General features: G+C 42.7%; 6 protein-coding genes across 22 annotated transcripts in view; 2 read left to right on the top strand and 4 right to left on the bottom strand.

Annotated features, from left to right (window-relative positions):
* Positions 1–21569, bottom strand: part of Polq (DNA polymerase theta) — an 83944-nt gene extending 62375 nt beyond the window's left edge. The window contains exons 1-7 of the mRNA XM_045148416.1: positions 21428–21569; positions 20494–20673; positions 18078–18208; positions 15613–15769; positions 9659–9767; positions 4351–4570; positions 1876–2023 (exon numbers count right to left, since the gene is read on the bottom strand). Of these exons, the coding sequence (XP_045004351.1) occupies positions 1876–2023; positions 4351–4570; positions 9659–9767; positions 15613–15769; positions 18078–18208; positions 20494–20673; positions 21428–21569 (1087 nt within the window). The remainder of the gene's footprint in view (positions 1–1875; positions 2024–4350; positions 4571–9658; positions 9768–15612; positions 15770–18077; positions 18209–20493; positions 20674–21427) is intronic.
* Positions 21570–64838: 43269 nt separating this feature from the next.
* On the top strand, positions 64839–76207 carry Fbxo40 (F-box protein 40). Its single transcript, XM_045146672.1, has 3 exons — positions 64839–64870; positions 66433–68331; positions 75873–76207. Exons 1-3 carry the CDS (start codon positions 64868–64870, stop codon positions 76083–76085), a joined length of 2115 nt encoding a protein of 704 aa, XP_045002607.1. The 5' UTR covers positions 64839–64867; the 3' UTR covers positions 76086–76207.
* Positions 76208–81750: 5543 nt separating this feature from the next.
* Hcls1 (hematopoietic cell-specific Lyn substrate 1) lies at positions 81751–113833 on the bottom strand. Its single transcript, XM_045147553.1, has 14 exons — positions 113711–113833; positions 110886–110969; positions 110072–110145; positions 96746–96875; positions 94812–94922; positions 91038–91092; positions 86671–86781; positions 86009–86064; positions 85095–85164; positions 83943–84151; positions 83207–83311; positions 82573–82777; positions 82366–82431; positions 81751–82182 (listed from the first exon to the last, which is right to left on the bottom strand). Exons 2-14 carry the CDS (start codon positions 110967–110969, stop codon positions 82049–82051), a joined length of 1410 nt encoding a protein of 469 aa, XP_045003488.1. The 5' UTR covers positions 113711–113833; the 3' UTR covers positions 81751–82048.
* Positions 113834–115765: 1932 nt separating this feature from the next.
* Positions 115766–185614, bottom strand: Golgb1 (golgin B1). Of its 9 annotated transcripts, none has more exons than XM_045147363.1 (22): positions 185547–185614; positions 176520–176614; positions 175216–175368; positions 174888–175040; positions 171194–171316; positions 165549–165674; positions 162316–162534; positions 160780–160893; positions 159493–159895; positions 155710–155825; positions 146798–146912; positions 144787–144860; positions 136237–141395; positions 133193–135101; positions 125795–125973; positions 124511–124676; positions 124197–124334; positions 121240–121383; positions 119954–120051; positions 119164–119298; positions 117680–117785; positions 115766–117072 (listed from the first exon to the last, which is right to left on the bottom strand). In XM_045147363.1, exons 2-22 carry the CDS (start codon positions 176610–176612, stop codon positions 116938–116940), a joined length of 9858 nt encoding a protein of 3285 aa, XP_045003298.1. In that variant the 5' UTR covers positions 176613–176614; positions 185547–185614; the 3' UTR covers positions 115766–116937. The 9 variants fall into 9 exon arrangements, with proteins under 9 accessions (XP_045003298.1, XP_045003297.1, XP_045003301.1 ...); XM_045147362.1 differs by lacking the exon at positions 185547–185614 and adding an exon at positions 185112–185361; XM_045147366.1 differs by lacking the exon at positions 185547–185614 and having other exon boundaries at positions 162412–162534.
* Positions 185615–212338: 26724 nt separating this feature from the next.
* Positions 212339–247922, bottom strand: Iqcb1 (IQ motif containing B1). Of its 8 annotated transcripts, none has more exons than XM_045147537.1 (15): positions 247825–247912; positions 246844–246927; positions 244139–244255; positions 243125–243287; positions 241136–241265; positions 236019–236112; positions 230730–230829; positions 228570–228748; positions 225169–225278; positions 223337–223446; positions 218737–218879; positions 217492–217640; positions 214406–214537; positions 213452–213608; positions 212339–212840 (listed from the first exon to the last, which is right to left on the bottom strand). In XM_045147537.1, exons 3-15 carry the CDS (start codon positions 244245–244247, stop codon positions 212611–212613), a joined length of 1806 nt encoding a protein of 601 aa, XP_045003472.1. In that variant the 5' UTR covers positions 244248–244255; positions 246844–246927; positions 247825–247912; the 3' UTR covers positions 212339–212610. The 8 variants fall into 8 exon arrangements, with proteins under 8 accessions (XP_045003472.1, XP_045003476.1, XP_045003473.1 ...); XM_045147541.1 differs by having other exon boundaries at positions 244226–244255; XM_045147538.1 differs by having other exon boundaries at positions 244139–244250.
* A 154-nt stretch (positions 247923–248076) lies between these two features.
* On the top strand, positions 248077–287096 carry Eaf2 (ELL associated factor 2). Of its 2 annotated transcripts, XM_045147950.1 has the most exons (6): positions 248125–248252; positions 254275–254369; positions 269811–269947; positions 273505–273650; positions 280039–280299; positions 286897–287096. In XM_045147950.1, exons 1-6 carry the CDS (start codon positions 248147–248149, stop codon positions 286941–286943), a joined length of 792 nt encoding a protein of 263 aa, XP_045003885.1. In that variant the 5' UTR covers positions 248125–248146; the 3' UTR covers positions 286944–287096. The 2 variants fall into 2 exon arrangements, with proteins under 2 accessions (XP_045003886.1, XP_045003885.1); XM_045147951.1 differs by lacking the exons at positions 254275–254369; positions 269811–269947 and having other exon boundaries at positions 248077–248252.
* Positions 287097–288358: the final 1262 nt, after the last annotated feature.

Here is a 288358-nt window from a genome sequence, read left to right as displayed (position 1 = left end):
TCTCTATCAAATAAATAAGTAAAAATAATTTTTAAATAATTTTTAAAAAAATATAACAAGGGGCAGAAAGCACTAGTTAAAACAAAACTGGAAGAGATAATACAATGAGAATACAATGCTGGACCATACAGTGGCCAATATAAACTTCAGGCAAAGGTTGATATCTCTATTACCTAACATTATGATGCCACTAGCAAAACAAAGTAATAAAAACTTTAATATACACCGGGCGTGGTGGCACACGCCTTTTAATCCCAGCACTTGGGAGGCAGAGATAGGAGGATTGCTGTGAGTTCAAGGCCAGCCTGAGACTACATAGTGAATTCCAGGTCTGCCTGGGCTATAGCAAAACCCTACCTTGGAAAACCAAAAAAAAAAAAAAAAAAAAAAAAAAAGCTAATATCCTATATCCTAGAACTGATATCTACTAGAACTTTACAGTAAAGAGAGAGGCCTCAGGATTCATCAAATGTCTGTGATGAGACTTCATTTATGTACAAACAGCACTTATTTAGAAGTAACTCACTCGTAGAAGAACACAGGCAGCATAGAGGGATGAAGGGAGACAACTAAGTACACAGGCTTGATTTCATAAAACCCAAGTATTAATCACACACATATCAGTGCAGTACTTTGTCTCTAGCTATAGTCTTAAGTATAGTGCGTAATTTCCAAGAAAGAATCAGTAAGATAGGAAAAAAAAGAGAGAGAATAGGGAAGAAAAAAGAAATCGCTATTCTTGCCGGGCATGGTGGTGCACGCCTTTAATCCCAGCACTCGGGAGGCAGAGGTAGGAGGATCGCCGAGAGTTCGAGGCCACCCAGAGACTACATAGTGAATTCCAGGTCAGCCTGAGCCAGAGTGAGACCCTACCTCGAAAAAAAAACCAAAAAAAAAAAAAAAAAAAAAAAGAAGAAATCGCTATTCAGAACCAATATAATTCAACAAAACAAGACGATGACACGTGAAAGAAAGTATGTCCTGAATACAGAGGGAAAAGCAAGCCACAGAAACACCCCTGAGAGAGTTAGAAAAAGCTAAGACCTCAAAGGACCAGTGTAGGAAACACAGTGACTCCAATCAGTAAAGATATATGGTAATGGTTATAGTAGTATCCCAAATCATCATTCAGCAATAAAAAAGGAACTGATCAATGAAATAAACTGAGTGGATCTCAAAAGCATCATATGACATCATTTATATGAAACTCTTAGAAAAGGCTTAAGTAATCCAAGGTAACAGAAAGTAGATCCGTGGTCACCTTGAGCTGGCAAAGGAGGAAGAAAACTGACAACAAAAGAACAGAAAAGAGCATTTTAGAGTCACGGAAATATTCTATGTGTTGACTGAAGTAATGGATAAATTTAATTATGTGTAAAAAATTAATCAAATTATAAACTTGAAATGTGTACATTTAATCAGATATAAAGTATACCTCAACAAAACTGATTTCAAAAGACATGTGTCTATATGTGTATACCTATGCCAACCTGCATATGTATATATGATTCTTTTTGGAGTCACACATTTGAAAATGTATGAAAAAAAACCTGTATATATGTTTTGTGCATACAGTTTAGGGGTTCCAGAAATCAACTTCCAAGTCCAAATTAAGACCCTGGCTTTGACTCCACACTTGGACTATAAGCCAGGTGCATCAGAAGATGAGGAGCACGAGCCCAGTGGGTTTCTAAGACCTGTGACGAGGAAGAAAGGGTTAGAGTCACAAAGCACAGCTCTGTGAAGTGTAGTGAACAGGCAGCGAAAATGATGGAACAGTCATGCTTTGCTAATGTCATCACTGATGCTACTTCCAAGCACCGTACTAAGCAAATATGCCAAGTATGAAGGCTTTCATTTATATCTGTAACTCACCTTCAGGTTGATGGTGTAAATTATAAAACTCTCGGGCAATGATATCTGCCAGCTTCTCACACCATTTTTTTGATGGACAAAAAAGTAATACTGAATGGTTATCACAAATGGTCTCATAACATAAGCTAACAATGTGGTCATCATCTCCCTAAAAACATAATAAAAACTACATCAGTGATACCTTCAAAACATTTCTACATCAGCTCAAAACTACACATTTTGCTTCATGCCAAGTTTTTCTATCCAAAGGCATAACATAAACCACTTACAATATCAGTAACAACAAGAAACATAATAAAATAAATAAATAAATCACAGTGCTGGAGAGATGGCTCAGTGGTTAAAGCACTTGCCTGCAAAGCCTAAGGACCCATGTTCAACTCTCCAGAGCCCAGATAAGACAGACACACAAAAGGTGAGGCAAGCGCAAGGTTGCACATGCCCACTAGGTGGCGCAAGAGTTTGGAGTTTGATATCAGTGGCTAAGGCCCTGGAGCACCAATTCTCTCTCTCTCACTCTCTCTGTGTGTGTATGTATGTGTGTGTGTGCCTTGTCTATCTCTCTCTCTCTCTCTTTAAAATAAAAAATAAAATAATTTAAAAAATAAATAAACCATATCCTGATGACAGGAGAGAAGTAAACATTCTTCTCACTACAGACCGCAGGTGAACAGCCGCCTCTACTCCTGCCGACGCCTCCCCACCACAGTGAACTGTAACTTGGAACTGTGGAGCTGAAACAAACACTTCCTCCTTTAAACCCAGTTTTCTCGGGTATTTTGTCCCAGCAAAGAGAAGGTAACTAACACAAGGACTATATTTAAAACATAAACTCACTGGTGAACAAAGCAAAGCCTAGTGAAATTTAGGACAAAGCAGCTGAGCAAAGTTCATCTCAAGCAAGCAGAGGCTGCATGTGTGCGCCCACAGACACGAGCCAGTCTTAGTTCTACTCGCTGCTCTAGAACAGCCCTCGTGACTGCAGCACTCAGGACAAGTCTGTATAAAACAGGAAGTGCCTCATTCCAGACGCACATGAGTGAGCTCTTTAACCAAGAATTAAAGGATCAGTCTTAGAACATATAAAAAAAATATATACTGTCTACTAGATATATTTTTAAGTGTATTTAGAGGTATAAGAGGGTATTTCTTATTTATCAAGTAATTTACTAAAGCTAGACAAAAAAATTATACTTTATTCTTACCAAAAATAAGCATTATATTCTAACTTATAGATAAAGATACCAGGTCCAAACAGGTTTGATGTATCTCTATTAAATACCAGAGATAAGTCCTTCTGACTTCTAAAATGATTTTTTTTTCACTCTATATACCATATACCATCCACCTAACAAAAGGTCAGTTTTTTCTATATTAGTGTCTGATGTAACTAAGCCATAAGAAAATCCTTTCGTAGCTAATCAGGAAAAGATTCATTTTAAAACGTTTAAGAGGCCAATGCCTTATCCACTAGGCCACTGGTGCTTCTTAAATCTTTATATAGCAAAAATCAAGGGCTGAGAGATGGCTGGTTAAGGCACTGGGGTGCAAAGCTAAAGGACCCAGGTTCTACTTCACAGGACCTACATAAGCCAGATACACAAGGTGGTACATGCATCTGGAGTTCATTTGCAGTGGCTGGTGGCCCTGGCACACTCAATCTGTCTGTTTCTATCTGCCTCTTTCTCTCTCTATCAAATATATAAATGAAAAAAAAAAATAGAAAAGAAACAATAGTCGGGCATGGTGGTGCATGCCTTTAATCCCAGCACTTGAGAGGCAGAGGTAGGAGGATCGCTGTGAGTTCAAGGCCAGCCTGGGCCAGAGTGAGACCCTACCTCGAAAAACCAAAAAAAAAAAAAAAAAAATATATATATATATATGCACATAAGGAAACAATAATCATTTAACTTAAAGGAACACTAATATATTTAATATATTCCTTTTCTCACTGTCATCAATTTTTAACACTTGTGGGCAGGCAAGTGCCTTAACTACTAAGGTAGCTCTCCAGCCCGAGTGGTAACATTTTTAACATTTCTCACTGTCATCAATTTTCTCACTATCATTTAAATTTTTTTTTTAATTTTCTTTGGTTATTTTTATTTGAGAGTGACAGACAGAGAGAGAAAGAGGTAGATAGAGATAGAGAGAGAATGGGTGCATCAGGGCCTCCAGCCACTGCAAACAACTCCAGTCGCATATGCCCCCTTGTGCATCTGGCTAACGTGGGTCCTGGGGAATTGAGCCTCGAACCGGGGTCCTTAGGCTTCACAGGCAAGTGCTTAACCGCTAAGCCATGTCTCCAGCCCTCATTTAAATTTTTATAAAACTGATTAGCTTAATACTAATTCTAATGGATACTTTATATATATTTAACTACTTTGCAACTTTAACTTCATAAATTTAAAAATTGGGAATAGCTTGGTAGAAAATGCAGATACTGGCAGCAGTGATGTAAAAATAATGACTTACCTTCACTTGTAGCATGGGTTGAAATTCTCTCACAAGTTTCATTGAAGAGTCATATACGGAATTTCCAATTTTTATTGATTCCAAAAGTGGCACAGGACGAAAGTCAGTATGGTAGAGTTCAGCATTCAACCAGGAAGCTACAAGCGCCAAATTAGGAAGGGTAGCACTCATGCCAATGATTTGCACAGCATTAGACAGAGGACTGGCTGAATCTGCCTGGCTGTGAAAAACAATAAATGAAAATCACATTAAAATAGAAATAGAAGTTAGCAAATCACAGTTAATATTCTTCATCCTAGGAATAAAATTACTGGATCACAAATTACTAAGCACAGATAGTCAAGTTTAATAGATAATATGAAACCATTTTCCTAAGAGACTGCACCAAAGTAATGCTTCCATAATACATGTATTCTGCTTTCCCACAATTTTTATTACCACTTCAAGTATTGTCACTGTTAGGAATTATGGGGTATGTGGTAATACTTTTTTGAAAAAGTAACTTATAACTCACTTATTACTAATATTAGCAAGTAGCATTTCACATTTACAGACCATGTGTGTATTTTCTTGTCAAAGACTGTTCAACCCACTCACCAATATACTGAGTAATGCTTTCCTAATTCAGCTGTGCCATCTTTTTTAATATGAACAATGATTCTCCTCTTTAGTTTTTAAGCATCTCTTTCCTTAGTGTGTGTGCATGTGTGTGTGTGTGTGTGTGTGTGTGTGTGTGTGTGTGTGTGTGTGGTGTATGCACTACACCATCTCCTCAGCCCCTCTTCCCTTCTTTCTATGGCATTTTATTGGCTTTTTGTTTTATTTATGACATGGATACCTGAATGATTATCAGGTTTTTCTTCTTTTATAATATACATATTTTATATTATAGAGTTCCCTTTTAAAATGACATTAGTTGGGCTGGAGATATGGCTCAGTGTTTAAGGTGTTTGCCTGTGAAGCCAAAAGAGCCAGGTTCAAATCCTCAGTACTCAGGTAAAGCCATATACACAAATTGGCACATGCATCTAAAGTTCATTTGCAGGGGCTAGAGGCCCTGATGTGCCCATTCTCTCCCTTCCTTTTTCTTTTTTGCCCCCCTCTCTCCCTCCTTCTTTTCAAATAAATAAAAATATTACAAAATAAAATAAGTGGCTGGGCATGGTGGCTCATGCCTTTAATCCTAGCACTTGGGAGGCAGAGATGGGGGATCACCATGAACTCGAGGGCACCCTGAGACTACAGTGAGTCCCAGCTCAGCCTGGGCTAGAGTAAGACCCTACCTTGAAAAGCCAAAAGATCACTTTAGTTACATTTCACAAGTTTTGATAAAAGATACAGTTTGGGGGCTGGAAAGATGGCTTAGTTATAAAGGCACTTGCCTGCAAAGCGTAAGGACCAAGGTTCAACTTCCCAGTAACGACATAAGCCAGATGCACAAGGTGGCACATGCGACTGCAGTTCTTTTGTACTGACTGGAGGCCCTGCACACCCATTCTCATCCTTTCTCTCTCTCAATCTCTCAAAATAAATAAATATATTTTTTTTTTTTTAAAGAAAAGATATAGTGAGCCAGGTGTGGTGGTGCACACCTTAATCCCAGCACTTGGGAGGCAGAGCTAAGAGGATCACCATGAGTTCGAATCCACCCTGAGACTACATAGTGAATTACAGGTCTGCCTGAGCCAGAGTGGCACCATACATCAAAAAAAAAAAAAAAAAAAAAAAGGTAGTTTGGAGGCAAGATAGCTTAGTGGTCAAGGCATTTGCCTGCAAAGCCTAAGGACCTAGGTTGATTCCCCAGTATGCATGTAAGCCAGATGCACATAAAAAATTTAACTTAAAAGTATTTTCTAGGGCTGGAGAGATGGCTTAGCAGTTAAGCGCTTGCCTGTGAAGCCTGAGGACCCCGGTTCGAGGCTCAATTCCCCAGGAGCCACATTAGCCAGATGCACAAGGGGACACAGGCGTCTGGTGTTCTTTTGCAGTGGCTGGAAGCCCTGGCGCGCCCACTGTCTGTCTGTCTCTCTCTCTCTCTCACTCTCACTCTCACTCTTTCTCTCTCTGTTGCTCTCAAATAAACAACAACAACAAAACAAAAATTTTTTTAAAGTATTTTCTAATTTCTATTATGATTACTGCTTCGGCACAAAAATGTGTCAAGAATGTATTTCTTAATTTCCAAATATAAGGATTTGCTACCTATGCTTTGCTTATACTTGAAGTGATTTCAGTACTTTAAAATATACTAAGACTTGTTTTATGGTCCAGCATAGGACATTTTTTTTCTATATTCTGTGTGAAACTAACAAAAGCATGTATTCTAATTTTGTTTTAGGCTTTTGGGGGTTCTGTTGTCGTTTTTAAGTACTTTTTTTTCCTTTTTTGCAAGAGGAGGGAGGGAATGAAAGAGAGGGTGGATGTGTGTGTGCATGGGCATGCCAGGGCCTCCTGCCACTGCACGCCAACTTCAGACACATGGACCACTTTGTGCATCTGACTTTATGTAGGTACTGGGGAATTGAACCTAGGCTGCAGGCCTACCTTTAACCACTGAGCCATCTCCCCAGCCCTGTTGTTACTGTTTTGAGGCACAGTACCACTATGTAGCCTAGGCTGGCCTTGAACTTGAGATCCTCCTGCCTCAAACTCCCCGTGTAAGGGTTATAGACATGTGCCACAATGCCCAAGTACTGTAATGTTTTGATAATTGTTTTACATATATTTACTAAGCCAACTTTACTTATAGCATTAGTCCTATCTTCTACATCTATAGTGATTTGGGAAATAGCTACTATCTTCTTAGCAAGACATGTGTTCAAATCTCACTAAGCTAGGACAAACCTTTGAGTAGCCAGCATAATGAACAAAAATAAACCAAGTCACACTGGTAAGAAATTGTATAACCTAAAGCAAAAAAAAAAAAAAAAAAAAAAAAAAAAATTACTCTTAGTAATTCCCAGAAAAACTCCCAAACAGAATAATTTTTTTTCAAATAACCAGGCATGGTAGTACATGCCTCTAACCCTAGCACTTGGGGGAGAAGATGCCAGAGGATGAGTTCAAGGCCAGACTAGGCTACATAAGGAGTTCCAGCCTAGCCTTGGCCAAACAGCAAGACCCTCTCTCAATCAAACAGAATAACATTTTTAAAAAGCAAAGGATAAAACATTAGCCCACTAGAAAACATGAAAATACAGTAATGCTGTGACATCTCTAAAGGAAAAGTAGTTCTAATCTTGACTTCTTTATGGACAATCTATAAAATAATTATAAACATGATATTTTCAAACACATAAGTTATCAAAACACTTAACTGTATTCACACAGTACTATATGCAATGAACTAAATGGAACTTTCTTGAAGAAATCCCCACCAAATGAGCAATGAATAAAGGAAAAACATGTGCTGGGGGGACTGTCTCAAGCAAAAGGCAATGATAAAGGAAGCCCGGCAGTGGCTCCCAAGCAGCACAGGGACAGCCTGAGCACCCAAGCTCTTGGAAACAGCTTGGAAGGCTTTAGGAGAAACTTCTTCAAGTTGACTTGGGTGGTACAGCACATGTGATGGAAAGTAATAGTAGGGAATTTACACGAATGGGGACAAAGGCAGGGATAAATTAGCACTAAATATGTAGAGAATCAAGCCATCAAACAAGGAAGATACTTGTTATTATCAGAGAACCAGTTTCTTCAAGAAAGCAATCTTAGTACTATATAGCTGAATTGACAATAGCACTCATATAGTCACATAGAATAGTGATCTAAACAGTATTATAATTATATCTGGAGGATTGGAGGATGATGAAAGGATAGGAACTGGAAACGTGGGGAAAGTTTAAGTATTGGTGAGCAGAAAATAGAGTATTGTATCTTCATTTCCACAGCAAGAAGTCAATATAAAATGTCTAAAACAAAAAAAGTAGCTGCATTTGAGATACTACTACAAATAAGTTTTTAAAAATCAGAAGAGTTAAAAGTATATTATTCTGAAAAGCGAAGGTTCATGTTGCAGTCAGGTTTCCATTGCTGGCAGAAATCAACCGACCAAGAGCAGTTTTGGGGGAAAAGGGTTTATTTTGGCTTATAGACTTGAGGGGAAGCCCCATGATGACAGGGAAAAACAATGGCATGAGCAGAGGCTGGACATCAACCCCCGGCCAACATAAGGTGGACAACAGAAACAGGAGAGTGTGCCAAACACTGGCATGGGGAAACTGGCTACAACACCCATAAGCCCGCCCCCAACAATACACCACTTCCAGGAGGCTTTAATTTCCAATTGCCATCAGCTGGGAAGACTAGCATTCAGAATACCTAAGTTTATGGGGGACACCTGAATCAAACCACCACCATTCAAGAAATGTGAGTTTATAAAACTAGTTTGTGCTACTTAAATTTAGATATACGTACAAGCTCTATTTTTAATGTATCATAAAGATGTTTATATAGAAGTAAAAGTCAGCAGTCAGAGTTTAAAAATGTTTTAACAGTAATCCAAAATCACTTTCAGCCTTAAGTACTTTTAACAAGAACAAAACTATTACACATAAATTTGTTGAAATAAGTAAAGAAAGGCTGAGGAGATAGCTCAGTCAGTAAAGTGCCTTGCAAGCATAAGGCTCTGAATTACATCCCCCAAACCTGCATAAAATGTCAAGTATATCAGTATGTGCCTGTAATCCAGGGCTGGGGAGGGAAGAGAAAGAACTCTTTGGGCTCACTGGCCAGGTAGTCTAGCCTAATTGGTCAGCTCCAAGCAGTGAGAGACTCTGTCTCAAAGGAACTTTCACAAAGATGATGCTGAGATTGTCCTATGGTGGATGTACATACACCCACACAATGTGCCCCTATATATATGAATATACACATAAACAGGCATGCACACCACACACAAGGAAGGGAAGGAAGAAGGAACAGGGAAGAGGAGGTCAGAGGAGAGGATAGGAGGAGGAAAAAGAAGAGGCCAGGGGAGAGAAGAAGAGGGGAAAGGAGGGTAGGGGAGGGACATCAGGGAAAGGAAAGGAAGGGAGGGGAAGAGAGGGTAGGGAAGAAGGGAGGGGGAAAGGAGCTCATTCCCTTAACTTGTACTTTTTTTTTTGAGGTAGGGTTTCACTCTAGCCCAGGCTGATCTGAAATTCACTATGGAGTCTCAGGGTGGCCTCGAACTCACAGTGATCCTCCTACCTCTGCCTCCCGAGGACTGGGATTAAATGAGTGCACCACCATGACCGGCTTAACTTGTACTTTCACAGCCTCTTCCTCAACATCTTTTAGAATCACAGTAGCTGTTAGTTCATGTACTTACCAAGAAGCTGATTTCTGAGTAATATAGCAAATCTTAGTCAGCAAAAGCTCTAGCAGATACCCTCGGTGAGGATCTCCCAGCATGTGTAATTCATCCACAACCACCATTCCTGAAAAATTTTTCAGATCTAGGTTTCACAAAATTTTACAACTCCAAGAACTTTAAGACTCGATGCTTTGTTTCATGTAGTTAATAGTTATTATAATAATGTCCTGCTAGTAATGTAAATTTCAAACCATAAAACAAAAGCCAGATTCTACATAATGACCTATTCATTTCTAAGATGTTACAGGTATCTTAAAGAGTTCTACCACAATGTATTCTAATTATTTAAAAAAAAATGATTAGCTTACTTAGAACTAATCAAACCATCACACCCATGGAAAACTACTTTGTATATTCAGATATTTCAAACTTAGTAATTGTATAAACAAATGCCAAACCCTCCACCACAGTCATTGAATGTTGGTGAGGAAACAAACTATACTCATATTAAAAAGCTACTTAAGGGCTGGAGAGATGGCCTAGCGGTTAAGCGCTTGCCTGTGAAGCCTAAGGACCCCGGTTCGAGGCTTGATTCCCCAGGTCCCATGTTAGCCAGATGCACAAGGGGGCGCACGCGTCTAGAGTTCGTTTGCAGAGGCTGGAAGCCCTGGCGCGCCCATTCTCTCTATCTCCCTCTATCTGTCTTCCTCTCTGTGTCTCTCTCAAATAAATAAATAAAAATAAATAAATAAAATTTAAAAAAAAAAAGCTACTTAAGCGCATTCAAGAGGCTAAGGTCAGAGGACTGCTGTGAATGCAGGGCCAGCCTGGGTTTTAAAACAAGTTCCAGGCCAGCTAGAGCGAAAGAGCAACACCCTGTCTCACCATGACCACCCCAAGAAAGGGGGAGGGCTAGAAATAAAGTTACTTAGGAAAAAGTAGAAACAGGTCAAGAAGAAAATGATTTTAAAGGATTTTTATAAATATTAATAGGCTATTAACACTTTGTTGCAAAACACAACCACAATGTCTTTCTCCATTTCCTGGAGAATAAAACCAATCTATATACTTGGAATGATTAAGAGTTAAAAAACTGGGCTAGGGAGATGGCTGAGCAGTTAAGGTGCTTGCCTGCAAAGCCTAATGGCCTGGGTTCAATTCCTCAATACTCACCCACATAAAGCCAGATGCACAAGTGGCACATGCATCTGGTTCATTTGCAGTGGCTAGAGGCCCTGGCACACCCATATTCATTCATACCCCCCCCCATGTGTGTGCACGCCTGCTTGCAAATAAATAAATAAATAAATAAAATGTTTTTTAAAAATACTGAAACCTTATATTAACGAGGCTCCAGTTTTTTTTAAACGTTACTAAACACTGCTTAGTAACCAAAGTTTAAGTCTTTCACAAAGCATTTTACTCATATATAAATTGTGCAAAATTAGTTTTATTATAACTTTTTCACATATATATAATGTATTTTGATTATTTATTTCCCGTTATCCTACACGGTCCCCTCTCCACTTTACCATTTCTCTCCCCAAATTATAGCCCCCCTTTCAACTTGTATGTGTGTTTTTAATCTAGATTCCACCTGAGAGAAAATATATGTCTTCCTAAACCTTACTTACATGGTAAAAATGATAATCTACAGTTCTGCTCATTTGACTGCAAACATGAATCCATTCTTCTCTATGGCTGAATGTTTGATTATACACAAGCTATATTTTCTTCGCCCATTCATCCACTGTTAAATTTATATGCCCACTTATTCATTGGATTATTTGTTCTTTTGGAATTTAATTTTAATTTCGAATATATGTACATATATATATATGTATACATATTTTTTCATATAATTTCTCATATTCTACAGCTCTCTTTTCAGTCTGCTAATTGTTTCCTTTGCTGAGCAGGTTTTTAATTTGATGCAATCTGTTTTTCAGTTCTTTCTAGTCTTCCTGAGCTACTAGTACCCTATTCAGAAAGTCCTTGCCCATGTCTATATCATTAATGAATTCCCTATGTATTCTTCAGTAGTTTCAAAGTTTCAGGTCTCAAAGTCTTTGGTTAATTTTGAACTGATTTTTGTACAAGTTGTCAAGAGAGTATCTAGCCATCCAGTTTTCCCAGTAGCATCTGAAGTAGAGCCTATCTTCCAGTGCATATTCTGGGCATCTTGGCCTAGAGCTGGATGGCGATAGCTGCACAGGTTTATTTCTGGGTCCTGTATTTCACTGACGTGTACATGTCCTGTTTGACCCAGTCCCATGCTCTTTTTCTTACTGTGGCTCTACAGCATAATGTGAACCTACATTGTAATGCCTCTAGCACTGCTCTTTGCTCAGAAATGCTTTGTGCTTCCATATGAATCTTGGGATTTTTTTTTTTCTAGTTCCATAAAGAATGTCACTGGGATTTTGATGGGAATTGCATTGAATCTATAGATTGCATCACAGCATCTTAATGATAAACATTTTGCTAATCGAAGAACATGGGAATTATTTCCACCTTCTAGTGTCATCAACTTCCTTCTTTGATGAATTCATTAAATGGTCCTTCACTTCCTTGGTGAGGCTTATTCCTAGGTTTTTGTTCTGCTGTTGGTTTTGAAGGTAGTGAAAACAGGCTCTCCTGGATTTCTTTCTCAGCATGCTTATTGATACGACCATTTTTCATCCCACTACTTTGCCAAGAGTTTATATGGTTTAATAATTTTCTTCTGGCATCTTTACGGTCTTTTAAGTGTAAGATCATCTCACCTGCAAATAGGGATAATTATTTGTATCCTTTCCATTTCTCTCCCGTGCCTTATTGCTCTAAAAGAATTCAAATACTGACTGAATTAAGTGGACACCTTTGTCGTGGCTCCTGCCACACCTTCTGTGCCATGACAGACTCGACCCTCTGAAAGTGTGAGCCAAAGCAACTCTGCTTCTGGCCAGGTATTCATTCACAGCAATGAGATAGGAGCTAATATTAGTATCTTCTGTAGTGCTGTGTTCTGTATTCATGAGTTGTTTTACTTTATGTTAGTCATGCATTATCTTAGATTTTTAACAGAGAACTTGGCTAGATATAATAATCTTAGTTGGCAGCTTTTTTTTTTTCAGAGTATAAAACACATCTATTGCCAGGCGTGGTGGCGCACGCCTTTAATCCCAGCACTTGGGAGGCAGAGGTAGGAGGATCGCAGTGAGTTTGAGGCCACCCTGAAACTACATAGTAAATTCCAGGCCAGCCTGAGCTAGTGAGACTGTACCTTGAAAAACCAAAAAAAGAAAGAAAAAAAAAAAAACTATCCATGTTCTCCTGGCCTTTAGCATTTCTGCTGAGGTCTGCTGTTGTTCCAATAGGTTTGCCTTTGTACCTTGGTGCTTCTCTCTTGCAGCTTTCAACATTCTGTTCTGTGCTGTTGGAATTTTATCTACGCATGAGTAGAGGCTCGTTTACAGTCATGCCTATTGGGGCTCTAAATGTGTCCTGTGCGTGAATGCTACAGCAATCACTGTCATGTTGCTGGGACAAACACCTGGCTGCAAGCAACTTATGGGAGGAAAGAGTTTTTTTCCACCTCACAGTCCCAAGGGGAAATTTCATGGGGGGTGGGGGGGAGGTTCATGGCAGAGCAGAGACTGGGCATCACATCTTGCTGAAGCAGCTGAAAAACAACAGGAAGGTGAGCAAGTTCTGGCAAGAGGAAGCCAGGCTATGCACACCTCAAGACTCACCCCCCAGTGACACAGCTTCCTCAGCAAACCCCCTGTCAAAGGCTCCACCAGCTAGGGCCTGAGTGTGAGACTTAATCACAAACGTATGAGGCTATGGGGGACGTCCACACACAACCCACCACAGATGCGCAGTTCTTTCCCTGGCTTTGGGAAGTTCTCTGAGTGGGCTTCCATGGCTTCACTCTATATCTCACTTCCCTCTTCTATGCCAAAGATATGTATGTTTTATCCCTCAAATGTGTCCTGAAGGTCTTCGATAGTGTGGTTACATTTTTTTTTTTCCCACTGAATGTTCAACTCCTAGTATTCCTTCCTCTACCTGGCCTAGTTTATTGGTGATATTTTCCATTGAGTTTTGTGTTGTCTGGTTTTACCTTTTTTCCTCAAAATCTCTACCACTGCTGAATTTTTCGTTCAACTCCTCAATTAGTTTTGTTACTTCATCTATTTATTGGAGTCCTCTTTGAAGTCACTAGTCATCAACTTTTGAATTCTTTGGCATTTCAATATCTTTGGAGTCTACTACTGAAAACTTCTGAACTTTTGGATAAGTGTCATGCTGCCTTGCTTGTTCAAATCTGAAATCTATGCTATGATGTGGGCATCTTCCAGGTTATATGGACAGCTTCCTAGCAGGCAGCCTTCTGAGAGCGCAATCCCCAGTACTGCTCAAAGAGGAAAAACCAAATTGCTTATGGATATGGCTCTGGCTTCTACTTCCCCAGAGAAGCCAAGGTTAGAGCTTCTGCTAATTTTTTCCGTGTTGCCTTTCTGGTTTTCTGAGCTTTTCACCTACCCTCTCACCTATTCTTTTTATTTTTTTGGTTTTCCAAGGTAGGGTCTAACTGTAGCCCAGGCTGACCTGGAATTCACTCTGTAGTCTCAGGATGGCCTTGAACTCACAACAATCCTCCTACCTCTGCCTCCCAAGTGCTGGGATTAAAGGCGTGCACCACCACACCCGACTTCCTTTTTTTTCTTTTATAAATTTTTTTTGTTTATTTTTACTTATTTGAGAGTGACAGACAGAGAGAAAGAGGCAGATATAGAGAGAAAGAATGGGCACGCTAGGGTCTCCAGCCACTGCAAACAAACTCCAGATGTGTGCACCCCCTTGTGCATCTGGCTAATGTGGGTCCTGGGGAATCCAGCCTCGAACCGGGGTCCTTAGGCCTCACAGGCAAGCGCTTAACCACTAAGCCATCTCTCCAGCCCTCACCTATTTCTTGATCCCCAATGGTGTTCTTTCTCTTCTGGGAATTAAGTCTCTCCTTTGTCACATGGAGGAAGCTTCTACCATTTTATCTTGGAGGCTCCAATGCTTTCTTCAACATTTTTATAGTATCAGTATTTCATCAAGATCTTACATGACACAAGATGTTTTTTCTCTTCATCAGTAAGCTATCTCTATACTATATAATGAGTTATTTCAAAGGTAACATTGGATATAATGATAAGATTCCATTAAAATCCTTATGATATTTACAGCCCAGTGAGGTCACAGTAGGACAATTCTGATATGAAATGCAGAGCAAAGTCTTATTGTGTCACGCTAATCTTTGATTCTCACCTTACACCCTTACCATACAACATTTCCATGTTATTTTTAAGTTCATCAGGGACTCAATGAGCTGACACGATTACTGCTTCTGGTGGTACAACAGCCATTCTATTCCTACTGCTACCTCCACATACTGGCCTTTCCTTGGTGGTAAAACAAAATCATTAAGATGGAAAACCTTCCCAGAGTGTAAAGCACAAGCAGTCTATATGGTTATCACTGTTCTGCTGAATGACAGCCTCTGAACTCAGTTCTAATCTAGACATCACACCACCAGGACAAGAAAGAACTAAGGAGGAGTGAGAGCCTCTACACTGTATAAAGTTAAAAATGCAAGATACAACCGGGCATGGTTGGCACGCCTTTAATCCCAGCACTTGGGAGCCAGAGGTAGGAGGATCATAGTGAGTTCAAGGCCACCCTAAGATTACATAGTCAATTCCAGATCAGCCTGGACTAGAAAAAAAAAAAAAAAAAGCAAGATAGTGGCATCAATAACAGCAGGACACAAAATGAATAATGTTTAAACATGAATTATAAACACTGGCATTGCCAACTCTTGCCTTCAAAAGTAGATGACAAAAAACACAGCAACAACATGGGTCATACAGGAATCACAACATTACTTCATTTCATCAAAATAGCAATAGAAAATCTTTGTTTAATTTTCTTACCTAACAGATCCATCTGATTTTCCTCTATGAGGCGATTGATCAGCCCATTGGCTCTCTCAATTGTACAGACAGCAATATCCACAGAAGAAAACGGCCCTGTTGGAGAGGTACTGCCCATATAACCATCTACTTTTATTCCTACTTCCTGAAACAGACCCTAAATTAATAAAAAGGAAAAATATAGGTGAAAACAAAACCTAGAAAAGCATACTTTACAGTACATAAGCATCTAAAGGAAGTTGCTTCTGGCCAAGATATAATGGCTTTTAAAATCACATACTAAAATTATCAAAGTAGAATCATATACTAAAAGTATATTTAGAATTGACAAGGCTCAGTACAGAGAAATCTCTCTTGGGTGAAATGAAATTAAATAAGTCATTTTAATAACCTAAGTCCTTAGGGATATTTATAGAAGTTAAAATTGAAAAAACAATTCTTTAACCATTAACATAGTAAACAAACAAGAAACTAGCTAATTTTTTAAAAACTAGCTAATTCTTAACACTAATATATTTTATGGAATAAATTTATACTTTATAAAGAAAATAGTATTATACTACTAAAGATTAGCTTTTATATTATGGAAGAAAAATTTTCAAATGTCAAATTGAGTGGAACAGTACTTTTAGTTGAACTAACATACCTTCTCAATAAAAAGGGTCCTTTCATCATTTTGTTACTTTGGGTCTAAGTTGAGAGGATGTTACCATGTAGGACCAGTTTTGTTGGCTACTTGGCCTCTGAAATAGCTGTTAAAAAGATTTGTACAACCACAGAACTTTGAGACATTCACTCAATAAATTGTTTCTGAGGGCTTATTGAATTGAGTTGAGACATAGTGCTAAGGGCCAACAGCCTCATTTTGTGAACAGAAACAACGAGGCCCAGCAGCTTGTATGTTCAGGCTAAAGACACAGTTATAGGAAATAATGGCAAAGCTGAGACTAGAAACCAGACTTTTTGACATATCACTTAATTATTTTTATTCCAACAACACATTACACTGCACTAAAGAAATCCTAATAAATTTATTTAATAAAATACTACTTGTAAAAACACGTTAAAAACTAGTGTCAGGAGAACATTAGGCCCGAGGCATGGTGCTCTCCCTTAAGCACCAATGGGTCTTTCCCTGCAGTCCCTCAATATTCAGTCTTCCTCAACCAGGGTGGACTAGGCAGGCTTCTTTCAACCTGCTTTACTTTCCACACTTCAGCCTCGTCCTACTGCAGTTGAAATACTGCATAGTTACATACTAACTGTGGCTTACTTCCTAAGAAAAGTGTGCAAATTTTTACCCAATTTTTCCCAACTCCTCTCTTGATTTTAAGTCTTTTTCTACTTTATGCAATAATAATTTTAACTTTCCCTCTTTTTTTTCTCTCCAGCACTGGGCTACATTCTTATCCCTCTTTTTATTTATTTTGAGACAGGGTCTCAGTAAGTTTCCCAGTTTGGCCCTGAACTCACAATTTTCCTATCCCAGCCTCCAGAGTACACGGGAAAATAGACCTGTGCCTGCCTCTCCCTCTATAAATCTACAATGGTCAATTTCTAAAGCTAGATGGAATGTGTGATGATTAATAGTGATTATCAACTTGACAGGGTCTAGAATAACTTAACAGGGCTGGAGAGATGGCTTAGCGGTTAAGACACTTGCCTACAAAGCCAAAGGACTGAGGTTCAATTCTCCAGGACCCATGTAAGCCAGATGCACAAGGTGGTACATGCATCTGGAGTTTGTTTGCAGCGGCTAAAGGCCCTGGTGTGTCCATTCTCTCTCTCTCTCAAATAAATAACAGAAAAAAATAGAATCACTTAAGAAACAAATCTCTGGGCCTGTCTGAGGGAAGTTCTAGATTGGTTAATTGACATGGGTAGAGCTCCCCTAACTGTTGGTGGTACCATTTTGTGGGCTAGGGTTCCAGATTGAATAAAAAGGAGAAAACAAGCTGAACACCAGTATTCATCTCTCTCTGCTTCATGCGAGCTGAACGTGCCTGCTAGATTCATGTCCCTGCTGCCCTGCCTTCTCAACCATAATGGACTGTATCATCTTTAACTGTCAGCCAAAATAAACCCTTGCTCTCTTAAGTTACTTCCTGTTGAGTATTTTGTCATGGCAACAAAGAAACTAATATAGGAGGTGCTTTAAAAAAAATTTCCTTAGGGCTGCAGAGATGGTTTAACTGTTAAGGCATTTGCTTGCAAAGCCAAAGGACCCAGGTTCAATTCCCCAGGACCCACGAAAGCCAGATGCACAAGAGGTACATGCCTCTGGAGTTTGTTTGCACTGGCTACAGGCTCTGGCGTGCCCAATCTCTATCTGCCTCTCTTCCCTCTGCTTCAAATAAATAAAATTTTAAAAAATATGTATTTTCTACTTTATTTTATAATTTTATTTCAAATGGGTAAAACCAATAATGAGCTTTTTACTATTTCTGACAATGTAAAAACATTACCTGGAGGTAGTATTTCTTCTCTTTAGCCACAGAAACAAAAGGAAGAATAAGCAAAGCTTTCTTCCGCATTTCCAACACCCGCTTCAAGATAAGCAATTCTGCAACAAGAGTCTTCCCAGCACTCGTAGGAGCTAAAATATGATTATACGACAAAACGATAACAAAATTGTTAGCACACTGCATTGGTGTATCTTTTAAGCCAGCACTATAGAATCTAAGGTGTCCTATCATCAAAGCCCCAACTAGTATTTGAAATGTTATGTCCTAACGTTATATCAGACTCCAAATAGTCTCACACACAAAAAAAGTTTAAGCCTTTATAATTTGCAATTAATGATGAATATCAGAGTACATAACTTATACTAAGAATCTTTTCTTTAAATATTGAAGAGTTTAAAAGCCTTGCTATGAACAACTTTAAGCTATGGTAAAAGCTACAATCGAAATTAAGAAAGAGGCGCTCTAAGGAAGTGTACAGAAAGACGCTGATGGAGGGGAAATGAATGACAAGCCTAAGAAACATGGACGAAGGCCTGGAGGGAAGCCCGGCATGTCCTGGTGATAGTACTTCAGGAAGCCTGAGTACAAAAGCCTCCAGAACAGCAAAAGGAGGAAAAGGAAAATGCCTCACAGAGAAGAGTGAGTTTATCAACCCACCATGTAAGGAGTCTGGACTATCCTGAAAGCAACATGGAATGACTGATAAACTCTTAAGACAGGAGTGACAAGGTCATACTTATACTTTATGGAGATTGCTTTGGCTTCAGAAGCAGGGCAAGACCACAGAGAAAAAGACAAGCTGTGACAAAACTACTGCATTATCTAGAAGGAGGATGACAGTGAACTAAGCCAGACGATGGATCGAAGAACAGAAAGCAGACAGAATCAAGAGCTGGTTAAGGTAAACAGGCCTTGGATAGTAACTGTGAGTGTGAGTGACCACAGTTATAAAAGATACCCAACTTTAAAAACCCTGAAAAGGTCAGACCATTCCTCCATGTCAACCAATGCACATGAATAAGCATTTATGTGCCAAAATCTGTCCTGAGCTTTTTTTTTTTAAGAATTTTATTTACTTATTCATTTGAAAGAAAGAGGCAGAGATAGAGAGAGAATGAGCATGCAGGGCCTCCAGCTGCTGCAAACAAACTCCTTGTGCATCTGGTTTACATGGGCCTTGGGGAATTGAGCCTGGGTCCTTTGGCTTTGCAGGCAAGCACCTTAACCACTAAGCCATCTCCCCAGCCCTGTCCTGAGCTTTTTATGAATAAATCTAATCCTAAATACTACCAAGTCTCTCTCCTCCCTGCCCCTGCCCCGACCCCACCCCTCTTCCTCCAACTTGTAATATTGCAGAGCCAATGATCCATTTCTCAAGCCCAATCAGTCCAACTTTACAGTTAATTTTGTAATTCTTTGTTATTTTTAGTTAAAGAGAAAGAAAATTGGCACACAAGAGCCTCAGCCCCGGCAATCAAACTCCAGACACTTGCACCACCTCGTGGGCATGTGCGTCCCTGCACTTGCCTCACCTTCGTGCCTCTGGCTTGTGTGCTTATCTAGAGTCAAACATGGCTCCTTACTCTTCACAGGCAAGCACCTTAGCCACTAAGCCTGTAATTCTTTTTTATAACCATAATGAAAAATGTGAATGGCCAAAACTTGCTGACATAAAGGAACTGTGTCTTACCAAATGACTTCTAAAAATCCAAGTCACTCTTAAGAAGTCCAGGTATATCTTTTTATAATGTATACCACATACTGTTTTGTATATACAACACTAAGCAGACAGGTCAGTTACAAATATATCATGTGTAATGTTCACAGCCTGAAAAGTAACTGAGATCAAATGAGGGAAGAACATATTGACACATCTCCCATCACAAGCTCACTCTGGGACACGTTTATAACGCAAGCAGAATTTTTACTCAACACTGCCATTCTACTTGCTTTCCCTTCCCCACCACATAACAGAACTTTGGGAACTTAGGGTGAACATGAAAAGACTCCACTTCTAACATACATTTTAAGTTTTTCCAGCTATAAAGCACTGGCTCATATGCCTTTTCTTTAAAATTTTTTTGTTTATTTTTATTTATTTATTTGAGAGTGACAGACAAGAGAGAAAAAAAGGCAGACAGAGAAAGGGAGAGAGAATGGGCACACCAGGGCCTCCAGCCACTGCAAACGAACTCCAGATGCGTGCACCCCCTTGTGCATCTGGCTAATGTGGGTCCTGGGGAATCGAGCCTTGAACTGGGGTCCTTAGGCTTCACAGGTAAGGCTTAACCGCTAAGCCATCTCTCCAGCCCTCATACGCCTTTTTAAAAGAAAAAGTATGACTACCTCAATTGCGTATGATTTACCATGATCTATTCAAAGAAGCGGAGAAATCAGCTTACATAAATTCAAATACCTGAATAAACTAAATTCTTTCCTTCCAAAACTTGTCCAAGCAGGAGGCACTCTGCCTGCCATTGAAACATGCTTTTTACACCATAGCTGTGATATTTCTCCAGAACGGCTTTGGGAAGCCCCCAATTTGCCAACAGCAGCTTGTCTATTTGGTCATCAGCAACTGTTTGCTTGCAAACCCCTTTCAGAAAAAAAAAAAAAAAAAGACAATTGTTTAAGTTAGCTTCAGTAGACACAGATAGCTTCAGTAGTTATCCCTCCGCTGCTGGAATTCCTGCATATTGAAATAAAATATATTTACAGCACATCTTGACGTCAAGTCACCTATGAGAAACTGTCCATAAATAGACAGGTACATAAATTATTTACCCTTTATAATTTTAAATTTTTTTTAAAAAAGCCCCAAACAAAGAAACTGCTATCCACAACAAATAGTTTAGAATGATGGAATGGTGAGAGGGAGCCTTCATGAGTAATGAGCACTACAGGGTTAATTTAGGGAGGCTTGCGATTTCAGTTTTAGTTCTTCGATACAGCGCTCAACTTTGCTGGACGAAGTGGATGGATCGCGAGTGTAACCGCTGCCCTTGAGAGGAGGCAGAAGCCGGACAGTCAAGAGTTTGAGGCCAGCTTGGGCTAAAACAGCAACTTCCAGGCCAACCTGAGCTGAAGCCGAGGCTCGAAATACAAAAGAACTGGGTTGACTTGTGAGCAAACACCGCGTGCGCCCCACGTTACGGACGGAGAACTCAAGCTTGTAAAAGGTTGCGGAACCACTCGACGTGAGGACCAGGAGGTCACTCAAGTTCAACAATGTCTACGCAGAAAGTGACCAGGCCAAGGCCCAGGGGCTCCCCGCCCTCCAGCCGGCCCGGCAGCCCCGCAGCCCTCTCTCGGACCGCCCGCCCGCGGCCCCAGAGTGCCCGGGGCCTCACCCGCACCCGCGGCCTTCACGCCGCGCCCCAGGCCCGAGGGTGGACTCAGCACGGGCCGGCAGGGCCGCGGGCTCACGCCGCTGTCCCCGCCGCTCGCCGACCACGACTCCGAGCCTGACGACGTACGCCGCCGCTTCCCCATTCTGGCGCAGAAAGAGTCATCGCCAACAAGGTCCTCTCGGCAGGTCGGGACAAGACATAGCGGCCAGCGCCCTGCGAGCCGGAGACGGCGACGGCCGCGCTGGGTTCCCGCCGCAACTTCAAACTCGGGCCTCCGGGCCCCGCCCCGGAACCATAGAGTCGCTGCTGGCTAGAGTGACCGAGGGCGCATAGAGTTCCTGGTGGCTAGAGTGGCCGGAGGACCATAGATTGCAAGGGAAGGAGCAGCTGGGTAAAAGGGACCAGATCAGGGTCTTCATCCAGATCCAAGGAGAGCCCACCTTAAAAAAAAAAAAAAAAAGAGGTGCTTTCACAGCATCTCTGATTGGGCATGAGGCCTGCTCAGTGGGAGACTTTAGAAAGAAGTCCCCACTACTCTATGGAGAATAAAAGTGGGCTTGCACACCAAAAATCTCTCAAGCATATTGTTGAAGACTCTACATGTTTGGGCCGCAAGATCACTGAGAAGTCTTGCTAGAGCTAAGCTGAAAACCTCCTCCCTGTAGACCAGCTGACAGAAAGCTGGAAAAAGCTACACTGCATGCAGCTGTAGGGAGAGAGAGAAGTCATCAGTGGAGACAACAGTAGACACTGCAAGCCTAAGTGTGGCCAGCCAGGCCATATGTACCAATGGGTGCAATAGTGGCATGTCTGTCATGGGAGAAACCAACTGCTCTCTAATTGGACTGGAGGCCCACACCACTGGAGGAAATAAATGTCTGGTACTGAAAACCTATGATGGGGAAGTCATGAGCCCTTAGGGGTGTAATGCCTGCTGGTGTCTGGCTAACTGCATATATTATGCTCACCAAACTGCCTGGTAAGCACTTTTCTTGATGTTCATACACATATATTGATGTGATTGTCACTTTGGGTTAGAGAAGCTTCTCTTTTCAGATGGCAGTCACCACTGGGATGACTCAAAAGGCACCATAGTGCGGAGAAGTGACAGAGGAGTGCTCAGCACTGAAACATCTCTATCACACCTTCCAAGGCTCAGGGTCCATTGCAAAGGAGGTGGTGGTGGAAAGAATGTAAGAGCCAAAGGAAGGGTAGGGCTGCTTACAATATACTCTTCCAGGCACAAAATGGCTTGGATATCCATGACCTCACAGTGTCTGGCGCTACACAAGATCATTATAATATGAGGAAAAGATGTTGATATCAAAATGAAAGAGAGACTGATGGAGAGGGGGAAAGGATATGATAGAGAGTGGAGCTGTGAAGGGGAAAGTGAGGGGGAGGGAATTATCATGGTTTATTGTCTATAATTATGGAAGTTGTCAATAATAAAAAAAACTCTCAAATAAGAAAAAAAGAGGTGCTTGGAGAAATACCTTAACAGTTAAGGTGCTTGCCTACAAAGCCAAAGGACCCAGGTTCGATTCCCCAGCACCTACATAAAGCTGGATGTGCAAGGTAGTGCATGGGCATGAAGTTCATCTGGAGTGGATAGTGACCCCAGGGAGCCCATTCTCTCAATTTCTATCTGCCTCTTTATCTCCATCTTTCTCTTTTTCCCTGTCTCCTCTCCCCCTCTCTCCCTCACTCTCCCAAATAAATAAATAATATAATTTTGAAAGAAAGAATAGAGAAAGAAAAAAATAGGGGAGAAGGTAGACAGGAGGAAAAAACCATTGATCTGCATTGATCATCTGCATTGATTATCTCTGGCCTCAAAAATTGTTCCTTCTGCACAGAGAGAGAGAGTTGGCACACCAGGGTCTCCAGCCACTGTAATCAAACTCCAGACTCATGTGCCACCTAAGGATCATGTGCACCTTTGTGCAGGATCACCTGTGTGTCTGTCTTACGTAGGACCTGGGGAGTCAAACATTGGTCCTTAGGTCTCCCAGAGCACCTTAAGTGCTAAGTTATCTCTCTTGTCCTCCAAGAATTTCTGAAATAGCCCTTACCATACTTCTGAAATTTTATACCATGTATTTATCCAAAACAGTTATCTCAGCATTGATGATTATAAAATGAAAAACAAACTGACTAACTTTTAAAAAATGTTGAGAATACTCAAAATTCTGCAGAAGTCCTGTTGGTGAGCCCTAAAAATCTCAAAAGGGCCAGTCCAATTTTGAAAAAATTCTGGAAAATAGTACTTGAATGTCAATTGTCTTGGGAAACCAGACTGATGGGGAGGGGAGAAATAGAGGAAGGGAAGGAAATTTCAATGGTAATATTCTAAAAATTCCACCAGATGGAGACATTACTCCATGAAAGAAACATTTCGTAGTTACCTTCCATGCATTCTTTCACTCAGAAACTATATGCTGGGCAGTCGGTATTTGGTAATGAGATGCTGTGAAATGGTCCCTCCTCTTGAAAAGAAAGAATACAGATATGGAAGAAATAAATTAGTAAGTTTGAATTGTGACTACTGTTCAGGGAGAAATGAATAATGAACGATCAAAGAATCCTAGCATAGAGTACAGTCATGGTGCAACATTTGATCTAGTCAGCCTGGATTTGAAAACTTAACAGCTATGTGATCTTGAGCAATTTGCTTAACCCCTCTGTGCGTGTTTCCACAGCCTATGACACTGAGTGAATAAGTCAATATGTATAAAATGCTGGCACAAAAGTACGATTCAAAAAAGAAAATTATTTTTAAATGTTTTAGCATGGCCCAAAATTAATTTACCAAACTGATGAGAGAAGAATGAAGTAGAGAAATTCCTTATTGTTCGCTATCCTGTTCAATCTTATCCTATTTTGTGAAATGAAATGTGATTAAATGAGGAAGATAATTAGGGAGGAATTGAAAGAAATAGTCTATATCGTCCTACTAAAACACTACATAGTGCTTCAAAATTTATAATTTTCTCTCATATGTGTAATGTATATTCCAATTTTTAAAAAGAACTCTTCCAAACTAAAGAGAAAGTAAGTTATTTTAAAAAATATTAAAGAGCTGAGTGGGTGGACCACACCTATAATATCGAGTTCCAAGGCTTCAGAGGAAGACCCTGTCTCATATATGTTTAATACATATGAACTTTTGTGCTAACATTTATCAAGACAATGACCAGTGAACACCAGAAGCATTTTCCTCTTGTCTTTTGATCATTTCAGAGCTTATGTTCTTTGGTTTGTCATAACTTGAGTTTCTTTTTCTTTTTCAATTAATTTTATTTTTACTTATTTGAGAGAGAAGAAGAAGAGGAATAGGAGGAGGAGAGAGTGAGAATGGGCATGCCAAGGCCTCCTGCCCCCACAAACAAACACCAGACATATGTGTTACCTTGTGCATCCGGCTCTTGTGTCAGTACTGGGGAATTGAACCTGGGCCAACCCAGCCTGACAGGCTTGGCAAGCAAGGACTCAACTGCCCAGCCATCTTAACTTGAAGTTCTCTGGGATCACTTCATTTACATTTGGCTTCACTTTTTCAATCTGTAAGCTTGTTGACTTTGATCATCATTATTTCCTCAAATAATTTCTCTCTGCCTTTGGGAATATGAAGATATGTTAATTTTTGTCTGTCTGCTTGTTTGTTTGTTTGTTTTTGAGGCTTGTTTTCTTGCCAAGGCTGACCTAGAAATCACTCTATAGTCTCAGGGTGGCCTCGAATTCACAGGCATCCTCCTACCTCTGCCTCCTGAGGGCTGAAGATTAAAGGATTGTGCCCCCACACTCAGCTTAAATGTTAATTTTTAAAAATAATATTTTATTTATTCATTTATTTGAGAGAGAAAGAGAGAAGGGGCACACCAGGACCTTCAGCCACTGCAAAGGAACTCCAGACACATGTGCCCCCTTGTGCATCTGGCTTATGTGGGTCCTGGGGAATCGAACCGGGGACCTTAGGTTTCACAGGCAAACACCTTAACAGATAAGTCATCTCACCAGCCCCTAAATGTTAATGGTCCCAAGGTTCCTGCAATCCTGTGGTCTTGTTCTTGTTGGCTTGTGGGGCTCAAACAGGTCCTCGGGCATGTTACACCAACGCTCTCCCACCGATGACACTCTGCCCCTGTTCACTTGTTCCCAGCAGTTTTTGTCTTTAGGTAGTTTGTATGGCTAAAACCTCTTAAAGCAACTTTTTTTTTTCTAGGTTGGACAGATGGCTTAGCAGTTAGGGCAATTGCCTGTAAAGCCAAAGGCCCCAGGTTCAACTCTCCAGGTACCACATAAGCCAGATGCACAAGGTGGCACATGTATCTGGAGTTCATTTGCAGTGGCTAGAGGTTCTGGAATGCCCATTCTCTCTCTCTCTCTCTCTCCCCTTCTCTCCTTCCTTCTCCCTCTCAAATAAATAAATTAATTTTTAAAACTTCTTTTCTATACACCTATCCATCAGGTTTTTGCTTTTGTTTGATATAGATATATATGTTCTAAACTCTCCACTTAGTTTTCCTTTATTTATTTTTTGAGATTTCCTATTTCCTTGCAGAGACCTCTTTTGTTCATGCGCTTTGAAGAGTAATTTAAAGAGGTTTGTTTTGAAGGGTTTTCATGAGGACTGCTTTAAAATTCCTGCGGGATAATTTGATATCTGTGTCACTTCGGTGGTGACATTTATTCACTTCAGAGGTCCTCCTGGTACTTGGGATGACAGGTAATACTTGATTGGAACTGAAATCTTGTGATTTAATGGCCTCCTCTGGCACTAATCTGAAGGATGGAGACCCCAGTCCATAACTGCGAGGTTGCATGAAATCCAGATTCTCTTCTCAGTCTCCATGCACAGTGGGGAAAGAGGGGGTCTCACAACAGCTCAGTGAGGGCAGACAGGTCACCGCCCCCCACCATTAGGTCTCAGCCAAGTCATTTCTTTCCTCATATGGCCTTCACTGACACCCTTTGGGAGGGAACCTTATTATTACTGAGAAACCATTAACATCTGTACTTAAAAAAAAGGCCTTATATCATATTTATTTCACCTTCTAGCAATCGTCATATGACACCACCCTAGCAAGGAAGGCAAATGCCTAATCACCACCAGGTAGAGTGGGAGCCTCAGGCTCGCCTGGGGCCTCAGCTGACATCGTTTTGGGAGTTGTGCTAACTGTCACCAACAGGGTTGAGGACCCTGGCACCCATGCAGCCTTCTAAGTTACCTCCCAGTTACCCGAGGGAGGAGCCACCTCCTTACAGTGGGGCAAAAATCTAGGCTTTTGGTTAGCTTTCCTGGCAGAGGTAAAGTAGGCATTAGGGGTGTGTGTGTGTGTGTGTGTGTGTGTGTGTGTGTGTAGGAGAGGAAGGTTGGCCAGAGTACAGTGGTTATTTTTAAAGTTTCTGACTTGCCTAACTGCTCTTTTTTGGTCCTTCAACTAAAACAGGTTTTGTTTGGAGCTTTTTTTTGTTGGCGGGGGGGTCTATGCATGTGTTGGCATTTTGAGGAGGGTAGTTTTTCTAATGTCTGCTTTGGGATCTACCAAGTAAATCAATAAATCTTTCTTTGATATGATGTAGGGGGGAGATTGAGCTCTGAGCCTTTATTTCTAGCTTTTTGTTGTTGCTGCCGCTGTTGTTTTTGTTGTTGTTGTTTTGTTTGGTTGGTTTTTCGAGGTAGGGTCTCACTCTAGCTCAGGCTGACCTGGAATTCACTATGGAGTCTCAGGGTGGCCTCGAACTCACGGTGATCCTCCTACCTCTGCCTCCCAAGTGCTGGGATTAAAAGCACGCGCCACCACGCCGGGCTTTATTTTCTAAGCTTTAAGTTTCGTCTTAGACTTGTCCTCTGGGTTGACTGGGATCAGGAGTGGCCAAGGACAATGTCCCCACTCCAGTCCAGAGAAGCTTAGGCCAGCAAGCTGATGAGATGCCATAGATTGAAACAGAAGTTACGTCCATTGTTGTCACAATTGAACACCTCCTCAGTCCCAGAACAGTGTTTCTCAGCAGTAGGCATTCAATAAAGAAGGAATAGATGGCTGGGCATGGTGGCGTGGAGGATCGCCATGAGTCTGAGACCACCCTGAGACTACATAGTGAATAATTTCAGGTCAGCCTGGGCTAGAGTGAGACCCTACCTCTACAAACCCTGCCCCCCCCCCAAAAAAAAGAAGAAGAATATGGAATAAATAAATGAAAAGGCAAATGGATAGATGAATAAGGCTTTAGCCAATTTATGGGATACAGCAGCAGGCATGAGTGGGAGAGGACCACAGAGAAAACAAAACCTGGGGTATCGGCAAGACTGACCACACACACATACATACATACAAGCATACATACATACGCGTGTACATCAGACTTCTGTCACTATGGCTTAACAAGGTAGAGTTCCGAAAGTTAAAGAGATGATAGGAATTAAAAAATAAAAAAGGGGCTGGAGAGATGGCTTAGCAGTTAAGCGCTTGCCTGTGAAGCCTAAGGACCCCGGTTCGAGGCTCGGTTCCCCAGGTCCCACGTTAGCCAGATGCACAAGGGGGCGCACGCGTCTGGAGTTCGTTTGCAGAGGCTGGAAGCCCTGGCTCGCCCATTCTCTCTCTATCCCTCTATCTGTCTTTCTGTGTCTGTCACTCTCAAATAAATAAATAAATAATGAACAAAAAATATTAAAAAATAAAATAAAATAAAAAAATTAAAAAGAACTGATAGAAATTCCAAAAGACAGCATCCCAGGAGAAAATTACCTAGAACTGTTCATAATTAAAGAAATTCAAGTATATTTAAACTAAAGCCCATAAAATGAGACATGGATAAGATAAATAAAATAAACCTTGCTCAGTAGACCTTTGGGGTAAAAAAACATAGATTGCAGACAAAACATAGATATTTAAAAAATAACTAAAGCATAAGATTATCTCTAAAATAATAAAATGACTGCTAGAAGACTTTTCAAATAAATGAATTCCATACCCCACCTAAACTATTGTTCAAGAATTAAAATGTAATAAAGATATTTTGGGGCATGCCAGGCATGGTAGCACATGCCTTTAATCCCAACACCCAGGAGGCAGAGATAGGAGAATCGCCACGGGTTCAAGGCCACCCTGAGATTACATAGTGAATTACAGGTCAGCCTGGGTTTCAGTGAAATCCTACCTCAAAAAAAAAAAAAAAAGAAACAAACAAAAAAGGATATTTTGTGGGGACTGGAGTGATGGCTCAGCAGTGAAATCGCTTGCCTACAAAGCCTAATGATCTGGGTTTGATTCCCCAATATGCACATAAAACCAGATACACAAAATGGCACATGCATCTGAAGTTCATGTGCAGCAGCTAAAGGCCCTGGTATTGCCCATTCACATGCTCTCTCTCCCTCTTTGTAAATAAATTATATATATATGTATGTATGTATGTATGTATGGAGAGAGAGAGAGAGAGAGTTTGGTTTTTAGAGGTAGGGTCTCACTCTAGCCCAGGCTGACCTGGAATTCACTATGGAGTCTCAGGGTAGCCTCGAACTCACAATGATCCTCCTACCTCTGCCTTCGAGTGCTGGGATTAAAGGCATGCGCCACCACGCCAGGCAAATAAAAATGTTTTAAAGATATTTTAAGGGCCTGGGGGAAACAGGCTTAGTGGACAAAGCACTTGTTGTGATATCATGAGGACCAGAGTTCCGATCCACAGCACCTACCTAACCACCGGGAGGATGTGAGGAACCATCTGTATTCCCAGCATCAGAAGGCAGAGGCAGGATTGATCACTGGGTAAAGCTGAGTAGCTACAAGTACAGCTGAAACAGTAAGCAGAGAGAAACTGCCTCAGTGAAAATAAGGTGGTGAGAGGTAGAGGAAGACATCCAATATCAAGCCCTGGCCTCCACACACACCATATCCACACGTACAGGTATACCTGCCCATAAATGCATGCATATGCGCGCGCACACACACACACACACACACATTTCTGGCAAAGAGCTTACAAATAGCCATATGATTAACATACCATCACTAAGACAGCTATGTAAGATTCTATGTCAGAAAGAAAACACAGCATCCCAAAGGAGGTAGGGAGATGAAAGGAACAGTAATGATCCCAGATCTCAATGGATGTATGATTAAATCTAAGTTAAGTATTGAAGACAAAAATAATAATGAGTGGGCTGGAGAGATGGCTTAGTGGTTAAGCACTTGCCTGTGAAGCCTGAGGACCCCAGTTCGAGGCTCGATTCCCCAGGACCCACGTTAGCCAGATGCACAAGGGAGCGCACGCATCTGGAGTTCATTTGCAGTGGCTGGAGGCCCTGGCGCACCCATTCTCTCTCTCTATCTGCCTCTTTCTCTGTCTGTCGCTCTCAAATAAATAAATAAAAATAAACAAATAAAATTTTATAAAAACAAATAATGAGGGCTGGAGAGATGGCTTAGCGATTAAGCGCTTGCCTGTGAAGCCTAAGGACCCCGGTTCGAGGCTCGGTTCCCCAGGTCCCACGTTAGCCGGATGCACAAGGGGGCGCACACATCTGGAGTTCATTTGCAGTGGCTGGAGGCCCTGGCGCGCCCATTCTCTCTCTCTATCTGCCTCTTTCTCTGTCTGTCGCTGTCAAATAAATAAATAAAAATAAACAAATAAAATTTTATAAAAACAAATAATGAGGGCTGGAGAGATGGCTTAGCGGTTAAGCGCTTGCCTGTGAAGCCTAAGGACCCCGGTTCGAGGCTCGGTTCCCCAGGTCCCACGTTAGCCAGATGCACAAGGGGGTGCACGTGTCTGGAGTTCGTTTGCAGAGGCTGGAAGCCCTGGCGCGCCCATTCTCTCTCTCCCTCTATCTGTCTTTCTCTCTGTGTCTGTTGCTCTCAAATAAATAAATAAAAAGTATTAAAAAAAAATAATGAGCACTTGTAGGGCCACAAAAGTGAGTTTGATCTAAAATCGCAAAAAAATGTGAAAGATTAAACTTTAAGATAAATTTGTTGTTAAAAAGTTGAATAGTGTTTTATTGTTTGAGAAAAGTATAAAGAAAATGGGTAATTTTCTTAGTTTTAAATCAAATATGAGTCAAGCATGGTGGCGCATGCCTTTAATCCCAGCACTTGGGAGACAGAGGTAGGAGGATCACTGAATTCCAGATCAGCCTGAGCTAAAGCAAGATCCTACCTCCAAAAACAAAATTGTTGAAGATCACAGAGAACTTTGGAGGCAGGATCTCACTCTGGCCCAGGCTGACCTGGAAGTCATGCTGCAGTCCAGCTGTCCTTGAACTCCAAACGATCCTCCTGCCTCAGTTCTCCAGGTACTGAGATTAAAGATGGGAGCCACCATTCCTGGCTTTGACCTTTTGTTTTTGTTAATGATACCTATAGATATCTGCCCTGTCAAAACCAAAATTGAGCAATTAAAATATACAAACAATAAGTACATTATATGTTAATCATATTTTACACCTACCTATTCACCCCCATGCATGTGTGTGCGTGCGCACAAACAGTGAGATAATGGCATTGTGCTACATTATAGTGTCTTCATTGTTTTTATTCTTTAATGCCAGGGATGGAACCCAGTCTCACCCCTAGGCAACTGCTGTATATCTATAGGCAAGAGATACACCCCAAGCCTCGGTGTAACTTTGACTAAACAGAAGTCAGTGGACCTCGTCTGCTTTTCCACTCATCTTTTGTAATATTTCTATTAAAGCATAATCTTTTGCAAAAAGTGTTTTAAAAGCAAGTATTGGGGACTAGAGAGATGGCTTAGTCATTAGGCACTTGCCTGTGAAGCCTAAGGACCCCAGTTCGAGGCTCGATTCCCCAGGACCCACATTAGCCAGATGCACAAGGGGGCACATGCGTCTGGAGTTCATTTGCAGTGGCTGGAGGCCCTGATGAGCCCATTCTCTCTCTCTCTGTTCCTCTTTCTCTCTCTGTCACTCTCAAATAAATAAAAACAAAAAAAAAAAAAAGAAACAAGTATTGGGCTGGAGATGGCTCAGCAGTTAAAGGCACTTACTTGCAAAGCCTGGTGGCCCAGGTTTGATTCCTCAATACCCACGTAAAGCCAGATGCACAAAGTAGCAAATGCATCTGGAGTTAGTTTGCAGTGACAGGAGACTCTCTGTCTGCCCTTCTCTCTTCTCTCTCACTCTCTCAAATAAAGAAAAATAGTTTTTAAAAAGCAAGTATTCTAGTAGCCATTGAGATAATTGTGGGTATACTTTGGAAGCTAACACACTCAACAAACAACCAGTAATTTCTTTTTAAAATTTCTATTTATTTGAGAGAAAGAGAGTGAGGCAGAGAGAGAGAGAGAGAATGGGCATGCCAGGGCCTCCAGCTGCTGCAAATGAAATCCACATGCATGCGCCACCTTGTGCATCTGGCTTTCCATGGGTCCTGGGGAATCGAATCTTAGTCCTTTGGCTTTGCAAACCACTAAGCCATCTCTCTAGTCCTCTTTATTTTTATTTTTATTATTATTATGGTCACACTTAGTATGGACACATCATGTGTTGGTGCCATCCTTCCCCTCATCCCTGCCCCATTCATCAGGGGGCCCATCTCAGTGGGGTTTCTGGTATTCTCCATGGAGTTGTGGGTTATGCGTTGTGGAAGCAGCAGTCAGGTTTTTTTGGGAGAGGCAATGCCTCTGGGCTCTATGTCTCAACCTGTGGCTCTTACAATCTTTCCACCCCCTCTTCTGCAAAATTCCCTGAGCAGTGCTGGGTAAGTTTTAAGTCTACTTAAACAACCAGTAGTTTTTTTTTTAATTTTTTTATTTTTACTTATTTGAGAGTGACAGATAGAGAGAAAGAAGCAGATAAGAGAGAGAGAGAGAATGGGCGCGCCAGGGCCTCCAGCCACTGCAAACGAACTCCAGACGCGTGCGCCCCCTTGTGCATCTGGTTAACGTGGGTCCTGGGGAATCGAGCCTCGAACCGGGGACCTTAGGCTTCACAGGCAAGCATTTAACTGCTAAGCCATCTCTCCAGCCCCAGTAGTTTCTTAAAGATTAGTTGCAGCTGGGCTGGAGGCTCTTGCCTGTAATCCCGGTACTTGGTAGGAGGACTACCATGAGTTTGAAACCAGCCTGCCCAGTCTACAGAGTGAGTTCCAGGTCAGCCTGGACTAAAGTGAGACCCTGCCTCAAAAAACAAACAAAAAAGATTAATACAATATAAAATGTAAAGTGTATTTCAATGGATTCTTCACACTCTGTCATATTAAAATGCATTGATAGACATTGAAGTTGGAGTGCGCTTTTACTCGTTTTGTAATTTTACACACTGATCACTTGTAAACTATTTGCTGAGTTATGAAAAGATCTTCTAAATATGTTTTATTATACGCTCTTGATAACTAAGAATCAAAAGGTAACGAAAGGGCTGGAGAGATGGCTTAGCGGTTAAGGCACTCTGCCTGCAAATCAAAGGCTACAGGTTCAGTCCTCCAGGACCCATATAAGCCAGATGCATAAGGCGGCACATGACCCTGCAGTTCATTTGCAGGAGCTGATGGCCCTGGTGGGCCCATTCTCTCTCTTTCTCTCTCAGATAAATATATAAATAAAATAAATACCCAAAAAAGTAAAGTAACATAAGACTATTGTGAAAATAACTTTGATCTAAGAATTCCAAGAAAAAAAAAACTCGGAAGACCTCCAAAGCTCATTTTGAGAAATGCTTCTTTAGGCCATCCAATAATATAATCCTTCTCCCTCCTTCTCTCTCTCCTTCCCTCCTTCCCTTGCCTGTTTTTTCTCTTCTTTTCCCCTCTTCTCTCTTCCTCTTCCTTCTTTTTTTTTTTTTGAGGTAGGGTCTCACTCTAGCCCAGGCTGACCTGGAATTCACTATGGAGTCTCAGGGTGGCCTCGAACTCACAGCGATCCTCCTACCTCTGCCTCCCGAGTGCTGGGATTAAAGGCGTGCGCCACCACACCCGGCTCTTCCTTCTTTTTTTAATTATTAAATTATTATATGTATTGAGGATAGTACAGAGGCAAGGAAAGGCACCCACGTGGCTAGAGATCCCACGTGGAGGGCCTGGAAAAAAATCGATGAAAAAAAAAAAAAGAAAAGACAGTTCAAGGCAAGTCTGCCATGTGGGGAGCAGGAGGGGGTAAAGGAGCCCATGTGGAGAGTAAGGGCTAGGGGGCCCCCCAGCTGGGCCTTGGCCAAGCCAGCTAGAAGCAAGATAGGGGAGAGCTCAATGCCTGACATTGGCAAGGCCAGGACAGAGTACTACCAGTGTATCTGTTCAAAAGTTCTAAACCACACTAGAAACTATAAAGTAAAACATATTTTACTTGCTCTTCTTTTTTTTTTTTTTTTTTTGAGGCAATCTCAAGAGACTGGCCTTTTGCCTTTTTTTTATTTATTTTTTTAAAAAACTTAAAAAAAATTTTTTTTTGTCTATTTTTTATTTATTTATTTGAGAGCGACAGACACAGAGAGAAAGACAGATAGAGGGAGAGAGAGAGAATGGGCGCGCCAGGGCTTCCAGCCTCTGCAAACGAACTCCAGACGCGTGCGCCCCCTTGTGCATCTGGCTAACGTGGGACCTGGGGAACCGAGCCTCGAACCGGGGTCCTTAGGCTTCACAGGCAAGCGCTTAACCACTAGGCAATCTCTCCAGCCCTTTTTTTTTTTTTTTTAATAACACCAAGTGTGAGAGAGAGAACTGGCACACCAGGACCTCCAGCCACTGTAATTGAACCCCAGACGTGTGCACCTACCTTGTGCACATGTGCGACCTTGCGCAAAGGTCACTTTGTGCGTCTGGCTTACGTGGGATGTGGGGAGTTGAACATGGGTCCTTAGACTTCATAGGCAAGTGCCTTAACCACTTAGCCATCTCTCTGGTCCTTCTACTTGCTCATTTTGACAACTATATCTTCCTGGAAGTCCAGGTTCAGGGTCCAAATTCTGAAACACACAAAAGCATAATCATGCAGCAAGAGCTGGCCCTTCACCCTCCGCTCACCACCCCGATCTGCATGTCCCAGGTCCTGGTTCTGCCGGCACCCACTGGCTGACAGCGTCCCCTTGGCCAGAAGGTGCACTCTGCTGGATGTTTTCCCTCAGGTGCATGAACTCGGGGCCATCGGACAAAGGCTGTGATTCCTCGTACATAGAGGCTGAATTACCAGTGGGCAAGTAGTACAGACCAGAACGCTTGTTCTGTGGACCCCGTGGCCCATGGGAGGAGTGCAGGGAGAGGTAGCCTCTCGAAGCTTCGCTACTCTGAATCAAATCCACTGACTGGAAAAGGAGCAGGCATCTGGAAGTTTGTCAGAAAGGCAGGATTCAAGCCAGGCCCCAGTATCTTTTATCAAGAGTCCCATGAGCATCCTACACTACACCTACTGAAGTTTGAGAAGCAGAAATCAATGAAGGGACACGGGACAAAGACTGCTTTAGCCCAGGTCAGAGGGCAGCACTGCCTTGTCCTATGAGGCTCCCTAGATCAGGGTCATTGTCAGGGTCAGAGGTGATGTGAGATCAAGTCCATTTGCACTGGGGAGTTTTGGTAGGGTCTGAACAAGTACAGTGATAACGGTCTCAGTGACGTCTCTCAACAACAGTAGGTCTAATTTCCCGAACATTATTTTGTGTCATGCTTTGTGATTTACACATAGGCTCTCAGTGAAGCCTCGTTCTAATATTTAAATTATAAATTATTATATATTTAAATTATAAATTATTATTATAAATTAATATTCTTAATCTCCCTTGTTTTGCTGCCTTGAAAATAATTTAGATCTTTATTTAGAATTATTAACTTGTAACTCAAAGTCTAACCTGTCTCCAAGATCTTCATTGTTTTGAAAAGTATTTATTCACTTATTAGAGAAAGAGAGAGAGAAAATGGGCGTGCCAGGGCCTCCTCGAGATGCATGTACCTCTTTGTGCCTCTGGCTTTATGTAGGTACTGCAGAATCAAACCCAAGCCAGCAGGCTTTGCAAGCAAAAAAAAAAAAAAAAACTGGTGATGAGCTATCTCTCCAGCCCAAATCTTCATTCTTTTTATTTATTTATTTGGAGGTAGGGTTTCACTTTAGCTCAGGCTAACCTGGAATCCACTATGTTGTCTCTGGGTGGCCTCGAACTCACGGCGATCCTCCTACATCTGCCTCCCGAGTGCTGGGATTAGAGGCGTGCGCCACCCCGATCAGCTTCAATCTTCCTTCTTTAGTAACAAGTTAATCTGTAGCTCCCTTCTCTCTCCCTCCCTTCCCTATTCTGTGCTGGATATTTAATCCAGGGCTTTGTACTGCATGAGCCCTCTACCACTGAACTGCCTGAAAATATAATTGAACTTTCACTTTCGACTTTCGCAGCTCCCCTAACAAACAAAAAGGCCCTGTGACTCCTCCTCTACACACTTTAAAACATCCCACAGCATATATGCGACGCCACAAGGTCAAGCCAGTTCCCCTCATCATTGCTGCTCCGTGCCCTCTCTATATCCTTCTCTTGGGGGCCGCCTTGTCCTTCCCCTCAAGAGAGCTGGTGATGAGGCTCAGCTGAAGGCAGACCTGCTAGGAGGGAGCTGTGTGTTGATTAGACTAAGATTTCCCCGGAACGGAATCAGTTTTGTGAGCAAGGCCAGCCAGGTGCTCTGCATCTTTAGTATCTCAGCATTCCGCCCTCCTGTTGCTGCCACCTCTTTTGATCTCAGAGCCCAGGTTCCACTTTCTACTGCATCCATGGCTCCCAACAACCTCCTGGTCCACCTGCCAAGACTGATGTAACCAATCTGTTGTCCTTTTTCTGTGGAGTCTCAGGGTGGCTTCGAACTCATGGCGATCTTCCTACCCCTGCCTCCCAAGTGCTGGGATTAAAGGCATGTGCCACCACGACTTCCTTCCTTTTCCTTTTTAAGCTTATTTAAAAAAAAAAAAAAAACTTTTTGAGAGAGGGTGGAGAGATGGCCTAGTTATTAAGGCACTTGCCTGCAAAGCCAAAGGACCCAGGTTTGATTCCCAAATACCCATGTAAGCCATATAAGATGGTGCATGCATCTGAAGTTCAGTTGCACTGGTTGTAGGCCCTGGTACAACCATTCTCTCTCACTGTCTGCCTCTCTCTCTCTCTCTCTCTCTCATAAATTAATTTAAAAAAAAACACTTATCATTATAAAAATGTTAGAAATAATTTTAAAATATTTATTATTTTACCTGTCAGTCAACGTTATTACTATACATGACATGCTGAACTTTAAACTCTTTTTCTTTAAAGTTTTTGTTGTTCATTTATTTGAGAGTGACAGACACAGAGAGAAAGAGGCAAGTAGAGAGAGAGAATGGGGGCACCAGGGCCTCCAGCCACTGCAAATGAACTCCAGATGTGTGCACCCCCTTGTGCACCTGGCTAATGTGGGTCCTGGGGAATCAAACCTCGAACTGGGGTCCTTAGGCTTCACAGGCAAGTGCTTAACCGCTAAGCCATCTCTCCAGCCCACACTGAACATATGAGATCTGCCAGCCCTAGCAAACTCTCTCTACTTCCAGCCAAACACCCTGGTGAACACAGTGGCTGATTGTGAATGTTCTGTCTCAGGATGAGTCCTTTTCCTTTTGAAGAAGAATTGCTAAAGATTGCATTTCATTATATAGCAAATTTCAACTACAAAGAAAACAACGGATTTCTATAACCCCATCATCTGACCTTAGTGAATACATTTTCTGTGTGGCACAATGTTTTGGAGTTCATCCATGATGTAAAATGAGTTAGCAATTTGTTCCCAAAGCATTCTTTGGGTGCACGTGGCACATTTTGTGTGGTCATTGCCCAGCAAGGATATGGGCACTGTCCTCAGCTTTTGGCACTCAGGAAATGTGCTTCTATGAATAGTTGTGTACACACTTTCTCATGGTGATATGCTTTTGTTCCTTTGGGCTCGATTTCAAGGAGTGGAATTGCTGAGTCATGCCCCAAGTTTATGTTAAACTTTTTAATAATCTTCCCAATTTTTTTTCCCAAGTAGCTATATCATTTATATTCCCACCAGCAACATAGGAGAGGGCTCCAAGTTCTCTATATCACTCCATATGCCTGTTAATGTTCCTTTTTTTAATTTTAATTTTATTATTTTATTTTTATTTATTTATTTGACACAGAGAAAGAGGGAGAGAGAAAGGGAATGGGCGTTCCAGGGCCTCCAGCTGCTACAAATGCACTCCAGACGCATGCGCCACCTTGTGCATCTGGCTTAGGTGGGTCCTAGGGAATCAAACCTGGGTCCTTTGGCTTTGCAGGCAAGCACCTTAACTGCTAAGCCATCCCTCTGGCCCTTTTTTAAATTTTAATTTACTTATTTGACACAGAGAAAGGGGGGAGGCCTATTAATATTATTTGATGAAATGTTTTTTGAATCTTTTGCTGATTTTTTTTTTTTTTTTTTGAGGTAGGGGCTCACTCTATCTCAGGCTGACCTGGAATTCACTATGTAGTCTCAGGGTGGCCTGGAACTCACAGCGATCCTCCTACCTCTGCACTTTTGCTGATTTTTAATTGGTATGTTATTCTTCTTACTTCTGAGTGGTGAGAGTTTGTTTTGTATTCCAGATGCTAGGCCTTTATAGAGGTGTGATCTTTACTCTGCCTTAAGCGATGCCCTCACACACTGGCAGAGAGGGGCGACTAGTCAGCTAGTGACACCTGCTTTCCACTTTGTGTGTCAAAAAGCATCTTGCTTCCTTTTTTTTTTTTTAAACCTATGTTATCCAAGTAGAAGTTTCTAAATAGATACTTTGTTACTTGGTTGTGTTTTTTTTGTTTTGTTTTTTTTTTTTTTTTGAGATCAAGAGACAGGGAAGAGAAAATGGGCATGCCAGGGCCTCTGGCTCCTACAAACTCTAGATGACTGCACCACTTTGTATGTCTGACTTTACACAAGCACTGAGGACATTGAACACAGGCCAACAGGCTTGGCAAGCACCTTTAACCATTGAGCCATCTCCCCAGCCCAGCAGTGACTTTTGAGGCTTACTTTGTTTTGTTTAGACTTGAGCTGTTTTGTTTACTCTACTTCCCAGAGCCTCCCTGTAGGAAAAACTCTAGCTGCCTGTGATGGTCTCTGGCATTGTAGCACACCTTTTGTAGCTGCTGGCTGTCTCCTCCCTTCCGTGCTTTCTTTATTTTATAGCTATTATTATTTTATTTATTTATTTTGTTTTTTTGAGGTAGGGTCTCACTCTAGCCCAGGCTGAGCTGGAATTCAATACGTCATCTCAGGGTGGCCTGGAACTCACGGCCATCCTCCTACCTCTGCCTCCAGAGTGCTGGGATTAAAGGCGTGCGCCACCACACTGGGCATTTGTATTTTCTTAATCAAGTACTTTATTTGAATCTCTGTGTTAGGGTCTGCTTGGGATGGGAAGGATCTAAATGAAGACAATCTCCTTCCGCATGTAGTCTGAAGACATTTTATTTTATTTTTATTTTTTAATTTTTATTAACATTTTCCATGATTATAAAATATATCCCATGGTAATTCCCTCCCTCCCCACCCCCACACTTTCCCGTTTGAAATTCCATTCTCCATCATATTACCTCCCCATTACAATCATCGTAATTACATATATACAATATCAACCTATTAAGTATCCTCCTCCCTTCCTTTCTCTTCCCTTTATGTGAAGACATTTTTACTTAAGGAGAAAATGTTGCTTAGAGACTTTAGTCTTTTTTTTTGCATTAGTTGTCCTTTTCTCCTCTTTTTCCTCCTCCCTACTATGGATGTATTGGCTGTTATTTATTTTTATGGCTTATTTCTCCTAAATTCTTTCTCTCTTTTCTTCATTTCTTTATAATTTAAAAATATTTCTTCACTTTGCCTTTTATTAACATTTAGCCACTATTTTTATTTGGTTTTGTTATATCCTTTGGAGATAGGATATTTTTAAAAGATATTTTATTTTCATCTATTTATTTGAGAGAGACAGAATGGGCATGCCAGGACCTCCATCCACTGCAAACAAACTGCAGATGCATGCATCACTATGTGAATCTGACTTACGTGTATACTGGGTATTCAAACCTGGGTCCTTAGGCTTTGCAGGCAAGCGCCTTAACCACTAGGTAATCTCTTCAGTTGGAGGCAGGGTATTTTTATGTAGCCAAGGCTGGTCTGAACTTGGAATCCTCCTACCTTAGCTTCCTCCGTACTGGAGTTACACCACCACATCACATACATGTCTATATATTTTTTTTGAGGTAAGGTCTCACCCTAACCCCAGGCTGACCTGGAATTCACTATGTATTTCCCAGGCTGACCACAAACTCACAGTGATCCTCCTACGTCTGCCTCCCGAGTGCTGAAATTAAAGGTGTGCACCACTACACCTGGCTTTGTATATTATTTTTGCATTCTGTTTAGTTAAATACTTTTTAAAATTTAATTTTAACCACTTAAGTTAATTTTTTTTAAATTTTTATTTATTTATTTATTTGAGAGCGACAGACACAGAGAGAAAGACAGACAGAGAGAGAGAGAGAGAGAATGGGCACGCCAGGGCTTCCAGCCTCTGCAAACGAACTCCAGACGCGTGCGCCCCCTTGTGCATCTGGCTAACGTGGGACCTGGGGAACCGAGCCTCGAACCGGGGTCCTTAGGCTTCACAGGCAAGCGCTTAACCGCTAAGCCATCTCTCCAGCCCCATTTAAGTTAATTTTAATCATTCCTAAAATGGTTTGTTTTTAGTCTTTAATCCTCCAATGAGAATCTCCACGAGCTTTGCCATATTTCAAGTTTTTTTTTTTTCTCCAAACACCTCTTACCATTTTAAATCTCGCATGTGGCACTGGGGGAATAGCTCAGTGTACAGTGTGTGTGTTTGACATGCATCGTGCCCCGGATTCAGCACCAGCATTTCGTATACTCACCCATACACTCACACAAATCTTGTATGTTTGTTTTATTTAATTCTATTTTCTTAATTTCCTTCGTTTTTTTCTTATTTTAAAATTTAGGTCAGAGCTTTTATTGTGGGCATATTTTCACGGCCCATATGAATTTCATTCTGACTCTTACTTTCTCTTTGAATAATATGGATACAAACCACATCTCTTGTGCAAAGGAAACGAGAGGTAACTGACGGTTCTGAGCCAAATATGAGAATCATGCCTTGAGAACGTGGATCCAAGTTGCCCTAAATGAATAGTATGTTGTGGAAGAGCTGTGTGTACTTTTGTAGTTACAGGACAAAGAAAATCATAAAGCAATGAATGCCTTTGCCAAGTACGTTGGTGAGAATCTCAGGGGGGCAGATTATAGCAAGTGGGGAAATATTTTCCACAGGTGTCAGTTGCTAACTTACAGCACTCTTTGGTATGGGGTTTAGTGTTCTACTAAGTTAGCACATTCCAAAAATGAGACATTTATCATACTAATAACTGGGGGCTAACTCCACAATGCACGACCCATTTTCAAAAACAAGGAGGGTCTAATGGGAGGGGGTAGATCACAGATGAGCCTAAATAATGGTACCAAACTGCCTGTATTTACTGAAAAGAAAACTAATAAATTAAATTAAAAAAAAAAAAAACTGCCCAGCATCCTTAAAGATACTAAGTCATATACATATATACATATATGTATATATACGTATATATATATATATATATATATATATGTAGACACAAAAGATGGCCCAAGGTAATGTTGGCTCCTCAGATCTGCAGCATTCCATCTCTCCACCGGCATGAAATCTGAATTTTAGTCAGCCTATGGAATCGTCAACACAGATGGGACTCTTCCTGGAAATAATCAGTTTTCAAAAGTTATGACTCTTTCTGATGTGCGTTTTTCATGGGAAATAGGGATTCCGGTGCTTTCACGGGTGAAGGGTGGGCCATGGAGATTTTCAGTGCTAGACTGTCTTTTTTGGTTGTGGTTTTTTGTTTTTTTTGTTTTTTTTTTTGGTTTGTTTGTTTTGGTTTTGGTTTTTTGGAGTAGGTTCTCACTCTGTTCCAGGCTGACCTGGAATTCACTATGTAGCCTCAGAGTGGCCTCGAACTCACGGTGTTCCTCCTAGCTTTGCCTCCTGAGTGCTGTGATTAAAGGCGTGTGCCACCACACCCGGCTCCTTTGGTTGCTTTTTGAAGTAATCAGAGGTCTGGCTCTTCTAAACTGTCCCTTCATAAGAAGCGTCCCTGTTCTGGGTTGTGTTCAACAACCCCTTTCGGCAGCATGACAGCACACACGTCCTTTCGTGAGATTTTCGTATCTGGTTGTTCCAGTCTTTTTAGGCCTGTCTCAGTTCCGGCCTCATAAATTGCAGTCTAGAGTCGGGTGCTTTTCTCAGAATGCTCTGTTGAACATGGCAGTGTGGCCTGTTGGGGTTTGCAGAGCTCTCCTTTTCTTAAACCCTGGTGATGCTATCTTCCCTGACCAGGTGAATAGGAGGCCATAAGCCACCAATCACTCCAAGACCCATTGAAGAAAAGCAAACAGCTGCATGTGGTGGCGCACGCCTTTAATCCCAGCACTCAGGAGGCAGAGGGAGGAGGATTGGCATGTATTTGAGGCCACCCTGAGATGACATAGTGAGTTCCAGGTCAGCCTGGGCTACAGTGAAACCCTATCTTGGAAAACCAAAAAAAAAAAAAGAAACAAAAGTAAAGAAGAAGTGACAGAGGAGTGCTCAGTACTGAAAATATCCCTATTATACCTTCCAAGGCTCAGGATCCATTGCAGAAGAGGTGGCAGAAAGAACGTAAGAGCCAAAGGAAGGGTGGGACTCTTACAACGTGCTCCTCCAGACACAAAATGATCTGGATATCCACGACCTCACAGTACCTGACACTACCTACACAAGACCATCATAACAGTAAGAAAGGATCATAACATCAAAATAAAAGAAAGACTGATTGAGAGGGGGAGGGGATATGATGGAGAGTGGAGTTTCAAAGGGGAAAGTGGGGGGAGGGAGGGAATTACCATGGAATATTATTTACAATTATGGAAGTTGTCAATTACAAAATAAATTCCAAATGAAACAAAAGAAAAGAAAACAAAGCCAGACCAGGCATGGTGGCACACACCTTTAATCCCAGCATTCAAGAGGCAGAGGTAGGGGGATTGCCATGAGTTCAAGGCCATCCTGAGACTACATAGCAAATTCCAGGTCAGCTTGGGCTAGAGTGAGACCCTGCCTTGGACAAAAAAAAAAGGGCAAACAAAAGTAGTTGTCCAAAATGTCTGGTTATTACACCAAGATGCAAGTAAAGATTCAGTGTAAGGGCTGGAGAGATGGCTCAGCAGTTAAGGCACTTGCCTACAAAGCTTAACTATGTGAGTTCTATTCCCCAATACTCACATAAAGCCAGATGCCCGGAGTGGTGTGTGCATCTGGAGTTCATTTCATTGACGAGAGGCCTTGATGTACTCATAGTCTCTCTATGTGTATCTCTCTCTGCTTGCAAATAGATAAATTATAATAAAATATAATAAATAAAGTATAATATAAATAAAATATAATATATATGCATATATATATACATATATATGCATATATATATATATATATATATATATATTCACAGTCCTACTTAAAGGAATATTTCAGGGAAGCAGCTTTAACCACTGAGAAATCCCTCCAGCTGAAGAATGGCATGCTCAGTTCTCTCTCTCTCTCGCTCTCGCAAATAATAATTTTAAAAATATATATATACACATTCTCGGGGCTGGGGACATAGCTCAGTTGGTATAATACTTAAGTAGCATGTATGAAGCTGAGTTTGATCCCCAGCGCGACATAAGCTGGATGTGATGACACATGCATATATCCCAGCACTCGGAGGTAGAGGCAGGAGGATCAGAAGTTCAAGGTCACCCTCAGCTATGTAGCAAGTTTGAGGTGAGCCTGGGTTACATAACAGCCTTTCTCAATGTAAGAATCTGCGTTGTCTTGAAGCGCATACTAGACCACAAACCCAATCTTCAACTCAAGGGAATGAATAGCACACAGACAGCCATCCATACTCACAGGACAGTAAAAGTAGAACTCTGACCTGTCCTTTGAGAAATTCTAACAGTCAATGAAGGGCTAAGGACATGGCTGAGTGGGTACAGTGTTTGCTTGGCATGGAATAAGCCCAAGGTTCAATCCCTATGACCACCAAAAGGGGGAAAAACACTGAAGAAGAAATATAATTTTTTTTAATTTTTTTAATTATTTATTTGAGAGCGACAGACAGAGAAAAAGACAGATAGAGGGAGAGAGAGAGAATGGGCGTGCAAGGGCTTCCAGCCTCTGCAAACGAACTCCAGATGCGTGCGCCCCCTTGTGCATCTGGCTAACGTGGGACCTGGGGAACTGAGCCTCGAACCAGGGTCCTTAGGCTTCACAGGCAAGTGCTTAACCGCTAAGCCACCTCTCCAGCCCGAAACATAATTGGAATAGTAAGATAGCATGCATGCAGTGGAAATCTGGACCAGTCTTTATTGGTAGAAACTAATAGAGACAGTGACAATAGCAGATGTTCAGATATCTCTTACCCATCACTTTACTCATCACAAGATCCCTGCAGGGTAGTCCGTAGACCTGAGACAGGATCATTGGCCTTAGGCTCTGAGAAGTTTTGATTTGGTTTGCTTTGGTTTTGTACTTGTGAATTTTTAAGGGACTTTAATTTTTTAATATTTTATTTTTATTTATTTATTTGAAAGAGTGAGAAAGAGGCAGACAGAAAGAGAGAGAGAGAGAGAGAATGGGTGTACCAGGGCCTCATCCACTGCAAACAAACTCCAGATGCACGCATCACCTTGTGCATCTGGCTTATGTGGGTACTGGGGAATAGAACCTGGGTCCTTTGGCTTTGTAGGCAAGCGCCTTAACTGCTAAGCCATCTCTCCAGGCCCCAATAGACTTTAATTTATATCTTTTGGTTTGCAGCCAGATTAACTATAAGGTTCCCAGGTACCTGTGACCCACATATATGCAGTTTCCCTTAGTATCAGCAGCTCTCACCAGACTGGCCCATTTCTTAGAATGAGCTGGCATGGACACGTTGTTCTCATCAGAAACCCATCATTTTCCAAGGGTTCACTCTTGCTGTTGTACATCCTGTGGGTCTGACAAATATACAACATTAACCCATCATCAACGTGTCATACATAACAGCCTCATGGCCTCAAATTCTTTGTTCCACCTATTTATCCCTCCTCCCCAGCCCCTAACAATCACCGATCCTTTTCCTAGCCCCATAATTTTGCCTCTATATGACTGTTTTCACCTTTTAAAAACAAGAAGAACAAAAACAGAGTATGAAAGAGAGTACTTGGAATGAAACCAAAGTCGGACTCTCTGAAGAAGATCAACAAAATGACAAACTTACAGCCAGACTGTCCAAGGAGGAGGGGGAGGAGAGAAAGACGATTCAAGTTGCTGGAACCAGAAACAAAACAGGAGATGGTACGACCAATTTTACCGAAACAAGAAGGATTATGAAGAAATATCGTTGTTAATTATATGCTAATAAATTAAGCAACTTAGATGAAATGGACAGATTCCTAGGAAAACGCAAAATGAAAGAAGAAATAGAAATTATGTGGTCCAGCCTGCTACAATCAGCAAGGAACTTAAGATAGTAATCAAAGACTTCCCGCAAAGGAAAGCTTCCCTGCTAAATTCTACCAAATTATTTAAAGGTGACTTGACTACAACCCTTAACCAATTCAAAAATACAGAAGAGGAAACACTTTCTAACATTTTTTTCTTTTTTCAAGTTAGAGTCTCGCTCTAGCCCAGGCTGACCTGGAATTCGCTATGTAGTCTCAGGGTGGCCTTGAACTCACGGAGATCCTCCTACTTCTTCCTTCCAAGTGCTGGGATTAAAGTCATGCGCCACCATGCCCGGCTACTATCTAATATTCTGTGATACTAGTATTATCCCAACACCAGCACTGAGGAAAGATATCCCAAAGAATGGTCTCTTCTCTGACTATAGGTGCAGAAGTCCTCAATGAAATACCATTGAACCAGGGCTGGAGAGATGGCTTAGCGGTTAAGCGCTTGCCTATGAAGCCTAAGGACCCCGGTTCAAGGCTCGGTTCCCCAGGTCCCACGTTAGCCAGATGCACAAGGGGGCGCACGCGTCTGGAGTTCGTTTGCAGAGGCTGGAAGCCCTGGCGTGCCCATTCTCTCTCTCTCCCTCTATCTGTCTTTCTCTCTGTGCCTGTTGCTCTCAAATAAATAAATAAAAATTTTTTTAAGAAAAGAAATACCATTGAACCAAATCCAGCAACATATATAACCATCAATCACCCAGAGAAGTCTAGACACACATCAAACTAAGACAAATTATCAAAGTCCTGCCTGCAATCTGATAAAGATGGCGTATGACAACTCACAGGCAGCCTTGTACTTACTACCCAGTAACAAACTAAGCCCTTCACCCTGTGGGCAGAGACAAGCCAAGGGCGGCCCCTCTTACCACTGGTTTTCAACACAGGGCTGGAAATCCTAGGCAGGGCAGAACGAAACACAAGGCACCCAGACTGAAGAGGCAACTACTGACTGAATAAATTCAGCCTAGTTTCAAAATAACAAGATTCGTATGGAAAATAATATAATTTTCAGTGACTCGTTGTTCACCCCAAATAAGTTTCCCCACATGGTCATACATGTGTGGGAGAGGCCAAGGGGAAAGGGAATTCAGTGACTTGCTTTTTTTTTTAGTCAAAGTACATTCACACTCAAGTAACAGCTAGCTTTATGAACACTTTGCATGTGCTCATAGTTCATGTGCTCAACGTGTATGAATGCACGATCACACACACTCACACCAAGTGTCACCGTTGGGAAAACTGAGGTTGAGTGTGGTTAAGCAATGTGGTCAAAGTCACATGCTTAGAAATGAGCTAAGCCAAGATTGTATATTTTCTTTACTCAGAAGAAAGCTTGGATCTAAGCCGGGCGTGGTGGCGCATGCCTTTAAATCCCAGCACTTGGGAGGCAGAGGTAGGAGGATCACCGTGAGTTCGAGGCCACCCTGAGACTCCTAGTGAATTCCAGGTGAGCCTGGGCTGGAGTGAGATCCTACCTCGAAAAAAAAAAACAAGAAAGCTTGGATCTAGATAGAGATGATAGAATAAAGAATACTAGGCTGCCATTGTGGAAAACAGTGTGGAGGTTCCTAAAACAGCTAAAGATTAATCTACCATATGACCCAGCTATAGCACTCCTAGGCATATATCCAAAGGACTCATCTCATTTCCTTAGAAGTACGTGCTCAACCATATTTATTGCTGCTCAATTTATAATAGCTGGGAAATGGAACCAGTCTAGATGTCCCTCAACTGATCGATCAGTGGATAATGAAGATGTGGCACATTTAGACAATGGAGTTCTACTCAGCGGTAAAGAAAACTGAAGTTATGAAATTTGCAGAAAAATGGATGGACCTGGAAAGGATTATACTAAGTGAGGTAACCCAGGCCCAGAAAGCCAAGTGCCACATGTTCTCCCTCATATGTGGATCCTAGCTACAGATGATTGGGCTTCTGCATGAGAATGAAAATACTTAGTAGCAGGGGCCAGTAAGTTAAAAAGAAGACATAAAGGGAAGAGAAAGGAAGGGAGGAGGGTACTTAATAGGTTGATATTGTATATATGTAAGTACAATGATTATAATGGGGAGGTAATATGATGGAGAATGGAATTTCAAATGGGAAAGTATGGGGGTGGGGAGGGAGGGCATTACCATGGGATATTTTTTTATAATCATGGAAAATGTTAATAAAAATTAAAAAACATATATAATGTTCCAAAAAAAAAAAAAAAAGAATCCTAGGCTGAGCGTTAGAGAAAACTCTCTTCTCTCTGGCTCTTGTGCTGGTGTGCTGTGTGGCTATGGATGGACAGTCGATCTTCTCTGATCTTTTGTGTCCTCATCTGTGAAAGGAGAGAATTGTTCTCAATGATCCCCAAGCCTTCTGCCATCTCTAGCTCGCTCTCTCTCTCTCTCTCTCTCTCCACTGGACGTGCTCTAGGCCCGATTTCTGAATGACAAACTTCCTCTTTCCCAAGCCACCTCCCGAGCCAGGGCCAGGGGAGGACAGCTGCTGACTTGTCATGACAAGAAATAGGAGAAACAGAAGCAGGACAGCATGTCGCTTGCACAAGTAGTTTCATCAGCCAGTGAGGGGCTTGGGTGAGAAGCGTGGTTATAATTAGAGCGGGATCCCAGCGCTCGCTTCTCCCCAGCACCCCGGGGCGCAGCTGGACCTGTCCCGGCGCACACAGGCCTGGGGCTGGGCTGGCCTTCCACTGCTCCTTTCTTCAAAGGCCTTTTCTCCTCCCCCCCCCCCCAGGGAAAGAAACCCCACTGATGCAAAGCTCTACTCCCCGTGGCTCTCTCCTGCCTGGAGACCATGTGCGGATAACTCCAGGGGAAGGAAACAGTTGTAAGCTGAGCCTGGTCACATTGACGCTTGTGATCGAGTTTTATTTTTAACTTTGAAACACTTGAACTATTTTGGTTGAAGTTTTTCTCCCGTCTGCTTGCCTTGCCATCAGAACTCGGGTTCTCGCCGCAGCTCGGGCCACCTGCGGCCACCTTCCCTGCTCAAGGACGGGGTAGCAGCAGATGCTGTAAGGTAAGTTTTCCCAACAGCTGCAGGGGAGCCCCCGGGGTCCTTAGGATGCTCCACATGCAGAATGAGGCTTGCTGTGGCCTGAGGAAGCGTACGGGGTGATGGGAGACGTTTGCATTCCAAATGAGACCCTGAGAGTGCGTAAACTCCTGTTTCAAGTTTAAAATCTTAGAGCAGCTTAGAGGCTAAACTGTTTTCCCGCCAGCTCTGTGTATTCTGCAATCCTCGCCTTTAGTCTCACAGTGTCCGTGGAGGAGGCAGATGGTGAGGAAAGAAGTGGAAAGCCTAGAAATTCGCCCAAATACTATCATTATTTCTCCAATCAATGATTGCTGCATTCGCTGAAAGTTATTGTCACGCAGCTTTTACTCCATTGAATTCCTGCTACTGAATATTCAATGTGACACAATGGTCCTTAATGGCTATTCACACTGCCTGCAATTTGAAACTCACTTTTCTCCGACGCTATCCCCTAAATGCAGCTCTTTCCTCCCCAGCTCTCTTGGACCCAAAACACGTTCATGGGATATCAGTGATAGTATCTTACAACCTGAAAACTTTTTACACACACTTAGGCACAAAACCAAAGGCTGCCCAATGAGAAATGTGCGCGTTCAGGGGATCAAAGGTGAAATGGCTCAAGAGACTGAGAATTGTAGATTATTTCTTGCTTCAGGAATAGCTGGATAGTGTTGCAAGCATTTAAAAAAAAATTGGCAAGGGGAAGGGAGCACTGTTTATTTTCTTATATTTCTATGGTTCAAAGTTCAACTAAGGACATCCTGGGAAGTGGCTCATGCACCAAAGGGATTTGAGGTGTTGGGGTGCAAGGCACCAATGCCGAGGAAACGGAAATCTACAGCAGCTACTCAGATACCCCGAGTTCTGGCTCCTTCTTGCCCCCCTGCATAGCCTTCAGGGAAATCCACGAGTCTCCGCAGATGTCTGTGTTAGAATCATGCCAGTTTTCCAGTCATGACTGAATTCACTGTGCCATTTGCCTAATTGCATTTAATTTTGCAAAGGGGTCTCCGTGGCACTGTCTCAAATGTGGGCTGGACTACCATCCTAGCAAGACTCCAGTAAGTTGTTTTACCAACATCACAGAAATGTCCAAACGTCAATGCAAATAACGCCAAAGTAATCTAGCATGGGTGGGGAACTGCAGATTGTAAAGCTGACTAGATCTTGGGTTACAATTTAGAGTATGGTAAAGCCCCGAAGCCAGAAAATGAAAGAACCACATGTGGAAATTATCCTTAGATAATCGATTGTGTTAACATCTCAAAGGACAAAGGGATGGCTCCACTCACCAACTTCTAACATTTTCTATCCTTGCACTTCAATATCACCATAGCAGAGAAAGAAGTTATTAGTATATTTTAAAAGTGACTAATTAATTGGCCAGTTAATAGAAGTAAAAGAATACCTTTGAGGGCTGGAGAGATAGATGGCTTAGCGGTTAAGGCATTTGCCTGCGAAGCCAAAGGACCGAGGTCGATTCCCCAGGATCCGTGTAAGCCAGATGCACAAGGTGGCTCATGCATCTGGAGTTCATTTACAGCAGCTGAAGGCCCTGACGTGCCCGTTCTCTCTCTGAAATAAATAAAATAAATAAATGAAGTTAAAAAAAAAAAAACCTATGTTCAGGAAAATTGAAGCTCCATAATAATCATTTCTAGGGCTAGCCACATGAGGAGTCAGAATAGCCATTCACTGACATCATGTGAGGTGTGCTGAGCAGGGCCTATGCCTAAAAATATCTCCCTGACATCAACCCAGTTTGTCCCTACCTTTGAACTTATAATAAAGGTTGTTAAAAGCTACTACCTGGCAATCCCACTCTCTCTTGCTTGAGTTGGTGATTTTAAACCCTCTGCTATATGTGACCTTGTTGGTCAGTGACACTTGGTCACCACCTTCTTTCTCCTTCTCCTTCCAGGCTCTGTCCTACTCTGCCCTTGGTTCTATGTAAGCTGCCAACACTCCCTTGGCCATGCCCACTCAGGTAGCTCTGTAGGGTTCTGGGGTTTCTGAAGACTCAAGAAAAAAATCTTGGGCTGGAGAGATGGCTTAGTGGGTAAGGCGTTTGCCTGCAAAGCCAAAGGACCTCGGTTCAATTCCCTAGGACCCACATAAGCCAGATGCACAAGGTGGCGCATGTGTCTGGGGTTCGTTTGTAGTGGCTAGAGGCCCTGGCGCGCCCATTCTCTTCCTCTCTCTCTCTCTCTCTCTCTCTCTCTCTCTCTCTCTCTATCTCTCTCTCTCTCTGTCTCTCTCATTCTCTCAAATAAATATAAATAAATAAAAGTCTCAGGGCAATAGAAACAAAGCATGTGACTGGATGTAGAGACGGTGGGAGCACAGGAAAGACAATTCCTTCTCAGAGCTTCTGCTTCTTCTGTGAAAAAGTGGAGAGGCGAAACACATTGCTCCTTTTTCAGGTGAGGATCTTGGACTATCAGCGTTGCCTGGTACATGTTAGGAGGAGTCTCAGGCTTCACTCCAGTCCCACTGAATTACAATTTGTGTCTACAAGGGCTGTCCAGGTGAACGCTATGCGCCTTGAAGTTGGAGAAGCTCTATAATAAAGGATTTTTATTTTCTACCTTGACCGTGTGCCTGAGTATATGTCTGTAAGTGTTTAGAAGAAGAACAAAGTAAGTCTCATGGATCCAGCAAGCAATTCGGGTAGCACTCAGCATGTCTGCATTTACCTAAACCCACTGATGTCTTTTCTGTTCAATGCAGGCTACATCAACCCAATAAGTTGACAAATTTCTTTTTCTGCTTTCTAAAAGAAAAAAAAAGCACCTGAAATTAGCATACATCTGACATCACTACAGTGTTTTCTTTCAAGTCTCCCCAAAAATGTTACTTTCTGTTTTTATTTGTTTACTTTTTTTTGTTTTGTTTTGTTTTTCGAGGTAGGGTCTCACTGTGGCTCAGGCTGACCTGGAATTCACTATGTAGTCTCAGGGTGGCCTTGAACTCACGGCGATCCTCCTACCTCTGCCTCCCGAGTGCTGGGATTAAAGGCATGCACCACCACGCCCGGCTTATTTACTATTTATTTATTTATTTATTTATTTATTTATTTATTTATTTATTTGAGAGTGACAGACACAGAGAGAAAGACAGATAGAGGGAGAGAGAGAGAGAATGGGCGCGCCAGGGCTTCCACCTCTGCAAACGAACTCCAGACGCGTGCGCCCCCTTGTGCATCTGGCTAACGTGGGACCTGGGGAACCGAGCCTCGAACCGGGGTCCTTAGGCTTCACAGGCAAGCGCTTAACCACTAAGCCATCTCTCCAGCCCTTATTTACTTATTTTAAGAGAGAGAGAGAATGAGAAGGAGAATGAGCATGGGCATGCCAAGGCCTCCAGCCACGGCAAGTGAACTCCAGACACATGTGTCACCTTGGGCACCTGGCTTACATGGGTACTGAGGAATCGAACATGGTTACTTAGGCTTCCAAGGCAAGCGTCTTAATCACTAAGCTATTTCTCCAGCCGCAAAAATGGTACCTTTTCTAAGGTTCTAGTCAATATAACACAATTCAGTTCCATTCCATAAACGCTGACTGAGCACAGGGCGCAATGTCAGTGACACCATCTCTCCAGCTCCCCCACCCACCCCAGTACCCAGCCAGTACTAAATCCTCTGAGCAAGGTTGTGTCCTCCACTAATGTCCTGGTCAGAGTTCCTTCCACTTCCAGTCATGGCACTTGCTGTATGCGGCCCATCCAAACGTTTCCCACCATGCCCACCCCAGACGCCAGGCTGCGATGCCTCCCACAGCCAGTCCCAAGACAGAAAGAAGCTCAATAGCAATGGGCACCTTCCTTCCTTCTTATGAACACAGTAATATAAGTAAACACTAAGAATTACAAATGTGGACCTTGGAAAGAAAGATGTCCTGAAGTTGTCATTGTGACTTATGAAAAGTCTCAGGCCTTCTGATGACAGTGGACCTCCTTGGACATAAAAACAGTCAAAACCCCTAACATGCTTAAGGAATACTTTGTGATAACTTGGGGAAGGTTGTCAATGCCAACTATGGGCATTTATATGTTCCTTAAAAGAGTGAGGTCACAAATATGTTGTTAGTAATAATAGTAACAACAGATTTTTTAAAAATCCATATGAAATATGTTGTTAATAATAATAGTGATAATAATAAAAGATTTTTTCTAAAAGAATGAGATAAGATTTTAAAATTTTTTTCCAAATATTTACTTATTTATTTGAAAGAGAAGAAAAAAAGAGGCAGATAGGGGCTAGAGAGATGGCTTAGTGGTTAAGTGCTTGCCTGTGAAGCCTAAGGACCCAGTTTGAGGCTCGATGCCCCAGGACCCACGATAGCCAGATGCACAAGGGGGCACATGCGTCTGGAGTTCATTTGCAGTGGCTGGAAGCCCTGGCGTGCCCATTCTCTCCCTCTTGCTCCCTGCCTCAATAAAAATAAACAAACAAATTTGTTTTCAAAAGAGGCAGATAGTAAGAGACAGAGAGAATGGGCACGCCAGGGCCTCCAGCCACTGCAAATGAACTCTAGATGCATCACCTTGTGCATCTGGCTTACATGAGTACTGGGGAATTGAACCTGGATCCTTAGGCTTCACAGGCAAGCACTTTAACTGCTTAGCAATCTCTGCAGCCTGACACAGGAAATTTTAATAAAGGTTTAATAATTATGAAGCTGTCAGTGTCTATAAGATACATTGGAGTGACGAGGAACTGACAACTGAAAAGCCATCCTAAGGCTATAGGAAATGAAGTGACTTGGCCAGGGAGGTGACCCTGAGAATGGCCTTCTCATATAGGAAGGACTAAAAATTGAGTACTTTATATATAAGACCCTTTCCTTATTTTACCTCACTTTTGTTGATCCAATTTTATGGTGTCATTACGAACCCCGATTTATGGAAGAATAAATTAGCTGTGGGGGTATTAAATAGGTTTTCAAAAAGTACTTAGGTAATTCAGACAAGGCACTGGCTGGTTTACCTGGTACAGGGGTGTCTGTTAAGTCTCTTGGTCAAGGTAACACGTCAGTGTAAACCTGAAAAGCAAGGAGCGCGTGTGTCAATAGGGGCAAAGGGAGAATGCTGCTGTTACAGTGAGCAAGCACTCGGGTGCCCTGCTGGAATGAATGACCAGGTGCTAAAGCAAAGGGCAAGGGACAAGAGCCGTGGTGAGAGGGACGGCTCCTGCAGGGGCTTACGGGCCACAATAAGAACTTTACCATTTGTTTCTTGTCCTGGGAATAAAGAGGTTCTGAGCCAGGGGAGTTCTTTATAAATTTCATTTTAAAAATGCATAAGGTTTTAGACTCATTCTTTGTGCTGGTAAATATGAACTACGAGTTTCAAGTTTGGGTGGATGAGGCTGATTATAAAGTCATGATGCATAGCTGGATGAGTGCTTGGGCTGGAGCAGTTGTGGTAAAGAGGGAAAGAAGCGTATGAGGTTGCCCACTGTGTTTCCAGACAGGTCCTTCATCAAGACCTTCCGCTTAGCTGCAGGGAATTACAGCGGCAGACCCAGCCCTTGCGAGGCCGAGGGCAGGAGCAGTCCAGAGTGAGACTCTGTCTCAAAAAGAAAGAAAAAGCCTTTTTCCACTTACTCCCGTGTGTCTGTCAGGGGCTCCATTATGTTCCAGAGCGCTGTGCCTGAGATGCAGTAGCTCACTGTTTCTCAACGTGAGCCTCATGAAGTCACTAGGGTCGGTAGATCTGACTCAGTGCCTCTAGGGGCGGGACTCAAATCTGCACCGCTAACCCGTCCTCGGCCAATTTGGATGTCGCCGGTATGGGGCTGTCATCTTAAGAGCCACTGTTCTTGTGGCCTTGTCCTGGCTCATCAACTTACCACTTTCTGAGTAGGCCACACGGTACCATGACCAGCATGAAATTGAACCACTGCCTTCCTGCCAGGCTCTTCATAGAATTATCCATTCCTTAAACATTCATCTACTTCCATCAATTCAACTCAGATGCATCTAATACAGTCACAGAATGAACATGTGCAGATCTTATGACTATTAAAGCCTAAGTTATATTAACTGCTGTCTCCTCTGGTCAGGTGGAAGTTTCGAATCCATAGTTTGAGAAGAGCATGTTGGTCACATGCTTGACTGGAGTTCGTTTGCAAGAGGATGTGGGAAATCGGGAATTGAAGAGGGAACAGCGTGCATAGAAAGTGAAGGGGCGGGCTGGAGAGACGGCTTAGTGGTTTAAAATAAATATATAAGTAAATAAGAAAGTTAATGGCACATGAATAGCCATATTATCTTGGCATAGATTTTTTAAAAAAATTTTTTGGTTTATTTTTATTTATTTATTTGAGAGTGACAGACAGAGAAAGAGGCAGAGAGAGAGAGAGAGAGAATGGGTGCGCCAGGGCTTCCAGCCACTGCAGATGAATTCCAGATGTGTGCGCCCCCTTGTGCATCTGGCTAACGTGGGTCCTGGGGAATCAGGCCTGGAACTGGGGTCCTTAGGCTTCACAGGCAAGCACTTCACCGCTAAGCGATTTTTTTTTTAATGAACTTTTTCACAATAAAGAGTTCCTCTAAGGCCAGGGGTGGTGGCACATGCCTTTAATCCCAGCACTCGGAAGGCAGAGGTAGGAGGATTGCCGTGAGTTCGAGGCTACCCTGAGACTACATAGTGAATTCCAGGTCAGCCTGGGCCAGAGTGAGACCCTACCTCGAAAAAAAAAAAAGTTCCTCTAAGGTGTGTGGTTGAATTAGCATTAATTCATATTACAGCTCAGAATCCATATTGTAGTGTGGGGGTCTTTGGGTTCTGAAACATCCCCTTTCACACTTGTATTTCCTGCAGTATAGTCGTCAGACCTAGGAAGCTTCTCCCGTTTCCTGCGCTCAGAGGGGACACAACATGGGGTGTCGTTCAAAGGCGCACACAAAGCCTCCAAACAGATGGAGGTGTTTCCTGATGAGGAGCATCTGGCTTCCTCACCATCTGGAATGATGATACACGTGGGAACTATACAGCAAACCGCTCTACCCGTGGATTTGTGTCCTCTTCCCAAACTGGGGTGTGGCCGAGCGCTGGATATGGTGCTCAACATGGGCTTCCTTGTGCCTTGGTACCTACCCTCCTCCATAAACCAAAGATGGTAACATCCACCTTAAATCGTTGCTGTGGAGATTGACAACATGTGTAAAAGCAATGGTGGGTGCTAACGTCTTCCTTCTCTCCTTCCTTCATGACACTCAAATCCCAAAGAAACATCTTCAGTCTAGGAAAGTCAAAGATCCAGTCACTACAATCAGAACAGAGAAGATTGGAACAGAGCATCTGATGCCACCAGACAACCAACTATAGGTCTAATTTGATTAATATGAACAATACTCGTTGACCCCAGTGTAAGGAGATCAATCGACCGTCCAAGTTTGTCTGGATCTGAGGGATTTCCTGGTATGTGGGACTTTGATAAACCAAGACAAGACAATTGGTCATGCAGCAATCATTAGACTAGCAAGAATTCTGAAAAAAAAAATTCTCGTTGGACTCTTATCTCAGCAGGAAGAATTCTCCCAATACACAATGAAAGGTTCACCCGTGCTCTCTATGTCTTAGGCTAAATCTCACTTTCTCCTTTCTCCTACTGCCCAACTTCTCCAGAGTGATCTGCGTTTGCCATGTCCTTATGCATAGATCTTCTCTCAAGGTCACTCGTCTGCCATAAGTCCAGATCTTCTTCCAGGAGAAGATCTTTAAATGGCAGCATTTCAAAAGGAAGGGGACAGCTTTCTTGCCAACGTGCATTGTTTTCCTCTTTTTTTAAATTTTTATTTATTTATTTGAAAGTGACAGACAGAGAAAGAGGCAGGTAGAGAGAGAGAGAGAGAGAGAATGGGCACGCCAGGGCCTCCAGCCACTGCAGATGAACTCCAGATGCATGCGCCCCCTTATGCATCTGGCTAACGTGGGTCCTGGGGAGTTGAGTCTCGAACCAGGGTCCATAGGCTTCACAGGCAAGCGCTTAACCACTAAGCCATCTCTCCAGCCCGCATTGTTTTTCTCTTAAAGAGATATTTTCAAATAAGTCCACAGGGATGGAGACCAACATGGCACAATTGCTCCCAGCTTCAATCGCATGGTTTCCAAGAACCACATTTCAGAATTCAGAAGGGGGAGGAGAAGTTAGGCTCCAAGCCCAGCACAGGGTCCACACCCATCCCGGCTACCTGGAAGAGTTCTTAGAGTACCCATGGAGTCTAGGGAACTGGCCAAAGTTTTCATCCCTCTTCACAGGAACTGAGCTCAGCCTCTGACAGAGCATGTTGCCTATAGAGGGCCGGACAGTCACAGGACTGGGACCTTATTCCACATGGCCTTATTTCCATTGCGAGTTGCCTCTTCTTTTTCACCTGAAAACCAGCAGGGAACTCCGAGTTCTCTGGTTTCCATCCTTATTGTTCAATCACTGTTCTAAATAGCAAGCTGATGGTCACATTCTCCCAGCCCTGGCTCAACCCTGCCAGCCCTGGAATATGTACCTAATAGGTTTCTTCTCCCCTCTGGGTCAACACCACATTTCAGATAGGCAAGGGTTCCATAGCTGAAATGTTAACAAGCTCTTTGGGGACCTCCCATAAACATAAACAGTCACATGGTTGTCACTGTCCTTAACTTTGCAGTCGCGTCGGAAGCATTGCTCATCCTTTCTTTTATATCTGTGACAACATAGTCCAGGTTTGCCTAGCACTCCGACTTCTCCTCTGGCTGTCCTTCTTCCTAATGTCCCCAAAGTGGTCACACATTGCTATGTACTTCATGTTTGTTTGTTTTTGTTTTTCAAGGTAGGGTCCCACTGTAGCCCAGGCTGACTTGGAATTCACTATGGAATCTCAGGGTGGCCTCGAACTCATGGCGATCCTCCTACCTCTGCCTCCCGAGTGCTGGGATTAAAGGTGTGCGCCACCATGCCCGGCTTTTTCCACTCTCACTTTCCACCTTCTAGTTCTTCATCTTTCCTTCAGGTGATATGCCATCACCTCAAACAACTTACATTAAAATTGTTAGGGCTGGGCCTGGAGAGATGGCTTAGCGGTTAAGCGCTTGCCTATGAAGCCTAAGGACCCTGGTTTGAGGCTCGATTCCCCAGGACCCACGTTAGCCAGATGCACAAGGGGGCGCACGCGTCTGGAGTTTGTTTGCAGTGGCTGGAAGCCCTGGCACGCCCTTTCTCTCTCCCTCTCTCTCTCCCTCTTTCTCTCTCTGTCACTCTAAAATAAATAAATAAAAATAATTTTAAAAAATATTTTAAAAAATTGTTAGGGCTGGAGAGATGGCTTACCAGTTAAGGTGCTTGCCTGCAAAGCCAAAGGACTCAGGTTCAATTTGCCAGTACCCACAAAAGGCCAGATTTACAAGGAGGTGCATGCATCTGGGGTTTGTTTGCAGTGGCTAGAGGCCCTGGTGCTCCCATTCTCTCTCTCTCTCTGTTTCTCTCTCTCTCTCTCTCTCTTTTTCTCTTTCTTATTCAAATAAATAAAATGTAAGAAACTCTTGGGCTAGAGAGATGGGTTAGCAGTTAAGGCACTTGCCTACAAAGCCTAAGGACCCAGGTTCGAGTCCCCAGTACCCACATAGAACCAAATGCACAAAGTGGTGCTTGCATCTGGAATTCAGTTGCTAATAGCTTTCTTCTTCCCTCTGGGTCAACACCACATTTCAGATAGGCAAGGGTTCCACAGCTGAAACGTGGAAATGCGGCTAGAGGTTCTGGCATGCTCATTCTCATTCTCTTTTTTTCTCCTTCTTCCCCCCCCCCCACCCGCTCTGCTTGCAAATAAAAAATAATGTTTTTTAAAAAGATTCATCTTGTCTCCCCAAATAGGTTCTCCTAAGACCTCTATTTTTCTTGGCCAGTATTGTTTCTTAATTTTATTTATTGATATTTTTATTAAAAGATGGTTGTAATCTCATACCTGCCCATCCGTACCCCAATTCTGCTGAGGGTCTTCTTTGATGAGGTTATTGCTATTCATTGTGGGGACCAAAAGGCCTGCCAGTCTGTGGGGGGGACACAGTGCTTCAGGCTATTCCCACTACCCTGAGGCTCTTACAATCTTTCTGCCCCTTCTTCTACTATTTTCTCTGAGCCTTAGTGGTCACAATAAAGATCTGACTTAGTGTTGCTTTCTCTATAGCCCCTGGATCTCTGCTTTGCTGAGGTTCGAAAGACCATAGTGTCTGTCACTATCTCCCTGGGACTGGTTTTCAGTCTTCATTGTCACCACCTCCTCTGCAATGACTTCTGGGCCAGGACAGATGATGTGGAGGTGACCCATCTCCTGCTAGACAGCGGGCTCGCTCTTCTTGATGTATTGATGTATCCTGGTTCTCGCCTGCATTCTCCTGACTGCCCTGAGCAATCAGCCAATATTGTTCTTTCCTGCTCCAAAATCTTAACGTCACCTTTAACGCATTTCCCCATTAACAGCCAAAACAAAACCCAAGGTTCCGTCTTTGTAATCTCTCCTGTGTGTCTTATCTTGGCTGTCTTGCTTATCCTCAGTCTCACACACACAACCTATATCGTACTCTCTATATAATGGCTTCTAAGCTTCTAACGGTAGTTCCTGTTACTCCATCACCATATTAACAGTTGGCTCAAAAGTTACAATCTAGGGGTGAGAGAGATGGCTTAGCGGTTAAGGTGTTTGCCTGCAAAGCCAAAGGATCCCAGTTTGATTTCCCAGAATCCACATAAGACAGATGTACAAAAGAGTGCATGAATCTGGAGTTTGTTTGCAGTGGCTTGAGGCTCTGGTATGCCCATTCTCTCTCTCTCTCTCTCTCAAGGAAATAAAATATATTTTAAAAATTTAAAAATTACAATCTGACAATGACTCCTTACTGTGTACCAAATAATTCTAGATTCCTTAGTAGAATACTGAAGAATTTCTGTAAGAATAACTTAGGAGGTGGCTCACTCAGTTAAATCTTTTTGTTTTGTTTGTTTGTTTGTTTTCGAGGTAGGGTCTCACTCTGGTCCAGGCTGACCTGGAATTAACTCTGTCATCTCAGGGTGGCCTTGAACTCATGACAATCCTCCTACCTCTGCCTCCCGAGTGCTGGGATTAAAAGCGTGCGCCACCACGCCTGGCCTTCAGTCAGTTAAGTCTTTATGCATTGCTGCACATGCATAAAGATGTAAGTTCAGATTCTCAGCACCCACATAAATGCCAGGCGGACATGGCAGCCTGCCTGTAATCATGGTGTTCAGGGGGTGGGTATGGTGCTCCTGGAGTAAGTAAGCTAGATAGACTAGCCAACCCAGTGAGATCGGGGTTTAAATAACCTTGTCTCACTAAATAAAATGGCAAGTGATTGAGGAAGATAGTAGAAATCAGACTTTGTCTTCCACATGTGCACACACATGCTCACCCATGCACACAAAAAAATGTGCCCACACACATGCACACAAACACACATACATACACACACAAAAGAAGAAAAAAATGAATTTATGTGGTAAATCCATAATGAACTTTACCCTAGAAATGATCTGGATTATATCAGAAGTCCATCTGCACATGAAGTTGAACATGACACGATCAGTTAGTTAGCCGGACTCTTGCATCGAAAAGACATGCATCTTGGCCTGATTCTGCTCCTTCTGAGTCTGTCCATTTTGGTCGCTATAACAGAACACCATAGACTAGGTGACTTCAAAACAACAGTAACTTGTTCTCACAGTTCTGGCAATCTGCAAATCCAAGATAAGTGGCTGGCAAGTTTACTGTGTGGTGAGGGCATACATGCTTTTCCACATCCATCTCCTGATAGGTGCTCATATAGCGGAAGAGACAGACCTCCCTCGTGCCTTTTTTAGGAGAACACTAATTTCATTCATGAAGGCTCTGCCCTGAAGATGAATCACATCCCAGAGGCCCTTCTTTCTGACACCCTCACGCTGGAGATTAGCTTTCGACATAAAACTTCTGTAGTATACAGACATTCAGACCATATCACCATCCAGCCCCTGTACCCCATTCTCCCCACCACCATCCAGATCCACCCTGAGTATATTTAATGCTCTGACTTGTAGCTTCCTCCTGTCTCCTGCTTCAGGCTGGCCAGGAGCATAGAGAACTCTGGGTGTATGCACGGTGGGGAGTGGTTCTAGAGCAGGGGTTCTCATTTATTAACTCACGTGAGAATCAGATGGGATGTGTGTTAAGATGTAATGCCAGCATATATTCTGCACTTGGCCAGGAGTATAGCCAGAATTTATACTAGCTTCCTGAGAGCCTTCTATGAAGATTGAAATGTTTCCATCTGTGTTGGCCAGGAGAGTAGCTACTAGCCAAATGTAGTTCTTGGGCACTTGGTACATGGCTAGCATGATGAAGGAACTGATTTATTCATTTTGTTTCATTTTTTTTAACAATTATTTATTTATTTGAGAGCGACAGACACAGAGAGAAAGACAGATAGAGGGAGAGAGAAAATGGGCACGCCAGGGCTTCCAGCCTCTGCAAACAAACTCCAGACGCGTGTGCCTCCTTGTGCATCTGGCTAACGTGGGACCTGGGGAACCGAGCCTCGAACCAGGGTCCTTAGGCTTCACAGGCAAGCGCTTAACCGCTAAGCCATCTCTCCAGCCCATTTTGTTTCATTTTTGATTCAATTCAGACAGCCCATACATGACTTGGACTGTACTGAACAGTGCCGAGCTATAGGTGAACAAGTCTCACAGGCAATTCTAATGGGAAAAAAACGGGCTTAATACTCACTTTGACAAGCAATTCAGGTGCTTGTGGTCCTCGATGAGAGAGCGCACAACCCACAAATGTTTGTTGAGTGGATAAGTAGATGAACAAATGAGTAAAAAGTGAGCCACAGTACACTGTCTTTGAGATTTAAGATGGTCTGTCCTGAAAAAGAACATCTGGGAGTTACTATTCCAGACTAGTGATGCTAAAAAAAAAAAAAAAAGACCTAACCAAATGTAATCAATTGACCTTGAACGAATTCTTGCTCAAAATTACAAATTAGATAAATAAAAGTCTACAGAAAGCATTTTAGGACAACTGGGAAAATATAAACGTGTTACATGAAATTAGAAGACTGCTTTGAGTTTTTTGGGTGGGTGAGAGAATGGTGTTATAATCACAGAAGAAACCGTCTTTTTCTGGGGTACTACATGCTGATGTATTTAGGGACGAAGTATTATGTGTACCATCCACGAACATGATAGGACCCACACCAAGGCCAAGATGCTAACAACTAGATAGACTCTACCTAGCAGTTCATTCATTCAGCCCTTCGTCTCTTCAGTAGGTTTTAAATATTTCAAAAACGAATGGAGGCCGGGCGTGGTGGCGCACGCCTTTAATCCCAGCACTCAGGAGGCACAGGTAGGAGGATCGCCATGAGTTCAAGGCCACCCTGAGATGACAGAGTTAATTCCAGGTCAGCCTGGACCAGAGTGAGACCCTACTTCGAAAAACCAAAAAAAAAAACGAATGGGAGAAAAAAATCACACAAAATGAACTGACAATCAGGTCATACACACCCTAAGGACAATAAATAAAAAATGTAAAGTCCTGAATCTCTTGACTTTGGAGTATTACTTTCCCTACTCATTCCCAGACTAACACAGCAGCACAATTGTGTTGCAGATTCCATAGACCAGGCGTTACAAAATGTCCATCCCGTGGACCCAATCTGGCCTGCACTCGTGTGTTTTTTTTTTTCTTTGCCCAGTTAGAGGGTTGTTGTCCTTTTAAATAGTTGCCTATTTTAAATTAAATTAAATTTTTTAAATTATTAGGATTTGTGTCTTAATAATTCATATAATAAAGTATATTGCACTATGACAAAATATAAAATTTATTTTGTAAGAGAAAATGTGTAGGTTACTTCCCAGAGACAAACACTGTTCCAAAAGTTGTTTTTTTTTTTTAATCTTTTATTTATTTACTTATTTATTTTCAAGCAGAGAGAGCAAGAGAGACAGAGAGAATGGGCACATCAGGGCCTCTAGCCACTGCAAACGAACTCCAGACACATGTACCACTTTGTACATCAGGCTTTTATGTGGTTACTGGGGGAACGGAACCAGAGTCCTTAGGTTTTGCAGGCAAATTCCTTGACCACTGGGCAATCTCTCCAGACCTGTTCTAAAAGTTCTGTGTATATTTAACTCATTCACTCTTCACAGTGGCGCCATGGGGTAGATATGGTTAGCATCTCCTTCACAAATGGAGAAACCATTGAAAAAGCCTCATAACTACTGACCTGTAGAATCAGGGCAGAGACCTGTAAGGTCTGCCTTATGGCCACTACAGTGGACCACTACTAATGGAATGCCTCCTCACTTTCTCAAGAAAGAAACAATCAAAATAAAAAAAAGATAAGGTAGCATATCCTCACACAGGCCCAACCAACCAGAGCTAGGGAGCTTTAATTTCCCCCCGCCCCCAAAGCAGGGCAGCTTCTTTCCCACTTGCCACAGACCCCACTTTTGCCCGATTCTGGAAGCTTGGGGTTTGATCCCTGATCTAGCCACAGCACAGGAGAAGTCACCAATGTGATTGGCATGTGATAGGTATGTTACAGGTGTGTAGATATTGCCCCACACCAAAGTGATATCAGGCCTGCCTTCCAGCAGACACGAAGCCCCAGTGAAAAGACGGTCAAAGGGTAACTTGGACCACAATGATGCTGCTAGGGGAGACTAGACCTGCAATAGACAGCGAAGAGCAGGTAAGAGAGGCAGACATTGCACACTCCGTGGTTGGTAGGTAATACACCCCATCAGAGGGCGTGTGGGCGGGTGAAAAGAACATGGAAGTGTGTGGCCTGAGGTGGAAAAGACGACAGCATACTTTAGTTTCTGTACTACTTGGGAAAAGTTATTCAGCTTCTTCAAGCTTTCATTTCCTGACCTGTCAAGTGGGGCAGCACCCCCAAGGTGATGAGAATTCAATTAGAGGTGATGGGAAGTCATTTTGCCCTCTGATAGTATAAATAACTATAACGCATATGTCCTAAGGATTGCACACTCTACTACAAAGGCATGTGCACATCCGTGTGTATCGCTGCTCTATTTACAATAGCTAAGAATTGGAGTCAGGGCTGGAGAGATGGCTCAGCGGTTAAGCGCTTGCCTGTGAAGCCTAAAGACCCGGGTTCGAGGCTCGATTCTCCAGGACCCACGTTAGCCAGATGCACGAGGGGGCGCACGCGTCTGGAGCTCGTTTGCAGTGTCTGGAGGCCCTGGCGCACCCATACTCTCCCTCCCTCTCTCTCTCTCTCTCTCTCTCTCTCTCTCTCTCTCTCTCTCTCTCTGCCTCTTTCTATCCTGTCACTCACAAATAAATAAATAAATAATGAACAAAAAGTTTAAAAAAAAAGAGTTGGAATCAGCCTAGATGCTCACTGACAGACGAATGGATCATGAAGACATACATAATGGCATTCTGTTCGAATGGCCATATGAAAGTTCACATTAGGAAACTTGCAGGAAAATGGGTGGACCCGGAAAGAGTTAAGTGAAGTAATCAAATTCATGCAAACCAAAACCACACGTTCTCTCTCATATGTGGACCCTCGCTTGTAATATATGTAAGTACGTTGCAGCACTCAGCTTCACGTTGCTGGGATGAACCCCAAACCAGACACAGCTTATGGGAGAAACGGGGTTTATGGAAGCTTACAGATGCACAGGTCCTTCCACAGGTCCCCACAGAGAGATACCCCCAGCAACACCATAAGCAAGCACACTCCAGGAACCCCAGGCAGAGCCCCAGCACTCCGGGTAGAATTCCAGATCCACCCCCTAAACACACCTCTCACGGCTGGACCCTAGGATCCACCCACAGTGACACCTCCTCCAGCCAGGTGGCTGGAGATCTAAAGCTTTAATAAACTCCTGAGTCTGTTGGGGGACATCCACTCAAACTACCACAGATGTATACTGGGGAGAAATGTGGGTAAAGCCTAGGAAGGTAGAATGTTAACCAAAAGTGAGTGTGAGGGGATGAGTAGAAGGGGATGAGGGAAGGGCAAAAAGACACGTGTAACATATGAACAGAAAGGAGAAGGGTTATGGGGAGAGCCGCGAGGAAGAGGGAGCTTAGGGAGAGAGGAGGGGCCAATGGGAATTACCTAAAGCAAATTTTATTTGAAAATGCCAGAGTGAAAAAAAAAAATTCTAAAAAGGGGCTGGAGAGATGGCTTAGCGGTTAAGCGCTTGCCTGTGAAGCCTAAGGACCCCGGTTCGAGGCTTGGTTCCCCAGGTCCCACGTTAGCCAGATGCACAAGGGGGCGCACGCATCTGGAGTTCGTTTGCACAGGCTGGAAGCCCTGGCGTGCCCATTCTCTCTCTCTCCCTCTATCTGTCTTTCTCTCTGTGTCTGTTGCTGTCAAATAAATAAATAAAAAAAGAAAATGCCAGAGTGAATGATATCTAAATCTCTGTATGCCAACTAAAAGAATAAAAATAAAATGAAAAAAGAAACAGTAAAATAAAAATTAAGTTAATGGGCTTAGCGATTGAGATGCTTGCCTGAGAAGCCTAAGGACTCCAGTTAAATTCCTCAGGACCCACAGAAGCTAGATGCACAAGGGGGCGCATGCATCTGGAGTTCATTTGCAGTGGCTAGAGGCCTTGGCATGCCCATTCTCTCTTTCTCTCTATCTGCCTTTCTCTCTCTCTCTCTATCAAATAAATAAATAAATAATTTTAAAAGATTAAATTAATAACCACAATGCTTTTGTTACTAATAATTACTCGTATTTTCATATTTTCCCCTAGAGTTAAGAAGTAAGAAGTCGAGAAGCTATGGTAAGTATCTGGTGTTCATTGGAATTTTGCTCTCAGAGGTTTAGGTCCAGACCCTACATGTAGCCTGTAGCCCAAGCAAGTATCATGGTTTGATGACATATATTAGCAGAAAGCTGAGGAAAAATTGTGAGTGAAGATTTTTAGTGAAGGCTTAAAAATACTTTTCTTAACATATAGAAATAATAAATGTTTGAGGTGGTGAAAGGGCCAGTTATTCTTATTTGATCATTGCACATTGTAATACATATATTGAATTGCCATCCTATGTCAAAGAAAAAGTTTAAAGCTGGGGAGTTTGCTCAGGGAGTAAAATGCTTGCCACATAAGCATATGGAACTGAATGTTAAAGGGATGATGAAAAAAAGAAAGAGAGAAAGAAGGAAGAAAGGAAGGGAAAGGAAGGAAGGAAAGAGAAGAAAGGAAGGAAGGAAAGAGAAGGAAGGAAGGAAAAGAAAGAAGGAAAGGAAAGGAAGGAAGTAAAGGGAAGGAAGGAAAAGGAAGGGAAGGGAGGGAAGGAAGGAAAGGAAGAAAGGGAAGGAAAGGAAGAAAGGAAGAAAGGAAAGGAAGGAGAGAGAAAGGAAAGGGTGGAAACGTGATTGAGGAAGACAAGCAAGCATTGTCTCTGGGATCCATATGTATGTGCACACATGTGTGCCTACACCCATGCACGCATGCATGCACATGTACAAGCCTAGTGCTGGGTGCTACGGTGAAAAATGTGAGCAAACCCAGGTTTGACCCCATTAAAGAATGCCCTCGGGAAGTAGTTGGTTATATCCACATTCTCGAGGGCTACCCTGCACTTACGAAGAAACCTGGCAAAGCATAATTTATTTTCTGGTGTTTAATTAATTTATTGGATATTTATAAGAACGAAAATCTTGACATCTGTCTCGTGTAACACACAAAAATATAACCTAGAAACATTGTAGATTGCAATGGGATATGCAAAACAAAGGCTTCCTAAGTTATATAAATGGATATTTTCATGACCCTTAGAGACTTCTTAAGCAGGACACAAAAGTAACAACTCAAATAGAAAAGATAGATAAATTTGGATTTAGTAAGTTTAAGAATTCATAGAGAAGGTGTATATATATGTATACGTATATGTATATATGTATGTATATATATGGTCTCATGTTAAAAAATTAAAAAGTTCCAGGCGTGGTGGCGCACGCCTTTCATCCCAGCACTCGGGAGGCAGAGGTAGGAGGATCGCCATGAGTTCGAGGCCACCCTGAGACTACATAGTGAATTCCAGGACAGCCTAGAGCTAGAGTGAGACCCTACCTCAAAAACAACAACAAAAATAAATAAATAAATAAAATAAAAAGCGGTGTTACCACCTATACAACGTAAGCTATTGGAGGGAAAAAAAAAAAATGGCAGGTGTTAAATGTCCTAGATTGTGGGATTATATTAGGTTAGCTGTCTCTTCTCTACTGTTGCCTCTGTACTTTTCTTACGAGGTTCCTACAAATGCCACATATTCAGGAAATAAGCAAATGAGAACAAGGCTCTCTCTCTCTCTCTCCCTCCCCTTGCTTGCTGCGTTGCAGGGCCGGGCACGCAGGCCGCCAGCCGGGCCGCACCGGCACTGCGAGGTATGCTTCAACCGTCACTGCCACGTCCCCGCGGAGCCGGGCATCTCCTGCCTGGTGACCAGCTGCCGCCTGCTGTGCGGTGCCACCTTCCACGTGTGCAAAGAGGCGGAGCACGAGCTGCTGTGCCCGCAGGCGCAGGTGCCATGCCTCAACTCGGCCTACGGCTGCCCTCTGTCCATGTCGCGCCACAAGCTGGCCAAGCACCTGCACGCGTGCCCGGCCAGCGTGGTGTGCTGCTCCATGGAGTGGAACCGCTGGCCCAACGTGGACTCCGAGACGGCGCTGCACGAGAACATCATGAAAGAGCAGCCCGGCGAGGAGTGTTTGGACACCGCCCTGGCCCTCCAGGACCAGAAGGTTCTATTCAGCTCCTTGAAAATGGTGGAGCTCTTCCCAGAATCCAGAGACCCCGCGGAGGATGCGGGCGCGCAGCAGGAGGAGCTGGGGGGCGCAGTGGGCGGAGAGGAGGAGGATGCCAGCCTGGCACCTCACCCTCTGCCCGCCGCCCACCGCCGCCGGGACGTGGTGGAGCTGGGCCAGGAGGAACGAGAGGCGCTGGCGAAAACCAAGGAGGGCATGGACCTGGCCAGGTTCGGCGAGTGGGAGAACATGTTCCGCAAAGAGCACGCGGCGGCCACCCTCCTGGCGGGGGGTGACAGCGGGACCTCGGCGGGCAGAGCGCCAGGTGGCACGGTGGGTGCGGAGCGCGCGGCGGCCCGGGGGCGAGGGGCGCAGGCCACCCCGCAGCAGCAGCAGCAGCAGCAGGACTTCGCCGCGGCCACGGAGGTGACCGGCCTCGCCCCCTGGCAGGACGGAGTCCTGGAGAGGCTCAAGACGGCCGTGGACGCCAAGGATTACAATATGTACCTGGTGCACAACGGGCGCATGCTCATCCACTTCGGCCAGATGCCAGCTTGCACGCCCAAGGAGAGGGACTTCGTCTACGGCAACCTCGAGGCCCAAGAGGTCAAGACCGTGTACACCTTCAGGGTGCCCGTGAGCTACTGCGGAAAGCGGGCACGCCTGGGCGATGCCCTGCTGAAGGGCCGGCCCAGTGAACACAAGGCCGTGGACACCGCGGACCTGGGCGTCACGGTGCAGGACCTGCCCAAGTGCGACCTGGTCAAGACCACCCTGCAGTGCGCTTTGGAGAGGGAGCTCAAAGGGCACGCCATCTCCGAATCCAGGAGCATCGACGGGCTCTTCATGGATTTTGCCACCCAGACGTATCGCTTTGAGCCGGAGCAGTTTTCCTCGGGCACCGTGCTGGCTGACCTTCTGAGCGCCGCCGGGCCCGGGGGTCTCCACGTGGAGCTGCACAGCGAGTGCGTGACCCGTAGGCACAACAAGAGCAGCTCGGCCTTCACGTTCACCTGCAGCAAGTTCTTCCGCCGGGATGAGTTTCCCCTGCATTTCAAGAACGTCCACTCGGACATTCAGTCGTGCCTCGATGGCTGGTTCCAACACCGATGCCCCCTCGCCTACTTGGGATGTACCTTCGTGCAGAACCACTTTCGCCCCCCGGGGCACAAGGCGAAAGTCATCTACAGCCACGAGCTCAAGACCTTCGCCATCAAGCCCGAGGTTGCCCCTGAGCTCAGGGAGGGGAGGAAGAGCGACCCTCCGCCTGGCCATGGAGGAAAAAGCCAATATTCTCTGACCAGCCTGCCCCTGGAGGTCCTGCAATACATCGCCGGGTTCTTGGACAGCGTCAGCCTGTCCCAGTTGTCCCAGGCGTCAGTGCTCATGAGGAATATCTGCGCCACTCTGTTACAAGAAAGAGGCATGGTCCTCTTGCAGTGGAAAAAGAAGAGGTATTCCCACGGAGGCACCTCCTGGAAGGTCCACCGACAGGCAAGTAAATATTGTGTTTCTTCACTCATTCAACACATATGTTTTTTAATTTAATTTTTATTAACATTTCCCATGATTATAAAAAAAATCCCATGGTAATACCCTCCCCCCCCACTTTCCCCTTTGACATTACATTCTCCATCATATTACCTCCCCATTTCAATCATTCTACTTACATATATACAATACCAACCTATTAAGTACCCTCCTCCCTTCCTTTCTCTTCCCTTTATGCCTCCTTTTTAACTTAATGGCCTCTGTTACTGAGTATTTTCATTCTCACGCAGAAGCCCAGTCATCTGTAGCTAGGATCCACATATGAGGGAGAACATGTGGCGCTTGGCTTTCTGGGCCTGGGTTACCTCACTTAGTATAATCCTTTCCAGGTCCATCCATTTTTCTGCAAATTTCATAACTTCATTTTTCTTTACCGCTGAGTAGAACTCCATTGTCTAAATGTGCCACATCTTCATTATCCACTCATCTGTTGAGGGACATCTAGGCTGGTTCCATTTCCCAGCTTTTATAAATTGAGCAGCAATAAACATGGTTGAGCACATACTTCTAAGGAAATGAGTTGAGTCCTTCGGATATATGCCTAGGACTGCTATAGCTGGGTCATATGGTAGATCAATCTTTAGCTGTTTTAGGAACCTCCACACTGATTTCCACAATAGCTGGACCAGATTGCATTCCCACCAGCAGTGTAGAAGGGTTCCTCTTTTTCCACATCCCCGCCAACATTTATGATCATTTGTTTTCATGATGGTGGCCAATCTGACAGGAGTGAGATGGAATCTCAATGTAGTTTCAATCTGCATTTTCCTGATGACTAGTGATGTAGAACATTTTTTTAGATGCTTATATGCCATTCGTATTTCTTCCTTTGAGAATGCTCTATTTAGCTCCAAAGCCCATTTTTTGATTGGCTTGTTTGATTCCTTATTATTTAACTTTTTGAGTTCTTTGTATATCCTAGATATTAATCCTCTATCAGATATATAGCTGGCGAAGATTTTTTCCCATTTTGTAGGTTGCCTCTTTGCTTTTTTCACTGTCAACACATATTTTTTAAGAGCTTTCTTGGAGCCAAGCACTGTGCCAGGTACTGGGACAGATGAGGTAAGCAAGATTGACTCAAGCAGGAGAAAGGGGACTAATAAACAAAGATGGGGTACACTCTAAGGGTCTTCTGTTTGCTCCCATGCTCTGTTTCCCACCCTTCTCCACTCTGTTCTGCCCCCCAGGGGGCTGATCTTTGAAGCTTACCTCAGATGGGCTCCCCCACTTTCCAGCTTCTGGTGGGACTAATCCAACAAGCATGTTTCACCAGAGCAGAGAGGGGAAGGGAAGCATAGCATGGAAGGATCTGCCCTTTTGGCCTCCCTGGACACTCACCATCCTTCAGGACCCCTTGACCTGGCTGTGCCCCTCCCCTGAAGGAGGCGACACCAGTTGTCTCTCTCCACACAGCTCCTCGTGCTGGGCACAATGACCAAACGCTAGGTTGACTAGCTGTGGGTATTGCGGATTTCAGGAACCCTACTGTCCTAGTCAGCTTTGGTTGGTTTATTGGAGGGATGGGATTTATTTGAAGCTTACAGATCCAGGGCAAGTCGCATGATGGCAGAAGAAGCTGCCTCCCTCCCTTACACAGATCCAGATAGAGTGAAAAGCCGCCACCAACACGAGGAAGCACGCTCCGGGAACCCCAGGCAGAAATCAAGCACTTTAGGTATCTTTAGACTGGAATTCCAGATCTGCCCCCAGTAACACCTCAGGCTGCACCCCAGAATCCACCCACAGTGACACCTCCTCTAGCCAAGCAGCTGGAAATCCAAGTTACAGTTTGAATTAAACTCCTGAATCTGTTGGGAGACATCCATTCAAACTACCACATTCTGCCCCTGGCCCACAGTAGATTCATAGCCATCTCATGCTGTATATTGTATTTAGTCCAATTTCAAAGGTCTCAATAACCTCATTTGTTTATTTATTTTATTTTTGAGAGATAGAGAGAGGAAGAGGAAGAAAAAGACAGAATTGGCCTGCCAGGCCCTTTCAGCCACTGTACATGAGCTCCAGAAGTGTGCGCCCCCTTGTGCACGTGTGTAACATTGCATGCTTGCATCACTTTATGTCTGGCTATGTGGGACCTGGAGATTCAAACATGTATTCTTAAGCTTGGCAGGCAAGCACCTTAACCACTATACCATCTTTCTAATCCTATTTTTTATTTTGAGAGAGAGAAAGAGGGACAGAGAGGAGGGGGGAGAGAGAGAGAGGGAATCCATAATTTTTATTTATTTTTTTTAATTTTAAAAATTTTTATTTATTTATTTATTTGAGAGCGACAGACACAGGAAGAAAGACAGATAGAGGGAGAGAGAGAGAGAATGGGCCCGCCAGGGCTTCCAGCCTCTGCAAACGAACTCCAGACGCGTGCGCCCCCTTGTGCATCTGGCTAACGTGGGACCTGGGGAACCGAGCCTCGAACCGGGGTCCTTAGGCTTCACAGGCAAGTGCTTAACTGCTAAGCCATCTCTCCAGCCCGAGAATCCATAATTTTATCTGAGAGATTTAAGATAGTCTCTTAGCTGTGAGTCCTGTAAAATCAAAACAAGTTATATAGTTTTTATAAAATTTTTATTTATTTATTTGAGAGCAACAGACAGAGAGAGAAAGAGGCAGATAGCGAGACAGAGAGAATGGGCACACCAGAGCCTCCAGCCACTGCAAAGGAACTCCAGATGTGTGCACCCCCTTGTGCATCTGGCTAACGTGGGTTCTGGGGAATCGAGCCTCGAACCAGGGTCCTTAGGCTTCACAGGCAAGTGCTTAACCACTAAGCCATCTCTCCAGCCCAAGTTATATACTTTTAACATATAAAGGCACAGAGTAAACATTTTCAACTGCTATAAAGCATAGCAAAAGAGACGGTAACAATGTAAACTCAACAACCATCAAGCAAATATCAAACATTTGCAGTTCAAGCCCAATATCATAACCAGGGATAGACAGTCTCCAGATTTTCCAATTTTGTCCCTCCAGCTGGGCTGAATAGCCAGGGAAAACTTTTATCCCAGGCCAACAGCACTCCATGGGAGTCCTTGCATAGTACCAGCCTATCCAAAACATCTTTGGGTCTCCATGCACACCACAGTCCATCTTTCAATGTCTTCACCAGCCACTTCACTAGGGTCATCATGTCCTGCCTATATGCCACAACTCAGCAGTGGCTCCTGGAACCATGTGCATTTTATGGGTCACTCCATGCATTTTACATGCTTCTGAAATAAACACCAGGTGTGCAGGACACACCCATATTCTTGATTCAGGGACGTAATAAGCTTTGGGAAGGATGCACATAGAGTGATGAGTGAGAAAGGGGACACTCACCTGGCCAGCCAAATCAGGCGAATCAACCCTGGCAATCCATGTCGTGACATGTTGCAGCCAGATTGCCTCACATCCAAGAGTTCATATCTCTATCATTCAGTCTTTCCTGGGTGGAATCACCTCAGCCATTCTTTGCATTGTTTCATTGTAAAGCAGTTGGGCCATCTTCCTTCCAAATGCTAATGTATTTGACAACATCAGCTTCAGCAGCCAGTCTCAGTGATCAGTACCCTAAACTTGATTGAATTCTTCCAACTTAAATCTTAAATTTTTCAGCTCTGTATCTCTAGCCAAGCACATCAGTTCATTACGAATTTAATTTTGATCCAACTCTCTGGGCATGAACAGCAAAATGCAAACCAAGATCTTATGCAAGTATCCCAGTTCTAACAAAGTCCTCTGCCATCTTTCCCTTCCCTGAGAAACTTCACAAGCAAAGCCTCCAAATACAATTCTCTCTGCAGTTAGCATTTTCAAACTCTCACCAGGATAGCCCATAAAACTTGGCTTACTGCTCTGGAAAGCATCTTTAGTTGCAAGTACCAAGTCCGTGTCCATTCCTCAAAAACAAAAGTTTTAAATGACCAAAATCCACACGGTCAACTTCATTGTGCAGCAACACCCTATTTCTGGTACCAATTTTTGTTGTAGTCAGCTTTCGTTGTTGGGATGAACCTTTAGAGCAGACACTGTTTATTGGAGGAATGGGGTTTATTTGAAGCTCACAGATCCAGGGGAAGTTGCATAATGGTGGAAGAAGCTAGTCCCCTTTACAGGGATCCACCACCTGCACCAGCAAACACACTCCAGGAACCCCAGGGCAGAACTCAGGCACTTTGCATTTCTTTAGACTAGATTTCCAGATAGGCCCCCAGTAACACCTCCTCCAGCCAGGCAGCTGGATATCCAAGTTATAGTCTGAATCTCCTGAGGTGGGACATCCATTCAAACCACCACAAGCTATCCACATACTTAAGTCACTCCTTTAAAAATTTTTCTTCAATTAACTCAGTCTGAGTGTGCTTTGATGGTGCTGTAATAAGCCAACAAATTCATCTGAGTCTCAGTTTGTATCTTTGAAAAAGGCATTGCGGAATTCTATGTGCTTTTGGTCTATTGATTTCTCCTGACTGAAAAGCTTACATAATACAAAGCATTGCTATGTAAGTCAAAACCTTATTCCTTTACTCAATTGAGTCTTTGTTTGTTTGTTTGGTTGGTTGGTTGGTTTAGTTTTTCGAGGTAGGGTGTCACTCTAGCCCAGGCTGACCTGGAATTCACTGTGTAGTTTCAGGGTGGCCTCGAACTCACAGCAATCCTCCTACCTCTGCCACCCGAGTGCTGGGATTAAAGGCATGTGCCACCATGCCCGGCTATCAGTAGAGTCATTTTTTTTTAACTGAATTATAATTTGTACAGAAGTTAAAGTCCTAGTTCACCATATTTGAGATGGCCATAGTATTCTTTCTCGTAACAAATATGTTGGTCATATGGATCATGAATATTTGATGTTTGTTTGTGTCACTAATGTCAATGTTGGGGTTCCCCCTAATAGATTAGTGGGTTTTGTTAGCTGGCATGGAGAACTTAGAGTAGTTTCCATCTTTTTAGTTGTTGTTGTTTTTGCAGTAGGGTCTCACTCTAGCTCAGGCTGATCCGGAATTCACTATGTAGTCTCAGGGTGGCCTCGAACTCATTGCGATCCTTCTACCTCTGCCTCCCGAGTGCTGGGATTAAATGTGTGCACCACCACGCCTGGCTTTGTTTCCATATGTTTTTATTAATTATATCTAGAGCATCTTGTATGTTTCTTTTAGGTAGTCCTTAGGTAGTCCTCTTTGGAACTTAATGATACAACTCTCTTTTATGCATGCATGCTTGATTCTATGTGTTAAATATGGACTGCCAATCAATCACATACAGGGACAAACATTCATGAGACCAAGACATTGGCTCTAGGCGTAGATCTAAGGCTGCCTCATAGCTTCTCTTACAAAATCAGATACAAATAATTTAAATGCTAGACTTTTTTTTTTCTTTAGTTGTCCCCAGTTCAAGGATCTCTAACCATCCTTGGATATCATTTCGGACAAACTAATTTCCTGGGAGAAAAGGATAAAAAGAACTGAGTTGTGGCTAAAAGATACTTAAGGCAAATTGGGAATAGTTCTAAGATCTCAGAAAACTCTTTTCTTACCCAAGAACAGTGACCAAATCTGAGATTGGAAGTTATGGTGAAAGGCTATCAGTGTGCCTATCTTCACAGTCATATTTTATTTTATTTTCATATGAGAAAGAAAATGGGCGCACCAGGGCTTTCAGCCACTGCACACGAACTCCAGACACGTGCGCCCCCTTGTGTGCATATGCAGCATTGTGCACTTGGGTCACTGGGTGTCTGGCTAACATGGGACCTGGAGATTCCAACAGGACTTCTTAGGCTTCGCTGGCAAGCGCCTTAACTGCAGAGCCATCTCTCCAGCCCACAACCATATTTTAAAATGAGTAATTCTCCCATCACATCTCAGGTGGAAGAATCAGTGTTTTCACTGAGGACCAGCCTCGACAAATTCTTCTTTTTGTGGGGGGGGGGGGTGAGGTCCTAGTCTAATGAAATTTTTATTAGTTAAGACATTTTTTATGTGGGAAACCAACTGCCCTCTAATTGGACTGGAGGCCCGCTCCATGGGAGGGAATACATCCCTGATACTTAAAACAGGGGTAGTCATGAGCCCTAGGGGTGTAACATCTGCTGTTGTCTGGCCAAATGTATATACTATGCTTATCAAACTGCCCAGTAAGCACTTCTATTAATGTTCACACCCTTATATTAATGCTACTCTCACTTTTTGTTGAGAAGCTTCACTTTGCAGATAGCAGTGACCTTGGGACAACTCAGAAGGTATCATGGTGATGGAAAGAAATGACCGCAGTGCTTAGTACTGCAATGTCTGTATCACACCTTCCAAGGTTCAGGGTCTAATGTGGAAGAGGTGGCAGAAAGACTATAAGAGCCAAAGGAAGGGCAGAACTCCATACAACATGCTCCCTCCAGACACAAAATGGCCTGGATATCCATGGCCTCACAGTGCCTGATATTACCTGCATAAGACCATCATAAGAGGAGGAAAAGATCAAGACATCAAAAGTAAAAGAGAGACTGAGATGGGGAGGGTTATGATGGAGAGTAGAGTTTCAAAGGGGTAAGTGAGGGGAGGGAGAGTATCATCATGGGGTATTTTTTATAATCATGGAAGTTGTTAATAAAAAAATTAAAATATTTTTAAAAATATATTTTTTATTTTAAGCAACAGAAAATAATCCTAAAGTGGCATAAATAAACAACAAAGGGCCTTATTTGCTTATGTAACTAAAAAGTACAAAGGCTTCAGGTAAGGCTTGATCTAGCTGCTCAGAAAAATACCAAATGACCTTTATTCCTTCTTTTTTAAAAAAAAATATTTTATTTATTTATTTGAGAGAGAGAGAATGGGCATGTGCTAGGGCCTCCAGCTACTGCAAACGAACTCCAGACGTATGCACCTCCTTGTGCATCTGGCTTATGTGGGTCCTGGGGAATCGAACCAGGGTACTTTGGCTTTGCAGGCAAACACCTTACGCATTGAGCCATCTCTCCAGCCCCTATTCCTTCTTTTTCTTAGCTTTACTTCTACAGTATTGATTCTAGTTAGGCAGTTCTTGCTTGGTATCTCTGCTCTCTCTGGTGGCTGCTGGCAGCTCTCAGGACTCCAGTTTCCCCATTCAAGTACAGAAGGAAAAAGAGAATCTGCTTTTCATATCTCATGCAAGAGTTCATCCTGGAGTTCATCCCCGTTGGTACTAACTGTCATGATTTGAATTGTATGTTTACACCTACTCACTGTTGCCCAAGGAGGCGCTGGGAGGGTGTGTTCCAATTACCGGTTGGTCTCAGTCCCACAGAAACTGGAAAGGTGATTAATCGGCAGGGTGATGAGGAAGGAAATAAGTGCCAGCAAAGGCTGAGCCCAGGAGGAGCAGAAAGGCATTCCATTCCTTGCGCTGTTTAGATCTAGCCGGTCCGAGGGCACTGCCCCCCCAACCCCCCCACCCCCCCACCCCCCCACCCCCGTTCACCTCTCAGCTTCTATCTTCCCCAACAGATCTGGCAGTTCAGCAGCCTCTTCTCCCAAATCAAGAACTGGGAGTTCAATGAAGTCACCTCCATGTCTGAACACCTGAAGACCTGCCCTTTCAACATTGTGGAGCATAAGACTGACCCCATCCGTTTGACCAGCATGTGTCAGCCCCATGAGCAGACCCGGGAGAGCTTAGTGTCCACCTTTAGAGCCAGACCACGGGGACGACACACCTAAAGACTCGCAGGCTTGACTCCCTCCTTGGTGTGAGTGAACGTAGAACAATTTGAGGATGACGTACCTGCCTCTCTGGGTGCGGGCCCTGTCCACGCTGGAAAATGCAACATCTGTCTGGCCTCTGCAGGAGACTGGAAAAGTGTGACAATGCCACATTTTCGACTTCCTTCTTTTTCTAAAATAGATCAGTCTGGAGTGAAAATACATACCTTGAGGCTGTTTGGAAAAATGAACATAAGTCTAGTTGATGAGCGAACAGTGAAATGCCATTCAGAGCACAGGCCTGTGGTTTTATATTGGGCTTCTTAGCTGATAAAGCACGTTCAAGTTCATGGGGCTGGTGGAAAATTACCTCTCAGGGTTCCCTGGGTGGAGGGCACCCAGCTTGAAGGTTCTGGAGGTGGTTTTGGTCTCGACAGTCAATTCAAGAACTTGTTTCAGTCATCCTCCTGCCTCAATGCCCTGGCTGTCTCAACTTGGCCCAACTGTGTTGCCCGCCCCCCTGCTGAGCACTTCAGCTTTAGGGGTACCCCAGGTCAAACGTGAGGGCAGGCATGAGGATGCAGCATCTGCTGGGTAGAATCCTGGCAATGCAAAGAAATTCTCCAAAATGAAAAGAGCTCAAAGAAGACGCTCTAGTTGTAGAGAAAATGAAAACAAAAGCCTATTTTTTTATATATTTTATTTATTTTTGTGTGACAAAAAAAAGAAAGAGAGTGAGAGAGAGAATGGGCGCACAAGGGCCTCCAGGCACTGCAAACAAACTTCAGACACATGTCCCACCTTGTGCTTCTGGCAAAAAAAAGCCTATATTCAGCAATATTTGAATAGCGATTTGTTGCTTTTTTTCTGAAAAGTATATTCTAGGTCAGGGTTAAGGAAAGCATAGGCATAGCCCAGGGCTAAAATGTGCCACCTGAAATGACCTCTACACATAACACCGAGCTCAATGTCATTCAGAATGCACGGGAAGCCCAACGTCCAGACAAGGCCAGTTGCAATTCTTTTGATACCAGCCACCAAGCCCCAGGACATCACCTGAATACCACACTGGGGACCCCAGGAAGGAAGACATGGGAATATAATGGCCCTTGATGTTGTTCCCACCCATTGCTAATCATGCCTCCAGCCTTTCAAAAAGAAAAAAGGATGTACTCCTCTCTAGGGTAAAAAACAATGAATGTCCAAAGAACAGGGATAAGAAAAAAAAATCCACAACAGAAACCATTTTCCCTTAAAGCAGGGTTCTTACCCTTGGAATTATTAACATTGTGAGCTGGATAATTCTTTGTTGCAATGGGTTGCCTTATGTATTATAGGCTATTTACCAGCACCCTTTGTAATCTCTGTCCATTAACTGCCAGTAGCTGCCCACAGTTAATGGCAAAAAGCATCTCCACACTTTGCAGAATATTTTCTGGGAGCAGTGGCCCCTGGTTGAGAACCACTGTTCTAAAGGATGGTATACTAGTAACAGTAAATTGGGATATGCTTATTTTTAGTACAACAAAATCTTATCTCACACAGTGGCTGTGATTTAATGCAGCTCTCGTTCATTGACTGAATAAGTTGTGGACATGTGGTGATCCTAAGTTGGGAACCAGAAGGGGCTGATTTACTTGATAGGGCTTCAAGTACTTGGGCCACAAGGACGTGTGCTTTCTGTTCTCTCCAGGCAGACCTGGAGCCAGGAAAGTCATTTGTCTTGGATTTAAATCCCATATATATACATTATTTATTTATTTTGAGAGAGAGAAAGAGACAGAAAGAGAGAGAGGGAGAGAAGGAGAGAATGGGCGCACCAGGGCCTCCAACCACTGCAAAAAAATCCAGAAGCATGCGCACCCTTGTGCATCTGGCTTACGTGGGTCCTAAGGAGTTGAACCTGGATCCTTTGGCTTTGCAGGCATGTGCCTTAACCGCTAAGCCATCTCTCCAGCCCACAACCCTCTTATTTGTAATTGGTGCCATTTTGCAGGAATCCTAGAAGTTCTTAAGCAAGTGTGAAATAGGAAAGAGGCCAGACATCACAGGAAAGCAGGCAGGGAGGAATTCAGCAATGAGGAGTCCCATCACGTGGGTCCGTCTGTCTCTCTCCCTATGGTTCAGAGCTAGTATAGATGAAGTTGTTGACACCTCTGAGAAGGGAAGAATGCAGCAGAACAAGGCCCAGCCCAGAAGTATGCTCCTCTCCCCCCTAATGTGCCATTTGGTTCTACTTGTTACAGTAATTCAATTTTTTCCTAATCTATATTATTTGGGTATATTTCACCAAGTGAGTGATCAGCTTCCAAAACTTTTATTCAGAAAGAGCAAGTGCCAGAAATAGCTCAACCCTGAGGTCGGAAAGAAAGAAGAGTTTTCCTAAGTTTTCTGTGTTCCCTTGTGGTTTGAATCTTCCCACACAGACGAATGAAGTTCCCAAAGCCCTCTCAAGTTTCCTTATTATAAAAATAAAAGTGGAAGCCGGGTGTGGTGGCGCACGCCTTTAATCCCAGAACTCAGGAGGCAGAGGTAGGAGGATCACCGAGAGTTTGAGGCCACCCTGAGACTACATAGTGAACCCCAGGTCAGCCTGGGCTAGAGTGAGACCCTACCTCAAAATAAGTAAATAAAAGTAAAAACTGAAGACCATAGATATGAACCCCAGGGGGGTTCGGGTGACATGGTTGAAGGGCTCTGCCTTCACAAGCTGCATAGGTGGGTACAACCTGGTTCAAGAGTGCAGTCAGAGCCGGGCGTGGTGGCGCACGCCTTTAATCCCAGCACTCGGGAGGCAGAGGTAGGAGGACCGCTGAGAGTTCAAGGCCACTCTGAGACTCCATAGTGAATTCCAGGTCAGCCTGGGCTAGAGTGAGACCCTACCTCGAAAAACCAAAAAAAAAAAAAAAAAAAAAAAGTGCAGTCAGCACACCGGCACTTTGGCCCTAGGAGGTGCGTACTTTCAACCACGGTTTCCTTGCCCAATTGCTGCCTCATAGCTGGGATAGTTGACATCATCAGATTTGTTTCTTTTTTTTTGTTTTGTTTTGTTTTTTTCAGATTTGTTTCTTTTTAAAAAATATTTTTATTTTTATTTATTTATTTGAGAGAGAGAGAGAGAGAGTGGGTGTGGTGCCAGGGCCTCCAGCCACTGCAAACAAACCCCAGACACATGCGCCCCCCTTGTGCATCTGGCTAACGCGGGTCCAGAATTGAACCAAGGTCCTTCGGCTTTGCAGGCAGGCGCCTTAACCGCTAAGCCATCTCTGTGGCCCCCATCAGATGTGTTTGATAAGATAGCTAATTATCTGCGTGGCAGAAAAGCACAGGACCTCGGGTATCCCCCCCCCACCCGGGTGTCTGGAAGCAAGTGCGTTTTGTGGGAAGACGTCAGATGGAGCAGAAGGGGGGACCTTTTCGGAGAGACTGGGTCAGCAGAGGACCAGGATATGGGGATGAAACTGTAATAGACAGCAGGAGCCCTGGGGAAGTAAGGCAGGGAGAGGTGGATTCAGATTCCGAAGCAGCTGAGGAGGGCTGAGGGGGCTGTTTCTCAAGCATAGAGCCCGGTGGGAAGACATCTATGAGCAGAATCCTCCAGTGAGCACCACCCCCAAGAAAAGCAGTCCAAAGCTGAAACAGCTCACGGTACAGGGGGTGGTTGTAGAAAATACCTATGGCTTCAACAGCATAGGGAGCTGGGGAAAAGTTCATCTTTTTTGAAAAAAAAATTTTTTATTTATTTATTTGAAAGAGAAAGAGGAAGATAGAGAGAGACAGAGAAAGATGGAGGGAGAGAGAGAATGGGCACACCAGGGCCTCCAGCCACTGCAAATGAACTCCAGACGCACGCGCCACCTTGTGCGTCTGGCTTTCCGTGGATGGTGGGGAATCGAACCCGGAGTCCTTTGGCTTTTCATGTAAGCAGCCTTAACTGCTGAGCCATCTCTCCAGCCCAAGAAGTTCATCTCATCACCGAGGGGCAATGAAATGAAAGGCAAGGTGAGCATACAGAGAGGTAGCAAGGAAACCACGGTACGCGTCTAATTTTTGTGAGACTCCAAATCAGTCCGAAATGAAGAATGCAGTTGTACTTGACTGTGGCGATTTACCTCTGTAAAGAAACCCCAGTGTCTCTCGTAGAAAATAAAAGCCGCTTTGCACTCTGACGGACTAAAGTGCGTGAATCTCGGGAGTTACTTTGAGAGACAGACTTGTAATGCACTGGAATCACCAAAGTGAAGGAATGTCTTGAAAAGAAGCCAGTAAATAAGCTTCATGCATCCCGTGCTCTAGACCCAAAGGCAGCTTCACTCCTAAGAGGCCCAACTGGGAGTGAACCACGACATCCCTCAACCCCAGCACCTTCCATCTTTGACCCAACTTCAATACTGCCAACACCTTAGGGGTCTCTCCCTGTCAGCCAAACATGCCCCACTCCAATCCCTGACTTCTTTTCTTTTAATTAAAAAAAAAAGAATTTGTTTTTGTTTTTTTCCAGGTAGGGTCTCACTGTATCTAGCTCAGGCTGACCTGGAATTCACAATGTAGTCTCAGGCTGGCCTCGAACTCACGGTGATCCTCCTACCTCCGCCTCCCAAGTACTAGGATTAAAGGCGTATGCCACCACACCTGGCCCTAAATTCTTTCCAACCTTCGCTGCGTTAGTCCTTAGTCTTTCCTTTTGGTCAGCCCCCCATTTTCTACTTTTCTTCTAGTCCTCTTACTCTATTCATTTTTGGGGGGGTTCCAGGTAGGGTCTCACTCTAGCTCAGGCTGACTTGGAATTCACTATATAATCTCGGGGTGGACTTGAACTCACGGTGATCCTCCTACCTCGGCCTCCCAAGTGCTGGGATGCAAGGTGTGCGCCACCACACCCAGCCTTCACTCTATTCTTAGTCACCTTCACGATGACAACTGGCTAAAGCCAGCAGAAGCTGAGCCCACTGGAACTGGATGCCACCTTCCCCAATGATCCCACCTTCCTGCCATTTCACAGCCTGGTTTATTTTGGACTGGGTTGAAGGCATAACCAAAGGAACTGGCCTAGCCCTTGACAAGGCTGCAAGGAGATGCCAGCGGTGAGAGGGAGACTTCAGAGTCCGTGCCATCTTTAACCACCAGACTACCAGGAAGAGACAAGAAGGAGCCTTCCGCCTGTGCCAGGAAAAGGCATGGAGAGTTAGCCGTGACGGTCAGGGCCCGTGGGGGTGGGGGGCTCCACTGAAAGTACTGTTTGCCCCAGCACATAGGTGAACCACAGTCCCACTTTATTTCTGGTTTTAGGAATGAACAGAAAGAAGATTCAGACAAGTCTCTAAAAGGGAACAAAAGTGGGGGAAAGTACAGGGAAACAAACCAGTCTTGACCTTACACTCCCAGGTTAGCAAACAGGGGGGCCCAGAGCTGGTGAGGAGAGCAGAGCTGGAATGTTGGAGGAGGCTGGCCCACCGAATGAATGTCTGGGAGCCAGTCCAGGATAGATAGGACGCAGGAAAAGCTCCCTGCTTTGTGCCGGCTCCATCTGAAGCCCTTGATGTAGCAGGGGAGAGAAGTCTTCTTTTTAAATATTTTTTTAAATTTTTTATTTATTTATTTGAGAGCGACAGACACAGAGAGAAAGACAGATAGAGGGAGAGAGAGAGAATGGGCGCGCCAGGGCTTCCAGCCTCTGCAAACGAACTCCAGACGCGTGCGCCCCCTTGTGCATCTGGCTAACGTGGGACCTGGGGAACCGAGCCTCGAACCGGGGTCCTTAGGCTTCACAGGCAAGCGCTTAACCGCTAAGCCATCTCTCCAGCGCCCGAGAGAAGTCTTTTAGAACTTCAGGCACGCTCTGTGACATCCTATCGGATGCTTGTAGCAGGAATGGGTAGCAGATAGAGGCACAGCCACTTTGGACATGGGAAATCACAGTAGCAAAAAGAAAAAAAGAAAGGAAAAATCAGGGGGGGAGGATGGGGGGGGGCTGCTGGCCACTAGAGGAGCTTGACGTAATTTGCAGGGAAGAGTCCGAAGCGGCCATGGCAATGGCCCTGCCACCAGCCTGCGTCCACCATCTCGATGTCAGTGATGATGTCATCGGGATCAAAGGAAAGCTCGTCACTTCCCTCTGGGGAGAGAGTTGAGGGGGCATGAGGATGGGGAGACGGGCATCCTTCTGCCCACTCTAAGCCTTAGGGGAAGGCAACAGAACTGGCCTCTCTCCTCGATGCCAGGCCTGGAGTCCTTCCTTGAGCCACGGAATCCGCCCCCTTTCCTGCGTACCGGGGTCCATGCATCGCTCCCAACGTACCTCCTTGGTAGTCATACAGGGCTATGGCTGAGGTCTTGCCAGCTCCCAGCACGCTGCCTGATGACCCTGCGCAGTGACAGATACAAACGTGGACTCATCAGTGAGGCCAGGGGCAAAAGGATCGGGCCAGATCCATTTTTTTTTTTCTTTCTTTTTCTCCCTGAGACCTCACTGAGCTTAGCGGCAGCCCTGCCACTACCTACTGACCAGTTTGGGAGGACAAGGGGGTCTCTGGCTCCAGCACATCCTCGTAGTCACCTCCTTCCTCTTCACCGTCCTGCTCCCGCCAGGCTGGCTCCTCGACATCTTCGTAGTCATTCTCCGGCTCAGGCTCTGCCTCGTACACCGGCTCTTCTGCCAGCTGAAAGCCTTCTGGGGTCCTAGGGGGCAGGGCTGGGGGCTCTTCGCCGTCCTGACAAGACACCGCAATATTCAGTGGAGGTCCGGGGAGGCTACTGACCCCATGCTCACTAGCCTACCTCTTCCCCTCCGTTTTCTTCGGGAGCTGTCACCCATCGTCATTTCCCAGCCTCTTAAAACACTCCCCAAAGCACCTACCCAGAAATGACAGGAGGGCACCTCAGGGTGGCAGGGAAGGAAAGAGGCAAGCAAGGCAAAGTCTTCTGGAAATGCAAGAGAACACCGAAGAAAAGCACCCTGGCACACTCCCCCAGCTAGCAGAACCAGTTGCCCTGGCTTGTCCAGGACTGAGGGGTTTCCAGACCATGGGACTTTGAGACCCAGGACCAGAACAATCTCGGGCAAAGCCAGAATTGGCTGGCCACCCTGTAAGACCCAGAAGATGGGGGTCAAGGAAGAGGATCTCTGAGGTTCTGCTTACCTCTGGGACGTTCTGCCTTATGGTCAGGGCGGGAACGGGGTGTTCCCTGTTGGATCTCGCAGGATCAGGCTCTGGTGGTGGGTGACTGTCCACCGGAGGCCAGGTCTGGGAACAGGGAAACGTCTCTACAGTAAACACCTCAACATGCTCTTTCTCACACTTAGCGGGCACTGCCCTCCCAACCCTGCCAATGCAGCGGGCCACATCTCTCAAGATGGTGACAGCTCCCTCCTCTTTAGCTCCTGTAGCAATGACAGGTTGCAGTGGCTTGGTGGCCTGTCATCTTCTATACTAGATAAATCTTGATTTTTGGTGTTACTGTCTTTTCTCCTGCCGTTCTGGTACATAAGACCCAATTACACAGACTGAATCTTTCCAAAGGCAAGGACAACAGACTGCTTCACAAAGAAGGGCCCCTTTGGGGCTGGAGAGATGGTTTAGTGGCTAAGGTATTTGTCTTGCAAAGCCAAAGGATCCTGGTTCGATTCCCCAGGACCCACGTTAGCCAGATGCACAAGGGGGCGCACGCGTCTGGAGTTTGTTTGCAGTGGCTGGAGGCCCTGGCGTGCCCAATTGCTCTCTCTCTCTCTCTCCTCTTTCTCTCTCTCAAATAAATAAATAACATATGCTAAAAAAAAAAAAAAAAAAAAAGATGGGTCCTTTGCTTTATTTTCTACCTATCATTTGGGCTCCTGAGACTTCTGACTGGGCAAGAGACCTGGATGGCCAAACACACCTCTGGAGAAATTTTCTTGGGCAGTGGGGCTGGCAATGCCTGTTCCTGCACAGGTCCCGACGGCTGCCAAGCCTTGTGGCTCATCACCATAGCCTTCCGCTCCTGCTGCTGCCTGGCCGTCTGCTGCGCTTTCTCCTCTTCCTCCTGCTTTCTCTTCTCCTCGGCCATAGACTCAAATTTTGCTTTCAGCCCACGGGCACCACTGGAAGCTGCAGATACAGGTAGTGAGAGGAAAACGAAAGGTTTACACGGGGATGGTGTGGCCCTGAAGCCTGAATTCTCATCTCATCAGACTGTGTAACTCATCCTTTCAAAAGGACAGGTTTTGGGCTGGAGAGATGGCTTAGTGGTTAAGCGCTTGCCTGTGAGGCCGAAGGACCCCGGTTCGAGGCTCGGTTCCCCAGGTCCCACGTTAGCCAGATGCACAAGGGGGCGCACTCGTCTGGAGTTCGTTTGCAGAGGCTGGAAGCCCTGGCGTGCCCATTCTCTCTCTCTCCCTCTATCTGTCTTTCTCTCTGTGTCTGTTGCTCTCAAATAAATAAATAAATAATTTTTTTTATAAAGGACAGGTTTTAGCCCACTAACCAGCATCCCTGGCTGCCCATAACCCTCAAATCTATATGCCTTTAGCCATCACCATCTTCTGCCTCACCCAAGCTCCTGCCCTGCCTTTCCCAACAATTGTTCCCTACTCCTCCCTTGCTGTGTTCTCTCTGCCTCAAGTTCCTTGCCCAGAACCACTCCATCTCTCCATTGAATTTGCCCTAAATTTTCTAGGAGATAGAATATGAGGGTAGGTATCTCATTTTCCTCAGCAACTCTTTTTTTTTTTAAATTTTATTTTAGAGAGAGCAAGAGAGACAGAGAGAATTGACGCACCAGGGCCTCAGCCACTGAAATCAAACTCTAGGCACTTGCACCACCTAGTGGACATGTGCAGCCTTGCGCTTGCCTCACCTTTGTGTGCGTGTCTGGCTTAAGTGGGATCCGGAGAGTAGAACATGCGTCCTTAGGCTTTGCAGGCAAGCGCCTTAACCACTAAGCCATCTCTCCAGCCCCTCAGCAACTCTTAGCAGGTAAAGGAATGCAGGACTGCTCTGAGAAGAGAAAGGAGGCTGACCATCACAGGAAAGGGAAATAATTTAGACTTACCAGCTTCTACAGGTGTTGTCTTCTTATAAGCTGTGGTCGGGGCCTCCATGTCATTGAAGCCAACGGCACTCTGCAGGCAGGAGAACAGGGGTGTATAGTATAGGTTGGGGAGGCAGTGACCCAACAAGCCAGAATTGGGAATTGAGTAACCCTAACCATCCGGTGCTCGACAGGTGGACTGAGTTCTCCAGTGTTATTACGCGGCAGAAAGAGCAGTAAATAAAGCAGCGGACTCAGTTCCTGCTTTGAAAGCTCAGTATAATTAGAATCTAACGTTGCCATAACATATAGTAAGGTCCTGGCCGACGCAGTAGGGAGCTAGTGTACAGAAGACAGTCACATGGAGCAAGAAGAGGTTAACAAATGGGGCTAAGCAATCCATGAGGTTTCATGTCTGATAGTGCCTTTCCCGGGGGAGGGGGGTTCCTGTCTTTCCTATCTATTTTTCTCTTTCTCTCTCTCTCCCACCCTTCACTCCTAAATTAGAGCTTGAGCTGTGGAATTCATGTACATCAGGTGGTAAAGCCAGCCAGTGTGGGGCTGGAGAGATTACTTAGCAGTTAAGGCCCACAAAGCCTAAGGGCCCAGGTTCGATTCCCCAAAAACCTCATAAAGCCAGATGCACAAGGTGATGGATGCCTCTGGAGTTCGTGTGCAGTGGCTGGAGACTCTGATGTGCCCATTTTCTCTCTATCTGCCTGTCTCTTTCTTTCTCTCATAAATAAATAAGTAAATAAATAATTAAAAACAAGAAATAAATAAGATAGTTAATGAGCCAGGAAGGACCCCAGCAGTACAAGTTCAATACCCAGCACCAACAGCATACTTGTAGCTTCTCCCTTCTCTCCCAATCATCGGAGGACCTCCCTGGGCTCCAAGAACACTTCTTAAGGCATCAGTGTCCCGTGACTTACCTTATCCACCCGGTCCTTCTGGATTCCATATTGGCCACCAAAGCCCTTGGCATAATCTGCAGGACAGAAAGTTCTGAGTGAAAACAGGAGATTAGAATGTTGGGGTGGGTCGGGAAAGGGAATACTGGGAAGAGGGGCCAGAAGATATGAATATGGAAGACAGAGAAATATGGGGGGGGACGCGAATGTAAAAACCAGGCAACATGGATGATGAGAAGAAAGGGAGAAGGGTGAGGAAGAGAAGAAATCTAGAGGAGGATGGAGAAAAGAGACAGGAAGAAGCAAACGTAACAAAAAGAGATGTCAGCCATGGGGAATATAAGTGAAGAAATACATCAGAGAAAACAAGGAGAGCCCCCCAGCCATCCCCGCTCTGTCCCAGAGAGCTCTGCCCTATATGAGGCCAACAAGCGTGTGGATCTCACACCGAACCACCCTGTGGCCCTCACCAGCCTTCCTCAATGTCCCTTCTCCTGGTGTCCCTCCTTGGCCCTACTCCCAATTCTGTCATCCACTCCTCCTGTGTCCCCTTACCTCCCTTTTCCTCTGCACCCACCCACCACTGAACAGCTGCCCCCTGGGCCCCTGGGTCAGCTTCCGCCCAGGGAAGAAGTGGGGTCCCGTGCCACCTTGGTGACATTCTCCTTCCCAGCCCGGCTCACCTCTCTGAGACTCGTGCTTCTCCGTCTCGCCCTTGTAGTCATATCCCAGGGCTGCCTTGTCCCGTCTGTCCTTCTCCACCCCGAAACGGCCCCCGAAGCCGTGAGAATAATCTGTGAGCAAAGGGGTGGTCGTGAGAGCCTGCTGGACAGAGAGGTCTGCAAGAGCGCGAGGGGAGGGAGGGACAGAGGCCAGGGAAGGAGGAGAGTGCGTGGAGCTTTGGAGTGAACTGAATGCTCCCCATTCTCTCCTGTTCCTTCCTCACCTCCACCGCAAGAAAAGATCGTTCCAATAGCTTCCATTTTTCTACAAGGAATAAATGAGTACAGAGGGTAGGAAAAGATTTCCAGTTTAAAAAAAAAAAAAAAAAAAGCAGGGCTGGAGAGATGGCTTAGCAGTTCAGATGTTTGCCTGCAAAACCAAAGGACCCAGGTTCGATTCCCAAGGACCCAAGTAAGACAGATGCACCAGGGGGCGCATGTGTCTGGGGTTTGTTTGCAGTGGCTGGAGGCCCTGGTACCGCACCCATTCTCTCTCTCTCCCTCTCTCTCTAAAAAAAAAAAAAAAAAAAAACAACCAGGCTGGGCTGGAGAGATGGCTTAGCAGTTAAGCGCTTGCCTGTGAAGCCTAAGGACCCCGGTTCGAGGCTCCATTCCCCAGGACCCATGTTAGCCAGATGCACAAGGAAGCACATGCATCTGGAGTTCGTTTCCAGTGGCTGGAGGCCCTTGTGCACCCATTCTCTCTCTGTCTCTCTTTCTCTCTCTCCCTCTTTTTCTTTCTGTCTGTCACTCTCAAATAAATAAATTTGAATAAACAACAAAAAAAATTTTAAAGGCAGATGTATATAAAATGTGTGTCGTGGGGCTTTTTGAAAAAGCCTTTTAAAAATGTGTGTTGTTCCTCTACTTCCATAGATACATGTAGAAATGTCAGTTGAAAATGTAATTTTTAGAGTCAGGCATGGTGGTGCATGCCTTTAATTCCAGCACTCTAAAGGCAGAGGTAGGAGGTATGTGTTTGAGGCAAGCCTGGGACTACAGAAGGGTTCGAGGTCAGCCTGGGCTACAGTGAGACCCTACTTTTAAAAAAGAAAGAAAGAAAAAAATAAAGAAAGAATTTTTAAGTAGTAAAACTCAAAACAGAAGAGGAGGGGGGGGAAAGCTAGAAATAAAAACTGGCTCAGAAAGAAATATGTGAGTCAAAGCTGAATATATGAGATGGCAATTGTGAGCTAACACAAAACCCAAAAGTCCTTTAGATTCCAAATGTGCTGAATGGTGATTAGGTTCTAGGGTCTGGGTTCTAATGTCTTCCAAGAGTAGAATGGAAAGGAGTGTGAGAGCTGGAAGAGAGGCTTTGCCCAGTTCTACACATAAAGAGTTACAGAAAAGCTGGACATGGTGGCGCACACCTTTAATCCCAGCACTCGGGAGGCAGAGGTAGGAAGATCACTGTGAGTTCAAGGCTATCCTGAGACTACACAGTGAATTCCAGGTCAGCCTGGGCCAGAGTGAGACCCTACCTTGAAAAAAAAAAAAAAGAGAGAGAGAGAGAGAGTTATAGAAAAATGCTACTCACTTATCCAGGAAATGGTAATGAGGTTTAGAGTCTGATCAGCATTTGATAGGAGGAAATTTTACCTTTGAGTATGGAAGGTAACTCTGTTTTTTAAAAATTTATCACTTATATTCAGGAATTCTAACCTAAGGAATTGAAGTTAAATGGTGTTTCAGAAAATGAATAGCATAAGTATAAGAAAGGAAGCATGAATATGAGACAAAATAGACTTCAAGATAAAATGCATTCTGAAATGGAAAGGGATATAGCACAATACTAAAAGAGTAATTTATCACTCATCAGGAGTAAGTATGCTAGTATTGATCTATCAATACAATTATGAAGCAAAGTTTACAGAAAGTATAAGAGAAATAGACAAGTCTATGATCATTGTTGAATTTTTAACTTTGTTTTGGTACAAAATTTTTTTCATCAACAAAATTATAGAATCCAAATAACATTGTCAACTAAGACTTAATTTGCTCTTATAGCACACCATATCCTAAACTACACAACACATTCTTTTCTTCTACTGCATAGAACATTTGTTAATAGAGACCATGTGTTGGTCCACACAATAAGCTTCAATGCATATCAAAAGATTGAAGTAGGGCTAAGGAGAGACTGCTTAGTGGTTAAGGTGCATGCCTGCAAAGTCAGAGAACCCAGGTTCAGGTCCCCAGTACCCACGTAAAGCCAGATGCACAAAATGCATGCATCTGAAGTTCATTTGCAGTAGATAGAGACTCTGGTGTGCCCATTTTCTCTCTCTCTCTCTCTCTCTCTCTCTCTCAAATAAATAAATAAAATTTTTAAAAGATTGAAGTATTGAAGACCATTTCCTGGGAACAAAAGAAATAAATTAGAAGTCAATATCAATAAAATGATGCAGAAAATTTCTTCAATACTTGGAATAGCAGGTATGGGTCAAAGAAGAAACCACAAGGAAAATCTAAAACTGTTTTGAACTGAATGAATATCAAAATACACATAACATTTGTGGAATAAAGCAAAAGCTATACTGAGAGGGAAACATATATTTCCTCATATTGGAAAGAAAGGCAAAGTCAGTTTTCTAGGTTTCTATCTTAAGAAGCTAGAGAAAGAATGAACCAAAGCCACTTTATCTAGAAGGAAAAGTAACAAAGATAAAACCAAACCCCAATATATTTTTTACAAGCAAGTGCCTTGAGCCACTGATCATCTCTCCAGGCTCACCAATATACATACAAACATACATACATACATACATACATACATATATATATATATATATATATATATATATATATATACACACACACATATATATATACATACATACATACAGATATATATTATACACACACATATATATACACACACATTGGTTTTTCGAGGTAGGATCTCAATCTAGCCCAGGCTGACCCAGAATTCACTCTGTACTCATGGTGGCATTGAACTCATGGCAATTCTCCTACCTCTGCCTCCCAAGTGCTAGGGGATTAAAAGTTATCTGCCACCACACCTGGCTTATATATATATATTTTAATTGGTAAATAGCAGAGAAAATTAGTAAAGCCAGAAGTTAGCTTTTTGAAAATAATAATGAATTTGATGAACCTCTAACAAGAATCATCAGTTAGAGAAAAACACAAAACAACTATGTCAGAAATAAAAATGAGCATGTTAATGCCAATACAAATCTTAGAAAAGCTGAAAAGAAAATGAAAAAAACAGTACTAGTGAATTTATGCCAATAAAGTGAACTACATAGACAAGCTGTGTCAACTTCTTGAAAAGTAGAACATACCATAATTAATTTTTAAAAAATAGAAAGAGTAGCCGGGTATGGTGGCTCACACCTTTAATCCTAGTACTCCGAAGGCAGAGGTAGGAGTATCACCATGAGTTCGAGGCCACCCTGAGACTACATAGTGAATTCCAGGACAGCCTGAGCTACAGTGAAATCCTGCCTCGAAAGAAAAAAAAAAAATAGAAAGACCAAACAAACCTGTATCTATGGAAGAAACTGAATTCAATGAGAAAAAAATAGAGGGAGAAAAAAAAAAAACAGGTCCATCACTACTGACCTCTTTAGAACTCAGGCAGAAGCGGAAGTAAAATTTCTCTGTATTAGCCAATTACTCAAACACGCTACATGAAGCTACAAACAAATATCCCTGTTCTCCTCTTAAATGAAGAAACAAAATTTAAAATCATCAGATAAATAATGATTGGACTTCTGTGTGAGGAGGAAGAAAACTCAGTAACAGAGGCCAGTAAGCTAGAAAGGGACTATAAAGGGAAGAGAAAGGGAGGGAGGGGGGACTTAATAGGATGGTATTGTATGTATGTAAGTAGAAGAACAGATTAATGGGGGTGAAAAGGCCTAAGTGAGGTCAGGGGAAGAGACTGAGTGAAGGAAAGGTGGAGGGAGAGCTAATCAAAATCTAAGAGGATATAAATAAATCATATGGAAGATCACTGTGAGTTTGAGGCCACTCTGATACTACATAGTGAATTCCAAGTCAGCCTGGACTAGAGTGAGACACTACCTTGAAAAAGAAAAAACAAACAAACAAAAAACCAGAAAGATTGCTCATATTCCACCCCAAGCAACCAATTCCTCCCCCTAGACCCCATAAAAGGGAGCCCCAGGCAGTAATCTGCTACTCTTGGGAGACTCTAGCCTAGGCAGCCCACTGTCCCCTTGCAGAGAACTGTACTGTCACTTCAAATAAAACTTTTTGCTGCTTTTTTCGGTTTCTTTTAACAAGACAAGAACCTAAAAACACCCAAACCAGACAAGACCAGCGGCAGCACTTGCCTTTTTGAGACGTGTGCTTCTCCACTTCTCCTTTGTAATCAAAGCCCACCGCTGACTACAGAGGAGAGAAAAGGTTAGTCACACCTGTCAGACTTCCCCCTCCCCAAAAGACCCTACCTCTCAGCTCAGTTCCAGAGACAATTTTAGGGCCTCAAGTCTGGGTTTGGGTATTTAGCGTAGAAATGGATAGTGTCCTTATAGGCTGAGGTCAATAATGGGCCGCAGAACAAAGGAGCATGGGCCAGCGATGTAACCATTGTTGATCCCAACCCCGGCTCCTCTTCTCATGGTTGTTATCTTTAGACATGCTCCTTGCTATTACTTAGCACTGTTTCTTTACATTTAAAATGAAGAAATTGGGCTGGAGAGATGGCTTAGCAGTTAAGCTTGCCTGTGAAGCCTAAGGACCTTGGTTCGAGGCTCGATTCCCCAGGACCCACGTTAGCCAGATGCACAGGGGGACGCACGCATCTGCAGTTCATTTGCTGTGGCTGGAGGCCCTGGCGCACCCATTCTCTCTCTCTCTGTCTCTCTCTCTCTTTCTCTCTCCCCTTCCCTCCCTCTTTTTCTCTCTGTTGCTCTCAAATAAATAAATTTAAGAAATTTTTAAAAAAATGAAGAGCCGGGCGTGGTGGTGCACGCCTTTAATCCCAGCACTCGGGAGGCAGAGTTAGGAGGATCACCGTGAGATCGAGGCCACCCTGAGACTACATAGTGAATTCCAGGTCAGCCTGGGCTAGAGTGAGACCTTACCTCGAAAAACCAAAAAATAAAAATAAAAATAAAAATAAATGAAGAGAGAAAACCTGCCTTATGTACTTTGAATTATAAACTAGGAGAAATGATCTCTCTTCAAACAGCTAAGCAGAGCCAGGAATATACAGTGGCAACATCATGTCATGTACTAAACTAGCACTTTTCTTCCTAAGTAATCCTCATAAAACGAAGACAAGATAATCAGTAGAAAAGTGCCCAGTCAACTAAAAGCACCATGCTTGTGTATGAGATATTTCTCCTATTCCCAGTCCGTACCTCTGTGCCTTTTCTTTCCACACTCAGCAAGCAGGCACAAGGATGTAAATTTGGGTGCGATGGTGTGGTGGTTTGATTCAGGTGTCCCCTATACACTTAGGTGTTGTGAATGCTAGGTTCCCAGCTGATGGAGATTTGGGAATTAACGCCTCCTGGAGGCAGTGTATTGTTGAGGACAGACTTATGGGTATTATAGCCAGCGTCCCCATGCCAGTGTTTGTCACACTCTCCTATTGCTGTTGTCCACCTGATATTGGCGGGTGGCGGGGGGATGATGTTCACCCTCTGCTCGTGCCATAGTTTTTTCCGGCTATCATGGAGCTTCCCCTTGAGTCTGTAAGCCAAAATAAACTTTTGTCCCACAAGCTATTCTTGGTTAGGTGATTTCTGCTAGAAATGTGACCCTGCCTGCAACAGTAAAGTTGGTACCAGGAGTGGGGCTGCCACTAGACACCTGATTGTGTGGCTTCAGCCTTTTGGAGCTGATTTTCTAGATGCATGTGAACGGATTTGAAACCTTGGCTTACGAGATGCCTTGCGGTGCTACAAGTACAGCTAGATGGAATATTCTGTTCAGAGTTGAAAGACCTGAAGGCAGTAAGAATTAAGGACTGTGAGGTTTGGCTTATGAGGGTGAGAAAGAGTTTTTCTTGGACTGGGCTAGAAGCAGTTTGTGTGAGAGGCTTGTTGTTATGGCTGTGTCCTGAGAAGTTGTTACACTGCATTGAAATGGGCTGGTGTGAACAGAGGGATATGGCACAGAAATGAAATCTTTGGGCTGAAACTTCTGCCCATTCAGCTAAGATATTACAACCTTTCAGATTGGATCAGCTGACCTGCACTGGGGTAACAGGATGAATGTAGACTCTTTTTAAGGGGCTTGAGTGTTCAAGGAGTGTCCTATTCATCAAAGTTTGCTTTATTCCACCCTGATTAACAAACTGGCACCCTACCTGGTATTGTGGAGTATAAGAAATGCAGGAAAGAGAGGGTCATTGAATTTGAAACACAGTCTTGTGTTTTGGAAATGGCATGGGCAGTGTGAAGCAGGTTTGCTAGATGCCTGCATGGAGACCCAATGGAGCCATAAGGATGAACACGGGTTGCATTTGAGACCCAGTGGAGATGCTGGGACCATGTGATGGCTGCTAAGGAGAGCTGCCGGCCCCAATGAAGTTTTCCAGGACTGTGAGTAGCCTAGCTGGAGGGGTGGAATTGGAACTCTAGAGACTTGTTGCTGGTTACAATTATCAGACTTGGATATTTGTCACTGACTAGAGTGGTTGGACTTGGAGCTACAGAGTTTGGTGTTTGCACTGTTTAAATTTTGTATTGATTGAATATTTCTTTGCTATGCCCAATACCATCTTTTGCAGTGTGAGTGTTCTTTTTTTTTTTTCTTCTTCTTCTTCTTCTTCTCTTTATAGCATGTTTTGATTTTTCCTGATTTTGCTTTGGATTTATTTCCTCAAATAAATGCAAATAATTAATGTTCTACACATAACTATATGTAATATTTTTTTAAAAAAATTCAGGGCTGGAGAGATGGCTTAGTGGTTAAGGTCTGCAAAGCCAAAGGACCCAGGTTCAATTCCCCAAGACCCATATAAGCCAGATGCACAACTTGGCACATGTGTCTGGATTTCGTTTGCAGTGATTGGAGGCCCTGGAGCACCCATTCTCTCTTTCTCTTTCCCTCTCTCTCTCTCTCTCTCTCTCTCTCTCTCTCTCTCTCTCCCCCCTCCCCGTCTTTCTCTTTCTCTCTCGCAAATAAATAAAATTTAAAAATATTTTTTAAAAATTCAGGAAGGTATTTTTGGGTATGGTGGCACACACCTTTAATCCCAGCACTCAGTAAGCAGAGATAGGAGGATCTCTGTGAGTTCAAGACCACCCTGAGACTACATAGTGAATTTCAGGTCAGCTTGGGCTACAGTGAGATCCTACCTAAGGAAAAAAAAAAAATCAACCAGTATGAAGATGCCCTCTCTGTGTAGCTCTGGGGATGAGACCCAACCTGCACCATAGAAGGAGATTTGAAACCTGATTTAATAAGGCGGGGGACTGAGCACATCCCTGAAAATCTTTCCTTTTCACTCACCGGGCCGTCCTCTGCTCATCCTGCATTGCTTTTCCTTTAAACTACTCTTTTGTCCAAAGGGGTTCTGTAAACACCCAGACTCCAGAGATTATCGCGAAATCCTGTGAAAAGCAGCCTCTAACTTCCAAAGCACCCCCATCATCCTAATTCATCGCTTGCCTGGCTCATTTGCTGCCATGGGAATGGCACATAGACAGGCATCTGTCTTCCTGAAAGGCACGCACACTTGTAAGTTTCTAGCGTTAGACCCGAAGGGTAGCTTTGGACACTCCCTTCTCTCCACATGCACACAGGCATCATAATAAAACAAATGGCTTGAGGAATACTATCCGGCTTACTGATTGAAGTGCTGATGAACCCAGGACCACTTCCACGCTAGGCCAGAGCCCTGACATTAAGCTACACCCACCATCCTGCCTCCTTGAAATGAATACCTTAATGCCCAGCATGTAATCTCCAGCATTGAAACTAAGAAACCTGCCTCAAGACTGTCCCCAGAACCATCCCTGTGGGGGAGGGGTGCCGGATCCATATGACATCCACCACCCTGAGAATCATGGGACTACATTCAGGGTTTTTTAGATGGTGGCGAGGTTCACACGACTTATGGAGGGTGGGGCGGGGAGAAAGCTGTCACTTACCTTGTCCGCCCTGTCCTTCTCAACCCCATATTTGCCCCCAAAGCCTTTGGCAGCGTCAGTTTGAGAGGAATGCTTTCCCACCTCTGCAACATACTCATGGCCCACTGCACTCTGAGGAAAAAAGAGAAATCCAGAAAGGAGTGAGCGAAAGGCACAAGTGAGGATGTAGAGGTGGAACAGGGATGTCAGAATGCAAGGATCTGCATTCTGGGTCAGATCTGCAGCTTCTGGCAAGGTGCCAAAGAGACTGTGGTGGGAGCCTGTAGTGACTCTCTATGGAGCCTTGCATTCCCCCAGACTCCTTCTTTCTAAAAAAAAAAAAAAAAATTATATATTTATAATACATATATAATTTTTATTTATTTATGTATTTGACATAGAGGAAAAGAGACAGATAGAGAGAAGGTGCCACCTTATGCACCTGGCTTACATGGATCCTGGGGAGTTGAACCTGGGTCCTTTGGCTTTGCAGGCAAGTGCCTTAACTGCTAAGTGATCTTTCCAGTCCTCCATTATTTCTTCATACTACTGGAGAGCCATTGCTCAGAAACCTCCAGGAATATGCTGGGAGCCAGAAGGTGGAGAAGAGGTAGGCTGTGCAGCATTTAAAGAAAAGATAGAGGGAGTGGAGGGATGGCTTAGCAGTTAAGGCATTTGCCTGTGAAGCCAAAGGATCCAGGTTTGAATCCCCAGGACCCACGTTAGCCAGATGCACAAGAGGGTGCATGCATCTGGAGTTCATTTGCAGTGGCTAGAGGCCCTGGAATGCCCATTTTTTTCTCTCTCTCCTTCTTTCTCTGTCAAATATATATATAGAAAAGCTGGAAAATGGCTCAGCAGTTAAAGGTGCTTCCTTGTAAAGCTTTCCAGGCTGAATTAATTTCCTAAGCCACCATATAAGTCAGACACAAAAAAAGTGGTGCAAGCATCTGGCTCTTTTTTCCATGGTAAGAAACTAGGTGCTAAAAAAATTAAAAATAAAAATAAAAAACATAAAAGGGCTGGAGAGATGGTTTAGCAATTAAGCGCTTGCCTGTGAAGACTAAGGACCCCGGTTCAAGGCTCGGTTCCCCAGGACCCACTTTAGCCAGATGCACACAGGGGCATACATGTCTGGAGTTCATTTGCAGTGGCTGGAAGCCCTGATGTGTCCATTCTCTCCCTCTCTCTCTCTTTCTCTCTCTCTCTGTCACTCTCAAATAAATAAATAAGAATGAACACAAAAAATTTTTAAAAAAGAAACTAAGTGCCAGCATGTATATATACACACACACACACACAAATAAATAACAAATAAATTTAGAGAAAGAAAGAAAGAAGGGAGGAAGGGAAGAAAGAAAGAAAAAGAGAGTTTGAACTGCATGACAAAACAGAAATAAGCTAAAGCTAGGGAAAGACCAAAGGGACTGGCAGGATGCCATGGAGAGAGTGCATTTTTCATTCAATCGCAGGTGCTTTCTCAGTCGAGCTTTGCTTCTGTACAGCCGTCAAAGTTCAGAAGCAGGTCCTGAAGATTGCTACAACACAGGGTGTGTAATATATGTGCAAGAGAGCACAAATATACTGTGAGTACAAGAATAAAAGAAGGTGACGTGGAGACATGACACATAAACATTTAAAAAGGCAGCAAATGATTCCAAAACCTATTTTTCCTTCTCCGTTGGAGTTCTGTCTCCTCAACACGGGAGCTACAGTATTATCGGAGGCTGCGACAATATCTTAACTGTTTTCTGTCAATTATGTCTTACGGGTTGAGATCAGGGGGAACAAAATGATACGACTCATACGTAAACATATATAAACAGTCTACATTCAAATCCAAACGAATATGTTCTTTGAACAAGTTTCAAACCATAAAGCCAACATGTGAGTCAATTTATTTTTCATTATTTGTTTCCTTGTTTTTAAAATCAGATTTCTCCTTTTCTACTTACCTTGTCCATTCTGTCTTTTTCTACGCCAAACCGCCCTCCGTAGCCGTGGGACGCTTTAGGCCCCGACTCCAACTCCTTCTTCTTGAGTACGTCATGCTCCTCTGACACTTTGCTCCTCAGCTGGTGGATGCTGGAAGGAACCACATGACTGAGACTCACCTTGCACAAGGAGGTCAGTGCACTGCCTTCCCAGGCAAATGGATATGTCTTATAGCAACATCGCAAGCGCCCACAATATATGCGTGATGGGGCTGGAAACAAGAGACAAGCATAACCTGCATACCAGAGCCTGATCTTAACTCTCCAGAAGCCAAGATTTTTACCTCTAGAGAGTTTTGCTCCTATTTTGTGTGTGTGTGTGTGTGTGTGTTTTCTCAGGTCATAGAGGACAAATGATACCCATATTACAGTGACTGGTGAGTTATCTTTCTCTATGAATGGACCCGTTTCCTATCTGTTAGATAATCTGTATCAAGAAGCATTTTTTAGGGCTGGAGAGATGGCTTAGTGGTTAAGCACTTGCCTGTGAAGCCTAAGGACCCCGGTTCAAGGCTTGATTCCCTAGGACCCAGATGCACAAGGTGGCACACCCGTCTGGAGTTTGTTGGCAGTGGCTGGAAGCCCTGGCGTGCTCATTCTCTCTCTCTCTCTCTCTCTCCCTGTCTGTCACTCTCAAATAAATAAATAAAAATAAACAAAAAAAGAAGCATTTTAAAATAATATTTTTATTTTTATTTTTGGTACAAGAGAGGGAGAGAGAATTGGCACTCCAGGACCTCCAGCCACTGCAATCAAACTCCAGATGCTTTCGGCATCTTGTGTGCATGTGTCACCTTGTGCATCTGGTTTATGTGATGTGGGTTCTGGGGAATTGAACCTGGGTCCTTAGGCTTTGCAGGCAAGCACCTTAACTGCTAAGCCATCTCTCCAGCCCTCACAAAGCATCTTAAAGCCCATGTACCCATAAACCCTTGCATGCTAGTCCTAAGAGCCGATCCCCAGGGGAAAAATTTTTTTTAATGTGGCAAACCTTAACGTCTAATGATTGAAAAATTGTCTATAATAACAAAAATAAGAATATCTGGGTGTGGTGGTGCATGCCTTTAGTCCCAGCACTTGGGAGGCAGAGGTAGGAGGATTGCTGTAAATTTGAGTCCAGCCTGAGACTACGTAGTGAATTCCAGGTCAGCCTGAGCTAGAGTGAAACCCTACCTTGAAAACAACAAAATATAAATAAATAAATACAAATCAACCTGCATGATTGGAAAATAGTTTAGAAAATTAAAATGTTACCTTTCAATAGCATATTGGAAGTTATTAAAATGATGCTCACAAAATGCAACATTGGTCAACTTTATTTAATCATTAATATTTGTGTAGCTTTTGTCAAGAATTAATATTCTGGGCTGAGGAAATGGCTCAGCAGTTAAAGGCACTTGCTTATAAAGCCTGCAAGTCCCGGTTTAACCTCCCAATACCCATGTAAAGTCAGGCACACAAAGTGGGGCATGTGTCTGGAGTTCCTTTGCATCATTAAGAGGCACTGATTTGTCCATTCTCAATCTCTTTCTCTCTCTCTCTCTTTCTCAAATAAAGAAATAAAAATATCTTTAAGGGGCCGGGCGTGGTGGCGCACACCTTTAATCCCAGCACTTGGGAGGCAGAGGTAGGAGGATCACCATGAGTTCGAGGCCACCCTGAGATTACATAGTGAATTCCAGGTCAGCCTGAGCTAGAGCGAAACCCTACCTCAAAAAATATATATATTTAAAATAATTAACATCCTTAATTTCTAAGAGAACTAATAACAAAAACTAAAGAACAAAACTAAAACTAAACAAAAACAACATTAAGCCTACTCATCATTAGTTATAACTGCTTAAGGATTACGTTACAGAATTGGGACCACTGTATCCCCGAGAACAAATGACTGAAGGGAGTCAAATTGGCCTCATCTTCCTTACTTGGCACTCACTTGCATCTTTACCAGGTTGGTGACTGCAACACTGAAGAGGCCAGAGAGCTCCCTCTGCCAACCTGTTTGGCCCGAGGATATGCGGTGATAACCTGGCACCAGTGACAGCAAGTGCCAGCAAGGACTTACAGACTTGGATACTTACGTACACGGTCAGAAATTCATAGAGCCATTTGAGCAAGACAGCCCTAAATAAGAAATTTAACTTTGTCCAGCAAGCAGTGTAAGCTTTGGGAGTCCTAAGACGGCATTGACCCTGGGACTTGTGTAGCTCGGGACAGGTAGAATGACATGTCACAGCAGAAATACTCTTCACTCATGGAAGAACAGGTCCCCCTGGTGGCCTATGGAATAGTCCCACTCAAGTCCTTTTTAAAAAGCTTTCTCATCTTCAGCCACAGTTAATTTTAGCAAGCTGGTGATGAACCAGATGAAATGAATCTACGTGCTGGAAGAACCCTCTGTTCCCATGCCATGTCCAATCCTCTGGCAGCGTTCAAGGCAGAGATCCTATGTTGCCACCTCACCAACACCCACGCCTCAGAACGCTCTGTGTCGGGCAAGCTTCTGACTCAAAGCACATGTGAATGCCTGTCTGATCATTCCCTACCGAAGATAACTCAAAGGGAGGAATGAAGACAGGGAAAAAATTGCTTTCAACTGAGAAAAAGCTATAAAATTTTAGTGAGTTTTAGGGCTGGAGAGATGGCTTAGCAGTTAAGGCACTTGCCTGCAAAGCCAAAAAGATCCCTGTTCAACTCTCCAGGACCCACATAAGGTAGATGCACAAGGGGGTGCACGCATCTGGAGTTCGTTTGCAGTGGCTGGAAACCCTGGCATGCCCATTCTCTCTCTCTCTCTCTCTGCCTCTTTCTCTCAAATAAATAAATAATATAAACAATTTAATGAGTTTTAATAATTGTTAAATGGGTCATAACTCTATTATTGTTGACATTTATTGTCAAAAGGAGTTAGAAAAATGATATTTAGGAATATCTACCTAATGGATGACGGAAAGGCTAGTCAGTGAATTATGCCAATAGCTAATACCATTTGGATGAAAATGTTATAAGTGAAAACTACAGCAACAACAAAATAATACTTTTGAGACAAAGGTCTTATATAGCCCAGGCTAGCCTCAAACTCACTATAAAGCCAGGAATGATCTAGAACTTCTAATCTTCCTGCCTCCACCATCCAAGTACAGTGATCTGCTACTATATGCACCTGAAAACCCAACCTTTTTAATAAAAATAATTTTATTTATTTATTTGAAAGTAACAGACAGAGGAAGAGAGAGAGAGAATGGGCGCACCAGTGCCTCCAGCCACTGCAAACCAACTCCAGATGCATGTGCCACCTTGTGCAGCTGGCTTACGTGGGTCCTGGGAAATTGTGCCTGGAACCCGTTTCCTTAGACATCATAGGCAAGCACTAAACTGCTAAGCCATCTTTCCAGCTCTCCCCTTGTTTTTAATCAACTTCTTTACCATATAGCTGAATCTGTTCTGAGTAGGTCTTAATCTATAATTCCTTTATTTGAGAAATATTAAACAACTTGGAGTGTGAAGTATTATTAAGCTCTGAGAATATAACAGTGGTTATTAATATGCAGAGATAGTCATGTGGAAGAGACAGAGGAAAAGAGAAGTTATTATAATTCAAAGTGTCACATCCAACAGACCTGTAACATCCTCTCGGGTGAGTCTGTTTTAAGTTTTCAAATAGCTTGGATCAATTGACACAGTTTTTGAGAACCAACAAAATTCAAGACCTCAAAGGTCAACTAAGAGAAAGGACAGAGCTTTTCAGTTCAATTTTAAAAACAAAAGCACAGAGGTGAGCGATTCTGACTATAAAATCTTTATTTACAAACAACATGATTATATATTTGGGAAATCCTAAGTAATTCACAAAAAAGCTACTAGACCTACTGAGTACATTTGTCAAGGCTGCAGGATTACAAGGTCACTGTGATGGTTTGATTCAGGTGTCCCCCATAAAGTTATGTATTCTGAATGCTTAGCTGATGGCCATTTGACAATTGAAGCCTCCTGGAGGCAGTGTATTGTTGAGGGTGGGCTTATGGGTGTTATGGCCAACTTCCTCTTGCAAATGTTTGGCACACTCTCCTGTTGCTGTTGTCCACTGATGTTGGTGAGGAGGTGATGTCCACCCTCTGCTCATACCATCATTTCCCCCTGCCATCATGGAGCTTCCCCTCGAGCCTGTAAGCCAAAATAAACCCTTTTGTCCCACAAGCTGCTCTAAGTCAGGTTTTTCCTGCCAGCAATGCAAACCTGCCTGTATCAGTTACCACATCCATCAAAACCAATTGCCCGGGAAAGGATTATATTAAGTAAGGTAACCCAGGCCCAGAAAGCCAAGCGCCACATGTTCTCTTTCATATGTGGATCCTAGCTACAGATGATTGGGCTTCTGAGTGAGAATGAAAATACTTAGTAGCAGAGGCCAGTAAGTTAAAAAGGAGACATAAAGGGAAGAGAAAGGAAGGAAGGAGAGTACTGAGTAGGTTGATATTGTATATATGTAAGTACAATGATTGAGATGGGGAGGTAATATGATGGAGAATGGAATTTCAAAGGGGAAAGTGCGGGGGGTGGAGGGAGGGAAGTACCATGGGATTTTTTTTTTATAATCATGGAAAATGCTAATAAAAATTAAAAAAAAAACAATTGCATCTCTACATACCAGCCAAAGGCAATGGGAAATTAAAGGTTAAAAATAAATTTCAGGTATAGTCACATGGATACGATGGACTATTTTAGGATAAATTCAGCAAAATATGTGCAAGAGCTAAACACTGAATAGCATATCTGAAAGATCTAAAGAAACCCTAAATAAGTAGAGCAATATTCCAGGATTTTATGGGTTGGAAAATTCAGTCTCATTTAAATGTCAACTTTCTTGGCCTGGAAACATGGCTCAGTGTTTGCCAGTTAAGCATGAGGGTTTCTCTGGCCAGAAACTACCAAGTTCTATTCCCCAGAACTCATATAAAAGGCTGGGCAGGGCCACACACATCTGTAACTCCAGTCCACAGGGATTAGTGACTGAGAATCAATGGGGTCTGCTGATGGATAGCAGCTCTGGATTGGGGAAGACCCTGTCTCAAGGCAATACGTGAATGAGCCACAAGAGTACACCCCACATTTTCCTCTGGCCTCTACTTGCATGCCCTTGGGGACATGCATCTGCACACACACACATGTGCCTTCACCATACATCACACACACATATCATATATCACACACACCTCACCACACACACATACATGCACACACACAAAAATGTCAGTTTTCTTCCCAAATGACCTATAGATTCAGTGTAATCCTAATCAAAATCCCAACAGGCATTTGGCTTTTTTTTTTTGTTTTTTTTTTTGTTTTTCGAGGTAGGGTCTCACTCTGGCTCAGGCTGACCTGGAATTTGCTATGTAATCTCAGGGTGGCCTCGAACTCTTGGCGATCCTCCTACCTCTGCCTCCCGAGTGCTGGGATTAAAGGCGTGCGCCACCACGCCCGGCTCAGCTTTTTGTTTTTTAATTGAATGGCTGATTCTGAAATGTACATGAGGGCTGGAGAGATGGCTTAGTGGTTAAGCACTTGCTTGTGAAGCCTAAGGACCCCGGCTCAATCTCAACTCCCCAGGACCCATGTTAGCCAGATGCACAAGGGGGTACACGCGTCTGGAGTTCATTTGCAGTGGCTGGAGGCCCTGGTGCGCCCATTCTCTCTCTATCTCTATCAGCCTCTTTCTCTGTCTGTCACTCTCAAATAAATAAATAATTTTAAAAAATAAAATGTACATGAAATATAAAGTCCTGGAGTAGTAAAAGTTTCAGTGTCTTATCACACAACTACAATAACCACTGCCCTGTGGCACACTATCAAGGTAGACATAGAGCTCAATGAACAGAATAGAGTATAGAAATAGTGTGTGTGTGCGTGTGCATGTGTGTGTGCGTGTTGATGAGGGAAAGATGGAGTTTTGCTCATGCTGAACAACCAAATATCCACATAAAAAGATGAGCCTTAATCTGCATCTTCTGCTGTACTATACACACCTGTGGAGCCAGATCATAGACTTACATGAAAAAGGTAAAACTATTAAGTTAGTCAGAACCAAAGCTTAAGAGAAAATCATCACAACTTTGGGGTTATTAAATTTCTCATAAACAAAAAAGCATTAATGATAAATACTTTTTTTCTTCTTTTGGTTTTTCAAGGTAGGGTCTCACTCTAGCCAAGGCTGACCTGGAATTCACTATGGAGTCCCAGGGTGGCCTTGAACTCACGGTGATCCTCCTACCTCTGCCTCCTGAATGCTGGGATTAAAGGCATGTGCCACCAAGCCCGGCTTATAAATACTTTTAAAACAAATTAGACTTTATCAAAATTCAAATCCTATGGGCCGCAGAGATGGCTTATTGGTTAAGGTGCTTGCCTGCAAAGCCAAAGAACCCAGGTTCGATTCCCCTGGATCCCCATAAGCCAGATGCACAAGGTGGCTGCATGCATCTGGAATTCATTTGCAGTGGCTGGAGGCCCTGGGGTGCCCATTCTTTTTCTCTCTCTCTCAAATCAATAAATAAAAATAAAATAAAATTCAAATCTTATGCTTATCAAATGATACCACTGTAAATTAAAAGGAAAATCATACTCTGGGAGAAAATATTTATAAAATGCATATCTCCAACTGGAAATATCAGTGGCTAAGAACTCTTGCTGCTTAAGCATGACAGCTTCTCTAGCTAGAGACAGCCAAGATCCACTCCCCAGAATCCACATAAAAATCTGGATGTGGCCATGCACATCCATAAGCCCAGTGTATAGTGGGGGGAGACCAGAGAATTGCTGAGCCTTACTGACAGACAGCAGCTCCGGTCCAGGGAGAGATCCACTCCCAAGGAAATACCCGGATGAGCGATAACAGGATACCAGACACTCTCCTCTGTCTGGGGTTGGCATGCATGTGCGTGGGGCACACATCTATACACAAACGTGCATCCATCACACATGACATGCATCACACAACACACATGGTCTACACGAACATTAGATGCATGTTCAAAAATCCCACCTATATCACGAATGGTTTTTATCCAAGATACATAAACAATGAGATGACAATCCTCTTTAAAAGTGAGCAAAAGATTTGAGTAGACATGTCAAAAGGAAGGCAGATGAAAATATGCAGATGGTACATGAAAAAATAAAATCATCAAAGAAATACAAATTATGGTTGGAGAGAAGGTTCAGCAGCTAAGGCACTTGCCTGCGAAGCCAAAGGACCCTGGTTCAATTCCCCAGGACCTACGTAAGCCAGATGCACAAAGTTGTGCATGTATCTGGGGTTCATTTGTAGTGGCTAGAGGCCCTGACATGCCCATTTCCCCCCCCTCTCTCTGCCTCTATCTCTCACTCTCTCTCAAATTAGTCAATTAATTAAATATTTTTATTTTCATTTGTTTATTTGAGAGAGAGAGAATAGTTGTGCCAGGGCCTCTAGCCACTGCAAATGAACTCCAGATGCATGCACCACTTTGTGCATCTGGCTTACGTAGGTCCTGGGGAATTGAACCAGGGTCCTTTGGCTTCGCAGGCAAGTGCCTTAGCTGCTAAGCCATCTTTCTAGCCCCAAATTAATTTTTTTTTTTTTTTTAGGTAGGGTTTCACTCTAGTCCAGGCTGACCTGCAATTCACTCTATAGTCTCAGGGTGGCCTCGAACTCACAGCGAGCCTCCTACCTTTGTCTCCTGAGTGCTGGGATCAAAGGCGTGCACCACTGTGCCCAGCTTCTGAATTAAATATTTTTAAAGAAAAGAATTACAAATTAAGATCATCACATAGCCACAAAGTGACTTAACTTAAATTACCAAAGATAATATACATGCGGACAAGGATGTGGAGGAACTGAAACTCAGACACTGCTGGTAGAAATGAATCATGGGAAATTAACTTTGAAAAAAAAATTGATAGTTTCTCAAAAAAATACTCCCTGGGGAAAAAATGTTTAAAAATATATGTGAACAAAGAGATATGTACATACGCATTGGGGATCAAACCTGGGTCCTTAGGCTTTGTAGGCAAGTACCTTAACCCCTAAGCCATCTCTCCACCCCTGTCTCACTATTTTTGACATCAGGATAGCAACATCATCTATGAGATGCATGCATGACATGTATAAGACTCAATAAATGCTCGTCTTTATTTTTATGCAGTAACCGTGGCTCTTCACAGTACACGGTAGGTACTATTATTTCTAGTCACATGGGGAAATAGAGGCAGAATGATGAAATAATTCCCCTTAATATCTGGTGTCTTTCATAGCAGAGCTGAGACCAGAGACCAGAGACCAGTCCCTGGATCTTCACAATTCTTTTTTTTTTTTGGTTTTCCGAGGTAGGGTCTCACTCTAGCCCAGGCTGACTTGGAATTCACTATGTAGTCTCAGGGTGGCCTCGAACTCACGGTGATCCTCCTACCTCTGCCTCCTGACTGCTGAGGTTAAAGGCGTGCGCCACCATGCCTGGCCCCACTATTCTGTTTCAATGCTCCTGGTACTCTGTCCTTCTTCTCTTCCACTTGGTGTAAAATATCAGAGAACAAGAAAGTGGGGCAGGCCACTGAGGCAGGCTGCTACGTTAACACTCACTGAAGATCTAACCTACAGACTGGGCAGGTTTCAAGATGCACCAAAGGCTTATGTAAATTCACACTGGAGCCCACAAAGAAATAAGAATAAAAGCTGAAAGCATGTTTTCAGAAACTTTTATTATTGTCTAACGTAGTCATCTTACATCTGTTGAATTTAAAAATAAAAGCCGGCCGTGGTGGGCACACACTTTTAATCCCAAGCACTTGGGAGGCAGAGGTACAAGGATCACCATGAGTTCGAGGCCACCGTGAAACTACATAAATTAATTCCAGGTCAGCCTGAGCCAGAGTGTGATCCTGCCTCGAAAACCAACAACAACAGCAACAAAAAGAAATAGATAAATAAATAAAAACGTAATGGGCTGGAGAGATGGCTTAGAGGTTAAGCGCTTGCCTGTGAAGCCTAAGGATCCCGGTTCGAGGCTCAGTTTCCCAGGTCCCACGTTAGCCAGATGCACAGGGGGGCGCACGCATCTGGAGTTCGTTTGCAGAGGCTGGAAGCCCTGGCGCGCCCATTCTCTCTCTCTCCCTCTATCTGTCTTTCTCCCTGTGTCTGTCGCTCTCAAATAAATAAATAAAAAATGAACAACAACAAAAAAAGTAATAATAATAACAGTATTTTCTGTCCTTTTTAAATTTATCTTCCAGGTTTCAATTTTACTTTATTTTACAAAACTATATACGAAAGTATCAATCTGTGGCATATTTAAAAATGAATAAACAACAGATAAAATCCTGGTCCTCTCTTATAGTCTAAGAAACATCTGAATGGTAATAAGGATTCTTAACTAGTCAAGGGGAAAGGATAGGGAAGGGAATGGATGGACAGAGTCGGGGGTTGGGGGGGACAGAAGGGTCCCGGCTTGTCAGTGAGCAGCTCTTTTGCACCTTGGTGGCGGATGGATAGGATCATTTAAGCTATTCTCTGAATTACCAAGCCACCCCCCAAAATGAAATTTATTCAAGGCAGACCTAAAAAGTAACACTGTGGTAAAGGGGAGGGGCAAGCACTTCCATTTCCTGTGTTGAGTCAGCTCAGCTCCCAGGGCCTTTGTGATTGCCATCAGACCCTGAAGGGTGGCTTCGTCCACACAGCCAGGGGACCTAGAGTGCAGACTTAACTCTGGGGTGCCCTCCAGGGGACTGTCTGCTCCAGAAGGGAAAATGAGGAACAAAGCGTGGACATTTGTCCAAGGTCACCTGGCTTGTTACCCTCGGAGACAAGCTTTTACACCCTGGGGTCTGGACAAAGGGGGGTTGGTAGGCTTTTGTGGAAATAATGCCAACATTTGCTGCACTGGAGATAGATTCACTTAGAATCTTTAGGAGGAGGTAGTGAAGGTCACCATATAGTAAGTACCCCAGGGACCACCAGCCAAAGGGCTGCATACACTGGAGCTATGTAGCCCAAGTAAACACCATTTAGGAAGAAGGAAGGCGGCAGCGGAAGCATGTTTATATTGGGTTTTTAAGAAGGAAATTTGATTTTAAAAACTCATTTGTGGGCTGGAGAGATGGTTTAGTGGTTAAGCCGTTTGCCTGCAAAGCCAAGGGACCCAGGTTCGATTCCCCAGGGCCCACGTTAGCCAAATGCACAAGGGGGTACACACGTCTGGAGTTCATCTGCAGTGGCTGGAGGCCCTAGCGCACCCATTCTCTCTCTATCTCCATCTGCCTCTTTCTCTCTCTCAAATGAGTAAATAAATAAAATATAAAAACACATTTGTATTAACAGAAAGAAATAAAGTCATTGAACGGATAAGTACCAGAAGATACTAATGTATGTTATCGCATTGAATTCTAACCACAAATCCCCAGGGTAGCTGGTTATTATTCATGTGGATAAATAAGCTGAGACACTAAGAGGTTATACACGGCTAAGCTCACGTCTCTAGTGGTGGCAGAGCTGTGAACTGAACCTAGACACAAACACAGGCTCTTCCGTAGATCAGGGCAGGTATTTAGAAGTCTTCCTTAAAGATGCTCTGCTTCACCCCACCCTACAAGACACAGGCGCGGGATGGGAAATGTACCAAAAGAGTGTTTCCCATCATAACAGTTCCCAAACCCACAGGCGGCTCATCCCATAATCTCAGCACTCTGGAGGCTGATGTAGGAGGATCCCAGGGGATTTGAGGCCAGCCTGGTCTGCAGAATGAATACCAGGTTAGCCTGGGCTAGAGTGAGGTCCTACCTTAAAAAAAAATAGCAACGAAGATGAACAGTTGCCAAGATGCCAGAGTCTCGTGGCCTTGACTCAGAAAAACTAAAGAGCCTGGCCTTTTCATGTGTACAAGCCCTCAGAGGAGGGATTATTAGAGACTTCTTTTTTTTTAGCTTTATTTTTATTTATTTATTTGAAAGTGACAGACAAAGAAAGAAAGAGGCAGAGAGAGAGACAGAGACAGAGAGAATGGGCGCGCCAGGGCCTCTAGCCACTGCAAACGAAATCCAGACGCATGCGCTCCCTTGTGCATCTGGCTAACGTGGGTCCTGGGGAATCAAGCCTTGAACCAAGACCCTTAGGCTTCATAGGCAAGCTCTTAACCACTAAACCATTTCTTCAGCCCTAAAGAGACTTCTCCAAAAGATTCTTTTTTTTTTTGGTCACTCTGCTTCTGGAACAGCTTGATTTATTTAAAAATGACATCCAGCATAGCTATTTCATTCAAACCACTTATGTCCGATTAAACAGCCACATTAGTATTAGATATTCCCAGTCTACATCAACATGGGCAGTTTTCTTAGCTTATTCCACGGGTCATGCGATCACCTACTGATACTTTAAAATCTAGGGGAAATGAGAGTAAAAGAGTATGGGGAGAGGGAAGGAGAAAAATGGAGTTGAAAATGACCTTAATCTTGCCAAATTCATGGGTAGCTGTTAACTCTTTACTTTCTACATTGGCTCTTGCAATACAGCTTATTGTGTTTACTTTTCTGCTAATATTTCATGGCCTGATGCTGCCGGAGGCGGACATTGCTGTCTAGACAATCTGGAATATGAACTATTATCTCTCAGTCCAAATATGCATTTCCCACAGAAGCCCCTGTATGTGTCTGTGATTCTTTCTTTCTTTTTTCTAGTACTAAATGATGCTTTCTCCTACTCCTCTCCTTCCTTTCTTTCACTTCTTCCTCTTGAGATGGGGTCTCATATAGCCCCAGCTGGCTTTAAACTCGCTACATAGCCAAGGATGGCCTTGAACTTCTGATCTTGCTACTTCCGCCTCCTCGGTGCTGATACTACCAGCTGTGTCTGGTTTATGTAGTTCTGTGTATCAAACTCAGGACTTTGTGCACAACAGGCAAGCACTCTAACAACTGAGCTATATCCCCAGCCCTTATTTCTTTTTCTTCTTCTTCTTATTTTTTTCATTTCTGGTTTTTTTGAGGTAGAGTCTCACTCTAGCTCAGGATGACCTGGAATTCACTCTGTAGTCGCAGGGTGGCCTTGATCTCACAGCAATTCTCCATGTCTCCCAAATGCTGGCATTAAAGGCACACACCACCCTACCCAGTCCCAGCCCTTATTTCTGATAAAATGAAATGTTGGAACATTTTAATGAAGACCCTTAAGCATCATAGCTAAAATGGTTTTAGCCATCAGGTTTTGCAAGGCTCATATTTATTTATTTATTATTGCCTTCTAACTTCAGTCAAGTAGCAAAGTTCAAGTTTGTGTTTTAAGTTATTAGGCTAAGTATGAGAGCCAATATTAACCTTTATACAGTGTTTGTTGAGGAGTTCTTCAATTTGACATTTTACTGAAGCTATCTTATCCCAAATGCAGTCACCATGCAGTCGAAGCACACATTTATATCTATGTAAAGAGATAGATAATTGATAGATGATAGACAGATAGAGATAGGTAGGTAAATAGGCATACTCAGAATTTTAACCACTTCTCCCACTTCTACATGCCTGACTGAAGGAAAAGAGATAGTCTGAGCTGGAGGGATGGCTTAGCAGCAAAGGCGTTTGCCTGCAAAGCCAGAGGACCCAAGTTTGATTCCCCAGGACCCACGTTAGCCAGATGCACAAGGTGTTACATGCGTCTGGAGTTAGTGTGCAGTGGCTAGAGACCCTGGCATTCTCATATTCTCTATCTCTCCCTCACTCATTCTCACTCTCTCTCAAATAAATAAATAAAATATTTTTTCAAAAAAGGAAAAGAGATATTTCATATAACAGATTCCCCTGGACCAATGGTAGAACTGATATACATAAAAGACAGAGAGTGGGCTGGAGAGACAGCTTAGCGGTTAAGGCATTTGCCTAGAAAGCCAAAGATCTCGGTTCAACTCCCAGGACCCACGTAAGCCAGATGCACAAGGGGGCGCATGCATCTGGGGTTCGTCTGCAGTAGCTGGAGGCCCTGGCATGCCCATTCTCTCCCTCCCCCTCTCTCCCTTTCTCGAATAAATAAATAAATAAATAATTTTTAACTTTTAAAAATATTTTTTAAAAACCGAGAATAAGGTTGGAGGATGAGATTAGAGAGAAAGTGGAAATATGTGATGATACACAGACAAGACTTTGGGGGGAGAAAAACAATATAAAGATTCACGGTCATGGATCACCCCTCTTTTGCTTCCCATAAAGCCCTCTGAGTTTTCTGCCGGCTCCTCACATAACCTCCTGTCCCTCCCCAGTCCTTTCGGCACCTACTTGATGTGCTCTGTGCGCCCAGAGCCCGCGACGGTCTTGGCTCCCCACCGCTGCTCCTTTTCAGAGATGTCATTCTGCAAAAGACAGCATTCAACAGTAAGTGTCAGACAAGGAATATACCATGCTGAGAGTGGTCACACAATTGACATATATGCCCCTATATCGGTTGCTTCTTTAGTCAGGGTCTTAACTCACACTTATATCTGTTACCCTGCACTGAAAATTAAATTTAAGCTAGTGAGCTCTAAAACTTTTTAACTGTGGAAAGGTTTTAGTTGCCTTATTTTGTTTTTCGAGATAGAGTCTCAGTCTAGCCCAGGCTGACCTGGAATTCATTGTGTATTCTCAGGGTGGCCTCGAGCTCACAGACGATCCTCCTACCTCTGCCTCCCGAGTGCTGGGATTAAAGGCATGCATCACCACGCCTGGCTTTTATTTTAACTCTGGAATCCATCACTCTTTCTCCTTCAGGTCTCCCACAATATCTCAATCCACCCAAAGCCCGTATGTCCCGCTCAAATTCTGCATTTTAGGCTAGAAGAGGCCCAGCTTCACAGATCCTCCACTTGAGCATAGCCTGACCTGGTCAATCACGGTTCCAAATCCATCCACATCTGTCTCCTTTGTCCTCAACACTGGCTATCATGATGCCCCCTTGCAACAGCCAGTGGTCCTTCCAGTCCATCTCATCCTGAGGACCATCTCAGTCCCAAATTGTCCATTTCTAATCCTCTTCTAAGTCCATAGAATGGGCCAGATACCCTCCACTCACCCACCTTCTTCATTGTCCAAGCAAAGCTACTTCCAAACTCACCACAAAGTCAGGGTCTGTGTCCCAGTCATCACTCTGGGTCTCCACGGAAACAGATACATCATGACCCACTACAGACTTCCACATCTACAAGGTATAGAAATGGGAGTAAGAATGAAGGTGAGAGGGGGGAACAGGAATTTTGATATCGGGCTGTGGAGAGATTGCTCAGTGGTTAAGGCGCTTTGCCTGCAAAGCCTAATGTTGACCCAGGTTCAACTCTCCAATGCCCTTGTAAAGCCAGATATACAAAGTGCTGCATGCATCTGGAGTTAGTTTGCAGTGGCTGGAGGCCCTGGCACACCCATTCTCTGTTTGTCTCTTCTCTCTCTCTGCTTGCAAATAAATAAATCAAAATATTAAACAAACAACAAAAAAACAGAGAACCGGGTGTGGAGGCGCAAACCTCTAATCCCAGCACTTGGGAAGCAGAGGTAGGAGAATCGTTGTGAGTTTGAGGCCACCCTGAGACTCCATAGTGAATCCCAGGCAAGCCTGGGCTACAGTGAGACCCTACCTCAAAACAACAACAACAACAAAAATATAACAACAACGAAAAAGAAAGTTGGGCATGGTGGCGCACGCCTTTAATCCCAGCACTCAGGAGGCAGAGGTAGGAGGATCAATGTGAGTTCAAGGATAGCCTGAGACTACATAGTAAACTTCAGGTCAGCCTGGGTTAGAGCGAGACCCTACCTTGAAAAAACACAAAAGGAAACAGCACATCTGCTCACTTAGAGGGGGAGGGGATGGCCTTCTCTGTGGTCCGGACCCACCCGAGTCTGGAGAGAAGTCCTGATAGGTAGGTATAGGTAACGCTTAAGCAGCCTTGGTCAAAACTGTTGGTTTTGTTCACTTGTGTCCAGAGGCCAGCTGAGCCAAGCCTGCAAGGTGATCAGTGAAGGGTGCTATGATGCCCACAGGATTAAGGTGACATTTCATTTCCCATGATTCCTTCTTAGCAGTCAAAACATGGATGGATCCAGTTCCTGACAAAGTGAGCTGCTCCCTCCTGTCTACAAGCTGCTTATGTATATTGAAAAGGTTTTTACTCCTCAATAGAAGTTCTGTCCTTTGAGACTGGTCACTAGTCAATAGGGACAATCAGCAGAAAGACCTACACTGACCAATGCATGGCGTGATATTTTTTTGGAAATGTTATTTATCACTCAATTATTTTTCAGTAAGAAAAGCTTTATTTATTTATTTATTTTGGTTTTTCGAGGTAGGGTCTCACTCTAGCCCAGGCTGACCTGGAATTCACTATGTAGTCTCAGGGTGGCCTCCAACTCACAGCGATCCTCCTACCTCTGCCTCCCGAGTGCTGGGATTAAAGGCGTGTGCCACCATGCCTGGCCAAAAAGCTTCATTTTTTTTTTTTTATCAATATTCAATATTCAAACATTTCTTAAGAATGTAAGTAGTTAAAAATGGCAATGTAGCTAGCATAGTGGACACTCCTTTAATCCCAGCACTCGAGAGGCAGAGGTAGGAGGATCACTGTGAGTTCAAGGTCAACCTGAGAATACAAGTGAATTCCAGGTCAGCCTGGGCTAGAGTGAGACCCTACCTCGAAAAACCAAAAAAAAAAAAAAAAAAAAAAAAAAAAAAAAGGCAAGGTAGGGTGGAGAGATGGATTAGTGGTTAAGGCACTTGCTTGCAAAACCAAAGGACCCAGGTTTGAATCCCCAGGACCCATGTAAGCCATTTGCACAAGGTGGCACATTCATCTGGAGTTCGTTTGTAGTGGGGGGAGGCCCTGGTGCACCCATTCTCTCTTTCTCTCTCTGCCTCTTTCGATCTGTCTGTCGCTCTCAAATAAATATATCAAAATAAACAAAAAAAAAGTAAACTGAAAAAGAGAAGTCTGAGATATATTCATGAGCAATAAAGAAACAATGGGGTGCGGGGTCTCCTCCTCTTTTCTGCTGAGGCCTCCACCTATCTCTCCCATAAACCTCTCACACCGTCTTTTGAAGCGAAGAGAAAAGCTGTTCAGGACGCAGCAAGCACTACTGGGAAGCTGAGGTGGGAAGTTGGAGAGCAATCTGGTGAGGGACGCTGTCTTGGATGTCCTATTTGAGGCTTGATCCCAGGGCTGACTCACAACACCCGTAAGGTCAAGAGAGCCATGGGCAGCCCAGGCCTGTGACCCTGTCTCTGTGGGACCACAGCAGGGAGGTGACAAGTGTCCGCCTATTACTCCTCTGCCAGGGACCAGACCAGGCGATTCACCAATAGCCACGACTACGCTAGCAAGTCACTTCTTTGGAGTTTTTGTCAGAGGCAAAATTAATGGAGGAGTTAAGCTGGCTGATCCATAAGGTCCCTTGTCTTTCTGAGCCTCTGGGACTCTGGGATGCGACAATCACAGAAAGTGACGCTTGGCTGAACCACCGCCTGTGCCTGGCCTCCAAATGCGCTTGGGTCTCGGAATTAGCATGCATCTCTGGCCACTTCCTCTCTGCTTGTTGTCCTATGTGGGTTTTGTGTCCGTGCTAGAACATACAAGGGAAGTATTTGATTTGTCCTCTCCCACGGGCCTCCTTTAATTCAGAGACCTGGAGAAACAGCCCTTACAGTATAGCTTCAGCCCAAACCAGGCTGTACCTGGCTGGGTCCACAGTCCTGGCTCCTCTGGCAGATGCCATTCTACCCTTAAGTGAGCACCTGCCCCCCACCCCAACCACCACACTCAGGCCTTCAAAAGTTCAGAGCCTACTAACAATGACCTTGTCCACCGGCAGGGACTAAACCCCAAGAGTGGGGTTCTCTCCCCGCCCCCCCGTCCTGTGTTCCTTGAGACTCTCACCTTTCCCAGTACCCACCTCCACTGGCGCTTGTTCTAAGCTCCAGGCTCCTCTCGTCCACGCCCGGTGCCCTCTCTAGCTGCTGCCAGTTCAGTGCCAGAGACTCTGGGCAGCTGCTTCAGTTCCGTATTCAGGTTTTTCTGTCATTTCCTGCCACACTGTCCTCACAGTTACTTCCTGAAGTCAGTTCCTTCTGCTAGGCACTTAAGTGTAGAAGGCTCAGTGTTTCTGCGTCTAGTCTTTGGCAAGGTTTGGCCGGTCGAAAAAATTGCTCCCAGACCAAACTACCCGGTAAACGCTTCTCTTAATCTTCATGCCCATATATTCATGCTACTCTCACTTTTGGTGAGGGAAGCTTCTCTCTTCAGATGGTGGCGACCTTTGGGATGACTCAGAAGGCACCATGGTGCTGGAAAGAAGTGACAGGAGTGCTCAGCACTGAAACATCTCCATCACACCTTCCAAGGCTCAGGGTCTAATGCGGAAGAGGCGGCAGAAAGAATGTAAGAGCCAAAGGAAGAGGAGGACTCCTTACAACGTGCTCCCCCCGACACAAAATGGCCTGGATATCCATGACCTCACAGTGCCTGACACTACCTACACAAGCCCATCATAAGAGGAGGAAAAGAAGATGACATCAAAATAAAAGAGGGACTGATTGAGAGGGGGAGGGGATATGATGGAGAGCGGAGCTGTGAAGGGGGAGGAAATTATCATGCTTTATTGTCTATAATGATGGAAGTTGTCAATAATAAAAACTGCTCTCAGAGTTTGAAATCTTGCAGAGAAACAAACATTCAGATAGAAGACACACTAAATACTGCACAGCAATACCGTATCCTAATTAGGTGGACAGTTGAATATCAGAGAGAGAGTGAAAGAACTGAGAACAAGCCAGGTGGGTGGTGATCCGCACCTACGGTCTCAGCACTGGGGAGGTTGAGATGGGTGGGTCACAAGTTCGAGGCCAGCCTGGGCTATACAGTGACTGTCTTGAAAAAAACAAAACAAAGCATAAATAGGTGACGTTTGATATGTGCTCTAGTAATTGAGAAAGGCTTATTGAAAAAAGTGATTTTTATGGGGATTCTGAAGCATTATAAAGAAACTCAGGCTGGGGAGATGGCTTAGCAGTTAAGGCACTTGCCTGTGAAGCCTAAGGACCCAGGTTCGATTCCCCAGTACCCATGTAAGCCAGGTGCCTGAGGTGGTACATGCGTTTGGAGTTTGTTTGCAGTGGCTAGAGTCTCTGGTGCAGCCATTCTCTATCTACCTCTTGCTCTAAAAATATTTTTCAAAAACCACAGGGCTAGAGATGGTTCAGTGGTTAAAGGTACTTGCTTGCAAAGCCTAATGGTGCCAGGTCTGATTCCCCCAGTGCCCATGTGAAGCCAGATGTGTCTCAAGGAAGTGGGCTAGCTTTTCCTAGGCAGCAACTTAGTTAAAAAAAAACAAAAACGTTTACCCAACCTCCTATGGGCTATTAAAGTTCCCTTCCCTCACACCTATCAGAGGGTGATCTCTAGGTCCTGGTTGTGGGTCTGATTTTTTGTTTTTTGAGGAAGAGTTTCACTCTAGCTCAGGCTGACTTGGAATTTACCATGTAATCTCAGAGTGGCCTCGAACTCCTGATGATCCTCCTACTTCAGCCTCCCAAGTGCTGGGATTAAAGGTGTGCGCCACCACGCCCGGTGGGTCTGATTTCTTTGAGATGGAGCCTCACTATGCAGCACACACTGGCCTTTAACTCAGATCTTTCTGCCTTAGCCTCCCGAGTGCTACAAATGGTCATGTGCCATGATACTTGGTGGCCTAATGTTTTCCTGAGTTCTCTGAGGATTATACACGAGCCTGCAGGGAGTCCACACACTAAGGCTGAGTAGATGCTCACAGACATTTCTGATGCTGGCTGGAGAGGAGAAAGCCTGAGTTGCGGAGCTCTGGACTCTTGAAGTTACATTTTCCTCCTCCCCCTCTCCCTCCTTCCCTCTCTCCCCTCATCTCCCACTCCCAGAGTGCGAACACAGGTACTTAGGCACCTATGCACAATCCATTTACACAGCCACACAAAGGTTCTCCTTCTGAAAATAATTTTATTATTTTACAGTAGTTCAGGAAAGTTCTTGAGATGTGACCCAAATCTAATCACCACAGAATGAAGACGCAGAGCTGATCCGTGAGGCCGCCAGTCCTCTTAGGTGGTGAGAGAGCCAAGGGACCACATCACGTCCGTAACAGGAAAACCAGTGGCTGGCCAGGGTGAGGCGGGCAGAGGAGGCGCGAGCAGGCACGGTGGAATTCACTCCTGGATGCCAGTGCTCCGTCTTCTTTTTCCATTCGCTTCAGGCCTCTGTTCCCAGAGCACAATAACCATGGGGTGGGGGTGAAAATCGCTATCACCAACAGCTTAGCAGCTGGGGAGGCCAGAGGCTGCAGTGTGGGCATGGGGCCGGCCAGACCGTGGCTGGGGGCCAACGCCCCACCTTGAGTCATCTAGGCGTCTACATGGAGACACATCCAGAAGACAGGATTGACAAGAACCGCAACCCCACTGTCCATCACCAGAGCTTCCTGCCTTCCAGTGGGAGCAAAGGCACCAGACGCTTGGACACTTTAGCATACGTGTGATCAAGGAATAGATGGTAGGATACTGTCCTTACAATCAGAGCAACAAAGCCTTGTTCCAATGGTGACAAAACAGGCAGGGAAGAAAATGTCCCCTGCAGTGATCCAACAGCTAAAGCCTAAGGGGTCCTCCAGCTCCCGCCCCATTCTGCGCCAGACCTGCTGATGAGTCCTAGGAAGCAACACGTTTGTTCTCCAGAAGATGAACTCTGTGTACCTCCCCAGAAAGTAGGAGAAAACATAGGTAACAAGGTAAAAGCCAGTTACCAGTTGAAATGATACCGTGCTTTAGATAGCTAGGTTTATTGCAACATCATCTTGGCTTGGCTGAAAAATATGCCTCAGTGTCTGACAGGAGCAGAAAAGATCGGGGTCTGCACAGCCTGAACCCACACCAGAGCCGCGCACCGCCCGTAGGATGTCTCAGGTCAAGCAGCAGTGTTGGGGCCTGGGGTACGGAATACAGCAGCTCAACTTGTCCCCAAGCCACCTCTGCTCTGCAGGCACTCTCCACAGAGACCTGGGTGAGCTAAGATGGGACCTGTGGAAGAGACAATGCTGACGTGCCGAGGGCTGACTCCCAGTTCTGAGGGGTGGGGTCCGCAGAGTGACAGCTGGGTTTACAGATGGCCGGCGAAGCAGAGAATGAGGAGGACATGAACCATCAGAAGGTACATGGTGGCCAGCAGGGGCACGCGGGTCCGAGAGTGGCAGAGTGACCGCAGAACCCGCTTCCACCCAGCACCGCTCCGGGTCTGAAAGAAAATCGAGTGAGAAGTTAAGAGTTCTACCCTGTAGACAGAAATAGATAGAGATGTGTGTGTATAAGATAGATAGATATGTGTGCATATGTATATGGTATTCATATACTATATATACAGTATATATACACACATCTATCTATATATAATATATATCTATATAGACATATCTATATATAATATATATCTATATAGATAGATCTTTATATATCTCTATATATAGCATATATATACATACATACATATACACACACATATATATATACATATACACACACATACATACACACACATATATATACATACATATACACATACATACATACACATACATACATATACATATATACATACATACACATACATACATACATATATATACACACACACACAATGTATATATAGTTTCCTTTTCCTTCCCCAGTAACCTTGCATTAAGCCAAGCTGATGCCACACTACAGAAGAGCAGTGTCCTCAGTCTTCTCAGGGTGAACAAACTAGAAAATCCAACAAGTCCGTCTTTCTCACCACCCACAAGTGACTGGACGTCCCCTGCTGGGCCCCCGCCCCTCCGCGCCCCTCCGCGCCCTTGCCCGCTCACCCTGCGACAGCTGTTGCCTTCAACGTCCATCAGCAGAACTTGTTCCTGGGAGCCGCAGGCGCCAATGATGGGAGTCCGAGAGGAGTCCCACTCGCTGTGCTCCAGCCTGTGTTGAGAAAGAGGAGGCGGCACACGATGGGCTCCCTGCGTGAGGGACTCACCAGGGGGAGTCTTCCAGTCACCTGGGAAGGTGGCGCACGGGGGGCTGGCAGCAAGAGCCGCTCCCACCATCCTTGTGCCACACAGGTGGGAAAGGTGGGGGCCGCCTACTGTGTGTCGGATGTTGGCTTGGGCGCTTCACACAGGTGATCCGCAGGTTGGAGGCTGGTGTAGTGTCTTGTCCATGGAGGAGCAAGCAATGGAGCCAGGACTCAATACCTGCTTGCCTTTAGTCTTATTTTTATGTTTGACTCGGAAACTCATAACATCTCTCTGTCTTCTCTCTTTACTCTCTTCCTGCTTTTTCATTTTTTTTTGGAAGACAGGGTCTTACTATCTTGACTTGCAATTCTCCTGCCTCTGCTTCCTGAGGGATGGGATCATAGGCATCGACCTGACACTGGGCACTGTTTAATTTGTGTTTGTTTGTTTTTCATGTACTAAATGATGACAGGCAAAAGGCATCCGAGAAAAGTTTCTGTAGGCTCTTGAGCAGACCTAAGCTGGGAGCCTCCAGAGCTTTCTGCCTCCCTTTTTGCTGGTTTGCTTACTTGTTACCTACTGGAAGTTCTCCATTTGATGAAGAATCAAAGACCGGGCAAGGACACGCCTGACCAATCACTTGATTACAAGGCCAAACACTTTAGCTGGAGTGGGAGAGATAGAACTCTCTCCAAGTTTCCTCCTCCTAAAGACATCGTCAGGCTGCAGAGATGGCTTAGCAGTTAAGTGCTCACCTATGAAGCCTAAGGACCCCGGTTTGAGGCTCGGTTCCCCAGGACCCACATTAGCCAGATGCACAAGGGGGTGCACGCATCTGGAGTTCATTTGCAGTGGCTGGAGGCCCTGACACACCCATTCTCTGTCTCTCTCTCTCTCTGCCTCTTTCTCTGTCACTTTCAAATAAATAAATAAAAATAAACACAAAAGTTCAAAATCAGCTTTCTAATGCTTTGATCTTTACAATTAAATAGATTCAGACAGATCCCAGGACTGTCATTTATTTGGCCCTCTAAAGATCCTGATACTTACCTCGTAGAGTTTACCTTGGGATTAAATAGTATATTGTTCACAGCTTATTTTATATAATACTAATAGTAAATATGGTAGTACTACCCAAGAACCATTGCTTTGGAAATCACAGCCCTCTGAACATCCAGACGTGCCCTGTTCTCTTGGGTGATCACAGTGGCCCTCAGCTCACGGGAGCGCCACATCACCGGGAGATGACGGTCGTGATTTACTCTAAGCCTGGCCACAGAAATGTTCATGAACAAGATCAGGAAGGCCGAGGAGAAGACGGAGGTCGCCTCTCTCCACCTCACCTTCTGATCTGCTCCTCGGCCACAGACAGCGCGCTCTCGGCAGCCGCTCTTTGGTCCCGCTCTTCTTCCAGCAGCTTCTTTAGTTCGCTCACTTCCTGCTGAGTGCTGCAGAGCTGCTGCTGGGCGTCAGAAACACTGTGGGACGCAAGGAAAAGAAGAGATGGCCCCATACACGCAGAGCACGGTTTTTAATCCCAGTCTCCACAAAGGGGGAAACTGGAAGCCTCTTCCAACACAAAACCCATCATCAAGGCACAGCCGTAGTGCTTAAACGAGGCTGCGGAAAGTACACTTCAGGAGATTTTAGAGACTGGCTGGACAGCTCTGGCTTCTTTACCTGTGCATAGTGTGGTGGTGGTGGCGATGGTGCGTGTGGCATATGCACGTGCCTGTGCCCTTGCAGCACCCCCTCCCCCCGCGGGGCCATGCCCAACTGCTGAACGTGGCTTCGGGAGATTCAAACTCGGGCAGTCTCAGGCCCCTTGAGGCCCTGTGCTTGTGCAGGAAGCACACTTAACCTCTGGGCCATTTCTCGCCACCACACAGCTTCCACTTGAATTCTGGAGGGCCTGGCCAGGCTGAACGTGGGCGTGTGAGTGCCGCTGTGTTTAGTTTTATCAGCTTTTTACACACAGTTTGTTGCTGTTGTTACTACGTATGTCTTTTTACTAATGGTGTGGCCAGTAAGATAAGACAAGTTAAACCCGTGCTGCGGGGCCCTGGTTCCACTGAGATGCCGGGTCACTTTCTGTGCACGCAGCGTATGCGCTGGGGACTCCTCCTCGCCTACCTCTGCTGCGACTCCCTCACGGCCTCAGCATCGCTCTTCCTGTGAACGCCATTCTTTTCTTGCGGAGCTCCTGGAGCAACATCCAAACTTAGTGGTCCCTAGAAGCAGCAGCAACACAGTCGTTCAGCGACAAGAGTGGTTATGACACCGAACTTCTGCCAAGTGAGAGCTTATATGACAGAGAGAATGGGGTGCCCCTACTTAAAGTTCTTAAGTTCCAATCAGAAGTGAGAAAACTCCGGTTCAATGGCTCATCTCCACAATAAAGACTCCATCAGCTTTTGGCTCAGATTCTCATTCTTTTTACATACTTTTTTTTTTTTTTTTAAATTTTAGAGAGACAGATAAAGGAGAATTGGCTGCCAGAGCCTCTGCCACTGCAATCAAACGCCAGACGCTTGCGCCACCTAGTGGGCATGTGTGAACGTGCGCTTGCCTCACCTTTATGTGTCTGGCTAATGTGGGATCTGTAGAGTTCAACATGGGTCCTTAGGCTTTGCAGGCAAACGCCTTAACCACTGGGCCATCTCTCCAGCCCAGATTCTCATCCTTGAATTTCTTCTCTTGCAGGTTTAAAGCCATCCCAAAGTCTGCTGTCACCTACCAAGCTGATGGATTTTCCAGAAGCAACTCTGGTCTTTCCCTTACTTATAGACCCTCTCTACCCACCCTCCTTTCTTTGGCATCTTGATATTACATTAACCTCCAGCTTCCTCTTCTCCCATCAGACCTTCTCCACTACACCTAAACAGTTTTGTTTTTCTGGTCCAAATTCCTCTACAGTTTTATTTTATTTTAGTCTGTTTTTTTATTTATTTGAGAGCGACAGACAGAGACAGAAAGAGGCAGAGAGAGAGAGAGAGAGAGAACGGGCGCGCCAGGGCCTCCAGCCACTGCAAACGAACTCCAGACACGTGCGCCCCCTTGTGCATCTGGCTAACGTGGGTCCTGGGGAACTGAGCCTTGAACTGGGGTCCTTAGGCTTCACAGGCAAGAGCTTAACCGCTAAGCCATCTCTCCAGCCCTACAGTTTTATTTTAAAGCACGCTTTCTTCATTTCAGAGCTCCACAAGCTTGTCATCACTGTTTCCCTCTCATATTTTGGTTTTTGTTCCCCCATCTCAAGAGTATTCTCCTAACCTTCACTGGGAATTGCTCTGGTAATTTTTCTTAGGCTTTCCTCCCATCTCTATTATACTGCCTCTTCTCTCCCACTCCGCCCATCCCACACGCTGCTCTCTGAGCTTGCTGCCACCTCCCCCAGCCTCTTCCCGCTGCCGCCTTACCGTCTGTAGCTCCTGCACCTGCTTCTCCAAGACAGCACAGTGGTTGAACAGCTCACTGTAGTGTTGCTGGTTCTCCCGGAGACTCTGGCTGGTGTCGCAGAGCTGGATGGAGAGGGTATTTTTCTCTTCGAGTAGCTGAGAGAACTGAAGCACAGTCGAGAACATCAGCACCGAACCCCAGGACTGCTTTGTTCTGAATAGTGCTTTAGCCAACTGTTCTGGTTTCGGGACCTGATTTTTAATGCAAGTTCTACTGAGATTCAACAGCCCCGTGTGTTCCCACAAAGTGAGAAAATGCCTAATTATTTCAACTGTGAAAGAAAACAATCCCACACCAGTATCAGGGAACTTCGTGTTGCTGTGTCTTTGTTTTTAATGGTGCTTAGCGTATTAACTAAATGAAGCAGAAATGCCTTAGGAAATCCAACAGGGAAGGCTAGTTTAGGAATGTAAGTGGAGGAGGGCTGTGGTGGTTTGTAATTAGGTATCCCCATAAACTCATGTGTTTTAAATGCTGGGTAATTGTCACCGACTGCCTGGTGTACAACACTACAATGCTTAGTCTGAGCTTTTAAGAAAGTTTGCTGACCTCTGCTCTGTCTCATAAGCTAATCAACTGTATACCCCCGAAGTTAAACCAACATGATACCATTAACCATCTTTTCATGTTTCTAAGTTTCTAGTGTATTCCTGTACTACATCCAATCATGCCAGCAGAAAGACACATAAATTCTGAGCTTCCAAGAAAGAACGTGAGCTGTAGCTTCGTGAAAAGCCACTCTGTGGGGACAGCCCATCAACTCCATCCTACTCAAGGGCACGATTCTGAGTTGACCTGAACTCCCTGAGGGTAAGATTAAGTTCAATCAACTGTATGCTTCAAAAGAGGAAAAGATGCATGCTCAGGACCCGACATGTCAGGCCCACCGAAGGCAACCTAGTGTGTAAACATGTAACATACTTATTTCATTTGCTTTATAAAAACACTGGTTGGACTGTTTCACTAGCTCCAAACTGCACATTCAAAGGACGGGGCATGTCTACCACATTATACAATACAGAGAATGCACAAGGTGCGACGTAGGCAACAACATGGGTGACTCGACAAAATAAATGAAGCCACGTAAAGAGAAACTATGGGGCTGGAGAGATGGCTTAGCGGTTAAGCGCTTGCCTGTGAAGCCTAAGAACCCCGGTTCAAGGCTCGGTTCCCCAGGACCCACGTTAGCCAGATGCACAAGGGGGCACACGCATCTGGAGTTTGTTTGCAGTGGCTGGAGGCCCTGGCGCGCCCATTCTCTCTCTCTCTCTCTCTCTCTCTCTCTCTCTCTCTCTGCTTCTTTCTCTGTCTGTTGCTCTCAAATAAATAAATAAATGAATAAATAAATAAGAGAAGCTATGACCTCACACGTAGCTCTAAGAGAGTGTTAGTGCAAAGAAGGAATGAGAAACTTCTGGGACTCTCATATATTCTGATCTTTTGAAAACCTGGGTGTTGGTTACACAAGTGTCTTTGTGAAAACACATCATGCTATACCTATGACCTGTGTACTTATAAAATATGTCAATGTTTTAGTCAGTATATGCCAAAATGGTTTCATCATCTACAAAGGGTTCCAACGTTTTAGTTTAAGACCCGTCAAAGGAAGACAAATGTCCAGGTAGAGTCACAGGCTTATCACGTGTGTCTGGCTTACATGGGATCTGGGGGTCGAACCTGCGTCCTTAGGCTTCACGGGCAAGTGCCCTAACTGCTAAGCCATCTCTCCAGCTCCCTTAGTGACAGTCTCATGTTCAGAGAGCAAGTACAAGAACTGGGACGGGTCCTAGCTCACTACAAGATGAAGTGAGCCACAGAGCTATGAAGGGAGGAACTTCTGGAAATAGTCAGGTGAAGGGTCAGTGGGGAAGGAGCCACTCCGAGAACCTCCACACAAGTCCCTCCCAAAACGAGTAGCCATTTGACCAACTCATTTGGATCCAAAAATGTCAAAAATACAAAATTTCCTGCCCAAGTTAAGGTCTCTGACACTTCAGTGTCAGTTGGATTTAACATCTAAATATAGCCTTCTAAACAGGAAGCAGTGTTTTCTGTACGCATAACCACGTTTACTTCAGTGACCTCACACCTTACACAAGTACTTAAAATCTATCTATCTATCTATCTATTTTTTTTTTTTTTTTTTTTTTTTGGTTTTTCGAGGTAGGGTCCCACTCTAGCCCAGGCTGACCTGGAATTCATTATGGAGTCTCAGGGTGGCCTCAAACTCACAGCGATCCTCCTACCTAGTGCTGGGATTAAAGGCATGCGCCACCACGCCCAGTAAGTACTTAATATTCTTGAGCCTTTTCCTCCTCTGTGAAAACACCATTTTTCTTTTTTTTGGTTACAATTTTTGGAAATGAGACCCTTGCTATGCATTCTGGTGATAAGAAACCTACACACACATCCCCAATTGTACATATATTTTGGGACACTTAAAACTCTCAAACCAATGAGCAGATACATAATTTTAGCTAGGCCTGGTGGTGGATGCTTTTAATCCCAGCACTTGGGGGCAGAGGTAGGAGGATCACCGTGAGTTCGAGGTCAGCCTGGAACTACAGAGTAAATTCCAGGTCAGCCTGAGCTAGAGTGAGACCCTACTTCAAAATAAATTAATAAATTAATAAGTAAATAAAACTCTCCTCAAAGCTAATCTCTGGATTCAAATCTGACAAAATCGCTCACATCACGTGTTGTTCTGGCGTGAGTTCTGAAGAGGGCAGGAGCAGAGCAGGAGCCAGCGAAGAGCATGGGCCAATCCAAGAGCGCCAGGCAGGGAGGGACCCAGAAGGTGGACGGGGAGAGGCCTCAGCACACAAGTGACAAGATGGGAGAGAAAACGGCACTGCGTTCAGCGCTCCGCAATAAGCACCCAAAGGAGTCGGAACGCCCGTTTGCAAGGAAAACTTACCTTGCTGTTCAGCTGCTGAATTCTTAATTCCTTTTGGTGAATCTCCTTCAAGCTGTCATTGAGCTGAGTTCTGAGAAGCTCCATTTCATAAACGAGGCTCTGTGACCCATCTAGGGAATCGGATGTTGCTGGGGACACCTGCCAGGATGCAAACACTGCTGAGATTGTCTCCTAAACCCTCGTCTCTAATTCCTTCTAGAATCCCTTAAGAGGTCACAGGGCCGGTCTAGTCACTGTGGATGTGCACTTAACTTGCAGAAGTGGATGCTTTCTGGATGACGGCTCCCCCTAGGAGCGAGCTGCGTGTTCCTCACCTGTCTTTGGCTCGGTGCTCTGAGAGTCTGCGTCTGGGACGAAGATGGCCTCAGCTCCCTCATGACATTCTGCAGGTGACTGAGCTGCTGGTCTTTATCGGAGATGGCCATTAGGTACTGTTCCTTCATGCTCCTCTCCTGCAGTGCCCAAGAACTCTTCTCCATCCTAGGACAGGAGAGAGCAGGTCACCAGAAGAAGGGAATGACTCCACGTTCAAAGCATTAGTATTATGAACTTTCAGATATGGAGTCAAGAAGATACATAATCCGAGTGAAGTGTATGCTATCAATGCAATGAGGCAGCAAGATGATGACAGCAGACGACGACACAGAACCAGAAAGACGAGCTCCAACGGACACAGTGGAGTGCCACCATAGAAAATGTGGCACTGGGTCTAGAACCTGAACAGTGACTTGGAGACTATAATGGGGAAAGCATTCCAAGTTCAAAGGGTCTGGAAATTGAGCACAAAGCACCGGGACAGATGCACACAGGAAATTTCTCAATTGCAGGCTCAGCATGCAGAGCAGAGATGGAAGAAATGAGTGTGGAGCCAGGCGTGGTGGCGCACGCCTTTAATCCCAGCACTCAGGAGGCAGAAGTAGGAGGATCGCCAGGAGTTCGAGGCCACCCTGAGACTACACAGTGAATTCCAGGTTATCCTGGGCTAGTGTGAGACCCTAGGGGTGGGGGAAGACCCTAAGGGTGAGGGAAGAACAAGGTCTGACCATGCAGAGCATGGGAAGCCACAGTAAGTTTTGGCAGGGAGCATGAATGGTGCAGAATTAGCACGACAGCCATCAGAATGCAGCTGTTGGTTCTGAGGGACCTAAGCTCAAATGTTGGCTCACTCATACACCAAGTATGAGACCCCAAGTGACTCTGGACCCTTCAACAAAACAGAAACAGGCTGGTGATTCCTTAGAATTATTAAGAGGATTAAATGAGATACCATAGGTCACCTATCAACCACAAAGCCTGGCGCACAATAACAAACACTAAAAAATAAACATTAGTTGTTACTTCTATTTATTTTCCCCCTGAACTTGGTGAAAGCTGAGTCTTCCATTTGATCCCAGCTATTCCTTCAGTATTTGTAAAAAAAAATCCTGGTCTTGGTACTGTAACCCAGTACCAAGGTTTCCACTGGAGGAAAGGCAAGTAAAGGCCACCCAGCAGCTTTCTTTACTATTTCTGCAACTTTCTATCAATCCATAATTACTTTAAAATAAAAAGAGGAAAGAAAATTTTCAGAAAGAGCCAAGATGCAGGGATGATCCTACCTGAGCTGATGCAGCTCACGCTGCCAGGAGAGGTTTTCCTGCCTGAGTTCCTCTTGCATAATCTGAAAGGTTTTGGCCTTATCTTGGTACTCCTGAAGTTGAGCCTTCAACGGATGTAGCTCAGTGACCTCTTGATTAATTTGTAAGTACTGTTGCTGTAAATTCTTCAATTCCTTCAGCTTTAACCAAAGGGAAAGTAAAAGGGTGATTCAGCGCACGTCACCACCTCACACAAGTGATCAGTAGTTCCCTACTAGGCAAGCTAGATACCACTATAGACACTCAGACCCTGATGACAGTCCCCAGGCCCCATGGCATGGAGCTGCCATCCGGCCGCAGGGCCTAGCCATTCCTTCAGCTTCCGCCTGCCTCTGCCTCTAGAACTCTAACTTGGACATGGGATAGATTTAAAGGACCTGCTCTACAGCCTCATCATGAATGGCAGACTTAGAGATGGAGTGGCTCTCCACCTGTCGCGTGCTGTGGTTAGGCTTCTAAATTTTCTTAAGTAGACATCACCAATGCTTTCTTTTTTGTTAATTGTTTGGTTGTGATTTTTGTTTGCCCCAGTGCTAGGAATTGAAGCCAGGGCCTCAGGAAGGCCAGACAAGCTGCTGGACATCAGTCTTAAATGCAGCTTAGCTGGTGTCGATTATAAAGAAGTCAGTAGGCCTTTCTTAAGAACACTTAGGCTCACGACGGTCCACAGCAGGTGCTGACGCTGTGTGATTTCTGCCTAGCGCTCTGGATGTCACGCGAAGAACATTAGGTAGTGTGGCGTTAAGACATCCTGCTGGGGGGAGGGAGGGAATTACCATGGGATATTGTTTTTATAATCATGGAAAATGTTAATAAGAATTAAAAAAAAAAGATATCCTACTGTGTCTCACATGTATGGATGTCTAAATTCTCATTTCCCTTATCTAGTAAATGAAGACAATTACAGTACTTCTATAAGAATATAAGATTTAAGTGAGAAAATTAATATGCTTTACATGTAAAAGTTAGTGAGCATTGATGGTAGGCCCGTCATTAGCAAAACTGCATTCCAGGTATATTTTCAAGCTTTTTCCAATATTTACTAAATGGTTGGTGGAAAGAAATAATGTCAGGATACCTGAGCACACAAGAGCTGTGAACACGCTTCTTTCACCCACTCAGAACCATTATTATTATTATTATTATTATTATTATTATTATTATTATTATTATTATTTTGTTTTTTAGAAGTTAGGCCTCGCTATAGCTCAGGCTGACCTGGAATTCGCTCTGTAGTCTCAGGGTGGCCTCGAACTCACTGCGGTCCTCCTACCTCTGCCTCCCGAGTGCTGGGATTAAAGGCGTGCGCCACCATGCCCAGCCTCATTGGCATTTTCCCCAGAGATACCTGGTGATGTTAATTGCTGAGCCCCTTGAAGATTCTACAGAGTAAGTTGTATTGGTTCTTAGCTTCCCCACTGCCAGCTTAAGATCCAGCTCTCAGATCTGAAAGTCACTACTTAACCCATCTGCTTAAGAACTTTTTTGCTGTGAACTGTCTGTTGTCTTGTTGCTCTTATGTTTGAGGCTTTAAAAGTTGCCTGTACTGTGGCATCAATAGTGGTTCTGAGCTAGGCGTGGTGGCGCACGCCTTTAATCCCAGCACTTGGGAGGCAGAGGTAGGAGGATAGCCATGAGTTCGAGGCCACCCTGAGACTAAATAGTGAATTCCAGGTCAGCCTGGACCAGAGTGAGACCCTACCTCAAAAAGCCCAAAAAAACAAAAAGAAAAAGTGATCAGACCTCGAGGAACTAAGTTACAATCTTGGGGTCTACCACGGATAAACTCAACAAGATCATTCTGTAATGAATATTACTCAGCCTTTCCCACCAAATATTGTAGAATTTAGTGACTAAACAGGTACATGTTAATTTTGATTTACAGCAACCGCGTTGTTTATGCCATCCACTCATTCCTCTAGGACCAGGCACTCTAGGTGTTACCTCAGACTAGATCAAATCACCAGAAGGGTGTGTGTCTGGGACTACATTTATTTAGTGATGGTACCTCTACAGGGGGGAAAGGAGACAGCTCTTTTGCTGTGTTTACACTAAAGCAGAGCTAAATAAAAACTCAAAGCATATTATTATATTTATTGTAGATAAGTGTACAAGCACATACTGTTTTCTTTGTGCAAACATGGAAGAAATTTCTGGCATACTTTCATACTTAAAGAATCAGGGCTAAGCCGGGTGTGGTGGCACACACTTTTAATCCCAGCACTCAGGAGGCAGAGGTAGGAGGATCGCCATGAGTTCGAGACTACATAGTAAATTCCAGGTCAGCCTTGAGCTACAATGAGACCCTACCTTGGAAAAACAAAAACTAAAACTAAAACAGGAAGAAAGAAATAAAGAAAAGAGGGCTGGAGAGATGGCCTAGTGATTAAGGCATTTGCCTGCAAAGCTAAAGAACTTCCGTTTCCATTCCCCGGGACCCACTTTCTCTTTCTCTGCCTCTTTCTCACTCTCTCAAGTAAATAAAATAAAAGAATCAGGGCTAGAGAGATGGCTTGCTAGTTAAGGATGCTTGCTTGCAAAGCCTAATGACCTGGGTTCCATTCCTCAATACCCACATAAAGCCAGATGCACAAAGTTGCACAGGCATCTGGAGTTCATTTACAGTGGCAGGAGGCCCTGATGTACCCATTCTCTCTCTCTCCTCTAATAAGTAAATAAATAAATAGAAAAAATCATTGTAAGTGTCTGAAGCAGGTGATTTTTCTTCCCCCTTTCTCCTAAAACACAGTCACTACAACTCATGCACACGAACGCACATCCTAAGTACTGCCACCAAAGCCCGAAAGAAATAGTGACGCCACCTCCCAACAGACGACAGGACACCGTGACTTCTCCAGACACGCTAACCCTACTGTTTCAACCTTTTCTGTCCTACCCTTTTCTCTTCCTTTAAATCCCTTTTTATCATATTTCATCTTAAAAGCTACTTATATCTTTCTATGCCTCATCATGTAATTTTCAGCATGGGGTGAGCAGAGATACACAGAGGTTGCAACCCTAGCCATTTGCTTTTGACCCTGTGGGTAGGAGCCACTGAAATACTTCATCTGATTACAGGAAAATGTACTTTGGATAAATAGGAAAATGGGAATTTTGCAAGTGAGTTTACAACTCTGTGGTAGAATCCTTTGGATTGACTTCCTATCACATGGATCCTTAGAATTTATTTGGGAAACTTCTGTTGACTAATGAAATAAATAAAGGAACCAAAGTAACCCAAGCTGTCTTCAGACCGTTCACCTCTGGTAGTCCTGAGGTGGGAAGCGCAATACAGGCGTGGGGATTAAACTGCTGACCTCGGCTGATCGGTTGTTTTTGCTTTCTGGGGAGGGTCTCCCTCTAGCCCAGGCTGCCCTGGAACTCAGTGATCCTCCTTTCTCCTGCCTCCCGAGTGCGGGGATTAAAGGCGTGCGCCACCACGGCCGGCTTCAAATCAACACCTGAACCAACAGTGATTGAAGTAAGTATCTTGGGCCGGAGGTGTAGCCCAGCGATCAAACACGTGATGAATGCACAGGAGCCTCTGGGTTCAATCTTCAACACAAAACCAAACACATTTCCACATTTATCTTGCATGTAGCCATCGATTCAGACAGATGGAGAAAGGGACATTTGCAAGAGCTGACAGAAGTTAAAAATATATTCAGAAAGCACGCAGAAGGGCCTCTGCAGGCTGCAGCAGACCATGTATGGTTGTGTCTCTTAGCCACACCATCAGACCTTTATGTAATTTATAACCCTGCCTAGATGTTAAAATTCACCATAACTTCCCTATATGAGTTTTCACAATGGAGAAAACAAGTGTATTTTCAGTAAGAATCACAAATACAGAGAATGACTGCCAACCTAACTGGGGAAAACAGCAGTCTGTGAAGATCAAACATACCCATGAAACCATTGCAGTGGGAGGCAAGGGACAGGCAACTGGGGAGGCAGCCAGGGCGTGAGCTCCGGGAGGGAGGAGCTGGCAGGGAGCTTTGTGAGGCAGTTAGGGGACTGCGCCCCTGAAAGTATCCTTGCAGTCTCTACTTTGCTAGAGATCAAAAGTCAGCTTCTTGTCTCTTCCCAAGATCTGTTTTCCACAAACAACCTGGGCCCTTCCTGGGAGGGAGGTCTTTCCTGGGATTTAAATCTAAAACAGACATTGTGGTTGGTCAAGTTCAGCCCACAGAACTTGGCGTCAGGGCTAGCCTCTCCCTGACACAGGCCCTAGCCCAGACCAATCAGTTCTCACGCTGGCTCACCTGAGCCTGAAGGTAGGACCCACCACCATAGGTTATAAATACGTATTGGGGGTTGGGAAGGGCAAGCTCTCTGGGCTGCCGGAGCACTCATGAGCTTCCAGCTTCTGGAGAGTCTCTCCCATCTCACCCCAGCAGGGCCAAGATGAGGGGAGAACCCCATAATCCCTATTGTCCACATGGGCTCTTTACACTGTCTTCCTACCCTCCACAAGGCAGGAGCTCTTTGAACTTTCTTTTCTGTCCTCTCTGTAGTTTTTCCAGGCCCACCACATGGGCTCTCAGACCACATATTCATTTTCCTTCCCTTGGTTCTGTACTTTTCCCTCAGTAAATATAATAATTATCCTTCGCAGTTTGGTTTGCCAAACTCTTTGGTTAAATGCACACGTGAACCTAGGGTTTGGGGCTCAAGGACTTTCCTAAACCCCTAACACCCTGTTTCAGGACGACCACTAGGTAGTGAGAATAGTCATCCCCCAAAATAAAGCAATTAGGAGGACATTTTGTCTAAAAGGGTGATAATATGGGTGAAATACACCAAGTGTGATTACTGCATGCTGGGCAGGTCACTGTGGCTGGAGTGAATGGTGCGGAATAAGCGCAAGGAAAGACTGAAAAGATGAAGACAAATCAAAAAAGCTCAAATGGCAAACCAAGGGATGAATCCTAAGACTGGTCCAGCCTGTCCTGGACAGCTTTTGAAGATTTTCAAGTAGGGCAGTAAAAAGAAAGCAGAAATTTGGAAGGCTTCATCTAGCAGTGGTATCCAACCAGTGGTCTATTTCTCACCTACTGGAGAGATGACACATTGGAAGCAGTGTGGTTACAACTACTTTAGGGGTCAGAGCTTATCATGGAAGTTGAAGACTGGAAAAGAAATCTGAGGTGCACTGAGAATGAAGGAACATGGTGCCAACTGTGAGGCTTTAAAAAAACAAAAACAGAAGAATGTTGCTGTGAGTTGTAGAAATACAGAATTTTAAAAATTATTTTTTTATTTATGTGTTTGAGAGTGACAGAGAGATGGAAAAAGAGGCAGAGAGAAAGAGAGAGAGAAAGAGAGAGAGAGAGAGAGAGAGAGAATGGGTGCATGAGGGCCTCCAGGCACTGCAAACAAAAAAAAAGGGGGGGCATGTGCCCCCTTGTGCATCTGGCTTACATGGGTCCTGGGGAATCAAGCCTCGAACTGGGGTCCCTAGGTTTCATAGGCAAGGGCTTAACCGCTAAGCCATCTCTCCAGCCCCAAAAGTTTTAAACAAAATGTCTTGGCTTGCCCATATAAAACAGACACAAATGTTTAGCATCCATGCTTACAACACGTAAGACTGACAGTAAAGCAACGAGTGAAACAATGAATCCAGATTCTAATGCTCCAGGAGAGAGAGTCTGAGTAAGATCAACACCACCTCCATGCCACTGTGAGTTACAGTTTGCAGATGTACACTGTCTAGGTGTATCTGTCTTCTGAAAAGGACCAACAAAAGACTGAATTCCCAGGACAAAGCCACTGAACTCAAAATATGACAAATGAGGAAACAACTGTGCTCATGTGAAATCCGACCTGAAAAGGGGATTTGCTAATTGTACAAGTGAAAGGATTGTCTATAAATAGTTGATATTAACTGATAGGAATGGGCATACTACTTACAACAGGCAGGAAAATTTTGTGCTACACTATAATTCAGGGAAATGATTCTCTCACTAGTGTTGTTGTAAAAAATAGAGTTTTCATATTTTGGGCATGTCACATTTTAAATGGAAAAATCTGGCTTTTTGGAAACCCGGTGTATTTCCAATTGAGCCTGTTTTCCTAGAAGTATATGGCCTTGGCAGAGGTAAAGGATTATCATATGATGACAGTAGTTAAAGGCTGGAGTGATGGCTTAGAGGTTAAGGTGCTTGCCTGCAAAGTCTAAGGACCCAGGTTCAATTCACCAGTATCCATGTAAGCCAATTGAACAGGGTGGTGCATGTCTCTGGAGTTTGTTGGCTGTGGCTGGAGTTCCTGGCACACCTATTTTCTCTCTCAAATAATAAACAAACATTTTTTTTAAAAAAGGTAGTCAAGCCCCAGAGTACATTCTCCTAACAGCCTGGTTTGCTTCATATAGCTGAACTTTTTATTTCTGAATCTGGATGACTTAGAAGTTTCCAGGAAGCAAAACAAAATCTTAAATTCCCAGAGTCTATCAAAAGCAGTAAAATTTCAGTATTAGGGATCCTTGCTCTACCTTTGGGAAAAGGCTCTGGGGTAAATCCTCTGAAAGAAGGGAAGAAAAGAGAAATGGAAAAAAAAAAGAAAGAAAGAAACAGGAAAGAAAAAAAAAGTGGACAACAGCTCAGCTTGCAAATAATCACTTATTCAGTGGTCATTTCAGCCTTTTGTTGTTGTTTTTTGTTTTTTCGAGATAGGGTCTCAATCTAGCCCAGGCCGACCTGGCATATACTATGTAATCTCAGGGTGGCCTCAAACTCATGGCGATCCACCTACCTCTGCCTCCCAAGTGCTGGGATCAAAGACATGTGCCACCACGCCTGGCTTCAGCTTTTCTTTTTTGATACAGGGTCTCATGAACCCCAGCTAGCCTAAAACTAGCCGAGGCTGGTCTTGAACTCACACCAGTGCTGAGATGACAGGTCTTTGCTACCAGGCTCAGCTACCCCTGTTTTAATTATACACTTAGCTTCTTTCCTTGAAAAATAAGGGTTGAGTTACACTTTGGGGATAAGCTGAGTTCTTATCAGCTCCTGAACTATCATATTCAAAGCCTAGTGAGCCTTATAAATTTTCCTTCAACTAAACTATTTCAAATTCTTGAAACACTTACATGTTTTTGAATGTGAGTTTAAAATATGTTCTTTTGCAACCAGTGAATTAGTGCAAAGAAATCCTGACTTTAAAAAAATGTATGTATAGTAATGGCCTGTTTGTTTCTCTTAAGACCAAACCAAACCTGCAGAATGTATAATGATGTCCTTGACTTTACTACACACAGATCAGATGAACAGAAATGTTTATCTTTTCCTATACAAATAAGCATCATCTTCACAAAGCAAACCCAAGCACACATGTACAAGAAGACCCGACACTCACTAGTCGGTCTCGGTCATTCTGCAGTGACGACATGGCTCTTTTCAAACTCTGCACTTCGGCCGGGCTGGAGGCGGGTTGGGCTGCAGCCCTCTGCTTGCCTTCCTCCCACTTGCGGGACTTCTCCAGCTCGCTCCACAGGTGATCTCTCTCGTTCTGTAGACTGGCCATGGCCTTGGAAAAGGACTGCACTTGGTTGTGAGAATCTTCTAGCTGGGAGGACAGGTGAAGCAACTGTTCATCTTTGGAGATGAGCTGCTGGTTCAGTTTCTCAAGGCGAGACAAGCTGCTCTCAGCAGTGTTCAGAGGCAAGGCAGCATGGGAAAGGGCCTCGCTCTCTGTGCCAAAGGGGTCCTGGGCTCCCCTCACCTGGGCCAGCTCCCTCACACTGGCGTCGTACTTCCTTCGCAGCTCATTGAGCTCCTCGTTGGCACGATCTCTACTGTCTTGCAAGGAGCTCATGGACCTTCCGAAAGCCTGAATTTGGGCGGTGAGGTCCTTGTTTTCTTTGGTGACCACCAGTAGCTTCTGTTCCATCTCCACCAGATCTCTTGCCAGCTCTGCCACTCTCTCCTCTGCGGTTTCCGTCTCGTTCCGCATGATCCCTGCGTCGTGATGGAGGTGCTTTAATTCCTTTTTCAGCTTTGCCTCAATTTCACCCACCTTCCTGGTGGCTTCCTTCCGAACGCAAGCCAACTCCTCTTCCAGTTCGGTAATTCTCTTCTGGGAGGAGGAGAGCGCGGCGCTTACCCGCTGAACTTCCTCTTCTTCCACTTTTAACTGGGCATGGTACATGCCCACGGTGCCTTCTTCCTGCAAGGCAGTCACCTGTCTCCTGAGGTGGGCGATGGACGCCCGCAAGCTCTCCGTCTCTTGCGACAGACCCCGTTTCTCCTCTAGGAGGGCATCCGCGGACCGGCGCAGCCCCTCCCTGGCTTCTTCGCACCCCTGCAGCTTCTGCCGCAGTTGGGCACACTCCTGCCTCAGCTCCTCGTTCTGCTGCAGTTGGGCGTCCAGGAGCTGCTTCTGCTGCCGGTCCTTGATGGCCATCACCTGGTTCAGGTCCTCGCGGTACTGGATGAGCTCCGCGTCCAGCTTGGCGTTCTCAGAATTGAGGTCGTCCATGTGACTGCGCAGCGCTCGGAGTTCGCCCTTCAGCCTGTTGTTCTCGGCGGCGGCGTCCTGGATGAGCTGGTCCTTCTCCAAGATGACAGACAGGTGCCGCTCCTCCAGCTGCCGGTAGTCACTCACTATGCGGTCGCGGTCACCCTGCAGAGAAGACATGGATTTGACAAAGGAGTCCAGCTGAGCCTTCTGCTGACTGTTTTCCTTTTTGATGCTTTTTATTATTTCTATGAGCTGGTTGGTTTTGTCCACAGCCTTTTTGTTTTCCTCTTCTAAGACGATATTGTCCTCTTCCTCCTGGGTCAGCAGGTTTTCTAGCTCTTGAATTTCCTTTTCGTGTCGCTGGTTCAGTTTAGTAACAGCTTCTTGGATCACGTCCTCCTTGCCAGACAGCAGGTGGAGAATCTTCTGCTCCTTTATGTTTATTTCCTCATGCAGCTTACTGGTCAGTTCTCTGGAGGCCGTGAGATCAGCCTGCAGTTGCTCATAACTGAACTTATAGTTCTGCATGTCAGCTTCCTGCTGCTTTACGATGGCTTCTAAAGTTTCTTTATGTTCTTTACATTTCTCTAAAGAGCTATTTACATCAGCGGACTGCTCCTTGAGACTCTTAAGCTCTGATTCCAACTTTACTAATTCATTCTGAGAATTGCAGTATAGCTGTCGAGCGTCTTCTAGCTGGGACAAAAGTTCTTTGTTCTCCCCCTGCAGAGTTTCACAGACTTTCTGTTGATGCTGCACCTCGGTCTGGGTCTTGGACTCCCAAATCTGCTTGTCATGTTCAAGCCTGACACCGGGAGAGGTGGTCAGGGGAAGAGAAGAGGGATTAAGATTGACTGACTATAGATTTCAAGGAAAAGCTTCTAAAAACTATTTTATATAATGAACAAATACTTCAGCATGTACTTAACAGATCCACAAATCAATCAGTATTACAAATTGAAGGTGTTAAATGTTTCAAAAAAAAGATATTAGTACTTCATGTCTATGTACTTTTATGAAAGAACTATCACCCAGGCAAATCAAATATTAAAGATATATAATATAGATTTAAATTGTAAGCTCCAAACTATGTTCTTTCTTCAGTGGCATAGTTTTGGACAATGGGAAAAGTAACCGTGCCTCTCTCCCTACACATTTTGTTACATGTTACTCCTGACAATCTATTGTCTGGTTTCTCTGAAGAGAAATCTTGGTATGAGAGACAATGAGGAAATAGAAGTCTCCTTTTAGAAGTGGAAGAGTAGAAGGGATAGTGGTCATTATTAATTTTTAAGCCTGAAAAGTGATATTATCATGTTTGAGGTCAGTATTTCAAAGAGGCAGATGCAGTAAAATTGATGTGGATTATAGGAAAAAGACTAGATCACTTAGGACGTGAAGACAATCCTTTGGTAGCTCCTTTGTAGGAGATAGTCTAGTGATCCAGAATTGAAAACAAAAGAAAAAGAAACCTAAAAGAGGGCTGGAGAGATGGCTTAGCAGTTAATATGCTTGCCTGAAGCCCAAGGACCCAGGTTCAATTCTCCAGGTTCCACATAAGTCAGATGCACAAGGTGTCTGAAGTTCATTTGCAGTGACTACAGGCTCTAGCATGCCCATTCTCTTTCTCTGTGTCTCTTTCTCAAATAAAAATAAACTGAAAAAAATGGGGGGGGGGCTAGAGAGAACACTCAGTGGTTAAAGGCAGTTGCTTGCAAAACCAATAAATAATAAATAAATTAATACAGATGGGGAAAATATAGATAAGGGGGAAATATAGATAAGTTGTAATAGGAAATCAGCGATAAAGATAGTTAGAAGTGAGAGAAAATGTGTTCTAAGGGAATTTAAACTACAATTAGTTATAATTCCAAGGGAATGAAAATAAGTTGAAGACTTTTCCCTTTAATTACTTCTGAAGGAGGCTATTAATCACTTACCTGGAAACAGTGATCTTCAGCTCTTCTATATGGATGGACATCTGTCTAACTTGATCCTTTAGGACACTGCAATTCTCCTCCTTAAGCCTGATTTCTTCTTCTTTGCTTTGGATGGCATCACCAAACTTCTTCTCCCATTTCTTGGCTTCATCTATCACCCTATCCCGATCATCCTGGAGGGAAGACATGCTCTTGGTGAAGGCTGCCAGCTGGGCCACTGTACTGTCCAGGTTATCCTGGAGTTGCTTCACCTCCTGGTCCTTTCTGTTCAGAGCGACCTGAATCTCTCCAAGGGCCCCTTCCACGTGGGCCTTTTCTCTCTGCAGAGCGTCCAGTTTCTCCTGCGCGCTCTTCTTCTCTTCCAGGTGCGCCTCTTCCGCGCGCTCTAGCCGCCGCTCGAGATCCTCGGCCTTCTGTTTCATTTGGCTTTTCATGGATTCCTTATGGGACTGGAGTTCCTTTTTCAGCTTGAGATTGTCTGTGAGGACTCTGGCCGCCTCACTCTGCGTGTCGTCCAGCAGAACTTTGAAGTGACGTAATTCTGCTTGCGCGTTCTTGCGGTGTTCAACGGCTTTAGCCAGATTTTCTTTGGTGACGTCCAAATCCTTTTGGGATTCGGTCTGGACAAATTCTAGGGCCTTCACGGTTCTCTCCAGGGCGCTGATCTTCTCTTGGTACCGGATGCAGTCCTTCTGCAGCTGCTTCACCTCTTGCTGTTTCTCTTTCAGCAGCTCCTGGAGCTCCTCTGTGTGGCTTTTACTGCCGGCTCCCTTCTGGGCTCCCTGGATTTTCTCCATATACTCCTTCCTTATTTCCAACTCCACCTGCGTTTTTTCCTTGACCAGCTGCTGCTTCTCCTCTTCCAGTTCGCTCACACACTTCTTAAGGTTCTGCATTTCAGATTCTAGGAGCTCGTTTTTGATTTGGGCATCTGTAACATCCTGATAGTAATTCCCAATGCTCCCATTCAGTTCCGCCAACTGGTTCATCAGCCTCTCTTCTAACTCGTCTTTCTCTTCTTCCACTGCCTCCTTTAGCTTGGTGACTCTCAACAGTTCTTCTTGGGTTTGCTGATTTAGCAGGTTCATTTGAGCTGATTCTTCCTGCAGCGTTTTCAGTTCACGATCCTTTGCTGATATTTGACTCAGTAAGGCACCTTTCTCCTTTTCGAGGCTCTGGCTAAGCTCTGTGTCTTTCTGCTTCTCTCTCTCTAATTCAGCAATTCGTTCCTTAAGCTGATCGAGCTGCTGGAGGTAGTTGTTAATGTCATCCTGCGAGCTGAGGTTCTCACTGAGGCCGGGCTGGGTCCCGTCCTGTGACCTGACAGTTGCTGGGTCTTCAAGCTTAGCGTTCACACTCTCAGAGGCCTGCCCTGGACACACGAGGGGCACAGGCTGCGTGGCCTCTTCGGTGATATCCTCCAGGTTATCAGGTTTCTCGGTGGCCCCTGGGCTAGCTTGTTTAGAGATATTTTCTTCTACCTGATGCTTTAAATCTAGAACCTCTTCGCTTAGAATGTCTTTCTCGGCCTTTAAAGACTCAAACTCTTTAGAAAGGACTTTGTACTCGGACTGGACCCTTTCAAGCTCTTCCTTCACGCTGGCATTGGAAGACAGTAGTTCTTCGATGCGGTCTTTTGCTGGTCCCCCCGCAGGGTGGGCCTCTGCTCGGAGCCGATCGTTTTCTTCTTCCAGCTCCAGGATTTTCTGCTGCTTCGATTTAGCAAACTTTCTCATCTTCTCTTTCATTTCTTCCATTTCCTGCTCGGTGTCCTGCAGCTGCTTTTCTGTCTCTTTCTTGCTCGCTTCTGAGTTTCTCAGCTTCCCATACAGTTCTTGCTTCTCCTGCCGTACACTTTCTACCACGTGCTGAATCCTTTCCGCCTCGTCGCTGACGTTCTCGTAGGACTGCAGCAGAATCTCATACTCCTTTTGCATTTCCTTGTGTTTCTCTTGCCACTCGCTGCTTTCTGCGGCCTTACAGACTCTCAGAGATTCAAGCTCCTTGACCAAGCTTTCCTTGTCTTTGGTGAGACCTTCTAGAGCTAGTTTCAGACTTTCACAAGAGCCACTGAGATTTTGGTTTTCCAGTAAAGACCTGTCCATTTCGGTGATGAGCTTGTCTCGTTCCTCCTGAAGCACAGCTAACCTTTCTAACAGCGCGTCTTTTTCTTGCGTTTGGGCAGATGCTTGGCTTTCCACATCTGCCAGAGCCTTGGTGAGGCGTTCAATGGTGTCTTTAGCCACTGAGACCTCCTCCTGGAGAGTCTTGTTTTCTCTGAGCGCTTCCTTCCGGGAGATGAGGGCGGCCTGCAGTTTCCTCTGCAGCTGCTGCTTAGCCCTGCCTCCCTCGGCGCTCTCCTCCGGCCGCTGCTTCAGCTCGGCGAGTTCCGCCTGGAACTGCCTGATCTTGTCTTCATGTGCTTTGCCTTGCATTTCCAGCTGCGTGTTCAGAGCCTTAATTAGATCCTCTTGTTCTGCTGTCTCTGCCTGGACTCTGGTGAGAGTTTCTTCTTTCTCACTGAGCTGTGCAGAGAGGTAACTAACTTCCTCTTCCTTTAGGCCTATGTGTTTTTGCAGTTCATCTAGTTCGGCCTGTAAAGTTCTTAGGTGCTCCAGGTCAGCAAGCCTCAGCTGACTGCTCTCGAGAGTCTGCTTCAGGCTTTCTGCACGGGTTTCAGCTTCATGGGCTGCGGCCTTTAGGTTCTGGATTTCGAAGCCCTGCTGACTTACCTGCTCTTGCAACTGAAATACCTCTGCAGATTTTTTAGTAAGCTCACTTGTGGTGGAATGAACTTTCAATTCTAACTCCTCTTTCTCAGCCTCAATTTCTTTCAACTGGGCCTTTATCTGGGCAACCAAGGTATTAACCTGCCCAGTGTCTATACCTCCCGGGCGAGGAGGACAGCTTTGGCACAAGTCAGACTCTAAAACAGGTGGAGCGGGACACTGTTGTGTGCCTTGGAATAAGGCTTCTTCCGTACCTTGAGCGGGTGAGCCAGCTGCCCGCAGGTCAGGGCCCGAGAGCTTCCTGTCCACGGACCCCCTGACTTGCATCTGCAGCTGCCGCAGCTGCTCTCCGATGCCCTGGTTTTCCTTGCTTTGTTCATCGAACTGTTCTTGCAGGCGATTATAATCCTCTTTCTGCTGCTTGAGCTCCTCCTTAAGGTGTCTCTCTTTCTCCTGTGCCTTTTTAAGGATCACCTTACGAGAAGCTAAGGCTTCCTGGAGCTTCTTTTGAAGTTGTTCCTTTTCTTTCTCGAGGTCCAGGATCTTGTCTTCCAGTTCTGGTTTCAAGGGATCGCCACTGCCTGAGTCGGCCGGGCTGCTTGACATGGTTTCCCTGAAAGGGGCCGCCGAGTCGCCGTCACCAGCGTCCTTGGCAGCCATGGCGAACTTCTGGATGACGGCTTGGTTTTCCGTGATTTCTGCCTGGAGCAAATCTATCTGGTGTGTCTTATCTTGCAAGTTCTGATGCATCTGTTGGACCACAGTCTGCAGTCGTTCTTCTGCGACCGTCTTTTCCTTCAGGTCCTTCCTCACGTGCTCTAGCTCCAATTCTCTTTCAGATATCGTCTGCTTCAAGGACATTTCGATCGCCTGACACTTAGAGGTCACGCATTTTTCTGAGTCTCCTTTGCTTTCCTTACCGTCCTCCATTTTCCTGCTGTCGCTGTCGCGGGCTGGAGCCTCCTTCTTGGAGTCATCCCTGGCGTGGGCCAGCTCCTCTTCCAAGGCGCTGACTCTCTGTAGCAGCTCCTTTCTGTTAATAAGAGCGGCCTGCAGCTTTCTCTTCCTCTGCTCACTTTCTTTCTTCAGGTGGTCTAATTCACGCTCGAGGTCCTCTTTGCTCATCGGCCCTGCGGGGCTCACCTCATCGTGATGCTGTTTCGGGCCGGAAACAGCGTCACTACCTTCGGCCTGCTCCTTTTTCGCTTCTTCAGCTCTGGACAGCAAATTCAGCTGTTCCTTAAGGGTCTTGACTTCAACCCCAAGAGAAAACTTCTCTTCGTTAAGCTGAACCATTTTCTCGGTCATACTGAAGCTGAGCTCTGTCACTTGCTGATCCTTCTCCTGGATGGTTTGCAGCAGGCTCTCCACGTCTTTCTTCTTCTCTAGTAAGAGCTGATCCATTTTCGCCAGCTCAAGGTCCTTCTGTGAAAGAGCCTGGGAGAGCTCCTCCATCTTATTTGAGATGTCCCTCACACGTTCCGCGCCCTCAAGCACCTCGCTCTCCTTGCTCTGCAGCTGGCTCTGCAGGCTTTTTGTCAGCACGCCCTGTTCAGAACACTGCAGGTGCGCGTCGTCCAGTTCTCTCTGCAAAGCTTCAATCTTCACATCCTTAGATTTGGCCTCTATGCCCAGACTGTGGAGCTGCTCAGCGAGCAGGGTGTGCTGAGTCCTTTGGCTCTCATAGTCCAGGTGCCTGCGCTGCTCTGCTTCTGCAAGCTGGCTCTCCAGTTCCTTTACCTGAGCCCTCAGATCTGCCAAGACGGCGAGGTCCTCCAGCCGAGAGAGAAGCTGGTCTCTTTCTTCAGACAAGGCAGCCAGGGCACCGCGGCTGTCTTCCTCGCTCTTCGTCAACGCCTCCGTCAGCTGGGTGAGGCTGCCAACTTCCTTGGCTTTCTCATCTAAATGTTTCTTATAAACTTCTTCTGCCTTAGAAAAGTTTGTCTCCAGATCCAAAATTTGGCCTTTTAGCCTTTCCAGTTCATCCTGGTGACACTGACACGGGTCTGGGATGGAAGGCGGTTGGCCAACCCTGCCCGGCTCCGCGGATGGCAGTTCCGTGCCAGAGTTCTCTGCTGCCCCGTGCTGACGCTCACTGTGCTCCTGGTCCAGGCCCCCGATTGCAACCGCTGGTGCCCGGTCCCCTTCACCTGGCAGTAAGGGGGCACCCTCTACTGAATCTGAGGGTCCTTCTCCAGTCTCTACCAGTTTCATTTCTTTCTGGTCAAAGACCTCAAAGTCCCCTTCAGGCCTCTTGCCCTGCAGCTGTGACTTAAGAAAAGCAATTTCCTCTTGAGCTTCTTTCATTTCGACCAGTAAAACTGATAATTCCTTATGCTTCTGAGAAAAGGCATTCTCTAGGACATCTTGTCCACGCTCCTCGGTGGAAGAGCTGCTCTTGATGAACACAGCGGTATCAGCTGTACTAATCTGTTAAATAAGAGAAAGAAACAAAAGCCTTAAGCAAATGTATTACAGTAGAAAAAATAGGCTAGGTGAAAATTGGCATTTCGTGCATTTTCTAAAACCTGAAGCTTTTTTGTCCAAACTTACTTTATATATGACTTCTTTTTCTAAACTATTGATTGAACTAAGAAAATTGCATATATTAGATTAAAATACCCAATAGCACACAAAAGATTATTAAACGAGCATATTCAGATAAGCTACCAAGATAAAATTTTAAAAAAGCAGTTGCTGGAATTTGGGCACGAGATTATGGACATTTGGCAAAATATAAGCCAAATTTTATATTATTACAAAAATTAAATGTGTCAGACGCAGTGGTGCATGCCTTTAATTTCAGCACTCGGGAGGCAGAGACAGGAGGACAGTCATGACTTTAAGGCTATCCTGAGACTACATAGGGAATTCCAGGTCAGCCTGGGCTACAGTGAGACCCTACCTCAAAAAAACAAAACAAAACAAAACAAAATAATAAATAAATGTGTGAGACTGTTCAATGCACTCTATCATTCTTTTCCTGGGAAGAAAAAGCAGTAGATTTCATGATGAATTTTTTTAAGTTATTTTATTTTTGAGTGAGAGACAGAGAGAGAGAATGGGCACGCCAGGGCCTTTTAGCCACTGTGAATGAACTCTAGATGGGTGCGCCCCCTTGTGATGCATGTGCGGCATTGCATGCTTGCATCACTTTGCATCTGGCTACTGTGGTACCTGGAGATTTGAACATACGTTCTTAGGCTTCATAGACAACAAGCACCTTCACTGCTAAGCCATCTCTCCAGCCCTCATGATGAATTTAATAAGTATTTTATTAAACATATTTGTGGACAGGCTACACAATAAAATCTCTAACTCTGCCAATGGCAATGTGATGTTACCCCTCAACCACCAATGTGACTGGATCTAGAAACATAAGAGACAAATACTGGGCATAGAATCACCTAGGAGACAGATCACTAGACATTAAAAAAAAAAACAAAAAACCACAAGTCCACAACCTGGCAAACATGGAACTTTCTTTTTCTTTTTCTTTTTTTTTTTTTGCTTTTCAAGGTAGGGTCTCACTCTGGCCCAGGCTGACCTGGAATTCACTATGTAGTCTCAGGGTGGCCTTGAACTCATAGTGATCCTCTGCCTCCCGAGTGCTGGGATTAAAAGTGTGTGGCACCACGCCCGGCAAACATGGAACTTTCAAATGGAGTAATTGTCATGAGTGTAAAGTTCGCAGTCCAACTGCATGGTTTCCATCTCAACTCTAAGATTTGCTAGCTGAATCTGGCACACAGTATGTACTCAATGGTGATTAACACAATCTTGGTTTAAGGCACTTGTCTGTGAAGCCTAAGGACCCAGGTTGAATTCCCTAGTACCCACATAAGCCAGCTGAACAAGGTGGTGCATGCATCTGGAGTTTCTTTGCAGTGGCTGGAGGCCCTGGCATACCCATTCTCTCTTGCTCTGTCTCTCTGAAATTAAATAAATAACACATTTTTAAAAAAAGAGTCACTGTTCTAGAATTATGTTATTAAAGTTATCCCATCCTCTCTTTTTCTTTTTCTTCTTTTTTTTTTAGCTCAGGCTGACCTGGAATTCACTATGTAGTGTCAGAGTGGCCTTGAAAACATGGTGATCCTCCTACCTCTGCCTTCCAGTGCTGGGATTAAAGGTGTGCGCCACCATGCTAAAAGTACCATTTTTAATAATTGTAATTATTTTGTCTCCTTTTGAAAACTTTGTGAGCAAGGTCTTAGTGGTCCCATGAAAAGGTACAGAACATACATTTTATGACTAATCTTATGTGGCAAACATGCGTTTGCTAACCAAACATTTTTCTAGACACCTTAGTGAAGATATCTGACTGGGCATTGACATTTAAATCAGGAGACTCTAAGCCACACACACGGCCCTTTCTAACGTGGGTGAGCTCTTTCTATTCAGTTTAAGGCCTTAGTCACCCCCTGTCTCCCACCAAAAGAAAATACTGATTTCTATCAAAAAGAGAGAATTGGGGGAGGGGATATGATGGAGAGTGGAGTTTCAAAGGGGAAGATGGGGGAGAGAGGGAATTACCATGGAATATTGTTTATAATTATGGAAGTTGTCAATAAAAAATACTTTAAAAAAAAAAGAAAGAGAGAATTGAACCAGCAGAATGACTCAGCCTTTGAATTCAACCTTCAACTCTTCCCCGGGTCTGAGGGCCTTGTATCTCACCTGGCAATTTTTGACCTTACCAACCTCCCCAACTATATGAGCCAATTCTTTAAAATATACCTGTGTATTCATATACTATCTGTTCTATCTTCTTGGAGAACCTTACTAATATATAAATAAGCAATACTTCTGATTTAGTGCTTAAAAGATTAATTAAAGACAACTCAGCTAGCAATAACCTTAAACCAACAGACTATTAAGCAACAATACAATTGTTATAAAAAGTTTTCGGCTATAAAAACCACACATGGGCTGGGTGTGGTGGCATATGCTTTTAATCCCAGCACTCAGGAGGCAGTGGTAGGAGGATTGCAATGAGTTCAAGGCCAGCCTGAGACTACACAGTGAATTCCACGTCAGCCTGGGCTTGAAAGAGACCCTACCTCAAAAAGCAAAAATAAAAAGAAGTTAAAAAAAAAGAAGAAACCCCACACATGTAATCCCAGTGCTTGGAACACAGAGAAGATGATCAGGAGTTCAAGGACAACAGCTTAGCTACGGTACAGCAAGTCTGAGGCCAGCCTAGGCTATATGAGACCCTGTCTGAAGAAAAAGAAATTAAAAATCCACCATTTTTCAAAGATATGTTTTAAATATAATTCAAAGTAAAATGGTGCCAATTGTGGGGCATGGAGAGTCAACGATTTTACCTAATCTCTTCTAAGTAGCAGCTTTTCTGTCTTTGTCATTACAAAAATATTTTATTTATTTATGTATTTATTTGAGAGCCAGGAAGAGGCAGATAGACAGGGAAAGAACAGGTTCATCAGGACCTCTAGCCAGTGCAAACAAACTCACACACATGTGCCACCTTGTGCAGCTGGCTTATGTGAGTAATGGGGAATCGAACCTGGGTCTCCATGCTTCACAGGTAAGCACCATCACTGTTAAGCCATTTCTCCATACCCTGAGCAGCTTTTCTGAGACAGGCAAAGCAACAACTAGTGCCCTTGTGTTTGATTAGGTCGAAGAATTACAAATTTCCAGAAACATGTATAAAGGAAAATACTCTAACCACCATGGAATCTCTTACCCATACCTCACTTCATGGGAAATGAAATTCTCTGACAACACTGATTATATTTGAAACTATCCTGTAATTTAGTTCCCTTACTGAGTGGCCCACGAGGGCATCACTTACCTCACGAACTTCAATGGCTGTCTCGCCAGGTCTATCCTGAGCCTCCAGAAGAGCAATCCGAGAAGACAGTTTTTCTGAAAGTCACACAATACATCTTTAGATAAGAACGAGGTGACAGTGATGAGCCTGAGGCGCCTGAAGAGGAGTTGGATGCTAAAGCATGTTATATGACGAAACTGTTCCTATGGCACAATCTGGCTCTACTGCCTTAGTTTACCCACAACCCCATGGGGTTTACAGCACACGTTTTGCATGAACACAGCACTTACGATGTCCTCACTGTTCTTTCACATCTACTTTGGCACTGACAGGGAGCTATCCAATCTCCTTAATCACCAAATGAGGAAACAAAGACAGACACGATGCGAACAGGTGGCCCAACTAGTTCATGGACAGCTGGGATCAGAATCCAGGCCCTGACAATCAATAGCTATCAAAAACGAGAGTGACACCGTGGAAGATCACAACAATACCACTAATATTATTATCACCAAGAAGCTGACATTCTTTCTGAAAAACTACATACACTGTACAAAAGAGAGGATAGCTTGTAGGCAACACCCAAATGCCTTAATGTAACAAACACGGGCCCTCATAACTTGATTCCTACTTATTCTTTATTCACTCTACTACACAAACACAAGGCTTCCTTCTATTCTGCAAACACAAGTCGATTCATGCCTTGGGGCATTTACTCTGTGTGTGTGTGTGTGTGTGTGTGTGTCTGGTGTAAGTGCTCATGTGCTGCCTGATGCACTGGCCTACTGTAGTTAGAGGGGAGCATTAGGTGTCCAGCTCCGTCACTCTTGTACCTATCTGAGCCGGGGTCTCTTACTGATTCCAGAGCTTGCTCCAGTGATTCCCGGGTATCTGCCCTCCTACAGGAATGGGATTACAGACATGCATGGACATGCCCTGATGTTTATTTGAGTCCTGTAATTCAAAGTCAAGGGGTCTCTCAGGCCTCCTCCTCCACAGCCCTTATGCTTGTAAAAAGATAATCAGGGCTGGGGATATGGCTTAGCAGTTAAGGCACTTGCCCACAAAGCCAAAAGACTCAGGTTCAATTCCCCAGGACCCATGTAAGCCAGATGCACAAGGTGGCGCATGTGTCTGGCTGGAGGCCCTGGTGCACCTATTCTCTCTCTCTCTCTCTCTCTCATCTTATTACTAAGAATGTCCCTCCTTTTGGCATTTTGCATATTCAAAAAAATTCAACAGCTGGGGCTAGGGAGATTGCTAAGTGGTTAAAGGCGCTTGCTTATAAAGCCTCCTGGCCTGGGTTTGATTCCCCAGTACTTATGTAAAGCCAGATGCACAAAGGAGCACATGCATCTGGAGTTCATTTGCAATGGCAAGAGGCCTTGGTGGGCCCGTATTCATTCATTCATTCATTCTCTCTCTCTCTCATAAAAATAACTACATAAGGCTGGAGGGATGGCTTAGAGGTTAAGGCGTTTGCCTACAAAGTCAAAGGACCCAGGTTCAAGGACCGAAGTAAGCCAGATGCACAAGAGGGCACACGTGTCTGGAGTTCATTTGCAGTGGCTGGAGGCCCTGGCACCCATTCTTTCTCTCTCTCTCTGTCAAATAAATAAGTAAAAATACAAAATAAAAAAAAATACATAACAAAGAATAAATGTTCATTTCTCAGAACAAATTCCAAGCTGTTCAGTTATACCCTGTATGCTTGTATGTTCCGCGATTTCTTTAAAAAAAAATTCAACATCTTACTAAAATCTAATTCAAGTCATATTTCCTAGAAGACACCTTGTCCACTCCCAAATACATAAAAATTATACAAAATCCTGTAGGTATTTATAGTTGCGATTGTAAAATGTACTACTTATGTTAAATTATTTAGTGTGCATGAATCTTATCTTTGGTAACTACCCACACTACTAACGTCTGTTCATCACAGAATCAGAAAAGATACCCGCTATACAAGTACAATGTTAAATGCAGAGCCATTTATGGATAAGACAGAACGATCACTGTCATTTATACGTACCATTCTCAGCTTTCAGTTCCTCCAGCTCTATGGAACTAAGGAGCAAGGCTCCCTTTTCATTCTCCAGCTCTACCACTCTCCTCTGCAAAGAGGCAACATTCTCCTCCATGACTGCCTAAATTGTAGAAAGACAACACACTCATTCCAGTGAAAAGCTTGCAGGCATCATGATGCCCAGTGGCCTCTAGCACTTTTCTTTCAGAGAGAGAACTGGCGTGCCAGAGTCTCAGCCACTATAGTTGAATGCCAGACGCTTGCACCACCTAGTGGTCATGTGTGACCTTGCGCTTGCCTCACCTTTGTGCATCTGGCTTATGTGGGATCTGGAGAGTCGAACATGCGTCCCTAGGCTTTGCAGGCAAGTGTCTTAACCGCTATTCCATCTCTCCTGCTTGCCTCTAGCATTTTTATCTTCTACATGTTTTCCACCTCTAAGAATACTTTAAAAACATCATCTACTTCTCTGCCTAGTTAATCTTTGAAGAATTTTATAATTCTGAAGACAGGAAGAACAATAAAACATATCATGCAGACTTCTAGGTCACTGGACATTGAATCTGGATTAGAAAGATAGCAGTCTCAAGTCTATTGTGTAGGAAAGAACACTAAGTTCGAAGGAAAATAAGATTCAATTAATGCTACCAAGCAACAGGTCCAGAAGAGGATGAACATGAAGAGGGAACAAACACTTCTAAGAAATGAGGGAAAGCCTTTACTGTTATCCACTAGGGAGTTTCCTCAAATAAAAATTTCTTGTGCTTAACTTATGTATCCACAATGTTTAGCTTTCATAATGATAAACACATATATCAATTTATGTCACATCTTTAGCTTAGTGATTTTTTTAAGTACATTTTTTTCTTCCAAAGGTATGACTGGATAGAACTTTTTTATATAGTTTTGGAATTTTTAAGCCCTAAGGGGTTCTAGAATGTACTTGATTATAAACTTTCATTTGTTGACTGAAGAAATAGCATGAGATAAGTTTATCAAGAAGGAAGTTTCTGGTTTGCATTATGCAAGACCAATAAAATAGTAATGGGTCTTTTGGCTTGAAGAATGAGGATCCTTTGGGACAAACAAAGCTGCCAGAATGTGAGAGGAGGAAAAATGGACAGAAGAAGAATATCAATGAAGACGAATCCTAAATGGCTAAGCAATGAACTCTGTATTTATTAGGCTGTCTCAAAACAACTTAGCCAAGATAAAAATAACCCAACTAAGCTTTGAGTGCTTCTCTACCACAGACCAAGTTATTAACTGATAAAAAGTAATCAAAACCCAAACTGGGTATGTGGGTAAACACCTGTCATACCAGCACTTTGGAGGCAAAGGCATGAGGATCAGAAACTCAAGGTTACCCTCAGCTACCAAGTTAGTGGAGGTCAGCCTGGGCTACAAAAGGAGACCAGTCTCTAAGAAACACACACACATAATCAATTCTTGAAAAATTCAGAAATAACAAAACAGAATTTCAGAAGCATGCCTTTAATCCCAGCATTTGGGAAGCAGAGGTAGGAGGATCACTCTTGAGTTTGAGGCCAGCCTACAACTACACAGTGAATTCCAAGTCAGCTTGGGAGTTAGAGTGAGACCCTTCCTTGGGGGAAAAAAAATATGTGCACATTTACAACATCTAGAACTCAAATTCAAAATCACTGTTCACATAAAACATAAGAACATGTGACTCGTTTCCAAGAAAGAATAAAATCACCAGAGACCAACCACAAAATGATATGAATTTTGAATCAGCAAGCCAAGATATTTTGTTCTTTTGTTTATTTATTTATTTGTGCTACTGGAGATTGAACCCAGGGCCTTGTACATGCTAGGCAAGTGCTTTCTCAGTCCTTTGTTTTATTTTGAGACAGGGTCTCATTATGTAGCTCAGGCTGGTCTTGAGCAAAAGCCTCCTGTCTCTGCCTCCTGAGTGCAAATTAATATGTATATAATGAATGAAAATATAGGAACTCTCTGAAGAAAACTAAACTATGAAAATGAATCCATTTAAAATTCCAGAAAAACAACAAAAAAAAAAACTAAAATGCATGAAATGAAAATTTTAATGGATAGGCTTAAATAGAAGCATATAGTAGACAGAAGAAATATTTGATAAATTGGAAGACACATCAACAGATGTTAAATCTGATGACTGAAAGGGGAAAAAAAATGAAGAGAAAATTATCATAGCCCCAAACACATGTAAGACAGTGTTAAAAGGTTCAGTACTTTAACTAGAGTTGGAAAAAAGGAAGGACAGAATACAACGAATATTTAAATAACAAAAAATATTTAAATAACAAAATTATTTATTTAAATGATTAAATGTCCAGCAGTAGGGGCTGGAAAGATGGCTTAGCAGTTAAGGCACTTGCCTGCAAAGCCAAAGGACCTAGTTGCGATTCCCCAGGACCCATATAAGCCAGATGCACAAGATGGTGCATGTGTCTGGAGGCCCTGACATGCCCATTCTTTCTTTCTTTCTCTCTCTCCTTATCTCTCCCTCTGTCTGACTCTGTCTCTCTCAAATAAATAAATAAAAATAAAATATTTAAATGTCCAGCAATAAATGTCTGAAACTTTCTTCAACATGTATAAAAACCTTAACAAGAGCAAACAAATTACAAAAAGCACAACTAAGTCCATCACAAAGATAGATGGATAGATAGACAATGGACGGACGGAAGGAAGGAAGGAAGGAAGGAAAAGAAAGGCCTTTTAAAAAGCTCAATGGAGTTCTAGAGAGATGGCTTAGTGGTAAAAGCACTAGCCTGTGTAGCCTAAGGACCCATGTTTGACTCTCCAGATCCCACATTAGCCAGACACATGAAGGTGAAGCAAATGCAAGGTCAAACATGCCCACTAGGTGGCGCAAGCATCTGGCATTTGATTGCAGTGGCTGAGGCATTCCAATTCTCTCTTCCCCTCTGTGTCTGTCTCTCCTCTCTGTGTGTGTGTGTGTGTGTCTCACGTGCATGCTCTATCTAAAATAAAAGCTCAATGGAGGACTATATACGAGTTATAAGAACCTATCACCAAGAGACGTGTGTGTGTGTCTGTGCCCACGTAAACACATGCTCACGTGCGCACACACACGATTCATACCCTTTACAAAAGTTTAACAAAAAAGAAAGTCCTTTATACAGAACACCACCAGATGGAAATAGGAAGTTCGGGCTTGGTAAATTTCAGAGGCATTTCTCTCATTTTTGTAAGTAAAATAATATTTTACTAGACCATTTGTTTACCCTCCCTCCACCTCTGCTATTGTTCTACAAAAACAGCCCAGAAACTGCAACAGAGACTGTTATGCCCGCAAAGTCTAACACAGACACTTGACCCTTTAAAGGAAAGACCGCCGCTACTCTACCGATCCCTCTGGTTTACAACTGCAGCGGCAGCTAAGATTTATTTTCTTATGATCTGAATAGTTTTAAAAGATAAACAGAGATGCTTCTGTTTGCAATAGCAAAAACTGGCAACAACTCAAATTATACATCAGTGAGAAAATGAATAGACAAATTGTAGCATGCACTATGCTCTCCACAATACAATGGAATTAGTTATTGCTACACATCACATTAGGAAAAATATCCAAGTAAGTATGCTGAGTGAAAGGAACCAAAAGAGGTGTGGGGGGGGGAGGGAGGGAGGGGGTACATTCAGCTTATGTAAAATTTTAAAACATAAAAACACATGTACGAAGAAAGCAGACCAGTTTTGTCATCTAGATGGGGGAGGTGTGAGAGCAATTAAAGGGGGTGGTAGCTTGAGAGAGGGCCCCAACAGCCTCATGTGTTTTGAATACCTGGTCACCAGCTGGTGGCAATTTGGGAGGTGGCATCTTGCTGGAGGAGGTGTGTTGCTGGACTTAGAGGTGTTATAGCCCAGTTCTCCTTGCCAGAAACTAAAGATCTAGATAAAAAGACTTACTATATCCATAGATCCTTTCAAAGATTTTATCTTATTTATTTATTTATTTGAGACACAGAGAGAGAATGGGCACGCCAGGGCCTCTAGCCACTGCAGACGAACTCCAGATGCGTGTGCCACCATGTGCATCTGGCTTACATGGGATCTGGAGAATCAAACCTGGGTCCTTAGACTTTGCAGGCATGCACCTTAACCACTAAGCCAGCTCTCTACCCCCACAGATTTTTTTTTTAAAGTTCCACAGCATTAAATGTCAAATATCCTTTAAATGATTGATAATAAAATTTCAATTCAATATTCAATGTTCATTTATTTACCTGTTTGCAAACACAGAGAGAGAGGGAGAGAAACAGAGAGAATGGGGATGACAGGGCCTCTAGGCACTGCAAACTAACTCCAGACACATGTGCCACTATGTGCATCTAGCTTTAGGTACGTACTGGGAAATGGAGCCCGGGCTATCATGTGTTGCAAGCTAATGCTTAACCACTGAGCCATCTCCCCAGATCCCACCTGTTTTTTTAAGTGGAATATGAGAAGGTGACTACATAGTTTACATGGAAATGCAAAGGCCTGTAATATCAAAGCCACCTTCAAAAGAAAAACAAAGCCACAGGGCATATACTACACAACCTCAAGGTTACTTGTGAACTACAATGAGAACAGTGGGATACTGGCAAAAGGACTCATAAACACAACAGGAAATTCACAAATGGGCCTATGAGCTGGGGTGTGGTGGCACCTGCCTTTAATCTCAGCAGTTGGTAGGAGGATCACTGTGAGTTCAAGGCCACCCTGACACTACATAGTGGATTCCAGATCAGCCTGAGCTAGAATGAGACCCTACCTCAGGAAAAGAAAAAAGAAAGAAAGAAACAAACAAATGGACCTACTAATCTCTGATTTTCAGCAAAACATTACAAAGAAAAGTAAAACTGCTTAAGAAGTATTGCAAGAACAGCTGGATATTAATAAGGGGAAATAAGGGTTGGAGAGATGGCTTAGCGGTGAAGCACTTGCCTGTGAAGCCTCTAAGGACCCTGGTTTGAGGCTCGATTCACCAGGACCCATGTAAGCCAGATACACAAGGGGGTGCACGCATCTGGAGTTTGTTTGCAGTGGTTGGAGGCTCTGACATGCCAAAAAAAGGGGTGGGGGATAGAAAATGCTGACTCTGATCTTAATATTATTCTCAAAAATGTATTAAGACTTCAAAGATGTAACTGCTAAAAATAAAGCCATAAAAGAAAAAAACTTAAGAGTAACTTCATGACTTTGGGCTAAGAAAAAGTTTTAGGGCTGAAGAGATGGCCTACCTGTTAAGGACCCAGGTTCAACTTCCAGGACCCATGTAAGCCAGATACACAAGGTGGTGCATGAGTCTGGAGTTCATCTGCAGTGGCTAGAGGGCCTGGCGTGCCCATTCTTTCTCTCTCAATTAAATAAGTAAATAAGTAATTAAAACTGTATTTTGGAATGTTTGCATCAAAGCTGAGCAAACTGCTCCTCTACTGGAATTTTAAATAAAATCTAAGTAAATCACAAAGTTCTCTGGATGGGGTTAGGCTGTTTCCTGAACGCACATGACTGGGCCTCTGCCTGGAAGTGCTTTCCACCTTATTTTCAGCTGGCTGTTTCTCCGGCTGGCCCTGGATCTTTTTTTTTTTTTTTTTTTGGTTTTTTGAGGTAGGGTCTCACTCTGGCCCAGGCTGACCTGGAATTAGCTCTGTAGTCTCAGGGTGGCCTTGAACTCATGGTGATCCTCCTACCTCTGCCTCCCGAGTGCTAGGATTAAAGGCGTGCGCCACCACGCCCGGCTCCCTGGATCACTCTTAATGATCCCGAGCCGTATCAGTTCCCTGCCTGCTTTAACCCAATTGGCCAGGCCTCACATTTCAGCAGTGTCTGGAGGACAAATGAAGCCAAGCTGGCCAGCACCTCCCTAGTAGAGTCCCAGAAAAAGATAATAGACATTTAAATCATTCCATTTGTCCATCTGTACGTGCTAAGAAAATAACTTTTTAAATAAAGAGTAAAAGATTTAAAAAAAATTGGGGCTCTTTCTCACTCTCTCTCTCAAATAAATAAGTAGTATAAAAAATTATGATCTTTAAAAAAATTTTAAAGACATAGTACAGAAAACCAAAACCTTAAAAACTTCAATAAATACATACTTGATTAAAATTTAAAACTGCATATTAAAATCATGTCAAACATGAATAGGCAAGCCCTGCCATATGGGAGAGGATTTACCTGACATAGTCAATAACAACTTGACATGCAGGATACATATATAATTACTACTTGATAGACCAAGATGAAGAATTCAACCTTAAAAATAAAGACATGGCCAGGCACCTCATTAAAAGGAGATATATAATTGGAGAGAATCTCAAGAAAACATGTTCAACATTATTTGTCAGGGAAATGCAAACTGAAATTGCACCCGTGAGATGGTAAAATATTAAAACACCAATCTTGGAGAAAATGTGGAACAACTAGGAATAGGTAGTATAAAATGATATAAGCACATTGGCAAAAAGATCTTTGAAGCTAAATTTAGGAATACTGTGTGGCCTAGAAATTCCTCAACGACTACTTACTAAAAGTGAAAGTGCATGCCATATACTTGCATGAGAATGTTCACAACAGCTTAATTCATAAAAGCCAGAACATGAAAAAGCTCAGGTATCCATTGAAGGAAAGTGCAGAACAATCACACAGGGGAAAAGGCAGTATACTAATAAAATCAAATGCTTCCCAGCAATATAAAATAACTGCAGCCGGGCATGGTGGCGCATGCCTTTAATTCCAGCACTTGGGAGGCAGAGGTAGGAGGATCACCGTGAGTTTGAGGCCACCTTGAGACTGCATAGAGAATTCCAGGTCAGCCTGAGCTGAAGTGAGACCCTACCTTGTAAAACCAAAAAAAAAAAAATAAATAAATAAAAAACAAACTGCAACAACAGCTATGAAGGCCAAGATATGTTAAGTGAAGAAGCTTTACACAAAAGCATGTATTTTATGATTAGGTTATACTTATATGATGCAGAACATGTGAAATTAATCTATGGTGGGCTGGAGAGACAGCTTAGCAATTAAGGTGCTCGCCTGGAAGCCTAAGGACCCATGTTCGACTCTCTAGATTCCATGAAAGCCACACAAAAAGCGAGGCAAGTGCAAGGCTGCACATGCCCACTAGGTGGCGAAAGTGTCTGGAGTTCAATTTCAGTGGCTGAGGTCCTGGTGCATCAATGTTCTCTTTGTTCTCTCTCTCTTGCTCTCTAAAAATAAATATGAAAAAAATAAAAATAAAAATAAATGTGTGTGTGTGTGTGTGTATAAATCTATGATGAAAACGTGAACAACAGTTCATTCTAGAGAGGAAGGGTGGGGAAGACTGAAAAAGAGTAAGAGGATACTTTGTGGGGTGATGTTGATATGATATACCTTAACATGGTATCATGGGTATTTGCAGTGGACAACTTGCTGACTAATATACTAAGATTTATTCATTTAATAGTTGACAAATTTTACATTGGGAGAAGAAGAATAATTTCCCAGCTAGTATATATCAACTGTAAATAAATGTTGAAATGCTTGCCACAATATTTAGAGAAAACCGGACTGATGTCTAAAACTTACTAAAATGTGTAAATCATTAAGATGAACTAATGGATAAATAAATGGATAGTGGATGAAGCAAACAAACACGCAATGTTATGGCAGAATCTAGAGAGTGTATGTAACTGTTCAGCATAAGCTTTTTCAATTTATATCAGTTGTTGTCTTAAGACTACGCTCGAGGAAAAGGTGTCAATGGAGCACTAAAAAGATGGAAAAGCTCAGATACTGAAACCAAGAAGCAAAGCTCTCCATCAGTGTACAGGGTACAGCCCAGAACCCTGGGACTCTTGTTGCCACAGGTCTGTCATTTGGGAAGGGTATAATCATACAGTGGAGGCAGATAAATTCATTTATTTCAGCCTGGTCAACAAGCTCATCAAACAACTCCCATCTGTTCTGATGTTTATGTTCGTTAAGTAGCCTTATGGTGACTATAATCTGGCTTTTCAGATTAAAAAAATTTTTTTCTATTTATTGTTAAGCAGAGGGGCAGGGGAGAGAAATAGACAGACAGAATGGGCAGGCCAGGGCAACCAACTGCTAAAAATGGACTGTAGATTCATGCACCACTTTGTGCATCTGGCCTTCAATGGGTAGTGGGGAATAGAACTCGGCTCATTAGACTCTGCAAGCAGGCAACTTAACCACTAAGCCATGTCTCCAGCACCTTTGCAGAGATTTTTGTAGATGGAAGAATATACCAACAATCAATAGCTAGTTGGCAACTAAATTATTTTACTGTTAATAATCTAATGGAAGAATTGTGATTTCTATAGCAGACTTGCAGTTTCCTATGGACCGGCCTGCATACACTAAAGCACAAAGCCAACTCGTATGCTGAGAACACTGATTATAAAATAAAAAATGATGATTCATTCTCAATACAGACTTTTAAAACCTTAGAGACCTGGCGCTTGTCTCATATATATATATATATATACACTTTGTTTTGTTTTATTTTTTAATCAATTGTCCTTGTTGAAACACACTGCCTTAATGCCTTTCACAATTGCTTTTTGCCTTATTTTTTAAAATTTATTTTTATTTGAGACAGAGAGAGAGGGGGAGAAAAAAAGTAAAAGAGAGACAATGGGCAAGCCAGGGCCTCTAACCACTGCAAACAAACTCCACTGGCTTACATGGGACCTGGAGAACTGAACGTAGAACCTTAGGCTTCGCAGACAAGTGCCTCAACCCCTAAGTGATCTCACCAGCCCTTGTGACTGCTCCTTAAATAGAGTCACTGCCACCCCTACCAAAAGCATTTTATTAGGTATAAAAGACAAGTGTATACTCTGCCCTTAACATACAGCCAAGACAAATAGATCATATTCATAAGACATCCACTTTACCTGTGTGCCCTCACTGTAAACATCTGGTAACGAAGTCTGAGATGCTGTCTCATGTTTTTGCAAGGTTGGTTTATTTAGAAATTCACTAATTTCTTTAGATTTTTGCTGCAGTTGATCTAAGGAAAAGAAAACAAACAGAAGTGGCAATTGCTTTGAGCCTGCAACTTAGTGAGTCACCATATTCTAAGGATATACCACATCTAGTTCAGTTAGCTTAATTAAATTACGATGTCAGTGATGTTTTTTACATTGTTTAGACCAAAAGCTAAGTAAGCTACTTCCTACAAAGATAAAAGCAACAGTATTATCTGGCAACAAAGATAAAAGAAACCTTTTATTTGCATCTAGATGAATGGAACAGGAAGACAAGAGGGAAGGGCAGCAAGTCAGACAGAGAAAGTCAAATATTACATGTTCTCTCATATATAGTTGATTAAAAAAAAACAAAAAGAAAGAAAGAAAGAAAAGGGGGCTGAAGATATGGCTTATTGGTTTAGGCGCTTGCTTGCCTGTGAAGCCTAAGGATCCATGTTCAATTTCCAGATCCCAGGTAAGCCAGACACAAAGGTGAGGCAAGCACAAGGTTGCCCATGCCCACTAGGTGGCGCTCACACGTCTGGAGTTAGATTGCAGTGGCTGGAGGCCCTGGCATGCCAATTCTCTCTCTCTCTCTCTCTCTCTCACACACACACATAAAAAAATAAAAGAATGGGCCGCAGAGATGGCTTAGCGGTTAAGCGCTTGCCTGTGAAGCCGAAGGACCCCGGTTTGAGGCTGAATTCCCCAGGTCCCACGTTAGCCAGATGCACAAGGGGGCGCACGCGTCTGGAGTTCGCTTGCAGTGGCTGGAAGCCCTGGCGCGCCCATTCTCTCTCTCTCCCTCTATCTGTCTTTCTCTCTGTGTCTGCTGCTCTCAAATAAATAAATAAATAATGAACAAAAAATATTAAAATAAATAAATAAAAGAGAAAGTCAAAATTGCATGTTCTCTCATATACAGTTAAAAAATAAATAAATAAAAAGAAAAAAAAAAGAAAGGCTGGAGAGATGGCTTAGGGGTTAAGACACTTGCCAAAGAACCTATGTTCGATTCCCCAGGAACCACGTAAGTCCAGATGCACAAGGTGGAGCATGTGTCTGGTGTTCATTTGCAGTGGCTAGAGGCCCTACTGTGCCAATTCTCTCTCTATTTGCCTCTCTTTGCTACTTTCTCTCCCTATTAGCTTAATTAAAAATAAAAATAAAAAAAAAGTCAGCCTCAAAGTAGATAGAAGTCGAATACTACATGTTCTTTCAGTTAACTAAAAAAATAAATAAATAGGGCTGGAGAGATGGCTTAGCGGTTAAGCGCTTGCCTGTGAAGCCTAAGGACCCCGGTTCGAGGCTCGGTTCCCCAGGTCCCACGTTAGCCAGATGCACAAGGGGGCGCACGCGTCTGGAGTTCGTTTGCAGAGGCTGGAAGCCCTGGCGCGCCCATTCTCTCTCTCTCCCTCTATCTGTCTTTCTCTCTGTGTCTGTCACTCTCAAATAAATAAATAAAAAATTTAAAAATAAATAAATAAATAAATAATAAATAAGTAGTCATCCTCAAAGCAGTGAACAAGTTACTTGGAAGGAACAAGAGGATGGGGAAGAGGTGATCTGAAGAAAGGTGGCTGGATATGATCCACACATGCTTCATGGGACTATCACACTGGATGCCCTGCTCATGTCCAATCACACGTGTTAGTAAACAGGCCTAGACATTGTTCAAAACAGTCATCTTTTCTCTCCCCCTTGGAAATGGCTTGAGTGGGCCGGGCATGGTAGTGCACACCTTTAACCCCAGCACTCGGGAGGCAGAGGTAAGATTGCCATGATTTTGAGCCCACCCTGAGACTACATAGTGAATTCCAGGTCAGCCTCAGCTAGAGTGAAAGCATACCTCTAAAAACCAAAAAAAAAAAAAGGAAAAAAAAAAGAGCCCCCAGCAGGACTTCCAACAGAAACACAGTTCAGTTAGGAGGACTGAGAGCTGGTACATCTCCTGTTCCCACATAATGCTCTCAGGGGTTTCCAGTTGATACTGACGATTTTAGTACAAATGTTCAACTTAGTTCTTTTTAAAACATTCCCATAGGCATATGCCCACCTACCAATTTTCTAGTTTGGGGAAGAAAACTTACAAGTCAGACTATGTGTTTTGAGTTGTATTTCTTCAATTTGTTAACTGCTAAAATGTTGCATTTTTTTTGCTTACCTATTTTTGTTTTGTTTTTCGAGGTAGGGCCTCACTCTAGCCCAGGCTGACCTGGAATTCACTATGGAGTCTCAGGATGGCCTCAAACTCACAGCGATCCTCCTGCCTCTGCCTCCCGGGTGCTGGGATTAAAGGTGAGCACCATCATGCACAGTGGTTACTTACCGATTTTAACAAAATATTTAAAAATAAGAGCACAACACAAAAGTAGACTTAAAGCACACCCAACCACAGCTCAGGGAATTTTGTGGAAGGAGGGGGCGGAAGATTCTAAAAGCCACAGGATGGGAGGACTATGCAGGTGCAATTTCGCCCCTCCTCCACAATGACTGACGGCCGTTCTCATACGCACTATCCACAACCTCATGGTGAACACCAGCAATCCCACCGCAGAGGGCACTCAGTGGAATGGGGCCAAGGAGAAGGGAATTGATGGTACCAACACATGAAGTGTCCATACAAAGATTCTACTTAGTACAAAAAAAAAAAAAACAGGGCTGGATAGATGGCTCAGCAGTTAATGCACTTGCCTGCAAAGCCTAAGGACCCAGGTTCAATTCCCCAGTACCCAAGTAAGCCACATCTGGAGTTTGTTTGCAATGGCTCAAGGCCCTGGTGCACCCATTCTCTCTCTCATTCTTTCTGCCTCTTTAAATAAAAATCACAATAATGGTAACAACAATAAGCTTTCTTTAGACCTTAGAAGACATAAGTTTCCTTTTAAAGGAAATTTTCACTCACAAGGAAAGCACTGAGATCCATCATTAGATTTAAGGATTTAGTTGCTGCATCTATGTACCTAGATTGGGCCTGGGTTTTCCACAAATGAATTCAAACCCTACTCACTTCAGTCACTGAACCCTTCAGATTAGTCATATCGCCTACACCATTCTCCTCAACATTTGGAACATCACCACCACCAGTTACCATACTCTGATGATAATTATAATGTTAAGAAGATGGAGCTGGAGAGATGACTTAACGGTTAAGGCACTAGCCTGTGAAGCCTAAAGACCCAGGACTCACATAAGCCACATGCACAAGGTGGCACACACGTCTGGAGTTTGTCTGCAGTGGCTGGAGGCCCTGGTGCACCCATTCTCTGTCTATCTCTCTTGTATCTATCTCTGCTTGCACATAATAAAATTAAAAAAAAATTAGGGCTGGGGAAATGGCTTAGCGGTTAAGGCATTTGCCTGCAAAGCCTAAGGACCCCGGTTCGATTTCCCAGGACCCACATAAGCCAGATGTACAAGGGGGTGCATGCATCTGGAGTTCATTTGGCTAGAGGCCCTTGCACGCCCATTCTCTCTTTCTCTGCCTCTTCCTCTGTCTCTCTCTCTCTCTCAAATAAATAAAATATAGGAAAAAGCCAAAAATTTTTTTAAAAAATAAGGCTCACTTCAGAGACAGGAAAAATATAACAAAGAGGCCAGTAGAGATTCTTAAGCTGGGAAGTACAAATAATGCCCTTAACAGACCCCTGAAAGCAGGGGGTACAAGCCACTCAGGGGGCCTTCAAATGGCACCGAATAAATACTGACCTTCCAGCTGCTGAATGGCCTGGGCTGACTGAACTGCCTGTTCTTTCTGCTCTTGGAGAAGCTTTGAATTCTCATCCTTCAGAGCATCACATGCAGAGCGCAGCTCTTCCTCGGTCTTTTGGAGACTCAAGATGTGAGCGGTCTTCTCTTCCATTTCTGCTCGGTGCTTCTGCTCCAAAGCACTGCACTGAGATTCCAGCTCCGCCTGGGCTCGGCTTGCTCGTTCAACCTGCCCCAGAACCTGATGCATCTCCTCCTGCAGTTTATGGAAGGCGAATTTTCTCTCCGCCACTTCCACTTCCATCTTTTCCATCTGCGCCTTGGACTCCTGTCTTTCTGCTTCCACGGTGTCCCTGAGAGTGTTATGCTCAGCTTCTAGCTGCTGGACTTGCTGGGAGAGAACCTAAGAAACAGAAGAGAAAGCCTCTAGCCCCGCATCCAGGGAGTGGAGCCAAGTGCCTCTTCCATGTGAAGCACATGGAAGGCGCAAAAGTCTTACTTATTATGCTTACTTATATGCACTTATTAGTGACATCATCTTTTCATTTCTGCCTCTTCCCTTAGAAAAGTTCTACAAGGGACGGAGGGACTTTGTTTTAGCCACGCTGATCTCCAGCACTCAGGAATAAAATGAATAAACAATGAATGAATGGATGGATGGGTGGCTCCATCCCCTGCTCTAGAAGAACTCCGGGTTCAGGCATACTGGAACAGGTGAGCATCACACAGAAGGACAGAGACCACCAAGAGAGATGCTTAGAAACTATTCATGGGCGCAGACAAGGGGACCGGGCTGTGCAAGAGAGCCATGCCATCTAAGACTTAATCGAAACTGGGTGTGGTGGCACATGCCTTTCATCTTAGCGCTTCAGAGGCAGGAGCTGGAAAATCACTGTGAGCTCAAAGCCAGCCTGAGACTCCATAGTGAATTGCAGGTCAGCATGGGTTAGAGCAAGACCTTACCTTGTAAAACCAAAATAAATAAATAAAAATTTTAAAAATTTCATTGGGGCGGGGGAGAAGAAGTGAAAGACAGAAAGGGAGAGAGAGAGAATGGGCGTGCCAGGGCCTCTAGCGACTGTAAACAAACTCCAGATGCATGCACCACCTTGAACATCTGGCTTACGTGGGTCCTGGAGAATGGAACCTGGGTCCTTTGGCTTCGCAGGCAAATGCCTTACCCGCTAAGCCACCTCTCCAGCCCTCTAGTGGTTTTGATGCCTGCTGACTAGCACCCTGCGATGGAGAGGACGACTCGGCTGCGGGCAGGAGGGCCACGGGCAGTACCTGGTTCCTGTGCTCGGCTGCCATCAGCTCCTGCTGCAGCAAGTCCACGACCTGAGTGCGGCCCAGCAGGGCTTCCTCGTGCTCCTCGAGCCTCCTCTGCAGAACCTTCAATTTCTGAAAAGAGTGTTGCAGACACGACACGTGAACTCACAGGTGCTAGTACTTGCTTGATTCCAAATGCCGTGGAGGTTTGCCTGGCTAAGCTTCTGCATGTGAACAATAACAGATTAAAGACCCACGGCACCAGCATGCCCTGCCCCCTCCAGCAACAACAGAGACTTTCCGGAATGCCTTCTCCAGGGCAGGGGCAACACCAAACCCAGATGCAAGCAAGGCCCTGAGTTAGGGAGCTGCTGCCATACTTGGAGAAAATGATGCATACCTACTTGCAAAATTACACAGTTCACGTTTTGTCCATACATAACACGGATAAAATGTTTAATCTCATCCACCAAAGAGAACATTCTCTATACACAAAATGATTTATGGCTCTTCTATTTCCATGCACAGGGCAGGCACTTGAAAAACACTCATTGAATAAATCAATCAATGACACATAGGTACAATTAATATTCTACTTAGCAAAAGCATTGTCCTCTGAAACTCCACTTACTAGTAAATTTCTGAGAGATGGCTTAGAACTTGAAAGAAGTTTGCACTCAAAAACAAACAGATCAGGACTGGAGAGATGGCTGAGCGGTTAAGCGCTTGCCGGTGAAGCCTAAGGACCCCAGTTCGAGGCTCGATTCCCAGGGACCCATGTTAGCCAGATGCACAAGCGGGCACACATGTCTGGAGTTCGTTTGCAGTGGCTGGAGGCCCTGGTGTGCCCATTCTCATTCTCTCTCTTTCGTTCTCACTCTCGCTCTCAAATAAATAAATAAAAATAAACAAAAAATTTACAAAAAAACAGATCAAACATAAAGTGTCACTGGAGTGCCGTTCAGTACTGCACTGTACTACATACGAAGTAAACATCTGTGAGTTAGTAGATGGTGAACTCAAATAGAATGAAGTCAATTGTCAAGATGTACTTAATGAACTTAAAAAAATATTCATTTAATAAAAGCCTTTATAGCTCCAAAATCACATTTCATCTCCAATTTTTTTTTAATTTAAATTTAAATTTTTTTTTTTTTTGAGGTAGGAGCTGGCTCTAGTCCAGGCTGACCTGGAATTCACTTTGTAGTCTCAGGGTGGCAAACTTATAGTCCTCCTACCTTGGCCTCCCAAGTGCTAGGATTAAAGGCGTGTGCCACAACGCCTGGCTCATCTCTAATTTTTGAAAATTTAAAATTGACTTCATTGATTCAAAGCTTTGGATGGGGCACTTAGAGTATGAAAGGCAGCTGTAATCAACAAACAAAGAGAAACCAACTGTTTCTGATGACTGCATACATTTCCCCAGTTAAACTCAGCGTTGAAGGTCCAACACCCTGACCAGGGGAGGGAAAGGGCAAAGAAAGGACAAGAACCAATGATCCACAACAGAAGACACAGACACCAAAAAGAAGCCAATCAGGAGAGGGGGCGAACCGCATGGAGAGCGCAGGGAGGAGGGCGGCGGTTGGAAAGCGGCCATGACGTCGATGGTGAGCCAGAGCGACGTTCGACGGACTGTGAGCAACACACCTGCTGCATGTCTGTCTCCACCTCTGCCTGGGTTACTAACTGAAGCAGCTCATCTTCATGAAGACGAACTTGGGTTTCAAAGCGGGCGTCTTTCTCTCGGACCACCTGCTGCATGGAGCTCAACTGAAGACACACACCAGAGAAACTATACAAGTTACACTCCCAGAAAAGTTCACAGACATAGCTTATAGACTCCTCTCCAAAGATCGACACTGCGCACTGACAGGCAGTGTCTAAAGTTCAATTTCAAATGTTAAAGACAAGAATCCTGGAAGATAGGCCTGGCAGCAAATTCCAAATATGAAAGAAAGCCTACTAACAAATTTGGAAGTCAGCCTATACATAAATCTTATTAGAGATGATTATTTTTCACAGGTACCAGCAATTTTTTAAATATGCAAGAATGGGGGCTGGAGAGATGGCTTAGTGGTTAAGCACTTGCCTGTGAAGCCTAAGGACCCTGGTTCGAGGCTCGATTCCCCAGGACCCACGTTAGCCAGATGCACAAGGGGGCACACGCGTCTGGAGTTCGTTTGCAGTGGCTGGAGACCCTGGCGTGCGCATTCTTTCTCCCTCTCTCTATCTGCCTCTTTCTCTGTCTTTCTCAAATAAGTAAATAAAAATAACAAAAAATAAAAATTAAAAAAAAAAGAACGGTAAAAATTCTGAAAAGACTAGAGTACTCAACATACAAGGTGAGGTCAGATTTCTGTTAAGCACTGAATGCTTCTTTCTATAGGATACATGTACTCAAAAATTTTCAATGAGGGGCTAGAGGAACGGCTTAGTGGTTAAGGCATTTGCCTGCAAAGCCAAAGGATCCCGGTTTGATTCCCCAGGACCCATGTTAGCCAGATGCGCAAGGGGGCACATGCATCTGGAGTTTGTTTGCAGTGGCTGGAGGCCCTGGCGCACCCATTCTCTCTCTCTCTCTCTTCCCCTTTGCCTTTTTCTCACTCTCAAATAAATAAATAAATAAAATATGTTAAAATTTTTTTCAATGAAATTCTCATATGCTACAAGTGAAAATTTAAAACCAATGCATCTTACTCAGGATTCTTTAGAAATAAAAATATATTCTCTTAGTCTTATTTTCAAGAGAAACAGGGTTACTATTAGTGTTAGGTAAGACCGGGTGTGCTTCCAAACTCTCAGCACCACCCCAGAATGCTATTTTCTGCTAGCATACTTTGAACAGGGATATTCTTTTTGGGAACTTAACAAAATGAATCCTTAGATGGGGGAGATGGATCAGCAGTTAAAGCACTTACTTGCAAAGCCTGAGAGCCTGGGTTCAGTTCCCCAGGACCCACATAAAGCCAGATGCACAAAATGGCACATGCATCAGCAGTTTGTTTGCACTGGCTAGAGGCCTTGGCGTACCCATTCATATCCTTTCTCTCCCTCCCTCTATCTCCTGGCAAATAAGTAAAGAAAGATAAGAAAATAAATAAATCCTTACAAATTTTGATTATCAGGATTCTGACCTTACTATGACTTTAGAGTCTCGTTTTAAGTGATTCAAGCAATAGAGTCTTTCCCTGGAAAAACATGAGACTTTTTTTTCCCCCTATTAAATGTATCCTATTCTTTATTCTTTCTTCCTTAACTATCACATATACAGTAAAATGATTTTCTCCCCAAATCCTTTGTTTCTAATGTTGCTCCTTTAAGGACTTACTACAATTTAAAATTTTGTTTTTTGAGAAAAGATCTCATTGTGTAGTCAAGGTAGCCTGTAACTGGCTCTGTAGCCTTCGGAATGTTAAAATAATGGGCCTGTGCTGCCACAGCCGGCCATCTGAAATAGCCTGCACCATGATGGAGCTGTTCGTGTGTTTATATACCTCAGTTTCCCCTATTTCAAGTAATCCGTGGAGAAAAACCATGTACTATTTCTCCATCCTATAGTGTATGCAATACTGCATAAAAGGAACTCAACAGAAGCTAGTGGGAAAAAAAGAATTTTAGGGTATATACTTTTTTAATATTTTATTTATTTACTTATTGAGAGAGAGGGGGTAGAGGCAGAGAGAAAGAGACAATGGGCATGCCAGGGACTCCAGTCACTGCAAACAAACTCCAAACACAGGCAACCCCCCCTGTGCATCTGGCTTACATGGATCCTGGGGAATTGAACCAGGGGTCCTTGGGCTTCACAGGCAAATGCCTTAACTAAGCCATTTCCCCAGGCCTAATTTTAACTCCATATACAACTGTAGACTATTCATAAACAGAAGGTACCACTAACTACACATTATCAATCAGTACATCTGATGGGTAAGACTAAAAATGTAAAAAGGTACTTCAAGCCCGGCATGGTGGAACACGCCTTTAATCCCAGCACTGGGGAGGCAGAGGTAGGAGGATCGCCATGATTCTGAGGACACCCTGAGACTACATAGTGAACTCCAGGTCAGCCTGGGCTAGAGTGACACCCTATCTTGAAATCCACCCCCCCCAAAAAAGATACTTTAGGAATAAAATGTGACATTACTCAAAAGCAACCTCAAAAGAAAATTATGGGAGTGGGTTGATTTAAAAAAAAACCAGAAAGAGTTCCAAAGGCCTGTCCAATGACCTGGCCCCAGTTGCAGAGATAAATATGAAGAAGGACGACAGGTACCAGAGCCAGTTAACAAGGAATCCCACAACCTTTACCACTTTTCAATTACACGCTCATTAAGTCACTTTAAGCCTAAAATCTATCTTCCCAGGAAGATTTTTTTTTTTAAGGAAAGAAATGGAGGTAATTATTTGTATTTCGTTTGGTACACCTATCAGTTGCTTGTAAACTCCCCATGAGCCTATTCCTAAAAGCCTGGATCTCTGTGCTATTAAAGTCAGGTTTCTGGACCTATGGAATTAATGTACAGTCATCAGTTTGGGTACCAAAAATTGATGAAGGTACTTCACACTTTTCAAGGGTTTCCCAGTGTTCCCTAAGGACATACTTAAAACTAGCATACGTCTAATTTTCTTCTACGAACACACCTTTGTAATTTCTACTTGAACACTCTAATGACTACGCTTTCATCTCCTGAGCTGTGGAAAGCACTGATCACAGCTGACTCGCCTGCGTATCCACTGTCCCATTCCGCGGTGCCTTAGTGTAACGAAGGGAGCTGCGTCCCTACCTGTGCAGCCTGCTCCGCCTGCGTCTGGCTGAGCTGCGTCTGCAAAGCGCTGATGAGCTCCTCCTTCTCCCGGAGCTGCTGCCTCACCACGGCCAGCTCTTCCCTCTCGGCACAACTGTTATCCAACTGCAGACACGGAAGGGAGAAGACACGCCGTTCGGTGACTCCTTTTTCTTATTTTCCCTGAATACCTACTGTATTTCCTATTTTTAAAAGTATTGCATGGGGCTGGAGAGATGGCTTAGCGGTTAAGCGCTTGCCTGTGAAGCCTAAGGGCCCTGGTTCGTGGCTCGATTCTCCAGGACCCACATAAGCCAGATGCACAAGGTGGTGCACGCATGTGCAGTTCCTTTGCAGTGGCTGGAGGCCCTGGTGTGCCCATTCTCTCCCTACTGATCTGCCTCTTTCTCTGTCTGTCACTCTCAAATAAATAAAAATAAGCAAAAGAAGTATTGCATGTACTACTTTTAAAAAATATTTTTATTTTTATTTATTTATTTGAGAGAGGGAAAGAGGCATAGTGAAGGGGTAGAGAATGGGCGTGCCAGGGCTTCCAGCCACTGCAAAGGAACTCCACATGCGTGCACCACCTTGTGCATCTGGCTTATGTGGGTGGGTACTGGGGAACTGAACAGAGGTCCTTTGGCTTTGCAAGCAAGTGCCTCAACCACTAAGCCCTCTCTCCAGCCCCTACAGGTATTAGTTTTTAAAAGGAATTAGCAAAAATTATCAGAGGAAGGCAGAAGCAACAAAATTTTCAATTTCCTTGCATGTTCACATAGTAAGACAGAACGTGACAGTAAAGCCAAAAAATGGAATGTTAGCAAGAAAGTCCTATGAACCCGAATATAAACAAGTGCCGGCCAGCCACTAAGTGGACAAGTGTGCATGGCTGTACAGTCAAAAGAAGGCAGCAACTGAGCAACATCTGAAGGCTCTGCAAACAGGAAAAGTCCAAAGTAACCAAAAGGCATCTGTCAAGTGACTCATTTGAGGACAGCAGCAGGGTAGCGCCAATCTTTAACGGGCGAGAGAGACTAAGGAGGGTTCTGAGTTCAAGTCAACCTGGGTTACACAACAAGACCTTGGCTCAAAGTAAAACAAAGAATAGAATAGGAATTAATGCTGTTCTCACTTTTGGTCAGAGAATCTTCTCTTTTCAGATGGTGGTGACCTTGGGATGACTCAGAAGGCACCATGGTGCTGGGAAGAAGTGACAGGAGTGCTCAGCACTGCAGTATCTCTATCACACCTTCCAAGGCTCAGGGTCCATTGCGGAAGAGGTGGTAGAAAGAATGTAAGAGCCGAAGGAAGGGTAGGACTCCTTACAAAGCACTCCTCCATACACAAAATGGCCTGAATATCACTGACCTCGCAGTGCCTGACACGACCTACACAAGACCATCATAATAAGAGGAAAAGATGACGACATCAAATTAAAAGAGAAACTGATTGAGAGGAGAAAGGGGTATGATGGAGAGTGGAGTTTCAAAGGGGAAAGTGTGTGTGGGGGGAAATTACCATGGGTTATTGTATATAATTACAGAAATTTCCAATAAAAAATAAATTAAAAAATGAATAGAATGGGAGTAAGAGAGAGACTGGGCTGGGTGTGGTGGAGCATGCCTTTAGTCCTAACACTTGGGAGGCACAGGTAGGAGTATCTCTGTGAGTTCGAGGCCACCCTGAGACTACATAGTGAATTCCAGGTCAGCCTGGGCTAGAGTGAGACCCTACCTCGAAAAAAGTGAGAGAGATAGAGAGAGACTGGAACCAGGACAGCTCTATCACATGCTGTACAGTTAGTTCAGAATCAGCTAGCTGCAAGAGGCCAGGGCTTGAAATGTGACTAATGCAAAAGAAATGTTTCACCTTGAATATTAATTAACTTAAATGTAAAGCTAAAGAGTACGTTACCTTTCCATTAAATACAGCTTTGTTATGGCATGACTACATTTTACTTCATCTGTTGCATCAAGTTAGTTCTTGTGGAGGTGTTGTGTGATAACCACTGTATACAGAGTTGATATGATTTTTTTCCTGCACTTTTATATAATACCGTATGTGTTTAGTGGAATACTGAATGCAGAGAGCATGAGTTTACAGCTGATACCAATATAAATTGTAATATGAAATTAAGTATAAATGTTATTTTACTTATAATTGAATTATTCTTTTTTTTAACTTTGCTTTTGTGTTTTTGTTTTTCAAGGTAGGGTCTCACTCTAGCCCAGGCTGACCTGGAATTCACTATGTGGTCCCAGAGTGGCCTTGAACTCCTACCTCTAGGTAATCTTCCTACTTCTGCCACGTGAGTGCTGGGGTTAAAGGCGTGCACACCACTTCCGGTTAGTTGAATTATTTTTATCCTTCAAGAGTAAATATTGACTGAGAGTGACTGCAAAGTGGCTTCAGCTGATTATCAGCCCTCTGAGAGTCTCCTGACAGCTCACTGTTTCAACTGCTGTCTGTTTTTTCACTGTGTAAAAATTAATGCTCTTTAAATGTGTTAATTTTGTTTGTTTGCTTGTTTTTGTTTTTCAAGGTAGGGTCTTGCTCTAGCCCAGGCTGACCTGGAATTCGCTATGTAGTCTCAGGGTGGCCTTGAACTTACGGTGATCCTCCTACCTCTGAGTGCTGCAATTAAAGGCATGTGCCACCACGCCTGGCTTAAATTTGTTAATGTATAACAGGGCTTAGGTTTCAGTTTGTTTCCTGTCCTACTGTGAACAGAAAATAAAGGAGTGTACAGTTCCTTTTCTCATTTCAAAACTGCTACCAGTATATATAGTAATTAGACAAAGAAGAAACATTCAGTCGGGCATTTTATCGCCTAGCTGACCACATTCCTTGAACACTGGCGGTTTATCTCTTGACAGGACACATTTTCTAGTATGCATTAATGCTATGTGATGAAACACCCTGATGCCTGGAACCAAAGGTTCAGCTTAATGTGTACCAAAGACCCGTGCATTGATGCTCTTTTTTCCTTTTCAATGATGCTTATCCTCTGCAAATTCTACCATGTTGTTCCTTAGGCATTCCATCTTTGCTCAAATTGTTGAAGGATGGTGGTTTATTTACTGTATTTACTGGTTTTTGTATTTGAGTCTAATGCATGTTCTTTAAAAAAAAAAAAAAAAAACACCTTATTTGAGAGAGAAAGAAGGAGAGGGAAGGAAGGAAGAAGAGAGGGAGAGAGGGAGAGAGGCTCCCACTGCTCCCCAATTGTATGTGCCACTTTGTGCATCTGGATTTACATGAGTACATGGGAACTGAACCCAGGCCATAAACCACTGCCAACAAGCGCCTTTAACCGTAGAGCTCTTTCTTTAACCCCTAATGCATTTTCTACATGATACAGAGAATGCATTATGTAGCCACAGTTTTCTGAAACTTGGTATTTTAGAAAGTGCATTTCAGATCTTAAATAAGACTTGTTTCTACATTTCAAAGCAAACAAAAAATAAAAGTAAGCATTGACACACAGTTTAAGTTTTAAATGAAGGCAAACTAGTGATTGGCAATTCATTCCTTTTCACTGCCAACAGGTGTTTCACTGTTGGGGTATCATGGCTTAAACATGCACCTGTAGAGGGCTAAGCGAGTCATCTTTGTGCTGATACAGATCAAAGCAAAGGGCAGACAGAGGCAAGACACAGATCTGAGAAATATGGCTCCCCTGTATGTATGTACGTGTGTGTGTGTGTGTGTGTGTGTGTGTGTGTGTGTGTGTGTGTTTTCCAAGGTAGTGTCTCACTCTAGCCCAGGCTGACCTGGAATTCACTATGGAGTCTCAGGATTGCCTTGAATTCATGGCAATCCTCCCACCTCTGCCTCCCGAGTGCTGGGATTAAAGGCATGTGCCACCACGCCTGGCACCTGTATATTAATACAACAACAAAAACACAAGACCAAAGTGTGTTAAAGAAAAAAATGCCCCAAACAAATCTCCAAGTCTCCGTCTAAAGGTTCAGAAAAACTAACTTTATATAAAGATGATGATCAAGGCCAAAGACCATGTAAAATTAGAATCTAAAAACATAAAGAAGTTAGGCATGGTGCCTCATGCCTGTTAATACCAGCCCTTGGGAGGCTGAGACAACATAACTGCCAAATGTTTGAGGGCAGCTGGGCTACACAGTGAGTTCCCAGACAGCCTAGGCTATGGTGTGAAACCACGTATCAAAAACAAACAAGCCGGGCGTGGTGGTGCACGCCTTTAATCCCAGCACTCAGGAGGCAGAGGTAGGAGGATTGCCATGAGTTCGAGGCCACCCTGAGACTCCATAGTGAATTCCAGGTCAGCCTGGGCTAGAGTGAGAGCCTACCTCAAAAAAAACAAAAAAAAAAAAGGGCTGGAGAGATGGCTTGGCGGTTAAGCACGTGCCTGTGAAGCCTAAGGACCCCAGTTAGAGGCTCGATTCCCCAGGACCCACGTTAGCCAGATGCACAAGGGGGCGCACGCATCTGGAGTTCGTTTGCAGTGGCTGGAAGCCCTAGCGCGCTCATTCTCTCTCTCTCTCTCTCTCTATCTACCTCTTTCTCTCTGTTGCTCTCAAATAAATAAATAAAAATAAACCAAAAACATTTTTTAAAAAAGCTATAAAGACTGACGAGCAGAATAATGTGCTTATAGAAGGACAAAAGCATACCAAAGACTGCTCAAAATAAATGTCATGCCAAGTGTGGTGGTGCACGCCTTTAATCCCAGCACTCAGGAGGCAGAGGTAGAAGGATTGCCATGAGTTCGAGGCTACCCTGAGACTCCATAATGAATTCCAGATCAGCCTGGGCTACAGTGAGACCCTACCTGGAAAAACCAAAAATAAAGTAAAATAAATGTCACCTATCTCAAAAGAAGTTTTAGAATTCTAAGAAAAATGTACAAGACATAAAGAAAAAAAATTAGAATGAGAATTTCTTTTTAAAAAAAAGAGGAAGAATTTAATATTAAACAAAAGTCAATCCAGAAAAGCAGACAAAACAACACAAAAGTAATCCAAAACAGAATGTCTTTTTGAGTGAACTAAGAAAAAGAAGAGCTGGGTGTGGTGGCACATGCCTTTAATCCCAGCACTCAGGAGGCAGAGGCAGGAGGACTGCTGAGTTCGAGGCCACCCTGAGACTACAGAGTGAATACCAGGTCAGCCTGGGCTACAGAGAAAGCATACTTTGGGGAAAAAAACAAAAAAGGAGGAGGAGGAAGAGTAAGAGGACGAAGCAGCAGCAGCAAGAGAAAAAAATTAATGAAATAAAAAGCAACCGAGGAAAGTAATTAATACTGAAGAGCAAACACACACAACCAAAGTCCCCAAAGAAGAAAACTAAAGGCAGGGAGATTATACACACTTCAACTACATAAACACAATAAATTCTGATTTAAGGAGGAGTGTGAAAAAATTTCTCTAACATATATGCAAAGAGTATACTGGGTGTTCAAAAATACCAACCAAGAATGACAAATGCATACCAATAATAAGATAACCAGACTTGGGAGCAAGGAAGGGAGAGAGAGAGAAAGGAGGAGACAGACACACACACAGACATCCTTTGAGTAGCCAGAAAAAGGTGTTGTGCACATAGTACCCGACAGGGTGTCAGTGACTGTCAGCCCAATGCGGACACGCTAGCTCACACCCTACCTGTGCAGCTTGCTCGGGCTGGGCCTGTGTCAGCTGGGCTTGCAAACTACTAATTAGTTTCTCCTTCTCCTGGAGTTCATGTTTTATCACTTCCATCTCTTCCTCTGCAGAACTTCTTTCATGCTAAAAAATGGAATAAATAAAGTCACTTACTTTAAAACTTACAATGGGGCTGGAGAGATGGCTTAGCAGTTAAGGCGCATGCCTGCGAAGCCTAAGGACCCAGGTTCGATTCTCCAGCACCCATGTAAGCCAGACCCACAAGGCAGCACATGCATCTAGAGTTCACTTGCATTGGCTAAAAGTCCTAGTGTGCCCATCTTCTCACTATCTGTCACTCTCTCAAATAAATAAGTATTTAATTTTAAAAGTTACAATAAAGCTGGACACCTTTAATCCCAGCACTCAGGAGGCAGAGGTAGGAGGATCACTGTAAGTTCGAGCCCACCCTGAGACTACATAGTGAATTCTAGGTCAGCCTGAGATAAAGCGAGACCCTACCTCAAAAAAACAAATGAAAAGTTACAATAAATACAAGCTTGCTCTTTTGCTCTATTTGCCCTTTGTAGAGATTTAATTATAGTTGCATTAAACTGATGAGAACAAGAAGAACCCAGAAAAAAGCAATGACTTCAGTGGAAGGGGTTCAAGGAAAGGGGAGACAAGAAAAGGTCAAGGGAAGGGATTAGGACCTATATTATGTACATGTATGAAAACTTTTGATAAAAAAGATCAAAACTAGGGCTGGAGAGATGGCTTAGCAGTGAAGCACTTGCCTGTGAAGCCTAAGGACCCCAGTTTGTGGCTCAATTCCCCAGGACCCACATTAGCCAGATGCACAAGGGGGCACACGTGTCTGGAGTTCATTTGCAGTGGCTGGAAGCCCTGGCGCGCCCATTCTCTATCTTCCTCTTTCTCTCCCTCTATCTCTGTCACTCTCAAATAAATAAATAAAAATAAACAAAAAATATTTTTAAAAAGTTCAAAATTAAATAAATTTTTTAAGAATTTAAAATAATGAATCTTGGTGTTTTCCAGTTTTAATATACCAAGTAGCTCCTATTAGATTTAGCCTCTCCCAGAGGAGGGCTGAGCAGTTGTCAACTGTAGAGGATACACAAATAGCTATCTAAAAACTCTAAAAAGCAACCAGAGCAAGAAGATTCTGAGAGGGAATTAATACTTAGAAAAAAATGTCCCAATCCAACAGCTTTAGTCAGAAGCAAAATCATGCCGTCACAAGCAGGACTAAACTTAGAAAAGCCACTGTCTTGCTGCCTTGAAAACGCAAGAACAGAGTTTAGAAAACAACAGTTGCTGTTACATGAGAGGTGAAACATTAGAAAAGAGCCAGTAAAAGGAAATTCACCACTTTCAGTATTTTCTTTTCTTTCCCCAAAGCTCTTTTTTAGAATCAGACCATATATCTCTAAGAAATCTCTAATGAGCCTAATTCTGTTTTCTGGAAGCAAAAAGAATTGTATGTTACTTTCCCATTATAGCAAAGCATTTAGGACTTTAATCATTTCATTTTAAAGATTTTATTTATTTGCAAGCTGAGAGAGAGAGAGCAGAGAAAGAAAGAGAGACACAGAGAAAGAGAGACTGGGCATGCCAGGGTCTCCAGCTACTGCAAACAAACTCCAGATGCATGTACCATTGTGTATCTGGCTTTTTTTTTTTTTTTAAGATTTATATTTATTTATGAGAGAGAGAGAGAGAGAGAGAGAATGGATGTACCAGGGCCTCTATCCACTGCAAACAAACTACAGATGCATGTGCCACCATGTGCTCTGGCTTACCTGGGACCTGGAGAATCAAACCTGGGTCCTTAGGCTTTGCAGGCATGTGCCTAAACCTCTACGCCATCTCTCCAGCCCTGTCTATCTGGCTTTCCATGGTACTGCGGAATCAACACTGGGTTGTCAGGCTCTGAAGGCAAGTGCCTTAACTGCTGAGCCATCTCTCCAGCCCTCTAATCATCCCGTAACCTATACTTTTCTCAGAACGCCTAGCTCTGTATCGAGTATATAGTAGTTAAAGGGTTACTACGCCAGACAGCTGGAAATCATTTATTTAACGGAGGAACAGATGCTGATATAGTTAAAGCTTCAGAGCTAAATATTAAATTAAACTGAAAAGCAGAGTACAAAATGGATACTTTAAAAATTGAACAGAATACCTGAGGGGGAGTTTGAAGGAACAAATGTGTGAAGAAAAAAGGACAGTACTACCAGAGCCAGGGAATGAGAGTGGTCGGAGAAACCACAAAGGAAGAATTCTAATAAGTAAGTTATTTGAGAACACTAAGTTAGTCACACACAGCTACTGATGCAAGAAAAGCAATTTCCTCTGAGCATTAGTCCCTGAAAGACTACAGGGTATGGGAACTAACAAGTACCCCAAAGGCATGCCTAAAAAAATGATTAAAACCAGTGGGCGTGGTGGCGCAAGCCTTTAATCCCAGCACTCGGGAGGCAGAGGTAGGAGGATCGCCGTGAGTTCGAGGCCACCCTGATACTACATACTGAATTCCAGGTCAGTCTGGGCTAGAGTGAAACCTTACCTCAGAAAAAAAAAAAAAAAAAAAAAAGATATCTATGTAGGATGAAGTCTATCACTGCAGTGTACACTGACACACCTGCCTCAATATACCAAACGCTGCATAAAAATAAGTTTCCTAGTCTCTAAAACAGCTGTCTGAAGTGACTCGTAAAGGGAAGACAGTGAAAACGTGTACTAGAACAATGCTGTACTCCTCAGAAAACAGCTCTCTTCTGGTCCTCTCTGTATCGCCCCCTGGAAATCGTGCTGTTGGTGGTAGTCATAAATCTAAATCTAGATAGCCACTTTACAGGGAGACCAAGGTGACCCAGGGATTCAGTCCCTAATTCATAAAACATTAATCCATTCTGTGGCCATAGGAGAATACCAGCTGTTCTGCATAAAGTCAATGAAGGAGTTCAGAGCAGGAAAGATAAACCCTTCAGAGAGCCTATAGTTTTTAATGTTCTAACCAATGATCACACTCCTCCAAAAAGTATATGTCTCCCCTAGCTAAGTGTCTCAATTTAGGAATAATTTCTTCCTGTCACCTTTTAAAAATTTATTTTATGCTGGGCGTGGTGGCACACGCCTTTAATCCCAGCACTCGGGAGGCAGAGGTAGAAGGATTGCTGTGAGTTCGAGGCCACCCTGAGACTCCATAGTGAATTCCAGGTCAGCCTGGGCCAGGGTGAGACCCTACCTCGAAAAACCAAAAAAATAAAAAATAAAAATAATTTTATATTTTATTTTACTTATTTTTAGAGAGAAAGAGATAGAATAGGGCATGCCAGGGCCTTCAGCCACTGGAATGAACTCCAGATGGTAGCACTACTCTCTATACCTGGCTTTATGTGGGTAATGGGGAATTGAACCCAGGCGATCCAGCCTTGCAAGCAAGCATCCTTAACCAGTGGGCCAACTCTCCAGTCCTGTCAGCCTCTGTAAGTTCTCTGGAAGTCTAGGTAACAACTGGCATTTCATGTGTACATTTTGGTAGGCCTTGTATTCTCTGTTTGTGGCCTACCCTATGTGAGAGCATAAGGTTGCATTATTTAGCCATCACAAATATTTGTACCTAGTCAACACCTGCTTATTCCAGAAGCTTTCTCGCCTTACAGAATGCCTGTTGTTCACCAGGCCTCCATACCTTGGTGGGTGACTCCTCCAGCTGAGGCTCTGTGGGCAGAACAGTCCCTCCCTGTGCCTTCATTTCTTCCATTTGTTTGTTCAAAGAAGTCAATTTGGCTTTTGCATGAAGCTTTATTTTTTTAATCTTGCTGTCAGCAGCTTTCCTTTCTTCCTGCCAAAAAAAAGAGAATGACGCTAAGTAAATATTTATTCACCGTTCGCAGAAGTTACTTTCAGGAGGCGTGGCGTTGGGGACTTAGGAAATAAGACCCCAGTGTGAGTGAAGGGGAGAAAGCAGAGTGGTGATCTGCCCGGTGCTCAGCAGGAAAGGGCCAGAGCATGCCCACCTGCAGAGCCTCGTCCTTCTGCTGGAGTTGAGCATCCTTCTGTGCAATGATGTCCTTCAGTTCCACCACCAACTTCTCTGCATACGCCAGGCGTTCTAGAACATCCTCCTGTGTTCCATTATTAAATTCCATGTCAGGCTCCCGGGCTGATTCCTAGTATTTAGACCAAAAAAAAAAAAAGCTAATGTACAGAGAAAAGCAGTAACTTCAGGAACAAGAATTCTGATTTCATACCATCATTTGTCCAAGTCATATGTTTTGAAACTTAAAAGCACTTTCTAAGTGACCCACCAATAGTTATCACGGCCATTACAAAAGATTGTGTGTTGTATGTCATTTAAAGTAGTAGCATCCTAATTTCGCCAAATAGAAAAACAAAGGGAAGGATTACAGAATATTAAGTGGAAGAGCCCAAAATTTAAAACTAAGACTTAGTTGGAGCTGGAGAGATGGCTTAGCGGTTAAGCACTTGCCTATGAAGGCTAAGGACCTCCCAGGACCTACATTAGCCACATGCACAAGGGGGTGCACGCGTCTGGAGTTCGTTTGCAGTGGCTGGAGGCCCCGGTGCGCCCATTTTCTCTCTCTCTCTCTCTCTCTCTCTCTCTCTCTCTCTCTCTCTCTGCCTCTTTCTCTATCTGCTGCTCTCAAATACATAAATAAAAATGAACAAAAAAAGTTTTAATAATAAAAACACTAAGACTTAGTTGAATAAAATTTGCTTAACCAGTAGGCATTGCTGCTTATCTTTCTGGAAACCAATAGAGTTCTTTTGATTCTTCCTGTGACCCCTAGAAAGCACCACACCCACTACAGAAAAGTAGGAGATGAATTTATAAAAGCAAACAGAGCCGGGCCATGAGTTCGAGGGCACCCTGAGACTACATAGTGAATTCCAGGTCAGCCTGGGTTAGAGCAAGACCCTACCTCGAGAAACTAGAAAAATAAACAAATAAATAGAGTAAACAGACATTGTCAAAACCAAATAGTGCTCCAGTTCCTCTATCTACCATTTAAGCCTTTCAATGGACAAGGGCATGGGTGGAGGAGGAGCACTGTAGATAATGTGGTCCTGCCCAGGCCCAGCACAGCCCTCAAGTCTCGTGCAGAGCTTGGTTTCTATCTCTGTGGTGCTTCCGCTCCAAACTTAACAGGGGAAGATCACTTAAAGTCTTGTAATGTTTCCTTAAACCGCACTCTGCTTGGCACAGGGCAGGCTGTTCACATCCTTCCACCTTGCATTCTTCCCCTTAGGAGAACACAGAACGGGTCTTACGGGTTGGAATCAGAACAAGGCTACTCACAGTTGCTAAGGGAGCTGTCATGTTCTGGTCGGTGTCATCCCCTGATAATTCATGTAAGACAACGTTCGCTAATCCGGATAAGCGGCTTAGCATTTCTGTAGGGGAAAAAGGAAGGAAAGGGAGTCTAAGCATCTGTGAGACAGGTACCGGCTGCTACTACATTGGCACTTATCCACCCACTAGTGAAGTAAGAGTGCTATGCACGTGACTCCCCTTAGACCCGCAGCCTGACAAAGTACAGGACAGAACCACGCTGTTCTTTTCGCTGGCACGGCACCAAGATTGCAACCACCATCACTCAGATCAATTGTAAAACATACATGAATAGGGCTGGAGAGATGGCTTAGCAGTTAAGCGCTTGCCTGTGAAGCCTAAGGACCCCGGTTCGAGCCTAGATTCCCCAGGACCCACGTTAGCCAGATGCACAAGGAAGCGCATGCGTCTGGAGTTCGTCTGCAGTGGCTGGAGGCCCTGGCACGTCCATTCTCTCTCTCTGTTTGTCTCTCGCAAATAAATAAATAAATAAATAAATAAACAACAAAACAAACATGAATAGAATATAACATAATTCTTGAATACAAGTATGTAACTGTCAAGCATATCTTAAAGGTCATCTTTAGTGTCTCTATCCTTCATCAGTTTCCATTTATAAATATGAACTGCTCAGTCTTCCTCTTGCCAGAATGTTACCCTTCCCTACTTTTTCCAAACAAACCTCAATCACAAAATTCTTATGTGTCTCTGGGACCCCATTCTTTCACACAGATTTTTTGACAAGCCATTTGGTATCAGTAAAAAGTACTGTTCAAGCCAGGTGTGGTGGCACACGCCTTTAAACCCGACACCTGGGAGGCTGAGGTAGGAGGATCGCCATGAGTTCGAGGCCACCATGCAAATATATAGTGAATTCCAGGTCAGCCTGGGCTAGAGTGAGACCCTAACTCAAAAACAAACAAAAATTACTGTTCAAAATGTATATATAGTGTTGCCAGGCATGGTGGTGCATGGCTTTAACTCCAGCACTTGGGAGGCAGAGGCCAGTCAGTTGAAGGCCAGCCTGATATTTCACAGTACATTCCAGGTCAGCTTGGGCTAGAGTGAGACCTTACCTCAAAAAAAAAAAAAGTATAGTGTTAAGCATGTATATTAGAAAATAACTGAAATGAGTAAACTGTGATTGTTCTGCAAGTTATTTGAAAAAGCAAAAAAAAAAAAAATAAGAAGATAGAAAAGGAAACATAGAGCAGAAATCAATAACTAGAAAATGAAAAACTATAAAAAAAAATCCATAATAGCAAAAGTGGTTCTTTGAAAAGATCAATAAAGATAATAAAGCTCTAGTCAGTAGGACACAAAAAAACAGCAGAGACCAATTACTGACATCATAAATGAAAATGAGAACATCACTATGGATCTAGTATACATTACAAGAGAAAAAGGACTAGAAAAAACAAGAAAACAGTACAAGTAACCCTATGTTCGCCAATTCAAAGTGGATTGAACTGAGCCAATTCTTTTTTTTCCTAATTTTTATTAACATTTTCTATGATTATAAAAAATATCCCATGGTAATACCCTCCCTCCCCTCACTTTCCCCTTTGAAATTCCATTCTCCACTGAGCCAATTCTTTAAAGACACAAGGTACCAAAACCCAAGAATACAAGAGAACCTGAATACATATGAATGGATATATAAGTGAAACTGAGTTAACACCTTATTTTAAAATTGCTGGGCTATGGGCTGGAGAGATGGCTTAGCAGTTAAGTGCTTGCCTGTGAAGCCTAAGGACCCCACTTCGAGGCTCGATTCCCCAGGACCCATGCTAGCCAGATGTACAAGGGGCGCACTCGTCTGGAGTTCGTTTGCAGTGGCTGGAGGCCCTGGAGCGCCCATTCTCTCTCTATGTATATATATCTGCCTCTTTCTCTCTGACTGTCACTTTCAAATAAATAAAGAAAAATAAATAAAAAAATTTTTAAAAAATGAAATTTCTGGGCTGGAGAGATGCTTAGCAGTTAAGGTGCTTGCCTGCAAAGCCTAAAGATCCAGGTTTGATTCTCCAGGTCCCATGTAAAATAAACTTGGAACAGGCCAGGCATGGTGGTGCAGGCCTTTAATCTCAGCACTCGGGAGGCAGAGGTAGAAGAATCACTGTGAGTTCAAGGCCACCCTGAGACTACATAGTGAATTCCAGGTCAGCCTGAGCTAGAGTGAGATGCTACCTTGAAAAACCAAGGGGGGAGGGGGGACTTGCAATGGAAGAAATACAACTATTTCGAATACCAAAAGACATTATTGTCCAAACAAAATTTCTTTAAAAAAAAAAAAACTGTATAAGTGAGCTCCTAGAAGGAATAGCTGACTTTATTTAGTAAGGTTGCAGGCCACAGGCTAATAAACATGCAAAAGTCAACTGCATCCCATTACAAGCAATGAACAGTGGATTGAAATCAATGCAACTTTATTTCCAACAGCACAGAAAAAGAGGAGGACTTGAACAGAGATCTAATAAACACGTGCAGGATTGATATGCTGAAAACTATCTGCAAAGATTTTTCCCTGATGCAGCTGCTTTTGAGTTGCCTGTGATCCAGTAAGTAGTCCCTCATACCAACTCCTGTTAGTAGAAACCTCAATAAATGATTGGCTCACTAAAACAAATCAAAAGAAAAACTACTGGAGAACTTAAACAAGAAAAAAAAAAAAAATCCTAGGGACAATAACCCCCAGGTAGCAATGAGCACATTTCATTCAGCAGCTTAATCTAGATTTCTAAATTAACACTCTCTAACAAAAAGTAGTAAAGCTCCTTGAAGAAAGGTCTATTCAGAGTTGAGGCAAGAGCAGCTAGGAGATGAGCCAGACACACCTTACTGCACCAGAAAGTAAGGAAGTACTGCTAAGAAATGAGGGGAGGAGACAGGCACGGGAGTAGGAGCTGAAGGAGTTCTACAGGGCAACTAAAACAAGTCACAAAGTCGCTTGGAGAGATGGCTTAATGGTTTAGGCACTTGCCTGGGAAGCCTAAGGTTCGATTCCCCAGTACCCATGTAAAGCCAGATGCACAAGGTAGTATGTGCATCAGGAGTTTGTTTGCAGTGGCTGGAGGCCCTGGTGTGTGCATTCTCTATCTGCCTGTCTCTAAAATTAAAAGAAAGTAAATTAAATTAAAAAGTCACAGCAACAAATAGGGAATAAAAACATACCCATCAGTCCACACTGATTGTGGAACAAGAGATGAATCTTCCTTACACAGGAATTCTCTCCTTGAGTATGGGCTGGACTGAAGTGAATCACGTACAAAGAGAAACATTACAATCTCAGAGTGGAAAGACACGGCAGCCACTTGATGGTTCACCTTCATTGTCAACTTGACTGGATTTAAAATCATTATGGAAACATGCATTTGGGTGTGTCTAATGAAGGTGTTTCCAAAATGGCTTAAATGAGGAGGGAAGGCCCACCTCAGTGTCTGCTGGACTGAATAGAAAAGGGCAAAGCAAGCTGGGCAGCTACGTTCATTTCTCTCTGCTTGCAGACACAGTGTGGCTGGCAGCTCTGCATTCCTGCTACCATGGCTTCCCCACCATGATGGACGGACCCCTCAAACTGTGAGACAAGATAAAACCTTCCTTCCTTATGTTACTTACTCTGCCACAACAATGAGAAATTAGTACAGCCACTATCACATCCAAATGATAAAAGGTTAATACCAGCCGGGCGTGGTGGTGCACATCTTTAATCCTAACACTCAGGAGGCAGAGGTAGGAGGATCGCTATGAGTTTGAGGCCACCCTGAGACTCCATAGTGAATTCCAGGTCAGCCTGGATCAGTGTGAGACCCTACCTCAAAAAAACCCCAAAAGAGCCAGGCATGGTAGTGCACGCCTTTAATCCCAGCACTCAGGAGGCAGATGTGGGAGCATCGCTGTGAGTTCAAGGCCACCCTGAGACTACATAGTGAATTCCAGGTCAGCCTGGGCTAGAGTGAGACCCTAACTCGAAACACCCCCCCCCCCGCCGCCAAAAAAGGTTAATACCAATATTTTGTGCCTCTGCTAATGTGATGAGAAGAAAGACCTTATCTCTGTAGTAACCTTCTCTGAAACCTGTCACTGTAGGCTAATTATGACAGGATACCAGGCAAACCCAAAATCAGGGTACTTATTTAAAAAACATCCGACTAGTATTTTTCAAAATCTTCAAAGTAATGAAAAATAGATAAAGACTAAGAAACAGCCACAGAACAGAAGAGGCAAGGAGACCTGCTGATTAAATCCAAAGTAATATGCCAGATTAAATCCTCTAGTGAGAAAAAGACATTAGTGGGAAAATAGTGAACTCTGATGAAGTCTATCTATAGTTAGTTAATGGCATTGTACTAATGTTCTTGGGTGTGAAACATGTAACCATGGCCATATAATTTACTAACATTAGGGAAAGCTGGATAAAGAGTTTACAATAACTCCCTACCTAATCTTTGTAAATTTTAAGTAGATCTAAAGTTGTTCCAAACCCGATTCACTTTTGTAACTATATGCATGTTACATATTCAGATAAATGGCAACTGCCATAAAAGAATCACACTGACAGGAAAAGACATATACATGCAACTGATACAACACTAGTGTGAGGAAGTATGCTGAATTTTATGTTCTGTGAAAAAATGCTACTTGGCTTTTAAAACACTTAGCGGGAAAAATGTAAAAACTGTTGTACAAAACAAACAGTTAAGTAAATCTAGTCTCTACTACAGTTTCCTGCTGCTCTGAGTAGGAACAATGTTTAGGATTGTGATGGTTCTTAATGAGGAAGTGTTGAGAGACCTGTCTCATTAGCAGAGGATAAACGAAGTAGCAAACAGCATTTGAAGATGCATGCGACACAAGGAAAAGGAGAATGACCTGCCAGGAGAGTAACACGGGCTCAGGTACGATGACAAACAATCACGACCAATTTCTTTCTTCAAATAAGTGCCCTCAACCACTGAGCCATCCCTCCTGCGCAGTTTCTGTCTTTTTTGTTTTGGTTAGTTTGGTTTTGTTTTGTTTTGATTTTGGTTTTTCCTTTTTTTTTTTAATATTTTTTGTTTATTTATTTATTTGAGAGCGACAGACACAGAGAGAAAGACAGATAGAGGGAGAGACAGAGAATGGGCGCGCCAGGGCTTCCAGCCTCTGCAAACGAACTCCAGACGCGTGCGCCCCCTTGTGCATCTGGCTAACGTGGGTCCTGGGGAACCGAGCCTCGAACCGGGGTCCTTAGGCTTCACAGGCAAGCGCTTAAGCGCTAAGCCATCTCTCCAGCCCTGATTTTGGTTTTTCGAGGTAGGGTCTCACTCTAGTCCAGGCTGACCTGGAATTCACTATGGAGTCTCACACCCTATTTTTAATAACTTTGTACATGAAGCAAGACTTCATGATGTAGAATCTTCTATTTGTAGCATAATGAACACTCACAAAGACTCCTATTTTTAGAGTATTTTATGATACAAAGTTTAAGATTAGGCATGTTAACCTGCACATAGTATTAAGTAACAAAAAGGCTCAGAACAGCGTTTGTGTCATCATTCACATGAAGGAGTCCTATGCCACATGTGGGCTTCCCTATGATCAGAGAGCACTGCTGAAGGGTAAGTGAAAATTCATTCACAGGGCTTACTTCTAGAAAGTGGGAGATGGAGAAAATGCAGTGAAGTACATGGTTAAGAATTTCCCTTTTACATTATAGCCTTTAGCACTCAATTTCCCTTTATCAGAAGCACATATAACCAACCATAAAATAGTTTAAATTAAAAAGTACATCCAGCCCTGAGGCTACATAGTGAATTGCAGGTTCAGCCTGAGCTAAAGACCCTACCTCGAAAAACCAAAAAGAAGTAATAAAGTAAAATAAAAAGTGCAGCCAGGCATGGTGGTGCACGCCTTTAATACCAACACTTGGGAGGCAGAGGTGGGAACATCACTGTGAGTTCGAGGCCACCCTGAGACTCCATAGTGAATTCCAGGTCTGCCTGGGCTAAAGTGAGACCCTACCTTAAAAAAAAAACAAACACTAGGGCTGGAGAGATGGCTTAGCGGTTAAGCGCTTGCCTGTGAAGCCTAAGGGACCCCGGTTCGAGGCTCGGTTCCCCAGGTCCCACGTTAGCCAGATGCACAAGGGGGCGCATGCGTCTGTAGTTTGTTTGCAGAGGCTGGAAGCCCTGGCGCGCCCATTCTCTGTCTCTCTCCCTCTATCTGTCTTTCTCTCTGTGTCTGTCAGTCTCAAATTAAAAAAAAAAATTTTTTTAAAAAAACACTAAATAAAAAAATAAAAATATTACAGGGCTGGAGGCGTTACAGTAATATAGTGCTTGCCTAGCATACATGAGGCTATGAGTTTGATTCCCAGCACTGAAAAAAGAAAGAAAAGGTATTTTATTTTATGGTCTAATCCCCTTTAACACAAAGGTTCTTAACAATAACAAAAAGAAAACAAAAACTTGTATTCAATGATCAGTCGAGAGAAATGTGCCTCAAATAATTTATTCCTAATATGTAACCTAGAGAAGTTAATGATCTACTTTATAAACAAAGGTAGTAGCAACACCCTCGTAATCACCCACTAATCCCAAGGGAAGGAGGAGGTGGCTTTTAAAAGTTAAGTCGGACAGAAAGTTAAAAAGGACATATTCTGAGGTAGAAGGATCACTGTGCTCGAGGCCAGCCTGAGACTACATAGTGAATTCCAGGTCCGCTGGGGCTAAAGCAAGATCCTGCCTTAAAAGCCAAAAAAAAAAAAAAAAAAGAAAAAAGAAAAAAAAAAAAAAAAAGAAAAAATATTCTATTCTAAGATGATTATTTTCAGAGAAGATTGCAACAGGGTCAAATGGTGGTTATCCCCCCCCACACACACACAGCCCAAGCCAAAGCAACGGGGATCATCAAAGATGTAAACAACCTTCTTTTCTTTTTCTTTCTTTCTTTTTTTTTTTTTTGAGGTAGGGTCTCACTCTAGCTCACGCTGACCTGGAATTCACTATGCAGTCTCAGGGTGGCCTTGAAATCAAGGCAATTCTCCCACCTCTGCCTCCAAGTGCTGGGATAAAAGGCGTGCACCACCACACCCGTTACAAACAACCTTCTTTAAAACAAGGTAGCACTTTTATATGATCATCAAATTGTGTGGGGTGTGTCCTACCCTGTGGGCAGGAATTTTTATTTATTTTCTTCCCTTTAAATTTATATTTTTGTATATTCATAATACAGATGTTTACAGAGGTATTCGTACATTATTTGACATAAGCGTACATATTTGGGGGAGTGTATGCTCAAAAAGTTTTGCCTACAGAGCATGCAATTAAAAAGGCTTGAAAACACTGGACGTGGTGGCGCATGCCTTTAATCCCAGCACTCAAGAGGCAGAGGTAGGAGGATTGCAGTGAGTTCAAGGCCACCCTGAGAATACAGAGTGTATTCCAGGTCAGCCTGGGCTAGAGTGAGACCCTACCTCGAAAAACCAAAAACAAAACAAAAAAAAAGGTTTGAAAACTAGGCTGGAGAGACGGCTTAATAATGGTTAAAGCACTTGTCTGCCAAGCCTAAGGAACCATGTTCAACTCTGTGGATCCCAGTTAAACCAGACACACAAAGGTGAGGCAAGCGCAAGGTCGCATGCCCGCTAGGTGGCGCAAGTGTTTGGAGTTCGACTGCAGTGGCTGAGGCCTTGGTGTGCCAATTGTCTGTCTCTCCAAAAAATTTTTTAAAGATTTCAAACCTACCAAAGAAGTCAAATGTAAGGCGGTGAACATGACCATTACTATCATCACACTAGTCAAGGAAGGGAAAAGCGTTGAAGCAGCCAGGATACAACGTTGCTAACCAGGGCCTCTTAAAAGGAAGGCAAGGCTTCTACAATTAGGCTACACCCCTAGCCTACACAATTTTTGAGTACTCTTCCATTTTTTTTTTTTTTTTTTACATATATCTAGTTCCTATCTATTCCAAATTCTGTTTTCTAAAATAACACTTCCTGGATTTGACCCTTTGTGGTCATTCTGACCATATAAATCTTTTAATCTATTTTGTTTGTGTATTTGTGTTTTGTGTGTGTGTAGTCCAGGCTGACCTCGAACTTGCTATGTAACCCAGGCTGGCCTTAAACTCTTCATTCTGCTGTCTCCACCTCCCAAATCCTGGGATGACAGGCGCGTGCCACCACACCAATTCATGTCACTGCAAAGGCCTCCAGACTTTTTGTTAAGTTCTCCCATGCCATCTAACTCCAAACTGGGAAGGAAAAACAAACAAAACAAAACAAAACAAAACAAAAAACTCACCCTGAAGTGCGTGGAGGAGCTTCCAGCTATCTCCAAAGTCACCATACTTAAATCTATGATCTTAAAGACCTCGGTTGTATTCAAAATTCCCCTCTCCCCATAAACCGACTGGAGCTCTTTCAGTAATTCCAGACAAAAAGCACCTCCCCAAGTGGCCGGGAGGTGGGGGGGGGCTCCCCCTCCTGCTGATGCACGACAGACACGCTCCAACACAAGCGAACCAAGTTTTTTCCTCCACAACTTCCATCAAGCTGCCTCCTACAAGCCTGCCCACCTCGGATGCCCGGAGGGCATGGCACGCATCCTCATCCCTGTCTTCCAGCACTGCGGGGGTCCTCGGTGGGCATCCGCGGGCACCGGGAGCGGCGGCGTTAGACCTCGGGGTCCCGCCTCCCCCTGGGGGGAGGGAACCTCTTTTTTTTTCCCCTAAGTTCTGTCCAGGCCCCGTAGGTCCTCCTCCGACCGTGCACGGCTGAACCCGGCCGCCCAGGATCAGCAGGCCGTGGGGACGGACAGGACGACCCCGTTTCCGAAGGCTCCCCCGGAGACGGACGGAGTGCGTCGACCTCGGGCGGAGGGAGAACGGCGGCGGCGGTGACCGGCACGGGGCGGGGCGGGGCTGGAGGCGGCCGGGGTCGCCGGAGCATGCCCCCGAGGGGAGGGAGTTGGAGGGGTGGAGGGTAGTTCCCGGGGCGTGTCCCCCACTCACCTGGGCGCCGCGGCCGCGGGAGGCTCGTGCCGCCCCCCGCCCGGTCGTGAGCCACGTCAGCGCGGGGGATCCCGGACGCGCCGCCGCCGCCGCCACCGCGCCCCGCGGGGAAGGGACTCCAGCCACTAGCTCGAGGACGGACGACGGGATCGCGACGTCGGGCCAATCCGAGCGACCGGCGCGCCGTTACCAGGGAGACCAGGCACGCCTTGTTTGTAACTAACCCATCGGCGATGGCGGCAGCCAATCAGCACGCCGCTTTCCTTCGCGTCATCAAAGACGCAGCCAATGGGACTCCTGGAAATCGAGGGAAGGCGGGATCAGATGGTGTGTTGTTTTTTTTTTTTTTAAAGCAGGTGACCCGGAAGAAGATCCGGGAAAAAAAAAGAAAAAGTCTGGCAAGACCGAGAGAGGGGGAGGGCTTTCGGGAGGAAGGTCAGGTGTTTGTGGGGTGAGGTGGAAGTTCCGGTTTCTACCAAGGCCTCAGGGGAGGCCTGCAAGTGACCTGAGCTGTGGCCTGGGCTTTCCAGGAGACTTTGGGCCGTGCACCGGACACCGTCTGGATTGTTGCATGAGCTGTGACAACGCATGAGATTTGTGGGTTTTACCCTTAAAGCCAGAACAGTGATCATTTCTTATGACCTTTTAACTCTGAAAAAAAAAAAAAAAAGTGAGAGATGTGAGAAGCCCCAAGACAAACAGCGACTTAGTATCAGAGCTCCGATCCCAACCTGGCCTCAGTGTGAAAGACTGTCGCTGATGTCTCCAAGGACACGGGTATAAAAGACAATAGGGGTTCCGGGGCGTGGTGGCGCACAGAGAGGTAGGAGGATCGCCGTGAGTTCGAGGCCACCCCGAGACTACATAGTGAATTCCAGGTTAGCCTGAGCTAGAGTGAGACCCTACCTTGAAAAAACAAAAAAAGAAAGAAAGAAATAAAAGACAATAGGGAATCGTACGTGTGAGAGTGGCGTAAACTAGGGCTTAAGCAAGCACATTAGAGGACTCGGGCTCAGTGAGGCCCTCCAGCAAGAGACAAAGCAGGCTCGTGCCTCTTCACAAGCCCTAAGGGAAGGAGAGGGTGGATCAGAAATCCAGCCAACTCCTACTGCTCTTTCATGGCAGTCGCTTTAAAAATCCAAAAGCTGCTGAGAGCTCAACACTAAAAGTAAACTTAAAATACACCCGCCGTGGCTCAGGGAATTTTAGGAAGAGGGGCCCACAAGATTGTAAGAGCCACAGGGTAGGAGGGAATATCCAAAGGCATTGCCCGCCCCAACACACACATTGACTGACTGCTGCTCCAACTCACAATCCACAACCCCACCATGAATACCAATTTATTGAATCTTACTGTGCACCAAGCACTTAACCCTCTACATATACATTCTCATCCTGCCGATTACTTAACTCTTGGAGGTTCAAATACCAGCTCCATAAAGCCTTTCTCCTGTTTCCCTCTTGCTGTTTTGCTTCCTCTAAGCCATTTTGTCCTCTAACATAACTATTTAATTTATCTTGATGATTGCCTCTCTAGTTTATTAGTTCCAAGAAAGTTGTCTTTTAGTCTCAGCCACATTGCCAGATCCCAGAGCAGTATAGAAGAGGACACTCATTATCTATTGAGTCAATAGAGCATGTGATTATTTTCATTTTAAATAATGACGCAGTCAACTTCGGAAGATTAATTGGCACAAGGTCACATAGTGAGGGGTAGATCCACTAAAACGGCAACACTTCCATCAAGGCATGATCGTCTTAAATCCTTAGTTGAGCCCACCTAGCAAAGCTCTAGGCTGGATCCATTTAACTCCTCTACTAGCTTTGGAAAGCAGAATACTGCAGGAGACATCAGGACGGCATCAGTGACTTCAGCAACATTAATGTCATGACCAATACACATACCAATTCCACTCTTTCTCAAGACACTCCCAAATCCTTGTGTCTTTACCTGTTTCTTCCATATCTTCCCCCAACCTTTATTCAAACCTTTAACACCCCTCTCATTTCCCAGTCTCCTACCTATTCTTCAATCCCCCCAGGGTAGATGAACTTGCTTGTATATCAGAGAAACCAGAAACCACCTCCCAAAAGTCCTGTTAAGCACTCCCTTAGCCAAACTTTACTTTTCTGTATACTTACCTACTTCCTATTTAGCTGTAGAATAGCTTTTCAGTTTGAAGAGAATGTTACTTCCTTATGGAATAAGAGGTTGGAAAATTGTTTATCTGGTAGGTTTTCTTATGGCTCTACTTTCTGCTCTTGGGCGGGCATGAACTAGTCATTTAGAAAAAAGCACAGGGAACCCTGGGGTAATAAAGGAAGCAGATCATGTAGAGAGGCTAAGGAGTGAAGCTGAGCTGTTTGCAAAGAGCACTGAAGGACTGGAAGTAGCTTAAAATGTAACTTAGTGAAAACATATAGGCTCCGAGAGGTTGAGATAATAAAAGATAATTAGAGGGCTGGAGAGATGGCTTAGTGGCTAAGTGCTTGCCTGTGAAGCCTAAGGACCCCAGTTCGAGGCTTGATTCCCCAGGTCCCATGTTAGCCAAGATGCACAAGGGGGCGCACGCAGCTGGAGTTCGTTTGCAGTGGCTGGAGGCCCTGGCGCGCCCATTCTCTCTCCAGCTGCCTCTTTCTCTCTCTGTCTGTCTCACTCTCAAATAAATAAACAAAAAAGTATTTAAAGATAATTAGAAATTGACCCAGAAAATATGAGGGTGAAGAGTAATAGAGACAGATGGAGCAGCATATGCACGAACTGACTGGAAAACCTGACACGGTGGCATCACCAAAGTGATAGGCAAGGAGCATATTGGCTATATAAAATTGTGTGAGCTGACCGTGGTGGTGCACTCCTTTAATCCCAGCACTCAGGAGGCAGAGGCAGGAGAATCGCCATGAGTTTGAGCCATCCTGAGACTACATAGCAAATTCCAGGTCAACCTGGACTAGAAGTGAGACCCTACCTCAAAAAACAAAATGAATAAATAAATAAAATTATGTGTCTGTTTATGCAAAAAGGTTTGAATATTACTCTGAGACCATAGGAGCCTGCATCACTCAGGTGTCCCTTGGAGAGTGACCATGTCCCTAACTAAACGTGCAGCAGGAGAAGTTGAGGACAGTAAGTGTCCCATCCTTTCTGATGATACACTGCTGCCCAATTCCCCCTCCCCTTCCCAGCGTCTTCTTTCATTTCCCTGTACAAAACACAAACATCGCACAACTTCCATACAGCCTTATTTATTAATGTGTGCTCTGCATGATATATTTTTAATATATATGTATATTTAAAAATATTTGGGCTGGAGAGATGGCTTAACGGTTAAGCGCTTGCCTGTGAAGCCTAAGGACCCTGGTTCGAGGCTCGGTTCCCCAGGTCCCACGTCAGCCAGATGCACAAGGGGGCGCACGCGTCTGGAGTTCGTTTGCAGAGGCTGGAAGCCCTGGCGCGCCCATTCTCTCTCTCCCTCTATCTGTCTTTCTCTGTGTGTCTGTCGCTCTCAAATAAATAAATAAAAAATTTAAAAAATTTATTTTTTGATTGATTTCAGAGAGAGATAGAATGGGAGCACTAAGGCCTTTAACCACTGCAAACAAACTCCAAATGCATGCACCACCTTGTGCATCTGGCTTACATGGGTCCGTGGGTCCTGGGAAATTGAACCTGAGTCCTTACACTTCCCAGGCAAGTGCCTTAACCGTTAGGCTATCCCTCCAGCCCTCCACACAATGTATTTTCAACATAATATCTGCACCAACATTTGTCTAATATACAGACTGCATATAAGCACAATATATAATACTACACCATTGAATCTTATAATCTTGTAACAACAAAATATGTTTGAAAAGTATAACTAAGATGTATAAATATACACAAAATTATAAAAGTATCTTACCAGTCCATACAGAAAAATATTTCAGCCAATAAAAGTTTACAAAATTCAGCATGTGTTCATGATTCTTATCAAAAACTAAGAAAATTAGAAAAATAAATAAATCAATAAAAAAATTAAAAACTAAGGAAATTAGGAATAGAAAGGAAAGTCTTCAACTCAATAAAGAATATGTACCAAAAAAAAACTATAAATAACATTCTTAGCAATTTTTTTTGGCTTTTCAAGGTAGGGTCGCCCTCTATCCCAGGCTGGCCCAGAATTCAGTATGTAGTCTCAGGGTGACCTTGAACTCACAGTGATCCCCCTACCTCTGCCTCCCCAGTGCTGGGATTAAAGGCGTGCACTGCCATACCTGGCAGCAATATTTTTTGAAGGCAGCATTTTACTGTTTAGCAAGACTAGCCTTGGTCCCCAAGGGCTGGGATTATAATAGGCCTGCACCACCAAATCTAACTAAAACTAACATGCTTTTTGTTGTTGTTGTTTATTTTTATTTATTTATTTGAGAGTGACAGAGAGAGAAAGAGGATGCTAGAGAGAGAGAGAGAGAGAATGGGTGTGCCAGGGCCTGCAGCCACTGCAAACGAACTCCAGACTCATGCACCCCCTTGTGCATCTGGCTAACGTGGGTTCTGAGGAATCGAGCCTTGAACCAGGGTCCTTACGCTTCACAGGCAAGCGCTTAACCGCTAAGTCATCTCTCCAACCCCAGCTAACATTCTTAATGATGTGAATCTAAATGTAAATCCATTCAAGTAGGAAAAAGACAGGAATGTCCTATGCCCTCACTGCTACTGAGTGTTGTATTGGAACTGTACCTAATTTGAGGAATAAATAAATAAGAAACAAAAATATGCAGATTGGGAAGGAATAAATAAAACTGTCTTTGACCAAGCTTAAGAGAAGAAAAGAAGGGGCCAAGGTTCCATTCTTCATGGGAACATCTCTAACGACCTGAAGACCTCCCATAGCTCCCACAGGCTGAGAACCAAGCTGCCAACACAAGTCTTTGGAGGACATTCCAGTTCCAAGTCATAGCACAGGAACACTGCCACTAATAGTCAGGGAAAACCTTTCCAGTCCGCAAGCTCTCCAGACTTCTGGGGTAAGACTGTGACAGAATGTTGCTAAAGCCCAGCTGCAGCTGTTCAGGGTGGTGCAGACACTGCAGCAACAGCTGAGACTGCGCCACTGGTCTCTGAACTTAAATATAGCCATGGATTTAAAATACTAATCAAAATTCTTTCCCCCCACCTCTCTCTCACACACACACACACACAAATAAATTTAAAAAACAAAAATATTTAATTTTTTATTGTTAAAATTTTTTTATTTTTATTTATTTGTTTGAGAGCAACAGACAGGGAGAGAAAGAGGCAGATAGAGAGAGAATGGGCATGGCAGGGCTTCCAGCCACTGCAAATGAACTCCAGACGCGTGCGCCCCCTTGTGCATCTGGCTAACGTGGGTCCTGGAGAATCGAGCCTCGAACCAGGGTCCATATGCTTCACAGGCAAGCGCTTAACCGCTAAGCCATCTCTCCAGCCCTAATTTATTATTATTTATTTATTTGAGAGAGAGAAAGAAAGTGAGAATGGGTGCATCATGGCCTCCAGCCACTGAAAACTAACTCCAGACTCATGCACCACCTTGTGCATCTGGCTTACGTGGGCCCTAGGGAATCAAACCTGGGTCCTTTGGCTTTGCAGGCAAATGCCTTAGTTGCTGAGCCCTCTCTCCAGCTCCAAGAATCATGGTTCTTAGCTGGAGGAGCTCTGGAACTCAGGGCTAAGGCAGAGGGACATAAAGTAGGAATAACAGAGCTGTAATGAAATAATTAGCCACAACCTCTTGAGAATAAACCTGAATTTCCATACACACCCTGAGATCGCTGAGGTGTGCCATTCATATTTTCTCTGTGTCTTACTTTCCTGTGTCCTTAAACCTATCTCTCCAGTTTCCTCCAGTGAACTCAGTAAGCTTTATCAATTTTTTTATTTGAGATAGAGAGGGAGAGTGAGCCAGGGCCTAAGCCATTGCAGTCAAATTCCAGAGGTTTGTGCCACCGAGTGGGCATTTGCGACATTGTACTTGCCACACCTTTGTGCTTCTGGCTAATGTGGGATCTGTGGGGTTGAACATGGGTCCTTAGGCTTTGCAGGCCAGTGCCCTAACTGCTAAACCATCTCTCCAGCCCCTCAGTAGCTTTTGTTGTGACAAACGCTTGTCCTTGGGGAATTATCATGACTGCCATTTTGCCTCTAGCCAAAGCAGCATATCTGTATATCTGCACCCCAGGTGAGCCTCTGAAAGATGGACAGTGCACCACCCTGTCCTTCCTAACTCTCCTCCTGATCCAACCCAAATGCCAGGCATCATGTTTACGTAGCTCCATCTGGCTCTTTCCCAGAAGCACCGTGAGCTTCACAGACACCTGTAGCATGTCATTACCTCACACTGCTGGGCATGGTGTTCACCATTTTTATAGAACTTGAGCCCTTTACCGTAAGCAGCAATCTGATTCTAAGTGATATATTATGGATAGACCGACACTTAATGATATAATGCCCAAGATTATACTGATAGTACATGTTGAAGCTAGGCTCCAAGTGCAGACATTGTGCATGTAACACTCCACTGTGTCTGCCTTGTGTTTAGCCCATTTGTCCATCAGGCTGCCCTTACCTCTCCAACCATTTGAGTGTCCTCTGTGATCCTTCCATTGTTCTCTTTCTAGCATTCTATGAGTTAAAGAACCCAGAAGAAGGCTTTGTGACAACCTTAGTACTTTAGGTCAGAAAACAATAGTACAATTAGCTCCCTGCTGAATTGTCTCCAATCTTGGAGATAGGAGTTAACTGGTCCTCCACTGTTGGAATATTTACTGGACACTTCACTCATAATTAGCACTCTATTGAACATACTAAAGTAGAAAAATTTTGTCTTTGGCCTTAGCTGCTTACAGCGTAATAAATGCCTTGAAATAATTATTACACAACATACAAGTTAAGTTCCAAGAAATTGCCTACAGTCAGCTACAGTTTCACTGACTGAAGGATTGATCAGTGCTCTATGTTTAAAAGTAATGAAGTTAGTTTTGGAAGAGGGCAAATAGATGGAAAGATGAAGCAGGCAGGACATAAATGTAGTGGAATGGCATACACATAAGAACCAGGCTGTTAGCTCCTCTTTCCATAACCCTCAGATTAATTTAAGATGGTACATTTCCCAATTAAAAACTTCCTTACATATCTCTAATTGCAATATGGCTAGAGATGCCTCAGTTTCAATATCGGGGTTCTAAAGCTGTCTAAAATCCGGGAGACTTACTGAATTCTGATGCAGCCTAGCTAAGCAGTCCCTTGAGAGACTTATTCAAAATTGAAGAAGCTGAGTTTACTTGAAGGCACTTGTGGGTGGGGGGGGGTATCCAAGTTCCCAGACTATCATCCAGTAGATCTAAATCCTGAATCCCTAAAGGTCCTTCAGAGTCACTGATGGAACCATTTTCCCAGGCAGGCTCCACAGGAGCCAGCACTCTCAACTCCATTTGGTCTCCAGCTCTCTTTAATCAGATCCTAAGCTGCTCCCATGGTGCCCTCCTTGAGCCTTTGAGATCGTTTCTGAAGTCGGAAAGTCGTGTGCTTTAGGCAGGAAGTTGGGAAGCATGATTACGGCAATTCAAAAACAGAGAGGAGGTTGCGGATCTTTTGGACCTGCAGGAATACCTGGTGACGTGTTGGTGCCGGTTTGTTGACTAGGTTCTCCCTTCAGAATGTGGCTGCTGCAGGTGAGAACTTGTATTCCACCAGATGCTGAGGATCGAGGGACTGCTGCTGTACAGATTGTGTGGGGTCTGCTCTGGTGTCCCAAGGAGGGGTCCCAATATGACATGAGGTAGATTTTAGACCATTTGTCTCCATGTCATACTTGATAGCCATCTCTCATACCAATTAACACATAGAAGCAGGGTGGCAGAGGGAAACTCCCTAAGGAAGTTTGGAAATTTGTTCCCTTGACTTTTCCCCTGTCGACACATATGATTAGACAGTAAACCCATGGACAGATTCAGTTAGCTTCAGGGAAATTGAGACCAGGCCTGATGACTTGTATTTTTATTTATTTTTGAGAGAGAGAGAGAGAGGCAGAGAGAGATAGAATGGGCATGTCAGGACCTTCCGCCTCCTATGAGTGAACTCCAGACATGTGCGCCCCCTTGTGTGCGTGTGTGACATTGCACACTTGCCTCATTGTGTGTCTGGCTATGTGGGACCTGGAAATTTGAACATGAGTTCTTAGGTTTCACAGGCAAGTACTTAACCACTAAGCCATCTCTCCAGCCTCTAATGACTTTCTGATTCATCCTCATGAACTCCTCAAAGCTTGAAGAGTTTTCTCTCCAGTGCCAGGCTCCTGGTCTCTCCATCTCGTCCTCATCTGTTCTGAGGTGTGGGAAGATGAGATTGGGGACCTATTCTGTCTGTAGAGCTACAAGCAGGCTGCCTCCTACATCCTGATAGATCAGCTCTGGCCTGGGGAATGAACATGGTAGGCTCGGCCTTAGGAGCAGAAGGAATACATGCCAGGTTTCTCAGAGGCATATGAGATACCTGCCCCTGCCTTGGTATTTATGGTTCAGTACCTGCCTTTCACATTTTATCAATAAACCTTTAGCAGTACCAGGTTGCCCAAAGGTAGGCAGGGCTACACAGGAATCTTTGCATATGCATGAACAGGAGAGTTAAGGAAGCAGGCATCCTTGGATGGTACAAGTTGTCTCATAGCCCTGGTCTCTGACTGAAAGCTGCTTTTTAGCTAGCTGCAAAGGAGATCACTGTCAATACTCCCACCGCAGCTACAGGAGCTAGAGATGCCAGTACTGTTTGTCTGAAGGGACTCGAATAGTCTAGGCTTGGCTCCAAGAAAAGGACTCTTCTAATTTCAAAATTCTTCCCTTATGGAATCATCAGGCTCTGGGTATCTCCTAGAGCCTAGCTTTCCAGGCATAAAACCATGAATATAGCCGAGGGTGGTGGCACACGCTTTATATCCTAGCACTAGAGAGGCAGAGGTAGGAGGGTTGCTGTGAGTTTGAGGCCACCCTGAGACTCCATAGTGAATTCCAGGTCAGCTTGGGCTAGAATGAGACCCTACCTCAAAAAACAAAAAAACAAAAACAAAACAAAAAACCTTGAAGGTGTGAGAAGACTCAGGCAGATGATCTAGGTCTCCATGCTTAGATACCTATACCAACTCTACCATTCACTGGGGATGGAACAATAGAAATATTCATCTTATAAGAGCTCAGAAACCATACTTGAACGATTAGTGTACATCTGTAATGTACGAGGAATGCATAGAGGGACAATGGTGACTTTTCCATCCTGGGACATCAAGAGCCAGAGAAATGAGGAAATCTGAACTGAAAGTCTCGCAGATGTAACCAGGAAGTTGTTATTTAACACTCATTAAGCAACACATAAATAAGCACAGACCATGGACCAGCCACAGATGTGGCTTATTTTTGAGCCAGGATCCCAGAATAAATCCCAGGCATCTAAATGAGCTTTGTGAGGGAGACTTCTCCAGCCCATCAATGTTAGGAATTCAACATGTACGTGAGAGAATGTGGCAGGCACTTGTTGGGAACTCCAAGTGCTATAGAATTACCTCAGAACACAGCCATATTTAATGAGGTTCCCTGTGAATATGAGGAGGTCAGGATAAGTCAAGTTACACATCAAACTGACATCTTTAATGTGTTTCATAGGGACCATGTCACCAAGATTTGGCCTCAATATGCTTTACAAAGAACATCAGGAGGAATGCTTCGGCTACTCATGGTCTTTTATGTTTCCATATGAGTTTTAGAATTTTTTTTTAAAGGTTCTATGAACAGCACAATTCAAATTTTGTTGGGTGTTATACTGAGTCTGTAAGACCATTTTTGGTAACATAAATATCTATCTCTGCCTCCTAAGTGCTGGGATTAAAGGTGTGTGCTACCACACCCAGCCAGAAATTAGTATTTTAAAGACTATCTATTGGAGGCAGAGATAGGTGGCTTGCCATGAGTTTGAGGCCACCCTGAGACCACAAAGTGAATTCCAGGTCAGCCTGGGCCAGAGTGAGACCCTACCTTGAAAACTCAAAAAAAGAAAAAAAGTGACTTCTGAAAATTTTTTGTTATCAGATCTAAGAGTTTTCTGCTGGCATTTTTAGAGTCTTTTGAGACTCTGAATAGGTAAATCAATCCTGAGCATAAAGAGCTATCCTGGAGTTATCAAAATGCCTGATCTTGAGTTGTACTACAAAGCCATAGTAACAAAAACTATGGTGCCAGCACAAAAACAGACATGAGTGCCAAGGAGATAGAATATAGGGCCCATAAATATATACACACAGTTACAGTTTCCTAAATTTTGACAAGTGTCAAATACATATATTGGAGAAAAAACCATCTTATTCAATAAATAGTGCAGGAAAAACTGGATAACTACCTGTAGAAGAATGAAACTAGATTCATATTTCTCACCTCCACATATACGAAAGTCAATTTTAAATGGATTAAAACCCCTTATATGTAAGACATGAAACTTTCAAACTGCTAGAGAAACATACAGGCAAAACACTTCAAGATACAGGCTTATGCAAGGATTTTCTAAAAAACGGAGTCCAAAATCTTAAGAAATAATCCCAAAAATTGACACATGGAATTACAGGATTACATGAAATGAAAAAGGCTTCAGTATAGCAAAGGATAATCACCAGAGTAAAGTGATAATTTACAGAATGAGAAAAGAATCTTTGCCAATTACATAGCAGCTAAGGTAGTAATATCTAGAATATACCAAGTTATAAAATACCCCAAACAATCCAATCAACAAATGAATAATGAATAGAATGGGCATTTCTCAAAGAAGAAATGCTAATGGCCAGTAAATATTTGAAAAAGCTTTCAATAACCTCAGCCATCTTGGAAAAACAAATTAAGGTAAATGTGGATAACAACCTATAAAGATGGAACTGTTGGACTTCTGGGTAAGATGGTGGCATAGTAGCCATGCCAGAGCAGTCTAGGGAGGGAAATAAGCAGAAAAAAAAAAACAAAAAACAAAAAACAGCAGCTCCATGGGAGAGAGAGAAGTAATCAGTGGAGATAAACAACAGTAGACATAGCAAGACTTAAGTTTTGCCAGCCAGGCCAAATGTGCCAATGGGTGCAACAGTGGTATGTCTGTTATGAGGGAAACCAACTACTCTCTAACTGGAAAGGAGGCCCATAGGTGGGAATACATGCCTGATACTGAAAACCTATGACAGGCAACTTCATGAGCCCTAGGCATGTAACACCTGCTGGTGTCTGGCAAAATGTATATATTATGCTCACCAAACTGATTTAATGTTCAAATCCATATATTAATGCTACTCTCACTTTTGGTTAGAGAAGCTTCTCTTTTCAGATGGTGGTTACCTTGGGATGACTTAAAAGTCACCATAATGCTGAGAAGAAGTGACAGAGGAGTGCTCAGCACTGAAACATCTCTATCACACCTTCCAAGGCTCAGGGTCTATTGCAGAAGAGGTGTCAGAAAGAATGTAAGAGCCAAAAGAAGGGCAAAATTCCTTATAATGCACTCTTCCAGAAACAAAATGGCCTGGATACTCATGACCTCGCAGTGTCTGATGCTACCTACATATGACCATCATAAGAGGAGGAAAAGATGATGACATCAAAATAAAAGAGAGACTGATTAAGAGGGGGAGGAGATAAGATGAAGAGTGGAGTTGTGAAGGTGAAGGGGAAGAGGAGGGAATTATCATGGTTTATTTTCTATATGGAAGTTGTCCATAATAAATAAAAAAAAATAAGCCAGGCGTGGTGGCGCACGCCTTTAATCGCAGCACTCGGGAGGCAGAGGTAGGAGGATCGCCATGAGTTCGAGGCCACCCTGAGACTACAGAGTGAATTCCAGGTCAGCCTGGGCTAGAGTGAGACCTTACCTCGCAAAACCAAAAAATAAAAAAAATAAAGGCTGGGCATGGTGGCACACGCCTTTAATCCCAGCACTTGAGAGGCAGAGGTAGGAGGATTGCTGAGAATTTGAGGCCACCCTGAGACTATATAGTGAATTTCAGGTCAGCCTGGGATAGAGTGAGATTCTACCTTGAAAACCCGAAATAAATAAATAAGTTAAATAAACCAACAGATCTAGGGAAGAAATAAAAGGTCAGATCATACTTTGATCTGTAGCAAAGAGGAGACTGCAAAGATAGGCCCAAAGACATTCCTGTGTCTTACTTTCAGGGACCCAGTCACTCTAACTATGTGACTCCTCTCACTTATCTCAAACATGGTGGTGCATACCTTTAATCCCAGCACTCAAGAGGCAGTGGTAGGAGGATCACTGCTGAGTTCAAGGGCACCCTGAGACTCCATAGTGAATTCCAGGTCAGCCTGGGCTAGAGGGAGGCCCTACCTCAAAAAACAAAACAAGACAAAAAGTTAATTCAGGGGCTGGAGAGATGGCTTAGCGGTTAAGCGCTTGCCTGTGAAGCCTAAGGACCCCAGTTCGAGGCTCGATTCTCCAGGACCCACGTTAGCCAGATGCACAAGGGGGCGCACGTGTCTGGAGTTCGTTTGCAGTGGCTGGAAGCCCTGGCACGCCCATTCTCTCTCTCTCCCTCTCTCTCTCTGTCACTCTCAAATAAATAAATAAAAATTAAAAAAAAAAAAAGTTAATTCAGATCAGAAAGCTGGGTCTAGTGGGCACAGTCCTATAAGCCCAGAAAGCTAGGGCAGGAAGGTCAGCCTGAATGGTATGATTTCAATGTAAAAAAAGAAAATCCCCCACAGTTTCATGTGTTTAAACACTATGCTCCAGCTGGTGGTACCATTTGGAAACCTTTGGGAAGTGGTGTCTTGGTGGAGGAAGTGGGTAACTGGGGCTGGGCCTTGAGTGCTTAGAACAGAGCCCCACTTCCTGTTCATCCTCTGCTTCTTAACTTCAGCTGCAATGTGACAAGCCAGCTTGCCTTGCCTTCCCTTAGTCCCAGCATTTGGGGGGCAGAGGTAGGAGGATCACCATGTATTCCCTTAAAGCATAAGCCAGGCTGGGCAGGGTGGCGTGTGCCTTTAATCCTAGCACTCGAGAAGGTGAGTTTGAGGCCAGCCTGGAACTATAGAGTGAGTTACAGGTCAGCCTGACCTAGAGTGAGAGACTGTGAAGGGTTAATAGCCTTCCCTGAAAACCAAAGGGAACTAAAGAGTCAATAATGATCCCTAAAGCTTTTGGGCAATAAAGAAGGCACAGAGGCATTCAGCCTCATTAAGCTTGACGCTTTCCCTGATTGATGTGCTCCCCTTAGTCTAGATGGACTTGAAGGACCAGCGACCATCTGAGTCTCCTCCCTTAGACGTTACTGGCTGAAGAAGCCTGTTCTGAACAAGGACACAAACAGCTACAATTTCCTTATCTACTGCACCTGGTGCAGTCTGTTTCTTAGGATCCTCCTTGTAAGTTTGAACCCCAGCCTGGCCCAGTTCTTCAGCCTCCATCCCACAGGAAGGCTGCTGCCCTCCACTGTTTCCTCTCAATATAACAGTCTGTACAGAGCAAGTCTGGTGTTCTCCTTTTGCTTTTCTCTTACCCTTTCCTTACATTCTGCCTCAAAAAAAGTAAGTAATCATAATCTAAAAATTGTAGAGGCATGGAAAGGTATTGAAATGAAGCAGCTGTTGGCACAGAAATTGCTCAGGATGAGCTAAGGAATGAAAGTGGATGGCTAGGGAGGCTGCCCTCACTGCTTGCAATTTAGTACCCTCAGCCCCTTCGTGGTTTATTTCAGGTTTAATTTTAACTATCACATATGCTCCATTGTAATTTATTTTTATTTTTTTTTAATTTTTTAATTTTTTATTTATTTATTTGAGAGCGACAGACACAGAGAGAAAGACAGATAGAGGGAGAGAGACAGAGAATGGGCGCGCCAGGGCTTCCAGCCTCTGCAAACGAACTCCAGACGCGTGCGCCCCCCTTGTGCATCTGGCTAACGTGGGACCTGGGGAACCGAGCCTCGAACCGGGGTCCTTAGGCTTCACAGGCAAGCGCTTAACCGCTAAACCATCTCTCCAGCCCTCCATTGTAATTTTTGTTTGCCAAATTTACATGTTTGTAAATCTTTTGTAATATGTTCACTCAACTGTCACTTAATGTTTGCTTATACTATAAAGGCCCTAACAAACTTGAGTTTGGGGCTGATGCCATTATGGAGAGGTCCAGGTGTCAGTCCACTGGCATAAATAAATTTCCTTTCCTTGGGGAAAAAAAGAAAAAAAAAAAAACTGAGCTGGGCGTGGTGGTACATGCCTTTAATCCCAGCCCTTGGAGGCAGAGGTAGGAGGAGGATCACCGTGAGTTCGAGGCCACCCTGAGACCACATAGTGAATTCCAGGTCAGCCTGAGCTAGAGACCCTACCTCAAAAAACCAAAAAAAAAAAAAAAAAAAAAGAAAGTTGAACATACAAGGAACTGGATGGGGGGAGGGAGGAGCAAAAGGATACATGTGATATGTAAACAGAAGGAGGGAAAATGCAAAGTGGAAGGGCATTGTGAGGAAGAGGGGGATGGGAGTGGGATGGGAATCAATGAAACACTGTATTTGAAAATGTCCCCCCAAAATTCTCACCGCTTTGGTTTCATTTCACCACAGTCAGAATGGCTGTCATCAAGAAAACAAAGGACAACAAATGAGGAGGATGTGGGTACAAAGGAGCCCCTATATATTGCTTGTGGGAGTGTAAACTGATATAGCCAGTATGGAAGACATTGTGAAGTTTCCTCAAAAAAAAAAAAAAAATCCCTGAAAATAGAACTGCTGTATGAGGATATATACCCAATAGAATGTAAGCGGACAGACCTCAAATATCCCTGTACATCCCTGTTTATTGATGTACTTAAGGAATGACATCAGTCTACATGTCCATCAGCAGATGAATAGATAAGAGAATACGGCACATATGTGAAATGGAATTGCATTCAGCTATAAGGGAAAATGAAATCATGTCATTTGGGAAAAATGGATGGAACCCGACATTGTTAAGTGAAGTAACCCAAGCACATAAAGACAAATACCACGTTTTCTCTCATATGCAAAATCTAGATTTCTCTCTCTCTTGTGTGTATGTGTATTGATGAAAATGGAAAGAGGATCATGAGAAAGGAGAAAAAAGGTCTTAAGGGAAAGCGGAAAAAGGAATGAGTAATAGAATACCAGTGCCATGAAAGCTAGGTGTGGAGGCGCATGCCTTTAATCCCAGCACTAGGGAGGCAGACGTAGGAGGATTGCCAAGGGTTCGAGGCCACTCTAAGACTACATGGTGAATCCCAGGTCAGCTTGTGCTACATTGAGACCCTATATCGAAAAACCAAACCAAAACAAAACAAAACAAACAACAAGAACAACAACAATGAATACCAGTGACATGAAAGCTGAAAGGAAACTATTTGAGGGAAGGAATGGGATCACCAGAAGAGGCGAGTAGAATGGGGAAGAGCAGTTTGAGAACAAGATGAATTACAACAAAGTACGATGACATATATACATGAAACTACCATAATGAAGACAACTGTTGCAAATGCTAACCCAAAATAGTAAGTTTTATAAAACCAGCGCTCTATAACCCATGCTCTATTCCCCTCTTTCTTCTGCTTTCATAGGGAACCCAGCCTGAACTTCTGAATCTTCCCGTTCTTCTCAGCTCTCCAGATTTGGAAATCTCATTCCTTCCTTTACACAAATGTGAGCTAGTTAAAAGGAATGTAAGCTGCATAATTCACAGACCTAGTAGCAAGATGTCATATAGGAGTTGCATGGGAAAGCAGCTGTTGAAGATTTGTATCCTGGGAGCTCCTTTTTCCTTTAAGATATGTGACTTCCTCTTTAATACATAGGTAGTCCTGAGGGGTGCAAATTCTAGAGATGGCTATCTGGGATCTTGCCTCAACTTCCTTCTCTATTATTATATATGAGCATTCTATGAAGCAAATATATTTATTGCATTTTTAGTTCATCTAGTTTATTAATCATTGTTTGTTTATTCCTGTGAATATATTGTAGAAAAGTACAGAATACTTAAAATTACATGGATATCTTAATGGAAGATCAATGAAAACACATTTTTTTCTTGTGTTCTATACATCCACACTTAACTGGTTGGGCAGATACACTATTTTTTATTCCCTCTGCTTAGAATATTCCCCTTTCTACTCTTTATTTTTATTTATTTGAAAGCAGAGAGATACAGATAGGCAGAGAGAGAGAGAGAGCGAGAGAGAGAGAGAGAGAGAGAGAGAGAGAGAGAGAGAGAGAGAGGGAGGGAGGGAGAGAGAGAGAGAGCGCTTTACTTTTCATACCTATAAACTGATAACTACTAATTTTTTTGGTAGGGCTGTTATGCGAGTTAAATAACAACCATTGCATTCTTAGCACAAACTCTGATAGCTCATATTGCATAATAAATGTCATGATTTCATTGCTTATTATAGCATTATTACTATTACTATTAAGTTCATGAGGAGGGTTCAGGTGGAATGATTTCATGAAGGATGTATGGATAACCTAACTTTAGACTTTTATTTTATTTGAGTGAGAGATTGAAAGAGAGAGAAAGAGGGAGAGAATGGGCACACCAGGACCTTTAGCCACTGTAAATGAACTCCAGACATATGTGCCACCTTATGAATCTAACTTACATGGGTCCTGGGGAATCAAACCTGGGTCCTTTGGCTTTGAGGCAAACACCTTAACTTGCTAAGCTATCTCTCCAGCCCCCTTACTTTTTTTTTTTTAAGGAGGGTTTATTCTAGTCCAGGCTGGACTATGTAGTCTATGTAGTCTCAGGGTGGCCTGGAACTCACAGTGATCTTCCTGTCTTTGCCTCCCAAGTGCTGGGATTAAAGGTGTGTGCCACCACTCCTGGCTCCCCTTATACTTTTTTTTGTTTTTTGAGGCAGGGTCTCACTCTGGCCCAGGCTGACCTGGAATTCAATATGTAGTCTCAGAGTGGCCTCGAACTCATGGTGATCCTCCTACCTCTGCCTCCCAAGTGCTGGGAAAGGAGTGCGCCACCACACCCGGCTCCCCTTACACTTTTATTAGACTAAACAGAAGATGAATTTTAAAAGGCTAATGCTGATGTAATCATTTTCAATGGGCAGCTCTCAAAATTTTGGGTTTCAAGACTACCCCAATAAACTTAAAATGTAGAATAATACACATTAAATTAGAGGGCTGGAGGGATGGCTTAGTGATTAAGGTTTTTGCCTGCAAAGCCAAAGGACCCAGGCTCAAATCCCCAGGACCCATGTTAGCCAGATGCACAAGGCGGGGGGGGGGGCACATGTCTAGAGTTCCTTTGCAGTGGCTGGAGGCCCTGGAATGCCCACTCTTTCTCTCTCCGTCAAATAAATTAATTAAATATTTTAATAAATTAGATTATAAGGGCTGGAGAGAGGGCTTAGCAGTTAAGCCCTTGCCTGTGAAGCCTAAGGATCCCGGTTCGAGGCTCGATTCCCCAGGACTCACGTTAGCCAGATGAAAAAGGGAGCGCACGCATATGGAATTCTTCTGCAGTGGCTGGAAGCCCTGGCACGCCCATTCTCTCTCTTTCTGCCTCTTTCTCTGTCGCTCTCAAATAATAAAAATAAACCAAAAAAAATATTTAAAAAATTAGGTAACAAAACAATCATTTTCAAAGTATTCTAGGTCCAAATATACCATGAACTTAAGGATCTTGCACGATCATGGGTGGGAGGTTATTTACTGGAGAAGGAAAATTACCAGTGGCAACATTTCTGAAAATGTGAGCCCCTCCCCTGGAACTATTAACTGACAAAAGCTACTATAGAGGGAGTAGGATCTTGTGAACACCTCTCCCATCCATGATGATGAAATGTAGACAGGCTCAATCTTGTGCAGGAGGCCACAGATGTTGTGTGTACAGGGATTAATGGGCCTGTTATAGTTGTGGTGGTGGGACAGAACAGAGTCCCTTTCATATACTAGACAAGTACTCTGCCACTGAGCTACATCCCAAGCCCTTTCCAAAAAGTTTACACAATAACTGAATCCTTGTTGAAAGCTGTGGAGGAACAGGAAGAGGAAGGGGAAGAGAGACAGGAAAATCTAAAATCTGACCCTAAGATATTATATCCAATGAGGTTGTCCTCTAAGTATTAAGTGTAAAGGCAGATATTTGTAAAGATGTTAAAACTCAAGAAAACAATAGTAATGAACCCTCATTGATAAATGCTTTGCCTTAAAAAACAACAACAACAAAAAATAAATAAAAAAACAACTAGGGCTGGAGAGATGGCTTAGCTGTTAAGCGCTTATCTGTGAAGCCTAAGGAACCCGGTTCGAGGCTTGATTCCCCAGGACCCATGTTAGCCAGATGTGCAAGGGGGCGCACGCGTCTGGAGTTCGTTTGCAGTGGCTGGAAGCCCTGGCGTGCCCATTCTCTCTCTCCCTCCCTTCTTCTGCCTGTCACTCTCAAATAAAATAAAATAAAAACAAACAAAAACAATTAAAAAAAAACTAACCCATAAGTGATTCAAAATATCCTGATATTGTGAAGCAATTGTTTCAATGTAAAATGGAAACTGAACAATTATGGATATTGAGGTATAAGGTCAACATGCAAATGCTACATGTAATTGGAAAATAAAACTGACCAAGAGTCTAAAGAAAAGCAACAATGCCCATATGAGCAGTTGTAATTACTTTTATTAGTGTGGGGGCAGGGCATGTATGTACATAGTGAGTATGTGGTGGTCAGAGGGTAAGATCAGGGTGTTGTCCTCTCCTTCCACCTTTTCTTAAAAAATACTTTTATTGACTTCCGGTTAAGATGGCGGCGTAGGTACCACGCCAAAACAGCCTGGGGGGGGAAAGACCAAAAAAAAACTCAGCAAAATACACACTTTTACTAAAAAGTGAGGTGTATAGGAAGTTGAGGCGGCAGCGGAGAAGTGGAAGAGTTATAGAGCATCCAGAGCCTGCACAGGCGGGACCAGCGGCTCCGGGGCGGCTTGGCTACCTGCCGCAACCGCGGAGCGGCAGAAAACCGCCGGACTCTCGGCTCGAGCCGCAGGACAAGCCAGGTGCGGGATTTTCCCCTCACACCGCGCTCTCCGCAACTCGGGAAACGTGAGGGGAGAGTGGCAGCGAGCAACGGAGGGAGGAGCAGACCGCGAGGTAAAAGCACACGTGGAGAAGCGATACAACCAGAACAGCCGCGGCTCCCTCCCCTCCCCTGCCGCCTGAACCCAGCTCCAGCGAACACAGCAGCGGCCCGGGACCCGGCCACGCCAACTTGGGCTGACGGCGGGACCCAAGCAGGAGCAGAATTCGGCAGCAACTTCAGCGGCTCCAGCACCGGTACCAGTGGCCCCAGCAGCAGCGGACCCAGGAGCGGCAGCGGTGACAGATCCCGCAGCAGCGGCTTCGGGGTGAGCAGCAGCGGTGGACACGGCAACGGCAGCTTCAGCAGCGGTGGGGGCTCCGGGGGTGGCACCTACAACAGCTGCAGAGGCGGCGGCAGCAGCGGCTCAGTTTGCCCCGTAGGAAAAGCAAGTGCCCAACTCCAGAAATCAGAACAGCAGCCCGACGACCCAGGCAGCAACTTGACTGAGACCACAATCACCCAAGGTAACTGGGATTGCACCAGGGAAGGGTCTCACTTGGTCACAAGCTGACTTGGATACCTCAACAGACCAGAAATCTAAACCTCTTTGTTGATAGAGGATCTGGTCATTATAATAACTACTCTTGCATACATACTCGGGGCTGTTTTTGATGGAATGGGTACAGTGTTTAGCTAAATTTTAGAATCTACCAGTATATTATTCCACTCAGCCTGCTTGAATACTCCTATAGCAGGGAAACTCAACCCCTAAGAACATCTTTGTAGATACTCTGAGAGTCTTAAGAGCCACACCTAATACCTTAAGGTCCTACCCTGAAAATATATTACATCAAATCAATTGATACAGCTAAGAATACACAGCTAGCTAGAAAATCCAAGCATTAACTTAATCCAAGATGCAAAAATATATACATTATAACACAAGAAACACTAAAAAGCAAGACGATATAAATCCACCTAAAAGTATTAATGCATCAGAAATGTCCTCCAGTGAGAAAGAGTTAGAGGAAATGCCTGAGAAAGAGTTCAAAAGAATAATTATAAATATGTTCAAAGAGGTCAAAGAACACATGAAAACAATCAAAGAAGAAATCAAAGAGGAAATCAAAGGAATCAAAGAAGAGGCAGGACACCAATTTAATGAAATAAAGAAGGCAATACAAGACATAAATAGAGAAATAGAAATAATAAAGAAAAACCAGTCAGAATTACTAGCAATGAAGAACACAGTTAATGAAATAAAAAACTCTGTAGAAAATCTCACCAGTAGGATGGATGAGGGAGAGGACAGAATATCTAAGCTAGAAGATCAGGTGGCAGACCTAATGCAGTCCAACAAAGAGAAAGACAAACTTATAGAAAAGTATGAGTGGGAATTTCAAGATATTCGGGACACTATGAAAAGATCCAATATAAGAATTCAGGGCATAGTAGAAGGAGAAGAATTCCACTCCAGAGGCATAGTAGGCATCTTCAACAAAATCATAGAGGAAAATTTTCCCCAAATTGGGAAAGAGGTGCCAATACAGATACAGGAAGCCTTTAGAACCCCAGCCAGACAAAACCCAGAAAGAAACTCTCCTCGCCACATTATACTCAAACTTCCAAACACACAAACCAAAGAAAAAATATTGAAAGCAGTTAGAGAGAAAAATCAAGTTACCTACAAAAGCAAGCCCATCAGGATTACAGCAGATTATTCAACACAAACTTTTAAAGCCAGAAGGGCCTGGAGTGATATATTCCAAGTTCTGAAAGATAACAACTGTCAACCAAGGTTACTTTACCCTGCAAAGTTATCCATCCAAATAGATGGAGAAATAAAGACATTCCATGACAAAAGCAGGTTAAAGGAATATCTGAAGACAAAACCAGCTCTACAGAAAATACTTGATAGAATCCTCCATGCTGAACAAAAGGAAAAGCACACATATAAGGAAACTAGAAAAAACCAGCCATACTCAAATACCAGTTAACAGAAGAGAGCACAGGTAGAACAAGTAACACACACACACACACACAAATGGCAAACATAAATACACACCTTTCAATAATATCTCTTAATATCAACGGTCTCAATGCCCCAACGAAAAGACATATATTTGCAGACTGGGTTAAAAAGCAGGATCCTACAATTTGTTGTCTTCAAGAAACTCACCTTTCTACAAAGGATAGACATTATCTTAGGGTGAAAGGTTGGAAGACGGTGTTTCAAGCAAATGGGCCTAGAAAACAAGCAGGGGTTGCTATCCTAATATCAGACAGGGTGGACTTTAGTCCGAAGTTAGTCAAAAAAGATAAGGAAGGTCACTTTATATTGATTAAGGGCACACTACAACAGGAGGACATTACAATCCTAAACATATATGCACCTAACATGGGGGCTCCCAAATTCGTCAAACAAACACTATTAGAACTAAGGTCACAGATAACACCAAACACGGTGGTGGTGGGTGACTTTAACACCCCACTCTCATCAATTGACAGGTCATCCAGGGAAAGAATAAACAGAGAGGCATCTGGACTAAATGAGGTCATAGAAGGAATGGACCTAACAGATATATACAGGACATTTCATCCAAAGGCTGCAGAATATACATTCTTTTCAGCAGCACATGGAACATTCTCTAAAATAGACCATATATTAGGACACAAAGCAAATCTTAACAAATTCAGGAAAATTGAAATAATTCCTTGCATTCTATCTGACCACAATGGAATTAAACTACAAATCAGTAGCAAGAAAGGCTATAGAGCATACACAAAATCATGGAAGCTAAACAATACACTACTAAATGATGAGTGGGTCAATGAAGAAATCAAAAAGGAAATCAAAAAATTTATAGAGTCAAATGATAATGAGAACACAACATACCAAAATCTCTGGGACACAATGAAGGCAGTTCTAAGAGGTAAATTTATAGCCTTAAGTGCCTATATTAAGAAATTAGAAAGGTCGCAAGTAAACGACCTAATGCTTCGCCTTAAAGCCTTGGAAAAAGAAGAACAAGGCAAACCAAAAAGTAGTAGACGGGAAGAAATAATAAAGATTAGGGCAGAAATTAATGAAATAGAAACAAAAAGAACAATCCAAAGAATTAATGAAACAAAGAGTTGGTTCTTTGAAAGGATAAACAAGATTGATAAACCCTTAGCAAATCTGACCAAAAGAAAGAGAGAAGAGACACAAATTAATAAAATCAGAGATGAACAAGGTAACATCACAACAGATTCCAGAGAAATTCAAAAAATTATAGGGACATACTATAAAAGCATATAGTCCACAAAGTATGAAAATCTGAAAGAAATGGATGATTTCCTTGATCTATATGACCTACCTAAATTAAATCAAAATGAGATTAATCACTTAAATAGACCTATAACAAACATGGAGATCCGAGCAGTTATCAATAATCTCCCAACTAAAAAAAGCCCAGGCCCGGATGGATTCACTGCTGAATTTTACCAGACTTTTAAGGAAGAGCTAACACCATTGCTTCTTAAGCTTTTCCAGGAAATAGAAAAAGAAGGAATCCTACCAAACTCCTTCTATGAGGCCAGCATCACCCTGATACCAAAACCAGGCAAAGATAGAACAAAAAAAGAAAATTACAGACCAATCTCCCTCATGAACATAGATGTAAAAATTCTCAACAAAATATTGGCAAACAGAATACAAGAGTATATCAAAAAGATCATTCACCCTGACCAAGTAGGCTTTATCCCAGAGATGCAGGGATGGTTCAACATACGCAAATCTATAAATGTAATACATTACATAAATGGGTTGAAGGACAAAAATCACATGATCATCTCATTAGATGCAGAGAAAGCATTTGACAAAATCCAACATCCCTTCATGATAAAAGTCCTACAGAGACTGGGAATAGAAGGAACATATCTCAATTTAATAAAGGCTATTTATGACAAGCCTACAGCCAACATATTACTAAATGGGGAAAAACTGGAAGCTTTTCCACTAAAATCAGGAACAAGACAAGGGTGTCCACTGTCTCCACTTCTATTTAATATAGTTTTGGAAGTCTTAGCCATAGCAATAAGGCAAGAGACACACATAAAAGGGATACAAATTGGAAAGGAAGAAATCAAGTTATCATTATTTGCAGATGACATGATTCTATACATAAAGGACCCTAAAGACTCTACTAGCAAGCTGTTAGAGCTAATCAAAACCTACAGCAATGTAGCAGGATACAAAATAAATACACAGAAATCAGTAGCCTTCATATATGCTAACAACAAACACACAGAGGATGAAATCAGAGAATCACTCCCATTCACAATTGCATCAAAAAAAATAAAATACCTTGGAATAAACCTAACTAAGGAGGTAAAGAATCTATACAATGAGAACTTTAAGACACTCAAGCGAGAAATTGCAGAAGACACTAGAAAGTGGAGAAACATCCCTTCTTCCTGGCTTGGGAGAATCAATATCGTGAAAATGGCAATCTTACCTAAAGCAATCTACACATTTAATGCAATCCCTATCAAAATTCCAAAGGCTTTCTTCATGGAAATAGAAAAAACAATCCAAAAATTCATTTGGAATCATAAAAAACCTCGAATATCTAAAATAATACTGAGCAACAAAAAAGAGGCTGGTGGTATCACCATACCTGATTTTAACCTATACTACAGAGCCATAGTAACAAAAACAGCATGGTACTGGCACAAAAACAGACATGTAGATCAGTGGAACAGAATAGAGGACCCAGATGTAAGCCCAAGTAGCTATAGCCACCTGATATTCGATAAAAATGCCAAAAATACTCATTGGAGAAGAGACAGCCTCTTCAGCAAATGGTGTTTTGAAAACTGGATAAATATCTGCAGAAGGATGAAAATAGATTCTTCTCTCTCGCCATGCACAAGAATTAAGTCCAAATGGATTAAAGACCTTAACATCAGACCGGAAACTTTGAAACTGCTAGAGGAAAAAGTAGGGGAAACCCTCCAACATATTGGTCTTGGCAAAGACTTTCTGAATACAACCCCAATTGCTCAGGCAATAAAACCACAGATTAACCACTGGGACCTAATGAAATTACAAAGATTTTGCACCGCAAAGGACACAGTGAAAAAAGCAAAGAGGCAACCTACAGAATGGGAAAAAATCTTCGCCAGCTATATATCTGATAGAGGATTAATATCTAGGATATACAAAGAACTCAAAAAGTTAACTAATAAGGAATCAAACAGGCCAATCAAAAAATGGGCTAAGGAGCTAAATAGAGAGTTCTCAAAGGAAGAAATACGAATGGCATATAAGCACCTAAAAAAATGTTCTACGTCACTAGTCATCAGGGAAATGCAGATTAAAACTACATTGAGATTCCATCTCACTCCTGTCAGATTGGCCACCATCATGAAAACAAATGATCATAAATGTTGGCGGGGATGTGGAAAAAAAGGAACTCTTCTGCACTGCTGGTGGGAATGCAATCTGGTCCAGCCATTGTGGAAAACAGTGTGGAGGTTCCTAAAGCAGCTAGAGATTGATCTACCATATGACCCAGCTATAGCACTCCTAGGCATATATCCAAAGGACTCATCTCATTTCCTTAGAAGTACATGCTCAACCATGTTTATTGCTGCTCAATTTATAAAAGCTGGGAAATGGAACCAGCCTAGATGTCCCTCAACAGATGAGTGGATAATGAAGATGTGGTACATTTATACAATGGAGTTCTACTCAGCGGTAAAGAAAAATGAAGTTATGAAATTTGCAGAAAAATGGATGGACCTGGAAAGTATTATACTAAGTCAGGTAACCCAGGCCCAGAAAGCCAAGCGCCACATGTTCTCCCTCATTTGGGGATCCTAGCTACAGATGACTGGGCTTCTGTGTGAGAATGAAAATACTTAGTAGCAGAGGCCAGTAAGTTGAAAAGGAGACATAAAGGGTGGAGAAAGGAAGGGAGGAGGATACTTAATAGGTTGATATTGTATATATGTAATTACAATGATTGTAATGGGGAGGTAATATGATTGAGAATGGAATTTCAAACGGGAAAGTGTGGGGGTGGGGAGGGAGGGAATTACCATGGGATATATTTTATAATCATGGAAAATGTTAATAAAAATTTAAAAAAAAATACTTTTATTTATTTATTTGAAAGAAGAGAGAAAGAGGGAGAGAGGAGAGGAAGAGAGAGAGAAAGAGGCAGAGAGAAGGATAGAGAGGAAGAGAGAGAGAGAATGGGCATGCCAGGGCTTCCAGCCACTGCAAATGAACTCCAGACACATGTGCCACCTCATGCATTTGGCTTACATGGGTCCTGGGGAATTGAACCTGGGTTCTTTGGCTTTGCAGGCAAGTGCCTTAACAGCTAAGCCATCTTTCCAGCCCTCCTTCTACCTTTTTTTTTTTTTTCTCTCTGAGGTAGGGTCTCAGTCTAGCTCAGGCTGACCTAGATTTCACTTTGTAGTCTCAAGGTGGCCTCAAGCTCACGGCAATCCTCCCAAGTGCTGCAATTAAAGGCATGTGCCACCATGCACAGCTGAAATATTTTTATTTGAGAGAGAGAGAAGACAAAGAGGACACAGAGACAATATGGGCATGCCAGAGCCTCCTGCCACTGCAAATGAACTTCAGATGCATGTGTCACTTTGTGCATTTGGCTTTACATTGGCAGTGGGGAATTGAACCTGGGCCACCAAGCTCTGCAAGCACCTTTAACTGCTAAGCTACTTTCCCAGCTGCCAAAATAGTTTATTTAGAGAAATTTCAGGGGCTGGAGAGATGGCTCAGCGGTTAAGGCGTTTTCCTACAAAGCCAAAGAACCCCGATTTTATTCCCTGGGACCCATGTAAGCCAAATGCATAAGGAGAAATTTTTATTGCATTGAATCTAACTTATTTTTTATTTAACAAACAGAAAGGGGGAGGGGGCATGAGGGATAGAATAGGTTCTCCAGGGCATACAGCTACTGCTAACAAACTCCAGAAGCATGCACTACCTTGTACATCTGGCTTATGTAGCTCCTGGGGAATCAAACCTGGGTCCTTTGGCTTTGCAGGCAAGCACCTTAACCACTAAGCCATCCCTCCAGCCTGAATCTTTTTTTTTTTTTTTTAGGTTTGTGTGTATATCTCTTTTTAGAAATGATGAAATATAAAATTAAGTTTTCTTTGTGTTTGTGATGTATGTAGTGTATGCACATGTGTGCAGATGTTCATGCCCTGTGTACACATATGTAGAGACAAAGAATACTGAGTGTGTCTTCCTCTTTGCTCACCTGCCATTTTCTTGAGTCTCTCATTCAACCCAGAGCTGCTGTTTTCACACTCAGCAAGTCCCAGTGATTCCCTGGTTTTCACCCCATCACAGCACTGAGTTACAGATGTGTGTGGCCAGGCCCAGATGTTTACATGAGAGCTGGGTAACTGAATGTGGGCAGTCTCAGCACTCTTAGGCTCTCATGGTTTTGTAGTAAGCACTCTTAACTGCTGAGCCATCTTCCCAGCTCCTTAATACACTATTTTTAAGTCCGTGAAATGTTCTCTTATTGGCCATGTCTTTTTCTTTGTAAAGGCCAAGAACATACCTGCAAGAATACTAATACTACAAATTCTGAGTAACAAATGTGAAAAGTTGAAATAATCACAACAAGATTTTTAGAACTGTTGAAAATATTTATTAAAAACAACTTCAGTGGGAAAACAAATTTCACATCAACAACAGAATTTCATGCTGAATTTTGTCTCAAAATGGAAGCCACAGAATTATGTACATATGGCTAGTGACAGAAGCACAGAAAAAGGAATAAGAAATGGGTGAGGTAGATAACGTTTTGCTTATTGTCAGAAAGTGCATGAAGAAAATCCTCTGGGCAATCATGAATTAGGACAGCACTAGGCTGGACAGAGGAAAAACCAACAGAATTTCCTGAAATATAAGCTTTGCACCAACTTTAATGGAAAGTACCTAAGGGGATTTGGTCCCACCAATAAATAAGGTTCCTAATTCTAAACTAAGCTCGTCTGTAGCGGCATCAACCTCGTTACCTGGCTCTTCCCCAAGCTTCTTCCACCAGGGTGCTTGCATGTGCTTCAGGGTGGTGAGATGGGTCTGCTTGGCCTTAGCTGCCACAGGTCTGGATCTACTTAGGAAATGCTCAGGTTCTTTTCCTTCTGCCTCCTTCAGACTTGGGGCCTCTGTAGTAAAAAGTGAACAGTGAATGGAAGAAGCATGTCAAAGAAGCAACAGCTTGGAAACTACAGCACTGTAACAGGATTTCAACTCAGTGTGTTTCATTGCTAACTGAATGACAGGTGTTACTTAAAAGTTGCAGCTGTGGGTGGCAGCAAAACACCAAGCCCCTGGCAACTTCTGGGTTTAAAAGAAAAGAATGTAGAAAATAAAAAAAAAAAAGAACATGTAGAAAAATACATTTTATTTATTTACTTAAGGGGGAGGAGAGGGAGAAAGAAGGAATATGAATGGGCATGCCAGGGCTTCTAGACACTGTCAAAAAACTCCAGACACATGTACCACCTTGTGCATCTCACTTTATGTGGGTACTGGGGAACTAAACTCAGGTCCTTAGGTTTTGCAGGCAAGCACTTTAACTGCTGAGCCATCTCTCCAGCCTAAGACACATATTTTTTTAGGTAACATTTAAACAACAGTAGTATGATTTATGTAGAGAGATTTCCTAAGAATAAGGGCTAGATTATTCATATTGTTTTCCTTCTAAAGACTTTGCATGTTACATATCTTGCATGGGTTGCTCCTTGTAAGAAACAAAAATGTCAGGAAAACATACTGATTAACTGTTCAATATTGGTGCTGATCTGAGCCATTAAAGCTTCTCTGTGCTGCTGGGCTCGGTCTTCCAGGGCCCTTCCCATAAAGTAGTGCTGTAGTTGTTCCTGAGCTTGGGCATGGAGCTCTCTGCTGACCACACCTGATATCTGAGAACCCTGGAAACATAACAGAACAACTTGTCTCAAGGACACACATCCAAGTATGTTTTTACACAAATTCTACTTAAGATTTCTAGAACGTTTGGTGGTCTCTTATTTTATCAACAGAGTATTAAGGCTAACATATACCTTGTACTCTTGTGCAAGCATTAAATTTTTTCTTAAGAGCAGCCTTAACTGGGTGTGGTGCTGCATGCCTGAAATCCCAGTACTCAGGAGCACAGGCAAGAGGATCATGAGTTCACAGCCAGTCTGGGCTATATATAGCAAAGACCCTTCTCAAAAAAAACCCCTAAAAAACCCCACAAACTGATGAAAAATTAAAAAAACCCAGCTTGAGGTTAAAAAAATGCAAGTTTCTTTTTTTGGTATGCTCCTATAGCTCACTTGTTCAGACAGAGGTATTATAAATAAGAGGTAAGATTAGGAGATTATAGTGAAAACTGACCAATGGCTTGATAAAGATACTAGTCTAGAGGATCAACTAGTCTTGGACCCCGTTTGAAATACTATCTTACTTATCCCACTCTCAAACTTCTCTAATGTAACAGTGTTATAACTGCTTCTGGTTTCACAGAACAAGGGACAAAATCAGCTAAAGGGCCATATTCTTTAGTTATCTAATTGATTAAATTAGGTGAAAATGAAATAATCTTAGCTTTATAGCTGACAGTTTCTGACACCATAGCTTTCTCAAATATTCCAGTTCTTGGATCTTAGCTGTCACCTTGTTCCATTAAATGGATACCACGCACTGTTATAACACAGGTATTACGGCACAGAAGCCTACATACTGGATGTCTTCTAACATATTCATCCACTTGTTGCTTCAGTTCAACTCTGCGTTCATCACTGAGTTCTTGGAGTCTGTGCCAAGAAGCAAATAGTTTCTTTTTCTTACGGCACTTTGCTAGGAATTTAAGAACCTGATGAGAGAAAAAGAGGGCTTGTGATTCTTCCCCTTTAAAAGAACTATCTACCTACAACATGTTAGTGGCATAGCTGGAGCAGTGGTTAATTCCGTGTAAGAGGACAAGGGCTGGGACTATAATGAAATGAGGAAGAACACTGTCCTTAATTATACAGATGCACTTCAACTTACAATGGGGAAAACAAGGCTATTTGTAATTAAGTCAAGAATACTGGAAAACTGAAAATACAGCTAATACAGTATGGTTTATACTGAGTGCACATCACTCTCACTATGGAAAGGCAGGGACCATGTGTAGTGCTTTTATGCTTATAAGGGTATACTCATATATTCTTTCAGTAGTAAGCAATGAATATGAAAACATGGAAATAAGCATTGAGTTGTAGTCTTAATTCTAATTTCTTTATAAATCATATGGTTCTGGGATAGTTTACTTGGTCTTTATAGCACATGTTCTGTGTCAATAGAAAACAGGTGCCCTAATTTTTGGTTTTGTTTTGTTTTTGGTCGGCGATCCTCCTACCTCTGCCTCTTGAGTGCTGGAATTAAAGGGGTGTACCAACACACCCAGTAATTCTCTTATTTCTTTAAATTTTTTTAAATTAAATCATTTGATAGAGACAGAGAGAAAAGGTGTACCCAGGGCTTCTAGCCACTGAAACAAATTTTAGATGCACACACTACCTAGTGCCTATGGCTTTATGTGGGTACTGGGGAGTTAAACAGTGGTCCTTTGGCTCTGCAGGCAAGTGCCTTAACCATTAAGCCACATCTTCAGCCCATCACCAATTCTTTTATTTCTGTTTCAATTTTGCTAGCATTGCTTTGACTTCACTGTCACTTGTAGTACTGAGATACAAAGACTACAAATATATTAATCTTTACTTTGGTAGGAAATCCTACTCTTTTTTTTTAGGTGAAGGAGACATGAGGCAAATGTAACTAACCTTTTTCCTAACGTGCCAATAGAAAGTATAAAAGCCAAAATAACTTTGCCTTAATGACAACTGCTTCTCCAGGGTAAATGCCATAAACTACGGTATCTGAGGGCCTTTTACAAAGTACTAAGCTCTTCTAAGTCAGTCAAGTTAGTAAGTCTACCCTATTAAGAGTCCAAATAATTCTCTAGCAGGGAAGGCCTCAAAAAGTGGCCACTGTGAGTAAAAGTACCATAAAGACGCCAAAGGTTCCTAGAAAATAAGTGTCTGTGAGACACATATTTATGAGCTAGCCCTTAAATGGTCCTGTTTGTTTAGTATATGTAAGGATACATAGAATTCAGTGATGGGTAGGACTGTCTGCTGCCTATATAACCTGTGGTTTCTACACTAGCGTAAGAACTAGGAGGCAGATAGATACATATCTATGAGCTAGCCCTTAAATGGTCCTGTTTGTTTAGTTGACAGTGTGTAAGGAATATGTAGAATTCAGTGATGGCCAGGTCTGTTTGCTGCCTATATAACCCAGGGCTTCTAGACCAGCGTAAGAGCTAGAAGGCAGATAGATACTCTTCCTATTTTCCTGGTATTTATTCTACTGGTTGGGGTGATTTACAGGTATCTTTATAAATGTTCATCCACAGGCAATGTTCAAAAATTATCATGGTAAAAACTGAAAATTGAGAATAAAAAGAACAATAAAGGGTGGATAATCTAGATGCTTTAAGATTTGAAGTTTTAATGTGAAAACAGTGTGTATAATAAAAAAAATTAGAAAAATGGTTATTAAATGAAAAAAAACAGCCTTGTGCTATGATTTTCTAAGGCAGTGAATTATTACATGCTATGAAATAATGCCTAGGAAAATTACCACTTAAGAATACCATTATACAATTTAAGAGTTATGTTTTAGGGGCTGTAGAGATGGCTTAGTGATTAAGGCATTTGCCTGCAAAGCCAGAGGATTCCAGTTCGACTCTCCAGGACCCACGTAAGCCAGATGAACAAGGGGCGTATGCATCTGGAGTTCGTATACAGTGGCTGTATGCCCTGGCACACCCATTCTCTCTCTCTCTCAAATAAATAAAATATATTTTAAAAAAGTTATAATGTTCTAATTATACCTAATACTTCCTCTGTACTTTTTAAATAATTAAATAACCTATGATACATTTGCATAAGACTTTGCAACTTATACAATAAAGCATCCTCATTAACTAGGTCATCTGATCCACCTAACAACTGAGTGAAAAGGAAGGTAAACATCCATTTATATCAAGCATATGCTGTGGTCTACATCAATAAATAAGACAGCTCTCTGTCTTTAATGAACTTGCAGTCCAAATAAGAAAGTACTAAAGGCTTGGTATCTAAATCAGCTTGGCCAGGAGCAAGGAGGTTGTGATTATAAAAAAAAAAAAACAAACCTTTTTGTGGTGCTGGGGATCATTATCAAGGGTCTTGCACATACAAGGCAAGCATTGTTCATGCTCAACCAATGAGCTACACCTCTCCCATGCCCAGTCCTAAGTTTTCTTTTTTCTTTTTTTTTTTTTTTGTTTGTTTTTTTGAGGTAGGCTCTCACTCTAGCCCAGGCTGACCTGGAATTCACTATGTAGTCTCAGGGTGGCCTCGAACTCACGGTGATCCTCCTACCTCTGCCTCCCAAGTGCTGGGATTAAAGGCGTGCGCCACCACGCCCAGCTTTCTTTTTTTTTTTTTTTAAGATTTTATTTTTATTTATTTGTGACAGAGGGAGAAAGAGAGAGTGGGTGGGTGAGAATGGGCACACCACAGCCTCTAGCCACTGCAAACTAACTCCAGATGCATATGCCACCATATGCATAGGCTTTGCAGGCATGCACCTTAACTACTAGGCCATCTGTCCAGCCCCTAATTTTTTATTTTATAAAGAAAGAAACTAAGTCTGAGAACAGTTAAGTGACTTGACCAAATCTTTACATTAGGTAAAAAGCAAACTCTAGACCTATATATACTATATCAGACTCACTGCTCTTTGAAGTGTGACAGCTGCTTTATACTCTGTGAGAGACTGTCTCTGTTGGCGAAAATTCTTTCTTTCCTTGTATCCTCTCCAGTGCTTCTGGATAATCAATGCTGATCTCTCTTTCATTTTCCTATTGAACTTCTCTACTTGACCTAAAGAGATGGCAAACATCAGACTTCATTATGTCAGCATGTTTTCTCAAGTTTTGGAATTAGGACAAGGGAGTATTAATAACTTTATAGTCCTTTGTTATTTTATAATATTCACTAATTTCTCCAATCCTATTATTTTTTAGTAGTTCTATGATTTTAGAAATTAAAGCTTTAGAGAAAGAACTCACATATTTTTGTCCCAGAGTAATGAAAAAAGGGACAAAATACTAAGAACATTATGCAAAAAGAATCACGAATAAATAAATATATATGAATATATATATATGAATGAAAGCATTTGGCATTGCCAGAAGGAAAGGGCAAAACTGTGTTCATGTGTTACTGACTCTCTTCTGTGTGCCTCTAAATTTCTCTCTAGCCACTTGGTTATCAAGATGACTTTGCTTTTAACCTTTCTGGGAGTTGGTCAGCTTCCAGCCCAGAGTGCACAGCAGCTAAATTATAGCAATATTCTAACTCCTCCCTTAAAAAAGTTTACTTATGTATTTGCAGCTATGTTTAAGTATAAACTTTATATTTAAAATGCATTTGAAAGGTAAAAGAAATTGCTCATCATCAGCTAATAGGTCTGAATTGGAAAAATTCTAAATTTTTGTTTTGAGGCTTAGCTTGAAAATAAACAAGGATAAGATCCTGTGGTGGTTTTATTCAAGTGTCCCCCATAAACTTAGGTATTCAGAGTGCTAGTACCCCCAGCTGATGACAATTGGAAATTAAGGCTTCCTACAGGCAGTATATTGTTGGGGGAGGGCTTATGGGTGTTAGAGCCAGTGTTCCCTAGCCAGTGTTAGGCACACTCTCCTGTTGCTATTGCCCACATTATGTTGACCAGGAGGTGATGTCTACCCTCTGTTCATATCATCCTTTTCCCCTGCCATCAAGGAGCTTCCCCTTCAAGCCTATAAACCAAAATAAAACTTTTTTCCTGTAAGCTGCTCTTGGTTGGGTGATTTCTGCCAGCAATGTGAACCTGACTGCAACAGGTCCACATATAAAAATGAAATCAGGTAGACAGAAAGCTTGGTATATTAAGATATGGTATACATTCCTACTTATAACACTGATACTGCCTTACCTGGATGTACCATCTCAAGTATACTCAGGCGTATTTCTCGGGAAAGCCTCATGGCTCTCTGTCTTTGAAGCTTTAATTTTAATTTTAGGTCCTCTTCTTCCTTCTGCCTATTTAGTTCCAATAATGCCTTTGCTCGTTTAGATCTGTGATGGAAAAAAAATATGTGCCTTAACACAATTTCGTATATCTTATGTCTACCCAAGAAATGAAATACTTAATCTCATAAATAATCAAATATATTTTCTTTTTTTTTTTTTTGTAAATTGAGGTTGGGTGTCACTCTAGCTCAGGCTGACCTGGAATTCACTATGTAGCCTCAGGGTGGCCTCGAACTCGTGGTGATCCTCCTACGTCTGCCTCCTGAGTGCTGGGATTAAAGACATGTGCCACCACGCCTGGCTGAAAGATATTTTCTTAAATATTTATTTATTTATTGAGAGAGAGAAAGAAAGGCAGATAGACAAAGAATGGGCATGCCAGGGCCTCTAGCCACTATAAACGAACTCCACACACATGTGCCACCTTGTGTATCTGGCTTTATGTGAGTACTAGGGAATTGAACATTGGTCTTTTGGCTTTGCTGGCAAGTGCCTTGACCACTAAGCCATTTCTCTAACCCTGAGATGAAAGTCCTTAAGGAACCCAGGATATAGCTCAGTCAGTAAAGTACTTGTCTTGAAAGCATAAGGACCTGAGTTTGATCCCTAGGAGCCACATAGTAAAAGTTGGAGATGGTGGCACATGCTGTAATTCCAGTGCTGGGGAGGCAGGTCTCTGAAAGTCATTAGTGAGCCAGTTTAGCCTAACTGGCAAGCTCCAGATGAATGAGAGACTGTTTAAATATATATATAAAGTAAAAAGATGGGGCTGGAGAGATGGCTTGGCAGTTAGGGCACTTGCCTGCGTAGCCTAAGGACCCATGTTTGACTCTCCAGATCCCATGTAAGATACACATACAATGTGATGCAAGCGTGCAAAGCCATGCATGTGTACAAGGTGGTGCATGCATATGGAATTCAACTGCAGTGGCTGGGGGCCCTAGGGTGCCAATTCTCTCTCTCATAAAAAAATTACAAAAAATAAAAAGACTGAGCCATGGTGGCACATGCCTTTACTCCCAGCACTTGGGAGGCAGAGGTAGGAAGATTACCATGAGTTCAAGGCTATCCTCAGACTATATAGTGAATTCAGGTCAGCCTGGGCTAGAGCGAGACCCTACCTCAAGAGAATGATACTGACACCTAAGGTTCTACTCTGGCCTTTATACACATGTACATGTGCACATGAACACACATAATGCACTCATGAATTAAGAAAGTTTTTCTAAAAGAGTGGTCCTGAGCCAGGTGTGGTGGCACACGCCTTTAATCCCAACACTCAGGAGGTAGAGGTAGTAGGATCACTGAGTTTGAGGCTACCCTGAGACTACATAGTGAACCAGGTCAGCCTGGACTAGAGTGAAACTCCACCTCAAAAAGCCAAAGAAAGCCAACCAACCAACCAACCAAACAAACAAAAAAACCCAATAACAACAAAAAAAGAGTGTTTCTATTTCTATGAGGGTATGATAATATACATTATAATGTGTTCAACTATACATACTGCTGTGTTAAGTGCCTTAACTGCTAAGCCATTTATCTAGCCCAATCCTGGGAATTTTTTAAAAATAGTGCTAGGAACTGAACCAAGGCTTTATGCATACTAACAATGTACTCTATTAATGAGCTACACTCTAGTCCTCTGAGATACTTGTACATCAAAATTTTAATCTTTTTTTAAAAATTTTTTATTTATTTATTTATTTGAGAGGACAGACACAGAAAGACAGATAGAGGGAGAGAGAGAGAATGGGCACGCCAGGGCTTCCAGCCTCTGCAAATGAACTCCAGACGCGTGCGCCCCCTTGTGCATCTGGCTAACGTGGGACCTGGGGAACCGAGCCTCGAACCGGGGTCCTTTGGCTTCACCGGCAAGCGCTTAACCGCTAAGCCATCTCTCCAGCCCTCAAAATTTTAATCTTCAAAGAGAAAGCAAACAGACAACTATTACAGGACCAAACATTAATGGTCTGAACTCATAGTATTGAGGTATCTTTAAATTCAAGAGGCTAGCCAGGCATGACACACACCTTTAATCCTAGCACTTGGGAGGCAGAAGTAGGAGAATCGCCATGAGTTCAAGGCCACCCTGAGGCTACATACTGAATTCCAGGTCAGCGTGGGCTAGAGTGAAACCCTACTTCAAAAAAAAACCACACACACACACACACACACACACACACACACACACACACACACAGTCAAGAGGCCATATAGCTGAGGATGATAGAAGGTAATATCCCTAAGCATAACTCCTGAATTTACCAGAAAAGGCACTATTAAGGGCATTTCGAATTCTTTGAATAGAAGAATATACATGGTGCCTCTTAAAGTATTTGTATTTCTTAAATTTATTTGGCCACAGTAATGCTTTACATTGCCTTTTTTTAAAAAAAAAAAAAAAGAAAGAAAGAAACAGGATAGGCCAAAATAAAAAAAGTTTAAGCACTGCTACATGGCTAATAGCTGCCTCTTGTGAGTACTATTTATTTAATGTATCTATCTGTCTAGAACTGTAAATTTTCAAGGACAGAAGATGTGCCATATGCACTGTTTTCTTTCTATTATTTTCTAAGTGCTAGACAGTCTGCTAAAAACCTTTATAGTATTTCATATATATTTCAATCTTGTGAGGCACATAATTATTTTTGCAGTGCTGTAGACTGAACTTAGGGTCTCTTGCACACTAGGCAAATGCTCTACTGATGAGCTATACCCAGCCTTTTATACTTTTTGAGACTGGATTTCCTAAGTTGCCTAAGGTAAGTGTGAACTCACTCTGTACCCCAGGCTGCCCTTAAACTTGCAATTCTACTGTCTTAGCCTCTTGAGTAGTAGGGATCAGAGGCTTGTGCCACCAGGCATTAACTGTTATCCCTATTTTCTACTGGAAATTTGAGGCTAAGAGAGGTGGAACAATTTAAATGTTAAAGGTCAATCAGTTAATAAGTTGAAAAAGTGAGATATAAACTCAAGTCTATTATATACACTTTCTCCATATATGTGCACGTGTGTGTATACAATCACACACATATACAACTATATACATAACACATATATGCTATTACATATTATACATTTACATACATAATACATATGTGTGTGAGATCCTAGGATCTGTAAGTACACATTTAAAAAAGTATATGTACATACACACACAGAAAATTCATCTGTCTTTTAGCATATGTTAGGTTGTTGATGCTAATGCTTTCTTTGCTACCAACAGTATTCATGCCCATTAATATTTATAACTTGCTTTTAAATTTCCTGAGGAAACTTTCATAGGATATCCACTAAGGGACACAGAAAGTGACTATGTGACAATACGGCAATTCTGAACCCAAAAGCTATTTTTAAATGTTTTTGTAACAGAAACACAGTTATAGCTATTACAAGACTAGTTTCAGTTTTCTTGAACAAGTTTACTTCTGTAATATGCCAGTTTCAAGTAAAAAGTTGGCTTTAAGTCAGGTTACAAAAAAAATCACAGCTCAGATGGCTCTACTTTATGTGATATGTATGTGTGTGTGTGTGTGTGTGTGTGTGTGTGTGTGTATGTATATATATATATTTATAGTTTTTGTTTTTGTTTTATGAGGAAGGGTCTCATTCTAGCTCAGGCTGACCTGAAATTCACTATGTAGTCTCAGGGTGACCTCAAACTCACAGCAATCCTTCTACCTCTGCCTCTTGAGTGCTTGGATTAAAAGCGTGAACCACCACACCCAACTATGTGTTATATTTTTAATCTTTTTGTTGTTCTTTAAGTTCTAAGAATGTGGCTGGTTAAATCAAATCAGAAAGTAGGCCTGTCTTCAGTATTTCATTTTCAGTACAACTGAAATAGAGATCAATAACAAACTTTATTGTATCTCAAGGAACACATCTATGTATGTGATACTAACTCAAGAAAATTGGGTCAGCATCCTTAATCTTTATGGTTTTATGTATTTATTTATTTTTGGGAGAAAGAAAGAGAGAATTGGCATGCCAGGGCCTCAGACACTGAAATCAAACTCCAGATGTCTGCACCATCTAGTGGGCATGTGTGACCTTGTGCTTGCCTCATCTTTGTGTGTCTGGCTTACATGAGATCTGCCGAGTGAAACATAGGTCCTTAGGCTTTGAAGGCAAGCACTAAGCCATCTCTCTAGCCCAATCTTTATAAGAATTGTTTGTTTTGAGAGTTTAATAAAAAATATATCATTGGCCCCCTCTGCAGGCTTAGCCCTCACACAAATATTGTAAGAACAGGACTGTATTATTAATTCCATCGGATTCCTATCATATTGTTATTTGCTCTGGAAATGCATGTGGTTACTTGAGTGTTGGTACTCAGTATTACATGGAACAGAATGAAAACAAGAATAAAAGGAAACATGTTACTGAAAAGAAATAAAAATATAAAGCAACAAACCCCCTAAATTTCCACTCAACTATACTCTGGTAAGACTCTCAGACCATCATTTCAATAATAATGTTTGGTACTGCTTTGCTTTTACCTGAAACTCCTTTGCAAAGCAATCACAGCAGACGGAAGCTTCTTTAATCTTTTTCTGGTCTGGAAACCCTTCCAGTAGGCTTGAATCAAGGTAGCTGCTTGATATAGTTTCTGAAATTATACACCAGAAATAATTTAGAGACATGTTCCTTTAAAAAGTTTCCCTCTTAAAGTACTAAGAGTAAGTGCTACTCATTTCTAACCAGAAACGCAAAAGGCAACATTTAGTTCACCTGGTTCAGAATGTCAAAATACAACCTACCTCCCAGAGAAGGTAGGTGAAACTTGGGAAGTATTTAGGATATATTCAAGATACAGTTTAGTTAGCTGCAAATTCTCTCTCTCTTATCTCACTTTCTCTTCAAAGACTTCACAGTGCTGCCTAGCCTTTCATCATCATCATTATTATTATTTATATATATTTTTTGGTTTTCTGAGGTAAGGTGTCTCTCTAACTCAGGCTGACCTGGAATTCACTATGCAGTTTCAGGGTGGCCTCGAACTCATGGTGACCCTCCCAAAAAGTGCTAGAATTAAAGGTGTGTGTCACCATGCCCAGCGTCATTATCTATTTTGGGCTAACATTGTTTGCTTTTTTTGGGGGGGGTGTTGCTTTCTTTTCTTATTCTTCTTTCTTTCTTTTTTTTTTCTGGTTTTTCAAGGTAGGGCCTTGCTCTAGTCCAGGCTGACCTGGAATTCACTATGTAATTTCAGGGTGGCCTCGAAATCATAGCAATCCACCTACCTCTGCCTCCCAAATGCTGGGATTAAAGGCATGCACCACCACGCCTGGCTTTTCTTTTCTTTTCTTTCTTTCTTTTTCTTGTTCTTTTCTTTCTTTCTTTTTTGCACTACGGTCTTGCCAGTATCCTAGTTGGGATCAAATCTGTGAACTTCCAGACTAAAGTTGTTAAATATATGCCTAGCTCCTGAGCAATCAACTTGGTTGGTCTGAGGGCTGCACACTCTGTTAACTTTAGTGGGCAGTTAGCTCTGTGAGCTTTCAGAATGCTGCTTGGTGTTTGTATAGTATACACATACCATTCTGAGCTTAGTTTACAGAAGGGAGGAACTCTCTACCTTCCTCTCCTTTCTAACTTCCCTGTTTATCCTCCTGCCTAACTGAACTTCTTTCTATTACCCATTAGTTTAATTTTCCATATTTATTTTCAGGTCTCACCTGTAAAACAGGAAGCTATCTATGTTTTTCTACCTCTTCCTATTGGAATAACCCATTTTCAATATACTGAAAGAAGTATGATAAAATACTCAATAACTTGCTGCCTCAAACTAAAAATAATTTTTTAACACATTTGTTTACAAAGACAGAAAATGTATAATGGTTTTATCTTAATGAATAAAAAGCCTAGCTATAGGTGAGTTTATATATATGTGTATGTATATATACACACACATATATATGTATGTATATATACATATATAATTATAGCAAGCTATATATATATGTATGTGTATATATATACATACACATACATATATATATAGCTTGCTATAATTGGAACCTTTTTTGGAAAATGCAAAGGAAAAAAGTTTTAACTATATTATATATTAAAAAAAAGATAAATAATGGAGAGAGGACTTCATAGATTCAGAAAACAGTGACCTGGTAGAATCCATAGATAGGTAATAAAAGTTTAGATTGTGTTAATCATGGGTGATCCAAAGGAAGGAGAGAAACATCTTAAAGGTATTTATATTTTCTAGTCGAGTACTTTGTTTAAAATGTTGAAAAAATAGTGATGCATATTTAAGGGAAATTGAGGTACAATACAATCACCAAATATCACACAAATTATTTTTATAATTTAATACCTGCTCTTCTACTTCCTGATAGTTGCTAGGGCTTAAAAGACCAATGAGCTGTCTAAGTTCTTGACTAAATTCTGTCACAGCTTCCTGTTTACTTAGTAGACTTCTAAGTCCTGAAATAGAATAACAAAAGCATACCATCAACAATAAAATATGATTTTGCTATCTAGTTAGCATTAATTTGAAGTTTAAAAAGTTTGGTTTGGAAATAAACATATTTTTCTCAAAGACTTCTATGTTGAGATCCTCAGGGATTTCCTCTGTCCTGAGAGAATTCTTTGGTGCTTATTGGTGAGACTGGATACAAAAATATGTCTATACAATCTCTCTCTTTTTTTTTTATTAGTATATTGACTTTTATTAAGAGCACACCAGTTTTCCCCCACAATAAAACCTTGACTGTGGGTTGGAGAGATGGTTTAGCAGTTATGGCATTTGCCTGCAAAGCCTAAGAATCCATGCTTCACTTTCCAGGTCCCACATAAGCCAGACGCACAAAAGGTGATGGAAGCATACAAGGTCGCACGTGCCCATGAGGTCGTACACATGTCTGGAGTTCCACTGCGGTGGCAGAGGCCCTGGCCTGCCAATTGTACCTCTCTCTCTCTTTCTCTATCTCTCTCTCTCTGTCTTGCTCTCTCTCTTGCTCTTTCCCATTAAAAAAAAAATCTTGACTATGAACTCATGACTTTGCCTGAAATGCATTAGGCAGCATTGAAGATTAAATAAATACTGTTTCTATGAAAAAAATAATCATGGGCTGGAGAGATGGCTTAGTGGTTAAAGCCTGTGAAGCCACTATGGACCTGGGTTCGATTCCCCAGGACCCGCATAATTCCAGATGCACAAGGTGGCACATGCATCTGGAATTTAGACAATCTCTTTAATGTATTAAAAAAAAAAAGCAGTAGAGGGCTGGAGAGATGACTTAGCAGTTAAGCGCTTGCCTGTGAAGCCTAAGGACCCCGGTTCAAGGCTCGATTCCCCAGGACCCACATTAGCCAGATGCACAAGGGGGTGAACACGTCTGGAGTTTGTTTGCAGCGGCTGGAGGCCCTGGCGTGCCCATTTATCTATCTGCCTCTTTCTCTTCTCTCTCTGTCACTCTCAAATAAATAAATAAAAATTAACCAAAAAATATTTTTATAAAAGCAGTAGAATCACTGCAGTATTAGAGTAGAGAATATTTTAAATTTGAATATAAATACCTTAAACATTTTCAAAAGATAAATTAAGCACATAGTCAATATATCTACCTTATAGAAGTTTTTATGCAAGTAATTATTAGTCAGTACTAATTAAAGGGTATTATTAAATAAAAATACACTAACATATATAACTTTGGGGCAAGTTAATAGGATCCTGAGCAAGCAGAGAAATGTTGTAACATTAGAATACTGTGTCTTCATTTTAAAATACAGAGTAGTAGGCCAGGCGTGGTGGTGCACGCCTTTAATCCCGGCACTCGGGAGGCAGAGGTAGGTGAATCTCAGTGAGTTTGAGGCCACCCTGAGACTACATAGTGAGTTCCAGGTCAGCCTGTGCTAAACTGAAACCCTACCTCAAACAAACAAAACACAGAGTAGTACTAATAGGTAAATGCAACTTTTTTTCCCCCAAGGTATGTTCAAATTATGTGTTTATATAGCAAATTCAACATAAATGCATGAATAAACTATTGTTGTAGGGTACAATTGGTAAAGCCACTATATAAATTTTCCCATGTCTTATAAACATTGCAAGATCCAAGTTTTCAGCAGTATTTATAAACTGTAAGATATCTTGAAGAACCTGAATATGTTCTGCTGTTGAGATGTAAGTCAAATAAAGGGAGATGGATTGAGGTAAAATTCACTTACAATGAATTCTGCTGGACATTCCCATTTCTGTAAGAATCTTATTACAGAACTGAAAAATGTTTATCAGGCACAATCTCAACAAGGACACTGTTACTGGCAGTTTCGTTTCCTCTCTAGTCTCACAACACATAAAATAATTAAAATGTCCAGAGTAATGGATGATGCAAACAAAGTTACTAAAGTATCTTCTAAATCATCAAGAATGATTAAAAGTCTATTCTGTCTAGGAATTAAATGCATCATACAGGGGCTGGGGTGGTGGGCAGGGACAATGGCTCAGTCAGTACAGTGCTTGTCACATCAATATGAGGGCCTGAGATTGGATTCCCAGCACCCATGTAAAAAGCCAGGTGTAGTGGCATTCCTGTAACTGAGCACTTGGAAAGTGGATCCTTGGGACAAGATGGCTTGCAAGAGTAACCAAGTTAGTGAGCTCTGTGTTCAACGAGGCACTGCCTCAATAAATAAGGTGGAGGAGCTGGGCATGGTAGCTCACGCCTTCCATCTCAGCACTCAAGAAGTAGAGGTCACCTTGAGTTTGAGGCCACCCTGAGACTACATAGTGAGTTCCAGGTCAGCATGGTCTACAGTGAAACCCTATCTCAAAAAAATGAAAAACAAGCAGAAAAATAAGGTGGACAGTTTATTGAGGAAGACACCAATATTGACCTCTGGCCTCCACACACACACACACACACACACACGCATCCACATGCACATAAACACACATACATGTGCACATACCACACACAAACTTGCAAATTATAAATGCATTATAAAATCTGTAAAATGTCTTATGTGGTATCCTACTTTAAGTATATTGAATGAACTAGAAACACATTTCTTAACTATGTTGAATATAAAATAGGTTGGTCAACCAAGAAACAAACAAACAAAAAACCCACACAACTTTCACTGGTAGTTGGAAAAATACACTATCAGTATGATCTTGGGTATTATAATTTTTCCATGCCTCTATTCCATATCTATAAAATAAGGATATTCTGTCCCATAAAAATGTCATAAAATTACATGTCTTAATGAATACAAAGCATGCAGCATCTATACATAGGAAATCCTCAATTAAAGGAAAGTTATCACACCTTCAAATTTTCTGACTTTTATGAATATGTATTTGGATTTTCGATTTTTGGATTTATGAATATGGATTTGATTTGATTTAGGTAAGTTTTGTTGTTAAGTTTTTTCTTTCTGAGTAAATGTAGGGAAAGAATTAAAGAATAATTGATTAATTAGTATAACGACCTGTTAAACGTATTTCTATTTTCTTTACTAAAGCCAGTTTTGATTTAGCTGATAAAAATAATCTTTGTCATTTTATTACACTATATGCATAGGTGCCATTTGTTGTGACATGTAAATATTTATTACATAGTTTTTTCTCTGAAATTATATATGTTGTAATAGGGTTTTGTCTGCACAGTTCAGCTACTAACTTCAAAATATAAGTACTCTGTGGTTGAGAAACCACCAAAATTTTTTTATCTTTGGGAAGACAAAGGAAACAAAGTAAGTATGCCCTACCTTTGTAGCAGGTACTTAGTCTCAATAAAATCAAAATTTCCTGATGAGATTCAGCCATCAACAACAAGAGCTTTGTAGCAGTACTTCTTATGACTGGACTAGGAGTTGATAAAAGCTTGAAAAGAACTTCATCTAAAATAGAATGCAGGGTTTTTTCTTCTATCTTGAGTAAATCACCACTAATGGAACAAAATAAAAAGGTCTCATTACTGATACGTAGTTATCATAACTAATGTAAAGTAAATGGTTCCACAACTTGATCCCTATTTATGGCCTGTTCCATGAAGATAATCATTTTTTAAAAACATAGGTTGGGGCTGGAGAGATGGCTTAGCAGTTAAGGCGCTTCCCTGCAAAGCCAAAGAACTCAGGTTCGATTTCTCAGGATCCACATAAGCCAGAAGTAGAAGGGGGCACATGCGTTTGGAGTTTGTTTGCAGCAGCCAGAGGCCCTGATGCGCCCATTCTATCTCTTCCTCTGCCTCTTTCTCCCTCTCTCAAATAAATAAATAAATAATAAATTAAATAAAGGTGTGTGGTACCACACCCAGCTTCTATTTAAATAAAACAAAATAAAGCATAGCTTGGTTACAAGATTATATCATCTTATCTCAACTAACATTGTATGCACAATGCGGCACATGCATCTGGAGTTCATTTGCAGTAGCAAGAGGTTCTGGTGCACTCATTTTCCACCCATCTTTCCTCACAAATAAAAAAAAATTTTTTTTAAGTCTTCAGTGATCCTCATTGCCTACATGGTACAAATTATTTTTTTTTTCAGCAGATTCTTACTGGTATTGTCACCACAACCAGCAAGACTAAGTTTTCTTTCTTTTTTAATTTTTTTTTTTTTTTTTTAAATTTATTTATTTGAGAGCAACAGACACAGAGAGAAAGACAGATAGAGGGAGACAGAGAGAATGGGCGCGCCAGGGCTTCCAGCCTCTGCAAACGAATTCCAGACGCGTGCGCCCCCTTGTGCATCTGGCTAACGTGGGACCTGGGGAACCGAGCCTCGAACCGGAGTCCTTCGGCTTCACAGGCAAGCGCTTAACCGCTAACCCATCTCTCCAGCCCTTTTGTTTTTTTTTTATATATTTATTTGAGAGTGACAGATGGAGAGAGAAAAGGCCAGATAGGTAGAGAGAGAATGGGCGTGCCAGGACCTCCAGCCACTGCAAATGAACTCCAGATGCATGTGCCACCTTGTGCATCTGGCTTACTTGGGTCCTGGGGAATCGAGCCTCTAACAGGGATCCATAGGCTTCGCAGGCAAGTGCATAACCGCTAAGCCATCTCTCCAGCCCCTAAGTTAAGAAACACAGCATGTAAGTTTTTCATGATGTAAGTCTCTGCAGAACTTGCTAGCCACTTCTGATACTGAAGTCCTAGCAGCAATGAATTGACCCAACTTTTCATGTTTCTTATTTCTGTACTTTGGCTTGTGTTGTTGCCACTGCCTGGAAATGCTGCTTCCTCCTCATCCTCACTGGCCAATTTATTACCCTTAAAGTTTCATCTCAGTTGTTACCCTTTTCAGGAAGCATACTCTCTCAGTTTGGGTTAGAAGCTACCCTTAGCACTTGTGGACAACTTTAATATTGTAGCCTACTAATGAACTAAAATATAATTATGTTTAGGTGTCTTACTATTGTACTACAAGTTCTTTGAAGACAAGGTTTATATCTAAATAAATTTTGCAAATACAGTGACAGGCACGGTTATTCAGCCACTGTTATTCCACACTGAAGTGAAGGAATGAATTATTCAACTAAGTATATTCTTTCTGTTTGGCCACAGGAATTGTCTACTATTTCTTTTATATTATTTTTTAGCATTTACTACAACATTCAAAGTTGATGTTTATTAAATACATAAGCATTTTAATTGCAATACTAATGTTTTTCTTTAGATATCACACCAGCTTTCTTTATTAAGCTTTACATTAGATTCAGTATCTTCTTAAGCTCTGAGATAATATACCAATGTGATAACAAATTTCTAATATTTTTAATTATTTTATGTTTACTTTTTATAAAAAAATTAAAGAAAGCTTAAGTATAATGTACAAGTCATACACAGCTGCTTTTAACAAAATTAAGAGTATAATTAGTAATCAAAACCAAAAAATGTTTAGCCTTTTGTAGACCAAGTTACCTGTTGATCTGTACTATGTTCTGTAGCAGAGTCATGACTGTGGATCCTATCTGCACATTGTCAGTTTGTAATAAGTGCAAGAAATGATCACTTTGTAGGACTAAAGGAAGAGAGAAACATGAAAGATGAAAGCTTTTATAACACATGTAAACTTTTGTCTGTTTTTAAAAAGGTATTATTTATTTATTTGAGACAGAGAACGCAAGAGAGAGCAGGGGCACACCAAGACCTCTTGCCCACTGCAAACCAACTCCAGATACATGTGCCACTTAGTGCATTTGGCTTTACATGGGTATTAGGGAATTGAACTCAGGCCATCAGGCTTTACAAGCAAGTGCCTTTAACCACTGAGCCATCTTTCCAGCCCAAGCTTTTGTCTTTCTACAAACAAACCAAAACATCATTTCTGCAAAACTTCCTGCTTGGTAAGACATACAATACTTTTTTTTTAGGTTTTATTTTTATTTATTTATTAGAGACAGAGAGAGGGGGAGAGAGAGAGAGTGAGGATGGGCACACCAGGGCCTCTAGCCACTGTAAACAAACTCCAGATGCATGTGTGCATCTGGATTATGTGGGACCTGGAGAATCGAACCTGGGTCCTTAGGTTTTGCAGGCATGCGCCTTAACTGTTAAGCCATCTCTCCAGCCTCATACAATACTATTTTAAACAATATTTTTTTTTAAAGAAAAAAATGTTTTAATTTTGAGAAAAAGTCCAGTTCTGAGAACAATAAACATTAGTCTAATTTAAAACAAAATGGGGTTGTTTCATGTTTCTTTACACACCCTCCTCCTCACAGAACCAGGAATGTAATTCTCCCAACTCAGGCAGGCATTGATATTAATGGACACTGCATGCATGCACGCTCACAGACAAAATTCAGAGTAATTTGTCAAATAAGATTTTGTTGGTGTCTGGATTGATCAAAACCCTTGCAGTCAACAGTTTACTAGACTTAAAGGGTTAGATGTTAAACAATATTTTTTACTTACTTGCAAGCAGAAAGAGACAAAGTGAGTATGAGCACACCAGGGCCTCTAGCCACTGCAACAGACTCCAAATGCATGAGCCACTTTGTGCATCTGGCTTTACATGAGTACTGGGGGATAGAACCTGGGTCACTAGGTTCTACAAGCAAGAACCTCAGCCACTGAGTCATCTCTTCAACTCCAATAAAGACTTTTAAAAATGTGGATATTCAGTTTTTAACAGGAAAGGCCTCATGTAGCTTAGATTACCCTCAAGATTACTACACAGCTGAGGTTGCCTATGAACTTCTGATCCTCTTGCCTCTACTTAATGAATTCTAGGACTATAGGCATTTACTACCTATATCAGTTTATAAGGTGCTAGGGAGTAAACCTAACTAAGGCTTTGTACATGTTAGGCAAATACCCTATCAACTGAGCTACATCCCCAGCTTCATCACATAAGAAGTTTTTTTTTTTTGGTTTTTTTGAGGTAGGGTCTCACTCTGGTACAGGCTGACCTGGAATTAACTCTGTAGTCTCAGGGTGGCCTTGAACTCACGGCGATCCTCCTACCTCTGCCTCCCAAGTGCTGGGATTAAAGGTGTGCGCCACCATGCCCAGCTCACATAAGCAGTTTTAAATGGGCATGAACAATTCCATTTTATGACGTTATAGTCAAAGGGGCATCTATAAATATCAAGCTAAGAATTCATTAAAACCTTTCTTTAAATTGAAAATAAAATAGAATAGACTAAGCCTGAATCTTTTATGTAGCACTGAATTTCAGTGGATAAATAACAAAAACATAAATTACAAAAAATATTTTTATTGGTTAATAAGTTTTAGGTTACAAAGAACCAGTTATAAAAACTTGACGTTGGGTATTAAACATTAAGCAAGATGCTTAACATCTCTGAGCCTCTATTTTATCAGTTGTCAAACTAGAAATAAGTAACTCTTACACAAGTTAAGACATAATGTCCTAGAAAAGAGTATTTTCTCAATAAATGCAAGTTTTTATTTCTATGGCTTTTTATGTTGTTATTTAGTGAAAAAAAATCTTGTAAAAAGTACATTTTGGGGCTGGAGAGATGGCTCAATGGTTTAAGGCACTTGCTTACAAGGCTTGACAGACTGGGTTCAATTCTCCAGTACCCACATAGAGCCAGACACACAAAGTAGAGCATGTGTCTAGAGTTTGTTTGCACTGTGGTAAAATGCCCTGATGTGCCATTCTCTCTCTCTCTCTAATAAATAAAAATATTTTTTAAAACTTATTTTTCGGGCTGGAGAGATGGCTTAGTAGTTAAGTGCTTGCCTGTGAAGCCTAAGCACTCCGGTTCGAGGCTCGATTCCCCAGGACCCACGTTAGCCAGATGCACAAGGGGGCACACGCGTCTGGAGTTCGTTTGCAGTGGCTGGAAGCCCTGGTGCGCCCATTCTCTATCTATCTGCCCTCCCGCCTCTCTCTCTCTGTCACTCTCAAATAAATAAATAAAATGAACCAAAAATATTAAAAAAATTTCCATTTTTATGTACTTAAGGTATTTATTGGTAACTATGGAATTAACTTTGTATTTATTAAAATTATATGGCATGCATGATGTACATAGATTTTTTTTCTGTTGAAAAATTTATACTAAAGTAACTTATTAAACAGTCATTCCATTTTATTTTTTGACTGTTTGCCTTATAAGCCATTAATATATAACATTTTTACAGCTCCTAGTCAGGTAACTTCTTGCCAGAGTGAACCCTACCTTACTACCACTACTCTTCCAAAGAAAAAAAAAACTAATTCTTTTATCAATTTAATTGTTTAAACATTTTATGATGAAAGTTTCAATTAAATATAAAAGCAGATGGGCTAGTACAGTGAATCCTTATGAAATAGTTTTAACAACGATCAATTCATGGAAAAACTTGTTTTATCTATTTCCTCCTCCCCATTCACTTCCACTTCATTTTGAAACAAATCTAAGATATCAAATTGTTTTACCAGGGCTGGAAAGATTTGCCTGCAAAGCCAAAGGACTCTGGTTTGATTCCCTAGGCTTCATGTAAGCCAGATGCACAAGGGGGCACATGTATCCAGAGTTCATCTGCAGTGGTTAGAGGCCCTGGCACACCCATATTCTCTCTCTCAATAAATAAACACTTTATTTAAAAAAATTAGCTGGGCATGGTGGCACCTGCCTGGGCTACAGCAAGAACATACCTTGAAAAACCAAAAAAAAAAAAAAAAAAAAATTACCAGTAAGCATTTCAACATATACTGCCTAAAGTTATAACTTGCTAAACCAATGAAACCTAACCATTACCTCACAATAAAATATTACTATTCATTCCATCAAATAAGCCAGACAAGTGTTCCAACTTCCAAATTGTTATCAAGTTTTAAATTTGTTTCAATCAAGATTCAAGTAAGGGGCTTGCCTGCAAAGCCAAAAGACACAAGTTCAATTCCCAAGAATCGACATAAAAAAGCCAGATACACAGGTGGTGCAGGTATCTGGAGTTCAATGGCCATGGCTGGAGGCCATGGCACGCCCATTCCATTTCCTAATCTGCCTCTCTCTCTCCCTCTCTCTCTCTCTCTCTCTCTCTCTCTCTCATAAATAAATAAAATATTTAAATAGAGATTCAAATAAGGTCCATGTAGTGGATTGGTATCTTTTAAACTTCTTGAAACTGCAGATTTTTCTATCTTTATTTCCCTTGTAATTTATATGAAAAAAAAAAAACAACAAGAAACAAAAACAAAAACATGTCAATTGTCTTAGAAGCTTCTCAAGGTCCATTTCTGTTAACTTCATTCCTGAGGTATATTGTATCTGTACTTACAAATTGGTGCTTGGAGCTAAAGGGACAAAAACAACTCCATTTCAATTTTGCACACACATTTTATCTGTAATGCTTTGGTAAGCCACTAGGAGGCAGGTGATATTTAATTTTCCCTCTTTTTGAGATGCTATCAGGCATGGCTGCTCAATTCTGATATCTCTTAACACAAGAAAGATGGCAAAAAATGGGTGCTATTCTATCAAGCCTTTTACATTTTTAGTTGGAATACTTTTACTTAGAGAAAAATTTCCTCATCTTTATGTAAGAAAAGGCAGCATAGACTAGATCTTTCGGGGCTGGAGAAAGGGCTCAGCAGTTAACTTGATGGCCTGGGTTTGATTCCCCAGAACCCAAATAGAACCAGATGCACAAAGTGGTGAATGATCTGGACTTCGTTTGCAGTGGCAGGAGACCCTAGTGCACCCAGTCTCTGCCTCTTTCTCTTTCTTAGTATATATATTTATTTTTAAAAAGACTAGGTCTTCCATTTAATGATTTTTAAAAATAAATTAGTTCCCAGCTAACCAAAATGATTACAACATTTTGTATGCCATTATTTATTACTGCTCAAATTTTATTTGGCTGGTACAAACTTCACTACATTGGCACCTGAGTCCTTTTGCAGAATCCTGATAAACTCTGATGACTTTCTTTACATTTGATAGGGGTCTGCTTGTATACTTTTATCTAGCCATTTCTTCAAGGGGGTGAGTCATTTTACAGTGAAGAGGTTGCTGGAAACTCTACTATGTAAATATTTTTTTTCTCATTGATTTTATAACCATCTGACCTACTTTTAATATCCACTTTATGGTTTCATATTAACCCTAGGAACATTATCACTTTTGAAATGGTTTATCTTGAGATAGAATATTTATTTAAAGAAAGGGAGAGAGAGAGAGACAGAGACAGAGAGAGAGAATGAACAGGTGTGCCAAGGCCTCTAGACACTGCAAACAAACTCCAGATGCATGTGCCCCCTTGTGCATCTGGCTTATGTGGGTACTGGGGAATTGAACCTGAGTCCTATGGCTTTGCAGGCAGGCACCTTAACTGGTAAGCCATCTCTCCAGCCCCAGGGCATATTTTAAAATCTATTGTAATATTCTTTTTCTTCTTTACAACCAAAGTTCTAGGTACTTTATATTGGAAACTTATAATAATATTTGGGAAGTTAATAGATTTAAAGAAAAGGTATTTTGGCAGATCACATAGCTATATGAATGTATCTACCAAATGTATTAGTTTTGCTAAATGAAAATAGCTGCCTCTGTCTCAAGTAAGTAAATAAATAAATGATAAAATATTTTAAAGTTGCTTTTGCTAAACTGTTCTAATAACTCAGCAACTCAGATTTACTAAATGGAAATGCTAAGGAGAAAGTGGTATTTTAGCAGTACTCCCTTAACTTAATATTCATATAGTCAATGCTTTATGACAACTATTGGTTACATGAAGCTTTTCTCTTACCATTCCGTATGAGTTGAATATGACCTCCCAATAGCCAGGAGAAAGAATCAGTCACAATTTGGAAAAAGTGTAGTAATTTATCTTTTTCTTCACCCTTAACATAAAAGATAAACCCAAATTACTTTTGTATAATCTGCCTTATTAAAAACAAAGCAAGCCAGGCGTGGTGGCACACACCTTTAATCCCAGCACTAGGGAGGCAGGGGTAGGAGGATTGTAAATTTGAGGTCACCCTGAGACTACATAGTGAATTCCAGGTCAGCCTGAACTCGAGTGAGACCCTACCTCAAAAACCAAAAAAGAAAAAAAAAAAGAAAAGAAAAAACAACCCCAAAATAACATTAAAAACAAAGACTTCTCTTATAGGGAAATCAGAAGACTTGACTTCTGGATCTAATGGTTATTTATAGGATATGTAATCTTTGCTGGGCATGGTGGTGCATGCCTTAAATCCCAGCGCTTGGGAGGCAGAGGTAGGAGGATCATTGTGAGTTCGAGGCCACTCTGATACTACAAAGTGAATTTCAGGTCAGCCTTGGGCTACAGTGAGACCCTACCTTAAAAAAACAAACAACAACAACAACAAAAACCCACCATATTAAACATATATAATCTTAAAGTTTTTACTTTCTTAATTTGTAAAATCTATGATTACAGAATATCAACATGCCACATACTATACAGCTGTTACTTAGATACACCACAGTTGATACACTATTTCTCAACACTGGTTCTGCACTGAAATCACTTGTTGAGCTTTTTAAATACATCTGTGCACAGGCATAAGTTCAAATATACTGCATCTGAATCTCCAAAGGTAAAATGTAAACATCTGTATTTTCACTTAGATGAGAGATTCAGTTATGTATCCAGGCTTGACAGCCATGGAAATATGCAAATATAAATGCCAGCATACAGCATTATTAATAGAACCTTTTGGTTCCAGTTTCTACTTTATAACTTTATAAAGGCTGTGACTGTGCTATTTAGCTCCCCATTCGAACTCTGTATACAATTCTGAGGCAGAGTAAATGTTCAACTAGTATTTATTCAGTAAATAAATGATTTTTTTTCTGGATTTTCTTTCTTTTTTTTTTTGGTTTTTCGAGGTAGGGTCTCACTCTGGTCCAGGCTGACCTGGAATTAACTCTGTCATCTCAGGGTGGCCTTGAACTCATGGCAATCCTCCTACCTCTGCCTCCCGAGTGCTGGGATTAAAGGCATGCGCCACCACGCCTGGCTCTGGATTTTCTTTTAAGGAAAGGTGAGAGGTTAGAGAGTCACAATGGGAAACAGCACATTCCACTGACATTGCCATTACTGGCCACGTAACTCCCTTCCACACCGTGGCCATGTCATTTTAATAAAAAATTATATAAAGGCCACCAAAATTGTCAATGTCCTGAATGTTTCTACTGCAGCAGAGAAGTGATGATGACAACTATAAAAAGCACACATGTGAGAACTCAACTATAACAAATTTTCCCTTAAAAATCAACAAAATATGCCAGGCGTGGTGGCACATGCCTTTAATCCCAGCACTCAGGAGGCAGAGGTAGGGGGATCGCCATGAGTTCGATGCCACTCTGAGATTAATTCCAGGTCAGTGTGGGCTAGAGTGAGACCCTACCTCAAAAAAAAAAAAAATCAACAAAATATAAGATATATCACATCAGATAATGCTTTTAGTTCACTAAATTGCCTCTATCATCCAAAGACACAATTAGAAAGGGCATCATGATTCTTGTTGTCAACCTCAAAAGAAGGTGCTTTACTTCTAGACTTTCTACTTTTCTTAAAAAGACAAACAGAGAGCTAGGGATATGGCTCAGTGTACAAAGTGCTTGAAGTATGAGGACCTGAGTTCAGATCCTCAAAACCTCACAAAGCCAGATACAGTAACCCAGCATCTCCCCAAATTCACATTATCAACTGTATACTCAAACTGTAAACCTAAATAAACCCATTTCCCCATTAAGTTGTTTCTTGTCAGATATTTTTGTCACAGCAACAAGAAAAGTAACCAATACAATCACTAATCCAAAAATATGAAACTTGAAACTTTTTGAGTGTCAATAATTTTGGAATTTGTATTTTTAGATTAGGGAAGTTCAATCAGTAGAGTCTATGCAAATATTTCTCAATGGGAAAACTCTAATATATGAAACACTTCTGACTCCAAGTATTTCAGCTAAAGTGCATAAAATAATATCAAATAATGTATATTAATATTTAAAATAATTAGTAATACTTTTGTAATTATAAATGAGGAGATAGGTATGCTTACTCTGACCTGAACATTATACAATATATAGGTGGCACCAAAGTATTACATAGTACCTTTAAGTATTTACAATTTCATGCCAATTGGAAAAAAAAAAGCTGTAAATTGGGTGTGGAGGTGCATGCCTTTAATCCCAGCACTTGGGAGGCAGAGGTAGGAGGATTGCCATGAGTTCGAGGCCACCCTGAGACTACACAGTTAATTCCAGGTCAGCCTGAGCTAGAGTGAAACTCTACCTCGAAAAACCAAAAAAAAAGCTGTAGTCTAACTGGGCTGAAGTGTCAAAAATTAGACTTTGAGGCACTAGAATGGCCTGGAAAGAAGTAAGCCACAAGGCAAGAAGCTCCTAAGATGATGTATAAGCTTCTGTTAAATTTTTGAGTCCTTATCCATGCATGTATAAAAGGCTCTAGGAGGCCCAGGGAGACAGACAGTTGGAAAGCTAAAAGAAATTAGTAGCAATTTCATCATCTGTCTATGGCTGGCCATACAGGTTTGGAGTAAAGTTCTTTCAAATTAGGTCAGGGTTAATGTCTTTAGCTTTCATTTAAACCAACGAACGACATGTAAGGAGAAAGGAATGGAGGATGTCTATCCCGACAAAGGGAAAAGCCAATCTTTTATACAAACACCTGATCTGGCAAAATTGAACTGCTTTTAACAAGTCTTCAAAGGAAGTAGTTCCATAATATAGCATTCAGTACCACCTCAAAACAACCACAAAAAATCATTAAACATGCAGAAACAAAAAAATCTGACTGAGTGTGCTGCACACATATGCACTCGGGAGGCAGAGGTAGGAGGATCACTGTGAGTTCGAGGCCAAAACCAAAAAAACAACAAAATAATTCTGACCTATAAAAAGAGAAAAAACAGCTAATAGAAGCAATTTTCAAATGATCCAGATATTAGGTCTGAAATAAGAACTTATAAGCAATTACAATAATATGGTTGGTAAAGAATCTGCAAGAAGAAATGAATATAGTAGATAGATGAAGATATAGCAGTTATAAAAACTTGAAAAGAGAAGTAAAGACAAATAGAATAAATACATGAAAGTAAAATATTCTATAGATAGGATGGACAGTAGATTAGACATTGCAGAAGCATTATGAACTTGACAAACCAATAGAAATTATCTAAATGTAAGTACATAACAAGCTAAATTGAAAGTAAGAATGAAGGCTGAATTTTTATCAGATATAACAGATGTCAGGAAACTAAAGAACAGTCTATAATACAGAGAAAAGAAAAACAAATTAGGTTTGAACAGATAGGAACAAAATATAAATCTGAAAAAAAATCCAAGGGATTGAAATTATGTGGAGAACTGTTATCCTCATCATAACAAAATTAAATTGACAGATGTGGTGGCACTCCTCTTAAATCCCAGCACTCAGGAAGCTAAGGTAGGAAGATTGTTGTGAGTTCAAAGCCAGTCTGGAGCTACAAAATTTGTTTCAGGTCAGCCTGGGCTAGAGTGAGACCTTGCCAAAAAAAAAAAAAAAAAAAAAAAATTAGAAATTACAAATAAAGTACCTAAAAATCTTCAAATATTTGGAAATTAAGCACCACACTTCTGAATTTATGTGTCAAAAAATGAATATATAAAGCACCTACCACAATAAGCCAAGGAATATTTAAATTGTATAGATCTCTATCTTTGAGTTGGAATAGTCTGATTAGAGATGTGAAGTATGAAATAGAAAGTTTGCCTGTATTATGCCTCACTCCTAGAGCTACTCAGAAAAGTACTGAGACTACAGAAGAAATTTCTTATTATAAAGAGGAATGGCAACAAGAAAATGTAATTAGAAAGTATGTTTTAGGGAAGATATTACAGACATGTGTATATACAGGTATTGCTCAAAGTTGACTAGTAAAACAAATTCTTTAAAAGTCATATCGTAAGCCAGGCATGCTAGCTTACGCCTTTAATCCTAGGACTTGGGAGGCAGAGGTAGGAGGATCACCACGAGTTCGAGGTGAATTACAGGTCATCCTGAGCTACAGTGAGACCCTACCTCGAAAAACAAAAGTCATACCATCCTCTTCAGCCAGCATTTACAAATTTTTAATGTAGAGATGATGTTCTACTGTAATTTTAAAAATGTTTAGGGCTGGAGAGATGATTTAGCCATTAAGCACTTGACTGTGAAGCCTAAGGACCCCGGTTCGAGGCTCAATTCCCCAGGACCCATGTTAGCCAGATGCACAAGGGGGCGCACGCATCTGGAGTTCGTCTGCAGTGGCTGGAGGCCCTGGTGCATCCATTCTCTCTCTCTCTCTCTGCCTCTTTCTCTGTCTGTTGCTCTCAAATAAGTAAGTAAAAATAAACCAAAAAAAAATTAAAAAAAAATGTTTAAATCGGGCTGGAGAGATGGCTTAGCGGTTAAGCGCTTGCTTGTGAAGCCTATGAACCCCGGTTCGAGGCTCAACTCCCCAGGACCCACATTAGCCAGATGCATACGGGGGCGCACGCATCTGTAGTTCGTCTGCAGGGGCTGGAGGCCCTGACGCGCCCATTCTCTCTCTCTCTACCTGCCTCTTTCTCTGTCTGTCACTCTCAAATAAATAAATAAAAATAATAAACAAAAAAAAATTTAAAAAAATGTTTAAATCCACTACTCTAGTTGTACTTTCAGCCAAAGGTGGCACATTTGAAAAATAACATGGGACATTCTCAAGATATAATCTGGCATGGCAATACACGCTTTTAATCCCAGTACCCAGGAGAATGAGCCAAGAAGACTGAGACCAGCCTAAGCTATAGAGAGACTCTATCTAGAAAACTGAAAAAATAAAATAAATGACAAGACATTAAATAACATGCCTTAGTTGCATTGATGAAACATGTTTGCAATCGTCTCCCCAAAATAAGAAAATTTTCGGCAGCTGATGGAAGTAATTCCTTGTAAAATTCCTCTGCATCTTCTCCTGGCTCTAAGCCCACACAGCAATGGCTGAAATAAGAGTACAAGTTTGTATTAACCACAAATTTCAGTTACATTCTCAAATTTCTACAGACATTTTGCCTTAATGTGAATCTTCAGTATCATGTTTTTGTAAATAAGCCAATTAAAAACTTGTTGGTCTAACAACTTTCTGGAAAACTAACCTGTGTTGTATGTATTAAGAAATAAAACTGCCTTACAATAAAGAGAAATAAGCCAAGTTTTCAGTGAATTAGCTATAATTACTCTAAAAGCCAATGAATATCTTGACTATTAAGTTCATGGGTAGCATTCCTGTTAACTCATACATTTTAGACATCCAACAGCTGGAAAATACCTAGGGTAAGATTCACAGGACAAAGGGAAATCAAATACGTTAGTTTTATACCAATTCTTCTTTCAAAGAGATCTACTTTAGGAAATATTTGCCTTATATGAGGGAAAGTAGCAAAAGCATTAGTATCTTAACTCTGGTAGAAACATTTTACAATATGCATAAGGTCAATAAACCACTATGGATTCTGGAAACTCCACATAAAAGCCACTCCTTGGATATGAGCTGAGTATATTCAAAAGTGTCAATTGTGAAAGTATTTGGGTAGTAAAGAGCCCCCAACCCAAGAATATGTTGTAGTCTGATAGTAAATACTGTTGTCTGAGTCTTTTCAACAAAATGTGCAGACACTGATAAAAGATAATTCCATACTAAACCTGTTAAAAGCCTAAAACTGGTTAATGTTCACATATATGTATCAATATTGATGTTCAATATTATTCATATATATATACATATATATGTATATATATATATATATATATATATATATATACATATACACACATACACACACTGTTATAAGCCAACGTATCTGGTCAAAACTAACACATAAAGATTTACTACAGAAATAATCTTGAAAATTAAAGTATAAAGAGTATCACATATATTTGTTATTTTATTTTATGTTTTGGTTTTTTGAGGTAGGGTCTCACTCTAGTCCAGGCTGACCTGGAATTCACTCTTAGGGTGGCCTCGAATTCATGGTAATCCTCCTATGTCTGCCTCCGAGTGCTGGGATTAAAGGCATGTACCACTATGCCTGGCTTTAACTTTTCTTTATAATGCCATACTTTGAGGCAAAGGCCTTAACCACTGAGCCATTTCTTCTGCCCTATAACTGCATACTTTGAATTTAGCTTTTATCTAGTAATAAAATAGGGCTAGGTAGTTTAGAGAGTTGACAGCTAAATATGGCAAACTCCTTCAATGGCTTCATAAAAATAGTAGGGAGAAGGGAAGGAAAGGGGGCGAGGAAGAAAACATTCATTTATTTAGAAAACACACAGTTTGAGTCAATCAAGAAGTAGCTTAGCCATTTAGAACATTTTTATTGACTCCTTTTCAAAAAGGTCAATTCTGACCTTTCAATTTTTAGCATGGTAGTAGAAAAGTAAGTGCTGCTTCTAAATGTTATTGATAAGATTTAGGTTATCTAATAAACATACAGTTTAGAGCCAAAACAATAAGGGGAATGAAGTTTCTGTGTTTGATCTTCTGTATTTTGCTTACACACTTTCATTTTAGCACATAATTTATTCTTGTGTCACCCAATCTCTACTATAAGTTTCTCAGGTACAGAGCTTTAATTTCATTTCTTCAAACATTTTTGAGTCAATAAACCACTTGGGATTCAGTGGTGAGCAAAAGCAAAAGCAATGATCACTGCAGAAAGAAATAGTAGACTATATAATATGGGTTGGGAGAGGCTCAGTAGTTAAAGACTTATAGGAGGTTCCAATTCTTTTTAGGAAGATGAAAAAAGAAACAACTGCTGAAAATTAGAACAAGCTAACTCATGGGTTCATCTTACCTTAGTATTTGTGTAAGCTGGGATATTGTAGACCAACCACCTTGGATCCGAGAATAATCTTGACTGAGGACCAAAAGGCAATATTGAATGAGGTCATAACAATATATATCTTGTTTGATTTTCTTCAACTCTGAGCTTCCTGCAGGGGTGTTGTTTATTATATCTAAGCAAAAGAAAATAAGATATATCCATTTTTTCTCCATACATCCAAGACCTATTTGCATTTTTATATTATACAATATTAGGAATATATCCAAAAGGAAAAATTACTGCTATGCCACAAAAATAGTATTTCTCTGTAAAATCAGAAACAAAGGTTAACACTAAACCAGTAACAGAACTGGTGTTTACTTAATGATTGGCCCAAAACCATTTGTTTAATCCTTTTTTTGTTTTTTTGAGATAAGGTCTTGCTCTAGCCCAGGCTGAACTGGAATTCACTCTGTAGTCTCAGGGTGGCCATGAATTCAGTGATTCTTCTACTTCTGACTCCTGAGTGCTGGGATTAAAGGTGTGCACTATCACACCTGGCTTTTATTAACCTTAAAATTTTTTTTTATTATTTACTTGAGAGCAACTGGGCATACCAGGGCCTCCAGCTACTGCAAACAAACTCCAGATGCATGCGCCACCTTGTGCATCTTGCTTACATGGGTACTGGGGAATAGAACTTGGGTCCTTAGGTTTTGCAGGCAAGTGCCTTAACCACTAAGTCATCTCTCCAGCCCAACCTTCTTTAAAAATTTATTTGCAAGGAGAGAGAATGAATGTGAATAGGTGTACCAGGGCCTCTAGCTGCTGCAAATGAACTCTAGATGCATGTGCCACTTTGTGCATCTGGCTTTTTGTGGGTACTAGCGATTGAACTCTGGGTAGTTAGTGGTGCATGTGCAACACTGCATGCTTGCGCCACTGTGCTACATGGCACCTGGAGATTTGAACATAAGTTCTTAGGCTTTGCAGGCAAGCACCTTAACCGCTGAACCATCTCTCCAGCCCCCCCCCCCATTTTACCTTTTAACTTCAACAATATGACAGGGACATTTTGCTCAGAACTTTTTGCAACTTCAGCAGCTAGAGACAAGATCCTTGGATCTGTACCTGTTGGCTTCATTTCTTCCATCACCTGTGCTTTAACAAAATCAGAAGATAAATGTCAAAAGATCCTCAAATATTCACTTTTTACTTATTTTTTAAAATAAAAGATTAGTATATATGAAAATTTAGGGTTTTTTTTTTTTTTTGTCTTGGGACGTGATGGTTAAATATATTTTTTCCTGATGGAAAATTCAGTTTTTTCTACCACTTTAACTCTAAAATTGCAGTTCTAGAGCCCTATCCTTTCATGTAACAGGAATTACAGTTATTGTTGATATGTATATACAGGTACTGTGCTAGAAGCTTTACATTCACTTTCTCTACTCTGCACAGTAATTCCAGGATAGAATTCATTCATAGAGAACAGACTGCAAAAAGTCTGTATGGCAGATCTAAAAATGGCATTCTTTCAAAGTTCTACTTACAAGGCTGGTCCTTGACAGGTATCACCAATGTGGACATGAGGAAGTTTTTCTTTTATTTAAATATTTTATTTTTATTTATTTGCAAGAAAGAGGCAGAGAATGGGCATGCCAGCCTTGTGCATCTGGTTTATGTTGGTCCCAGGGAATAGAACCTCAGTTCTTTGGTTTTGCAGCAAGCACCTTAACAATAAGCCATCCCTTCAGGCCCTCAGGAAGGTTTTTATTGTTCTTTGGCAAGAATGGATGACTGTTCCTGTTTACTTACTTTTAAAATACTGTTATCTTTGATTTTTTTTTTTTTTTTGGTTGGGTTTCACTCTAGCTCAGGCTGACCTGAAATTCACTATGCAGTCTCAGGGTGGCCTCAAACTCATGGTGATCCTCCTACCTCTGCCTCCTGAGTACTGGGATTAAAGGCATGCGCCACCACGCCTGGCTTGAAAAATATTTTTAATTAATTTATTTGCAAGCACAGAGATAGAGAGGAGACAAAGAATGGGTGTGCCAGGGCCTCTAGTCATTGAAATGAACCCCAGATGCATGCATGCACCACTGTGTATCTGGCTTTATGTGGGTACTAGGGAACTGAACCCAGGCCCTTAGGCTTTGCATGTGAGTGCCTTAACTGCTGAGCCATCTCTCCAGCCCAGTGGTGCCTGTTTATAAAAGAATGGATACCATAGGACGCCCCAACATACCAGACCTCAGAAATGTTATGCAATTGTAAGGAAAAGATTATTTATAAATAGTATAGTGGAGATTATGGTGAACACCTGCTTTCCTTCTAGAATCCTAAAATCCTGATAGATGTTTTATTAGTCCTATTGCCATTACACAATGAAACATCTGAAGCTGAGTAAAGTTCAAGGGCAGAGTGCAAGGCACTGGCTCAGCTTTGGTGAAGGCTACCTTGATTTTGTCATGTGACAGATGGTAACAAGACATGAGTGCAGGTGAATGGAAGGTATCACATTACAAGGCAAGAAGCCTGAGAGAAGGGAGGGATCAGGCTTGCTCCTTCATAGCTGTCTCTTGATAACTAACAAGGCTCTTAAAAAAACAGTACTAATTCCTCCTAAGGACAGTGTCTTCAATGGCCTAATTATTTCCACTAAGCTGTACATCTTAAAAGTCTCAGTACCTCTTACCATTGCCAAAAAGGAATATCTTTCTGACATATGAACAAGTAATTTCTTGTCACTGAGTTTCTAACAAGCTACTCTGGGCAACAATATTTCATAGGTGCTACAACAGTGTTTGCTACAGGAATTTCATGTATCCATGTAATTCCACTGGGAGAGGAAGACTGTGCCTGGTTTCCTCTGGATTTCACTGATTTTTCACTTTACTTATTTTGTTTTATATCCCTTCACTATACTAAGTTACAGCCACAAATAAGACTACATGTGTTGACTCCTATGAACTCTCCTAGCTAATCACTGAATCTGTAAAATGTGTCAACACATTAGGCCTCAGAAATGTGCTATTATGTGAGTAAGATTACTTACAAAACAACCCTAAGGCATAGGTATGATTTTTTTTTAAACTTATCATTATTGTACTGATAAACACGTTTGACTGGCTTGCATGGTCACACTGTTAAGTATAAAGCTGGAGTTCAAATCTAGAGACCTGGCTTTAAACCCTCAGTGCTTAATTACCATATGAAACAGTGCGACTTTAAAACAAACATTTACATACCCCACCATTAAAATAATTGAGAAATCTGCTTAAGGTAGAAGAAGGTAAATAAAGGAATATAGTCCAATAGCTGAATTACTCTGCAAGATCATCTAACAGCTATTGGTACACTTTATTTTTACATGTGTATGTATGTTCCTGCATGTGCAGGTGCTTGTGCATGCATGTGCATGTAGAGGTCAGAGATTGACATTGGGTGTAGTCACTTTCCACTTTAATTTTTGAGATAGGATCTCTTTAAGAATCTAGAGCTCATCAAGTGAACTAGACTACCTAGACAGTGGTCCTAGGACTGGGCCAACACTGGGCTTACAGGTAGGTGTCACCATGCCCAGCATTTCCCATGGGGTTCTGGTGATCCAAACTTAGATCCTCCTGCAGGTCCTTACGCATATGCAGCACCAACTTCTCCATTTGTCAACTTCTATAATATTTCACTCACTTTTGCAATAAACACATGAATGTGGGGTAAATACTGATCAATTATTTATTTACCCTGTTGCCAGACCCCCAGCTCCAGCCCTCACCCTTGGCAATCCAGTCTCCTCTGGCTGTGCCCTTTACTGACTCCACGAGTCGCTGTGATGGGAATAAAGGAAAGAAATAAAATGTAATCCAGTTATAACTTATCCCAACCCCACTTCCGCTCCTTTGGCCCCTGCCTCCAAATGTCCCCTCCTCCAGCCCTAATACTGCTAGTGGAAACTACTTCTGGGTTTATACTTAGAGGTCAGAGGGCTGCAGGGCCTTTAGCCTCAGCACTTGGGAGGCAGAAGTAGGAGGATCTCCATGATAATGATAAGATTTAGGCTATCTAACAAACATACAGTTTAGAGCCAAATCAATAAGGGGAATGAGTTTGAAGCCACCCTGAGACAGCCTGAGTCAGGCTGAGCTAGAGTGAGACCTTACCTAAAATAAATAAATAAAATAAAATAAAAAATAAACGTCAGGGTTGGAGAGAAGGCTTAGCAGTTAAGGCCCTTGCCTGCAAAGCCTAGGGACCCATGTTCAACTCTCCAGATCCCAGGTAAGCCAGATGCACAAGATGATGCGCATGCGCAAGGTCGCACATGCGCACAATGTGGCGCTCGCGTCTGGAGTTTGAGTGCAATGGCTGGAGGCCCAGGCGCGCCAATTCTATAATTAGTTTTTAAAAAAGAAAGAAAGAGAAAGAGAAAAAAAAAAAAAAAAAAAGGCCAGTCTGTTGGGCTTGCTTCAAAAAATAATAATAAAAAAAATTACAACAAAGGGTCAGAGGACGACTGCCGCCCAAGGGCGTCGTTTCCAGTCAGTCAGAGCATCCGGGCGTTCCCAGGCCTCGGGCGACCCCACGGCCCGGAGGCCGGCCGGGTGCGCTCGTCAGGCGTCAGGCGCCACCGCAAATCCCCGCCGCGCGCTCCTCCAAGCCCCGTCCACTCGGTTGAGGGGCCTGGCGTGTCCCTTTTTCCGGTCTCTTCCCGGCCGTTACCTCACCTCCCTCCACGCCGCGTCTCTCCACCCCTAGACTCGCACCGCGCCCCTCCAGCGTGCGGCCTTCCCGGAGAGGGCGTGCGGGCAGGCGGGCGTGCGTGGGTGCGTCGCGTCCTCGGGGGCGGGGCCAGCCCCCTCTCCCCCCCCCCAGAGCCGAAGGGGCGGGGCGCTCTTCTCCACACAGCCAATCAGAACTCGGAGGGCGCGAGGGGCGGAGTCTGTGGTGGGCGGGCGCGGCGCGCGAGCGGGGCCGGAGCCGGGACCGAGCTGCTCCAAGGCTGGGTTGAAGCAGATGGTTTGTGCAGGCGGATTTGGAGCCGGGAGGATGAATGGACCCCCGGGAATCTCATGCCTGGACCGGCGCGAGCGAGTTCTCAAGTTAGGCGACAGTTTCGAGAAGCATCCACGCTGCGCCTTCCACACTGTGCGCTGTGAGTGACGACTGACCCCCCCCCTCCCCGGGGACGAGAGGTGGTGGTGTGAGGGGGAAGACACGGGGGGGCTGTTTGTCCTCAGGCTCCCCCTACTCTTTCCTTCCGAGAAAGGGGGTGGCAGCCTGGTCCTTACCCCCCCAATCCCATCTCCAGCCCTCCATGCAAAGATCTGGGCGGGTTTACGTGAGACCCACAGACACGAAGGGGGGATTTTGTGCAGAAGATGTGCAGGGGAGACCGTGGAGTCGCATGACAAGTGGATGATGCAGAGGGGAAAGGAGAATGACAAAGGTGACAGATGGAACAGAGGTTCCCAATGCAGGGCAAAGGACTGGCTTGAGGCTGGTGGGGTAGGTAATAGGTCTCTTTTCTCTCAACATGAGGACTCCTAGTTGGGCCCTAAGGAGACTTGGTCAACTTATCTCAATGTCTGTATCTCTCTTGGACTCCATATTTCATTATCAGTTAATACTGATTATCAAAATATTGGAAGGTGTTTTATTAATTTTTATTTTTTTTTACTTGAAAGCTTTTGCATCGAGCCGTGAGTTCGAGGCCACCCTGAGACTACGTAGTGAATTCCAGGTCTGCCTAGGCTAGAGCGAGACCCTACCTCGAAAACAACCAAAAGAAAAAAAAAAATTACATATATGATTTACACTTTAGTTTTTTTTTTGTCCTCTGGAACTAATTTTAATAAATTATCTTTTATATTGTTGAAAATAGGCTCAAAGGAAGCTCTTTTGTTTCAGTAATTAGATGATACAGATACCAGAAAGAAAAAAAATGTAACACCTGTGATTCTGTATGTAAAACCTTTCTTTTGCATAATAGCCCTCAGAATTCTAGAGCAGAAAGGAAACTGAGATCATTGAATCATAACCTCTTTTGTGGCAGAATTATAAAGTAGGTATGTTTCGCTTCCTTTCAGCAGCTCAACCATTCTTACTTGTCTTAATATTCCACATATCTCAGTCATTCTGTCCAGTTTTCCTCTATGGTTTATACTCTGAATTATCCAATTAAAACTCACTCTCGGGGCTGGAGAGAGAGTTTAGCTGTAAAGGTGCTCACCTGTGAAGCCTAAGGACCCAGGTTTAATTCCCCAGTACCCACGCAACCCAGATACATAAGGTGGCCCATGTGTCTGGAGTTCATTTGCAGTGGCTGGAGGCCCTGGCATGTTCATATTCCCTCCCTCCCTCCCTCCCTCCCTCCCTCCCTCTCTCTCTCTCTCTCTCTCTCTCTCTCTCTGTCTCTCTGTCTCTCTGTCTCTCTGTCTCTTTTTCTTCCTCTTTCAAATAAATAAATAAATAAACATATTTTTAAGAAAACTCACTCTCCAGAAGTTTGCCTAAGTTGTGGACGATCTACTTACAATAATGCAGTGTGAAGATGAGAACCAATGGTTTTAATCAAACTCCAACAATACAGATTTATAAAATAATTTTATTAAGCAAAATTAACATGTTTGGTAAAATAACGAGGAAAGACTTGCTAACAGCAGATCTTCAGTGATGTCCCTTGTTTATTTTTCCCTTAGATGATCATACTGTAGTAACCAAGACTCCCTTCAGTGAGACAGCTAGGGCTATGCCGGCCCTGTTTTCTCTTTCTCTTCAGTCCTATTTTCCAAAAGTAAGATATGGTTCTTATCTGGTTTCTCAATGCCTTGTTCTCAAGAAGTAGCATGATCTCTCCTCTTTCTCCTCAAGTATATAAGACCTTAATAATGATGTTTTTAAAGTTACAAGGTTTAAAATTACAGAAGTTTGCTCAAGAATATGTTTTTTTTTTAATTTTCTCATTTTTTGTTCTTTCTTTCTTTCTTTATTTATTTGAGAGTGACAGACACAGAGAGAAAGACAGATAGAGGGAGAGAGAGAGAATGGGCGCTCCAGGGCTTCCAGCCTCTGCAAACGAACTCCAGACGCATGTGCCTCCTTGTGCATCTGGCTAACGTGGGACCTGGGGAACCGAGCCTCGAACCAGGGTCCTTAGGCTTCACAGGCAAGCGCTTAACCACTAAGCCATCTCTCCAGCCCCAAGAATATGTTTTTATATAACTTAGGTACATATTCTTTTGTTTCAGGCATAAAATGAGTAAAAATAGCCTCTGAAAAATATCTTTCAGGTGCCTCAAAGCCTTTCATTTATAAAGGTCCTGTGATTTTCATATTTATTTGATTGGTTCATTAATTGATTGCGGTGTTGGAAATCAAACCCAGGACCTTGCACATATTAGGCAAGCACTTGACCATTGTGCTGCATTCCCAGCATTATAAAGGTTCTTAAAACGTTGGGACCGTATTTTCAAAAACAGAGCGACACAATTCAGCTATGAGAATGATGATGAAAATATACAAGGTGACAATATAAACAAATCTATAGTCCACATTTACATTTAGTACTACTAAAGGTTCTGGCTGGGCGTGGTGGCGCACACCTTTAATCCCAGCACTTGGGAGGCAGAGGTAGGAGGATTGCTGTGAGTTCAAGACCATCCTGAGATTACAGAGTGAATTCCAGGTAAGTGTGGACTAGAGCAAGACCCTATCTTGAAAAATAAATAAATAAATAAATAAATAAAAAGGTTCTGGAAAGGTTTTCAGTCTTTTTTTTCTTGTTGAAGTAGAAATAGGCATTGTAATGGTACAGAAGCATTTTAGGTTTATTTAAATAAAGTTACCATTACACTTGAGAATAGGTTCATTTCCAACATGAGCCCTACTCTTCCCCCCTTTCCCCCAGAGGGAGGGTCTTACTCTAGCTCAGACTGACCTGTACTCCCTATGTAGTCTCATGGTGATCTTGAACTCACAGTATCCTCCTACCTCCAAAGTGCTGGCATTAAAGGCATGTGCCACCATGTCCAGCCTAGCCCCACTCTTATTTTACTTTTTATTTATTTATTTATTAGAGGAAGAGGGAGAGAGAATGAGCACGCTAGGGCCTCCAGCCATTGCAAACAAACTCCAGATGTGTGTGCTGCCTTGTGCATCTGGCTAACGTGGGTTCTGGGGAATCAAACCTGCGTCCTTTGGCTTTGCTGGCAAATGCCTTAACTGCTAAGCCATCCCTCCAGCCCCTGGCCCCATTCTTAAGAAGAACTCAGTGAGGGGGCTGAAGACATTGCTTAGTGGTTATGACACTTGCCTGCACAGACAAAGGACCCAGGTTCAATTCCCCAGGACCCACATAAGCCAGATACACAAGGTGGGGCATGCGTTTTGAATTCATTTGCAGTGGCTGAAGGCCCTGGCAAGCCCATTCCTCTCGCCCCTCTGCCTCTTGCTCTCTCTCAAACAAATAAATAAATTAAAAAAAAAAAACTAAAAAAGAATTTATTGAGGGATGGAAATGATAGAGAATCTGGCATTTATACAGGGCAGGTGGATCTAATTTATAAGAAGCATTCAGGCCAATGTAATAATAGTCTCTTTCTGCTCAGGGAAACTTTTGCCTGTCTCTTACATTAAGGCATCAGATAAATTTGGTTTTTAATCCTTGGTCTCCACTATCTGTATATATAATATAACTTTGGGAACATTCTCTAAGCTCTCAGCTCCAGTGAAAATGGTAATAATAATATCTACATTTTATATTTTTACAAGGATTACAAGGAATAAGATTGCACAGACAACCAGGTATAGTATTTGGAACATGATAAAGAATACATAATAGTGGGCTGGAGAGATGGCTTAGCGGTTAAGCACTTGCCTGTGAAGCCTGAGGACCCCGGTTCGAGGCTCGATTCCCCAGGACCCATGTTAGCCAGATGCACAAGGGGGCGCACGCATCTGGAGTTCGTTTGCAGTGGCTGGAGGCCCTGGTGCGCCCATTCTTTCTCTCTATCTCCCTCTTCTCTCTCTGTCTGTTGCTCTCAAATAAATAAAAAAATTTTAAAAAAGAATACATAATAGGAACTTACTAGTTTTGATAAATTATGCCCATGTGTATATGAAGAGTGCCTATGCATTTAATTTACTTAAATGTTCTATTAATTTTAAACTAAGTGGTCAGCAATAGGTGATTCATTAGGTAGAAGAGTTTGAGTAACTCATTAGACTTAATTTTAGATTTGAGCTCGCACTAGCTTTACAATTTATATACAGATAAGGGATACTAAATAGTAAAATTTCTTTTTTGGTTTTTGGAGGTAAGGTCTCACTCTAGCTCAGGCTGACCTGGAATTCACTATGTAGTCTCAGGGTAGCCTCAAACCCAAGGCGATCCTCCTACCTCTGCCTCCCAAGTGCTGGAATTAAAGACGTGTTTCATCATGCCCAGCAAAATTTTTGTTTTCAATGACACCACTTATTACTGTTACACAATGAGATGCTGAACAGCAACTACAGAAAGATTATCTTCTGTAACATGGACCAACATCCCCAAAGTAATAAAAGCTTTAGTGTGACATCTCCTTTTTTTAAAAAATTTTTTTGGGTTTATTTTTATTTATTTGAGAGCGACAGACAGAGAAAGGGGCAGAGAGAGAGAGAGAGAGAGAGAGAGAGAGAGAGAGAGAAAGAATGGGTGCTCCAGGGCTTCCAGCCACTGCAAACGAACTCCAGATGCTGAGCCCCCTTGTGCGTCTGGCTAACGTGGGTCCTGGGGAATTGAGCCTCGAACTGGGGTCCTTAGGCTTCATAGGCAAGCGCTTAACCACTAAGCCATCACTCCAGCCCTTGTTGTTTTTTTTTGAGGTAGGGTCTCACTCTAGCCCAGGCTGACCTGGAATTCACTATGTAGTCTCAGGGTGGCCTCAAACCCAAGGCGATCCTCCTACCTCTGCCTCCCGAGCGCTGGAATTAAAGGCATGTCCCACCATGCCCGGCTTCTCTATCTCCTTTTGGCAGCAGCTGGCTAGAGCAGGGTGTGACTGTCCTTCTGAGATGAGCCTTATTCGTTCTTTAGGTCACAGGTCGCCTTCATGACCTGGATTACCAACTCATCTCTGCTACATCATTTATTTGTTGTGGCTAAATGACAGTCATATTTCTCACTGCTGTCCCCCCTTTTTTTCTGTCAGAAAAATATTGGAGATCATAGGGCCATAATTTTAGGCTAAGATGCCATTTCTAGTGTCTTAAATATTTATCATAGAGAATTCATTGTGGAATATTGACTAGTGGCTGACTTCTGTGTGAACAGAAGTATCCTGTTGAGGATAACAAAAGGAATATTGCATGTATCCTAACGGGCTTCAGAGTCTTAAAGTAGCCAGCCATGGGGGAACATGCCTTTTATCTCAGCACTCTGGAGGGTTGCTGTGAGTTCAAGGCTAGCCTGAGACTACACAGTGAATTCCAAGTCAGCCTGGGCTAGAGCTGTTGTGTTAAAGATACTACGTAAAACCCTCAATCCCTCATTTTTCTTATTGGTTAGATGGGATTGAAGGAGGACAGGAGAGAGCTAGCTTTTTTAGGCAGTTTTATTAGTTAAGGGTTGAGCCTCAAAGAGAACCAAGGGATGCTACCACAAAAATGAAACTCAAGCCTGATCGAGACCTGTCTACAGCGCCCCCTGCTGTCCAGAGTCTAGCGAACTACTTGAATAGAAGGCTCAAATGGGCTGGCTGTAGCCTCTGTCCTCCTCTACAAACCAATAGGGTCATTCCCCTTGCCCATAAAGGCTCCTGTCTTTTTCCTGTCATAAACTCCACCCAGCTCTGCTCAGCTCCGCTGTTTTTCTGTTCTGCCTGCCTACCTCTCTCCACTAGGGCCACAAGGATACACGTTAAGTCTGGCTGGGTGAGGAGGTGGGAAGAGCCTAAAACTATTGGTTTGGATGGCTTTTCTGCTTGTCTCTCCCTTACCTGCCAGGATGTGAGGAGCCTGGCCACATGTTTCCAGTGCCATGAATTCTGTCATTCTTTCCCTGCCACAATGGCTATTCCCTTCAAAACAACAAACCAAAATGATCCTCCTCTTTTAAGTTGCTTCTGCCAGGTGAAACTTACAGGAAAAGGAACACATTGTTCTATCTTGTAAATGCTGGTATTTGTATCTGTTTTTAGATGACTTTAAACCTGCATCAATTGATGCTTCTTGTGAAGGAGATCTTGAAGTTGGCAAAGGTGATCAGGTTACAATAACTCTACCAAATATCAAAGTAAGTATTTCTGCACATTAAGACTAAAGAGACCTGTCTTTAGGATTTCCACTAAATTTCAGTGAAAATAAGTTGTAGAGTTTGTAAGATGATAATTGGTTAAAGTGATTACTAAGCACAGCAAACCAAACTAGGTTCTGGCGAAACACTTTTGAATGACTTTATTCTATGTAATAGTTTCAGGGAATATCATAGCCAATTATATGAGAAAAAAAAATGGAAAGGCTAAATAAAGTTCCTACTATAAGGTATATTTTATACTCTGAACTAGCTTAATGATAGTTTCCAGCCTTCTAGTCCTAATCTGTTAGAGCAGAGAGGCATAGGCATTAGTACTGAGAATTAGAGCCCCTACATGATTCTCTGCAAGCACATGAATAGAATCTCTTCTCTGAAAGGCTTCTCAAAGCAAGCAGCCACCGAGCTGAACCATTAAAGGGCAGGAGAGATTTTAATGGGTAGATAGGGAGTCGAATGCCCTAGTCAAATGGAGTAATATGTGAATGGCTCTAATGCTGGAAAAAGGAGTTTATACCATCAATGATTTTATGTAGTAAATCACAGTTTAATGAAAAAAAAAATGAACAGAATAGAAAGTGGAAAGTAGAATATGATCAGATGGTAAAGAATGTTTTATGCTGTAATGTAAGATTTGGGTTTGGTCCCATCAGTGTTAGAGAAACATTAGGAGTTTTTAAATGAGAAGTAATATGATTAACTTTGTGGTTTTGGAGGGATTTCAGTACATGTTGACCATGTTTTATCCAAAATGTTTAGGATAATGGTGACAATTTTCCCTTGGGGTGGGTGCTTTTAGAATACTTGGAAATACGTAACAAGGTATTTTGGGGATAAAATCCCAAGTCTAAAACATTAATTTTGTTTAGCTTCTACATATATCCCTTATATCCTTAGCCTACAGGTGATTTTATGCAGTCTTTGTAATAGTTTGCATATGAAATGGTCTCATGATATAGAAACATGCCTGTGGCATTATGCTGGAGCTCAGATTTTGGTACATTCTAGATTTTGGATTTTCATATTAGGATTGCTCAACCTGGAGTTTGGGAGTCGATTGACTAAGAAGATACTAAATCCTGGCGGCCTTAGCCAAAGCCTTCCTTGTTCTTAAAATTGTCCAGTGTAGTCAAGTAATACCACCAAGTAGGGCTCGTATGTAAACACACGTTATGTTCTGAGAAGGCGGCTCAAGGGCCAAGAGGGCTCCCTAGGTAAGCAGGAGGACCTGAGTTTGATCCCCAGCACAAAAGCCTGCAACTACACCTTCAACCCTGGCAGGACGGAGATGGGAGGAGCCTGAAGCTTGCTGGTCAGCCATTCTAGTCAAACACCGGTGTGCGGCTTCAGGGTCAGTACAACGGGCCAAAGAGTGAGAGAGGAGGACGCCTCAGATGTCGTTCTCTTGCCTCTGCTCTTGTGTGCACTGGTTATGTAGATCTGTACATACGTGCATGTGTACCCCCCCCCCGCACACAAATACAAAATGATAGAAGTTGTTTGTTGTACATCAACATTGTCTATATTTAGTCCTTATGTTAGAAATTTCTTACTATTTTGTTAATTTTCCTTAATACTGACTTATTTGTCCTTAGGGGGAAAATTATATGTAAAGAAAATCCTGGGCTTTTTGAGAATTTTTTTTCTTTAATTTTTTTTTTTTTATAGTAGAGATAGTGTTATGTTGGTACATCCACTTTTTTTTTTTTTACAAGCATCAGTGAGATGGCTTGTTGTGGGTCGAGGAGCAGCAAGCTCCTGTCTTCCAGTCTACTGTCTTTTTCCTACTTTTTTTTTTTTTTTTTTTTTGGTTTTTCGAGGCAGGGTCTCACTCTGGCTCAGGCTGACCTGGAATTCACTATGGAGTCTCAGGGTGGCCTCGAACTCACGGCAATCCTCCTACCTCTGCCTCCTGAGTGCTGGGATTAAAGGCGTGCGCCACCACGCCCAGCTTCTTTTTCCTACTTTTATCAGCAACATCAACTATTGCGTCTCTACTTTATATCAGACTGAATCAGTTATTGCTTCTGGAGGTTTTCTTTTCTTTTTTTTTCTGTCTGTCTTTCAAGAGAGAGGGGGAGATGGACAGGAGAGTTCTTATTGAATATTTTTAATTTGCCCCTTTAGGTACTGAAGAAAATGAAAAACTACATTCAGTATGAGACATTGGGGATAACTTAACTTTATTTTCCTGTTATGAAGAAATTCAAGATTCTAGTATTTCTAAAACAGTTGCAAATTTTTGTGGCGGGGGGTTTCCGAGGAAGGGCCTCACTCTAGCTCAGGCTGACCTGGAATTCACTGTGTAGTCTCAGGCTGGCCTTGAACTTGCGGCGATCCTCCTACCTCTGCCTCCCGAGTGCTGGGATGAAAGGCGTACCCCACCATGCCCGGCTACAGTTGCAAATTTTTGCAGTAACAAATCCTATTTGCTTTATGATGCTTATTAAAGAACAAGTAAACCCAGCACTTCATTTTAAAGTCTCTGAAAAGCCTTAAGTTCATAACCACTAGCCTGTTGTCTTAGACTACAGTATTATTGATCAGTGATGAGTAACTTGCAGAAAAACTTTAGTTGGACTCATCTTTGCCCTGTTGAATAGTGTCTTTTCAAATTATAGTCCTCCCATCATCCTTCTTTCCTTCCTGCCTTTTTTGGTTGGTCGAGGTACGGTCTCACATTACCCAGGCTGTCCCGGAATTCACTATGTAGTCAGTCTCAGGCTGGCCTTGAACTCACAGAGATCCTCCTACCTCTGCCTCCCGAGTTCTGGAATTAAAGGTGTGCGCCACCACACCTGGCCCCATCCTCATTTCTTACACTATTCATCTCTAAATGAGGATTCTTTTGAGCATTAATAAACCTATTTGTTTACGCTTACCCTGTTTAGTCAAGAGTTACATCCTTTTTTTTTCTTTTTTCTCCAAAGTAAGGTCTCAGGTCTAGTCCAGGCCGACCTGGAATTCACTGTGCAGTCTCAGGCCAACCTGACCTCGAATTCTTGGCAGTCCTCCTACCTCTGCCTCCCAAGTGCTGGGATTAAAGGCGTGCACCACCACACCTGGCTCAAGAGTCATATTCTATCATGTGTTTGGTTATACTCTCCATTTATAGCTCTCTTAAAGATGACTTATATAGGAGGCCTCTGTTTTCAAGCCTGCAACTTATAAATTTCTGAAATGGGAAAAAAACATCATCTGGGGCGAAGTCATCTCCACATCCCAGTCTGCCAGAGATACATACAACAAACAATATGCGTTCGTATTTTCACATGGATATAGCTGTGTATACGAAATGGTAATAGAAAGCCTGGCTGTGTACACATGTACCTTCTGTGATAGGTAGCTACAGAGGATACAGATGTAAAGTGATGGTCAGTGTCCTAAAAGTTTCTACTATTACATGGGCAAGATAGGAAAAAAATTATTGAAATTTAGAAATAAAGGTTTATGTAGAGTAATTCTAGGAGTATAAGAGAAAGGTAGCCCAGCCAGAGGGTGGGAAGAAACCATTAGGATACTGTGGTGCTTTGAATAGAATAGATTGCCCCCAATATATTTAGCTTTTTATTGTTTGTAGTTTACATCTGCAGCCACCTGGCTGGAGGCGGTGTCACTGGGTGGATCTTAAGGTGTGGTGGTGGGTTTCAGATTTCAACCTAAAGATATACAAAGTGTGCCTAGCTGGAGTCTCTGAAGTGTGCTGTGGCTTTTGGCTTTAGGCTTGTGCTTCTCTCTTTCTCTGCTTGGGCCTGTGAAGGCAGGCCAGCTTCCTCTGCCATTATGGAACTTCTCCTGGATCTGTAAGCTTCAATAAATCTCTTCCTCCATAACTGTGCCTGGTCTGGAAGTTCATCTCAGTGAACCTGAAGCTGTCTGCTATAGATACACTAGATCTTGATAACTAGTTAAAGTAACCTAGCCGAAGGAGGATGGAGGACATTTTAGTCAGAGGAAGGACAAAGACATGGGCTGAGATATAGCGACAAAACAAAGTATGTTGCTTTTGGTGAACTATGTGAACACCCCACTGTGGTTAAGTCAGGAGGGGCACAGGATAGGAGATGGAAAGCTATCTCAGAGTCAGAGTAAGGAAGGCTAAGAAGAAACTCCCATGAAGCTGTGCCTCCTTCTTTCCTGTGACAGATAGCTGAGCCATCTGAGACGGGAATGATTTCGTAATGAGGTGTGAGTCAGCCTTCAGGAAACTGCTAACCAGACAGCTAGACATGTGACCCTTGTGGGTGATGACTATGTGGTTGATGTGGCAGGGCAGTTAAGGGTCCAGACACTAGACAGGCAAGAGATGGTGGCCCTGGATGCCACGAATGGAGGAACATTTGTGGGAGAGAATTATGACTAAGGCTTCTTTCTTCTAATCTGGTTCCCTCTTATTCCAAGAACTGACTTCTCAACTGTGTGATAACATGTTACAAAGTTTGCTCTTCATTGTCTACTGGGATACAAGGCAAGAGTGCTATGAATACAAAACAACTAATTCTACTTCCTCACACTCTGGTATGTAGCCATAGGTATATTTCTTTCATGAACACAGACTCTTCAATAATAAAAAGTTATGTACGCATATATCACCCCATGCTCTATTCAAAGAAATTAGGCTTCAACCCATATCATTTGAGCATTTTTTTTGATTTTTTAAAAAAATTTTGTTTATTTTTATTTATTTATTTGAGAGTGACAGAGAAAGAGGCAGATAGATAGAGAATGGGCACACCAGGGCCTCCAGCCACTGCAAACGAATTCCAGACATGTGTGCCCCCTTGTGCATCTGGCTAATGTGGGTCCTGGGGAATCAAGCCTCGAACCGGGGTCTTTAGGCTTCACAGGCAAGTGCTTAAGTGCTAAGCCATCTCTCCAGCCCTGGGGGAGGGGGATTGTTTTTAAGGAAGAGTCTCACTCTAGCCCAGGCTGACCTGGAATTCACTGCATAGTCTCAGGCTGGTCTTGAACTTACAGCGCTTCTCCTACTTGACCTCCCGAGTGCTGGGATTAAAGGAGTGTCTTGCCATCCTCATGCCAGGTCATTGTTCTTAGTTCTGACACATGCTGGTACAGTAAGGCATGAGGATTTTAGTCTGGATACCTGTGATAAAATTTTGGTTCCATTCTGTGTGATGTTGGGCAAGTTCACCTATATCCCTCGCGATTCAGTGTCTTTCCCAGTAAAGTAGGAATAATAATTTCTCCCCAGGGGGCTATGGTAAAGCATGCAGGAGATAATACTTATGAAAATCTTTGTAAAGGAAAGGTAGAGTCAGATAATTAAGCTGAGGGCTCATAGGCCAAGCTAGAGAGTTAGCACTTCGTTTTCTATACACCAGGAAACCACAGCAGTTTATATTAGAGAGGAAGTTACTTTCCTGACGTCTTCCAGATTTTGTTTGTCTATCGCAAGAATTTAGTCCCCTGTCCCTTGACCAATATGTGGCAGATTCTTACTGAGAGAACAGGAAGGAAATCATTGGCCAATAGCTGCAGACACCTTAGATGTGGTGACTTTGTTCTCCCTCCCCCCGCCAAAAAAAAAAGAGTCCATTTGTTTTGAAGATGGAAGCTACAGAAGCATGTTTGTTCCGACTGTGGTGATCCAGTCAAGGGTAGAAAAGTGAAGGGGCAGGAGGCAGGGTAGGGGTTGCTGGGATGGATGGAGCCCTTCTGTGACAAAGAGGGCCTGGCAGCTTTGAGTAGGAAAGATTATACAAGTTCAAGTTTTCACTCCTGTCCACAGTGTAGCCTGTCTCTAAAATTGCCTTCCTCTTCATAGTGACTTATGACCTTGGACAGTTCTTGTCTTAGTCTGTGCTCTGTTGCTCATGATACAGGAACACACTGGGTGAGTGATGAGGAAAACAGGTTTATTTTGACTCACCATTTTGGCCCAAGGTCAAAGGACTGCATCTGGTCATAGCCTCCTTGCCTGGCCGAATCTTGGTGACAGGACATCGCATGGAAAGTGACCAACAAAATTGGTATCAGTAACAGGCCTACACTTGAGGTAACCCATCTGCCGATTAATCCACGGGCATGAGAGCAGAGCCCTATTTGCCACTAAGGGTCCCACCAATCATATCTCTTTTTTAAAAAAAATTTGTTTATTTTTATTTATTCATTTGAAAGTGACAGACAGAGAAAGAGACAGAGAGAGAATGGGCACACCAGGGCCTCCAGCCCCTGCAAATGAACTCCAGACGCGTGCGCCCCCTTGTGCATCTGGCTGACATGGGTCTTGGAGAAACGGGCCTTGAACCGGGATCCTTAGGCTTCACAGGCAAGCGCTTAACCACTAAGCCATCTCTCTAGCCCTTTTAATATTTTTAAAATTTTGTTTATTTTTATTTATTTATTTGAAAGTGACAGAGAAAGAAGCAGAGAGAGAGAGAGAGAGAGAGAGAGAGAGAGAGGGAGAGAGAGAGAATGGCATCTCTTAATATCTCATCATAAGGATAGAAAGTTAACATGAGTTTCAGAGAGGACAGATCACTGCAGGGCCATCTGACATCTCAGCAGCATCATCAGACCAGAGCCCACACTTAGAGAGCCAACTTCTAAAACAATACCTGGGCCAGGCATGGTAGAACATATCTCTCATTCTAGCTATTCGAGAGACTAAGGCAGGAGAACACAAAGTTCAAGGCTAGCCTGGGCTACCTAGTGAGATCTTGGACTCAAGTAAACAAGCAAAAACACAAAACAAGTGACAAGTATAAATTCCTGAATCCATTACTAGCCAGTAGACCAGGGTGTTGCTATCAGTCCAGCTTGGGTCACAGGACTATTTCTTGATCATAGCATCCTGTTTTGTTAATTCTAAATGCAAAGCCTAAATGTGAATCTGCATATTAATATTGACTTCCTTTCTTTATGTTTATTCATAGAATCTTAGTATATTTAGTATGTTTTAAATATAACTTTTTTTTTTTTTTTTCGAGGTAGGGTCTCACTCTAGCCCAGACTGGCTGACCTGAAACTCACTCTATAACCCCAGGCTGGCCTTGAACTCATTTACAGTAATCCACCTACCTCAGCCTCCTGAGTGCTGGGATTAAAGGCCTGTGTCACCATGCCTAGCCTAAATATAACTTATTTTTTTGAGATGGGGAGTTAGTTAAAGGGGCAGAACAGACCACTGTAGGTCACACCGAAGTTCATGTTCTTAACTGTGGACCCATATGCCTCTGTCTAGTTTAGTTTCAGCTCCTCACTGGGGCCACTGTTCATTCTCAGGCACTATTCATTTATTTCATTGATTGATTGATTGAGACAGGATCTCGGTTTTGTATCCCAAGCTAGCCTGGAATTATGTTCCGAGGCTGGCCTTGACCCTGCGGCATTCCTCCTGCTTCACGCTTCCCATGCGTGCGCTGCCACACCCACCTTTTCTGGTCACTTTGTCAATAAAGGTTTTTTGTTTTGTTTTTCGAGGTAGGGTCTCACTCTAGCTCAGACTGACCTGGAATTCACTATGTAGTCTCAGGGTGGCCTTGAACTCGTGGTGATCCTCCTACCTCTGCCTTCTGAGTGCTTGGATCAAAGGTGTGCGCTGCCATACCCGGCAGTTTTTTTTTTAAATTTTTTTTATTCATTTTTATTTATTTACTTGAGAGTGACAGAGACAGAAAGAGGCAGAGAGAGAGAGAGAGAGAATGGGCGCGCCAGGGCCTCCAGCCACTGCAAACGAACTCCACGACGCGTGCGCCCCCTTGTGCATCTGGCTAACGTGGGTCCTGGGGAATCGAGCCTCGAACCGGGGTCCTTAGGCTTCACAGGCAAGCGCTTAACCGCTAAGCCATCTCTCCAGCCCAGTTTTTTTTTTTTAATATAACTTTTGTTAACAGAGGATGCTATGTTTCATTTTTAAAGTCATTTTGACACTTTGTTTGGGCTAGGATAATCCTACCTATTCAATTTACTCATGTTTAAAACTGATAATCTCAAACTTAAACTTATTTTTACTTATTTTAACTAGTACATAAAAGCATAAATGTCATACATGTTCATGAAATATGTTATGTTTAGTACATGTATACATTGTATAACATATAAGCCATGTTAAACATTTATGTCCTCAAACATTTATCATATCTTCATTATAAAAACTTGCAAAATCTTTTTAAAAATTTTTTTTTGTTTATTTTTATTTATTTATTTGAGAGTGACAGAGAGAAAAAGAGGCAGATAGAGGGAGAGAATGGGCACACCAGGGCCTCCAGCCACTGCAAACGAACTCCAGATGCATGCACCCCTTGTGCATCTGGCTAACGTGGGTTCTGGGGAACCGAGCCTTGAACCGGGGTCCTTAGGCTTCATAGGCAAGCGCATCACCGCTAAGCCATCTCTCCAGCCCTCAAAATCTTTTTGGTAGCTTTTTAAATTATACAGTATGTACATTCCCTACTGTGCTCCCGTCTAAGTGTAGCTTAGTAACCATTAATCACCCTTTTCCCACCTCCCACCACACTCCCAGCCTCAGGTAACCACAATTCTAGTCTCAACTTCTAAGAATAACACCAACTTTTTAGATTCCAAATGAGATCACGTGCCACTTGTTTCTGTTTAAATATTTAATTTTTATTTGAGGGAAAGAAAGAGGCAGAGAGAGAAAGAGTAGGCATGTCAGGGCCTTTATCCACTTCAAACGAACTCCAGACACATGCACTACCTTGTGAATCTGGCTTACATGGGTCCTGGGGAATTGAACTGTGGTCTTTTGGCTTTACATGCAAGCGCCTTAACTGCTAAGCCGTCTCTCCAGCCCTACTTTTTTTTTTTTAAATGCTTGACTTATTTTATTTAGTATAACTACCTCTAATTGTATACATGTTATCACAAATGTCAGAATTTCACTTTTATGAATGAGCATACCAGGGTCTCTAGCCACTGCAAATAAACTCCAGACCACACACCCCATCTTGTTCATCTTTCTTATGTAGATACTGGGGAATCAAACGTGTGTCCTTAGGCTTTGCAGGCAAGGGCCTTAACCACTAAGCCATCTTTCCAGCCCAATCTATCATTATATTTCAATCAAATTGATAGAAAGCTTTCTTATTTTATATCCCAGGGTGGCCAGTGTATAGCTTAGTCTGATCTCAAATTCAAAGTCCTCCTGCTTCTGTCTTCTCAAGGTTGGGGCTACAGGTGTGAGCCACTATTCCTGACCCTGGGCACCACGTTTTCTTTAGCTCTTCATTACTTAGTGCTTATTTGGTTGTCTCTATTTCTTGGCCATCATAAATAGTAGACATGGGGATGCATATATCTCTTTAACACAATGATTTTATTTCCTTTGGATATATATCCAGAGGTGGAATTGTTGGGTCATAATGGTAGTCCTCTCTCTATATATTTTTTGGAACCTCCAAACTTAAAGAGTTGAGAACAATTTAAAAATTCAAGCAGAAAATTTTGAGCTGAAATTTATTCAGTGAAATTAAAAATGCTACAGGGGGCATCAATGGATGGAAAGATCAAACAGAAGAAAAAAAATAGTAAGCTTACAAACAGACTATTTGAAAAAACAAGGCTTGGAGGAGAGAAAAAAAAGAACGAAGAAAGTTTATGAAAGCTTAGAGCTAATATTTCAAGAACCAATATTCTGGTTATTGGGGTTCAGTTGAGAGTGACAGAGGTAGAAATCTTCTTCAGGTTAGTCCAGAGAACTTAACAAAGTTAGAGAAGGATACACATACCAGCTACAGGCAGGTGAACGTTTCACCAGTCAAATTCAACTCAAGTTGTACCACAGTATAACTCATTACCAGAGGAAAAGCTAAGCAGTCACAGGTAAAAGCTACCATGCAGACTAAAGGTCCACAAAGGACAAAACCACAGAGGGGCGCCCCAGGCAGCCTGCTGGGCGACATCTCAGCAGAAACCCTTCCATAGATAGCATTGAAGGGGAAAACTTCAAATGTTGAAACAGTTCTTTGAGATTATGAGATTTCTGAGTTTCCTTAGAACAGCTGTTTAAGATTCTCTGACCTTCTCCTCTGGTGACTGCCTAGCCACTTTCTGCTACTTTATGAGTACTGGGACTGACCATGGTTTCCTGAAAGTCCCTGGTGGTGGTTGGTACATGACATCATGTGGGCATCAAGGAGTCAGGTGTGTTTTTATTTCAGTCTTCTTAATCTGAAACTCCTGCCTCCAATCCCCACCTCCCACTAAATTCTAAGCAGGTTATTTTCTCTGGGCCTGTGTTCATTTCCATCATTTTAGCACTGGATGGGGCCCAGGTCCAGATTTGCTGGAAGTCTGCTGTTGGTGTGCTGTCTTGTTTCAGCACTAGAGGGCAGCCTAAGCTTAGATTTCCCCCAAATACATTATAACGTGTTCATGTATTCCAAAGGAGGCTAGAAAGTACCTAAGAAGACTAATCTGGCTGGGCGTGGTGGCGCACACCTTTAGTCCCAGAACTCGGGAGGCAGAGGTAGGAGGATCACCATGAGTTCGAGGCCACCCTGAGACTACATAGTGAATTCAAAAAAAGCCCTAATCTGTCCCTGGGTACCGGGCAGGCCTGATGCTTCATGTACTTACTATCCCATAGTTAAACCCAATAGGCATATGCCTGGCTCTGAGCACTCACTGTGGATAGAGAAACTCCAGACTCCTGTATCATACCTGTGAATACCAATGCTGTCAAGCTGTGTCACGCCCTGAACCCATGCCCTAACAAGATCAGCACAACATTTGTTATTAGAACTAAGGCACATGCTATGGACTCCCTGTTGTGAAGGTGGGCTTATCACCGAAGACCACTGCAACCAGTCACAGCTGCTGCTGGCTGGAGGGGAAGCCCAGGAGACTCTCTGCCCCAATACTGGTTCCAGAGGCCAGGCCAGGGCGTGTTTCACCAGCACTAAGTTCCAGGGGGAAAAAAAAAATCACACTTGCTACTCTGCCCTACTGTCACCGAATAAGGTCTTAGAACATGTGTTGTCGCCTGAGGTTGGGTTCGTGTTGAAGAAGGCAGTCCTTATGCCATACAAGGTGGTAATAAGGGGCTGGAGAAATGGCTTAGCGGTTAAGCGCTTGCCTATGAAGCTTAAGGACCCCAGTTCGAGGCTCGATTCCCCAGGACCCACGTTAGCCAGATGCACAAGGGGCCGCATGCATCTGGAGTTTGTTTGCAGTGGCTGGAGGCCCTGGTGCGCCCATTCTCTCTCTCTCTATCTGCCTCTTTCTCTCTCTGTCTGTCGCTCTCAAATAAATAAATAAAAATAAATGAACAAAATTAAAAAAAGAAAAGACATTTAAAAAAAAAGGTGGTAATAAACTGGGTCACACTGCCTTATATCTCCAAAGACTTGCATAGTCCTAGGGCGTGTTGTGACTCCTACTGGGGATGATGAATGTACCAGCAGGGCCCAGGACTTACGTGGTCTTGGGGCCGTTCTACAGCCTCATCTGTGACCGCTGGCCTGGTGATGCCCGTGTACTTGAGAATGGGGGTAAGAGACAGCCCCTGGCCACGCAGGCTGGTTTTCAGCTGGTTTGTAGCTATGGGAGGCTGTACCCAGGAGAAGGTGAGTTGCACCCCAGGTCCACACAACAGCTGGAATTAGTACAGCCAGACCTCTGTTCTGACACACGGGAATGCAGGCCTGCTCCTCGTGCTGGGGCAGGAATACAATCTCTGCAAGCTCAAGGCCTTCAGATTTTGCCGGCTCTCAGTGAGATGGGTCTGGCATGAATCTTCAAGACAGAGGTCTGTTCCATCTTCTGTACTTTGTCATCCATTATGCCAACTGGCAGTGGAGGAGGGGCTGGTGGAGGCAGCTAACCACTTGGCCTAACACAGTTCCCAGTGGTTCCGTTACAGGTGTTGACCAGGTAGCGGGCAGCATGGTCTCACCAGGATGGGGCTAGTACTGGGTTTTGTTTCAGTTTGAGGCCAGGATTGAATTCTTTCCTTATCCCAAGCCAGAGGTATGTGTCTCCCTGCAGAGTTGCTTGAATTTAGGGGAGGGATGATCCTAACAACTTTTACCTTCCTGCTGTCTTTGGTGTCTTTTGTTATGTTACACTAAAGCAGGTACCATGGCCTCTTACTTATTTCTTAGCTGTTTTTAAAAAATATTTTGTTATTTATTTAAGAGAGAGAGAGAGTGAGCGAGCAAGTGAGCATGCCAGGGCCTCCAGCCACTGCAATCGAATGCAGACGCTTGCGCCACCTAGTGGGCATGTGCGACCTTGTGCTCGCCTCACCTTTATGCGTCTGACTAATGTGAGATCTGGAGAATCAAACATGGGTCCTTAGACTTTGCAGGCAAGCGCCTTAGCTGCTAAGCCATCTCTCCAGCCCATTTCTTGGCTCTTTTGAAGGTAGTTTGGCGCTGACTTGTTAACAAGTTGACTAGCTGTTCAACTTGGCATGTCTGTAGGGAGATAGTTAAACACCATCTTACTCCACCTCCTTCGTTTCTGTTACTTTTTATTTTGTGTTCTTATTTTCCTTTTCTTATAATCAGGGCTACAATTCTCTGTTGTTAGACAAAAACTGAGCTCCTCCACTGTTTCTGTAATCACGTCAAATGAGATTTATGGGTTGTTGTGGTCAGGTTTGCATTGCTGGCAGAAATCATCTGACCAAAAGCAGTTTGTGGGGAAAAAAAAAACAGGTTTATTTTTGGCTTACAGACTCTAGGGGAAGCTCCGTGATGGCAGGGAAAACAATGGCATGAACAGTGGGTGGACATCACCCCCTGGCCAACATAAGGTAGACAACAGCAGTAGGAGAGTGTGCCAAACACTGGCAAGGGGAAACTGGCTATAACATTCATAAGCCTGCCCCCAACAATACACTCCCTCCTGGAGGCACCAATTCCCAAATCTCCATCAGCTGTGAACCTAGCATTCAGAACACCTAAGTTTATGGGGCACTCCTGAATCAAAGCACCACACAGGTATTCTACTGCCCCTAACAAGACGTTTTCCTTCTTTCCATTACCCCTCTCTTCTACCTCAAACATTCAAGTTTTGCCAATATAGAGTATTTACATTACAGATTATCTTCATGTCAAGAACCCATATTTAGTTTTTACATTATACAGTTTATATGGTCTATTCTTACCCATTTAAAGATAAGTATATATAAATTGTCAAATTTATTTGCCTACTGCTTTTTCATTCTCCAGTGGTGAGGTTTTGTTCTTATTTGCTCTATGATTCGGAGTCCTTTTTTATTTCTCAAATAGGGTATGCATTCATTTGTTTTTATTATTATGGTTTTGTAGTATAACTTTAAATCAGATATGGTATTTACAGCATTATTCCTTTTGCTGAGGACATTTTTGGCTATCTGAGGCCTTTTGTGCTTCCATATGAATTTTAAGATTTTTTTTCTATTTCTGTGGGGTACTTTTGTATTGGAATTGCATTGTATTTGTGTATTTGGTAGGATGGCCATTTTCACTATATTAATTCTTCCAACCTATGAGCATGGAAGATCTGTCCATCTTCTGGTATCTTTCTCAGTTCCTTTCTTCAATGTTTAACATTTTCATTTTAGAAGTCTTTTACTTCCTAGGGGGTTAAGGATATTTAACTATTGTGGCTATTATAATTGAGACTATTTCCCTAATTTCTTTCTCAGTATATTTGTCATTGGTATATATGAAGGCTATTGATTTTTGTTTAATTTCATATCCTGCCACTTTGCTGAAAGTTTTTATCAACTGTAGGGGTTTTTTGGTGGAGTCTTAAGATTCTCTTAAATACAGAATTTTATCATCTGAAAATTAGGATAGTTTGACCTCTGTCCAATTTGTATCCCTGTTATTTTTTCCCTTTTGTCCTATCATTGTAGTAAAGACTTCAAGTACTATGCTAAATACCAAAGGGGTGGAAATGTTTCAAGTTTTTCCCCCTCTACTTCTTTGATGTTGTTGTATATATGATATGAGCCCTCCCTCCCTCCTAATATATCTCATGTCTTTATCATGAAGAGGTTTTTTTTTTTTTTTTTTTTTTGGTTTTTCGAGGTAGAGTCTCACTCTGGTCCAGGCTGATCTGGAATTAACTATGTCATCTCAGGGTGGTCTTGAACTCATGGCAATCCTCCTACCTCTGCCTCCCGAGTGCTGGGATTAAAGGCATGCGCCACCACGCCCGGCTTGAAGAGTTGTTTTTTTAAAGGCCTTTTCTGCCTATATTGAGATAATCATGTGATGATTTGTACTTATGTCAAATTATTTATTTTTAAATAAAGTTTTAAAAAGATATTTTATTTATTTATTTATTTGAGAGAGAGAAAAAGACAGAGAGAGAGGGAAGGAGAGAATGGGTGTGCCAGGGCCTCCAGCCACTGCAAACGAACTCCAGATGCATGTGCCCCCTTGTGCACCTGGCTTACGTGGGTCCTGAGGAATCAAACTGGGATCCTTTGGCTTTGCAGGCAAATGCCTTAACCACCGAGCTGTCTCTCCAGCCCCTTTATGTCTATGTATATGAGTATTACATTTATTGATTTTCGTATGTTGAATTAATCCTGCATCCCTGGGAATACTTGAGCAAGGTGCATAATATTTTTAATGTGTTCTTGAATTTTATTTGCAAGAGTTTTATGGAGAATTTCTGCATCTAAGTCACCAGAGGTATTGGTATATATTTTTCTTTTTTTGTTGTGGCTCTGTCTGATTTCACTGTTACTATGATGTTAGCTTCACAGCAGGTTTGAAATCTCAGCCAGCGTGTGTGTGTGTGTGTGTGTGTGTGTGTGTGTGTGTGTGTGTGTTACTAGGGATTGAACCATGGCCTCACACATGGTAGGAAAGTGCTATACCACTGAACTATGTTCCCAGCCAGCTTTCTTAGTCTTCATTTTAACATACGGTCTCAGTAAGTTGTTCAGGCTGGCCTTAAACTCATTCTGTAAACCAGGTAGCTTTTAACTTGGAATCTTGCCTCAATCCCCTGAGTAGCTGCAAATACAGGCTTATACCACTACATCTGGTTGGATTTCAGCCTTTTCCCCTATCTCTTTCTTTCTTTTTTTAACCACACTGGTTCATTTTAAGGTAGTTAATGTAAGTAGTTGAAAAGCTACTGAAGGGGCTGGAAAGATGGCTTAGCGGTTAAGCGCTTGCCTGTGAAGCCTAAGGACCCCGGTTCAAGGCTCGGTTCCCCAGGTCCCACGTTAGCCAGATGCACAAGGGGGCGCACGCATCTGGAGTTCGTTTGCAGAGGCTGGAAGCCCTGGCGTGCCCATTCTCTCTCTCTCCCTCTATCTGTCTTTCTCTCTGTGTCTGTCACTCTCAAATAAATAAATAAATAATTAAAAAAAAAAAAGCTACTGAAGTATTAACATAGATTGAGAAACACAGTGTCAGAAGAACTCAAAGCCCACCCCAAGTAAATTGTTGTGACAAATTTCAAGTAATGGTATTTTTTAAAAAATAGGGCTCAATTCCACCAGTCACTGTCTTCAAAGGTTCCAAGAGACCTTACTTAAAAGAATGCATTCTAATTATCAACCATGATACTGGAGAGTGTCGACTAGAAAAACTCAGCAGCAACATCACTGTGAAAAAGACAAGGTAGGTGGTGCAACAAAATAAGCTATCAATACACAAACTTCTAGAGGATTGTAAGGAAAGAGTTAATGAATTAAGTTAGAATATTGTGTAAAGGTTTTCTTGTATGTATTAACTGAATTTTAATCTTTTTTTTTCTAAGTTTAAATTTTGTTGTAATTCTCGGTTAAAATTACACTGCCTTGTGATATATAGAGCATGTTTTGCTTTTGCCTGCTTTCTACATGTGTAAGTATACCATTTTTTTTTTTGTATTTTATACTTATTTATTTGAGAGAGATGGCGGTGGGCAGGAAGAATAGGCATGCCAGGGCTTTCGGCCACTGCAAACAAACTCTAGATGGCATGTGCCACCTTGTGCATCTGGCTTACAGGGATCCTGGGGACTTGAACTTGGGTCCTTTGGCTTTGCAGACAAGTATCTAAACTCTCTCTCCAGCATATAAGTATACCTATTATCCTACTGTAGGTATTTTTATATAATTGGTCTGAAAGGAACCCATTATACACTCTCCAGAGTAGCTTTGTCTTTATTAGCAAAAATTTGTTGAGCATGCAGATTATATATATATATATATATATATATATATATGGAAGGCACTAGAAGAAGGAAGTTTTCCTATACAAGCATTAACTTCAAAACTTCTGCATGGTCCCCCTCACCCCCACAAGGTATGGTCTCATTCTAGCCCAGGCTGACCTGAAACTCACTCTGTAGTCCCAGCCTGACCTTGAACCCTAAGCAATTCTCTGTCTTTGTCTACTGAGTGCTGAGATTAAAGGCATACACCACCACACCTGGCTTTTTCTTTTGGTTGACTTCTGCATTTTAATCATATTAACAGACCACTTAATTTAAGAAATCAACGAGGGAATATGGCCATCTTAAGCCGTTTCTAAAAATACATGGTGTATTATTTAATCATGTAATATAACAGCACTTATCTAAAAGCTATACAAATAACAGAGATAAACTTGATGTAGGTTTAAGGATTGATCATAATGAATTGGAACATTCACAGCTGACTAGGAACCTTGTTTGTAATATTCTATGAGGAAAAAAATGAAGATCATCAGAACTACCTTGAGTGTTTGTTAAAAACAGAAGTGCCACTAAGGGAGAATAGGGGGCATATAAGAGAGGGGATAAAGGGGGAATAAGGGGTGGTAAATAGTATCAAAGTATATTATTTTTTTTTAATTATTTATTTATTTATTTGAGAGTGACAGACACAGAGAGAAAGACAGATAGAGGGAGAGAGAGAGAATGGGCGCGCCAGGGCTTCCAGCCTCTGCAAACGAACTCCAGACGCGTGCGCCCCCTTGTGCATCCGGCTAACGTGGGACCTGGGGAACCGAGCCTCGAACCGGGGTCCTTAGGCTTCACAGGCTTAACCGTTAAGCCATCTCTCCAGCCCTCAAAGTATATTATATGCATGTATGAAAATGTCATAATGAGGTTGATATATTTTGCACAATTAATATACAGTAACAAAAATATGTTAAAAATATCTCAAGTTCCCAAAGTCAGCCTCAGCTCAGAATTTGCTAATATCTACCCCCCCCCCCCCAGTGACCCTGATTCTCACCACTAGAAATGGTTGGGAGACACTTTAAGCCTTTCAGAAAGGATGTGAGATATAAACCAGGTTTGAAGGCAGGGATATATCTGACTGTTTCAGGGCCAGTGAATGAGACCTGTTAGAAAGGTGCAGAGATTCGTCTCTGTGCCTGTGTACAAGTATTGGAAAGTGAGGGATGATGTTGAGTGTGGGCTTGAGGTTAGTGCCTTGAATATTAACTAAGAAATTAGAATGTTTTCTTGCCAGCAGTGGTTACATATTAATGTCTTTAAAACCAGTCATTGGCATGTTTACAGTTCTATTCTGAAACATTAATCCGGCAAAGAAACGGAGTAAACTGAATCATGTGGAAAATAAAAAAGGGGCAAGCCAAGATTTTTTTTTTTCTATGATTTTTGACAGTGGGAATGAATGAGAGAAAGTGAAGTGTTAAAATATTTTGGGAGGGAAAAACTGGAAGAATTTAATGTCAGTGAATGGGAGAGGCAGAGATCAAGTATAAGTTTGTTATGTACTTTTCTTAAAGTTGCTGAAAAAACCTATGGATCTTATTTATTTGCACATTTGTCTCGAGATTATGAATGGAAAATGGAAGTCATCTTGCTTTAATAGAAGTGTAGGGCTGGGAGATGGTTCAGCAGTTAAAGGCACTTGCGTGCAAAGTCTCCTGGCTTGTTTCCCATTCCCCAGCATCCACATAAAGGCAGATGCACATGGGCCGGCCTCTTTACTCTTTCTCTCCCTCTTTCCTCACAAATAAATGAGCTAAAAATACTTCTAAAATAGAGATATAACTTTACACTTACATTTTCCTTTTACTTTAGTCATCTGTGAATGTATTATCTGTTCAATTTGAGCAGTGGTATTTTTTATTTTGTTTATTTGGTTTTTTTTTTTTTTGAAGCAGGGCCCAGGCTGACCTGGAATTAACTATGTAGTCTCAGGGTAGCCTCGAACTCACGGTGATCCTCCTACCTCTGCCTCCCGAGTGCTGGGATTAAAGGCGTGCGCCACCACGCCCGGTGAGCAGTGGGATTTCTGATTGCTGTTGTTCACATTTGTTTCCATCAGTGGACCCGTGTTTATTTATGCCTCGCTCATAGAAGAGCTCGATAAATGCTTGTTAAATAAATTAAATTAGAATTTTAATCCTTAAATGTCATTTAAAAGATACCTTTTGAGGTTTTTTTATTAATTCTATTTTTTGCATGTGTGATATGCATGTTCATGTGTGTGCATATGTGTATGCATGTTTGTGTCTATGTGTATGTGCATGGGGGCCAGAGGACAACATTGTTATCCTCAAGTGCACTGTACCCATTTTTTTTTTATTTTTTATTTTTCAGGGTAGGGTCTCACTCTAGCCCAGACTGACCTGGAATTCACTATGTAATCTCAGGGTGACCTCGAACTCATGGCAATCCTCCTACCTCTGCCTCCCGAAGTGCTGGGATTAAAGGTGTGCCCCACCACACCCGTCTCTACCTTCTTTTTGAGACAGTGTTTCTCATTGGCCAGACTGGTTGGCCAGTGACCTCCAAGGATTTGCCTGTCTCTACCTCCCCAGCAGTGGGATCACCGACACTTGCCACCATGCTCAGCATTTATGTGGTCACTACAGATCAAACTCAGGTCCTCATGCTTTCAAATCAATGAGCTATCTTGCCCCAACCCCATTTGATAGATTTTTTTAAGGGAAAGAAGTGGTCAAGTTGCTATCTTAACTATTTTGATAGTTATTATTCTTTTTAAAAAAATATTTGATTATTTATTTATTTGACAGACAAAGAAGGGGTAGAGAATGGGCATGCCAGGGCCCCCAGCCACTGCAAATGAACTCCAGATGCATGCACCCCCTTGTGCATCTGGCTAACGTGGGTCCTGGGGAATCGAACCTGGGTCCTTCGGCTTTGCAAGCAAACGCCTTAACCACTAAGCCATCCCTCCAGCCCAGATAGTTGTTATTCTTAATTGCAGGGTTGAAGGAGGAAATAAAATTCAGTATCGTCTAGAACAGCAGCAACATCAACTGCAGAACTCAGCTCGGATTTCTAATCCTGTAAACCATTCTTTATTAGAAGACACAGTGTCACCAGCATCTCCAATGGATGATATTGAAAGAGGTAAAATCTAAACTATAAATCATCACTTTATAAAAGATAAGCAATATAAAGTAAAGCTTTCATTGTAATTAACAGTGGGACTATAATCATAGGTTTCTAAATGAAATCATAATATGATTTATGCTTATGTGCTTTTCTGGAGCAAGGGTATGTATAGCCCATAATTTAGGGTATTACGTTAGTAAGATCCATGTAAGAGAATTTCTGTCTTTATACTATCATCCAAGGCAGAAAGTGGTTGTCTAGGACGTGTAACTATGGAGTTCTCTTCTTTTGGGCAGCTGTGATGTCATAATATCTTCAGTCAAAGTTCGTTGTCTGTAGTCAGGCTTTAGATGTCTAAGATGCCACCAAACAAAAGAAGAAATGAGGAGAAGTAGTAATCAGAAGCAGCAATCAGGTTGTCCACCTAGGAAGATGTAGCCTTTTAAACAGGAGAAGACTTCAATCTCGCTCTGTCTAGGCACAGTCAGGTTGCTGATGTTACAGTCTGTGACAACAGCAAGATCTCAGTAACCAAAGTATATTTACTTCTGTACTTTGCCCTCATAATTTGCATGTGGCTCTTCTTTTTTTTTGGGGGGGGGGTTTGAGGTATAGTCTCGCTCTAGCCCAGGCTGACCTGGAATTCACCGTGTAGTCCCAGGCTGGCATCAGACTCACAAGGATCCTCCTACCTCTGCCTCCTGAGCGCTGCAATGCATGGCTGCCACCTAGCTTTAGGCGTAGCCCCCTAATTCTATTTCCCTACTTTCTGGCCCAGCAGAGTACTTACCAGTAACGGACTAATCATGCCTATGCAAGCCCTTGTTGTTATAAGGGATTTTTGAATCTTATTTTCTTGTACGTAATGACTGCTTCCAAAATAGATTTGAATAGTGATGTCATCTTAGACATGTATGTAATAAAATAAAAGAGCAGAAAATTATGAGCTTGAAAAGGAAATGGAAGTAAATTTGCTCATCATTACAATTTTAGTTCCCTGCTTACTGACCATCAAGACATAAGTAGCATATTTTATAGGACACGAGACAGATTCCATAGAATAAGACTGTTCCTTGCTACTGAATCCTAAAAGCAAGTCATGTGGAACCTGTTCTGGAAAGTAATAAACGACATAGTATCCTCAACAGTGATTTTATGGTGCAATAGAAGATTCTTCATGTGGCAGATATTAGTTAAGGCATTGGATTGAAGCATCACTCAGAGAAAAAGAGTTGTAGCAAATCAGCACCAATCAAACATAAAGTTCTCTTGTTCTCTGTATGGCAATGGACCATTATTTACCTTAAGGTATTTATAGAGCAGGTTCCTTAGACTTTATTCTATGACATATTTTCTTGATCCTGACTACTTTATGATGGTAGAATCATCTTTTCTAAAAGTAGTATTGAAATTTTTATACATTCCCTTTTATATTCACATCTTTGAGTTACCTGGATTTTTTTTTTTTTTTGAGGTAGGGTCTCACTCTAGCCCAGGCTGACCTGGGATTCACTATGTAGTCTCGAGGTGGCCTCGAACTCACAGTGATCCTCCTACCTCTGTCTCCCGAGTGCTGGGATTAAAGGTGTGCGCCACCACGCCTGGTTGAGTTACCTGGAATTTGAGTTTAAGAAATGGCCCGAGGTTTGCCTTCACCACCCAGAGACACCATGGAGCTGGGCATTTCAGCAGAGGGAATGAGGCTACAGTGAGAACTTGCAGTCTTCTGTGTTTGAGTTGAGAATCCCCTTCCCTGTCAGGGACTGCATGGTTAGAAGGCATCTATGTGCATGTGGCACCCCCCTATGACAGACAGCCTTGGAAACTTATTAATTTCCTCTCAACTTCCCAGGCATCTTCCCTGATACTGGGTTCCTCTCACCCACTGAAAGACATCTTGAGACTGGCAGAGACAAGGGGTATTTATACTCCACCCATCATCAGGACTTTTCACTCCCCTCACAAAGAGGGCCAGCTACACACACACACACACACACACACACACACACACACACGACCCAATCCAGGAAGTATTCTTTTTTTAAAAAATTTTTTAATCTATTTTTTGAGAGAAAGTAGGAGAGAGAGAGAGAGAGAGAGAGAGAGAGAGAGGAAGGAGTGGGAGGGAGGGAGAGGGAGGGAGAGAACGGGCATGCCAGGGCCTCCAGCCACTGCAAACAAACTCCAGACGCATGCACCACCTTGTGCATCTGGTTCATGTGGGTCCTGGGGAATCGAACCTAGATCCTTTGGCTTTGTAGGCAAGCGCCTTAATGGCTAAGCCATCTCCCCAGTTCCCAGGGCCATATGGAATCTTCCCTTGCTCACCAGTTGGAGGCACCAGGTTTCCATGCCTGGTAAGGTTTCTTTCTCAAGTTCACTAACAGGGACCAGTGAGAACCAAAACTGTACTGCAAAAGCTCTGAAAATTAGAGTGTCATTTGAACCACAGCTCCAAAAAGCTTGCAAGGATCTGCATGCTAAGCCTGAACACCATTACTGCCAGCTAAACTAAAAGATTCCGATAGATATTCCCTAGAACAAATGGCAAAATATCTAGGATTTCAGAGGAAATTACTTGCTAATCTGTAAGTCAAGGAAATCATAACTTGAGAAAATCATAACTTGAGTTACATGCTAGAATTATCTAGCAATTACCTTAAAATAACTATCACAAAAATGATTCAAGTACAAATTCTCTTTCAAGAGAACTTCAAGTGAAAATTGCACACTAAGCAAACAGTAGTCTTAAACAACAATCAAATGGAAATTACAGAATTGACAAATATAGTACCAAAAAAAAAAAAACCCACCTCACTGGATGCGCTCAAGTACTAGAATTAAATAGATTGTTAGAAATCATTTACATTGAAAACAGAAATTATACTGAAACAAAAAGAAGGATCTAAGGAAGAATCACAATGGATTCACCATTTGTGGTACTGAAATCTCAGAGGACAGGGAAAGGAAGACTGAAAATAGAATTGAAGCATAATGCTTGAAAACTACCCAAGTTTGATTAAAAAAAAAAGAGAGGTAACTGTAGATTCAAGAAGCTGAGCAAGTCCAAATAGAATAAAACTAAAGAAATCCATGACAAGATGCATCATAACTAAACTTCTGAAAATTAAGGACAGTTTTAAAAGTTCTGAAAGGAGAATAGAAATGATACACCGCTGTAGAAAAATCATACATAATAGCACGTTTCTCAACAGAAAGTCAGGAGATTAGGAGGAAGTGGCAAAGTACTTTTCAAGTGCTAAATAATGTCAGTCATGAATTCTGTATCTGCCAAAATTACTTTCTAGTAAGAAGGGGGAATTAGCTTTCTTAGAAGGAAAATTAAATGTGTTGCTAGAAGACTCCGCTTAAATGTTGGCTGCAAGAAACCAATGCACTTATATAGGAATTGAAGGACTCTAGAGCATCAGGTAGGGACAGAAAGATAAAGTACAACAGATTATGGGTCTCCTCAAGCCTGATCTAAATCGTTTGTGACAAAAATGACATCGCACAAGTTTTAAGTGTCTGAGTTGCGATTCCCAGAACCCAAGGAAAAGCCAGACACTGTGGCCAGCATTTGTAATCCCAGAACACCTACGGCAAGAAGCAGGGTGGGGTCAGGAGACTATGTGGAAGCTCCTGGGCCAGCTCACGTGGCATATACAGTAGTGAGCAACAAGAGACCTCACGTTAAACAAGGAGGAAGGCAAGGACTGGCATTGGAAGTTGTCTTCTGCCCTTTACATGTGTGCCATGGCATGCACACACCCACACTCAGACACATGGACACACACACCTACACACACCAGAGATCCCCACAAAAGTTACTTCTTCTGTTAAGATGCTAAGATTTAAAAGTAGGTAAGAAAAGAAACCTAAATGAACTTCAGGTTTCCACATCTTGCTTGTGATGGTGAAGCATCAGCCACACATGTAAGAGTGTGGAAAACCTCAAAGCAGCCACTAAGAGGAATAGAGAAAGGTACACCTTCTAAAACACCATAAATGAAGTAAGATGGAATTCTAAAAAGGTTCAGGTACCCCACAGAAATGAAATAAAAGAGAGAAGTGGTGTACAGGGGAAATAAACAGAATGACACACATAAGCTTTAGCATAGTAACAGTTACTTAAAATGTAAGCGATAGGGCTGGAGAGATGGCTTAGTGGTTCAGCGCTTGCCTATGAAGCCTAAGGACCCCGGTTCGAGGCTCGATTCCCCAGGACCCACGTTAGCCAGATGCACAAGGGGGCGCACGCGTCTGGAGTTCGTTTGCAGTGGCTGGAAGCCCTGGCGTGCCCATTCTCTCTCTCTCTCTCCCCCCCCCCACCTCTGCCTCTTTCTCTGTCTGTCACTCTCAAATAAATAAAGAAAAAAATTTAAAAAAATTAAAAAAATGTAAGCAATATACATAAGTTTATTGGGAAAGTGTGTGCAAAAACACATCTATATGTTTTGTGGTAAGAAACTAATAAAATAGCTAGGAAGTAAAAGAATGGAGAAACACACCATGTAAACATTAATTTTAAAACATATATAGCTGTATTAATATCAGATAGTAGTAGATGTAAGAACAAAAAAAATTACTCCAAGGAGGTACACTAATGATAATTTTAAGGATTAGTCTACCAGGAAGACAAACCTGAGAACAATAAAGTCAGTGAAACAAGAAGTTTATCAAAAAGTAAATACTGTTCATGAATCTTTATTAGGAGGCAAAAATAAAATGGATCGAGTGTGGTGGTGCACACCTTTAATCCCGCCTGGTCTAGAGTGAGACTCTACCTTGAAAAACCAAAATAAATAAATAAATAAAATGACACAAATCACTAATATTGGGAGTGCAATATACACTTTCATAATCCTAAGAGTAATTATTTCACTATGGATTTAGTAGCCATTAAAGGAATTTAAAAAGAATATTACAACATGTTGTATATAAATTTGACAGTTTGTAAGCAGTGGATCAATTTCTTGAAAACAACAATATCAAAACTCAAACCAAGATCAAGTAGACATCTGAATGATCCTATAAATAATAAAGGAACTTTTTTTAGATATTTGAATTTTTTTTTTCAAGGTAGAGTCTCACCGTAGCCCAGGCTGACCTGGAATTCACTGTGTAGTCTCAAGGTGGCCTCGAACTCACAGTGATCCTCCTACCTCTGCCTCCTGAGTGCTGGTATTAAAGACATGTTCCACCACACCCAGCAATATTTGACACCCACACTCATTTGCAGTGGCTGGAGGCCCTGGCATGCCCATTCTCTCTCTCTCTGCCTCTTTCTTTCTCTCTCTGTCACTCTCAAATAAATAAATAAATAGAAATAAACAAAAAAAATTTAAAAACTAGAATGTCTTAAATCCCCATTAAGGGAATGGGGCAGAAACTTAAGGATTTGCTGTAGGCCAACCAGCAAAGAATGAAGTCTTCTGTATGTATCACAATGCATTGTATTGTGCAGGAATAAGGAACAATTGAAACAATTTCTGCCAAGACATACTTTTTACATTTTTACAGTTTTACTTTGTGTATTTTTTGTGTTAATATATATTTATTTACAGTGGTATAGATAAATATAGAATTAGGTTTAGACATTGCTTATGTCTTTGAAGCTTTATTTTGAGAGAGACAGAGAAGGAAAGAGGCAGAGAGAGAGAATGGGTACACCAGGATCTTCAGCCTGCTGCACATGAACTCCAGATTCGTGTGCCCCCCTGTGCACATGTGCGGTATTGCGTGCTTGCTTCACTATGAGTCTGGCTATGTGGGACCTGGAGATGTATACCTGAGTTCTCAGGCTTCGCAGGCAAGTGCCTTAACTGCTAAGCCATCTCTCCAAACTGTATGTATTTATTTATTTATTTATTTATTTTTGAGGTAAGCCCAACAGACTGGCCTTTTTTTTTTTTTTTTTTTTTCTTTGCTAGGAAACAAGAGAGAGGTACAGAGAGAATTGGCACGCCATGACCTTCAGCCACTGTCCTTGGACTCCAGACCTGTGTGCCATCTTGTGTGCATGTGCGACCTTGCACACTTGCATGATCTTGTGAAGCTAGCTTATGTGGGATCTGAAGAGTCAAATGTGGGTCCTTAGGCTTCACAGGCAAGTGCTAAGCCATCTCTCCAGCTTGTATTTTTTTTTTTTTGAGACAGGGTCTCACTACATTTACATTTTAATATACTTACTCAGCATTATTTACTTATTTATTTGTTTTTTTGAGGTAAGGTTTCACTTTAGTCCAGGCTGACCCGGAATTCACTACGTAGCTTCAGGGTGGCCTCGAACTCACGGTGATACTACCTCTGCCTTCCAAGTGCTGGGATTAAAGGGGTGAGCCACCATGCCCGGCTAACATTATTTATTTAATCCACCTAAGTGTTTCTGTTTTATTTTCAGAACTGAAGGCAGAAGCTAGTTTAATGGACCAGATGAGCAGTAGCGACAGCTCATCAGATTCCAACAGTTCCTCCTCTTCAAGTAGTGAGGACAGCTCCAGTGACTCAGAGGAGGAAGAAGACAGGTCCTCTGCTTCGGGTCCGGTGAACTGTGTCTCAGGACGTCCTCCCATGTCTGCCACACCTCAGCACAGGTCTTACGATACAGATGCTACTCACAATAGATTCCATGACCGTGGTGGCCTTCTGATGAGTACCTTACGTGAGTATATGCAGCCAGGAACAAGCAGGAAAATTTCATTTCACAGTATAGCCATGTTGATTGTGAATTAAAACTCAGAGACGAGGAAGCTTGCTACTTTTATACTATTATATTTTTCTTTTTTTTTTAAATTTTATTTATTTATTTATTTCTTTTTCTTCTGCAAGATTAAAATCTACTCACTCAGAGTTTCCCCAAGCTTACTCATAGGTCTTTTTTCTTTTTAGTCTATCCTCTTTCTTTTTCAGTCAAGACATGGGTGCATATAACTTTTGAATTTGTATATCTGATCCAGTTCTAGGTGTGTCCAGCTTCATCTCCTAGTAAAAGGCACCTGGCTGATACGCTATCAACACCAGCTCACAGTCTTTCTCAAGAAAGCTTTTTTTTAATACCCCTGACAGTCGTTCATTTATTTATTAGAGAGAGAGTATGTTGTGCATGCCAGGGCCTTCTGCCACTCCAAACACACTGCAGATGCTTGCATGTACCACATTGAGCGCCTGGCTCTCCATGGATACTGGGGAATCGAACCTGGGTCACCAGGAAAGCAAGTGCCTTTAGCCACTGATACATCTCTTCAGCCTCTTTCCTCCTTTTTATAGACCTTGAGAATATCAAATATATCTTCTTCCTATCGACTGTGACAGCTTCAAATGTGTACTTGTGTGATTTTCCCTCTTTCTTTAGAACGTAAGCACACAAAGACATGGGATCTTGGTTGTTTTTGCTTATTATTAGATAATTACACCTGGCCCAGGGCCTGATACACATTTGATTTAAAAAGTAATACTTTTTAAATAAAGGTATTCCTTTGGAGGATGGGCCTCATGTTTGTTTAAAACTCATCTCATGTGCTAGGGGGATGGCTCAGTGGTTAAAGCACTTTCTTTGCAAGCCTGGTGACTGGCGTTCAGATCTCCAGAAACCTGGTAAATCCAGGCGAAAGTAGCACATTCACCTGTAATCACAAACATGCCTGCGGCAGTGGGAGGTAGAGTCAAAATAACCTCCTTAATTTTTTCTAAAATTAAAAAAATTAATAAAAAAAAGAATCCCAGAGCTTATAGACCAACTAGCCTGGCACTTTCAGGGGCAAACAAAAAGACAGACCTCATCTCAAACAAGGTGGACCAACACTCCAAGGTTGTCCTCTGACTTCCACATGCACACTGTCCCCATATATATACACACACACACACACGCACGCACGCACGCACGCACGCACGCACGCCACACAGTCCTCACAATGTTTAGTTATTATTGAAAAAAAAAGTAGGCAGCTCAGGAAAAAACAGACTAGCCTAGTAATAGAGCTAAAGAAGGGACAAACCAAGGCTGAGTAGCAGAGAGTTAGAGTGAAACTATGATTTTTAATTAGGGACCAGCAAAGATCCAGTGACTTTGTGCACTTATTACTAACTTGTGAGGTAAAACTGGAGCCTCTGATTTCTTGAATGGTCATGGGAACACGGAGAAAACTGAGATCAGTTGAATACAATGAGAAACTGAGTAAAATTTAGCAAATCTCAGAAATTACTGGATTCTGTGATAGATTGAGCATGTGAATCAGAATATCTGAACTAGCCGGGCGTAGTGGCACACGCCTTTAATCCCAGCACTTGGGAGGCAGAGATAGGAGGATCACAGTGAGTTCAAGGCCACCCTGAGACTACATAGTGAATTCCAGGTCAGCCTGGGATAGAGGGAAACCCTTCCTCAAAAAAGAAAAAAAAAAAGCAATATCTGAACCGTATATCTTTTCTTAATTTTTTTTTTTTTACAAATTAATTTGCAAATAGAGAGAGAGAGAGAGAGAAGACAGAGAGAATGGATGTGCCAGGGCCTCTAGCCACTGCAAAGAGACTCCAGATGCATGCACCACTTTGTGCATCTGGCTTTACGTGGGTTACTGGGGAATCAAACCCAGATTGTTAAGTTCTGCAGGAAAGCACCTTAACTGCTGAGCCATCTCTCCAGCCCCTCTTAAAATATTTTTATTTTATTTATTTATCAGAAAGAGAGAGAGAATGAATGTGCCAGGGCCTGTAGCCACTGCAAACCAACTCCAGACATATGCACCACCATATGTATCTGGCTTACATGGATTCTGGAGAATCAAACCCAGATAAGGCTTCACAAGCAAGCACCTTAATTGCTAAACCATCTCTCCAGCCCTGTTTCTTTATCATGCATTAGTAAAAATTTACTTAACTTCCAGGAGCTTTAGTTTCCTTGTTGCAAATAGCAGTCATATTGCCTTGTAAAACTTTGGAGGGGTTCAGGAGATTTTTGTTGTTGTTGTTACTGATTAAAAACATTCTATGGTATAGTGAATTTGTTTTCTAAAATCTCTCTTTGTGCCAAACAGAGTAGTAAAGAATAAAGTATAAGGCTGGAGAGTTGGCTTAGCAGTTAAGGTGTTTGTCTGCAAAGCTAAAGGACCCTGGTTCGATTCTCCAGGACCCACGTTAGCAAGATGCACAAGGGGGCACATGCATCTGGAGTTCATTTGCAGTGGCTAGAGGCCCTGGTGTACCCATTCTCTCTCTCTCTCTCTCTCTCTCTCTCTCTCTCGGCCTCTTTCTCTCAAATAAATAAATAAATAAACAAACAAATAAATAAATAAATAGAATAAAGTATAAAGAGCCATTTGTGGCCAGGATCAAATATAAGCACATCTGGGGCTGGCGAGATGGTTAAGGTCCTTGCTTGCAAAGCCTGTCAGCCCAGGTTCAGTTCCCCAGTACCAACATAAAGCTGGATGCACAAAGTGGTACATGCATCTGACGTTTTGCAGTGGCAAGAGAAGAGGCTCCGTTTCCATGCTTGCTTGTGCTTTCTCTCTTTCCCACTACTTTCCTCTTCCCTTCCTTCCTCCTTCTCTCTCTCTCTCCTTCCTCACCAATAAACAAAAATATTAGAAATATATCACCCTATCCAATGACAGGAACCAGAACATAAGCATAAAACAACGGGCTTGCGGGGGCTGAAACCACCGGCTCTGAGTTTAAGAGGAGGTGTTAGTAGTAAAGAGCATGGGTATCTTCAGGAAAAACAAGCCTAAAGGGACTTGATATAACTCAGCAAAGCTAATTCATGCCTTCTGTTTGCGTAGAGAACATAGGGTGGAGGGGCAGGGAAGGCAGGAAGGCTTAGTGGAGGGGAGAATTCTCTTCCGTTCAAAGGGGGCTGGGAGAAAGTGCCAGTGGACTGAGGGCTCTGTTTTGGAAACTGTGCTTTGAAAAGCGTTGGGACTGACGGGCTCCTTGAAGGGCTCTGCGGTAGCTCCGGTCTAGGAAGCAGCAATCTCCAAATTATAAGATTATAAGACCAGTTTCTGGTAATGAAACTCAAGAGGATGCCCATGCTCTTTCTTTCTCCCAAATAAAAAAATAAGGAGATAAAAAGCATAAAAATGTTTGAAGAGATATTGAAGACACACCTTTAAAGACACCAGTGAAACAAAAGTGAGCCGATATGAAGCAGATCCCATAGACTCAAGGGCTGTGGGCTTGCTCAGTCGTAGAGCGTTTGCTGAACCTGCCCAAGGCCCTGCACCTGACCCGTAGCTCTGCCGAATAAAGTGAAATGCCAATTAGAAAGACTGATCATTGAGGGGTTTTTTTTGAAATTTTGGGATGGGGAGAGGGTTAAAGGCAATTGCTTGCCGGGTTCAGTTTTCTGGTACCCACATAAAAGCAGATGTGCAAAGTGACACATGGTGTCTGGAGTTTATCTGTAGCAGCAAGCTGGACATGGATGGAGAATGGATTAGTGAAATGGAAGATAACATTCAGGAACCATCCCAGAGTATTTTAAAAAATAGAAATTAAAAAAGTTTGGAAATAAAGAAAATAGACATTCAACATTATACAATAGAAATTCCAGGAAAGAATACAAAGGATAATATGAAAACAATCTTTTGCATTTTCTTTTTTTAAAAAACTTTTTTGTTATTATTTTTATTTATTTGAGAGCGACAGAGAGAAAGAGGCAGAGAGAGAGAGAGAGAATGGGCGCGCCAGGGCCTCCAGCCACTGAAAACAAACTCCAGATGCAGGTGCCCCCTTGTGCATCTGGCTAACGTGGGTCCTGGGGAATTGAGCCTTGAACTGGGGTCCTTAGGCTTCACAGGCAAGCGCTTAACTGCTAAACCATCTCTTCAGCCCCCCCTCCCTTTTCCCCCCCTTTTTTGTCCTTGAGGCAGGGTTTCATTCTAGGCCAGGCTGACCTGGAATTCACTATGTAGTCTCAGGGTGGCCTCGAACTCATGGCGATCCTCCTACCTCTGCTGGGATTAAAGGCATGTGCCACCACACCTGGCTCTTTTGCATTTTCTAGAGTTGAAGGAAACCATGAGTCTATTCCAGCTAATAAGCTGGACAAATAAATGTATACCGTAACACGCATTAGTTACTACAGAGCTTGAACAATAACAATAACATGAGTCAAAGCTGATGTCACTTCTGACATGAGAAACTGCACAGATTCAGCTCCTCTCCTCACTTTCATGTTTCCTCCACACCAGTGTAGTGTGCTCATTGACACACAGTTAGGTTCAAATAAGTTGTCTGCTTAAAAATTTCCCATACGTTCTCATTATTTTTCAAACAAAATCTGAAGTTTTTACCATGACGTGTATGCCTTTCTGGTCTTACATTGTCCTCATTCATCCCAGTCTGGCCACAGTGGGTTCTTGCAAGCCAAAGATCACAGCCAGCAGTCTCCTGCCTTGGGGAATTTACACTTGATGTTTTCAAAAACTGTAGTCTGCACTACTCTTGATTGTTTTGTTTTTAATTTAATTTTATTATTTATTTGAGAGCGATATATAGACAGAAAGAGGTAGAGAGAGAGGATGGGGGTGTCAGGACCTCTAGCCATTGCAAACAAACTCCAGAAGCATTTGCCACCTTGTGAATCTGGCTTACATGGGTCCTGGGAATCAAACCTGGGTCCTTTGGCTTTGTAGGTAGGCACCTTAACCACTAAGCCATTTCTTAAGCCCACTCTTGTTTTTTATTTTGTTGTTTTTTTGTTTTTGTTTTTTGAGGTAGGGTTTCGCTGTAGCCCAGGCTGACCTGGAATTCACTATGTAGTCTCAGGCTGGCCTTGAACTCAAGATGATCCTCCTCTACACTCCTCCCTCCCGAGTGCTGGAATTAAAGGTGTATGCCACCACATCCAGCCTTTTTTTTTTTTTTTTAATAATGACTTTCTACATTTGGATTTTGGTTCAAATGTTTCCCCTCAATAGATCCTTCTCAGGGCTGGAGAGATGGCTCAATGGTTAAAGCACTTACTTGCAAAGCCTAAAGGCCCAGGTTCAATTCCCCAGTACCCACATAAAGCCAGATGCACAAACTGGCACATGCGTCTGGAGTTCTTTTGCAGTGCCTGGAGGCCCTGATGTTCCAATTCTCTCTCTCTCTCTTTGAAAATAAATAAACTATTTAAATCTTTATTTGTATATTTGAGAGAGAGACAGAGAAAGAAACAAAGAGAAGGAGAGAGAAAATGGGCACATCAGGGCCTCCAGCCACTGCAAAAGAACTCCAGACGCGTGCGCCCCCTTGTGCATCTGGCTTACATGGGACCTGGAGAATTGAACCTGGGTCCTTAGGCTTCACAGGCATGCGCCTTAACCACTAAGCCATCTCCATAAATAAACTTTTTAAAGTAAAAAAAAAATCTTTCCTAGCTACCATAGCTAAGATAGCACATCTCACCACTCTGTCTATACTTACATTTATTTTTTCATGGCACTTACCCGGCTCAGCATTATGTTACATAGCTGTGTGCTTGCTGTCTTTCTTCTCCACAGACATGTCAACTCAGTGATCTCAGTGATGTTATAAAAGCAACACTGAGTAGATGTACTTGGGCTGTTTTGTTTGTTCGGTGCTGGGAATGGAGCACAGGGCTCTGTGCGTGCTAGGCAAACATTCTGCCACTGAGCTACAAGCCTTGTCCAGAAATTAGACACACCTGACATGTCTCCATAAAGGTTTTGACCTTATTTTAAGTAAAAAAAAAAAAAAATTGTAATATTTTCTTCACTCTTAGAAATGATAGTTCAGTTTTCTAAAGCACTTTTTTTCTCTTTTCTTTTTTTTCTTTTTCTTTTTTTTTTTTTTTTATGGTCAAGGCTGACCTGGAATTCACTATGTTGTCTCAGGCTGACCTCGAACTCATAGTGATCCTCCTACTTCTACCTCACAAGTGCTGGGATTAAATGCGTGTGCTACCATGCCTGGCCTTTTTTCTTATTTCTTGATGTACTAAGTAAGTGGTATAAAAAGTGGAGGTCATATGTAAAGGAAAGCTAAAATAAATGTCAGGCAATACTAAAACTATGCTGATGTTTGGTGGTGTATTCTTTTTTATTAAGGCAGCATTGTTTGAGTTACCAGTTAAGTGATTGAATTATAAAATAAGCAATCTTGCTATCCATTACAAAATGCTAGATGACCAAAATACTTTTGCTGTGATATTTTGTGTAATATTTATGGTAGATAAAAGTGAACATGTGAAATATTAATACTTTATAAGTACCTAATGATTATAATTTTGTTATTTCTTTTCTTATTTTAGGAAATGATTTGCAGCTGAGTGAATCAGAAAATGACAGTGATGACTGAACAACATCTCCTTGTAATTTGCAAGGCATAGGATCATTTGTTTTGTGTTAAGAATAAAAATTCATGTGACTAAAGCCGGGCGTGGTAGCACACGCCTTTAATCCCAGCACTTGAGAGGCAGAGGTAGGAGGATCACCATGAGTTCAAGGCCACCCTGAGACTGCATAGTAAATTCCAGGTTAGTCTGGGCCAGAGTGGGACCCTACCTCAAAAAAATAAACAAAAAATTCATGCAACTAAAGAAAATATGTAACTTTTAATGATAAAAAGTAAATTTTGGCCAGGCGTGGTAGCACATGCATTTAGTCCCAGCACTTGGAAGGTAGAGGTAGGAGGGTCACCGTGAGTTCAGAGCCACCCTGAGACTCCATAGTGAATTCCAGGTCAGCCTGAGCTAGAGTGAGACCCTACCTTGAAAACCAAAATAAATAAATAAAATTTTGATTCAGAATTTTTAACTTTATTGAATACTGGCATCTTATTATGTTATCTTTATTTAACTAGCTGGTTTGTTGTTTTTTTTTTCTTTGAAGAGAACAGTTAAGTATTAAGGGTACAATATTTATATTTTAAATGTTTGAATTCAGGAAAGATATAAATATTTAATTACTGCTGAAATCCATTGAACACCTTGACTTGTTTTTTTTTTAGAGTAGTTTAAGTTCACAACAACATGGGTTAGAAAGTCGGGCGAGGTCCCTTGCCCTCTGACCCCAGTGTCAGTGTCCCACAGTACAGTGGCAGTGTGTTTGCTATTTCTGATGGCCCTCCGTGGACATGTCATCACCCCCTCCCTCAGAGTCCATAGTTTACAGTAGGACTCACTTTTACTGCACATTCAGTGGAGTTTCACCAGCAACCACAGTAACATAAGCCCATCTTGGTAGTAACATACAGACCACTCCCGTTGTCCTGACTGTCTTCCGTGCTCTGCCCGTCCTTTCTCCTCTCCTTTGTGGCTGGTGACTTTTGTTGTTTTGCCTTTTTGAGTCAAGGTCTTACTTTGTAGCCCAGGCTGGCGTAGAACTCACTGCGTAGCCCACACCGGCCTCAGATGCATCATAGTGCTCCTGTCTCAGTCTCCCAAGTTTTGGAATTCCAGGCACAATCTACCACACATCTGGCATGGAATTCTATATTCTGGGCTGGAGAAATGGCTTAGTGGTTAAGGCACTTACCTACAAAACCAAAGGACCCAGGTTCGATTCCCCAGGACCCACATAAGCCAGATGCTCAAGGTGGCGCACGCGTCTAGAGTTCATTTGTAGCGGCTGGAGGCCCTGGCGTGTCCATTCTTTCTCTGTCTGCCTCTCTTTCTCTCTGCTTCTTTCTCGCTCTCTCTCTCTCAAATAAATAAATAACTAAAAATATTTAAAGAAAATAAAAAAAAGAAATCTCTATTCCATGTCTCTATA

This window comes from Jaculus jaculus, chromosome 4 (genome assembly GCF_020740685.1).
Source record: "Jaculus jaculus isolate mJacJac1 chromosome 4, mJacJac1.mat.Y.cur, whole genome shotgun sequence".
NCBI lineage: Eukaryota > Metazoa > Chordata > Mammalia > Rodentia > Dipodidae > Jaculus > Jaculus jaculus.
Note: the sequence above shows the minus strand (reverse complement) of the source record. Positions and strands in the feature narration are given on the sequence as shown.

Coding starts and splice junctions, on each gene's coding strand:
- Fbxo40 (XM_045146672.1), top strand. Junction 68,332..75,872: donor CCTGGAAGGTCCACCGACAG/GCAAGTAAATAT, acceptor CTTCCCCAACAG/ATCTGGCAGTTCAGCAGCCT.
- Hcls1 (XM_045147553.1), bottom strand. CDS start 110,969: ATGTGGAAGTCTGTAGTGGGTCATGATGTATCTGTTTCCGTGGAGACC. Junction 85,165..86,008: donor AGAAGGACCGGGTGGATAAG/GTAAGTCACGGG, acceptor TCCTGCCTGCAG/AGTGCCGTTGGCTTCAATGA. Junction 82,778..83,206: donor TAAGGCAGAACGTCCCAGAG/GTAAGCAGAACC, acceptor GTGTCTTGTCAG/GACGGCGAAGAGCCCCCAGC.
- Golgb1 (XM_045147363.1), bottom strand. CDS start 176,612: ATGCTAAGCCGCTTATCCGGATTAGCGAACGTTGTCTTACATGAATTA. Junction 155,826..159,492: donor GGCCATTCAGCAGCTGGAAG/GTCAGTATTTAT, acceptor TCTTTTCCTTAG/ATCAACTGCAGCAAAAATCT. Junction 124,677..125,794: donor CGTGAGCTGCATCAGCTCAG/GTAGGATCATCC, acceptor CTCCTGTCCTAG/GATGGAGAAGAGTTCTTGGG.
- Iqcb1 (XM_045147540.1), bottom strand. CDS start 244,247: ATGGAAGAAATGAAGCCAACAGGTACAGATCCAAGGATCTTGTCTCTA. Junction 241,266..243,124: donor CAGCTTACACAAATACTAAG/GTAAGATGAACC, acceptor CTCTTATTTCAG/CCATTGCTGTGTGGGCTTAG. Junction 228,749..230,729: donor AACATAGTACAGATCAACAG/GTAACTTGGTCT, acceptor TTGTTCCATTAG/TGGTGATTTACTCAAGATAG.
- Eaf2 (XM_045147950.1), top strand. CDS start 248,147: ATGAATGGACCCCCGGGAATCTCATGCCTGGACCGGCGCGAGCGAGTT. Junction 248,253..254,274: donor CGCCTTCCACACTGTGCGCT/GTGAGTGACGAC, acceptor ATCTGTTTTTAG/ATGACTTTAAACCTGCATCA. Junction 269,948..273,504: donor ATCACTGTGAAAAAGACAAG/GTAGGTGGTGCA, acceptor TCTTAATTGCAG/GGTTGAAGGAGGAAATAAAA.